Raw genomic sequence first — 272,500 nt, forward strand, 5'->3', positions numbered from 1 at the left:
GTAAGTGACTGGGTGCTTCCTGGTGGAATTCGGTAAGTGGCTGCGTGCTTCCTGGCGGAACAGAGTCACCTTCCCGGAGCCTGCGTGAGCTTCTGCCATCTTTTCTGGGGGGTGCACAAATGTCCTGAGAAGAAGGGGGAAAGAGAAAACGTCAGAAGAACCCGGCACAGTCATTATCTAGAACAGGAGTGACCAAGCTGTGGCTCAATATTTCACACATGTCGTGTGGCTCTCAAAGCCCCCGCCGCCCCATGGGCCAGCTTGGAGAAGGCATTTGCCTCTTAAAATCACTTCTTCAAACCAAGCCCCATGGCGCAGAGTGTTAAAGCTGCAGTGCTGCAGCCCTAAGCTCTGCTCACGACCTGAGTTCGATCCCTGGCGGAAGCTGGGTTTTCAAGTAGCCGGCTCGAGGTTGACTCAGCCTCAGTTGGAGAGCCAGTTTGGTGTAGTGGTTAAGAGTGCGGACTCTTATCTGGGAGAGCCGGGTTTGATTCCCCACTCCTCCACTTGCAGCTGCTGGAATGGCCTTGGGTCAGCCATAGTTCTGGCAGAGGTTGTCCTTGAAAGGGCAGCTGCTGTGAGAGTCCTCTCCAGCCCCACCCACCTCACAGGGTGTCTGTTGTGGGGGAGGAAGGGAAAGGAGATTGTGAGCCACTCTGAGACTCTTCGGAGTGGAGGGCGGGATATAAATCCAATATCTTCATCTACTCACAGGGTGTCTGTTGTGGGGGAGGAAGGGAAAGGAGATTGTGAGCCACTCTGAGACTCTTCGGAGTGGAGGGCGGGATATAAATCCAATATCTTCTTCTTCCATCCTTCTGAGGTCAGTCAAATGAGGACCCAGCTTGCTGTGTGTGGGGCGGGGAGCATGTAGATGACTGGGGAAGGCAATGGCAAACTACCCCGTAAAAAGTCTGCAGCGAAAACGTTGTGAAAGCAACGTCACCCCAGAGTCGGAAGCAACTGGTGCTTGCACAGGGGACCTTTCCTTTCCCCGAGCCAAGCCAGCTGGCAGCTTGAATAATGCATTTAAAGTTGCTTTCTTTCCACCTCTCCCTCCCCCCTTCCTCATCTATTTTCCTTCTCTCATGTCCGTCTTGCAGCCCTCAAACGTCTGATGTCCATGTCTTGCGGCTCTCAAACTTCTGATGCTTATTCTACGTGACTCTTGCGTTAAGCTAGGTTGGCCACCTCTGATCGAGAAACTGGTCTGACTGTTGACAGGAAGCGAGATCCTGAAATGCCAAGCTTGCATTCCGAGAGGAGAAGAAACACCTCGATGCGGACAGGTGAAGAGGAAACGCTTTTCAAAAACCTGTGCTTGGGAAAGGCTTTGAATCATAGATCCTCAGGGGATCTTGTGCAGTTATTGCACTGTGCTTCCCTTGCATCGCCTAGCCTCATTGCGAGTCTCGCAATTACACCCAGCAGGGACCAGAATAACCAGAGCTCTTCCTGGATTGACTTCATACACTCTTATTGCGGTTTTGTCCGCCCAACCCCGGTGCGTTTGTTAGGGAGCGTTCTTTCTGTCCGTTTTCAAAGAAGGCCTCTCTGTGGGAACGTTGTCTGCGATTTGTGTTTAATTGCTGGCTCGGAATGGCAAATCCCGAGCATTGCTTGTTGCCAAGGTTTTAATCTTTCCGTGCAAATCCAAGCCAGAATGGGCAATGGCTGGGGCTGATGGGAGTTGTAGGCAAAAAACATCTGGAGAGCTAGAAGAAGAAGATGATGATGATATTGGATGATCTGGCTGATGGGGCTTTGGGGGCTTCAAGAGCCACACAAGATGTGTGAAAGAGTCACGTGTTGCTCCCAGTTTGGCCACTCCTGGTATAGCGGTTAGAGTGTGGGGTTAGGATCCGGAAGACCCAGATTCGAGTTCCTGTTCTGCCATGGAGGCTCGAACCAGTCACCCATTCTCAGCCAAACCTATCTCGCAGGGTTGCTGTGAGAATAAAATGGAGCAGCGGCGAATGATATATAAACCACTTTGCGTCTCCTTTGGGGAGAGAGGAGGAGAGTAGGGTATAAATAACCCCCGCCCCCTTTAAAAAGCTTATCAAACTGCCCTTGGAAGCCCTGCGCTACGTTTGCGAGAAAGAGACAAAACATAAAAAAGAGAAGGAGGGAAAAAGAGCAGAGCAGCTGGGGCAGGGGGAAAGAGACATCTTTGCACCTTATCGGTTCAAGAACTTCAATTTTCAAAGCACAGGAGAATTACAACTCTTGCTGTACCCCATAAAATCCAGGGTGCTCCCATATCTGGGGACTTTGGGGACGGAGCCAGAAGACATTGGGGGTGGAGCCAGGCCAGGGGCAAGGTTGTGAGAAGCACAATTGAACTCCAAAGGGAGTTCTGGCCATCCCATTTAAAGCGACGGCACACCTTTTCAATGCCTTCCTTCCATGGGAAACAATGGATAGCGGCACCTTCTTTGGGGGCTCATGGAATTGGACCTCCTGGCCCAATCTGTTTGAAACTTGGGGGGGGGGGGTGTGTTTTGAGGAGAGGCACTGGATGCTATGCTGAAAATCCAGTGCCCCTACCAAAAGAAATAACAGCACCCAAGAGCCCCAGATACCCACAGCTCAATTCTCCATCATACCCTAAGGGAATCGGTCTCCATAGGGAATAATGGAGTGCCCAGCAGACATCTCCCTCCTGCCCCCACCCCCCCTTTCTGATGACCCTGGAGTAGAAGACGGCCTCCAAACCGGGGGATCCCCTGCCCCCACCTGGGGATTGGCAACCCTTTGGTCCACTGAAATGAAAATTGTCTTTAATTTGCCCCAGGAGTTATGCTAGACTTTAGCTGTCCTAAGCTCTGCTCACGACCTGAGTTCGATCCCCGGCGGAAGCTGGGTTTTTCAGGTTGCCGGCTCGAGGTTGACTCAGCCTTCCAGCCTTCCGAGGCCGGTCAAAGGAGTCCCCAGCTTGCTGGGGGGGGGGGAGCGTAGAGGACTGGGGAAGGCAATGGCCAACCACCCCGTCAAAAGTCCTGAAAACGTTGTGAAAGCAACGTCGCCCCAGAGTCGAAAACGACTAGTGCTTGCACAGGGGACCTTTCCTCTTTTCCCTTTGCTACAACATATTTACAACGCGAATCAAACCTGGTTCTCCAGAATAATAATAAGAAGATGATACTGGATTTATATCCCGCCCTCCACTCCGAAGAGTCTCAGAGCGGCTCACAATCTCCTTTACCTCCCCCCCCCCCAACAGACACCCTGTGAGGTAGATGAAGATATTGGATTTATATCCCGCCCTCCACTCCGAAGAATCTCAGAGCAGCTCATTCCAGCAGCTGCAAGTGGAGAAGTGGGGAATCAAACCCGGTTCTCCCAGATAAGAGAGCTCTGGACCCAAGGCCATTCCAGCAGCTGCAAGTGGAGGAGTGGGGAATCAAACCCGGTTCTCCCAGATAAGAGAGCTCTGGCTGACCCAAAGCAAGTGGAGGAGTGGGGAATCAAACCTGGTTCTCCCAGATAAGAGAGCTCTGGCTGACCCAAGGCCATTCCAGCAGCTGCAAGTGGAGGAGTGGGGAATCAAACCCGGTTCTCCCTGATGAGAGAGCTATGGCTGACCGAAGGCCATTCCAGCAGCTGCAAGTGGAGGAGTGGGTGAATCAAACCCGGCTCTCCCAGGTAAGAGAGCTCTGGCTGATCCAAGGCCATTCCAGCAGCTGCAAGTGGAGAAGTGGGGAATCAAACCCGGTTCTCCCAGATAAGAGAGCTCTGGCTGACCCAAGGCCATTCCAGCAGGTGCAAGTGGAGGAGTGGGGAATCAAACCCGGTTCTCCCAGATAAGAGTCCGCACACTTAACCACTACACCAAAGTGGCTCTCCTCCACAACGCGACCCCTCTCCATTGAGAAGAGTAAAAGGGATGGGGGTGGGGGAAGTCCTTGCTCACCAGACAGCAGGTTCCTCGGGGCACAGACCAGTATTGACAGCTCAGACGCACCTGGCCTCATATCTAGTAAGGGGGAGGAGAGAGCAAGGGGCGTGGCCCTGCTAACCCCGCCCCTTCCCCAATAACTGCTCTTTGCAAGCTCCGGCTTAACGAGGACCGGCTGTGTTAGGATTCGACCTCGGAGCTTTTCGGTAACAGGGGGAAGACGGCGTCCTCGGCGAGCCCCGCCCTTTCTCCTTGGACCACGCCCCTTTAGAGCTAGCCCCTCCCTCCCCCAGCTGGGCCCTTGCCGCTTCTTCAAAGTGCTTGTTGGACGTTTCAAGTGCGAGGGAGTTCCCGAGGTCAATATTAGGAAGTTTCGCTTCCTTTGGAGGAGAGGCCCTTTGGAGAATTAACGAGGCGTCGCTTCATTGGCAAATGCGTAAGGAAAGCACGCGGGGGGACTTGGGATGCCAGCCTCCCGGTGGGACCTGGAGATCCCCCGGAATCCCAGCTCATCTCCAGACGACAGAGAGCAGCTTCCTTGGAGGAAATGGCTGCTTTGGAGGGTGGACTCTGTGCTATTGGGACCCACTGAGACTCCTGTCCTCTCCTCTGGAGAGCCGGTTTGGTGTAGTGGTTAAGTGTGCGGACTCTTATCTGGGAGAACCGGGTTTGATTCCCCACTCCTCCGCTTGCAGCTGCTAGCATGGCCTTGGGTCAGCCATAGCCCTGGCAGAGGTTGTCCTTGAAAGGGCAGCTGCTGTGAGAGCCCTCTCCAGCCCCACCCACCTCACAGGGTGACTGTTGTGGGGGAGGAAGGTAAAGGAGATTGTGAGCCGCTTTGAGACTCTTCGGAGTGGAGGGCGGGATATAAATCCAATATCTTCCTCTACCTCACAGGGTGTCTGTTGTGGGGGGGGGGGGAAGGGAAAGGAGATTGTGAGCCGCTCTGAGACTCTTCGGAGTGGAGGGCGGGATATAAATCCAATATCTTCATCTTCAATATCTTCTTCTTCTCCAGGCTCCCTCCCCAAATTTCCAGGAGTTTCCCCTGGCAACCCTACCACCCCCCCCCATCCCCTCCTGACGGCCCAAGGGGATATGGCAACCAGTGTTCCCCCTAAGCTGAGGGGTTTTTTTTTAATTCAATTAAACTTTATTAAAAGAGTAAATACCAAAATATACGGAACTTTCTTCGTATGCCAGCTGTTGGTAAATAGAAGAGCAAAGTACAAAGTGCATTTCCTATATCTTGAGGGGGAAAATGAATATTACCAAATCTGGCGACCATATAAATAGTGCTGGGTGCACTCGTAAAAATACAAAGAAACAAACAAACACAACTTTTAAAAAATCAGAAAAGAAAGAAAGAAGGTGGGGGGGGGGAGGGAAGGAAGGGGTTAAGGCAAGAGGGGAACAGGAATGAAATGCTAGTAGAGAAATGAATAAAAATAGAGAAAGTAGTAGAGAAAGTTAGTCCAGAGATGATATCAAAGCGGCCCTGTGGCGAAGAGTGGTAAAGCAGCAGTACTGCAGTACTGTGATCTGAATTCTCTGCTCACGACCCGAGTTCGATTCCGGCGGAAGCTGGATTCAGGTAGCCGGCCCAAGGTTGACTCAGCCTTCCATCCTTCCGAGGTCGGTCAAATGAGTCCCCAGCTTGCTGCAGGGGGGGGGGGGGAGTGTAAAAGACTAGGGAAGGCAATGGCAAACCACCCCGTCCAAAGTGTGAAAGCAACGTCACCCCAGAATCGGAAATGACTGGGGCTTGCACAGGGGACCTTTCCTTTTCCTTTAGATGATCTCAAACCACATTGAAATGGAGAGCCCAGATTCCATGAAAGGAAAGGTTCCCACTTGCGGAGGGAAAAAAAGAATGGGCGTGAGTTAGCTCACGACCCGAGTTTGCTTCTGGCGGAAGCTGGATTCAGGTAGCTGGCTCCAGGTTGACTCAGCCTTCCATCCTTCCGAGGTCAGTCAAATGAGTCCCCAGCTTGCTGGGGGGAAAGTGTAGAGGACTGGGGAAGGCAATGGCAAACCACCCCGTCAAAAGTGTGCCGTGAAAACATCATGAAAGCAACATCACCCCAGAGTCGGAAACGACTGGTGCTTGCACAGGGGACCTTTCCTTTCCCTTTAGATGATCCCAAACCACATTGAAATGGAGAGCCCAGATTCCATGAAAGGGAAGGTTCCCACTTGCGGAGGAAAAAAAAGAATGGGCGTGAGTTAGCCCACACATTTTTTAGCCTCCGGCTCACACATTTTTTGCCTGAACTCAGGAAGGATGGCCCCAGATCGCCCTCAGTGTTGCAGGAGCTCACCACTTGAATGCCAGGAGCTCACAAAGTAGAATTCTGGCTCACAAGACTCTGCAGCTTTTGAGGGAACAATCGCCTGGCAACCCAGCACCGGAGACAGGCAGGTAGCCCCATCGCTATAGCAACCGTTGCCTGTGCAGCATGAGTAAATCTGGCAGTCAGTTCCCAAGAGAATTCAGGGCTGGTTCTCTCTTCCTTGGAGGTTTTTAAGCAGAGGCTCGATGGCCATCTGACAGCGATGAGGATCCTGCTGATTTAGGGGGAGGTGTTTGTGAGTTTCCTGCATTGTGCAGGGCGTTGGACTAGATGGCCCTGGAGGTCCCTTCCAACTCTAGGATTTTAAGCTGAGTAAAGAGCCCCGTGGCGCAGAGTGGTAAAGCTGCAGTACTGCAGTCGGAGCCCTCTGCTCACAACCTGAGTTCGATCCCGGCGGAAGCTGGGTTCAGGTAGCCGGCTCGAGGTTGACTCAGCCTTCCATCCTTCTGAGGTCGGTCAAATGAGGACCCGGCTTGCTGGGGAGAAAGTGGAGATGACCGGGGAAGGCAATGGCAAACCACCCCGTAAAAAGTCTGCCGTGAAAACGTTGTGAAAGCAACGTCACCCCACAGTTGGAAACGACTGGTGTTTGCACAGGGGATTACCTTTAAACTGAGTTAGTGTGAACTAGTTCACAGATTTTTAGCCTCTAGCTCACAAATTTTTGCCTTAGCTCAGAAAGGATGACCCCAGAGCACAATAATTTATGCAGGAGCTCACAACTTTAATGCCAGGAAGAAGATATTGGATTTATATCCCGCCTTCCACTCTGAAGAGTCTCAGAGCGGCTCTCAATCACCTTTACCTTCTTCCCCCACAACAGACACCCTGTGAGGTGGGTGGAGCTGAGAGAGCTCTGACAGAAGCTGACCTTTCAAGGACAACTCTGCGAGAGCTCTGGCTGACCCAAGGCCATGCCAGCAGCTGCAAGTGGAGGAGTGAGGAATCAGACCTGGTTCTCCCAGATAAGAGTCTGCACACTTAACCACTACACCAAACTGGAGCTCACCAAGTAGAATTTTGGCTCTGCAGCTTAAAGGGAACATTGCCTGGCAACCCATCAGTGGAGATGGGCAGGTTGTCCCATCTCCACTGATGGGTAACAATGGGGATTTCAGGGGGTGTGGCCCAACAGGCAAATGAGTTCTGGCTCGGCTTTTTCTACCAAAAAAGCCCCCAAGCCTGAACAAATCTCGCACCCAGCTCTCGATAGCTTAATTCAGGGCTGCCTCTCCCTTGCCTCTGGGTTGTTCAGATGAACCCAAGAAGCGCTTGGGAAAGCACTCTGGGTATCAGGCGACCCATCTCTTCCACAGGGTAGCTCCTGCTGAAAAGGTGTCTACCAGCCTTCCTGGACCAAGTCCAGATACCTGCTTGTTGACAGCGTTGCAGTAGCAGCACCTAATATGAGATAAGACAAGATATTGGATTTATACCACGCCCTGGTTATATTCTGAATCTCAGAGTGGCTAACAAGCTCTTTTACCTTCCTCCCCCACAACAGACACCCTGTGAGGTGGATGGGGCTGAGAGAGCTTTTTACAGCGGGCGCCCTTTCAAGGACAGCTCTGCGAGAACTATGGCTAACCCAAGGCCATTCCAGCAGCTGCAAGTGGAGGAGTGGAGAATCAAATCCGGTTCTCTCAAAGAAGAGAGCTATGGTTGACCCAAGGCCATTCCAGCACCTGCAAGTGGAGGAGTGGGGAATCAAACCCGGTTCTCCCAGATAAGAGAGCTCTGGCTGACCCAAGGCCATTCCAGCAGCTGCAAGTGGAGGAGTGGGGAATCAATCCCGGTTCTCCCAGATAAGAGAGCTCTGGCTGACCCAAGGCCATTCCAGCAGGTGCAAGTGGAGGAGTGGAGAATCAAACCCGGTTCTCCCAGATAAGAGAGCTATGGCTGACCCAAGGCCATTCCAGCAGGTGCAAGTGAAGGAGGGGGAATCAAACGCGGTTCTCCCAGATAAGAGAGTTATGGCTGACCCAAGGCCATTCCAGCAGCTGCAAGTGGAGGAGTGGGGAATCAAACCCGGTTCTCCCAGATAAGAGAGCTATGGCTGACCCAAGGCCATTCCAGCAGGTGCAATGCCTTTCAGTTCTCTGCATAAGACAAACAGGTCAAACTCTACGCCAAAGGATAAATCGCCACAAATCTGTCGTCAAAAATCACAAGACTAAGAAACCTGTAGGAGAACACTTCACCCTTCCAGGACATTCAATGGGAGACTTCAAAGTAGCCGTTTAATTGCAGAGGAACTTCCGAAATAGACAGGAGTGGGTGATTGCTGAACTACAAGTTCTTACAACAGTTAAAACAATGAAACCCCCAGGACTTAACAGAGATATCAGTTTCTTATCTCACATACCCAGAAATCAAACTTTGTTGATCTTTAAGGTGCCACTGGGCATAAAATTAGTTCTCACAACTGTTTTATCATCTGGGTCATCAGAAAGTCAGGGGAGGAGAGGGAAATGTCTGCTGGGCACTCCATTATTCCCTATGGAGACCGATTCCCATAGGGTATAATGGGGAATTGATCTGCAGGTATGTGGGGCTGGAGGGTGGACTGTTTTTTGAGATAGAGAAACCAACTTTGCAGCATAGCATCCGGTGCCTCTCCTCAAAATACCCTCCAAGATTCAAAAAGATAGGACCAGGAGATCTAATTCTATGAGCCTCCAAAAAGGTGCCCATATCCTTCATTATTTCCAATGGAGGGAAGGCATTTTAAAGGTGTGTGGTCCCTTTAGATATGATGGCCAGAACTTCCTTTGGAGTTCAATTGTGCTTGTCATGCCCTTGCTCCTGACTCCACCTCCATTGTCTCCTGGCTCCACCCCCAAAGTCTCCGATCACCTCATGGGTCAAATCAGTCAACTGGCTCCAGTTGTGGCCGCCATCTTGGCTCGAGACGTAGCACAGCTTGGCAGCGTTCCTCCCCGACTTGAGCTGCTGCGATTCTGTGAGATCTCCCTGGACGCAGATAAACAACAGGAAAACTCTGCCATTTTTCTTCTCATACACCGGGCAAGGGTTCATGGTGCGATGGTCAGGCAAAATGGCGGTCATCAAGGACTCTTGAGGACCCCCACTGAAAACAAGAGGGAGACACGAATCAACAGGTTATTCTCAGGAGCTCGGCAGACCATGCATATGACTTCTATCCTGCAGTCACTCCATTGGCTGCCAGAACGCAGTTCCAGCTGGCTTGGGGTCAGGGGTGTGGCCTAATATGCAAATGAGTTCATGTGGGGCTTTTTTCCTCCAAAAAAGCCCTGCTGTCAGTTATTGTAGGGTTGTCATGTAGTTCCTGGTGTTGTGAGAAAAAAAAATTAGGTTTGGGCCAGAAAATCTGAAGTTCTGCTACATCTTACATTATAGCATTGGAAGAAGCGCAGAAAAGGGCAACGAGAATGATTAAAGGGTTGGAACACTTTCCCTATGAAGAAAGGTTAAAGCGCTTGGGGCTCTTTAGCTTGGAGGAATGTTGACTGAGGGGTGACATGATAGAGGTTTACAAGATTATGCATGGGATGGAGGAGGTAGAGAAAGCAGGACTTTTCTCCCTTTCGCACAATACAAGAACTTGTGGGCATTCGATGAAATTGATGAGCAGTCGGGTTAAAACAGATAAAAGGAAGTCCTTCTTCACCCAAAGGGTGATTAACATGTGGAATTCACTGCCACAGGAGGTGGTGGCAGCTACAAGCATAGCCAGCTTCAAGAGGGGGTTAGATAAAAATATGGAGCAGAGGTCCATCAGCGGTTATTAGTCACAGTGTGTATATATATGTGTATGTATATATATATATAATTTTTTGGCCACTGTGTGACACAGAGTGTTGGACTGGATGGGCCACTGGCCTGATCCAACAGGGCTTCTCTTATGTTCTTATGTGACACAGAGTGTTGGACTGGAGGGGCCATTGGCCTGATCCAACAGGGCTTCTCTTATGTTCTTATGTGACACAGAGTGTTGGACTGGAGGGGCCATTGGCCTGATCCAACAGGGCTTCTCTTATGTTCTTATGTGACACAGAGTGTTGGACTGGAGGGGCCATTGGCCTGATCCAACATGGCTTCTCTGATGTTCTTATGTGACACAGAGTGTTGGACTGGAGGGGCCATTGGCCTGATCCAACATGGCTTCTCTTATGTTCTTATGTGACACAGAGTGTTGGACTGGATGGGCCACTGGCCTGATCCAACATGGCTTCTCTTATGTGACACAGAGTGTTGGACAGGATGGGCCATTGGCCTGATCCAGCATGGCTTCTCTTCTGTTCTTATGTGACACAGAGTGTTGGACTGGAGGGGCCATTGGCCTGATCCAACAGGGCTTCTCTGATGTTCTTATGTGACACAGAGTGTTGGACTGGAGGGGCGACTGGCCTGATCCAGCATGGCTTCTCTTCTGTTCTTATGTGACACAGAGTGTTGGACAGGATGGGCCATTGGCCTGATCCAGCATGGCTTCTCTTCTTATGTGACACAGAGTGTTGGACTGGAGGGGAATATTGGCCTGATCCAGTATGGCTTCTCTTCTGTTCTTATGTGACACAGAGTGTTGGACTGGAGGGGCCATTGGCCTGATCCAGCATGGCTTCTCTTATGTTCTTATGTGACACAGAGTGTTGGACTGGATGGGCCATTGGCCTGTTCCAACATGGCTTCTCTTATGTTCTTATGTGTCACAGAGTGTTGGACTGGAGGGGAGCATTGGCCTGATCCAGTATGGCTTCTCTTCTGTTCTTATGTGACACAGAGTGTTGGACTGGAGGGGCGACTGGCCTGAACCAGCATGGCTTCTCTTCTGTTCTTATGTGACACAGAGTGTTGGACTGGAGGGGCCACTGGCCTGATCCTACAGGGCTTCTCTTATGTTCTTATCTTCCTGGCTTGCTTTGGAGCACAAATAGCTTGACCAAACTCCCATAATACAACCCAATTAATTCCTCTCTTTTCCTCTGTCATGCACGCACATCCCCCCCTCCGTTGGGAAGGCGCCAGCAGGGAGACAGAATCCTCAGTGTAATTTGCACATCACTAGGGTTGCCAATCCCCAGGTGGGGGTACGGGATCCCCCAGTTTGGAGGCCCTCCCCCCACTTCAGGGTCATCAGAAAGCGGGGGGGGGGGGAATGTCTGCTGGGCACTCCATTATTCCCTATGGAGACTTATTCCCATAGGAAATAATAGAGAATTGATCTGCGAGTATCTGGGGCTCTGGGAGGGATGCTTTTTGAGGTAAAGGCACCAAATTTTCTGTATCGCACCCAGTGCCTCTCCCCAAAATTCTTCCCGAATTTCAAAAAGTTTGGACCAGGGGGTCCAATTCTATGAGCCCCCAAAGAAGGCACCCGTATCCTTCATTATTTCCTATGGAAGGAAGGCATTTTAAAAGGTGTGCGGTTCCTTTGAAAGTGAGGGCCAGAACTCCCTTTAGAGTTCAATTAGGATTGTCACACCCTTGCTCCAGGCTCCACCCCCAATGTCTCCTGGCTCCACCCCCAAAGTCCCCAGATATTTCTTGAATTTGACTTGGCAACCCTACACATCACATACAGCGACCTCTCTGACTCAAGTAACTAAATTACTCAAGGATCACCCAGGAAGGCCAAGTATTTCACACTCCTCGTACACCATAAAGATACAGTGAGCAGAGCTACATATAGCTGGCAGGCAGCGGTTTAGAATGCAAAATGGTACAAATTTAAGATCCAATGACAGAATAGTCAAATTAACAAACTGAGCAAACTTTTGATCAGGGTAACATGAGCGTGAGAAAGCAATAAAACAGTAACGCGTCAAAATGTGAGGAAGTCTGTTAATCACTCTATTGTTATAAGCCCGGGCCAAAATGAGGGCATTTCTTTCTCAGAAGTTTTTCCCACCCAACTTCCAAAATGTCAAGACAGTGTGCGATTGCAATAAAAAAGGCCAACGCCATGCTGGGAATTATTAGGAAGGAAACTGAAAACAAATCAGGCAGTATCATCATGCCCCTATATAAATCGATGGTGCGGCCTCGTTTGGAGTACTGTGTGCAATTCTGGTCACTGTACCTCAAATAAGATATTATAGCAGGGGTGGCCAACGGTAGCTCTCCAGATGTTTTTTTGCCTACAACTCCCATCATCCTCAGCCATTGGCCATGCTGGCTGGGGCTGATGGGAGTTGTAGGCAAAAAACATCTGGAGAGCTACCGTTGGCCACCCTTGTATTATAGCATTGGAAAAAGTGCAGTAAAGGGCAACAAGAATGATTAAAGGGTTGGAACACCTTCCCTATGAAGAAAGGTTAAAGCGCTTGGGGCTCTTTAGCTTGGAGCAATGTCAACTGCAGGGTGACATGAGAGAGGTTTACAAGATTATGCATGGGATAGAGAAGGTAGAGAAAAAAGTCCTTTTCTCCCTTTCGCACAATACAAGAACTTGTGGGCATTCGATGAAATTGCTGAGCAGTCATTTCAGAACTAATAAAAGGAAGTACTTCTTCACCCAAAAGGTGATTAACATGTGGAATTCGCTGCCACAGGAGGTGGCGGCGGCTACAAGCATAGCCAGCTTCAAGAGGGGATTGGATAAGCATATGGAGCAGAGGTCCATCAGTGGCTCTTAGCCACAGCTTATTGTTGGAACTCTCTGTCTGGGGCAGTGATGCTCTGTATTCTTGTGGCTGGGGTGGCACAATGAAAGGGCTTCTAGTGTCCTGGCCTAACTGATGGACCTCCTGATGGCACTTAGGTTTTTTTGGCCCCTGTGTGACAGAGTGTTGGACTGGATGGGCCAGTGGCCTGATCCAACATAACGTCTCTTATGTTCTTAATACTTTTGAAACTATTGTTCTTTAGGGTATAAACTGAGTAGTCTGGCCATTGTTTGGGGCTGCTCAGGCCGAATCTCAGAGAGCGTTATTCTACTCCTGAGGTGAAAACCTGACTGCCCAAGAATTCTTGTATGTGTGGGTGGGAAACTTTATTCACTGTTGGAACTATCATTAGGGGATTTTTAATGAATCCGGGCGAGAGCCGCTTTGGCATTTCACCCGGGAGCAGTGAAGGTTAACGTATCTGTTGCTAATAAAATATTAGTTGTTTTTCTTTACTCAAGGCCTTGAACGCTTTACTTTGCCCTAGGGGGTGAATGAATTCACTGTCGCATCCTGCACAGTGGGAAACCCACACAATCATATGAAGCTGCCTTCTACTGAATCAGACCCTCGGTCCATCCAAGTCAGTATTGTCTACTCAGACTGGCAGCGGCTCTCCAGGATCTCCAGCTGAGGTTTTTCACACCTACTTGCCTGGACCCTTTTTAGTCGGAGATGCCGGGGATTGAACCTGGGACCTTCTGCTTCCCAAGCAGATGCTCTACCACTGAGCCACAGCCCCATTCATGGCTCTCCAGGATCTCCAGCTGAGGTTTTTCACACCTACTTGCCTGGACCCTTTTTAGTCGGAGATGCCGGGGATTGAACCTGGGACCTTCTGCTTACCAAGCAGATGCTCTATCACTGCGCCACCGTCCCTCCTCTTAGACATATGAACATATGAGGCTGCCTTATACTGAATCAGACCCTCCTGGGTCCATCAAAGTCAGTCTTGTCTACTCAGAATGGCAGCGGCTCTCCAGGGTCTCCAGCTGAGGTTTTTAACGCCTATTTGCCTGGACCCTTTTGAGTTGGGAGATGCCGGGGATTTAACCTGGGACCTTCCGCTTACCAAGCAGATGCTCTACCACTGAGCAACAGCCCCATTCATGGCTCTCCAGGGTCTCCAGCTGAGGTTTTTTCACACCTATTTGCCTGGACCCTTTTTTGGAGATGCCGGGGATTGAACCTGGGACCTTCTGCTTACCAAGCAGATGCTCTACCACTGAGCCACAGCCCCATTCATGGCTCTCCAGGGTCTCAAGCTGAGGCTCTTCACGCCTACTTGCCTGGAGCCTTTTTAGTCGGAGATGCTGGGGATTGAACCTGGGACCTTCTGCTTACCAAGCAGATGCTCTACCACTGAGCCACCGTCCCCCCGACTGTGGTGCGGAGGGGTCGCAAGGAACGGTTGCCAACCTCCAGGTGAGCCCAAATCAAAAATACACCGCTCCAGGCACAACAACGCAACAATGGGAGTAATTTAGCGGCAGTCATTCATCCAAACAAAACACACTACTCCAAAATATACATTCTGAATGGATGTACAAATGCCAGAAATGAATTCCAAATATATGGACAACGGTGGGTCCATCCAAAATGAAAAACATCCACAATTTTCCAATTAGCGGATAAAGAACCCAATTGATTCATTCTGTAAGCCAGGGGTGGCCAGCAGTAGCTCTCCAGAGGGTTTTTTGGCCTACAATTCCCATCAGCCCCAGCCAGCATGGCCAATGGCTGGGGCTGATGGGAGTTGTAGGCACAAGACATCTGGAGAGCTACCGTTGGCCGCCCCTGCTGTAAGCTATGAACTTTGTGTTGGTGTATGAAGAAACTGAAATCGGGTTCAATTTAACAGCCTGAAAATCGAGGAAGATATTAACTGAAACGTCTTTTAGTATCTGGAATCTTGTGAAGGCTAGACGGACTCTTTGTCCTTTATCCCGATTGGAAAATTGTAGACGTTTTATCAATTTGTATTGTGAATGAAAGTATTGGGGGGGGGGATGGAAATATGTTGAAATATTTGTACAACTGGCATATTGTCACTAAACCTGATGAATATTGTTAATGAAGAAGAGGTATACTGCAGATTTGTACCCCGCTCTTCTCTCTGAATCAGAGTCTCAGAGCGGCTTACAATCTCCTTTATCTTCCTCCCCACAACAGACACCCTGTGAGGTGAGTGGGGCTGAGAGAGCTCTCCCAGAAGCTGCCCTTTCAAGGACAACTCTGCGAGAGCTATGGCTAAGCCGAGGTCATTCCAGCAGTTGCAAGTGGAGGAGTGGGGGAATCAAACCCGGTTCTCCCAGATAAGAGTCCATGCACTTAAGCACTACACCAAACTGACTTCTATATATATTTTGTCATGGGATATAGTTGTGTATGATTGTACGAATTTGAAACGTACCGGTTTTTCAATTGCATACAGCCATTTTGTGGCGGCCATTTTGTTGGCTGTGCCCACTGCCCCGTGTCAGAATTCCAAAGGTGCCCCACAGGCTCAAAAGTTTCGAAGACTTCCCAGGATACGCATTTATAAAAACACACACAGAAGTGCCACATTCTCCTCTCACTCATGACACAAAAGGTAAACGTTACCTGGACAGACATCCCTTCCTTCCGCCCTCGTCTCATCACCAGGTGCTTGGCGTGTTCATCTCTGGGAGAGGAGCGTTTTTCTGCGAAGGCCAGGAAAATGGATTCCTCAGGTAAGAACAGCAGGGCGGGAATTCGGTAAGTGACTGGGTGCTTCCTGGTGGAATTTGGTAAGTGGCTGCGTGCTTCCTGGCGGAACAGAGTCACCTTCCCGGAGCCTGCGTGAGCTTCTGCCATCTTTTCTGGGGGGTGCAGAAATGTCCTGAGAAGAAGGGGGAAAGAGGAAACGTCAGAAGAACCCGGCACAGTCATTATCTAGAACAGGCGTGACCAAGCTGTGGATCAATATTTCACACATGTTGTGTGGCTCTCAAAGCCCCCGCCGCCCCATGGGCCAGCTTGGAGAAGGCGTTTGCCTCTTAAAATCACTTCTTCAAACCAAGCCCCGTGGCGCAGAGTGTTAAAGCTGCAGTGCTGCAGCCCTAAGCTCTGCTCACGACCTGAGTTCGATCCCTGGCGGAAGCTGGGTTTTCAAGTAGCCGGCTCGAGGTTAGCCTCAGTTGGAGAGCCAGTTTGGTGTAGTGGTTAAGAGTGCGGACTCTTATCTGGGAGAGCCGGGTTTGATTCCCCACTCCTCCACTTGCAGCTGCTAGCATGGTCTTGGGTCAGCCAGAGCTCTGGCAGAGGTTGTCCTTGAAAGGCCAGCTGCTGTGAGAGCCCTCTCCAGCCCCACCCACCTCACAGGGTGTCTGTTGTGGGGGAGGAAGGGAAAGGAGATTGTGAGCCGCTCTGAGAGTCTTCGGAGTGGAGGGCGGGATATAAATCCAATATCTTCATCTACCTCACAGGGTGTCTGTTGTGGGGGAGGAAGGTAAAGGAGATTGTGAGCCGCTCTGAGACTCTTCGGAGTGGAGGGCGGGATATAAATCCAATACCTTCATCTACCTCACAGGGTGTCTGTTGTGGGGGAGGAAGGGAAAGGAGATTGTGAGCCGCTCTGAGACTCTTCGGAGTGGAGGGCGGGATATAAATCCAATATCTTCATCTACCTCACAGGGTGTCTGTTGTGGGGGAGGAAGGGAAAGGAGATTGTGAGCCGCTCTGAGAGTCTTCGGAGTGGAGGGCGGGATATAAATCCAATATCTTCATCTACCTCACAGGGTGTCTGTTGTGGGGGAGGAAGGGAAAGGAGATTGTGAGCTGCTCTGAGACTCTTCGGAGTGGAGGGCGGGATATAAATCCAATATCTTCATCTACCTCACAGGGTGTCTGTTGTGGGGGAGGAAGGGAAAGGAGATTGTGAGCCGCTCTGAGACTCTTCGGAGTGGAGGGGGGGATATAAATCCAATATCTTCTTCCATCCTTCTGAGGTCAGTCAAATGAGGACCCAGCTTGCTGCGTGTGGGGCGGGGAGAATGTAGATGACTGGGGAAGGCAATGGCAAACTACCCCGTAAAAAGTCTGCCGCGAAAACGTTGTGAAAGCAACGTCACCCCAGAGTCGGAAGCAACTGGTGCTTGCACAGGGGACCTTTCCTTTCCCCGAGCCAAGCCAGCTGGCAGCTTGAATAATGCATTTAAAGTTGCTTTCTTTCCACCTCTCCCTCCCCCCTTCCTCATCTATTTTCCTTCTCTCATGTCCGTCTTGCAGCCCTCAAACGTCTGATGTCCATGTCTTGCGGCTCTCAAACTTCTGATGCTTATTCTACGTGACTCTTGCGTTAAGCTCGGTTGGCCACCTCTGATCGAGAAACTGGTCTGACTGTTGACAGGAAGCGAGATCCTGAAATGCCAAGCTTGCATTCCGAGAGGAGAAGAAACACCTCGATGCGGACAGGTGAAGAGGAAACGCTTTTCAAAAACCTGTGCTTGGGAAAGGCTTTGAATCATAGATCCTCAGGGGATCTTGTGCAGTTATTGCACTGTGCTTCCCTTGCATCGCCTAGCCTCATTGCGAGTCTCGCAATTACACCCAGCAGGGACCAGAATAACCAGAGCTCTTCCTGGATTGACTTCATACACTCTTATTGCGGTTTCGTCCGCCCAACCCCGGTGCGTTTGTTAGGGAGCGTTCTTTCTGTCCGTTTTCAAAGAAGGCCTCTCTGTGGGAACGTTGTCTGCGATTTGTGTTTAATTGCTGGCTCGGAATGGCAAATCCCGAGCATTGCTTGTTGCCAAGGTTTTAATCTTTCCGTGCAAATCCAAGCCAGAATGGGCAATGGCTGGGGCTGATGGGAGTTGTAGGCAAAAAACATCTGGAGAGCTAGAAGAAGAAGATGATGATGATATTGGATGATCTGGCTGATGGGGCTTTGGGGGCTTCAAGAGCCACACAAGATGTGTGAAAGAGTCACGTGTTGCTCCCAGTTTGGCCACTCCTGGTATAGCGGTTAGAGTGTGGGGTTAGGATCCGGAAGACCCAGATTCGAGTTCCTGTTCTGCCATGGAGGCTCGAACCAGTCACCCATTCTCAGCCAAACCTATCTCGCAGGGTTGCTGTGAGAATAAAATGGAGCAGCAGCGAATGATATATAAATCTCTTTGCGTCTCCTTTGGGGAGAGGGGAGGAGAGTAGGGTATAAATAACCCCCCCCCCTTTAAAAAGCTTATCAAACAACCCTTGGAAACCCTGCGCTACGCTTGCGAGAAAGAGACAAACCATAAAAAAGAGAAGGAGGAAAAAAGAGCAGAGCAGCTGGGGCAGGGGGGAAGAGACATCTTTGCACCTTAACGGATCAAGAAACCATGGGAGAATTACAACTCTTGCTGTAACCCATAAAATCCAGGGTGCTCCCATATCTGGGGACTTTGGGGACGGAGCCAGAAGACATTGGGGGTGGAGCCAGGCCAGGGGCAAGGTTGTGATAAGCACAATTGAACTCCAAAGGGAGTTCTGGCCATCCCATTTAAAGGGACGGCACACCTTTTCAATGCCTTCCTTCCATGGGAAACAATGGATAGCGGCACCTTCTTTGGGGGCTCATGGAATTGGACCTCCTGGCCCAATCTTTTTGAAACTTGGGGGGGGGGGGGTGTTTTGAGGAGAGGCACTGGATGCTATGCTGAAAATCCAGTGCCTCTACCAAAAGAAATAACAGCACCCAAGAGCCCCAGATACCCACAGCTCAATTCTCCATCATACCCTAAGGGAATCGGTCTCCATAGGGAATAATGGAGTGCCCAGCAGACATTTCCCTCCTGCCCCCACCCCCCCTTTCTGATGACCCTGGAGTAGAAGAGGGCCTCCAAACCGGGGGATCCCCTGCCCCCACCTGGGGATTGGCAACCCTTTGGTCCACTGAAATGAAAATTGTCTTTAATTTGCCCCAGGAGTTATGCTAGACTTTAGCTGTCCTAAGCTCTGCTCACGACCTGAGTTCGATCCCCGGCGGAAGCTGGGTTTTTCAGGTTGCCGGCTCGAGGTTGACTCAGCCTTCCAGCCTTCCGAGGCCGGTCAAAGGAGTCCCCAGCTTACTGAGGGGGGGGGGAGCGTAGAGGACTGGGGAAGGCAATGGCCAACCACCCCGTCAAAAGTCTGCCCTGAAAACGTTGTGAAAGCAACGTCGCCCCAGAGTCGAAAACGACTAGTGCTTGCACAGGGGACCTTTCCTCTTTTCCCTTTGCTACAACATATTTACAATGCGAATCAAACCTGGTTCTCCAGAATAATAATAAGAAGATGATACTGGATTTATATCCCGCCCTCCACTCCGAAGAGTCTCAGAGCGGCTTACAATCTCCTTTCCCTTCCTCCCCCACAACAGACACCCTGTGAGGTAGATGAAGATATTGGATTTATATCCCGCCCTCCACTCCGAAGAATCTCAGAGCAGCTCATTCCAGCAGCTGCAAGTGGAGAAGTGGGGAATCAAACTCTGTTCTCCCAGATAAGAGAGCTCTGGCTGACCCAAGGCCATTCCAGCAGGTGCAAGTGGAGGAGTGGGGAATCAAACTCTGTTCTCCCAGATAAGAGAGCTCTGGCTGACCCAAGGCCATTCCAGCAGGTGCAAGTGGAGGAATGGGGAATCAAACTCTGTTCTCCCAGATAAGAGAGCTCTGGCTGACCCAAGGCCATTCCAGCAGGTGCAAGTGGAGGAGTGGGGAATCAAACTCTGTTCTCCCAGATGAGAGAGCTCTGGCTGACCCAAGGCCATTCCAGCAGGTGCAAGTGGAGGAGTGGGGAATCAAACTCTGTTCTCCCAGATAAGAGAGCTCTGGCTGACCCAAGGCCATTCCAGCAGGTGCAAGTGGAGGAGTGGGGAATCAAACTCTGTTCTCCCAGATAAGAGAGCTACGGCTGACCCAAGGCCATTCCAGCAGGTGCAAGTGGAGGAGTGGGGAATCAAACTCTGTTCTCCCAGATAAGAGAGCTACGGCTGACCCAAGGCCATTCCAGCAGGTGCAAGTGGAGGAGTGGGGAATCAAACTCTGTTCTCCCAGATAAGAGAGCTCTGGCTGACCCAAGGCCATTCCAGCAGGTGCAAGTGGAGGAGTGGGGAATCAAACTCTGTTGTCCCAGATAAGAGAGCTCTGGCTGACCCAAGGCCATTCCAGCAGGTGCAAGTGGAGGAGTGGGGAATCAAACCCGGTTCTCCCAGATAAGAGTCCGCACACTTAACCACTACACCAAAGTGGCTCTCCTCCACAACGCGACCCCTCTCCATTGAGAAGAGTAAAAGGGATGGGGGTGGGGGAAGTCCTTGCTCACCAGACAGCAGGTTCCTCGGGGCACAGACCAGTATTGACAGCTCAGACGCACCTGGCCTCATATCTAGTAAGGGGGAGGAGAGAGCAAGGGGCGTGGCCCTGCTAACCCCGCCCCTTCCCCAATAACTGCTCTTTGCAAGCTCCGGCTTAACGAGGACCGGCTGTGTTAGGATTCGACCTCGGAGCTTTTCGGTAACAGGGGGAAGACGGCGTCCTCGGCGAGCCCCGCCCTTTCTCCTTGGACCACGCCCCTTTAGAGCTAGCCCCTCCCTCCCCCAGCTGGGCCCTTGCCGCTTCTTCAAAGTGCTTGTTGGACGTTTCAAGTGCGAGGGAGTTCCCGAGGTCAATATTAGGAAGTTTCGCTTCCTTTGGAGGAGAGGCCCTTTGGAGACTTAACGAGGCGTCGCTTCATTGGCAAATGCGTAAGGAAAGCACGCGGGGGGACTTGGGATGCCAGCCTCCCGGTGGGACCTGGAGATCCCCCGGAATCCCAGCTCATCTCCAGACGACAGAGAGCAGCTTCCTTGGAGGAAATGGCTGCTTTGGAGGGTGGACTCTGTGCTATTGGGACCCACTGAGACTCCTGTCCTCTCCTCTGGAGAGCCGGTTTGGTGTAGTGGTTAAGTGTGCGGACTCTTATCTGGGAGAACCGGGTTTGATTCCCCACTCCTCCGCTTGCAGCTGCTAGCATGGCCTTGGGTCAGCCATAGCCCTGGCAGAAGTTGTCCTTGAAAGGGCAGCTGCTGTGAGAGCCCTCTCCAGCCCCACCCACCTCACAGGGTGACTGTTGTGGGGGAGGAAGGTAAAGGAGATTGTGAGCCGCTTTGAGACTCTTCGGAGTGGAGGGCGGGATATAAATCCAATATCTTCCTCTACCTCACAGGGTGTCTGTTGTGGGGGGGGGGAAGGGAAAGGAGATTGTGAGCCGCTCTGAGACTCTTCGGAGTGGAGGGCGGGATATAAATCCAATATCTTCATCTTCAATATCTTCTTCTTCTCCAGGCTCCCTCCCCAAATTTCCAGGAGTTTCCCCTGGCAACCCTACCACCCCCCCCCCCATCCCCTCCTGACGGCCCAAGGGGATATGGCAACCAGTGTTCCCTCTAAGCTGAGGGTTTTTTTTTTAATTCAATTAAACTTTATTAAAAGAGTAAATACCAAAATATACGGAACTTTCTTCGTATGCCAGCTGTTGGTAAATAGAAGAGCAAAGTACAAAGTGCATTTCCTATATCTTGAGGGGGAAAATGAATATTACCAAATCTGGCGACCATATAAATAGTGCTGGGTGCACTCGTAAAAATACAAAGAAACAAACAAACACAACTTTTAAAAAATCAGAAAAGAAAGAAAGAAGGTGGGGGGGGGGAAGGGAAGGAAGGGGTTAAGGCAAGAGGGGAACAGGAATGAAATGCTAGTAGAGAAATGAATAAAAATAGAGAAAGTAGTAGAGAAAGTTAGTCCGGAGATGATATCAAAGCGGCCCCGTGGCGAAGAGTGGTAAAGCAGCAGTACTGCAGTACTGTGATCTGAATTCTCTGCTCACGACCCGAGTTCGATTCCGGCGGAAGCTGGATTCAGGTAGCCGGCCCAAGGTTGACTCAGCCTTCCATCCTTCCGAGGTCGGTCAAATGAGTCCCCAGCTTGCTGCGGGGGGGGGGGGGGGGAAGTGTAAAAGACTAGGGAAGGCAATGGCAAACCACCCCGTCCAAAGTGTGAAAGCAACATCACCCCAGAATCGGAAATGACTGGGGCTTGCACAGGGGACCTTTCCTTTTCCTTTAGATGATCTCAAACCACATTGAAATGGAGAGCCCAGATTCCATGAAAGGAAAGGTTCCCACTTGCGGAGGGAAAAAAAGAATGGGCGTGAGTTAGCTCACGACCCGAGTTTGCTTCTGGCGGAAGCTGGATTCAGGTAGCTGGCTCCAGGTTGACTCAGCCTTCCATCCTTCCGAGGTCAGTCAAATGAGTCCCTAGCTTGCTGGGGGGAAAGCGTAGAGGACTGGGGAAGGCAATGGCAAACTACCCCGTCAAAAGTGTGCTGTGAAAACATCGTGAAAGCAACGTCACCCCAGAGTCGGAAACGACTGGTGCTTGCACAGGGGACCTTTCCTTTTCCTTTAGATGATCCCAAACCACATTGAAATGGAGAGCCCAGATTCCATGAAAGGGAAGGTTCCCACTTGCGGAGGGAAAAAAAGAATGGGCGTGAGTTAGCCCACACATTTTTTAGCCTCCAGCTCACACATTTTTTGCCTGAACTCAGGAAGGATGGCCCCAGATCGCCCTCAGTGTTGCAGGAGCTCACCACTTGAATGCCAGGAGCTCACAAAGTAGAATTCTGGCTCACAAGACTCTGCAGCTTTTGAGGGAGCAATCGCCTGGCAACCCAGCACCGGAGACAGGCAGGTAGCCCCATCGCTATAGCAACCGTTGCCTGTGCAGCATGAGTAAATCTGGCAGTCAGTTCCCAATAGAATTCAGGGCGGGTTCTCTCTTCCTTGGAGGTTTTTAAGCAGAGGCTCGATGGCCATCTGACAGCGATGAGGATCCTGTGAATTTAGGGGGAGGTGTTTGTGAGTTTCCTGCATTGTGCAGGGGGTTGGACTAGATGGCCCTGGAGGTCCCTTCCAACTCTAGGATTTTAAATACATACCACAAGTTAGGAAAGGCACAAACAGGCATAAGAAAAGGCCTGCGTGGTTAACAAATAAAGTAATGGAAGCTGTAAAAGGTAAGAAGGACTCCTTTAAGCGGTGGAAAACCAGTCCAAGTGAGATTAGTAAAAGGGAACACAGGCTGTGGCAAATCAAATGCAAGACTGTGATCAGGCAGGCAAAAAGGGACTATGAGGAGCATATTGCAAAAAACATAAAGACCAACAATAAAACTTTCTTCAAATATATTAGAAGTAGGAAACCAGCCAGGGAGGCAGTGGGGCCCTTGGATGACCATGGGGTAAAAGGATTACTGAAGGAGGATAGGGAAATGGCTGAAAAGCTAAATGAATTTTTTGCCTCCGTCTTCACTGTAGAAGACGAGAACTTTTTGCCCGCCCCAGAACCACTAATTTTGGAAGGGGTGTTGAAAGACCTGAGTCAGATTGAGGTGACAAATGAGGAGGTCCTACAACTGATAGACAAATTAAAAACTAATAAGTCACCGGGTCCGGATGGCATACATCCGAGAGTTCTGAAGGAACTCAAAGTTGAACTTGTGGATCTTCTAGACAAAAATCTGTAATCTTTCATTGAAATCTGCCTACATTCCTGAGGACTGGAAGGTAGCAAATGTCACCCCCATCTTTAAAAAAGGTTCCAGAGGAGATCCGGGAAACTACAGGCCAGTCAGTCTGACTTCAATACCGGGAAAGTTGGTAGAAACCATTATCAAGGACAGAATGAGTAGGCACATTGATGAACACGGGTTATTGAGGAAGACTCAGCATGGGTTCTGCAAGGGAAGATCTTGCCTCACTAACCTGTTGCATTTCTTTGAGGGGGGTGAACAAACATGTGGACAAAGGAGACCCGATAGATGTTGTTTACCTTGACTTCCAGAAAGCTTTTGATAAAGTTCCTCATCAAAGGCTCCTTAGAAAGCTTGAGAATCATGGAGTAAAAGGACAGGTCCTCTTGTGGATCAAAAACTGGCTGAGTAATAGGAAGCAGAGAGTGAGTATAAATGGGCAGTCTTCGCAGTGGAGGACGGTAAGCAGTGGGGTGCCGCAGGGCTCGGTACTGGGTCCCATGCTTTTTAACTTGTTCATAAATGATTTAGAGTTCGGAGTGAGCAGTGAAGTGGCCAAGTTTGCGGATGACACTAAATTGTTCAGGGTGGTGAGAACCAGAGAGGATTGTGAGGAACTCCAAAGGGATCTGTTGAGGCTGGGTGAGTGGGCGTCAACGTGGCAGATGCGGTTCAATGTGGCCAAGTGCAAAGTAATGCACATTGGGGCTAAGAATCCCAGCTACAAATACAAGTTGATGGGGGTGTGAACTGGCAGAGACTGATCAAGAGAGAGATCTTGGGGTCATGATAGATAACTCACTGAAAGTGTCAAGACAGTGTGCGTTTGCAATAAAAAAGGCCAATGCCATGCTGGGAATTATTAGGAAGGGAATTGAAAACAAATCAGCCAGTATCATAATGCCCCTGTATAAATCGATGGTGCGGTCTCATTTGGAGTACTGTGTGCAGTTCTGGTCGCCGCACCTCAAAAAGGATATTATAGCTTTAGAGAAGGTGCAGAGAAGGGCAACTAGAATGATTAAAGGGCTGGAGCACTTTCCCTATGAAGAAAGGTTGAAACGCTTGGGACTCTTTAGCTTGGAGAAACGTCGACTGCGGGGGTGACATGATAGAGGTTTACAAGATAATGCATGGAATGGAGAAAGTAGAGAAAGAAGTACTTTTCTCCCTTTCTCACAATACAAGAACTCGTGGGCATTCGATGAAATTGCTGAGCAGACAGGTTAAGACGGATAAAAGGAAGTACTTCTTCACCCAAAGGGTGATTAACATGTGGAATTCACTGCCACAGGAGGTGGTGGCGGCCACAAGTATAGCCACCTTCAAGAGGGGTTTAGATAAAAATATGGAGCACAGGTCCATCAGTGGCTATTAGCCACAGTGTATGGAGCACAGGTCCATCAGTGGCTATTAGCCACAGTGTATGGAGCACAGGTCCATCAGTGGCTATTAGCCACAGTGTATGTGTGTATATAACATTTTTTGCCACTGTGTGACACAGAGTGTTGGACTTGATGGGCCGTTGGCCTGATCCAACATGGCTTCTCTTATGTTCTTATGTTCTTATGTTAAACTGAGTAAAGAGCCCCGTGGCGCAGAGTGGTAAAGCTGCAGTACTGCAGTCGGAGCCCTCTGCTCACAACCTGAGTCCGATCCCGGCGGAAGCTGGGTTCAGGTAGCCGGCTCGAGGTTGACTCAGCCTTTCATCCTTCTGAGTTCGATCAAATGAGGACCCAGCTTGCTGGGGGAAAGTGGAGATGACCAGGGAAGGCAATGACAAACCACCCCGTAAAAAGTCTGCTGTGAAAACGTGAAAGCAACGTCACCCCAGAGTTGGAAACGACTGGTGCTTGCACAGGGGATTGATTACCTTTAAGCTGAGTTAGTGTGAGCTAGTTCACAGATTTTTAGCCTCTAGCTCACATATTTTTGCCTTAGCTCAGAAAGGATGACCCCAGAGCACAATAATTTATGCAGGAGCTCACAACTTTAATGCCAGGAAGAAGATATTGGATTTATATCCCGCCCTCCACTCTGAAGAGTCTCAGAGCGGCTCTCAATCTCCTTTACCTTCCTCCCCCACAACAGACACCCTGTGTGGTGGGTGGAGCTGAGAGAGCTCTGACAGAAGCTGACCTTTCAAGGACAACTCTGCGAGAGCTCTGGCTGACCCAAGGCCATGCTAGCAGGTGCAAGTGGAGGAGTGGGGAATCAAACCTGGTTCTCCCAGATAAGAGTCTGTACACTTAACCACTACACCAAACTGGAGCTCACCAAGTAGAATTTTGGCTCTGCAGCTTAAAGGGAACATTGCCTGGCAACCCATCAGTGGAGATGGGCAGGTTGTCCCATCTCCACTGATGGGTAACAATGGGGATTTCAGGGGGTGTGGCCCAATAGGCAAATGAGTTCTGGCTGGGCTTTTTCTACCAAAAAAGTCCCCGAGCCTGAACAAATCTCGCACCCAGCTCTCGATAGCTTAATTCAGGGCTGCCTCTCCCTTGCCTCTGGGTTGTTCAGATGAACCCAAGAAGCGCTTGGGAAAGCACTTTGGTTATCAGGCGACCCATCTCTTCCACAGGGTAGCTCCTGCTGAAAAGGTGTCTACCAGCCTTCCTGGACCAAGTCCAGATACCAGCTTGTTGACAGCGTTGCAGTAGCAGCACCTAATATGAGATAAGACAAGATATTGGATTTATACCACGCCCTGGTTATACTCTGAATCTCAGAGTCTCAAAGTGGCTCACAAGCTCTTTTACCTTCCACCCCCACAACAGACACCCTGGGTGTTTTCGCACTCACGTTTTACTGGCGCCACGACCCTCCTGACGCCGGCGAATCTGCCTGGATTTCGCAACAGAAGCGCTGGCGCTCCCAGAAGTGCCGGCGCTTTCCGTCGCTAAGCCAGCGCAAAACGTTTTCCTGCATCTTTGCGATTTCCGTTTGCGCTGGCTTAGCGACGGAAGTAGCCGGCGCTTCTGGGAGCGCCGGAGCTTCTGATGCGAAATCCAGGCAGATTCGCCGGCGTCAGGATGGTCGTGGCGCCAGTAAAACGTGAGTGCGAAAACGGCCCCTGTGAGGTGGATGGGGCTGAGAGAGCTTTTTTACAGCGGGCGCCCTTTCAAGGACAGCTCTGCAAGAACTATGGCTAACCCAAGGCCATTCCAGCAGCTGCAAGTGGAGGAGTGGGGAATCAAACCCAGTTCTCCCAGATAAGAGAGCTATGGCTGACCCAAGGCCATTCCAGCAGCTGCAAGTGGAGGAGTGGGGGAATCAAATCCGGTTCTCCCAGATAAGAGAGCTGTGGCTGACCCAAGACCATTCCAGCAGCTGCAAGTGGAGGAGTGGGGAATCAAACCCAGTTCTCCCAGATAAGAGAGCTCTGGCTGACCCAAGGCCATTCCAGCAGGTGCAAGTGGAGGAGTGGGGAATCAAACCCGGTTCTCCCAGATAAGAGAGCTATGGCTGACCCAAGGCCATTCCAGCAGCTGCCAGTGGAGGAGAGGGGAATCAAACCCGGTTCTACCAGATAAGAGAGCTCTGGCTGACCCAACCGGGTTTGATCCCCCCCTCCTCCACTTGCACCTGCTGGAATGGCCTTGGGTCAGCCAGAGCTCTCTTATCTGGGAGAACCGGGTTTGATTCCCCACTCCTCCACTTGCAGCTGTTGGAATGGCCTTGGGTCAGCCAGAGCTCTCTTATCTGGGAGAACCGGGTTTGATTCCCCACTCCTCCACTTGCAGCTGCTGGAATGGCCTTGGGTCAGCCACAGCTCTCTTATGTGGGAGAACCGGGTTTGATTCCCCACTCCTCCACTTGCAGCTGCTAGAATGGCCTTGGGTCAGCCTGAGCTCTCTTATTTTATTTATTTATTTATTTATTTGGGATTTGTATCCCGCCCTTCCCACAAGTGGCTCAGGGCGGCTTCCAGCAACTAATCAAACATAAATTTAACAATTTTAAGTATAAAACAATTAAATAATTAACATTTAAACATTAAAACCAGTAACATTTGTTGGAACTCAGTCCTAAAATGGCTGACTGACTCCATCTTAGTAATAGTAATGTTGTTTCTGCAATGTCATGCTGAGTCATGCTGCATCATGATCCAGCTGTTACCTGTTACTGAGGTAAGGTGGGATGACCTCACCTGTAATTAGGCTTTGTGCTGACTCACAGAGCTGATGCAACCCTGATGATTGGTACGTGTACTTAGGGAAGCTCAGTGAGCTTGCTCAGTCTGCCTGTAAGGATTGTGGGTTCTGTGAGGCCCGCTATCTGGGTGGCAGCGATCACTGCTGGTGTTGGATCCTATGCTACTGTGCTTGGATCGTGCTGTGTATACTTACTGCTGTATACTGTTATCTACTGAAGTGTGTACTGATTACTGTGTATGACCTTGGCCTGGCAACGACTCTGAATATTGGATACTATTCCTGGTAAATATATCTACCATTGAATACAGCTGTTTCTCTTGTCTATTAATTCCTGTGTTTTGCCTGTCCCTCTCCTTCAGCTCTTCTGCTGCGTGCAAAATACTCTAACATTGGTTCTGGGCCCAGAGCTCCCAGTGCTCCCAGTGTTTCCAGAGGTGCTGCTGTTCTGAAGACAGAGGAGGCAACACAGTGTTTTGGAAGAGACGGAGGCAGACTGCCAAGTTGCCCAGGTGTCCAGTGATAAGTAGCAGCGATGGAAGCTGCAAATGTTGTTTCCTTCTCTGGGCTCAGCATTACTAAGCTGAATGGGACTAACTATGCTACGTGGTCCCAGAAGGTCAGTCTGTTATTAAAGCACCAAGAGCTGTGGGAGGTGGTGGCTGCTCCTTTACGGGGGTTGTTGGCAGCTGCTGAAGACAGAAAAGCTGCAGACCTTTTGCGTAAAAAGGATGTTAAGGCTTTGTCTTTAATAGGTCTTTCTCTAGACGACTCCCAGCTGGTGCATATAGCAGGACTGGAGAAGGCTCATGACTGCTGGAATGCTTTGAAGGAAATTTACGTCCGAGGAACTGTCGGTTCTCAGATTCGTTTGGTGAGGAAGCTTCTGCATACCAGGCTGGCAGCTAATGCTGATATGTTATCTCATATAGAGGCTATGCGTAGGATGTTTCTAGAGCTAAGAGAGCATAACCAAATGTTTTCTGAATCACAGGAGGTGTGCATACTTTTAAGTTCCTTAGATGCATCATATGACGCTGTGATAACGAGCCTGGAGGGTTTGCCTGAGACAGGGTTAACCATGAACGTCGTAACTGGACGGCTTCTTGATGAATATGGCAAGAGACAGTCCAATTCCTCTCTACGTGTGGAGAAAAAGCCTGTCTGTAAGCCAGAGAGGGGCAGTGGATTTACTGTTAAGGAGGATCCTGACTGTCAAACAGGTAATGTAATGGCTGTAAGGAAGAAATGCTTCCGGTGTGGCTCATCCAGACATTTGTTTAGGAATTGTCAAGGCCAGAAAGGGAAAGAGAGACGGTCTGAAATGAGGTCTGCTGATAAGAGTGGTAATGTGCATCTCGTTACTACTGGTAAGTCAACTAATCACACTCAATCTTTCCTAATTGACAGCGGAGCGTCGGAGAACCTCTGTAGAGAGAGGAGTTTGTTTACTTCTTACACACCTGTTGATAACCAGTCTGTTGTTTTGGCAGATGGAGTTAAGGCAACTGTTTTTGGCAGAGGGAAAGTGTTCCTGCCAAGCCTAAGGAAGGAGCTTCAAATGGGTTTTGTTCCTTCACTTAAGATGAATCTGCTGTCGGTGTCTGCTCTGTGCAGGGAAGGTTTCAAACTGCAATTTGACACCTCGTGCTGTGAGCTGAGGACCAGTGATGGTGTGTGTGTAAAGGCAATGCTGAAGGAAGATTTATACTTCTTGCATACCAAGGTACAAACGTGTAATAACGTCTGTGTAAATAAACCAGTGCATGATAATTGCTGTCATCTTTTACACAGGAAATTAGGCCATGCTGGTTTTCCTGCTCTAAAGAAGACTGTGGAACAGGCAGAAGGCCTTAGTCTTAAACCTTGCAAGGAATTTCTTGACTGTGAAATCTGCAAGCTTGTGAAGTCTACAAAAGCTCCTGTGCGTACTCCAAGTAAATTTACTAGTAAGAAACCTCTTGACCTAGTGTTCTTAGACCTGATAGGGCCCTTTAAGGAGTCAGTGGGCGGGGCCAAATATGTCTTAAGTATAGAAGATCACTATTCAAGGTATGGTTTTGTTTACCTGTTGAAAGCTAAAACTGAAACCTTTCAAAATGTGCAGAATTGGCTAAGGTTTGTTAAGAGAAAAACTGGAAATGTGCCTGCATGCATTATTTCTGATAGAGGCTCGGAATTTGTTAATAAACGTTTTCAAAGTTTGTTTGCAGAGCTTGGGATTGAGCACCGTTTGACTGCTCCGTACAGACCTACCCATAATGCTTTTTGTGAGAGAAGAGGCCGTACATTGCAAGACATGTGCCAGTGTATGTTACGTGATGCAGATATGCCCTGGAGATTTTGGGCAGAGGCTATGTGCTGTGCCAACTACAACCTGAACAGAGTTTGGTGTTCATCTACTGGCAAAATACCAGCAAGCCTATGGCATGACAAGGTAACTAACTTGGCAAATTTGCATGTATTTGGAGTTACAGCTTTTGTTCATATTCCTCAACAGCTCAGACGTAAAGGCCAACTGAAGGCTAGACGTATGAGGTTTCTCGGGTATGAGAGGAACGGGAGCTGTTATCGTTTTGGCACGCTCGACAGTCGTGAGGTGGTGATTAGTGCTTCAGCCACGTTTCTGGAGAGATCAGAGGGCTGGGATCGTTGCACCCAATCGCCAGCGTTCTGTCCTGAGGATGACCAAGGAATCCGGTTACAAGTCAGCTCAATGCCTAGCAACCCAGAGGAGGGAGAGGCGGCTGAGTTAACCCCAAAAGAAGAGATGCCTGACGAGGAGGAGATGGAGGAGAAGCCTACTCGTGAGGAATCATCCGGGAGGGATGTGCCAACTGATGAGCCTGCATTGAGGAGATCTACACGTGAAAGAAGAGCTCCTGAGAGATTTAGTCCTGTAATGTCTGCTATACATGAGCCTGAGAAATATACTGACATTTTCTCTTTGTCCAAGGAAGAGCAGTGTAACTGGAAGGCTGCTATGGACGATGAACTTTCTTCCCTGAAACGTTTAAATGTTTATGTTGAGACTGATACTGTACCTGCCGGTGTAAAACCCATAGGCAGTAGATGGGTATACAAGGTGAAAACAGACCAGTCTGGGGGAAAAAAGTATAAGGCGAGGCTTGTAGCACAAGGTTGCAGACAGACTAATGAGACTTACGACGAAGTGTTTGCTCCAACGTTAAAGAGCAGTTCACTTCTGACTGCGTTAACTGTGGCAGCCAGAGAAAAACTCCATTTTACCCATTTGGATGTCTGTGTGGCATACCTAAATGCTAATTTGGAGCACCAAATTTATTTAAAGAGACCAGAGGGTATTCCTGGTACTGGAAAGGGATACTGGTTACTAAATAAGAGCTTGTATGGTCTAAAGCAAAGTGGTCATCAATGGTCAAAATGCCTAGTGGGTACACTTAAACAGCTAGGGTTTACCCAGAGCATTGCTGATCCATGTGTGTTTACCAAGGGAAGTGGTGAAACACGATGTATTGTTCTTACTTTTGTGGATGACTTGGGGATTCTGACCAAGACAAAGAAACAAACAGATGATATTGTTTCAGCCTTAAGTAAGAAGTTTAAACTGAGAAATCTTGGTACTGTACAGACCTATGTGGGTGTAGATATTGCAAAAACTACACAAGGTTTTAAACTGTCACAAAAACCTAAAATCATAGATTTGTTGGACAAGTACAAGATGACTGATTGCAAAACTGTTTCAACCCCTATGGTGACTGGCTTTGTAAATGATGTTACAGATAGCCCACCATGTAATGTTGAAATGTACAGGTCGTTAATTGGTAGTCTGAGCTATATCAGTAATTGGACACGGCCAGACATATCAGTAGCCTGTAATCTGTTGGCAAGAGCTACCCAGAACCCTAAGCAGAATCACTGGATTGCTGCTAAGCGAGTGTTGAGATATTTAAAGAACACTGCTGACTGGTGTCTTTATATCGAACCTAGGGGGGAGCTAGCACTGAAAGTCTATACAGATGCAAGTTTTGCAAGTGACTGTGAAACCAGAAAGTCAACAACAGGTCTTTCCATATATTTGGGAGAGGTATTAGTATGCTGGAAGACACAAAAGCAGCGTGTGGTTGCCTTGTCCACCACAGAAGCAGAGTTCTGCGCCCTTTCTACTGCTTGTACTGAGGTAGAATGGTTTAGACAGCTACTAAAGGACCTGCATATAGAGGCAGAGAAGCCTGTTGAAGTTCTGGAAGACAATCAAGCTGTGATTGAGATTGCAAAAGCGGAAGGAGTAAAGACAAGGAATAGGTACACTGACATACGGTACCAAAATGTCAGATCATGTATCATGGAAGGGTTGATAAACATAAGGTATTGTGATACTGGCCACAATACAGCAGATATGTTTACGAAACCCCAGACTATGGAAAAGCATAATGAGCACTGTAAAAGGCTCGGATTGAGAAACGAACAGAACTATTAAGAGGAGAATGTTGGAACTCAGTCCTAAAATGGCTGACTGACTCCATCTTAGTAATAGTAATGTTGTTTCTGCAATGTCATGCTGAGTCATGCTGCATCATGATCCAGCTGTTACCTGTTACTGAGGTAAGGTGGGATGACCTCACCTGTAATTAGGCTTTGTGCTGACTCACAGAGCTGATGCAACCCTGATGATTGGTACGTGTACTTAGGGAAGCTCAGTGAGCTTGCTCAGTCTGCCTGTAAGGATTGTGGGTTCTGTGAGGCCCGCTATCTGGGTGGCAGCGATCACTGCTGGTGTTGGATCCTATGCTACTGTGCTTGGATCGTGCTGTGTATACTTACTGCTGTATACTGTTATCTACTGAAGTGTGTACTGATTACTGTGTATGACCTTGGCCTGGCAACGACTCTGAATATTGGATACTATTCCTGGTAAATATATCTACCATTGAATACAGCTGTTTCTCTTGTCTATTAATTCCTGTGTTTTGCCTGTCCCTCTCCTTCAGCTCTTCTGCTGCGTGCAAAATACTCTAACAACATTTCACTTCATAAAAACAATACAGCTTAAAACCAATAACATGTCATTTTATATAAACAGATGGCTGGCCAGTTACGTCAAGTTTTATCCCAGCTAGGTGTAGGCTAGCCGGAAGAGGGTCGTCTTACAGGCCCTGCGGAATTGAGCCAAGTCCCGCAGGGCCCTCACCTCTTCCGGCAGCTGATTCCACCAAGTGGGGACCATAACGGAGAAGGCCCTTTCTCTGTTGACTTTCAAGCGGGCTTCTTTTGGCCCGGGGATAGAGAGGAGATTTTGTGTTCCTGACCTCAGTGCTCTCTGGGGAACATGTGGGGAGAGACGGTCCTTCAGGTAGGCAGGTCCCAGGCCATATAGGGCTTTAAAGGTAATAACCAGCACCTTGTACCAGACTCGGTACATCACTGGAAGCCAGTGCAGAGTCCGAAGACCCGGCCGAATGTGTCCCCACTTTGGGAGACCCAATAACAGCCGGGCCGCGGCATTCTGCACCAGCTGCAGTTTCCGAGTCCGGGACAGGGGCAGCCCCATGTAGAGGGCATTGCAGTAGTCCAACCTCGAGGTGACCGTAGCATGGATCACTGTTGCTAGGTCGTCACGCTCCAGGAAGGGGGCCAGCTGCCTTGCCCGCCTAAGATGAACCGGCTTTGATTCCCCACTCCTCCACTTGCAGCTGCTGGAATGGCCTTGGGTCAGCCATAGCTCTCGCAGGAGTTTTTCTTGAAAGGGCAGCTTCTGGGATAGCTCTCTCAGCCTCACCCACCTCACAGGGTGTCTGTTATGGGGGAGGAAGGTCAAGGAGATTGTGAGCTGCTCTGAGACTCCGAGATTCAGAGTATAGGGTGGGATATAAATGCAATATCATCATCATCTTCTTCTTCAGAGCAGGGCAGGAGCTTTCATGAGTCCATGTTGATGTAGTGGTTGACTGCGCAGACTGTAATCTGGGAGTACCAGGACCGATTCCCCACTTCTCCACCTGCACCCGCTGGAGTGGCCTTGGGTGAGTCATAGTTCTTGAGCAAGCTGCTTTCTCAAGAGCAGTTCTGGAAAGAGCTCTCTCAGCTCCACCTGCCTCCTGTTGTGGGGAGGAGCAGGGGAGGAGATTGTAAGCCACTCTGAGACTCTGAGTAAAGAGCAAGGTACCGGGACTGATTCCCTGACCCAACCTCCTCCTCCTCCTCTTCTTTTTCTTCTTCACATGCAGCTGCTGGAGTGACCTTGGGTCAATTATAACTCTCTCAGAGCTGTTTTGCTCAAGAGCAGTTTCTGTCAGAGCTCTCTCAGCCCCACCTACCTCCCAGGGTGTCTGTTGTGGGGAGGGGCAGGGAAAAGAGATTTGTAAGCCGCTCTGAGATTCCTTCGGATAGGGAAGAATGGGGTATATATCCAATACCACCACCGTCACCACCACCCTGCCCTTCACTCTTTTGAGAACTGCTATTGAGAGAACAGCTGAGAACTGCCCAAGGGGCACCCAGCTGGCTGTATGTGGAGTGAGGAATTGAACCTGGTTCTCCAGAGTAGAGTCCGCCCCTCTTAACCACTACACCAAACTACACCAAGAGAGCCAGTGTGGTGTAGTGGTTAAGAGCGATGGACTCTAATCTGGAGAACCGGGTTCGATTCCACACTCCTCCGCATGAAGTCAGATGGGTGCCCCTTGGGCCAGTCACAAAGCTCTTTCAGAGCCCTCTCAGCCCGGAAAACAAGTCTAGCTCGCCACCTAGTGGTGCATAACGCTAAAAGATCTTCAGGGGGGTCGAACCCTTTTGTTATGAGGGCTGGATCTGACATAAATGAGACCTTGTTGGGCTGGGTTCTGTGTGTCATAAAACATAATGCCAAGTAGTGGAGATATAAGCTTTAAAAAGGACACCAACAAACACAAAGATTTTTAATCTCTCCTGTGTGATCGAGGGAACTGGGCAAAGGAAGCTCTGGCTCTTTCCCTCCCTCCCCAGGGGATGAGGAGGGGGTGGAGCCTCAGCCAATAGAAGGAAAAGAGGCTTTGCTCAATAGCTCTGCTGTGTGATTGAGAGAGCCTGGCAAAGCAAGCTCTCCCTCCTCCCCAAGGGAGGAGCCTCAGTCAATGGAAAAAATAGAGGCTTTCCTCTGTAGCTCCTGTTCAATTGAGCAAGCCTGGCAAAGCAAGCTGTGACACAGAAGGAAGCAAGAGAGAGGGAGAAGGAAGCAGACTTGCTTGCAGGCCTGATACGAACCCTCTGGGGGCCTGATCTGGCCCCAAAGCCGCATGTTTGACACCCCTGTTCTAGAACTTTAGTCTGCCAGATAATCTTAGGTTTTCCTGGCTTTACTACCATGCTGTAATTAATTAATTAATTTTCTTATATACTTCTTTGAACATATGAAGCTGCCTTCTACTGAATCAGACCCTCGGTCCTTTTGTCTACTCAGACTGGCAGTGGCTCTCCAGGGTCTCAAGCTGAGGTTCTTCATGCCTACTTGCCTGGACCCTTTTTAGTTGGAGATGCCGGGGATTGAACCTGGGACCTTCTGATTACCAAGCAGATGCTCTACCACTGAGCCACAGCCCCATTCATGGCTCTCCAGGGCCTCCAGCTGAGGTTTTTCACGCCTTTTTGCCTGGGCCCTCTTTAGTTGGGAGATGCCGGGGATTGAACCTGGGACCTTCTGCTTACCGAGCAGATGCTCTGCCACTGAGCTACAGCCCCATTCATGGCTCTCTAGAGTCTCATAAGGAGGTTCTTCATGCCTACTTGCCTGGACCCTCTTTAGTTGGAGATGCCGGGGACTGAACCTGGGACCTTCTGCTTACCGAGCAGATGCTCTACCACTGAGCCACAGCCCCATTCATGGCTCTCCAGGTCTCCAGCTGAGGTTCTTCACGCCTACTTGCCTGGACCCTCTTTAGTTGGAGATGCCGGGGACTGAACCTGGGACCTTCTGCTTACCAAGCAGATGCTCTACCACTGAGCCACCGTCCCTCACTGTCCTTTACACAGACAGCGATTCAGATTGACACAGACAGTGATTCTCTGCCAGAGGATGTTGTGATGGCCACTGGAATAAACAGCTTGAAAAGAGGATTCATGGAGGAAATGTAGATCAGTGGCTACTAGCCATGGTGACTGAGGGTCAACCTCTGAATCCCAGAGCAAGGAGTAGGGTTGCCATGTCCAATTCAAGAGATATCTGGGGACTTTGAGGGTGGAGCCAGGAGACTTTGAGGGTGGAGCCAGGTGCAAGGTTGTAACAAGCACAGTTGAACTCCAAAGGGAGTTCTGGCCTTCATATTTAAAGGGACCGCACACCTTTTTAAATGCCATAGGAAAGAATGAAGGATAGGGGCACCTTCTTTTGGGGCTCATAGAATTGGACCCCCTAATCCAATCTTTTTGAAACTTGGAGGGTGTTTTAAAGAGAGGCACTGGAGGCTATGCATGAAAATTTGGTGCCTCTACCACAAAAGACAGGCCCTCCTGAGCCCCAGATACTCACAGATCAATTCTCCGTTATACCCTATGGGAATCGGTCTCCATAGGGAATGATGGAGAACCCAGCAGACATTTCCCTTCCCCCCCCCCCGCTTTCTGATGACCCTGAAGTGGGGGGAGGGCCTCCAGACCAGGGGATCCCTTGACCCCCCCCCCTTGGGATTGTCAATACACGCAGGAAACCACAGTGTATAGATAATTATCAATCCCGAAACCACTGTGTTAAAGCATTGCAAACACTCCTGCTATATAATTCACTGCACATTTATCATAATACACTTATTACAGTTCCAACTTTCTTGTATTGTTCAAAGTTCAAAATTCGTAAAAATAATTATCCACTCCAGATGCTTGAAAATAAACAACAAGGTACCAATCCCTGCTGTATCGGTGTATTCTTTCTCAGATGCAGGAGATACCGTAAGGAAGTAAATTCTCTTTCCAGGCAGAAATCCTCTAGTGCAGGGGTCCTCAAACTTTTTAAATAGGGGGCCAGTTCACTGTCCCTCAGACTGTTGGAGGGCCAGACTGCCGTTACTGTACAAGGCCGCGGGCCGTCAGTTCTCCGTCTTCTGCATCTCTCTCCCTTCCCCACACCACATACCCCGGCCTGGGAACTCACCTCACCTTGGTATCACCTCACACTCTGTCTCCGCCGCCTCAGCCCAGTGCCGGAAGTGTGCGTTGCTAACACGAGTTTAGGTCGAACGTCACTTTCGGTCTGATTTTGCCATAACCCGGCGGGCCGCATAAAAGTCTTCAGCGGGCCGCATCTGGCCCGCGGGCCGTAGTTTGAGGACCCCTGCTCTAGTGCAACCGGTGCGGCGACACGAAACCGGCTGTAGTCAGGTTTCATTCCAACTTCCACTTGGCCGCATCAGTTAACTGGGAACTAATACCAGATTGTAGCCATTTATATTTAATTTTTAAGTCCCGCAGTTTGGCAGTGGTATCCTTGAGGTCTCTTCTGATTCTTAAAAATTCAGGAGGAAGATCCGGAAAAACCTGAATCTTTAACCCCTGATAGTCCAAGCCTTCCCTCTCCCTGGCCTCTGCAAAGACTCTTTGCCTCATTCGATAGTCCTTAAATGGCACCAAAATATCTCTAGTATAAGACAGATTGTCTTCACATACCTTGCCGACACGATATACTTTTTGAATGAGTGGGAGAACTTCGTACTCCAGATGAGTTGCTTCAGCAAGCCAATTTGCCATAAATACATTTAAGTCCATTTCAGCTTCCACATCAGATTAAAAACCTCTAAACTTTAAACACAGCTCCCGGTTACGAAAGTCCATTGTTAAAACCTGTTCCCTCATCCGCACATCTGATTTTATTTCAGATATTCTCCCGTCACACTCTTGAGCACTTTTTAAAGCTTCTTGTGCTGTCTGGGTAACTTGTTTATGAGAATCCTCTAGTTCATCCAGATGCTGACACAACGGTTGTAACATAGAGGTTATGTCCTCTCGTATTTTTTGTCTTAACTTAGACATTGCCTGCGTCAATAAATTCAATGTAAGAGGACATTCTCCAGCTGGTTCCTCGTATCTCTCCAACCTTGTGTGGGAGGTGGATGGCAATTCAAATAAGTCAGCTAAAAGCTGAACGCTTTTTTCCTTCTGTTTACCCTTCTTCACCCCTTTAGGAGACATCTCTCAAAGATTCAAAAAATATAGTTTAAAGGGGTAAAAAGAATATAACTTTGGAGCCAGCTGGGTGAGCGTTAGGCAAAGTCTCTTGACCGGATATTGGTCAAAGCCACTGCCCACGACCAACTAGGAACTAATACAATCATATCATAACTATCTAGAAATCATATTTAAATACATGTACAAAAACCAAAACTTCATAGACTCTTACCCAGGCAACAGCTCTCATTTGCAACAGCTTGTCAATTTCAATCAGCACAAAGAGGTTCTCTGACTACTGACTTCCCAGTAGGCATTACATAAACCCACAACAGGTGTTCAGCATTAGCAACAATAGACTGGTATGATTAAATTAAAGAAACAATCTCAAATAAATACAGACAAATCTAAAGCAGCATTAAGAAGAAGAAGATGATATTGGATTTATATCCCGCCCTCCACTCCGAAGAGTCTCAGAGCGGCTCACAATCTCCCTTACCTTCCCCTCCCACAACAGACACCCTGTGAGGTAGATGAAGATATTGGATTTATATCTTGCCCTCCACTCCGAAGAGTCTCAGAGCGGCTCACAATCTCCTTTACCTTCCTCCCCCACAACAGACACCCTGTGAGGTAGATGAAGATCTTGGATTTATATCCCGCCCTCCACTCTGAAGAGTCTCAGAGCGGCTCACAATCTCCTTTCCCTTCCTCCCCTGCAACAGACACCCTGTGAGGTGGGTGGGGCTGAGAGGGCTCTCACAGCAGCTGCCCTTTCAAGGACAACCTCTGCCAGAGCTATGGCTGACCCAAGGCCATGCTAGCAGGTGCAAGTGGAGGAGTGCGGAATCACACCCGGTTCTCCCAGATAAGAGTCCGCACACTTAACCACTACACCAAACTGGCCCCGCGGTTGCATAGTACAGAATTTGTGTATAAGAAAAGCCTCCTTCTGTAGCAAGATCTTTGAGGCGTCTTCAACATTGTACCGATGTCCCTTTAAAGCATACACTACAGTGCATTTAATATCTTCATATGAATGTCCAAAATTGACACAATGCTGGACAATAGGAGCATCGAGAACACCCTGACGAATTCAAGACCGGTGTTCCAGGAAGCTTGCCCGTAGGCTCGCTGTTAATGCTGTTAAATGTTGTTCATGCTGAACACCTGTTGTGGGTTTATGTAATGCCTACTGGGGAGTCCGTGGTCAGAGAACCTCTTTGCGCTAATTGAAATTGACAAGCCGTTGCGAAGGAGAGCTGTTGCCTTAAGCACTGGGTAAGAGTCTATGAAGTTTTGGTTGGTGTACATGCATTTAGTAGGATTTCTAGATGTTTATGATATGACTGTATTAGTTCCCAGTTAAATTGATGCGGCCAAGTGGAAGTTGGAATGAAACCCGACTACAGCCGGTTTCGTGTCGCCGCACTGGTTGGACTAGAGGATTTCTGCCTGGAAAGAGAATTTATTTCCTTACGGTATCTCCTGTAAGAATACACCGATGCAGCAGGGATTGGTACCTTGTTGTTTATTTTCAAGCATCCTGAGTGGATAGTTATTTTTATGAACTTTGGACTTTGAACGATACAAGAAAATTGGAACTGTAATGAGTGTATTATGATAAATGTGCAGTGAATTACACAGTGGTTTCGGTATTGATAACTACCCACCCGGGGATCGGCAAATCTAGCAAGGAGGGCTATAACATGCCACCTTCCCTCTTCGTTCACTCTCGCACCCGTGCCTTGAACCGTGGAGACGTTTGCTGGACTGTTCTACATGACATAATTAAATATATATATGTATTAAAAATGAACTTGTCTTTCGAGTTTTATTCCTGATTCAGTGCCACAGAATCTGAAGAGGTTATCGAAGGAGAATGATATTAGGCCGGGCTTCTCTTGTGCTATTAAAAAACTCGACAATGGTGAAGAACTGGAAGGCGACCTCCTCGTATTCGGTGGTCACACCGCTCTCAAACAAGCAGCCAAAGAGAGGCAAAGGGCCCTCCTCACACACAGCCAGGTCTGAGTAGCCACTGGGCCCTTCGTACAGCACCCAGGGGTCCTTCCATCCCCCCTTCACCAGCGGGGACATGTTGAGGAAGATGCCCAGGTTGACCCGCTTGCGTCTGCCAGTGGGGTGAGAGAAAAGCAGCCATTGCCTGGCAGCTGTTGAGGGATGAACACCCAAAGTTGAGGGGGCGGTTGAGGGACGAACGCCCAGCAGACGAGTTGGATTGGTTGTGGTTGCTCTTCGACTCGCCTCTGAGGGCTTCGGCAGCGCTGCGAAGCTCACCACACTGCCTTGGCAACCGCTGCCCGTCTCCGGCAACTCCTTGCAGAGGAAGGACTCCTCAAATTGTTTCCCGCCATTTTTGCTGAAGGCCTCCACCCTGTATTTTTCAGGACTGCGGGCGTTGCAGTATAACACCGAGCTGTTGTCCTGCCGGGTTACCTCAGCGACCTGGCACTCTTCCATCTGGAAGCTCATGTCAAGCTGTCCCCGCTCCCAGTTCTCGCCTCTGTCATCGCTGTAGAAAGTAAAGCAATGTGGCTTGGTCTGGTACGAGACTGGCTTGCCGAAGAAATGCTGATGGATGTAATAAGCGTACGCGGGAATGACCAGACGCCCCGAGCGCAACTGTACCCCGTGGCCAGGCCCGATGGCAAAGTTGGTCCAATTTTTCAAGTCCTCTCCGATCACCCAGTCAGTCAAATCGGTCAACTGGCTCCAGGTGCGGCCGCCATCTTGGCTCACCACATAGCACAGCCGGACGGCGTTCCTCCCGGTTCGGATTTGAAGCCATCCTGTCGTCTCGGACCGGATGCAGATAAAGAAGAGGAAGACTCTGCGACTCTCCTTCTCGTACACCGGGCAAGGGTTCATAGTGCGATGGCCGGGCAGCACGGCAGACATCAAGTCCTCCTGAGGGCCCCACTAAAGAAAGACGGAGAGACGATTGAAAGAGTTCAGTGAAAGGCTCTTCTGTTCAGTGTGGCACTGCCTATTGCAGTCAGGTTCAGGAGTACTTAATTATCATATCTTCCCACTAAGAACATCAGAAGAGCTCTTCTGGATCAGACCAGTGGTCTACCTAGTCCAGCAGCCTGTCTCAAACAGAGGCCAACCTCCAGTTTCTCTGGAGGGCCAGCAATAGGGCAGAGAGGCTGAGGCCTTCCCCCTAGAAGAACATCAGAAGAGCCCTGCTGGGTCAGACCAGGGAGGGTCCATCTAGTCCAGCCTCCTGCCTCACACAGGGGCCAGCCAGTTCCTCTGGAGGGCCAACAACAGGGCAGAGAGGCCGAGGCCTTCCCCTGAGAAGAACATCAGAAGAGCCCTGCTGGATCAGACCAGGGAGGGTCCATCTAGTCCAGCCTCCTGTCTCACACAGTGGCCACCCAGTTCCTCTGGAGGGCCAACAACAGGGCAGAGAGGCCGAGGCCTTCACCTGAGAAGTACATCAGAAGAGCTCTGCTGGATCGGACCAGTGAGGGTCCATCTAGTCCAGCTTCCTGTCTCACTCAGTGGCCAACCAGTTCCTCTGGAGGGCCAACAACAGGGCATGCATGCACACTTCATCAGCCACCAAAGGTGCCTGCACATGAAAGCCTTACACCCAGAATGGAACTTTCTTGGTCTTAAAGGTGCTCTGACTTTTTTCTGATCGTTTGAGTCCAGTGGTGGCCAAACTTGCTTAACATAAGAGCCACACCGAATACATGTTTGAGAGCCACAAGACAAGGAAGGAAGGAAGGAAGGAAGGAAGGAAGGAAGGAAGGAAGGAAGGAAGGAAGGAAGGAAGGAAGGAAGGAAGGAAGGGAGGAAGGAAGGAAGGAAGGAAGGAAGGAAGGCAAATAGATGGGGAGGGATGTTGGAGGGAGCGGTGGAAAGAAAGCAACTTTAACTTTAAATGCATTCTGCAAGGTGCTGGGTGGTCTGGCTTGGAGAAGTGATTTAAAGAGACAAAGGCCTTCTCCAAACTGGCTGATAGGGTGATGGGGGCTTTGAGAGCCACACGATATGTGTGAAAGAGTCGCGTGTGGCTCTTGAGCCGCAGTTTGGCCACCTCTATTTAAGACCAACAAAGTTATATTCAGGGATGGGTATAAGCTCTCGTGTGCACGCACGCTCATGCAAGCTCATACCTTGAATAAGTCTTCGCTCGTCTTAACGTTGCCCAGGGGCTCAGACTTCATTCTACAGCTTCCGACCAAGACGGCTGCTCACTTGGCCTTGTTCAGACCGATTATTGTACATTTCGATCGCCCAAAGGACATTAAACCCACATTTTCTCCGCGGAGACGCAACTTTGCACCATTTTGCTATTGTTCTTTTTTTTTTTTTTTGCTATTTTTCTTCTTTTGGTTTGACTTCTGCTTAGACGCGGTCAGACGCACATTTAAACTATTTGTGAACAATCGAACCCCAAACAGACGATGAAAGACCAGTTTTGTATCCCCACCGGCATTACCTGGACAGAGGTCCCTGCTTTCTGCCCTCGTCTCACCACCAGGTACTTGGCATGTTCGTCTTTGGGCGAGGAGCGCTTTTCCGCAAAGGCCAAGAAAATGGATTCGTCAGGAAGGAACAGCAAAGCTGGGATTCGGTAGGTGACGCCCTTGGGTGCTTCTTGACGAAACAAGGTCACCTTCCCAGGGCCTGCCTGAGCATCAACCACCTTTTCTGGGAGCACTGAAATAATCTGCCAATGGAAGATCATCAGAGGAGGAATAATTTACACACAGGGGTGGTAGAATGCTAGCAGGAGCTCTTTTGCATATTAGGCCACACCCCCTGATGCAGCCAATCCTCCAAGAGCTTACAAAGCTCTTTTTTTTGTAAGCTCTGGGAGGATTGGCTGCATCAAGGGGGTGTGGCCTAATATGCAAAGGAGCTCCTGCTAGAATTCCACCCCTGATTACATAGAAGCCACCCGATCCCTTAGGGATGCCAGCCTCCAGGTGGGACCTGGGGATCCTCTGGAATTACAGCTCATCTGCAGACCACAGAGTTCAATTCCCCTGTCGAACGTGAAGGCTTTGGAGGGTGGACTTTGTGGCATTCTCCCCCAATGAGATCTCTGTTCTCCCCAGGCTCCAACCCCAAATCTCCAGGAGTTTCCCAACCTGGGAACACAACTGTCACATGACACATGAAGGGCTAGATTCGAATCCAGTAGCACCTTAGACATCTACAAGATTTGGAGGAGCGTTAGCTTTTGTGGGCCAGACACAAGTAGGACTAGAGATCTCTAAGTCCGTATGTCTCCGTCAGAATGTGGGAAGGGTGTTGTGGAGAAAGGAACTCGGGATGACAAGGTATAATGAAAGGTACAGTCGGCCAGATTCAAGCGGAGGGGAAATGCTTGGGAGAAGAACACCAGCTTCTATCGTGAGATAACAGTTAATGCATCCCTCTTTAGCTCTGAAGCGGCCCCGTGACGCAGAGTGGTAAAGCAGCAGTACCGTGATCTGAACTCTCTGCTCATGACCTGAGTTCGATCCCAGCGAAAGCTGGTTCAGGTAGCCGGCCCAAGGTCAACTCAGCCTTCCATACTTCCGAGGTCGGTCAAAGGAGTACCCAGCTTGCTGGGGGGGAAGTGTAAAAGACTGCGGAAGGCAATGGCAAGGCAAGGAAAGGTCCCCTGAGCAAGCATCAGTCGTTTCCAACTCTGGAGTGACGTTGATTTCACAACGTTTTCACGGCAGACTTTTTTACGGGGTGGTTTGCCATTGCCTTCCCCAGTCTTTTACACTTCCCCCCCAGCAAGCTGGGGACTCATTTGACCAACCTCGGAAGGATGGAAGGCTGAGTCAACCTTGGGCCGGCTACCTGAACCAGCTTCCGCCGGGATTGAACTCAGGTCGTGAGCAGAGAGTTCAGATCACAGTGCTGCAGTACTGCTGCTTTACCACTCTGCGCCACGGGGCCGTGGCAATGGCAAACCACCCCGTCAAAAGCCTGCCGTGAAAACGTTGTGAGAGCAACGTCACCCCAGAGTCAGAAACGACTGGTGCTTGCACAGGGGACCTTTCCTTTCCTTTAGCTCTAAGGGAGGTCCATTTCTGCAACATGTTTTGGGTCAAGTCTATGGCTCTTTAATGTTTTTTGTGTTCTCTAAACAGGTCTCAGATTCAGCAGCAGCTCCTGAACCTTTCTGAGGGTTCCCCCTCTTCCTCCTCACCTACAGTCAAGAGTCACTCCATTTTGTTCCTCTTGCCATACGTATCCAAATGCTTAACAGTTATACAATGTTAACGCTTGTGCTCGCCATGCTGGCTGATTGCTTTGGAGCATCCTTCCTGCTTATCTGGAGAGAGGGTGGCATGTCTGGGAACTCGTCGGTTACCATGCAACCAAGGTCACGGGAGCTGGTGGAAATGTGGCCGAGGGGGTAGATAACAGACACCTGGGGTGATGATCGAATAGGAGGGAACCCGCGCAAAATCCCCGCTGCGGCTTAGCGCGCTTGGCTTGAATTGTAACGGTCGAGGCAAGGAGTTATAAGAGCTGGGAACTGGCGGGAGAGCCAGTTCCGACAACGCCTGTACCTGCCTATGATGCTGGAATAAAGATCTTGAACTTTACTTGTCTGTTCCTTGTCTCCGGCTCTGTCCATCGAATAGGAGGTGCAACTGCATAACAATCCCTGGATTAGGAGAGCGGGCAGCCAGCCAGCCACCAGGAGCTTTGCCACACCCCCAGCAACCCTCATTAACCCTTGGAGAAGCACACGCCATCCTTTCTCCGCTTCTTATGTGATTTTGGGCGGTGGGTGGCTTGTTGGCCTTTTGACTGGAGGGGGGTGGCCCAAAAGAGCCCCAGGCGAGCGAGGCCTGCTTGGGTTGGCTGGATCTCTAGCCAGCCCAAGGAGGCCTTGCTCGCCCAGGGCTCTCCTTTCTTGCATCGGGTTGCTTTTGGCTGGTGAGGGGGTGGTGGTATATGCTAATGAGTTATGCTAATGAGCTCCACCACCTATTTTTGTACAAAACAACCCCTGATCTTAATTGAATGTCTAATGTTATTAACTATTGCATTTTACTGTTTTATATTTCTTGTAAACTGCCCAGGGAGCTTTAGCTATGACTGATATAGAAGGAGGAGGAGGTTCTGAGCCTGTGTATGAACGCCCTTCCCACTTTCTGGACTGGAATATAAGGACTCGTGGGTCTCATATATGATGAACAGAGTTCTGACTCTCAAAATCTTCTACCCCTAAAATCTTGTTGGCCGCTAAGGGCATGGACTCAAGTCTACCTGTTCCACTGTAGCCCAAACATGGCTACTCTCTGAAACTAAAACACATGAAGCTGCCTTCTAACAAATCAGACCCTCAGGTCTGTATTGTCAGTATTGTCTACTCAGACTGGCAGGGTGTCAGGCAGAGAAGGGTCTTTCCCATCCCCTCCTGCTTGGTCCTTTTAACTGGAGATGCTGGGGATTGAACCTGGGACCTTCTGCATGCCAAACAGATGTTCTACCAATGAGCCAGTGAGGTCTTTCCCATCACCTCCTGTGTGGTCCTTTTAACTGGAGATGCTGGGGATTGAAACCTGGGATCTTCTGTATGCCAGGCAGATGTTTTACCAATGAGCCAATGAGGTCTTTCCCATCACCTCCTGTGTGGTCCTTTTAACTGGAGATGCTGGGGATTGAAACCTAGGATCTTCTGTATGCCAGGCAGATGTTTTACCAATGAGGTCTTTCCCATCACCTCCTGTCTGGTCCTTTGAACTGGAGATGCTGGGGATTGAACCTGGGACCTTCTGCATGCCAAGTGGATGCTCTACCAATGAACCACTGAGGTCTTTCACATCGCCCTTTACCTGATCCTTTGAACTGGAGATGCCAGGGATTGAACGTGGGACCTTCTGCATGCCAAGTGGATGCTCTACCAATGAACCACTGAGGTCTTTCACATCACCCTTTACCCGATCCTTTGAACTAGAGATGCCGGGGATTGAACCTGGGACCTTCTGCATGCCAAGTGGATGCTCTACCAATGAACCACTGAGGTCTTTCACATCGCCCTTTACCTGATCCTTTGAACTGGAGATGCCGGGGATTGAACCTGGGACCTTCTGCATGCTTAGCAAAGGCTCTGCCAGTGAGCCACGGCCTCTCCCTGAAGGTGGAAGCGGTGCCATGGGTTCAAGTCACCTTAAATCTGACTCCATCCCTGTTACGCAGGCCCCAACTTACCAGCAGCAAGCCAACAGACCAGAGGAGATGAAAGCGGGCTATGGGGAGGGCTTTTGCGGAGCTTTTCATCTCGGTGCAGGGACTGGGAGGGAGATGTGAATTCTAGGCAGCCCATCTTTATGTCTGGCCTTGCCGGAGCAAGGTTTCACTGCCGCTGACTGGGAGGGGCTGGGAGCTCTCAGAATGTTCCGGCACAGGACAGTTGGGGAAGAAAAACAGACAACTGTGGTGCCTGAGATGGCTGAGGAAGGCTGAAGGGAGAGACAAAGAAGGAAAGAAAGAAGGAAAGAAGGAAAGAAGGAAAGAAGGAAAGAAGGAAGGAAGGAAGGAAGGAAGGAAGGAAGGAAGGAAGGAAGGAAGAAAGAAAGAAAGAAAGAAAGAAAGAAAGAAAGAAAGAAAGAAAGAAAGAAAGAAAGAAAGAAAGAAAGAAAGAAAGAAAGAAAGAAAGAAAGAAAGAAAGAAAGAAAGAAAGAAAGAAAGAAAGAAAGAAATCCTCCGAAAGTTGCACACACATACACACACACACACACAAACATGAAGCTGCCTTCTACTGACTCAGACCCTTGGGCCATCAAGGTCACAATTGTCTGCTTAGACTGGCAGCAGCTCTCCAGGGTCTCAACAGAGGCCTTTCCCATCACCTCCTGCCTGGCCTTTTTAGCTAGAGATGCCGGGGACTGAACCTGGGACCTTCTGCAGGCCAAGCAGATGCTCTGCCAGTGAGCCACTGAGGTTCTTTCCCATCACCACCTGCCTGGTCCTTTTAGCTAGAGATGCCGGGGATTGAACCTGGGACCTTCTGCAGGCCAAGCAGATGCTCTGCCAGTGAGCCACTGAGGTTCTTTCCCATCACCTCCTGCCTGGTCCTTTTAGCTAGAGATGCCGGGGATTGAACCTGGGACCTTCTGCAGGCCAAGCAGATGCTCCGCCACTGAGGTTCTTTCCCATCACCTCCTGCCTGGCCCTTTAACTAGAGATCCCGGGGACTGAACCTGGGACCTTCTGCATGCCAAGCAGATGCTCTCCCATTGAGCCACTGAGGTTCTTTCCCATCACCTCCTGCCTGGCCCTTTAACTAGAGATGCCGGGGACTGAACCTGGGACCTTCTGCAGGCCAAGCAGATGCTCTGCCACTGAGCCACTGAGGTTCTTTCCCATCACCTCCTGCCTGGCCCTTTCACTAGAGATGCCGGGGACTGAACCTGGGACCTTCTGCAGGCCAAGCAGATGCTCTCCCATTGAGCCACTGAGGTTCTTTCCCATCACCTCCTGCCTGGCCCTTTAACTAGAGATGCCGGGGACTGAACCTGGGACCTTCTGCAGGCCAAGCAGATGCTCTGCCACTGAGCCACTGAGGTTCTTTCCCATCACCTCCTGCCTGGTCCTTTTAGCTAGAGATGCCGGAGATTGAACCTGGGACCTTCTGCATGCCAAGCAGAGGCTCTGCCACTGAGCCACAGCCCCTTCTCAAATAATGCGCTCATGAAGTTGCCTTATACTGAATCAGATCTCTGGTCCACCAAGGTCAGTCTTGTCAAGTCAGACTGACTGCTGCTCTCCAGGGACTCAGGCTGAGGTCTTTCCCATCAGCTGCTATCTGCTCTTTTTACCTGGAGATGCCTGTGTGTGTGTGTGCGTGTGAAATCACTCCACTCTCCAAGATGACAGAGGTTGCACAAACTTGCTTAATGTAAGAGCCACATCGAATAAATGGCAGATGTCTGAGAGCTGCAAGACATGAACATCAGAAGTTTGAGAGCTGCAAGACAGGAAGGGAGGGAGGGATGGAGGAAGGAAAATAGATGGGGGAGGGAGAGAAGCTCCCAGCTTCGTTTGGAGAAGCGATATAAAGAGAGAAATCCCCTCTCCAATGTTGTCCTTATAACACCCCTTTACAGCAGATCCCGAAGGAATATTCTCCGTATTCCAGATCGGGAAGGAATGAGGCTGGAGGAAGGGATCTAGCTGAACATATAAGGCTGCGATTCCTCCTGAGATCCGAAAAGTGTGTAAATAAGATTCCTGAGTTTTGCTGTTGGCCGTTTCAGTGCTTGCCGTACCTCTTGGCCTCTGCCACACCTAAATAACGCAAAACCATTTTAAGTTGCAAAATAACCTACGCAGAAGAATTGATGCAAATTTGCCCAGCATGTATAAGAGCAAGGAGCTTCCTGGGTTTCTTGTATTTCCCCGGTTTCAGTCCCCTCTAGTCTCTCTAAGTGGCCACTTTCCCCAAGCAAACGGATCTGTGTTGTCTGGGGATCTGGAATTTCAAGAGATCTCCAGCCACGAACTGGAAGTTGTGTCGCTGTATCGTCTGAAGCCATAGAACAAAGCCCAACACCTTCAAGACCAAGGAAGTTTTATTCAAAGTATAAGTTTCAGTGTATGCACTCTTCCTCAGATACAATGAAACAGAAGGCAGCAGTTCATTGATATATATAGAGAAGAAGACGACAACGACATTGGATTTATATCCTGCCCTCCACTCTGAAACTCAGAGCGGCTCACAATCGCCTTTATCTTCCTTCCCCACAACAGACACCCTGTGAGGTGGGTGGGGCTGAGAGGACTCTCACAGCAGCTGCCCTTTCAAGGACAACCTCCGCCAGAGCTATGGCTGACCCAAGGCCATCCCAGCAGGTGCAAGTGGAGGAGTGGGGAATCAAACCTGGTTCTCCCAGATAAGAGAGCTCTGGCTGACCCAAGGCCATTCCAGCAGCTGCAAGTGGAGGCGTGGGGAATCAAACCCGGTTCTCCCAGATAAGAGAGCTATGGCTGACCCAAGGCCATTCCAGCAGCTGCAAGTGGAGGAGTGGGGAATCAAACCCGGTTCTCCCAGATAAGAGAGCTCTGGCTGACCCAAGGCAATTCCAGCAGCTGCAAGTGGAGGAGTGGGGAATCAAACCTGGTTCTCCCAGATAAGAGAGCTCTGGCTGACCCAAGGCAATTCCAGCAGCTGCAAGTGGAGGAGTGGGGAATCAAACCTGGTTCTCCCAGATAAGAGAGCTCTGGCTGACCCAAGGCAATTCCAGCAGCTGCAAGTGGAGGAGTGGGGAATCAAACCCGGTTCTCCCAGATAAGAGAGCTCTGGCTGACCCAAGGCCATTTCAGCAGCTGCAAGTGGAGGAGTGGGGAATCAAACCCGGTTCCTCCCAGATAAGAGTCCCCACACTTAAACCACTACACCAAACTGGCTTTCAGCGTTTCCTCTAAACTGAGTTAGCGTGAGCCAGCTCACAGATTTTTAGCCTATGGCTCACACCTTTTTGCCTTAGCTCAGGAAGGATGACCCCAGACCCCTAATTGATGCCGGAGCTCACACCTTTCATGCCAGTAGCTCACAAAGCAGAATTTTTTTGCTCACAAGACTCCGCAGCTTCGAGGGAACGCTGGTCGAGAGCGAACAGCAAATTAGCATCTGCTGTAATGACAGTGTTGTAACAGATGCAGAAAGCAAAATAGGAATAACGAGTTTACCGTCACCATTTGTTTGGATTCAATTACGGGGAGTGGGGGGGGGGGACACAGTAGATATGTCAAAATAGGAGACTCATTGTGTGAAAGTATCCTGCTTTGTAATGTAATGTAATGTAAAATTTTATTTATATCCCGCCCTCCCCCGCCGAAGCAGGCTCAGGGCGGCTAACAGCATTTCAAGTAAACAGTACAGTATTAAAAACGTTAAATTCACATTAAAATCCACATTAAAATCAATCAATAATTAAAACATTCCTAAATCAACACTGGCGGTAACCGTTATTAATCTGCCGGTAAACATTACTTCAGTTATTGGTGAACGCCTGTTTGAAGAGGGCGGTCTTGCAGGCCCTGCGGAACTGATCTAAGTTCCGCAGGGCCCGCACCTCCTCTGGGAGTTTGTTCCAGAGTTGTGGGGCCGCAACGGAAAAGGCCCGAGTGCGGGTGCTTTGAAGTTTGACTTCTTTTGGCCCAGGGATATTCAGTCTGCTTTTCCCCACTGACCTCAGTGCTCTCTGGGGCTCATATGGGGAGAGACGGTCCCTCAGGTAAGTCGGTCCCTGGCCATATAGGGCTTTAAAGGTTATGACCAGCACTTTGTACTGGATCCGGTATACGATTGGCAGCCAGTGCAGTCCGCGCAGCCCCGGCCGTATATGCTCCCATCTTGGGAGACCAAGTAACAGCCTGGCCGCCGCGTTCTGCACTAGCTGCAGCTCCCGGGTCCGGTACAAAGGCAGCCCCATGTAGAGAGCGTTACAGTAGTCCAGTCTTGAGGTGACCGTCGCGTGGATCACCATTGCTAGGTCCTGACGCTCTAGGAAAGGCGCCAACTGCCTCGCCCGCCCCAGGTGGAAGAATGCTGATTTGGCAGTGGCTCCAGTAGGATGCCCAGGCTCTTTACCCGCTGCGCCGTCTTCAGCGGCGCCCCGTCAAAGGCCGGGAGAGATATTTCCTTCCCCAGAGTGCCACGACCCACATGGAGAACCTCTGTCTTCGCTGGATTTAACTTCAGCCCACTCAGTCTAAGTCACGTTGCAACAGCCTGCAAAGCCCGGTCCAGGTTCCCCAGGGCGGAGGCGGGCTGGCCGTCCATTAGTCTGCTGTTGCAACTCTGCTGTTGCTTTAACTGTGGGATGCTAAGAATCATTAACTGAGACTATGTTAGTTGTCGTGGCCCTTTCTTACACACTCAAGGAAATCCTGATTGGCACTTTGGGGATCAGGCAACAATTTTCTCCAGGTCAATTTGGCCAGGGATCTTATAGGGTTTGTTGGGTTTTTTGCCATCTTCTGGGCATGGAGCAGAGGTAACTGGGTTTGTGTGCGTGGAGGAAAGCATTTATGAATTCCCTGCATTGCGCAGGGGGTTGGACTGGATGACCCCCGAAGGCGCCTCCCAAGTTCCAACCCTATCATTCTATGTTCGTTAAGCTTCATTCGTCTCATCTCAAGCACAGAAGTAATTAACCGCCTCCTGTCCTGGGAGGTGGGGCGACCAGTATGTCTCCGGTGTCATCACAGCAGAGAGTGTTACGCAAGTCAAGCGAGCAAGTCAACTGCGTGAACTTACGGAGTGCTGCCTCTGCTGCGTGTAAAGTTGCCAATTCCCAGGTGGTCGGTAAATAAGGAAACCTGCAGTGTGGAGTTTAGGCAAAGCAAGAAAAACACCGCATACCAAATAAGAACATAAGAGAAGCCATGTTGGATCAGGCCAGTGGCCCATCCAGTCCAACCCTCTGTATCACAGTGGCCAAAAATTTATATATATATATATATACATACACACACTGTGGCTAATAGCCACTGATGGACCTCTGCTCCATATTTTTATCTAAACCTCTTGAAGCTGGCTATGCTTGTAGCCGCCACCACCTCCTGTGGCAGTGAATTCCACGTTAATCACCCTTTGGGTGAAGAAGGACCTCCTTTTATCCGTTCTAACCCGACTGCTCAGCAATTTCATTGAATGCCCACGAGTTCTTGTATGGTGAGAAAGGGAGAAAAGTACTTCTTTCTCTACCTTCTCCATCCCATGCATAATCGTGCAAACCTCTCTCATGTCACCCTGCAGTCGACGTTTCTCCAAGCTAAAGAGCCCCAAGCGTTTTAACCTTTCTTCATAGGGAAAGTGTTCCAAACCTGTAATCATTCTAGTTGCCCTTTTCTGCACTATTTCCAATGCTATAATATCCTTTTTGAGGTGCGGCGACCAGAATTGCACACAGTACTCCAAATGAGACCGCACCATCGATTTATACAGGGGCATGATGATACGGGCTGATTCGTTATCAATTCCCTTCCTAATAATTCCCAGCATGGCGTTGGCCTTTTTTATTGCAAACACACACTGTCTTGACATTTTCAGTGAGTTATCTACTACGACCCCAAGATCTTTCTCTTGGTCAGTCTCTGCCAGTTCAATATTGCAACATAAGGGCAAAACACTCTTTTACTCAACCACTTTATCACTGTAATTTTTGTGTCCTTCAAAGCAAGTCAAAGCAAGTCCATGGAATCTGACAGTGGCTTTCCTGCTGCTATGGAAGATCACAGCAAGGTTGGCCCTGAAGGGTTAGACACATTTTTCTTTAAAAGAATGAAGAAGGAAGCACCAGCTAAACAGAACCACAGTTCAGAAACACGATTCAGACCCGTTCGGGTCCCAAAACAAAGGCCAAGCCGATAAGTGATCCTCATTCAGTGGCTGACAGACAGGGTCTACAAAATCCTGAGGTAAAAATCATTTTTTTAAAAAAAAACCCTCTTGAACATCTTTTGTAGAGAATATTTTTGCTGCTATTAGCTTCAAGATGCGGCCGCTAACATTTCTCTACGCTCCTTACAGCGAGGTAGGAAGGAGGGCCTGTTGGCTGAGTGGCGGCCATCTTCCAAAGCCGTTGCCTCAGAGTTCCAAGTGGGGTGGCTGCTGAGGCCGTTGACCCCTTGCTGGTGACACAGTGACATTGCCAGCAACACACCCTTGTCACCTCCTGTGTGACCAGAAGTGATGTCTGGACGCCACCAGGGGGACTCTGGCATTCGAGCAAAACTCTATGGTTAACCCCATAGGGTGTTACCTGAGTGCTAGAGCATCCCTAGCAATGTGCTGATGTCATTGGCCATCCTGTGAGAAGTGACCTCAGTGCATCTGAATGCTAGGACTGCTAGTCATCAGTGGGGAGGAAGTTAGGGTTCCCAGATCCAGCTCAGAGAACTCCTGGAGATTTGGGGGTTGAATCTGGGGAGAACAGAGCCCTCAGTGGGGTACAGTGGGGGGGGGGGGAGAGTCCACCCTCCAAAGCATCCATATTTTCCAGGAGAACTGATCTCTGTAGTCTGGAGATGAATTGTAATTCGTGGATTCCCAGGTTCCGCCTGGAGGTTGGCATCCTAACAGGCTGCCAGTCTTCTCTCTCTCTCTCTCTCTCACACACACACACACACACACACACACATTTTGTCCTTAATTTTGCTCCTGCCAATCAGTTTAGTGGGAACCTGAAAGGCCTATCTTGGAACCAATGACGCAACCAATACTGACAAAAAAAATTTAAAAATTCATTTCCTGTCCTTAAGTGCTAAATATCCTTGATATGACTACTTTAGGGCAGCCGCAACTCTGAGGGAGAACCCGCATGTAATCAACTTTCCCTCACGTTCCTCAGGAGTTCGGTACTAGTGAAAAGCTGGAAGGCGATCTCCTCCAACTCGCTAGACACTCCGCTCTCAAACAAACAACCAAACAGCAGCACCGGGCCCTCCTCGCACACAGCCAGGTCCGAGTAGCCGCTGGGCCCCTCATACAGCACCCAGGGGTCCTTCCAGCTGCCCTTTGCCAGCGGAGAGGTGTTGAGGAAGATCCCCAGGTTGACTCGCTTGCGTCTGCCAGTGGGGTGAGAGTAAAGCAGCCATTGCTTGGGAGTCTTCAGGGACGCTGAGGGGCTAACGTCAATCAGACGACTCATTTTGCCTTCCTCGTTCGCCTGGGGGCCCAAATCTGAGGGCCGCAGCACCGGAGCGAAACTCACCACACTGCCGTGGCAACCTTTCCCGGTCTCTGGCAACTCTTTGCACAGGAAGGACTCCTCAAATTGGTTCCCGTCATCTGCGCTGAAGGCCTCGACCCGGTGTCCCTCAGGACTGCGGGCGTTGCAGTATAACACTTGGCTGTTGTCTTGCCGGGTGAGCTCGGCCACCTGGCATTCCCCTGCGCGCCAAGTCGTGACAAGCTGGCCTTGCGCCCAGTTCCGTCCACCGTCGTCGCTGTAGAAAACGAAGCAATGCGGCTTGGTGCAGCAGCAGATGGGGAGGCCGCAGATGCGCTTGTGGACGTAGTAAGTATACGCCGGGATCACCAAGCGGCCAGAGCTCGTCTGCAACCCGTGGCCGGGCCCGACGGCAAAGGTTGCCCAATTTCTCAAATTCTCGCCGATCACCCGATCGGTCAAATCAGTCAACTGGCTCCAGCTGCGGCCGCCATCTTGGCTGGAGACGTAGCACAGCAGGGCGGCGTTCCTCCCCGACTTGATCTGGTGGAGCTCGGTGACGTGAGTCTCGACGCAGATGAAGAAGAGGAAGATCTGTCCGCTCTTTCTGTCGTACACCGGGCAAGGGCTCATGGTGCGGTGGTTGGAAAGCATGGCGGTCACCAGGGCCTCTTGAGGGCCCCACTGAGGAAAGATTTGGAAAATGGTTGTTGACGTTTAATAAATAATAAAAATTGGATTTATATCCCGCCCTCCACTCCGAAGAGTCTCAGAGCGGCTCACAATCTCCTTTACCTTCCTCCCCCACAACAGACACCCTGTGAGGTAGATGAAGATATTGGATTTATATCCCGCCCTCCACTCCGAAGAGTCTCAGAGCAGCTCACAATCTCCTTTACCTTCCTCCCCCGCAACAGACACCCTGTGAGGTAGATGAAGATATTGGATTTATATCCCGCCCTCCACTCCGAAGAGTCTCAGAGCAGCTCACAATCTCTTTTACCTTCCCCCCCCCACAGCAGACACCAGGTGAGGTAGATGAAGATACTGGATTTATATCCCGCCCTCCACTCCGAAGAGTCTCACAGTGGCTCACAATCACCTTTACCTTCCTCCCCCCACAACAGACACCCCGTGAGGTAGATGAAGATATTGGATTTATATCCCGCCCTCCACTCTGAAGAGTCTCAAAGTGGCTCAGAATCTCCTTTACCTTCCTACCCCACAACAGACACCCTGTGAGGTGGGTGGGGCTGGAGAGGGCTCTCCCAGCAGCTGCCCTTTCAAGGACAACCTCTGCCAGAGCTATGGCTGACCTAAGGCCATGCTAGCAGGTGCAAGTGGAGGAGTGGGGAATCAAACCCGGTTCTCCCAGATAAGAGTCTGCACACTTAACCGCTACACCAAACTGGCTCTCCATCACAATCTCCTTTACCTTCCTCCCCCACAACAGACACCCTGTGAGGTAGATGAAGATATTGCATTTATATCCCGCCCTCCACTCCGAAGAGTCTCAGAGCGGCTCACAATCTGCTTTACCTTCCTCCCCCACAACAGACACCCTGTGAGGTGGGTGGGGCTGGAGAGGGCTCTCACAGCAGCTGCCCTTTCAAGGACAACCTCTGCCAGAGCTATGGCTGACCCAAGGCCATTCCAGCAGGTGCAAGTGGAGGAGTGGGGAATCAAACCCGGTTCTCCCAGATAAGAGTCCGCACACTTAACCACTACACAAACTGGCTCTCCAAACTGGCTCTTTTCTTTCGGGTCAACGAATAGAATATCAAAGAGGACTGCCAACTTTGGGCTAGAGTTGCCAGCCTCCAGTTGGGTAGCCTGGAGAGAACCATGCAAGAATACCAAATTATTCGTGTGAAAAGGCAAGACAATACTGGCAAATGATTCAGAAAGAAATGTCAAAAATTTTAGGTTATGACATTGTGACGGAACCGGCCCGATTCTGCCTTCAGACCCGGTCCCGTCAGCTCCCTATTGAGTCGCCAACTCCTGGAGGGAGCTATTTCTCCTCCTGCCACTTGGGCTCGCTGCCACCACCTGCTCAGTCTAGGGGTTCAGATTAAGAGGAACAGGACTCCCAATCCCCCTCTCCAGCTATGAGGCCAGGCCTCAAGGTCCTCTGCCACCCTGTACTTGGGTATCACAGAGACCTCAGCACTTCTTTGGGGAACCCCTGGAGGATTGGCACCTTATCCAACTGCATGCCTTCCCCCTTCCCCGGGGCCCCCTTCATAAAGCAGCGTGGTCTAAGCGGTCGGGATCTATGTGGTACAGAGTTTGACTGCCAGCATTCAAAACAGTAAAAATATTTATTTAAAAGAGAAAAAGAAAAGAAAAGAAAAGAAAAACAAAACAAAACAAAACCAAAACAGTTGCATATAAAAAGTTAGCACAGCACAGCACCCGCACAGCAAACAGCATGACAAAGAAAAGGTGTTATAAACGCATCCTACTGTCCCTGGTCTAAACTTGCCCCGCCTTGGGGATGACTTACTTGGTCTGACTGCCTGGGGTCCTCATTTTCCTGAGCAGGCCTACCCCACAGGCAGGCAACCTCTCTTCCTGAGCGCCAGCTGCAAACTCCCTCACTTCCTGCCTAACTCAAATACAGAGAACAAAAGAACTTCTTGCCGCTCTAGGAGGCTTTCCCCCTAGAGTTGCTGGTTTGGCTCTGGTAGGGAGGGGGGAGTTTGGGGCCGGCTAGGCCCCAAAGCCTGCCTAGCAGTTTCATGTTCCCTCCCAACCAAGATGGCGTTTCTCCACGCGTCCCCCTCCTTAAATTCTGAGTCGGAGGGGTTGCCTCCTACAGAGGTGACCCCGTAGCAGAATCCAACCAAACAAGGAGAAACCCATTAACCACAATATTACACAAACATTCAGGTATTTCTCCAATACATGAAGGCTGACATCCTAAGCATCACCATCCTTTCTGGACAGAAAGTCTGCGATCACATTGTGGCATCCAGCAATGTGCTCGATCTTCATATTGTACTCCTGAATCCTCCAGGACCATCTCTGCAATTTAGAATTGGTGTTCTTCATAGTCTGTAACCATTGCAGAGAGGAGTGGTCAGTCAGGAGGGTGAACTCTTGTCCCCACAAATAAGGGCAAAGTTTGTCTAGCGCCCACACAACTGCTAGACACTCTTTTTGTACTGAGGACAGGTTCTTTTCTCGAGGAATGAGCTTCCTGCTCAGGTAAGCTACAGGATGTTTGGTCTCATCCCAGTCCTGCATCAAAACAGCCCCAATCTCATGGTCTGAGGCATCGTTGGCAACAAAGAACCTTTTATCAAAGTCTGGAGCTCTGAGTACCTGCATAGAAACCAGAGCTGTCTTCAGCTGCTCAAAAGCCGCCTGACAGGTAGGAGTCCAGGCCACCTTGTCAGGTAGATATTTCCTGGTGAGAGAGGACAGTGGGTCGGCGATGGATCCAAAGTTTGGGACAAAACGCCTATAATAGTTAGCCAGTCCCAAGAAGGCCCTGACCTGCCTCTTCGTCTTTGGGGCCTCCCACTTTTGGATTGCCTCCACTTTGTCCCACAGTGGAGTGATTCTCCCACTCCCCACCTTATGTCCAAGGTACACCCCCTCTGACATTCCAAACTGGCATTTGTTCAGTTTAATCGTGAGGCCTGCTTTCTGGATTGCCTCCAGCACTTTGACCAAATGTTCAAGGTGAGAATCCAAGTCCTTACTAAAAATGGCGATGTCATCAATATAAGCTACAGCGTAGTCCGACATGCCACTTAACAGGTTGTTCACCAACCTTTGGAAGGATGCGGGAGCATTTCGGAGGCCAAAGGGCATCACCCTGAATTCAAACAGTCCATCTGGGGTGATGAAGGCTGACTTGGCCCTTGCCTCAGACTCCAATTCCATTTGCCAGTAACCTTTGCACAAGTCCACAGTAGATATCACCCTAGCTGAGCCTAGTATGTCCAGCAGGGTATCTATCCTGGGCATAGGATATGCATCTGGTTTTGTGATGCTGTTTAATTTTCGATAGTCCACACAAAACCTAATTGAGCCATCTGGTTTGGCCACCAACACCACTGGAGCTGCCCATGAACTTACTGAGGGTTGGATGACTCCCATCCTCAGCATCTCCTGGACTTCCCTCCGGATATCTGCCAACACCTTACCGTTGACTCTGTAAGGGGGGCACCTGATAGGCCCCCGAGTACCTGTGTCAATCCCATGTCGTGCCAGGCCTGTTCTTCCTGGCTCTTTCTTGAAAATCTCCTTAAACTGGTGCAAAACCACAAGGATCTTTTCTTTGTCCGGCCCGGATACAGTTTCAGACCACAACAACTCTTCCCACTGTACCGGTTCTGAAAAATAGGCTAGAACATCCAATGGGTCATCATCTATCATCTCAAGGTTTCCTTCCTGTCTGGTTATATGCAGCACCGTGGGCCTCTCTAAGAAGGGCTTTAGCATATTCATATGCACCACTTTAGTCTTTTGCCCAGACCTCTCCATAGACACTGCATATGTGACATCGTCCAATTGGTCCACAATCACATGGGGACCGTCCCATGCAGCTTTTAGTTTATTAGTGCGCAGCGGCAGGAAAACCATCACCCTATCTCCTATTTCAAAAGTTCGGGATCTGGCTGTTTTGTTATACCAACTGTTCTGATTGCTTTGAGCTTTGAGCAGGTTCTCCCTCACCAGATCCATCATCTCTTGCAGTCATTCCCTGAAGGACAACACATAGTCCACTACTGACATCTTGGCTTTTGGGATTTTCTCCTCCCACTTCTCCTTGACCAAGTCTAGGGGCCCCCTGACCCTTCTGCCAAACATAAGTTCAAAAGGAGAGAACCCGGTGGATTCCTGGGGTACCTCCCTATACGCAAATAATAATTGCGGCAATTTTTCATCCCAGTCTTGCGGATGAGTATCAACATAGGCTCTTAGCATTCCCTTCAAAGTCCCATTAAACCTCTCCGTTAACCCATTTGACTGAGGATGGTAGGCTGTGGTTTTCAGATGTTTCACTCCACAGCATTTCCACAAACACCCCATTAGTTCTGACAGAAAGTTACGCCCCCTGTCTGTCAGAATTTCAGCAGGAAACCCCAGTTGACAGAACACCTTGATCAGGGCTTCTGCTACTACTGGAGCCTCAGTGGAGGCTAGAGGCAAGGCTTCTGGGTACCTGGTTGCGTGGTCCACAATAGTTAATATAAACCGTTTGCCTCTGAGTGGGTTTTGGGAACGGGCCCACAATGTCGATTCCTACCCTTTGGAATGCCTCTCCCATGATAGGAAGGGACTGCAAAGGCGCTCGTGCTTTGCACCCGCTTTTGCCCACCTTTTGGCAGGTTGGACATGACTTGCAGTAGTCCCTCACATCCTGAGCCAGCTTCGGCCAGTAAAAATTTAACAAAAGCCTCTGTCTGGTCTTGTTAATCCCTAGGTGTCCAGCACATGGGATGTCATGTGCCAGCTCTAAGAGCTTCAGCCTGTATTTCCTGGGAACCACAAGCTGTTGAACTGCTTCCCAAGTCACTCGTCTACCCGGTGGCAACCAGAGCCTATATAAGCGACCCTGCTTCCATACCACTTGTTCACTCAGAGCTTCTGAGAACTCCACTTCCTGGTCCCTTGCTACCTTACGCAGCGGTTCCAGACTAGGGTCACTTTGGATCTCTGACAGGAAAGTTTCCGGTTCCCCCAGGCTCTCTGCCCTCAGCTCCTCCAAGCCACCCATAGTCCCACTATTCCCAGGACACTCCGCCAAAGTTTGACATTTAGTGATGTTCGAAAAGAGTTGAAGTTTTGTGGACTATAGTAATAGTTATAAAGAAATGAAGAAATGGTTTTTTTTCTTTTTTCTTTTTATTGGATTATTAGTATCCCTTTTGATAAAGGTTAAGAGGTTAGAGTGCAAGGTTTTTTAAGAGATATTACCTTGTATTTTTAGCAATTTTAGTAAACACCGGCGGGGGTCCGGATAAGGGGGATGGAAGGGGTGAAAAGTGATGTATTGGTATTCTTTTCGCCTTAGTGCTCTCTTTAGTGCTTTCTTTATAAATATTATTACACTACATTGCAATAATAAAATTGGTTTTGACAGAAGAACACAAAATTGTTGTTCACAAAGTTACCAATGCAAAACGCTGATATATATAATCTATTTCAATCAGTATTGCCATTGAATCGTACCGCAAAATTGTCAGTGACTCAATAATCAATAATAATACATTATTTATTTATTTATTTATATTGGAATTTATACCCCGCCCTTCACACCGAAGTGTCTCAGGATTGAAACAGCATCATGCCTACACAAGCGATGATTCACAAGGGTGGAATGCAAACAAGTGACTAATGCAGAAATAACGACGCATAAAGTCCACACAATTAGAGAGCAAAGCTCTACGTAGATATTCCAAGACGTGTTGAAAATTTTCTTTGACAGCAATGGTCTTATAATTTTAACTGTAATAGTCGTGACACGCTTCCGGTATTTCCGCGTGTTTCGGAAAACATTCGTCTGACACTCTTTATTTTGATATCTGGAACCAATGCTCAAATGAAGGCAACCTGTTGGTCTGTATAGCAGCGCCCACCTCACGGACTCACTGGATCTTTTTATTTCAGTCTCTTCGGGGTATTTTACTTTGTTATTTGATGGAAATAGAATTCTCTTCGTAGGGGACCACAGCAGCTTTGTAGTTTTTCCCAAAAATATAGGCTCTCAAGAACTTCAACTCAAACCACAGATTTATTACAACATGTGGCAGAACCGGCCCGATTCTGCCTTCAGACCCGGTCCCGTCAGCTCCCTATTGAGTCGCCAACTCCTGGAGGGAGCTATTTCTCCTCCTGCCCCTTGGGCACGCTGCCACCACCTGCTCAGTCCCGGGGTTCAGATTGAGAGGAACAGGACTCCCAATCCCCCTCTCCCGCTATGAGGCCAGGCCTCAAGGTCCTCTGCCACCCTGTACTTGGGTTTCACAGAGACCTCAGCACTTCTTTGGGGCACCCCTGGAGGATTGGCACCTTATCCAACTGCATGCCTTTCCCCCTTCCCTGGGGCCCCCTTCTTAAAAACAGCGTGGTCTAAAGCGGTCTGGGGATCTATGTGGTACAGAGTTTGACTGCCAGCATTTAAACAGTAAAAATATATTTATTTAAAAAGAGAAAAAGATAGGGAAAGAAAAACAAAACAAAAACAGTTGCATTTAAAAAAGTAGCACAGCACAGCAAACAGCATGACAAAGGAAAGGTGTTTATAAACGCTTTCTACTGTCCCTGGTCTAAACTTGTCCTGTCTTGAGAATTACTTACTTGGTCTGCCTGCCTGGGCCTCCCAGGCAGGAGCCTCCATGCTCACCACATGCTCGCTCGAGCCCCAGTTCAAATCTGGCCTCTCTTCCTGCCTAACACATGCAAAGAACACCAGCACTTCCTGCCTCTCTAGGAGACTTTCCCCCTAGAGTTGTTGGTTTGGCTCTGGAAGGGAGGGGGGGGAGTGAGGGAGGCTACAAAGCCTGCTGAGGGATTTACTGACCCCTGCCAATGAAGCACCAACACTCTAAGATGGTGTTTCTCCACACAACACAAAGTCCCAAACTGGGGACATGGGAGATATTTACACAGGCCAACACGCCGCTCAGCCGTTTCAGGCCCCACATCAACCTTTCCCTTCTTGAGTCTCTCAGGTTTCAGCTCACAGTTTCCCCATAACTCACTCTCCACCTCTAGCCCAGGTCTGGCCTCTTGGGAATGAGTGTTGGACTGGATGGGCCACTGGCCTGATCCAACAGGGCTTCTCTTATGTTCTTAATTATTGCTTGTGTTGTCAAGATTCTGTTTCAATGCCTCCATGATCCAGCAGTAGAAAATAAGATAAACTTACATGAACGGTTCTACAATAAATAGAGAGCAGACAGAAATGACACCCAGTAAAACCACTAATTACCCACAGCAAAAAGCCCAACATCACCACACATATCTTCTCCATAAAAATACAACATAGAAATTCTTTCTTCCTCTGGGAAACCATGCTAGTCTCTAAGGTAGAGGATCCCAACCGTTTTTGAGCCCAGGGCACCTTTTTGAATTCTGACATAGCACAGGTCAGTGCTGCCGCAAAATGGCTGCCGCAGGAGGTGGAGCCAGTCGCAAAATGGCCGCTGCAGGAGGTGGAGCCAGCCACAAAATGGCTGCTGCAGCTTACCTTCTGTCACATGGGGCGGGGAGAGATCCTTGCACTGTTTTAAAAATTCTGAACATCCAATCAATTCTCCAGTCACTAATCGGAAGCCTTGCTGGGGAAAATCCTGCCCACTTTCCAAAAACACTCAGCAGGGGCCAGGAAAGAGGTGTCGGCCATGGTGACCATAGGCACAATGTTGGGAACCCCTTTTCTAAGGGCCACTGAGGAGAAAGCTGAGGTGGTCTTCACAGACCTTGACGTGATATCCAGCCTCTCCAGTTCACTGGGCAGTCTACTTTTACAGGAGGCCGTTGGTTTGCTAAGTCCAATTCGAGAAATATCTGTGGACTTTTGGGGTGGAGCCAGGAGACACCGGGGGGGGGGGGAGTGGAGCCAGAAGCAAGTTAATGACAAGCATTATTGAACTCCAGAGGGAGCACTGGCCATCGTGTTTAAAGGGTCCACACACCTTTGAAATGCCTTCCCTCCATTGGAAATAATGAAGGATAGGGGCACCTTCTTTTGGGGTTCAGAGAATTGGACCTCCTGGTCCAATCGTTTTGAAACTTGGAGGGTGTTTTGAGGAAAGGCCTTGGATGCTATGCTGCAAATTTGGTGCCTCTATCTCAAACAACAGGGGCCCCCCAGATACCCACAGATCAATTTTCCATTATACCCTATGCCTATGGGAATCGGTCTCCATAGGGAATCTTGGAGTACCCAGAAGACATTTTCCTCCCCTTGTCCACGTTCTGATGACCCTGAAGCGGGGGGAGGGCCTCCAAACCGAGGGATGCCCTGCCCCCACCTGGGGATTGGTAACCCGAGGAGGCACTGGCGTAGGGAATTATGATCCTCCACTTGAACCCAAAGGCATTCAATGCAACTGATGGACAGTAGGTTCAGGAGGGACAGAGCATAAGAACATTAGAGAAGCCCTGTTGGATCAGGCCAAAGGCCCATCCAGTCCAACACTCTGTGTCACATAAGGACATAAGAGGAGCCCTGTTGGATCAGGTCAGTGGCCCCTCCAGTCCAGCACTCTGTGTCACATAAGGACATAAGAGGAGCCCTGTTGGATCAGGCCAATGGCCCATCCAGTCCAGCACTCTGTGTCACATAAGAACATAAGAGGAGCCATGCTGGATCAGGCCAGCGGCCCCTCCAGTCCAGCACTCTGTGTCACATAAGAACATAAGAGAAGCCCTGTTGGATCAGGCCAGTGGCCCCTCCAGTCCAGCACTCTGTGTCACATAAGAACATAAGAGAAGCCCTGTTGGATCAGGCCAGTGGCCCCTCCAGTCCAACACTCTGTGTCACATAAGAACATCAGAGAAGCCTTGTTGGATCAGGACAGTGGCCTATCCAGTCCAACACACTGTGTCACGTAAGAACATCAGAGAGCCATGTTGGATCAGGCCAACACTCTGTGTCACGTAAGAACATCAGAGAAGCCATGTTGGATCAGGCCAGTGGCCCCTCCAGTCCAAAACTCTGTGTCACGTAAGAACATAAGAGAAGCCATGTTGGATCAGGCCAGTGGCCTATCCAGTCCAACACTCTGTGTCACGTAAGAACATCAGAGAAGCCATGTTGCATCAGGCCAGTGGCCCCTCCAGTCCAACACTCTGTGTCACATAAGAACATCAGAGAAGCCTTGTTGGATCAGGCCAGTGGCCCATCCAGTCCAACACTCTGTGTCACATAAGAACATCAGAGAAGCCATGTTGGATCAGGCCAGTGGCCCCTCCAGTCCAACACTCTGTGTCACATAAGAACATAAGAGAAGCCAAGTTGGATCAGGCCAGTGGCCCATCCAGTCCAACACTCTGTGTCATGTAAGAACATAAGAGAAGCCATGTTGGATCAGGCCAATGGCCCATCCAGTCCAACACTCTGTGTCACATAAGAGAAGCCCTGTTGGATCAGGCCAATGGCCCATCCAGTCCAACACTCTGTGTCACATAAGAACATAAGAGAAGCCATGTTAGATCAGGCCAATGGCCCATCCAGTCCAACACTTTGTGTCACATAAGAACATAAGAGAAGCCATGTTAGATCAGGCCAATGGCCCATCCAGTCCAACACTCTGTGTCACACAGTGGCCAAAAAAACCCTGGTCCCATCAGGAGGCCCACCAGTGGGGCCAGGACACTAGAAGCCCTCCCACTGTGCCCCCCCCAAGCACCAAGAATACAGAGCATCGCTTGCCCCAGACAGAGAGTTCCAACAATACACCGTGGCTAAGAGCCACTGATGGACCTCTGCTCCATGTTTATCCAATCCCCTCTTGAAGCTGGCTATGCTTGTAGCCGCCGCCACCTCCTGTGGCAATGAATTCCATGGGCTAATCACCCTTTCGGGGAAGAACCTGACTGCTCAGCAATTTCATGGAGTGCCCACGAGTTCTTGTATTGTGAGAAAGGGAGAAAAGCCTTTCTTTCTCTGCCTTCTCTATCCCATGCGTAATCTTGTAAACCTCTATCATGTCACCCCTGAGTCGAAATACTGCTTTACACTGAGAGTGGTCCGAATGTGGAATTCTCGGCCAGGTGGAGGGAAGGTCACAGAAATAGATAGCTTTAAAGGGGGAGTTGAGAGATTTATGGAGGACAAGTGTATCAATGGATATAAGCCACGTTGTCTAAGTAGGGTTTCCAATCCCGCCTCCGGAGCAGGAGATCCCCTGGTTTGTAGGCCGTCACCCTGCTCCACGGTTATCAGAAAGCGGAGGAGGGCGGGAAAATGTCCTTTGGGCACTCCGTTATACCCTATGGAGACCGACTTAATCCTATTAATCCTATGAATCTCAGAGCCATGAGGCAACATCAGGGGAAAGCCTCGGCCTCTCTCCTCTGTTGTCGGCCCTCCAGAGGAACTGGTTGGCCACTGTGTGACACAGGAAGCTGGACTAGATGGACCTTCCCTGGTCTGACCCAGCAGGGCTCTTTTTCTCAGGGGAAGGCCTCAGCCTCTCTGCCCTGTTACAGTCCCTCCAGAGGAACTGGCTGGCCACTGTGTGAGACAGGATGCTGAACTAGATGTACCCTCACTGGTCTGATCCAGCAGGGCTCTTCTGAGGTTCTTCTCAGGGAAGGCCTCAGCCTCTCTGCCCTATTATAGTCCCTCCAGAGGAACTGACTGGCCACTCTGTGTGAGACAGGAGGCTGGACTAGAGGGACCCTCCCTGGTCTGACCCAGCAGGGCTCTTCTGCTGTTCTTCTCAGGGGAAGGTCTCGGCCTCTCTGCCCTGTTGTTGGCCTTCAGAGGAACTGGGTGGCCACTGTGGGAGACAGGAGGCTGGACTAGAGGGACCCTCCCTGGTCTGACCCAGCAGGGCTCTTCTGATGTTCTTCTCAGGGGAAGGCCTCAGCCTCTCTGCCCTGTTGTTGGCCCTCCAGAGGAACTGGGTGGCCACTGTGGGAGACAGGAGGCTGGACTAGAGGGACCCTCCCTGGTCTGACCCAGCAGGGCTCTTCTGCTGTTCTTCTCAGGGGAAGGTCTCGGCCTCTCTGCCCTGTTGTTGGCCTTCAGAGGAACTGGGTGGCCACTGTGGGAGACAGGAGGCTGGACTAGAGGGACCCTCCCTGGTCTGACCCAGCAGGGCTCTTCTGCTGTTCTTCTCAGGGGAAGGTCTCGGCCTCTCTGCCCTGTTGTTGGCCTTCAGAGGAACTGGGTGGCCACTGTGGGAGACAGGAGGCTGGACTAGATGGACCCTCCCTGGTCTGATCCAGCAGGGCTCTTCTGATGTTCTTCTCAGGGGAAGGCCTCGGCCTCTCTGCCCTGTTGTTGGCCTTCAGAGGAACTGGGTGGCCACTGTGGGAGACAGGAGGCTGGACTGGATGGACTCTCACTGGTCTGATCCAGCAGGGCTCTTCTGAGGTTCTTCTCAGGGGAAGGCCTCGGCCTCTCTGCCCTGTTGTTGGCCCTCCAGAGGAACTGGCTGGCCACTGTGTGAGACAGGAGGCTGGACTAGATGGACCCTCCCTGGTCTGATCCAGCAGGGCTCTTCTGATGATCTTCTCAGGGGAAGGCCTCGGCCTCTCTGCCCTCTTGTTGGCCTTCAGAGGAACTGGGTGGCCACTGTATGAGCAGGGCTCATACAGGGCTCTTCTTACAATGTTGTGATTTTTTTCTCTCAGAAAAATGACCCACATTCTTCATAATTTGATAAGCCACTCCTGTACCTCTGCCGTTCCCCATTTTTTCTTTCCTGTCCTTCCACTGTTACCTCAACAGATTCTCCATCCTTCTTCCCTCGTCTCATCACCAGAGATTTCGCGTGGTTGTCGCTGGGTGAAAAGCGTTCCTCTGCAAAGGCCAAGAAAGTGGACTCGGAAGGCAGGTACATCAGAGCTGGGACGCGGTAGGTGAGGCCTTCAGGGGACTCTTGCCGGAACAAGGCCACCTTCCCCAAACCTACGTGAGCTTCAGTCATCTTGGACCTGTGGAGACCAAGAACTAGGGTTGCCAACTCCTGCTGCGGAAATACCTGGAGATTGGAGGGCAATGCCTGTAGAAAGAAGAAGAAGATATTGGACTTATATCCCTGCCTATACACTGTGTCTCAGATTTTCAGAGCAGCTCACAATCTCCTTTCTCTTCCTCCCCCACAACAAACCCCCTGTGAGGTGGCTGGGGCTGAGAGAGCTCTCCAAGAAGCTGCCCTTTCAAGGACAACCTCAGCCAGAGCTATGGCTGACCCAAGGCCATTCCAGCAGCTGCAAGTGGAGGAGTGGGGAATCAAGTCTGGTTCTCCCAGATAAGAGAGCTCTGGCTGACCCATGGCCATTCCAGCAGCTGCAAGTGGAGGAGTGGGGAATGAAACCCGGTTCTCCCAGATAAGAGAGCTATGGCTGACCCATGGCCATTCCAGCAGCTGCAAGTGGAGGAGTGGGGAATGAAACCCGGTTCTCCCAGATAAGAGAGCTCTCGCTGACCCAAGGCCATTCCAGCAGCTGCAAGTGGAGGAGTGGGGAATCGAACCCGGTTCTCCCAGATAAGAGAGCTCTGGCTGACTGAAGGCCATTCCAGCAGGTGCAAGTGGAGGAGTGGGGAATCGAACCCAGTTCTCCCAGATAAGAGAGCTCTGGCTGACCCAAGGCCATTCCAGCAGCTGCAAGTGGAGGAGTGGGGAATCAAACCCAGCTCTCCCAGATAAGAGAGCTATGGCTGACCAAAGGCCATTCCAGCAGCTGCAAGTGGAGGATTGGGGAATCAAACCCGTTCTCCCAGATAAGAGAGCTATGGCTGACCCAAAGCCATTCCAGCAGCTGCAAGTGGAGAAGGGCGGAATGAAACCCGGTTCTCCCAGATAAGAGAGCTATGGCTGACCCAAGGCCATTCCAGCAGCTGCAAGTGGAGGAGTGGGGAATCGAACCCGGTTCTCCCAGATAAGAGAGCTCTGGCTGACCCAAGGCCATTCCAGCAGCTGCAAGCGGAGGAGTGGGGAATCAAACCCGGTTCTCCCAGATAAGACTCTGCACACTTAACCACTACACCAAACTGGCCCTTTCAAGGACAACTCCTGTGAGAACTCTGGCTGACCCAAGGCCATTCCAGCAGGTGCAAGCGGAGGAGTGGGGAATCAAACCCAGTTCTCCCAGATAAGACTCTGCACACTTAACCACTACACCAAACTGGCCCTTTCAAGGACAACTCCTACGAGAGCTATGACTGACCCAGGGCCATTCCAGCAGCTGCAAGTGGAGGAGTGGGCGAATCAAACCTGGTTCTCCCAGAAAAGAGGGCTCTGGCTGACCCAAGGCCATTCCAGCAGGTGCAAGTGGAGGAGTGGGGAATCAAACCTGGTTCTCCCAGAGAAGAGAGCTCTGGCTGACCCAAGACCATTCCAGCAGGTGCAAGTGGAGGAGTGGGGAATCAAACCCGGTTCTCCCAGATAAGAGAGCTGTGGCTGACCCAAGGCCATTCCAGCAGCTGCAAGTGGAGGAGTGGGGAATCAAACCCGGTTCTCCCTGATAAGAGTCTGCACGCTTAACCACTACACCAAACTGGCTCTCTTGGGAAGTAAAAGAACTCCAGTGGAATATAAACATTACACCTTCCAGTAGGGTTGTCAGGTCCAATTCAAGAAATATCTGGAGGCTTTGGGGGTGGAGCCAGGAGGCTTTGGGGGTGGCGCCAGGAGACACTGGGGGCGGAGCCAGGAGCAAGGTTCCGACAAGCATAACTGAACTCCAAAGGGAGTTCTGGCCATCCCGTTTAAAAGGGACCACACATTTTTAAATGCCTTCCTTCCACGGGAAATATTGGATAGGGGCACCTTTTTGGGGTGTCATAGAACTGAACCCCCTGGTGCAATCTGTTTGACACTTGGAGGGTGTTTTCAGGACAGGGACCAGATGCTATGCTGAAAGGTTGGTGCCTCTAACTCAAAAAAAAAGCAGCCCCCCCCCCAGAGCCCCAGATACCTGCAGATCAATTCTCTATTATACCCTATATACGAGAGATTCATGGGAGTGCCCAGCAGACATTTCTCTTCCCCCTCCACCTTCTGATGACCCTGAAGTGCGCGGAGGGCCTCCAAACCAAGGGATCTCCTGCCCTCACCTGGAGAATTTCTCCCTGGCTGTGCACAAGCAGTTGGCTGTAAAATTATTACCGTGGGGGTATGCCTTTCCAAAGAAGGGTTTTCTCGGAAACAGAAGTAATGGCGCATTCCTGCCAGGGGCCTTTGGCATCCCCACGTCACGTTGTGAGAAAAAGTCCTCTTTTGAAACGTGAAAGCCATGCATTAGGGCAGCGGAGAAGAATGCTGAAGTCATGGGACTTTTCTGTATTGTCGCATCTGGCGCCCCACGGCTTTGATTCGGCCCGTTGGAGCGGGCGAATTGCTGTGAGCTTTAAAAGTCAGAACCAGACGTCTGTATATGGGCTGAAATAATAAATCCAGAATACTATTTTGAAGATGATGAAGAAGATATTGGATTTATATCCCGCCCTCCACTCCGAAGAGTCTCAGAGCAGCTCACAATCTCCTTTCCCTTCCCCCCCACAACAGACACCCTGTGAGGTAGATGAAGATATTGGATTTATATCCCACCCTCACAGCAGCTGCCCTTTCAAGGACAACCTCTGCCAGAGCTCTGGCTGACCCAAGACCATGCCAGCAGGTGCAAGTGAAGGAGTGGGGAATCAAACCCGGTTCTCCCAGATACGAGAGCTCTGGCTGACCCAAGGCCATTCCAGCAGGTGCAAGTGGAGGAGTGGGGAATCAAACCCGGTTCTCCCAGATAAGAGAGCTCTGGCTGACCCAAGGCCATTCCAGCAGGTGCAAGTGAAGGAGTGGGGAATCAAACCCGGTTCTCCCAGATAAGAGAGCTCTGGCTGACCCAAGGCCATTCCAGCAGCTGCAAGTGGAGGAGTGGGGAATCAAACCCGGTTCTCCCAGATAAGAGAGCTCTGGCCAACCCAGATAAAAGTCCATACACTTAACCACTACACCAAACTGGCTCTCCAAACTGGGGAATCCCCTGCCGCCACCTGAGGACTGGTAAAAACAGAGGAAACCCGATACAGATGTGTCCAAAACAACAGAGCTCAAGTAGCACAAACGAACACTGTCTATTCAGTGGCTCATAAATTGCTCATTCCATATACACAAACCATACAAACAGATTCTTTCTCAGTCGTCACTCCCAATGCAAATTGCTGCGTCTACCTTCTCCAATTCTTTTTGCACTCCCGATGCAAATTGCTGCGTCCACCTTCTCCAGTTTTTTGCACTCCCGAGGCAAATTGCTGCGTCCACCTTCTCGAATTTTTTGCACTCGCGATGTAAATCGCTGCGTCCACCTTCTCGAATTTTTCGGGAAGGATCGTTCGCTACATGGGACGCAGGCCTCTCCCGACGCAACCAGCCGTAGCATTTGTGCGAATGATCGTTCCAAAGCACTGGAGAAGGTGGACGCAGCGCTTTGCGTCGGGAGTGACTCAGAAAGGCGCGGCGGAAACCGGTCTCTTATTTTCTTCTCCGACGCTTCTTGCAAGAGATGGAAGATTGCATCTCAAAGCATGTTTTGGAACACCGCGGACTTTTGTGGACTGGGACTTTTAAGAACATGTTTGCATGGTTTGCGTTTAGGGAACGAGCAATTGAGGAGCAAATGAATGGGCGGTGTTTGTTTGTGCTGCTCCAGCTGCTTTTGACCCACCTGGGGAGCGTGGCAAGCCTAGCGTGGGAAGAGACCAAAATCTGCACTCGGGTAGAAACGAGCCAGAATCCAAGAGCATCTTAAAGACTAGCCCCCTTTGTGGCCGCGGGTTGGGGTGGGGGGAGGCGAGCTCTGGCTGGGGTTTTATGATCCTAGGGGAGGAGGTCTCCCCTGGGGGGGGGGGCACGCTGCAGATTTCTGCAAAGGCGCAAGGATCCGGGAGGGGGGAGATCCCTTTGCCCTAGGGGGGAGAGAAGCGGCTTTTGGAAAAACAACACTGGAGCCTTAATATTCCCGCGGTCTTTTATCAAATCCGCCCCGGGGGGGGGACCCCCTAGATCCTGTCTCTGCAACGCCCCCTCCCTTGCATTACGCTTCCCCCCTTCTCCCCGCATTGCACCCCCCCTCCAAATCTGTAGCACTCACCTTGCAGCAGTTTTCTTCTGCAAACATCAGCTGCAGAAGATGGGGAGTGGGGGAGGGGGGGTTCCCCGCTGGATCAGCCCCATATATAGCGGGGGAGGGGCTCCGACTTCCCGCCTCCTCCTCCTCCCCCCCCCCATACATTGCAGCGGGGACAGGGGTGGGGGGGGGGGAGGCGGCCTTGCTACCAGGAGGAAAGGAAAGGTCCCGTGTGCAAGCACCAGTCGTCTCCAACTCATAGAATCATAGAGTTGGAAGGGACCTCTAGGGTCATCTAGGCTGCCAGGGGCGGCCAACGTAACTCTCCAGTTGTTTCTTTGCTGTCCTAAGCCATGCTCACAACCTATTTCGATCCCCGGCGGAAGCTGGGTTTTCAGGTCGCCGGCTTGAGGTTGGGGCTGATGGGAGTTGTAGGCAAAAAAAAAAAACCATCTGGAGAGCGACCGTTGGCCGCCCTCTCTAGTCCAACCCCCCCTACACAATGCAGGAAACCCACAAACACCTCCCCCGATGATAGATCCAAGCGGGCAGCCGTGTTGGTCTGAAGCACAGGAACAAAGCAGGAGTCAAGTGGCACCTTTAAGACCGACCAATTTTTATTTAGAACGTCAGCTTTCGTGCGCTCTCTAAGCACACTTCATATGAACATATGAAGCTGCCTTCTACTGAATCAGACCCTTGGTCCATCAAAGTCAGTATTGTCTGCTCAGACTGGCAGCAGCTCTCCAGGGTCTCAAGCGGAGGTTTTTCACACCTATTTGCCTGGACCCTTTTTTGGAGATGCCAGGGATTGAACCTGGGACCTTCTGCTTCCCAAGCAGATGCTCTAGCACTGAGCCACAGCCCCATTCATGGCTCTCCAGGGTCTACAGCAGAGGTTATGCATGCCTACTTGCCAGGACCCTTCTTAGTTGGAGATGCCGGGGATTGAACCTGGGACCTTCTGCTTCCCAAGCAGATGCTCTAGCACTGAGCCACAGCCCCATTCATGGCTCTCCAGGGTCTCCAGCTGAGGTTATTCATGCCTACTTGCCTGGACCCTTTAAGAACATAAGAGAAGCCATGTTGGATCAGGCCAATGGCCCATCCAGTCCAACACTCTGTGTCACACAGTGGCAAAAAAATTTATATATACACACACACTGTGGCTAATAGCCACTGATGGACCTCTGCTCCATATTTTTATCTAAACCCCTCTTGAAGGTGGCTATGCTTTTGGCTGCCACCACCTCCTATGGCAGTGAATTCCACATGCCAATCACCCTTTGGGTGAAGAAGTACTTCCTTTTATCTGTTTTAACCTGGCTGCTCAGCAATTTCATCGAATGCCCACGAGTTCTTGTATTGTGAGAAAAGGAGAAAAGGACTTCTTTCTCTACTTTCTCCATCCCATGCATTATCTTGTAAACCTCTATCATGTCACCTCGCAGTCGACGTTTCTCCAAGCTAAAGAGCCCCAAGCGTTTCAACCATTCTTCATAGGGAAAGTGTTCCAGCCCTTTAATCATTCTAGTTGCTTTTTTCTGGACTTTCTCCAATGCTATAATATCCTTTTTGAGGTGCGGCGACCAGAACTGCACACAGTACTCCAAATGAGACCGCACCATCGATTTATACAGGGGCATTATGATACTGGCTGATTTGTTTTCAATTCCCTTCCTAATAATTCCCAGCATGGCGTTGGCCTTTTTTATTGCAAACGCACACTGTCTTGACATTTTCAGTGAGTTATCTACCACGACCCCAAGATCTCTCTCTTGGTCAGTCTCTGCCAGTTCACACCCCATCAACTTGTATTTGTAGCTGGGATTCTTGGCCCCAATATCCATTACTTTGCACTTGGCCATATTGAACCGCATCTGCCACGTTGACGCCCACTCACCCAGCCTCAACAGATCCCTTTGGAGTTCCTCACAATCCTCTCTGGTTCTCACCACCCTGAACAATTTAGTGTCATCAGCAAACTTGGCCTTTTTAGTTGGAGATGCCGAGGATTGAACCTGGGACCTTCTGCTTCCCAAGCAGATGCTCTAGCACTGAGCCACAGCCCCATTCATGGCTCTCCAGGGTCTCCAGCTGAGGTTATTCATGCCTACTTGCCAGGACCCTTTTTAGTTGGAGATGCTGGGGATTGAACCTGGGACCTTCTGCTTACCAAGCAGATGCTCTGCCACTGAGCCACCATCCCAGCATTCCTCGTCTGATGAAGTGTGCTTAAGAGAACACGAAAGCCAATGTTCTAAATAAAAATTGGTTGGTCTGAAAGGTGCAACTTGACTCCTGCTTTGTCAGCCTCCCCCAAAATTCACAGGATCTTCATTGCTGTCAGATGGCCATCGAGCCTCTGTTGAAAAACCTCCAAGGAAGGAGAGCCCACCACCTCCCAAGGACTCTGGGGTGACGTTGCTTTCACGTTTTCATGGCAGACTTTTTACGGGGTGGTTGGCCCTCGCCTTCCCCAGTCCTCTATGCTTCCCCCCCTCAGCAAGCTGGGTACTTGTTTTACCGATCTCGAAAGGATGGAAGGCTGAGTCAACCTCAAGCCGGCGACCTGAAAACCCAGATTCCGCCGGGGATCGAAATAGATTGTGAGCAGGGTTTAGGACTGCAGCACCGCAGCATTCACACTCTGCACCACGGGCCTCCCCCCAGTTAAAACAGAGCAGAGATTCTGCAGCTCCGGAAGAACGAATGGGAAGTCTTATTTACTTAACACATCCAAGTAATTCGAATCTAATCCTTTTACCTCCCATTCCCGGAATTGTCTTTATTACTGTATGTAGTCAAATGCAAATGCAACGTATGTATGCATTCAAATGCAATCTTTCTACCACCCAGTGTCCAGAAGTCTCTGTTTACTGGTGCATTTATTAAATCCAATCTTTACGCCACCCAGTTTCTGGGTAAGTCTGTATTATTTATTTATTTAATTCCAATTATTATTTTATACTGCCCAGCTCCCTGGAAATGGTTAATTAATTAATTTTAAACGCTGCCCAGTTCCACCTTTCTGAGCATTCAGTGGGTGACCTCAAAGTAGCTGTTTTACTGCAAAGGAACTTCAAGAAAAGAATGGAGAGAGAAATGGCTGAATTACAAATTATTTTGAAACTCGGAACAAACACACACCCCCAGGACTGAACAGGGATATTGGGTTTTTTTATCTCATTACATATGCTAAACCAACTCTCACTGAGTATAGCAGTGCATCCACAGTGTTTCAATGCATTTCTCTTTTAGAACAGTGTATCAGAATAATGTTTGTGTGTGTGTGTGTTGACATGCTCAAATGAGGGATGTGGGCTGTTTGTCTCATTACATACGCTAACACACCTTCCACTATACTTTAATGCACCCTGTTTTTCTAGTGGCTAACTTATATTATTTCTCTTTTAGAACAGTGCTTGTCTTATGGCATATACCCACCCATCCGCCACTGTATTTTAATGTCTTCCTTTTTTTCTAATGGCAAACTATAATGGATGTTATAATCTCTTGAGAAACCATGCCCTCTATTTAAACTAACAAAGCCAGAGTGTTACAGAGAGCCAGTATGATGTAATAATAATAATAATTTTTAATTTATATCCCGCCCTCCCTGCCGCTTACATGGCATAAAATGCAGACATTTCAATAATACAATAATAAAAATACACTCATTACATAGCAATTATATGTTACTCACTTAAATGTACTATAACATTAAAACCATCTCATTGAAACCATCGCATTTAAAACCAACAAATTAATTCAGCGCTACATTCTCGATGTTACTCATCTGGACACAATTTTACATGTACGATGGTACAATACATTCCACATTCAGGGAAAAGCCAGCTGAAAGAGGGGAGTCTCGCAGGCCCTGCAGAACTCGTTAAGGCTCCGCAAGGCCTGCACCTCTTCTGGTAATTGGTTCCACCAGGGTGGGGCTGTGATCGAAAAGGCCCTGTCTCTCGTAACTTTCTGTTTGGCCTCCTTCGGCCCAGGGATAGTCAATAGGTTTTGTGAGCCAGATCTTTGTACCCTCTGGGGAACATATGGGGAGAGGCGGTCCCTAAGGCAGGCAGGTCCTTGGCCGTATAGGGCTTTAAAGGTAATAACCAGCACCTTGTAACGAATCCAGCACACAATTGGCAGCCAGTGCAGTTGCGTAACCTCAGCTGTATGTGCTCCCACTTAGGGAGCCCCGATAACAGTCCGGCTGCCGCGTTCTGCACTAGCTGCAGTTTCTGGGTTCGGCACGGGGCAGCCCCATGTAGAGGGCATTACAGTAGTCTAACCTCGAGGTGACCGTTGCGAGGTGACCGTTGCATGGATCACTGTTGCCAGATCGTCATGCTCCAGGAAGGGAGCCAACTGCCTCGCCGGCCTAAGATGAAAAAAGGCGGATTTAGCAGTGGCTGCTATCTGGACCTTCATTGACAAAGAAGGCTCCAGTAGCACCCCCAAGCTCTTGATCTAGCGCGCCATTTCCAATGGGGCACCATCAAAAACTGGTAGGGGGATTTCCTTCCCAGGCTTCCGTGGCTCAGGCAAAGGACCTCTGTCTTCACTGGATTCAACTTCAACCTACTCAGCCTGAGTCAACCTGAGTTTGGTGTAGTGGTTAAGTGTGCAGACTCTTATTTGGGAGAACCGGGTTTGATTCCCCACTCCTCCACTTGCACCTGCTGGAATGGCCTTGGGTCAGCCAGAGCTCTCTTATCTGGGAGAACCAGGTTTGATTCCCCACTCCTCCACTTGCACCTGCTGGAATGGCCTTGGGTCAGCCAGAGCTCTCTTATCTGGGAGAACCAGGTTTTATTCCCCCCTCCTCCGCTTGCTCCTGCTGGAATGGCCTTGGGTCAGCCAGAGCTCTCTTCTCTGGGAGAACCGGGTTTGATTCCCCACTCCTCCACTTGCACCTGCTGGCATGGCCTTGGGTCAGCCAGAGCTCTCTTCTCTGGGAGAACCGGGTTTGATTCCCCCCTCCTCCGCTTGCTCCTGCTGGAATGGCCTTGGGTCAGCCAGAGCTCTCTTCTCTGGGAGAACCGGGTTTGATTCCCCCCTCCTCCGCTTGCTCCTGCTGGAATGGCCTTGGGTCAGCCAGAGCTCTCTTATCTGGGAGAACCGGGTTTGATTCCCCACTCCTCCATTTGCAGCTGCTGGCATGGCCTTGGGTCAGCCATAGCTCTCTTATCTGGGAGAACCAGGTTTTATTCCCCCCTCCTCCACTTTCACCTGCTGGAATGGCCTTAAGCCAGCCAGAGCTGTGAGGTGGGTGGGGCTGAGAGGACTCTCACAGCAGCTGCCCTTTCAAGGACAACCTCTGTCAGAGCTATGGCTGACCCAAGGCCATTCCAGCAGGTGCAAGTGGAGGAATAGGGAATCAAACCCGGTTCTCCTAGATAAGAGAGCTCTGGCTGACCCAAGGCTATTCCAGCAGCTGCAAGTGGAGGAGTGGGGAATCAAACCCAGCTCTCCCAGATAAGAGAGCAATGGCTGACCCAAGGCCATTCCAGCAGGTGCAAGTGGAGGACTGGTGAATCAAACCCGGTTCTCCCAGATAAGAGAGCTCTGGGTGACCCAAAGCCATTCCAGCAGCTGCAAGTGGGGGAGTGGGGAATCAAACCCGGTTCTCCCAGATAAGAGAGCTCTGGCCAACCCAAGGCCATTCCAGCAGATGCAAGTGGAGGAGTGGGGAATCAAACCCGGTTCTCCCAGATAAGAGAGCTCTGGCCAACCCAAGGCCATTCCAGCAGGTGCAAGTGGAGGAGTGGGGAATCAAACCCGGTTCTCCCAGATAAGAGAGCTCTGGCCAACCCAAGGCCATTCCAGCAGATGCAAGTGGAGGAGTGGGGAATCAAACCCAGCTCTCCCAGATAAGAGAGCTCTGGCTGACCCAAGGCCATTCCAGCAGGTGCAAGTGGAGGAGTGGGGAATCAAACCCGGTTCTCCCAGATAAGAGAGCTCTGGCTGACCCAAGGCCATTCCAGCAGCTTCAAGTGGAGGAGTGGGGAATCAAACCCGGTTCTCCCAGATAAGAGAGCTCTGGCTGACCCAAGGCCATTCCAGCAGCTGCAAGTGGAGGAGTGGGGGAATCAAACCCGGTTCTCCCAGATAAGAGAGCTCTGGCTGACCCAAGGCCATTCCAGCAGCTGCAAGTGGAGGAGTAGGGAATCAAACCCCGTTCTCCCAGATAAGAGTCTGCACACTAAACCACTACACCAAACTGGCTCTCTCTTACAGTTAAGCCTGTAAGGTAAGCTGCCAGAGTTGTTGTTCTTCTTTCATTGCAGCAGACAAGCACGGCTGACCCTCTGGCATCAGAGCTCTGGTGCGGAATTCCAGCGCTGCGTCAGGACCCCCTTTGAGGCTCAGCGGGGCGGCAAATTAAAAATGATGCTGACTGTCAGCATCAGAGGATTCAGGATGCCTGCTCTTGTCCAGCCTCTGGGAAGTTGCAGCCCCGTAGCGAGTTGGAACTCTAGCAGGAGTTCCTCTGCATATTAGGCCACACACCCCGCTGATGTAGCCAATCCTCCAAGAGCTGACAAAAACAGAGCCTTGTAAGCTCCAGGAGGATTGGCTACATCACAGGGGTGTGGCCTAATACGCAAAGGTAGGGTTGCCAAGTTCCCTGCATTCTCCATAGAGTTTTGCCTTCCAAACGGCTAGAGCAGGGATGTCAAACGTGTGGCTCAGGGGCCGAATGAGGCCCCCAGAGGGCTCCTGTCAGGCCCCCAAGCAACTCAAGTGTCGTCTGCTCCCTTCTCCCTCTCTCTTGCTTCCTTCTGCATCACAGCTTGCTTTGCCAGGCTTACTCAATCGCACAGGAGCTACAGAGCATAGCTCCTTCTTTGGGGAGGACATGGGGGAAGGAGAACTCGCTTTCGCCAGGCTCTGTCAATTACACAGCAGAGCTACTGAGCCAAGCCTCTCTCTTCCTTCTGTTGGCTGAGACTCAAGAAGACGGTGAGGTGGATTAGGCTGAGTGTGTGTGTGTTTGTCTGCGTCCTTTATGAAGTTTGTATCTCCCTGACCTGGCGTGACCTTTTATGATACACGGCCTGGCCTGGCAAGGTCAAGATCCGACCCTCATAGCAAATGAGTCTGACACCTCAGGGTTAGAGCGTCTGGCAAAACCATACCGTTTCCCTGGAAACGTCTAGAGGGGCAACGTTGCCAGTTGACGTTGCCAGTGCTACGACGTTGCCAGTGCTACGACGTCACTTCCGGGTGATGTCATTGCACTGACATTGGGGGAGGTTCCCCACACCAGCCGAATATGGAAGCAATGTGGTCCAGGGACTTCGCAGCCCTATGAAAAGGAGCTCTTGCTAGAATCCCACGCCTGGTTTGCAAGGCAAGAGATGATCGGAGGTGGTCTGACATTGCCTGCCTCTGCGTCGTGACCCTGGACTTCCTTGGGGGGCTCAAGGACTAACCAGGGCCAACTGTGGGCTAACCCTGATTTGGTTTGATCTGATAACAGGCTGCAGGAATGCAGGAAACTCACAAACACCTCCCCCTAAATTCACAGGATCTTCATTGCTGTCAGAGGGCCATCCAGCCTCTGTTGAAAAACCTCCAAGGAAGGAGAGCCCACCACCTCCTGAGGAATCAGAATCCTAGAGCTGGAAGGGACTTTCAAGGTTCATCTAGTCCAACCCCCTGCACAATGCAGGAAACTCACAAACACCTCCCCCTAAATTCACAGGATCCTCATCACTGTCAGATGGCCATGTAGCCTCTGTTTAAAAACCTCCAAGGAAGGAGAGCCCACCACCTCCCGAGGAGGAAGCCTGTTCCACTGAGGAACCGCTCTAAGTGTCAGGAATCCTAGAGTTGGAAGGGACCTCCAGGCTCATCTTGTCCAACCCGCTGCACAATGCAGGCAACTCACAAACACCTCCCCCTAAATTCACAGGATCCTCATTGCTGTCAGATGGCCATCCAGCCTCTGTTGAAAAACCTCCAAGGAAGGAGAGCCCACCACCTCCCGAGGAATCATAGAATTGGGAGGGACCCCCAGGGTCATCTAGTCCAACCCCCTGCACAATGCAAGAAACTCACAAATCCCTCCCCCTAAATTTGCAGGATCTTCATTGCTGTCGGATGGCCATCTAGCCTCTGTTGAAAAACCTTCAAGGAAGGAGAGCCCACCACCTCCTGAGTTGGAAGGGACCTCCAGGGTCATCTAGTCCAGCCCCCTGCACAATTCAGGAAACTCACAAACACCTCCCCCTAAATTCACAGGGTCTTCATTGCTGTCAGATGGCCATCTAGCCTCTGTTGAAAAACCTCCAAGGAATGAGAGCCCACCACCTCCTGAGTTGGAAGGGACCTCCAGGGTCATCTAGTCCCACCCCCTGCACAACGCAGGAAACTCACAAACACCTCCCCCTAAATTCACGGGGTCTTCATTGCTGTCAGATGGCCATCTAGCCTCTGCTGAAAAACCTCCAAGGAAGGAGAGCCCACCACCTCCCAAGGAGGAAGCCTGTTCCACTGAGGAATCGCTCTAACGGTCAGGAAGTTCTTCCTAATGTTGAGCTGGAAACTCTTTTTATTTGAGCAGGCTTCGGAGGATGGTGGAAGACAGGAGGGCCTGGCGTGTCTTGGTCCACGGATTCGCAAAGAGTTGGAGTCGACCGTGCAACTGACCAACTACAACGGATGGCCCAGGCTAGCCTTTTGGTGGGCCACTGGCCTGATCCAAAATGGCTTCTCTTATGTTCTTATGTGTCGCAAAATCTAATGGTAGGTAGTGGATATGTAAACATTATAAAGGACACAGATAAAGTTTTTTTTAAAAAAACTTAAAAACATGTTTAAAAGACGAGCTGTTTAAAAGATTAGTAGGCTGTTCAGGTATTGTTCAGGTCTGTGTCTGTAAATTGCAAACCTACTTTTGATTTATTGACATTCATTTCAGAAATCTCATGGTCAATGCTTTGAGCCTAAGACCCAGGGGAAAATGTGAAACGGCTGGGCATTCTGAGCTTTTGTACATAAATGGCTTCATGTGCTGGTCAGCCAGTGGAGAAAACAGAGGCTTTGCTCTGAAGCCCCTCTGTGGCTGAGCAAGCCTGGCAAAGCAAGCTGTGAAGCAGAAGGAAGCAAGAGAAGTGAGTTTCACTAACTGCAGCTGTAGAAATGGGCTCTATACCACAGCAATCTGTGCTGGAGCAAAAACGTGGTAGTCCTTAATCTGCCGCTGGACTCCTGTTTATTGATGAAACGTTTAGTAGTCAGAGTTGGAATTGTGACGCCCCAATTGCCAGAACCCCTGGTTCCAAGAAAGTTGATGCATTTTCCTTTCAAAGATCAGCCACCGTTTTTGCTCTGTTTCAAAAAACTGAAATAGCGGGTTCGAGAGAAGAGCTTCCAGGTTGGAGCATAAGAACACAAGAGAAGCCATGTTGGATCAGGGCAGTGGCCCATCCAGTCCAACACTCTGTGTCACACAGTAGCCAAAAAACCCCAGGCACCCTCAGGAAGTCCATCAGTGGGGCCAGGACACTAGAAGCCCTCCCACTGTGCCCCCCCCCAAGCACCAAGAATACAGAGCCTCAGTGCCCCAAACATAAGAACATAAAAGAAGCCATGTTGGATCAGGCCAATGGCCCATCCAGTCCAACACTCTGTGTCACACAGTGACAAAAAATTTTATACATACACACACATTGTGGCTAACAGCCACTGATGGACCTCTGCTCCATATTTTTATCTAAACCCCTATTGAGGGTGGCTATGCTTGTGGCCGCCACCACCTCCTGTGGCAGTGAATTCCACATGTTAATCACCCTTTGGGTGAAGAAGTACTTCCTTTTATCCGTTTTAACCTGGCTGCTCAGCAATTTCATCGAATGCCCACGAGTTCTTGTATTGTGAGAAAGGGAGAAAAGTACTTCTTTCTCTACTTTCTCCATCCCATGCATTATCTTGTAAACCTCTATCATGACACCCCGCAGTCGACGTTTCTCCAAGCTAAAGAGTCCCAAGCGTTTCAACCTTTCTTCATAGGCCAATGCTCTGTGTCACACAGTGGCCAAAAAAAAACAGATGCCATCAGTGGGGCCAGGACACCAGAAGCTCTCCTATTGTGCCCCCCCCACAAGCACCAAGATTACAGAGCATCACTGCCCCAGACATAAGAACAAAAAAGAAGCCATATTGAATCAGGCCAATGGCCATCCAGTCCAACACTCTGTGTCACACAGTGGCCAAGAAACCCAGGTGCCATCAGGAGGTCCATCAGTGGGGCCAGGACACTAGAAGCCCTCCCACTGTGCCCCCTCACAAGCACCAAGAATACAGAGCATCACTGCCGCAGACATAAGAACACAAGAGAAGCCATATTGAATCAGGCCAGTGGCCCATCCAGTCCAACACTCTGTGTCACACAGTGGCCAAGAAACCCAGGTGCCATCAGGAGGTCCATCAGTGGGGCCAGAATACTAGAAGCCCTTCCACTGTGCCCCCCCAAGCACCAAGAATACAGAGCATCACTGCCCCAGACATAAGAACATAAGAGAAGCCATGTTGGATCAGGCCAAGCGCCCATCCAGTCCAACACTCTGTGTCACATAAGAACATAAGAGAAGCCATGTTGGATCAGGCCAGTGGCCCCTCCAGTCCAACACTCTGTGTCACATAAGAACATAAGAGAAGCCATGTTGGATCAGGCCAAGGGCCCATCCAGTCCAACACTCTGTGTCACATAAGAACATAAGAGAAGCCATGTTGGATCAGGCCAAGCGCCCATCCAGTCCAACACTCTGGGTCACACAGTGACCAAAAAACCCAGGTGCCATCAGGAGGTCCATCAGTGGGGCCAGGACACTAGAAGCCCTCCCACTGTGCCCCCCCAGCACCAAGAATACAGAGCATCACTGCTCCAGGAAGAATTTAGAGCTGGGTTTGAGCCCCAGGCCTTTATTTTAGAAATGAGCCACACATATGCAGAAGGGGATTCCATGGAGATTGACAAAAAATGTCTTTTTAGAATTTGGAATTCGCAAAGGACGGGGGATTCTCCAGCAACCAAACTGCCAGATGTCCCAATTGATCGCCTCTGCAACAAAACCGCTTTTCACACGCTAGCTAGAAAGAGGCTCTTGTTTCCAAACGCAAAACCAGGGAGCAGAGAATCCGTGTGCCTATTCAGAGAGTGTGCAGAAAGCAGTCACAGCTGCCTCCGGAGAAGCCACGCACCCTGGCCTGCCTCTGGCACATGCCGGCCTTCTCACGGGACTTGTGTTGGCTACTTGCCCATCCAGAGAAGGAAACCGACATTCTTCATGGGCCCAAATGCGAGGAAGGCCTCCCAAGGGCAGCATGCGTGTAAAAAGGTAAAGGTAGTCCCCTGTGCAAGCACCAGTCGTTTCCGACTCTGGGGTGACATTGCTTTCATGACGTTTTCGCAGCAGACTTTTTATGGGGTGGTTTGCCCTTGCCTTCCCCAGTCATCTACGCTTCCCTCCCAGCAAGCTGAGGACTCATTTTACTGACCTCAGAAGGATGGAAGGCTGAGACAACCTGGAGCCGGCTACTTGAACCCAGCTTCCGCCGGGATCAAACTCAGACTTTTTGTTACGGGGTTTGCCATTGCCTTCCCAAGTCATCTACGCTTCCCCCCCTCCACGAGCAAGCTGGGGACTCATTTGACAGACCTCGGAAGGATGGAAAGCTGAATCAACCTGAAGCCGGGTACCTGAACCCAGCTTCTGCTGGGATCAGACTTTTTGTTTCTGGATGGTTTGCCATTGCCTTCCCCAGTCATCTACACTTCCCCCCCCAGCAAGCTGGGGACTCCTTTGACCAACCTTGGAAGGATGGAAGGCTGAGTCAACCTGAGCCGGCTACCTGAACCAGCTTCCGCCGGGATCGAACTCAGGTCTTGAGCAGAGAGCTTGGACTGCGGTACTGCAGCTTTACCACTCTGTGCCACGGGGCTCTTAGCATGCGTGTACACAGAGGGAAACAGCAGCATTGCCTGGCAACTACAGGTAGAGGGGCGTTAGGGTTGCCAAGTCCAATTCAAGAAATATCTGGGGACTTTGAGAGTGGAGCCAGGAGACTTTGGGGGTGGGGCCAGGAGACATTGGGGGTGGGGCCAGGAGACATTGGGGGTGGGGCCAGGAGCAAGGTTGTGACAGGCATCATTGAACTCCAAAGGGAGTTCTGACCATCACATTTAAAGGGACCAGATCACGTGATGTGATGGTATCACTTTACTCTGCTCACCTGGAGTCTTGTGTTCAGTTTTGGGCACCACAATTTAAGAAGGATGTAGACTAGCTGAAACGGGTCCAGAGGAGGGTGACGAAGATGGTGGGGGGGTCTGGAGACCAAGTCTTATGAGGAAAGGTTGAAGGAGCTGGGCATGTTTAGCCTGGAGAGGAGGCGGCTGAGAGGTGATAGGATCACCATTTCAAGTAATTGAAGGGCTGTCCTATAGAGGATGGTGTGGAATTGTTTTCTGTGGCCCCGGAAGGTAGGACCGGAACCAATGGTTTGAAATTAAATTAAAAGAGTTTTGACTCAACATTAGGAAGAACTTCCTGATCGTTAGAGCGATTCCTCAGTGGAACAGGTTTTCTTGGGAGGTGGTGGGGCTCTCCTTCCGTGGAGGTTTTTCAACAGAGGCTAGATGGCCCTCTGACAGCAATGAAGATCCTGTGAATTTAGGGGGAGGTGTTTGTGAGTTTCCTACCTTGTGCAGGGGGTTCGACTAGATGACCCTAGAGGTCCCTTCTAACTCTATGATTCTATGACCACACTTCTTTTAAATGCCTTCCCTGCAATGGAAAGAATGACAGATAGGGGCACTTTCTTTTGGGGCTCATAGAATTGGACTCCGTGCTCCAATCTTTTTGAAACTTGGAGGGTATTTTGAGGAGAGGCACCAGCTGCTATGCTGCAAAGTTGGTTTCTCTAACTCAATAAACAGTCCCCCCCCCGAGCCCCAAATACCTGCAGATCAATTCCCCACTATATCCCATGGGGATCGGTCTCCATAGGGAATAATGGGGTGCCCAGCAGACATTTCCCTCCCCTCCCCCCACTTTCTGATGATCCTGAAGTGGGGGGAGGGCTTCCAAACTGGGGGATCCCCTGCCCCCACCTGTGTAATGTAATGTAATGTAAAATTTTATTTATACCCCGCCCTCCCCCGCCAGAGCAGGCTCAGGGCGGCTTACAACATTTAAAATGAACAATACAATAATAAAACATTAAGAACACATTAAAACCAATCGGTGATTAAAACATTCCTAGACTAACAGTGGCGGTAAGCATTATTAATTTAGCAGTGGATTGAGGAATCCAAAAAGTCCCACGGAAATGAAGGGAATGAAGGAAAAAGGGAATGAAGGAAAAAGGGGAAAAGACCCCAACGGGTTCCATGTATATATCAGCCTCCAAAGTGTCTTCGAAAAAACAGAGTCCGCTTAAACACGTCTGTAATCCAACTTAGATTTATTTCACAGAAGCCGTAAACTTTAGAAAAAGTGTGGATTGCTTCACTCTCAGCCCTATGCCAATTACATTGAGGGCTGAGAGTGAAGCGATGGAGAATGTAAAAAGGAATGTTGGAATGAAAGAAGCTTTGGCTGGGATAAAGCACTGGAAGCGAAACAGGAAAAATTAAATCGATTAACCCTGTTGCATATTCCATCGATCTGCTCCAAAAATTAGAACGCACGCAGCTGAAGAGGAGGAATATTTTTGTGGATAAGTTACATATAGGGTGCGTTCAGACGTACCATTAGTGGCGACACAGCTCCGTCTCACTGACAGATTAAATGTGTTTGTTCAGACATCCACATCTGGCAATCGAGCGTCATCCAGGGTCATCCCAGCCTGCTGCGCCTCAATGCCGCATTAATTTGACAGCGCAGAAAGTCCGGCCCTTTTTCAAAAAAGTGGCACAAGATCGGCTTTTTCCTGTTTGGGCAGCTCACGTGAGATACTGCCCCTTGAAATGTTTACCGCCCCCCCACCTTTAAAAAAAAAAAAAGCCCCAGCAGACATGCGCATTGCCAGATCATCCGGGAATCTGAGGTGGTGACGCTTCTGCTTCTCCGATCAACACAGGATCGGAGGGTGGGGTGGGGGGAAACGTTATCCCACTATTCAGAACAGGGGAAAAAATCTTTTTTTTCAATGTGGAGGATTTCCAGATATCATTGAAAGAAGGGAGGAAGGGAGGACGGGAGGGAGGAAGGCGGGAAGGGAGGAAGGCGGGAAGGAAGGAAGGCGGGAAGGAAGGAAGGCGGGACATGGACCAAGCCAAAGGACCAAGGGAAGTAAGGAAGGAAGGAGTAGAATCATAGAGTTGGAAGGGACCCTCCAGGGTCATCTAGTCCAGCCCCCTGCACAATGCAGGAAACTCACAAACACCTCCCCCTAAATTCACAGGATCTTCATTGCTGTCAGATGGCCATCTAGCCTCCGTTGAAAAACCTCCAAGGAAGGAGAGCCCACCACCTCCTGAGGAGTCATAGAATAATAGAGTTGGAAGGGATCTCCAGGGTCATCTAGTCCAGTCCCCTGCACAAACACCTCCCCCTAAAATCACAGAATCTTCATTGCTGTCAGGTGGCCATTGAGCCTCTGTTGAAAAACCTCCCGAGGAAGCCTAGAATCCTAGAGTGGAAAGGTACCTCCAGGGTCACCTAGTCCAACCCCTGCACAATGCAGGAAACTCACAAACACTTCCCCCTAAGTTCACAGGATCCTCATAGCTGTCAGATGGCCATCTAGTCTCTGTTGAAAAAGGAAGGAAGGAAAGAAGGAAGGCAAATAGATGGGGGAGGGGAGGGAGGATGGAGAGAGAGGTGGAAAGAAAGCAACTTTAACTTTAAATGCATTCTGCAAACCACTGACTGACTTAGCTTGGAAGAAGTGATTTCAAGAGAGAAATGCCTTCTCCAAGCTGTCCGGCAGGGCAGCTGTCCGGCAGGGGCTTCATAGGGTTGCCAATCCCCAGGTAGGGGCAGGGGATCCCCCGGTTTGGAGGCCCTCCCCCCGCTTCAGGGTCATCAGAAAGCGGGGGCGGGGAGGGAAATGTCTGCCGGGAACTCTATTATTCCCTATGGAGACTTATTCCCATAGGAAATAATGGAGAATTGATCCACGGGTATCTGGGTCTCTGGGGGGGGCCCCTGTTTTTTGAGGTACCAGAGAGAGAGACAGAGGCAGACAGAGAGACAGAGAGAGACAGAGACAGAGAGAGACAGAGAGAGACAGAGAGAGACAGAGACACAGAGACACAGAGACACAGAGACACAGAGAGACAGAGAGAGACAGAGAGAGACAGAGAGAGACAGACAGACAGAGAGAGACAGACAGACAGACAGACACAGACAGACAGACAGACAGACAGACAGAGAGACAGATTTATTGTCATTGTTCTCAAAAAAGAAAATGAGAGCAACGAAATGAGGTGCTCTTCCACAAACATACCAACACATCAACACCCACAAAAGGACATATACATAAACCATTTAAATACATCTAAAAACACATAACCATTCATAACCCTGCATTTAGCTTAACAACGGCACTTGGATAGAAGCTGCCCTTGAATCTATTTGTCTTTGCCTTCAACACTCAGTATAGCATCCAGTGGCTCTCCCCCAGATACCGATTCCTCAGTGGAACAGGCTTCCTCCTCGGGAGGTGGTAGGCTCTCCTTCCTTGGAGGTTTTTCAACAGAGGCTACATGGGCCTCTGACAGCAATGAGGATCCTGTGAATTTAGGGGGAGTTTTTGTGAGTTTCCTGCATTGTGCAGGGGGTGGGACTATGTCAGAGTTGTAGAAGCAGTTCCCACTGGGCAGACCAGTCACGGGCAGCAGCCCCAAGGAAGACGCTTGAAACAGACAGCAGGTTAAACAAACTGTATTGGGTTCAGGCAGGTAACAGAGTCAATAGGCAGTCCAATAGTGATACACTTACACACAAGTAGAGCCAGGCAGAGGTACAAATACAGAGTCCAAGAGAATAGTCACTACACAGGCCAAAGTCATCAATTCAATATCCATCCAAACAGTACGCCACACTAGTATCCTTCTTTCCTATCCCACCACTGAACTGGTAGCTGGCTACTGTGTTTCTAGTGGTCTTAGCCAATCCCATTGCAAATTGGTTAAGTGGCTTACACCTGATGGCAATGTACCACCTGTAATCAAGGATAACTCAATCTCTGGCCGTTCCAAATCTCCTTAAAGGAATAGGACACTGTCAGACTAGATGACCCTGGAAGTCTCTTCCAACTCTATGATTCCTCGGGAGGTGGTGGGCTCTCCTTCCTTGGAGGTTTTTAAGCAGAGGCTAGATGGCCCTCTGACAGCAGTGAAGATCCTGTAAATTTTGGGGGAGGCGTTTGTGAGTTTCCTGCTTTGTGCAGGGGGGTGGACTAGATGACCTTAGAGGTCCCTTCCAACTAGGGTTGCCAATCCCCAGGTGGGGGCAGGGGATCCCCCGGTTTGGAGGCCCTCCCCCCGCTTCAGGGTCGTCAGAAAGCGGGGGGAGGGGAGGGAAATGTCTGCTGGGAACTCTGTTATTCCCTATGGAGATTTATTCCCATAGAAAATCATGGAGAATTGATCCGCGGGTATCTGGGGCTTGGGGGGGGCTGTTTTGGGGGGTAGAGGCACCAAATTTTCAGTATAGCAACTAGTGCCTTCCCCCCAAATACCCATCAAGTTTCAAAAAGATTGGAGCAGGGGGTCCAATTCTATGAGCCCCAAAAGAAGGTGCCCCTATCCTTCATAATTTCCTATGGAAGGAAGGAATTGAAAAGGTGTGCCGTCCCTTTAAATGTGATGGCCAGAACTCCCTTTGGAGTTCAATGATGCTTGTCACAGCCTTGATCTTGGCTCCACCCCTAATGTCTCCTGGCTCCACCCCCAAAGTCTCCTGGCTCCAGCCCCAAAGCCCCCCAGCTATTGCTTGAATTGGACTTGGCAACTCTAATACAGCTCAAAGAGAAATACACTGGACAGTGATATTCTTGTCCACCTAATTTACTTTGTAACATGCAAACCTCGTTCTAGTTTGCCATAGGAATAAGGAATGCAATAAAATTAATCCCGGGAGCGGTGGAAAAACCACAAAGTCTGCTGCGCAATGAAGGAGAGCCAGCAGGGGGCAGCAAAAAAGGCCGCGGTTGGAAGCGCCTCAAGGCTTCCAAGAACCCAGTGACCATAGAGTCGGAGGCAGAGAGGCGCTAAGCATCTTCCTGTCTACTCTCGATTGGCCCTGACTCCCTTTGAAGTGTAGCTCAATGCTCTTTAGGGAAAAGCAACTTCCTTCCTTCCGTTCCCCCACCCCTTCCATGCGCACAAAGATGGAGATGCAGCATGCACCTATCCTCCAGTGAACTAGTGCAGAAACTGTCTCTCTCTACCCTGCACTATCCAGCAGGCATTTCTAGAACAAAGTGGTTCTTATTGCGTTTCAACCTGAAACAGGGCTCTGTGTAGCTCTGGAATCTTGCAAGCGCACGGTAGGTCCAAGACCAAGCGCTGGTGTGTTTAAAACCCAGGGCGTTCTGGTAAAGAAGGATCTTTCCCTGGATCACCAGAACCAGTAAGTACCCTTCCTGCAGCAATTAGAACTGCGAGGAGAGCCAGTTTCGTGTAGTGGTTAAGTGTGCATACTCTTATCTGGGAGAACCGGGTTTGATTCCCCACTCCTCCACTTGCACCTGCTGGAATGGTCTTGGGTCAGCCAGAGCTCTCTTATCTGGGAGAACCGGGTTTGATTCCCCCACTCCTCCACTTGCAGCTGCTGGAATGGCCTTGGGTGAGCCAGAGCTCTCTTATCTGGGAGAACCGGGTTTGATTCCCCACTCCTCCACTTGCAGCTGCTGGAATGGCCTTGGGTCAGCCAGAGCTCTCTTATCTGGGAGAACCGGGTTTGATTCCCCACTCCTCTACTTGCAGCTGCTGGAATGGTCTTGGGTCAGCCAGAGCTCTCTTCTCTGGGAGAACAGGGTTTGATTCCCCCACTCCTCCACTTGCAGCTGCTGGAATGGCCTTGGGTCAGCCAGAGCTCTCTTCTCTGGGAGAACAGGGTTTGATTCCCCACTCCTCCACTTGCACCTGCTGGAATGGCCGTGGGTCAGCCGAAGCTCTGGCAGAGGTTGTCCTTGAAAGGGCAGCTGCTGTGAGAGTCCTCTCAGCCCCACCCACCTCACAGGGTGTCTGTTGTGGGGGAGGAAGGTAAAGGAGATTGTGAGCCACTCTGAGACTCTTCGGAGTGGAGGGTGGGATATAAATCCAATATCTTCATCTACCTCATAGGGTGTCTGTTGAGGGGGAGGAAGGGAAAGGAGATTGTGAGCCGCTCTGAGACTCTTCGGAGTGGAGGGCGGGATATAAATCCAATATCTTCATCTACCTCACAGGGTGTCTGTTGTGGGGGAGGAAGGGAAAGGAGATTGTGAGCCCCTCTGAGACTCTTTGGAGTGGAGGGCAGGATATAAATCCAATATCTTCATCTACCTCATAGGGTGTCTGTTGAGGGGGAGGAAGGGAAAGGAGATTGTGAGCCGCTCTGAGACTCTTTGGAGTGGAGGGCGGGATATAAATCCAATATCTTCATCTACCTCATAGGGTGTCTGTTGAGGGGGAGGAAGGGAAAGGAGATTGTGAGCCCCTCTGAGACTCTTTGGAGTGGAGGGCGGGATATAAATCCAATATCTTCATCTACCTCACAGGGTGTCTGTTGTGAGGGAGGAAGGGAAAGGAGATTGTGAGCCGCTCTGAGACTCTTCAGAGTGGAGGGCAGGATATAAATCCAATATCTTCATCTACCTCACAGGGTGTCTTTTGGGGGAGGAAGGTAAAGGAGATTGTGAGCCGCTCTGAGACTCTTCAGAGTGGAGGGCGGGATATAAATCCAATATCTTCATCTACCTCACAGGGTGTCTGTTGTGGGGGAGGAAGGGAAAGGAGATTGTGAGCCACTCTGAGACTCTTCGGAGTGGAGGGCGGGATATAAATCCAATATCTTCTTCTTCTTCTCCTTCTTTTCTGTTAAGTCTTCTTCCTTCTCTGTCTCCAACGCGGGCGGCACGTTTGGTTCTGCAAAAGCTGCCTGAAAGTTTTGGTGCAGTTTTGTTGCTTTTACCTCGCAGTTTCTTTGCACCTGGTTTCTTCCGGTTTTCCCTTTTTTTGCCTTGGCTGCCCAATCGGGGCTGTGAGTGGGGAATTCCTCCATTGGTGCCTAAATTATATCTGCATAAATGCCCATCGCAATTGCTCCCTTTCTTCCATCTATTGCTCCTGCCCGGCCCAGGGAATTCCTCCTTAAAAAAAAAAAAAAGACAATGTGTCCTGTTATTAAGTAAAAAAAAAAAGTCCTTTTCTCCCTTTCTCACAATACAAGAACTCGTGGGCATTCAATGAAATTGCTGAGCAGTCAGGTTAAAACAGATAAAAGGAAGTACTTCTTCACCCAAAGGGTGATTAACATGTGGAATTCACTGCCACAGGAGGTGGTGGCAGCTACAAGCATAGCCAGCTTCAAGAGGGGTTTAGATAAAAATATGGAGCAGAGGTCCAGCAGTGGCTATTAGCCACAGTGTATATATATGTGTGTGTGTGTGTGTGTAGGCCACTGTGTGACACAGAGTGTTGGACTGGAGGGGCCATTGGCCTGATCCAACATGGCTTCTCTTATGTTCTTATGTGACACAGAGTGTTGGACTGGATGGGTCATCAGCCTGATCCAACATGTCTTCTCTTATGTTCTTATGTGACACAGAGTGTTGGACTGGAGGGGCCCTTGGCCTGATTCAACAGGGCTTCTTTATGTTCTTATGTGACACAGAGTGTTGGACTGGAGGGGCCACTGGCCTGATCCAACATGTCTTCTCTTATGTTCTTATGTGACACAGAGTGTTGGACTGGAGGGGCATTGGCCTGATCCAACATGGCTTCTCTTATGTGACACAGAGTGTTGGACTGGAGGGGCCTCTGGCCTGATCCAACAGGGCTTCTCTTATGTTCTTCTGTGACACAGAGTGTTGGACTGGAGGGGCCACTGGCCTGATCCAACATGGCTTCTCTTACGTTCTTATGTGACACAGAGTGTCGGACTGGATGGGCCATTGGCCTGATCCAACATGGCTTCTCTTATGTTCTTATGTGACACAGAGTGTTGGACTGGAGGGGCCACTGGCCTGATCCAACATGGCTTCTCTTATGTTCTTAATCACTAAAACATAGAAAGCAGGCAGATAGAAATCTTCCTTAGGCCACTGTAGCCACACAGGAGAAAGTACTGTACAAAGTATGATAGGAATAAGGTTTTATGATGACAATGCTAATTCAAGAAGCATTTTAAGGTAGATGCTGAACTGATGTAATTTAGTACACGGTTGTTTTTTTTACTAGATTTATATACCGCCCTCTCCACTGAAGCAGGCTGAGGGCAGTGAGGTCGGGGGTGTGTGGGGCATATGCAAATGAGTTATGCAAATTTACAAAATGGCCTCTGCCTACATATAGAACAGTTGAATGCACAGTAGTTCAGCTTAAGAACATAAGAGAAGCCATCTTGGATCAGGCCAGTGGCCCATCCACTCCAACACTCTGTGTCACATAAGAATCAGGCCAATGGCCCATCCAGTCCAACACTCTGTGTCACATAAGAACATAAGAGAAGCCCTGCTGGATCAGGCCAATGGCCCCTCCAGTCCAACACTCTGTGTCACATAAGAACATAAGAGAAGCCCTACTGGATCAGGCCAATGGCCCATCCAGTCCAACACTCTGTGTCACATAAGAACATAAGAGAAGCCATGTTGGATCAGGCCAGTGGCCCATCCAGTCCAACACTCTGTGTCACATAAGAACATAAGAGAAGCCCTGTTGGGTCAGGCCAATGGCCCATCCAGTCCAACACTCTGTGTCACATAAGAACATAAGAGAAGCCATGTTGGATCAGGCCAATGGCCCATCCAGTCCAACACTCTGTGTCACACAGTGGCCAAAAAACCCCCAGGTACCATTAGAAGGTCTATGAGTGGGGCCAGGACTAAAAAGACTAGAACTTGTAGTGGTCAGTTAGAAATAGCCAAAAATACAAAACATAAATCCGGTAATCACTAGAACTGGAAAATAGGGTATACTTTATAAAATCTAAAATACACTTGGGTACAACAAACCAATATTTCCTCTCATCCTGTGTCTCAGTCAAACCAACTCTGAAGCCGCTCTTCATATTCCAGTGACTCGAGACGTCTTCATCCAGTCGGAGGTGACCGAGGAGAAGGGGCAGGAGATGGAAGAGCAGAACCCGGAAGGAGCGGCAGCTGGCAAGACAGCAAGCAAAGGCCCCCGTCGCACCCCAGCTAGGAGTGGGGTTGAAGTCAGGGAAAGCCCTGTGCCAGAGATATCTTCTCAGATCACGGGGATCTCAGACGTGCCTTGCCAACGCTTCTGGCAGTTCTCCTACCGCGAGGCTGGCGGGCCCCGAGAAGTTTGCAGCCAGCTCCACCGACTGTGCAAAGGTTGGCTGAAGCCGGAGAGGCACTCCAAGATGCAGATCGTGGACCTGGTGATCCTGGAGCGGTTCCTGGCCATCTTGCCCCAGGGAATGCAGGGCTGGGTCCGAGAATGTAGGCCAGAGACCAGTTCCCAGGTGGTGGCCCTGGCCGAAGGTTTCCTCCTCAGTCAGGCAGAGCAGGTGAGGGGGTCTCCTTTAGGGGTGCTGAATTCAAGCGATGATCTCTGACATTATCCTAAAGTTTCCCTGAGAAACATTTGCCCCTGTGTCATTTACCTGAATGGGAGATTTAATATTTAATGGCTTCCTTCAGCAGCCTCTTCTACTAGAGCATTTCTTCTCCCCCCAGATAACTCACTGGGTCTGCTGATGTGAGGGTGCAGAGGCTGGAAGTGGGGCAGGATCCATCGCCCGGTCTCTTTTCCATCCCATCTCTTTTCCCCTCCCTCAATGCTGTTTCAGATGCGGGGGCCACCCCTGACGACAGAAGCTACATTCTCTGAGGTAAATCGAGGTTCCTTGGAGCAAGGGCAGGGGGCACAGACCCAGGATGGTGCCCGAGAGGCTGTCTCTTGTGGTAAGGACTCATTTTGCCTGTATACAATTAGGGCACCCCATGTACGCGACGGGTAGAGCGTTCAGGTCGGGAAAACAATTGGATACTTCTTCGCATAACGCACAGCACTCCATGTCCACTCACTGTGATTCTTCTGGAAGGGGGTTAGACAAATCTATGGAGGGAAATTCCTCCCGCTAACTGAAATATTCATATCTCGCCTTCCTTCCATGAGACCCAGTACTGAGCCCTGCGGCACCCCACTGCTTACCGTCCTCCACTGCGAAGACTGCCCCTTTATACTCACTATCTGCTTCCTATTACTCAGCCAGTTTTTGATCCACAAGAGGACCTGTCCTTTTACTCCATGACTCTCAAGCTTTCTAAGGAGCCTTTGATGAGGAACTTTATCAAAAGCTTTCTGGAAGTCAAGGTAAACAACATCTATCGGGTCGCCTTTGTCCACATGTTTGTTCACCCCCTCAAAGAACTGTAACAGGTTAGTAAGATCTTCCCTTACAGAACCCATGCTGAGTCTTCCTCAGTAACTTGTGTTCATCAATGTGCCTACTCATTCTGTCCTTGATAATGGTTTCTACCAACTTTCCCGGTACTGAAGTCAGACTGACTGGCCTGTAATTTCTTGGATCTCCTCTGGAACGGAGGATCTCCTCTGGAACGGCCCCCAAAAGACAAGTCAGGTTAGAGAAACCTAGGCAGCAGAGCTATTCAACCTGGTGAGTACACAGAACCTCTGCTTGAAAACCAGTTCCTCAGGACCAATAATCATGGGGAAATGGCGTCTGTGTCCATGCTTATACGGACACTGTGGGAAAGAGAGTGCCGCAGTAAGGATAACCGGCTGTGCCTGTCAGCCTAGGACAGGGGTGACAAACTCATTTGTTGTTTGGGCCAGATCTGACATAAATGAGACCTTGCGGGGCCGAGCCATGTTAGCCCGGGCCGTGTGTGTACCTATTTAAGATTAGGTAAAGAAAGGAAAGGTCCCCTGTGCAAGCACCAGTCGTTTCCGACTCTGGGGTGACGTTGCTTTCACAACGTTTTCACGGCAGACTTTTGACGGGTGGTTTGCCGTTGCCTTCCCCAGTCCTCTACGCTTCCCCCCCCAGCAAGCTGGGGACTCATTTGACCGACCTCGGAAGGATGGAAGGCTGAGTCAACCTCGAGCCGGCTACCTGAATCCAGCTTTCGCTGGGATCGAACTCGGGTCGTGAGCAGAGAGCTCAGATCACAGTACTGCAGTACTGCCGCTTTGCCACACTGTGCTACGCGCCGCTAGGTAGCAGAGATATTAAAAAAGAGCCCCGTGGTGCAGAGGGGTAAACCTGCTCACAACCTGAGTTCGATCCCGGCAGAAGGTGGGTTCAGGCAGTTGGCTCGAGGTTGACTCAGCCTTCCATCCTTCTGAGGTTGGTCAAATGAGTCCCCAGCTTGCTGGGGGTGAAGCATAGATGACTGGGGAAAGCAATGGCAAACCACCCCGTTAAAAAAGTCTGATGTGAAAACTTTGTGATGCGACGTCACCCCAGAGTCGAAAACGACTGGTGCTGTGACAGGAGACACCTTTACCTTTGAGCAGTGATATAAACTTTATAAAGGACACAAACACAAAAGATTTTCAAAAGAACTTAAAATAAAACATGCTCAAAACATTAGCCCTTGTTGGTTTTAAAGGTGCTTTCTTTGTATCTTTCCCACGTGATCCAGGGATCTGGGCAAAGGAAGCTCTGGCTCTTTCCTTCTTTCCCCAGGGGGCCAGGACGGGGAGGAGCCTCAGCCAATAGAAGGAGGAGAGGTTTGGCTCAGTAGCTCTGCTGTGTGATTGAGAGAGCTTGGCAAAGCAAGCTATTCCCTCCCCCTTCCTCCCCAATGGAGAAAAGAGAGACTTTGCTCTGTAGATCCCGTGTGATTGAGCCAGCCTAGCCAAGCAAGCTGTTATGCAGAAAGAAGCAAGAGAGAAGGAAGCAGATGACAGCCAGTTGCTCGGGGGCCTCGGGAGCCCCCCGAGGGCCTGATTCGGCCCCTGGGGCGCATGTTTGACACCCCTGCCCTAGGATATTTGAGGAGGGCTGTGAGGGACGGTCAGGTGAATTTTCTTCGTGTCACCTTCACCCAGTACCCCAGGCATACAATATAAAATCCTGTCAGAAAATAACTAAGCACCAGACGTTTTTAAAATGCAAAACCACAAAGTGTGTTTATTGATTTACAAAAGGCAAGGGAGGGAGTGAAATAATAGTTATTGGTTTGATTCTTAACAAATCAGTTGGCAGTAGGGTTGCCAAGTCCAATTCAAGAAATATCTGGGGACTTTGGGGGTGGAGCCAGGATACATTAGGGGTGGAGCCAAGATCAAGGCTGTGACAAGCATAACTGAACTCCAAAGGGAGTTCTGGCCATCACGTTTAAAGGGACGGCACACCTTTTCAATGCCTTCCTTCCATAGGAAATAATGGATAGGAGCACCTTCTTTTGGGGCTCATAGAATTGGACCCCCTGGTCCAATCTTTTTGAAACTTGATGGGTATTTTGGGGGAAGGCACTAGATGCTATACGGAAAATTTGGTGCCTCTACCCCAAAAAACAGCCCCCCCCCCCCAGAGCCCCAGATACCCGCAGATCAATTCTCCATGATTTTCTATGGGAATAAATCTCCATAGAGAATAACAGAGTGCCCAGCAGACATTTCCCCCCCTCCCCCCGTTTTCTGACGACCCTGAAGCGGGGGGAGGGCCTCCAAACCGGGGGATCCCCTGCCCCCACCTGGGGATTGGCAACCCTAGTTGGCAGGCAGGCAGTTCAACTAAACAAACAATCTCTAATCACCAGAGATCTTGGTAGGCTGAATTACTATAAAATATAAAACTGGCAGAAGATATACAAAACTAACAAGCAGGCGGGGCTTCCTTAGCACTAGAGAGACACTCTGTTCGGAGAAGGATTATCAAACCTATGCTCCGGCTTTCTAAATCATAAAAATAAAAAAGGCTCACACATTCTTTGCCTTTCACACAGAGAACTGACTTACTTGTGCTGGAAAAATCCCCACTCAGACACTCTCACTAGCATACAGAGAGCCAGTTTGGTGTAATGGTTAAGTGTGCAGACTCTTATCTGGGAGAACCGGGTTTGATTCCCCACTCCTGCACTTGCACCTGCTAGCATGGCCTTGGGTCAGCCATAGCTCTGGCAGAGGTTGTCCTTGAAAGGGCAGCTGCTGTGAGAGCCCTCTCCAGCCCCACCCACCTCACAGGGTGTCTGTTGTGGGGGAGGAAGGTAAAGGAGATTGTGAGCCGCTCTGAGACTCTTTGGAGTGGAGTTGCGGGATATAAATCCAATATCTTCATCTACCTCACAGGGTGTCTGTTGTGGGGGGGAGGAAGGGAAAGGAGATTGTGAGCTGCTCTGAGACTTTTCGGAGTGGAGGGCGGGATATAAATCCAATATCTTCATCTACCTCACAGGATGTCTGTTGTGGGGGAGGAAGGGAAAGGAGATTGTGAGCCGCTCTGAGACTTCGGAGTGGAGGGCGGGATATAAATCCAATATCTTCATCTACCTCACAGGATGTCTGTTGTGGGGGAGGAAGGGAAAGGAGATTGTGAGCCCCTCTGAGACTCTTCGGAGTGGAGGGCGGGATATAAATCCAATATCTTCATCTACCTCACAGGATGTCTGTTGTGGGGGAGGAAGGGAAAGGAGATTGTGAGCTGCTCTGAGACTCTTCGGAGTGGAGGGTGGGATATAAATCCAGTATCTTCATCTACCTCACAGGATGTCTGTTGTGGGGGAGGAAGGGAAAGGAGATTGTGAGCTGCTCTGAGACTCTTCGGAGTGGAGGGTGGGATATAAATCCAGTATCTTCATCTACCTCACAGGGTGTCTGTTGAGGGGAGGAAGGTAAAGGAGATTGTGAGCCGCTCTGAGACTCTTCGGAGTGGAGGGCGGGATAGAAATCCAATATCTTCTTCTTCTTCATACAGACACACCCCAGACCTTAGAGCAGAGGTGGCCAACTGTGGCTCGGGAGCTACATGTGGCTCTTTCACACATATCGTGTGGCTCTCAAAGCCCCCACTGTCCTGTTGGCTGGCTTGGAGAAGGCATTTCTCTCTTTCAATCACTTCTACAAACCAAGCATTTAAAGTTAAAGTTGCTTTTTCTCCACCTCTCCCTCCCTCTACTTTCCTTCCTTCCTTCTCTCAAACATCCGATGTCCTGACCTTGCGGCTATCAAACATCTGATGTTTATTCTATGTGGCTCTTATGTTAAGGAAGTTTGGCCACCCCTGGCTTACAGTGATACCTCAGGACTCACACCCTTGGGTGCTATTACACAAGGCCTTCAATCCCGTGTGTCTCAGCTAGTGTCCCTGTCTGTCTCCTGGGATTTTTTTCTCAGCCGCAAGAATCTAGTCTCTCTCTCTCTGTGCTTTTTTTGTGTTTTTAACTGAACCAGGAGTCTGCCCTGGAGGACTGACAGATCTCCTCAGAGGAGCCCTCAGTTTTAATCTACTTCTGTGACACAGTGGTGCCGCCTCTCAGAGAGTTTCCTCCACAAAAAGAGCCTGGTTTTGCCACTTCTTCCAAATAACTCTCTTTCTCAGACAAAAAACTCAAATCCAGTCCTGTCTCAAGGAACTCAGCCCACAGGCTGTTTTCAGCTCCTTCTCAGCTGATATCTTCAACTGAATTCCTTCAGTACTCAGACTGAAATCCTCCAGAGCTAACTCTGAACTAAACTGTGAGGCGATTTCCCTCATGGCAAGCCTCCTTGCAATTGATACGTTTTGTGTCCATGGCTGCGGCTCAGCCAATCAGAGTGAGCTGTTCCCTGCTCACCCAGGCTAACTGCTTCAGTTCATTACAAGGGCCTTGGGCTGACACTTGGTGCTGATTTGACCCTAGATTCTCCAGAAACGCTCAGGTGATGTCTGGGTTCCCTGTATTCCTCCATCCAAATCATTTAGAAAGATATTGAACAAAGCAGGCCCTAGGAGAGATCCTTGAGGCACTCCACTTGTCACTCCTCTCCAAGAGAATGAGGAACCATCCACAAGCACTCTTTGCGTGCGATCTGTCAACCAGTTACAGATTGAGGAACAAGATCCAAACCACATTTTACCAATTTGTCAGGAAGAATTTTACGGGGAACCGTATCAAAAAGCCTTGCTGAAATCAAGATACAGCATTCTTGTCTACAACATTCCCTATACCCAGCAAGGAAGTAACTTTAAAAAAAAAAGATAAGGTTAGTCTGACATGACCTCTCTTCTGCCTCTCCCAGAATTTAGTGAAAGATTGTGTTGAGTGCACAAAGGGCAAGGAGATAGAATGGGAAGTCAGGACAAACACCCTCCCTCCTTTCTCTCACTAACAGGCAGCGGAGAGATGCTTCTGAGTCGTCATCTTTTCAGAGGTGTGGAAACAGCTGCTTCACCTCCAGTCCAGGTAGGGGAAATGAGCGGGGGCACAGCTTGGGTCCCCCCCTCCACATCCATTCTCTTGGGAGCTTTTGCTCCTGCAGTTTCTGCAATGGTCCAGGTGAGAAAGGCTCGGAATACCTCTCCCTCTACCCCTCCCAAGCCATGCAATCCTGTATCATCCCAGAATACTCCCTTCCAGTGGGCTATTTCTTTCTGGCATGATCTCCGACAAGGGAATTTGCCTTTTCTTTCAGGGTCCTTTCTCCTTTGAGGAGGTGTCCGTCTATTTCACCCTAGAAGAATGGGCCCTGCTGGATCTGGGCCAGAAAACTCTCTACAGGGAAGTCATGCGGGAGAACTATCTGAGCGTCCTCTCTCTGGGTAAGGATCTTTCACAAGTGCCAGAGGTATCTCTGGGATGATGCATGAAATTGCCCGGGGGAAACTGAGGCCAGCATTGCGGCCATCACCCAAGCCAGAGAAGGTGTCCTGAGTCCTCACCGGAGGCAAAGGTGGGGATGAGAGACCACGAGGAAGACTCCAGAAGGGGCCAGATCCTCATTTTTCTATGGCTGGTGTTTATGACACACCTTTCCCCCTGGATGGGATTACAACAAATATCCCCTTTAACTGTGATCTGAAAATGCTCCTGTTAAGAACCCCAGTCTGAGTCCCCTAGTTCAGTGGATTCTCAAGAAGAGTATACACAAGGAAAGAAGAAGATGATATTGGATTTATATCCTGCCCTCCACTCTGAATCTCAGAGTGGCTCACAATCTCCTTTTACCTTCCGTTGGCCTGATCCAACATGGCTTCTCTTATGTTCTTATGTTCTTAAGTGGAGGAGTGGAGAATCAAACCCAGTTTTCCTAGATAAGAGAGCTATGGCTGACCCAAGGCAATTCCTGCAGGGAATCAAACCCGGTTCTCCCAGATAAGAGAACTATGGCTGACCCAAGGCCATTCCAGCAGCTGCAAGTGGAGGACTGGGCAATCAAACCCGGTTCTCCCAGATAAGAGAGCTATGGCTGAATCAAGGCCATTCCAGCAGGTGCAAGTGGAGGAGTGGGGAATCAAACCCGGTTCTCTCAGATAAGAGAGTTCTGGCTGACCCAAGGCCATTCCAGCAGCTGCAAATGGAGAACTGGGGAATCAAACCCGGTTCTCCCAGATAAGAGAGCTATGGCTGACCCAAGGCCATTCCAGCAGCTGCAAATGGAGGAGTGGGGAATCAAACCTGGTTCTCCCAGATAAAAGTCTGCGCACTTAGCCACTACACCAAACTGGCTCTCAGACCTTTTTAACTTATGAAGGATGCAAAAATAAGGCATCACTTAGCAGTGTGGTTTCTGCAGCACAACAGCAGAAAAACAAGAAAAGCCAACGGTTCTAATACATGAAAGACTTGGTATTAGATGGTACCTCTTCTTGCAGCACAAGTATTTCAGTTGTAGCTTAAGTTACTTACATAAAGCTATTCATCACAATGAAGGAAGGAAAATACCATAAGAACATAAGAGAAGCCATGTTAGATCAGGCCCATGGCCCATCCAGTTCAACACTCTGTATCACACAGTGGCCAAAAATTTATATATATATACACACTGTGGCTAATAGCCACTGATGGACCTCTGCTCCATATTTTTATCTAACCCCCTCTTGAAGCTGGCTATACTTGTAGCCGCCACCACCTCTTGTGGCAGTGAATTCCACATGATAATCACCTTTTGGGTGAAGTAGTACCTCCTTTTATCTGTTCTAACCCAAATGCCCAGCAATTTCATTGAATGCCCACAAGTTTTTGTATTGTGAGAAAGGGAGAATTTCTCTACCGTCTCCATCCCATGTATAATCTTGTAAACCTCTATCAGGTCAACCCGCAGTCGACGTTTCTGCAAGCTAAAGAGCCCTAAGCGTTTTAACCTGTCTTCATAGGGAAAGTGTTCCAAACCTGTAATCATTCTAGTTGCCCTTTTCTGCACTTTTCCCAATGCTATAATATCCTTTTTGAGGTGCGGTGACCAGAACTGCACACAGTATTCCAAATGGGACCGCACCATTGATTTATACAGGGGCATTATGATACTGGCTGATTTGTTTTCAATTCCCTTCCTAATTTCCCAGCATGGCGTTGGCCTTTTTTATTGCAAACGCACACTGTCTCGACATTTTCAGTGAGTTATCTACCACCACCCCAAGATCTCTCTCTTGGTCAGTCTCTGCCAGTTCACACCCCATCAACTTGTATTTGCAGCTGGGATTCTTGGCCCCAGTGTGCATTACTTTGCACTTGGCCACATTGAACCGCATAAGAGAAGCCACGTTAGATCAGCCAGAAGGAGGTGTGCCCCTATCCTTTGGTGTTCCAATGGAGGTTTTGAGCAGAGAGCAGAAACCTGTTTAAAAATTGTGAGCCAGCACCCCCTAGTGCAACTTAGAGAGAACAATGCTTTGGATCTTACCTGCCATCCCAGGTGTTAATGGGATCTCTCTCTTTATTCCAGCAGACAACGATCAGAGGAATGAGGAGGGTGAAGACCTTGATCAGCAGTTGCCAGATCGTGTTAAAAATGAAGACTTGAAAGAAAACATTAGAAATCAAGGCAGACCTAAGAGAAAGAAAGGCAGCCGTATGGTTAAGAAGAGAGACAAAAAACAGAGTAATGTACATTTTTCAGAGCCAGTGATATTGAAGGCAAGTACATCTATTCAGTGTGGAAGGTATTTCAAAAACAGATCACAGCTCCTTGTGCACCGAAGAATACACAGACAGGAGAAACTGTTTGAATGCTCAGTGTGTGGAAAGAGATTTAGTCGGAGTGGCATTCTTCAAAAGCATCAAAGAACCCACATGGGGGAGAAACCTTTTGAATGCTCAGAGTGTGGAAAGAGATTCAGTCAGAGTGTCAGTCTTCAACAGCACCAGAGAACCCACACAGGGGAGAAAGCTTTTGAATGCTCAGAGTGTGGAAAGAAATTCAGTCAGAGTGGCATTCTTCAAAGGTACCAGAGAACCCATACAGGGGAGAAACCTTTTGAATGCTCAGAGTGTGGAAAGAGATTTACTCAGAGTGGTATTCTTCAACAGCATCAAAGAACCCACATGGGGGAGAAACCTTTTGAATGCTCAGAGTGTGGAAAGAGATTCAGTCGCAGTGGCAATCTTCAAAGGCACCAGAGAACCCACAAAGGGGAGAAACCTTTTGAATGTTCAGAGTGTGGGAAGAGATTCAGTCACAGTGGCCATCTTCAAAGGCACCAGAGAACCCATACAGGGGAGAAACCTTTTGAATGCTTAGAGTGTGGAAAGAGATTCAGTTGGAGTGGCACTCTTCAACAGCACCAGAAAACCCACACAGGGGAGAAACCTTTTGAATGCTCAGAGTGTGGGAAGAGATTCCGGCACAGTGTCACTCTTCAACTGCATCAAAGATTCCACACGGGGGAGAAACCTTTTGAATGCTTAGAGTGTGGAAAGGGATTCAGTCAGAGTAGCAATCTTCAACAGCACCAGAAAACCCACACAGGGGAGAAACCTTTTGAATGCTTAGAGTGTGGAAAGAGATTCAGTCGGAGTGGCACACTTCAACATCACCAGACAACCCACACAGGGGAGAAACCTTTTGAATGTTCAGAGTGTGGGAAGAAAGTCAGAGTGGCATTCTTCAAAGGCACCAGAGAACCCATACAGGGGAGAAACCTTTTGAATGTTCAGAGTGTGGGAAGAGATTCAGTCGGAGTGGCACTCTTCAACAGCACCAGAGAACCCACACAGGGGAGAAACCTTTTGAATGCTCAGAGTGTGGGAAGAGATTCCGGCACAGTGTCACTCTTCAACATCACCAGAGAACCCACACGGGGGAGAAACCTTTTGAATGCTTAGAGTGTGGAAAGGGATTCAGTCAGAGTAGCAATCTTCAACAGCACCAGAAAACCCACACAGGGGAGAAACCTTTTGAATGCTTAGAGTGTGGAAAGAGATTCAGTCGGAGTAGCAATCTTCAACATCACCAGAGAACCCACACGGGGGAGAAACCTTTTGAATGCTTAGAGTGTGGAAAGGGATTCAGTCAGAGTAGCAATCTTCAACAGCACCAGAAAACCCACACAGGGGAGAAACCTTTTGAATGCTTAGAGTGTGGAAAGAGATTCAGTTGGAGTGGCACACTTCAACATCACCAGACAACCCACACAGGGGAGAAACCTTTTGAATGTTCAGAGTGTGGGAAGAAATTCAGTCAGAGTGGCATTCTTCAAAGGCACCAGAGAACCCATACAGGGGAGAAACCTTTTGAATGTTCAGAGTGTGGGAAGAAATTCAGTTGGAGTAGCATTCTTCAAAGGCACCAGAGAACCCATACAGGGGAGAAACCTTTTGAATGCTTAGAGTGTGGAAAGATATTCAGTCGGAGTGGCACTCTTCAACATCACCAGAGAACCCACACAGGGGAGAAACCTTTTGAATATTCAGAGAGTGGGAAGAAATTCAGTCAGAGTGGCATTCTTCAAAGGCACCAGAGAACCCATACAGGGGAGAAACCTTTTGAATGTTCAGAGTGTGGGAAGAAATTCAGTCACAGTGGCCATCTTCAAAGGCACCAGAGAACCCATACAGGGCAGAAACCTTTTGAATGCTTAGAGTGTGGAAAGAGATTCAGTCGGAGTGGCACTCTTCAACAGCACCAGAGAACCCACACAGGGGAGAAACCTTTTGAATGTTCAGAGTTTGGGAAGAAATTCAGTCAGAGTAGAAGTCTTCAGCAGCATCATAGAACCCACACAGGGGAGAAACCTTTTCAACGCTCAGAGTGTGGAAAGAGATTCAGTCAGAGTAGAAGTCTTCAGCGGCATCAGAGAACCCACACAGGGGAGAAACCTTTTGAATGCTCAGAGTGTGGAAAAAGATTTAGTCAGCACAACAATCTTCAAGAGCATCTAAGAACCCACAAAGGAGGAACCATGTAACAACTTAGCCCATTAAAAGAGCTCTTCTAGAATGCTTGAACCTGCACAAAAATTGTACCCTAATCAGGAAGGAATGTTTAAAATGCTCAGACTATGACAGGAGCTTTCAGCACATTTGAAGCCCTCATATACATTCCATCATCCCCACATGATGTTAAAGGGATACCACACTTCCACACACACAGTTGGCAGCCCTAGATAAAATGTAGATAAGAAGTAGAGAAAACTCAGCTGTGGTCATAACTCATTAAAGAGATTATTATTTCTTTCAGGTAAATCCAGACGGTGTTTTCAGTGCTTTGTGGAGGTTTTATGAGTTGGGCTTCATTAAATGTGTTAAAGGTTGTTGTGATACGTCTTTTTTCAATTGTGTCTAAAGTTCTAAAAAAATCCCCTTGCAGAAGCTTGAGACTCACACCTTGGGCCACGTCTGATCTTCATGAATCAACCCAACACTGTTTTCCTCCAATCATGATGTGGTCAGTTAAATTCAAATGCCAAAGTGTTGGGTTAAGAGGTGGTAGATCTGAGTTCAGTTCCTTTATCTAGTCACATATTCAGGCTAACAGATCGTCCTTACTGAGTTAGAATCATAGACTCATAGAATCATAGAGTTTGAAGGGACCTCCAGGGTCATCTAGTCCAACGCCCCCCCTGCACAATGCAGGAAATTCACAAATACCTCCCCCCCCCTTTCTTTCCTTTTCAGTTTTTTTTCCCTTTTCAGAGCTGCTGTGATCAGGTGATCTGGAGCAATGATGACTAAAGGAATAGTACATTACTTATCAAATGAAAATACATTAGACAGAAATGTGGTGAATTAGTAGGTTCTGGTTCACAGTGTGAAAAAGCAAACACTCAAGACTGTGCTCAGCTTTCGGAGCTTCTGTTTTAATTTAATTTAATTTTTTCTTGTGCCCCACCCTTTGCCGCAACCAGGTTCAGGGCAACAGTTTTATTTTTATCCTTTCCCCCTTTATGCTCCTGTTGGGAGGGGTTCTATTCCCTTTCTTCACTTTGTTTCTCTGCTTTTCCCTGTTCCATGTTTAGTTACAGAGGTTTTAAAGTCCCCCCCCCCCTCATCTTCATCTTTTTAGCCTCGGCTGGCTTTGCTTGCCTGCTAGGGGTGAAGGCAGGGAAAAAACCGTGATCTAATAACGAAAATAATATGACAAAATTCAGAAAATCTTATTACAGAACCTTTTCAAATCATGTGGTTTACACACACTATATTCCTATGTGGGTGAAACAATCAAATGTATTTTGAAACTTAATGCACTTAAGCACACATACGGTACTTCATCCAAAAAAGCACTTAGTGCAAAAAAGTGCTTGTATAATAAAGTCCCATAGATAATCTCATAGTCCATTTCATGAAGACTCCACAGTATTCACCTCTGACGGGAGCCTGGAGCCGGCTTGCAGCTTGCCGCGCCGTTTCCAATCTCTTTCTCAAAGGGGTGTTCGAAGTCCTTTCAATTTTCACATCGCAAGTATATACAATAGCTCAAACAAGCACTCAAAACCTTCCAAGGGTGTGGGGTAACAGCCCCGTTTTCCTGTTTCCCTCCGCTTACTGGCTTCTTTCCCTATTTATATGTCATTTCAGTTTTTTAAATTTTTATTCTATTTCTATTCTCTTTCATTCAGTTAACTGATTACAGTTAATCTTAAAGGATTTTTTGCTTCCATTCCATTACTGGGGAGAGTCCCGATTTCTGGTGTGAGACACAGTGGGGCACTGATGTTGGATCTCCTGTTTCATTTTATTTCTAGCCTTTCTCTCTTAAACGCCTATTGGCTAGGGGTTTGTATTTGCTTCGTTTTGCTTCTCTGCTGTTCTCTGCTTGAAATTCTTATCTTATTTGCCTCTTTTTTGCCTGCTGCGGGGTAAGAGTTCCCTTTTCTTGCTTTCTTTACTTGTTGGGAGTGGGGTGGTGGTGGAAGTCAAACAAAGATGCTGGTTTACCTTTTAAAATCCCTTTTTATATTCTATTTCTATTCTACTTTTGTTGTTGTTCAGTCGCACAGTCAAGTCTGACTCTTGGATGACAGAGTCGTAGTGGAAGCGTCCCTCAGGGCCACTCTGGTCAGACCAGTCTCAGTGGTTGCTCTAATGAAGACACTCACAAAGACAGCCGGTTCAACAAAGTTGTATTAGGGTCAGGCAGATCTCACAGTCAAGAATCAGCCCACTAATCGCACGCGTACAATCAGTCCAGCCAGGCAAAGGTACAGACACACAGTCCAATAGAATAGTCAAGTCACAGTCCACAATCAACAAATCTCTTATCCGTCCGTCAGTATGCCACGCTCTATCCGTCTTTTCCTGCTCCACACTGAACAGACGTACTGTATTTCTATTCCCCTTAACCAATCCCATTTCTCCCTGGTTAATGACATTCACATGCTATCACATGCTAACACTTAAACACCTGTATGCAAGGGTTACACAATCCTTTGGCAGTTCCAATATGCCTTAAAAATATAGGATACTGACATTTGCGACCCCAAGGCCCAAGTCACGCCAGGCCCTCCTGTCTTCCACCACCCTCCGAAGTCTGCTCAAATTCATGTTTGTTACATCAGTAACGGTATCCTGCCATCTCCCCTTTTGCTGCCCCCTTCTTCTTTTGCCTTCTGTGTTTCCCAGCAGCAGGGTCTTCTCCAGTGAGGGCTCCCTTCTAATTGTCAGAGTATACAGTCATCAGACCACAGCCAGAGCTGAAATTATCTACAGGACAGTAGATGATCTAACCGACAGTTGACAGATGGCAGTCCTCCAGATTGCATCAGCTAGGATGATGTAGTATAATGACTCAGCACTAAGCTGATTGGATAATGAACTGTGCTGAACGGTATAAATGTAAAGTAGCCCAGTGCTAAGTGTGGTGGATGGATGGTGTTTGTATATGCGGAGCACTTTTAGTCTGTGTAAATATCTGTAAATAAATATAGTATATAGTTTGCCTTACAGCAGCTGTGTGCAGACTTTATTCCTTCAAGTCTCAAGAGACCACACACTAAACGCCAACACTCATTTGGTGGCCGAAGTATTTGAGCTTCAGTTTCAGCATCTGACCTTCCAGGGAACGGTCAGGGTTGATTTCCCTTAGGACTGACTGATTGGATCTTCTTGCAGTCCAAGGGACTCTCAAGTGTCTTCTCCAGGGAGTGCTCCCTTCTCATTGGGTGGCCAAAGGATTTGAGCTTCAGCTTCAGCATCTGACCTTCTGGGGAACAGTCGGGGTTGATTTCCCTTAGGACTGACTGACTGGATCTTCTTGCAGTCCAAAGGACTCTCAAGAGTCTTCTCCAAGAAGTGCTCCCTTCTCATTGGGTGGCCAAAGGATTTGAGCTTCAGCTTCAGTATCTGACCTTCTGGGGAACAATCTAGGTTGATTTCCCTTAGGACTGACTGACTGGATCTTCTTGCAGTCCAAGGGACTCTCAGGAGTCTTCTCCAGCACCACAGCTCAAAAGCATCTATTCTCCTGCGCTCGGCCTTCCTTATGGTTCAACTCTCACAACCATACATTACTACAGGGAATACCATAACTTTGACTATAATTCTACTTTACATCATCCTATATATCCTTTTTTGTTTGGGGCGGGGGAGAGATTTACCTGGCAAAGGATAAAGGTTTTTTTCTTATGTTTATTTTTAATGCTTGGTTTACTCCTAGCTTGTTTCCTCTGAGTTATTAACTCATTGAAACGGTGTGTATGAATCACTCTATTTGTTAACATTTGGACTAGAAGATGATGATGAAGAAGAAGATATTGGATTTATATCCCGCCCTCCACTCCGAAGAGTCTCAGAGCGGCTCACAATCTCCTTTACCTTCCTCCCCCACAACAGACACCCTGTGAGGTGGGTGGGGCTGGAGAGGGGTCTCACAGCAGCTGCCCTTTCAAGGACAACTCCCGCGAGAGCCATGGCTGACCCAAGGCCATTCCAGCAGCTGCAAGTGGAGGAGTGGGGAATCAAACCCGGTTCTCCCAGATAAGAGTCCACACACGTAACCACTACACCAAACTGACTAGGAAAAGAGGTTGTCTTTTCGGGGACCAGCCCCAGACATCTTCCAAACAGAGCACGTTTTAAAACTTTTAAAAACAAAATGCTAGGAATTATTACCACTTTAAAGTCGGGTTGCCAAGTCCAAGAAATATCTGGGGACTTTGGGGGTGGAGCCAGGAGAGACTGGGGGTGGAGCCAGAAGCAAGGGTGTGACAAGCATAATTTAACTCCAAAGGAAGTTCTGGCCCTCACATTTAAAGGGACGGCACACCTTTTAAATGCCTTGCCTCCATTTAGAAATAATGAAGGATAGGGGCACCTTCTTTTGGGGCTCGTAGAATTGGACCCCCCGGTCCAATCCTTTTGAAGCTTGGAGGGTCATTTGGGGAGAGGCACTGGATATTATGCTGCAAATTGGGTGCTTCTACCTCAAAAAGCAGCACCCCCCCCCCAGAGCCCCAGATAACTGCGGATCAGTTCTCCATTATACCCTATGGGAATCGGTCTCCATAGGGAATAATGGAGTACCCAGCAGACATTTCCCTCCCCACCCCTCTGCTTTCTGATGACCCTGAAGTGGAGGGAGGGCCTCCAAATCGGGATCCCCTGCCCGCAACTGGGGATTTGCCGCACCTGTTGAATAGAGGACTGCTACCTCTGGATTGATTCAAGGGTATACAGTGCCATTTGCATCTCCAAGAGGGGCATAAGGACAGCAGGATTTGGTACCTATTGTTTGCAGCATCCAGTTTGGATCCTCTTTGCAATAGAGCCTTTGTTTGAGGACTGTGGGCTCTGAGAGCCAGTTTGGTGTAGTGGTTAAGTGTGCGGACTCTTATCTGGGAGAACCGGGTTTGATTCCCCACTCCTCCACTTGCACCTGCTGGAATGGCCTTGGGTCAGCCAGAGCTCTCTTATCTGGGGGAACCAGGTTTGATTCCCCACTCCTCCACTTGCAGCTGCTGGAATGGCCTTGGGTCAGCCAGAGCTCTCTTATCTGGGAGAACCGGGTTTGATTCCCCACTCCTCCACTTGCACCTGCTGGAATGGCCTTGGGTCAGCCAGAGCTCTCTTATCTGGGAGAACCGGGTTTGATTCCCCACTCCTCCACTTGCACCTGCTGGAATGGTCTTGGATCAGCCAGAGCTCTCTTATCTGGGAGAACCGGGTTTGATTCCCCACTCCTCCACTTGCACCTGCTGGAATGGCCTTGGGTCAGCCATAGCTCTGGCAGGAGTTGTCCTTGAAGGGGCAGCTGCTGTGAGAGCCCTCTCAGCCCCACCCACCTCACAGGGTGTCTGTTGCGGGGGAGGAAGGGAAAGGAGATTGTGAGCCGCTCTGAGACTCTTCGGAGTGGAGGGCGGGATATAAATCCAGTATCTTCTTCTTCTTCTTCTTAAGGTTCAGTATTGGGTTAAGAAGCATTTGATGCTAGCCATAATAAGAGATGCACGAGCAAAGAATGTAAAACATTTACTTGAAGTGTGTAATTTACACAGTGTTTGTTGTTTTCTTACCCACCTGGGGAGTGGCAGCCCTTCTTCAAAGCTCTCCAGCGTAACAGACTTTGCAAGATATTTATAAGGATTAAATTGGAGGGGGGGGGGGATTCTTTGAACAGGTGTGCTTGTTAGAAATCTCAGAATTTCCATATTTATTTCCTAGTGGTCACCTGCAAGGACTTCTGGGATGCATCATAGAATCATAGAGTTGGAAGGGACCTCCAGGGTCATCTAATTCAAACCCCACCCCCCTGCACAATGCAGGAAACCCACAAATACCTCCCCCTAAATTCACAGGATCTTCATTGCTGTCAGAGGGCCATCTTGCCTCTGTTGAAAAACCTCCAAGGAAGGAGAGCCCACCACCTCCCGAGGAGGAAGCCTCTTCCACTGAGGAATCGCTCTAATGGTCAGGAAGTTCTTCCTAATGTTGAGCCAGAAACTCTTTTGATTTAATTTCAATCTATTGGTTCTGGTCCTACCTTCTGGGGCCACAGAAAAGAATTCCACAGCATCCTCTAGAGGACAGCCCTTCAAGGACGTGAAGATGGTGATCCTATCACCTCTCAGCCGCCTCCTCTCCAGGCTAAACATCCCCAGCTCCTTCAACCTTTCCTCACAGGACTTGGTCTCCAGTCCAGACCCCTCACCATCTTCGTCGTCCTCCTGTGGACCTGTTCCAGTTTGTCTAGATCCTCCTTAGATTGTGGTGCCCAAAACTGAACACAGTACTCCAGATGACGTCTTACCAGAGCAGAGTAAAGCGATACCGTCACATCACGTGATCTGGACACTATACTTATGTTGATACAGCCCAAAATTCCATTTGCCTTTTTAGCCACCGCATCACACTGTTGACTCATGTTCAGCGTATGATCCACTAAGACCCCAGATCCTTTTCGTACATACTACTCCTAAGACAAGTCTCCCCCATTCTATAACCATGCATTGGATTTTTCCTACCTAAATGCAGAACTTTACATTTATCCCGGTCATTTCTCTCTCTCTCACAATTTTGTATTTCCCTTTCCTGAAAGACCTCATTTGGATCCCTGGTTTGCAGACCCTCCCCCCGCTTCAGGGTCACCAGAAAGCGGGGGAATGTCTGCTGGGCACTCCATTATTCCCTATGGAGACCCATAGCGTATAATGGAGAATTGATCTGTGGGTATCTGGGGGGGGGGGAGTTGTTTTTTGAGGCAGAGGCACCAAATTTGCAGCATAGCGTCCGGTGCCTCTCCCCAGAATACCCTCCAAGTTTCAAAAGGATTGGGCCAGGGGGTCCAGTTCTATGAGCCCCCCAAAAGGTGCCCCTATCCTTCATTCCTTCCATTGCAGGGAAGGCATTTAAAAGGAGTGCGGTCTCTTTAAACGTGATGGTCAGAACTCCCTTTGGAGTTCAATCGTGCTTGTCACAACCTTTCCCATGGCTTCACCCCCAAAGTCTCCTGGCTCCGCCCTCAAAGTCCCCAGATATTTCTTGAACTAGGACCCGGCAACCCTATGCATTCATTAGGAAGCCAAAGGCAGAGAGGAGGCCAAGACACCCCCCATTTGAGAATTTAAGCACATATCTCCCTTTCCTTTCCACCCCCCCCCCTTTTGAAGGGCGAGACTTTGGACAGTCATACGTCCCTTGATTCTGGGGTCTCGACACTCTCCAAGGTGAGAACGTCCTTCTGGCTCCAGATCACGCTAATTTTTGGACCATGCTTGCTAGCAATAGAGTAATATCAGGGGTGGCCAACGGTAGCTCTCCAGATGTTTTGTTGCCTACAACTCCCATCAGCCTCAGCCAGCATGGCCAATGGCTGGGGCTGATGGGAGTTGTAGGCAGCAAAACATCTGGAGAGCTACCGTTGGCCACCCCTGGAGCAATTAACTGTTTTTTGGCGGTTTCCATTTGCGCCGCAAAAGCCGCGGGACTTTGCGGCTCTTCGGGTGCTCCGCAGCAATTGGTGCGAAACCCACGCAGATCCTGCGCGGTGAAGAGGGACGTCGCTGCCGATTTAAGGTCAGTGCGAAAACGCCCGGACATTCTCCCATTCTGATGCGTTAGTTTTACTGTTTTCCTATGCAAATGCTGTCCAAACCAAATGTTCTTTCGATTCATTCATTTCCCTATTTTGCCCTTGGATTCTAACTTTGCATTCTAAGCCCCTGCCTGCCACCAGCGTTCCCTCTAAGGCGGAGTCAGCGTGAGCTCGCTCGCAGATTTTTCAGCCTCCAGCTCACACATTTTTGCCTTAGCTCAGGAAGGACGACACTAATTTATACAGCAGCTTATAACTTTAATGCCAGCGGCTCACAAAGCAGAATTTTTGCTCACGAGACTCTGCAGCTTAGAAGGAACATTACCTACCATCTATACGCAGTCCTGCTCTCCATGCCCCATTCCATCGGCGGAATGCATGCATATGAAGATGACGTTCTGAATGAAACTTTGTTGGTCTTAAAGGTGCTAAAAAAAAAAAGGTAAAGGTAATCCCCTGTGCGAGCACCGGTCGTTTCCGACTCTGGGGTGACGTCGCATTACCGTGTTTTCACGGCAGACTTTTCACGGGGTGGCCTGCCCTTGCCTTCCCCGGTCATCTACACTTTCCCCCCAGCAAGGTGGGGGCTCCTTTGACCGACCTTGGAAGGACGGGAAGGCTGAGTCAACCTCGAGTCGGCTACCTGAACTGAGCTTCCGCCGGGATCGAACTCGGGTTGTGAGCAGAGAGCTCGGACTGCAGCTTTACCACTCTGAGCTACGGGGCTGCGTCCCAAGTTTGGTGGTTTCCATACCAGGGTTCGAACCCGGGCCGCCTGGGTGGAAACCAGGAATCCTAAACTGTTTAAAGGTGCTACTGGGCTCCTACATCATTCCATTGCTTCAGACCAACGCTGCTGCTACCTGGATCTATTTTGCCTCGTGAATTCTGCCACCTGGTGGATTCCGTTCTTTATCCATTGGACTGGATAGATTGATTTTGTCAATGGAGATGGCTGTTTTGGAGAGTGGGGTTCTCCGCCTCCTAACTCCTCTTATTTAGATGTTGATTCTTCTCCCCAGAGAAATTTCTCTTTGATTTCACTTTGTATTTTTCCGGTTACAGCTCCTGCCGCCTGTCTTTGTCGTTTCAGCCCTTACAGGGTTTGGTTGTGGATGTTCCGCACTACGCAGGACAGTGCTCCAGCAAGAGGATAGGAAAGTCTGGGAAGACCTTCCCTCTGAGCGTATGCAGAAAGCAGTTCTGGCATTTGACCAAATCTCCCTTCATACCCTTCCTCTGGGAAGACCTTCCCTCTGAGCGTATGCAGAAAGCAGTTCTGGCATTTGACCAAATCTCCCTTCATACCCTTCCTCTCTTTCAGTTTCCCCTTTGAGCAAACTGGAACGGATTTAAAACCGCCTCCAAGTTACCAGAGAGGAAAAGATTGTCCGAAAGAGGAAAAGCTATCTAATTTGCTTTCAGTTGTATGTGAACGGGGGTGGTGGGGGGTGGGCTCCCTCTGGGAATCCTACCCCCCCAGGGAAAGTGCATGCGCAATACATAGCCTCTCCTCTCCCGGTGTAGTGAATGCCGCGTGGTCACTGTCTGGCTATGCCTGGCAGATGGTCACTGCAATGGCCTCTCCTGCATTACTGCATCCGTAGCAACACCTTCTCGCTGGTCCCCCCCGTTTTCACAGAGTTTGCTACGTCATGGTGCGACCGAATTGTCCGGCGGTATAACCGGATGGGCAGGCTGGGCCCACCAACTTCGTCAGCCTAAGAGAAGGAAAACTCTAACATCAAACCCGGGCAGATAGAGCTCGTTAATGTAACACCTACCACCTGGAGGACTCACTGCCGGCGTCCCGGCTTACTGGGCCATGGCAGATGACCCCCAGGTGAAAGGGTGGAGCCAGTACCGCGCACACTGCGCTTCACCTAAAAAATCCCTCTGCGCAGGCCTGAAGGGCATATCCACACACACAACCCACAACGCATCAAGTCCTGCAGCGATAGGCAAGGGGCGAAACGGCAGGTGGAAGGTGCCACTGGAAGCCGCAGTCCCGATCCTGCATGTAGGCGGTTCAGGATATTGGTCGCCTGATGCTAACCCGGAGACGAAAGCATCTTTCGGCAGCACCCTGAACGACCAAGCAGCCTTATCTAGGGACAGCACTGCTTGCTCCACACGGAGAGGGGCCTAGAAAAGGTGGCCTAAACAAAGCTCGTCTCCCCCACCCCAGTTGGCTAGCCGCGGTCAACGGGCATCCTTACTTGCGGTCGAAAAATAACAACAAAGAAAAGGCATGCACCTGCCTCACAAAGTGTGCAAAGACTAAAGCTTGCGTGTTGGAACATCAGAACCATGCTTGACACAGTAGGCAGTGGTCGCCCTGAACGACGCTCTGCTCTAGTTGCCCACGAACTTCTCAGGTTGAATATCGACATAGCAGCTCTCAGTGAGGTCCGTCTCCCTGAGGAAGGTAGTCTTCAAGAACACGGTGCTGGCTATACCCTCTACTGGTCGGGTAAGTCAAAGGCTGAGAGCCGCCTTTCTGGCGTTGGCTTCATGGTCAGGAATTCCATTGCCTCCAAACTCGAAAACCTTCCAACAGGTCACTCAGATCGCATCATGTCCATGCGCCTCCCACTTCAAAACAAGCAGCATGCAACACTCTTCAGTGTGTATGCCCCAACCCTTCAAGCAGATCCTGCAGAAAAGAACAAGTTCTATGCTGATCTACGCAACCTCGTACGGAAGACCCCTACAGAGGACAAGGTGATCATCCTTGGCGACTTCAATGCCAGAGTAGGTAAAGACTCGGAAGCCTGGAAAGGAGTACTTGGCAAACACGGCATTGGCAACTGCAATGACAACGGGCGCCTCCTGCTAGAATTCTGCATGGAGCACCAGCTCACCATCACCAACACTATCTTCCAGCAGAAGAACAGTCTGAAGACAACCTGGATGCACCCACGGTCCAAGCATTGGCACCTTATCGACTACATTCTGGTGCGCCAGAGAGACCTTCGAGATGTCTTACACACCCGAGTAATGCCCAGCGCAGAATGTCATACGGATCATCGTCTTGTACGCTGCAATCTCCGTCTTCACTTTAAACCCACACCCAGGAGAGGAGGTATCCCTCGGAGGAAGTTTCAGGTTGGCAGCCTCCAGTCAGCTGAAGTTAAAGCTGCCTTCCAGGCAAAACTCCAGTCAAGAATTGAGGACCTCAGTTGCCCCACAGACCCTTCTCCAGAAGCACTCTGGGAACACCTAAAAACTACCGTCCTGCAGATCTCTGAAGAAGTCCTCGGGTTCTCCACAAGGAAGAACAAGGACTGGTTTGATGAGAACAATCAAGAGATCCAAGAATTACTGGCAAAAAAGAGATCTGCCTACCAAGCACATCTTGCTCAGCCCTCCTGTCCCGGGAAAAAAGCAACCTTTCGCGCTGCATGTAGCAACCTCCAGCGCAAGCTTCGAGACATTCAGAACGAGTGGTGGACCAAGCTTGCAGAGAGAACCCAGCTGTGTGCAGACACTGGTGATTTAAGAGGGTTCTACGAAGCCCTGAAGGCAGTATATGGTCCATCATATCAGGCTCAGAGTCCCTTGCATAGTGCAGACGGCCAAGTGCTCCTCACAGACAAGGCATCCATACTGAACCGGTGGTCGGAGTATTTTCAGGTTCTCTTCAGTGCCAACCGCGTAGTTCAAGATTCAGCAATCCACCTCACCCCACTTCAACCGGTGAAAACAGAGTTGGATGAGATCCCCACCCTAGAAGAGACTGTTAAAGCCATCAAGCAACTGAAAAGTGGCAAGGCAGCAGGAGTTGATGGAATTCCACCAGAGATCTGGAAGCATGGGGGCACAGTACTACATAGCTCACTTCACAAAGTACTTGTCACCTGCTGGGAACAAGGCAAATTACCACAGGACTTTCGCGATGCAATCATCATCACCCTATACAAGAACAAAGGGGAAAAGTCAGACTGCTCCAACTACCGGGGGATAACCCTGCTCTCCATCGCAGGCAAAATCCTTGCCAGAATACTCCTGAACAGACTGGTGCCCACCATTGCAGAAGAACTCCTCCCAGAGAGCCAGTGCGGCTTCAGAGCTAACAGGAGCACCACCGACATGGTATTTGTTCTCAGGCAGCTCCAAGAGAAATGCAGGGAACAGAACAAGGGTCTGTATGTGACTTTTGTCGACCTTACCAAAGCTTTCGATACAGTTAGCAGGAAAGGCCTGTGGCAAATCTTGGAACGTTTAGGATGTCCCCCAAGGTTCCTCAGCATGATCATCCAGCTACACGAAGACCAGCGAGGCCAAGTCAGACACTGCAACGACCTCTCGGAGCCCTTCCCAATAGGCACAGGTGTAAAGCAAGGCTGCGTTCTTGCGCCAACTCTCTTCACGATCTTCTTTAGCATGATGCTTCAAAGAGCCGCAGTAGATCTAGATGAGGACGATGGTGTCTACATCCGCTATCGCACCGATGGCAGCCTGTTCAACCTGAGGCGACTAAAGGCACACTCCAAGACAATGGAAAAACTCATCCGAGAGCTACTGTTTGCTGATGATGCTGCACTCGTCTCCCACTCGGTATCAGCTCTGCAGCATATGACGTCCTGCTTTGCAGAGGCTGCCAAGCTATTCGGCCTAGAAGTTAGTCTGAAGAAGACAGAAGTTCTCCACCAGCCTGCACCCCAGGAAGATTGTCACCCTCCCTGCATCACTGTGGGTGAATCAGTTCTGAAGACAGTCCAGCAGTTCAGCTACCTGGGGTGCATCATCTCCTCAGATGCCAAGATCGACAAGGAGATTGACAACAGGCTGGCAAAGGCAAACCGTGCATTTGGCCGACTGCACAAAAGAGTGTGGAGCAACAAGCATCTGAAAAAAGGCACAAAGATCAATGTTTACAAAGCGGTTGTGATGACAACCCTCATCTATGGCTCCGAATCGTGGGTTTTATACCGTCATCACCTGCGACTCCTTGAGCGCTTTCATCAGCGCTGCCTTCGCACCATCCTCAACATCCACTGGAGTGACTTTGTGACCAACACTGAAGTCCTCAAGCGGGCAGAGGTTACCAGCATCGAGGCACTGCTGTTGAAGACGCAGCTGCGCTGGGCAGGGCATATTTCTAGGATGGAAAACCACCGCCTTCCCAAGATTGCCCTGTATGGCGAACTCTCCACCGGCCATCGAAATAGAGGGGCACCAAAGAAGAGGTACAAGGACTCCTTGAAGAAATCCCTTAGCACCTGTCACATCAACCATCACCAGTGGTCTGACCTAGCCTCAGATCGCAAAGCATGGAGGCACACCATCCACCAGGCTGTCTCTTCCTTTGAGAACGCACGCATAGCTGGTCTTGAGGACAAAAGGAGATTGAGGAAGAATCGCACTGCTACAGCACCAACCCCAAATCAGACTTTTCCCTGCAGCCACTGTGGCCGGACCTGCCTGTCCCGCATTGGTCTTGTCAGCCACCAGCGAGCCTGCAGCAAACGTGGACTATTGCACCCTTCTTAAATCTTCGTTCGCGAAGCCAAGCCGAGAGAGAGAGAGAGAGTGTATGTGAACATAAGTCATGCTGGATCAGGTCAAAAAACCAGGTGCCATCAGGAGGTCCATCAGTGGGGGCAGGACACTAGAAGCCCTTCCACTGTGCCCCCCACCAAGCACCAAGAATACGGAGCATCACTGCCCCAGACAGAGAGTTCCAACAATACACTGTGACTAATAGCCACTGATGGATCCCTGCTCCATATTTTTATCCATTCCCCTCTTGAAGCTGGCTATGCTTGTAGCCGCCACCACCTCCTGTGGCAGTGAATTCCATGTGTTAATCACCCTTTGGGTGAAGGACTTCCTTTTATCTGTTCTAATCTGACTGCTCAGCAATTTCATTGAGTGCCCACGAGTTCTTGCATGGTGAGGGAGGGAGGGAGGAAGGAATATAAGAGAAGCCATGTTGGATCAGGTCAAAGGCCCATCCAGTCCAACACTCTGTGTCACAGAAGAACATAAGAGAAGCCATGTTGGATCAGGCCAAAGGCCCCTCCAGTCCAACACTCTGTGTCACAGAAGAACATAAGAGAAGCCATGTTGGATCAGGCCAAAGGCCCATCCAGTCCAACACTCTGTGTCACAGAAGAACATAAGAGAAGCCATGTTGGATCAGGCCAAAGGCCCATCCAGTCCAACACTCTGTGTCACAGAAGAACATAAGAGAAGCCATGTTGGATCAGGCCAAAGGCCCATCCAGTCCAACACTCTGTGTCACAGAAGAACATAAGAGAAGCCATGTTGGATCAGGCCAAAGGCCCATCCAGTCCAACACTCTGTGTCACAGAAGAACATAAGAGAAGCCATGTTGGATCAGGCCAAAGGCCCCTCCAGTCCAACACTCTGTGTCACAGAAGAACATAAGAGAAGCCATGTTGGATCAGGCCAAAGGCCCATCCAGTCCAACACTCTGTGTCACAGAAGAACATAAGAGAAGCCATGTTGGATCAGGCCAAAGGCCCCTCCAGTCTAACACTCTGTGTCACAGAAGAACATAAGAGAAGCCATGTTGGATCAGGCCAAAGGCCCCTCCAGTCCAACACTCTGTGTCACAGAAGAACATAAGAGAAGCCATGTTGGATCAGGCCAAAGGCCCATCCAGTCTAACACTCTGAGTCACACAGTGGCCATAAAAACCCAAGTGCCATCAGGAGGTCCACCAGTGGGGCTTGAAGACCTCCCACTGTGCCCCCCCCCAAGCACCAAGACGACAGAGCATCACTGCCGCAGACAGAGAGTTCCAACAATGCGCTGTGGCTAAGAGCCACTGATGGACCTCTGCTCCATATGCTTATCCAATCCTCTCTTGAAGCTGGCTATGCTTGTAGGTAGGTAGGAAGGAAGAAGGGGAAAGGAGGGAGAGGTGGAAAGAAAGCCACTTTAAATGTGTTCTCCAAGCCACTGGGGCTTGGCTTGGAGAAGTGATTCAAAGACACAAATGCCTTCTCCAAGCTGGCTAAGTAAAACGCTTGGGGCTCTTTAGCTTGGAGAAACGTCGCCTGCGGGGTGACATGGGAGCGGTTGACAATTATGCATGGGATGGAGAAAGTAGAGAAAGAAAGTCCTTTTCTCCCTTTCTCACAGTACAAGAACTCGCGGGCATTCAATGAAATTGCTGAGCAGTCGGGTTAAAACGGATAAAAGGAAGTCCTTCACCCAACATGTGGAATTCACTGCCACAGGAGGTGGCGGCGGCTACAAGCATAGCCAGCTTCAAGAGAGGATTGGATAAAAATATGGAGCAGAGGTCCATCAGTGGCTATTAGCCAGTGTGTATATGTGTGTGTGTGTATGTACACATACACATATATTGGCCACTGTGTGACAGAGAGTGTTGGACTGGATGGGCCATTAGCCTGATCCAACATGGCTTCTCTTATGTTATTAATTACATAACAGTTAATTTTTGGAATGACTTATATACTACGTGCAGACTGTATTTAGGCAGTTATGCTTTCATGTCAATGCCTTACTATTATTTTTTTATATTAATATAGGTTTATTTGGTTTGACTGTATCTTGACACATGAACTATTGCCTTACATTTTAATTCCGTATCAATCTTGACCTCTCTCCTTGAACAGAAAATGGTCGGCGTGTCTAGATACATCTATATAGCTTAAAACCCTTCCTTGATATTTTATTATATGTAAGTATTTGTGCTTGTTTCTCAACTTGTTTCCATAAGATAGATTAATCGTATACCACATATTAATATTTACTTGTTTACTTCAAAAATGTAATAAAAATATTAAATGGAAAGGAAAAAAAAGGAAGCCACAAAGGCCCTCAGTTTTCAAGTCCCGAGGAAGCCTGTTGACGATGGGACGTTTTGGGGGACATTAATCCACAAGGTCGCAGTACCTCAGAAGTGGCCTGAAGGCATTTCACACGCACGCAGACGACATGGGAGGCCATACGATTTTATGGAGAGACAGCACGAGCAATAAAACTACCCAACGATGCTCTGTAGGATACCCTGCGCCCATTGACACATCCACACCGTTTTTTCACAGTTCTCCTTTTATTGGAAAAAAAAAAGTCATTTTAGAAAATGGCAGTCGTACGAGGGAAAGGAAGAGATCATTTCAGCGTTTGGGGAGGGGAATGAATCATATGAGACGACACACAGGACACCCTGAAACACCCCCCCCGCCCTGTGGATATCCTTCGTGGCCAGCGTACTCGCCCTCGTAACCGATAAAATGTTTCCTGTTTTAAAAAACAAACAAACCCCAAACTCTCTCCCTTTCCTGATAAATATAAAAACAGAGAAAACTTGCTGGCCAAACAGAACTGGACTGAGAAAACACGTTTGCCCCCAATTCCTAATGCAAAAAAAAAAAAAAAGAGAGAGAGAAAGAGCCGCGCCCAGCAGCCACGTCCATGCGCCGAATCCTACGGAGCTCTCTCATGAAACATAGCATCGCAAAAGGAGGAAAAATCGCACACAGGACCGAGCGGTGCCGCTTTGTCTCAAAAGTCCTCGGCAAGTAAGGTAACGAGTCAGGCGGGACGTCTGGACTTGCCACAAGGCGAAGCGAGCCTAGCCGGACCCTTGCTCCTGTTTTTCGAGAAGGAAAGGAAAGGGGGGAGAGAGAGAGAGAGGGAGATGATGAAGGGGTGTTGGGGACAAACACAGAGGCTAACATTCGTTGCTATTTTGCTTTATTGGCTTATTCGTGGCCCGCGCTCGGCAGGAAGGCAGGGGTCTCAGCCGCAGCCTACTTGATCTTCCTTTCCATGAGGAGGCTGTCGTGCAGCTTGGAGACTTCTGGCTCAAAGGCCTCCATGACTAAGGTGCCGTTGGCGTCCAAGAATTTGGCGATGGAGCGGGTGAACTCCGCCTCCCTCTGCTGCTTGGTTCTGCCGCTGATGAAGGTCATTTTGAGGGTGTATTTGTCGTCGAACCTGGAGGGGAAAGAGGTCAGAAGTGATGCAGGGCGCTTTTTGTGGTAGCAGGAGCTCCTTTGCGTATCAGGCCGCGCACCCCTGATGCAGCCAATTCTCCAGGAGCTTACAGGAGGCCCTGTAAGAAGAGCCCTGTAAGCTCTTGGAGGATTGGCTACATCAGGGGTGTGCCGCCTAATATGCAAAGGAGTCCCTGCTACAGAAAAGAAATAGATGATAGATAGATGGATGATAGATGATACATGGATGATAGATCGATGGAAGATACATAGATGATAGATAGATGAGAGATGATAGCTAGATGATAGATAGATGGATGGAAGATAGATGAATGGAAGGTGATGAGAGATTATAGATAGATAGATGGATGACAGATAGAAGAAGATGAAGAAGAAGATATTGGATTTATATCCCCCCCCCCACTCCGAAGAGTCTCAGAGCGGCTCACAATCTCCTTTACCTTCCTCCGCCACAACAGGCACCCTGTGAGGTGGGTGGGGCTGGAGAGGGCTCTCACAGCAGCTGCCCTTTCAAGGACAACCTCTGCCAGAGCTATGGCTGACCCAAGGCCATTCCAGCAGGTGCAAGTGGAGGAGTGGGGAATCAAACCCGGTTCTCCCAGATAAGAGTCTGCACACTTAACTACTACACCAAACCGGCTCTCCACAGATAGATAGATGGAAGATAGATACATGATAGATGGAAGATACAGATGATAGAGAGATGATGATAGATGATGATGATGAAATAGACAGACAGACAGACAGATAGATAATAGACAGATGATAGATAGATGGATGGATGATAGATAGATGATAGACAGAAGATAGATAGAAGATAGATAGATAGATAGATAGATAGATAGATAGATAGATAGATAGATAATAGACAGATGATAGATAGATGGATGGATGATAGATAGATAGATAGATGATAGATAGATAGATAGATAGATAGATAGATAGATAGATAGATAGATAGATAGATAGATAGATAGATAGATAGATAGATAATAGACAGATGATAGATAGATGGATGGATGACAGATAGATGGAAGATAGATAGATACATGATAGATGATTATAGATGATAGACAGGTGATAGATAGATGGATGATAGATGATACATGGATGATAGATAGATGGAAGATACATAGATGATAGATGATGAGAGATGATAGATGGATGGATGGATGATGATAGATACATGATAGATGATAGATGGATGGATGGATGATGATAGATACATGATAGATAGATGGAAGATACATAGATGATAGATGATGACAGATAGATGGATGGAAGATGATGATAGATAGATGGATGGATGGATGATAGATGGAAGATAAGATAGATGATAGATAGATATATGATAGATGATACATGGATGACAGATAGATAGAAGATACATAATGATAGATGACAGATGATAGATAGATGGATGATAGATAAGATAGAGAGATAAGATAGAAAAATAGCAGATTTATACCCCGCCCTTCTCTCTGAATCAGAGACTCAGAGCGGCTTACAATCTCCTATATCTTCTCCCCCCACAACGGACACCCTGTGAGGTGGGTGGGGCTGAGAGGGCTCTCCCAGAAGCTGCCCTTTTAAGGACAACCTCTGCCAGAGCTATGCCTAACCCAAGGCCATTCCAGCAGGTGCAAGTGGAGGAGAGGGGAATCAAACCCAGTTCTCTCAGGTAAGAGTCCACGTACTTAACCACTACACCAAACTGGCTCTCCATGGATGGATAGATAGATGACAGACAGTTTTTTGTAGCAGGAACTTTTTTGCATATTAGGCCACGCCCCTGATGTAGCCAATTCTCCTGGAGCTTACAGCAGGCCCTGTACTAAGAGCCCTGTAAGCTCTTGGAGGATTGGCTACATTGGAGAGGTGTGGCCTAATATGCAAATGAAAGGAAAGGAAAAAGGAAAGGTCCCCTGTGCAAGCAGCAGTCGTTTCCAACTCTGAGGTGACGTTGCTTTCACAATGTTTTCATGGCAGACTTTTTACGTGGTGGTTTGCCCTTGCCTTCCCGTCATCTACACTTTCCCCCCAGCAAGCTGGGGACTCATTTGACCGACCTCGGAAAGATGGAAGGCTGAGTCAACCTCGAGCCAGCTACCTGAAAACCCAGCTTCCACCAGGGAACGAAGTCAAGTAGTGAGCAGAGCTTTAGGACTGCAGCGCTGCAGCTTTCACACTCTGCGCCACGGGGCTCTTAATATGCAAATGAGTTCCTGCTAAAAAAAAAAAAAGACAGACACAACTCGAATCACCACTCACGACCCAAGCAGGCCGGTCAGGTGTTCTCATGAGCTTCATTCAGACCTTAGGAAGGCCATGCTTTTGGTCGCTATGCCTGCGTGCTTTCCAGCTCCTTCAGCCTTGCCTGGAGAGGGAAGTCTTTATCTAGCACACGGTTGGGGAAACTTTTTTCCGCCAAGGGCCATATGGATATTTACAACATCATTCGTGGGCCACAAAAAATTATCAACTTAAAAAAACAGCGCTCCGCCGAGAGAGAACGATTCAGGCCAGCAAAACTGATGCAAATAATTGTTTTTTCTGTTAGAAATCATGTGGGGAGAGCCTAATCTGGTACGTATGTGTACGCACACACACACACGGCTCACCACCCTAGGCAAATGCCTAGGTCCACGGCTTTTTTGCACAAAAAGCCCAACAGGAACTCAGTGGCATTTTAGACCACATCTCCTGATATTAGCATATTAGGTCACACTCTCATTAGCATATTAGGCCACGCCATATGGGATAATCAAGTGCAAACTGAACGGTGACAGTAATTTCTCCAGGCCCTGCAGCAATTCTGGCTGGCCAGCCAGGCCTCAGGGAGGCTGCCCCACTGTACATCTGGGCCCCGTGATCCCTGCCGGGCCCTGGGGAGGCTGCTGCACAGCGCGGCTGGGCCCCACGATCCTCGCTGGCCAGCCAGGCCCCAGAGAGGCTGCCACATGGCTCGGTTCAGTCCAATCCCTGAGGGCCACACCAAATGCCCTCGAGGGCCGCATACGGACCTCGGGACGCAGGTTCCCCACCCGTGTGCTAGCATCACATTAGTCACGCCAGCCAAATGGAGACTCCATCTCCAACAGCCTCTCTCAACTGGGTATTGTTTAATTCCTTTGAACCTTTTCCACGAGTGGGGACCCAGCGCAGCTTACAGTGTCCTCCTTGTCTCCATTTTAGCCTCACAACAACCCTGCGAGGTAGGTTAGCTGGTTTGGTGTAGAGTTTAAGAGCGGCGTATTATAATCCGGGAAGAACCGGCCTTGGTTTCCCCATTCTTCCACGTGCAGCCAGTGGGTTGGCCTTGGGTCAGTCACAAATTCTCTCAGAGCTGTTCTCTCGAGAGCTCTCTCAGCCCCACCTGCTTCCCAGAGCGTCTGCTGTGGGGAGGGGAAGGAAAAAGGCGCGAAGGGCAGAGTACCAATCTGATCTCTTCTCCGTCGGCTGAGAAGACTTGGCCAAAGTCACCCGGCAGACTTCTGTTAAGTAATCTGCATGGTCGGAGCTCTCTGCTCACGACCTGAGTTCGATCCCGGCGGAAGCTGGGTTCAGGTAGCTGGTTCCAGGTTGACTCAGCCTTCCATCCTTCCGAGGTCGGTCAAATGAGGACCCAGCTTGCTGGGGGGAAAGCATAGATGACTAGGGAAGGCAATGGCAAACCACCTCTTAAAAGGTCTGCTGTGAAAACATTGTGAAAGCAACGTCACCCCAGAGTCAGAAACGACTAGTGCTTGCACAGGGGGCTATTTTTTTTTAACTTTCTGGCAGGGGTGGTCAACGGTAGCTCTCCAGATGTTTTCTGCCTACAGCTCCCATCAGCCCCAGCCAGAGCGGCTCACAATCTTCTTTACCTTCCTCCCCCATTCCAGCAGCTGCAAGTGGAGGAGTGGGGAATCAAACCCGGTTCTCGCAGATAAGAGAGCTCTGGCTGACCCAAGGCCATTCCAGCAGCTGCAAGTGGAGGAGTGGGGAATCTAACCCAGTTCTCCCAGATAAGAGAGCTCTGGCTGACCCAAGGCCATTCCAGCAGCTGCAAGTGGAGGAGTGGAGAATCTAACCCGGTTCTCCCAGATAAGAGAGCTCTGGCTGACCCAAGGCCATTCCAGCAGCTGCAAGTGGAGGAGTGGGGAATCAAACCTGGTTCTCCCAGATAAGAGAGCTCTGGCTGACCCAAGGCCATTCCAGCAGCTGCAAGTGGAGGAGTGGGGAATCAAACCCGGTTCTCCAAGATAAGAGAGCTCTGGCTGACCCAAGGCCATTCCAGCAGCTGCAAGTGGAGGAGTGGGGAATCAAACCCAGTTCTCCCAGATAAGAGAGTTATGGCTGACCCAAGGCCATTCCAGCAGGTGCAAGTGGGGGAGTGGGGGAATCAAACCCGGTTCTCCCAGATAAGAGAGCTATGGCTGACCCAAGGCCATTCCAGCAGCTGCAAGTGGAGAAGTGGGGAATCAAATTTGGTTCTCCCAGATAAGAGAGCTCTGGCTGACCCAAGGCCATTCCAGCAGCTGCAAGTGGAGGAGTGGGGAATCAAACCCGGTTCTCCCAGATAAGAGAGCTCTGGCTGACCCAAGGCCATTCCAGCAGCTGCAAGTGGAGGAGTGGGGGAATCAAATCTGGTTCTCAGAGAAAAGAGACCGCCCACTTCACCACCGCACCCAACTAGCTTGCCACCTTGCATGCTCGTCTGAAGGTGGGAGGAGGGGTTGCAAAGGGACTCAGCATTTAAAGGGACAATGAGTTTAGTGCCCGCTTTGATCAGAGGGGAGGGGGGTGGGCAGAGAACGGAGGCCGCCCTACCTCTTCAAGCTGGAGGAGAGCTGCCAGATGTCGTCGGGGTCCATCCCCGTGGGGTCTATCCTGTGCGCCACCAAGAAGATGCTCTTTTCCTTGTACGAGGTGTAGATGGTGAGGATGCCCATCATCACGAAATACGTGGGGGCACGTTAAAGAAAAGACGCCAAGCAGGCGGCCGTGGAAGACAAGGAGAGAGGCCGCTGAGTACCTGAAACGCATGCCACGTCCCGGGGTTTAGGCCTGAGCTGTGGCTGAAAGGACCACGGGGCTGGAGCCCCCCACAGAAGTGGCAAGCCCGGATTCTTCAGGCCAGAAACCTACGGCAGGGAACAGCTAGACCAGGGGTGGCCCAACCGTGGCTCTTCCACATACGTTATTTGGCTCTCAAAGCCTCCACTGCCCCGTGGGGTGACTTGGACAATGCATTTAAAGTTAAAGGGGCTTTCTTTCCACCTCTCCTTCCCCCCAATCTATTTGCCCTCCTTCCCTCCCTCTCCTGCGGCACTCAAAACACCTGTCGCTCGTGTCCTGCGGCTCTCATACATCTTGCCTTTATTCTATGTGGCTCTTAGGTTAAGCGGGTTCAGCCACTCCTGAGCTGGGGACTCAAGTTCACTGGCACCCGAGAGACCAGGAAGAGTTTCGAGACAGGAGCTCTTGACAGTCAAAGCTCCCTTGGCCAGGCACAAGTGGAAACGGAGACCTCCAAGTCCTTTATGCTAGTTGGAAAGTGGGAGGGGCGGGGTAAAGGAGTCTTAAGACCATGAAGGAAGCCATGTTGGATCAGGGCAGTGGCCCATCCAGGCCAACCTTCTGTGTGTCTCACAGTGGCCAAAACCAGGGGCCATCAGGAGGTCCACCAGTAGGGGCAGAAGTCCAGAAGCCCTCACATTGTTGGCCTCCAAGCACCAAGAAGACAGAGCATCACTGCCCCAGACATATGAACATAAGAGAAGCCATGCTGGATCAGGTCAATGGCCCACCCAGTTCTACACTCTGTCACACAGGGGCCAAAATCCAGGTGTCATCAGCACGTCCACCAGCAGGGGCAGAACTCCAGAAGTAATCCCACTGTCACCTCCCAAGCACCAACAACACAGAGCATCACTGCCCCAGACAGAAGAACCTAAGAGAAGCCACGTTGGGCCAACGGCCCATTCAATCCAGCACTTGCGTCACACAGCGGCCAAGATCCAGGTGCCGTCAAGGAGGTCCACCAGTGGAGCCAGAACTCCAGAAGCCCTCCAAAAGTCCCCCTCCCCAAGCACCAAGAACAGACAGCATCACTGTCTCAGACATGGAATGCAAAGCAATAAGGAAATGCGTTGAGCCGCAATAAAAAAATATTTTCTCTGTGGCCCCGTGAAGCAGTTTTTGTTGCGGGATCCGGCTGACGAAGGATTGAAACAGTGATATGACCCAGGACTGGGATGGCCGAACTTGCTTAACAAAAGAGCCACATAGCATAAATGTCAGATGTTTGAGAGCCGCAGGGCAGAAGGAAGGAAGGAACAAAGGAGGGAGGGAGGGAGGGAGGAAGGGAGGAAGGAAGGAAGGAAGGAAGGAAGGAAGGAAGGAAGGAAGGAAGGAAGGAAGGAAGGAAGGAAGGAAGGGAGGGAGGGAGGGAGGGAGGGAATGAAGGGAAGGAAGGAAGAAGGAAGGAGAGAAGGAAGGAACAAAGGAAGGATGGAAGGAGGGAGGGAATGAAGGGAGTGAAGGAAGGAAGGAGGGAAGGAAGGAACAAAGGAAGGATGGAAGGAGGGAGGGAATGAAGGGAGGGAAGGAAGGAAAGGAGGAGGGAAGAAAGGAAGGAGGGAAGGAGGGAGGGAAGGGAAGGGAAGGAAGGAAGGAGGGAAGGAAGGAAGGAAGGAAGGAAGGAAGGAGGGAGGGAGGGAGGGAGGGAGGGAAGGAAGGAAGGAAGGAAGGAAGGAAGGAAGGAAGGAAGGAAGGAAGGAAGGAAGGAAGGAAGGAAGGAAGGAAGGAGAGAAGGAAGCAGGGAAAGGAGGAGGGAAGGAAGGAAAATATATGGGGGATGGAGAGGAGGAAAGATAGCAACTTTAAATGCATTCTCCAAGCTGCCAGCTGGCTTGGTTCGGAGAAGGGATTTAAAGAGATAAATGCCTTCTCCAAGCCAGCTGGTGGGGCGTTGGGGGCTTTGAGAGCCACACAATATGTGTGAAAGAGCCACATGTGGCTCCCGAGTCACAGTTTGGCCACCTCTGATATATATATATTTGCACACATGTAGCGTGAATGTAAGTGTTTTCCCAGCGTTCATTTCCCCCCTGGCTAATAAAACCAGCAGAATCAGCCCAAGCAAAAGGCAGGCCCACAGACGCTTCCCCGCAAAGGATATGATATGACACAGAAAGCGAGGACCGGCTTCGACTCGGGAAAGGGGTGCAGGTAATCCCATATTAAAGCCACAATGGCAAACAGGCAGGAAATGGTGCAAATGATGAGGCGGCCGTCGATCAGGCAAAAGTTCTCCACGTACTTATACTTCTCTAGGAGGACCTGGGAGAGAGAGAGAGAGGGAGAGAGAAACTGCAAAAACGTATCTAGGCGCAGACGGGCCAGGGGCTTCAAAAGAATTTCATTTCACCATTAAGGACTGAGCAAAGATTTAAAATCTTTGCAATGACTTTGGTTAGTCAGGCAGAGTCAAGCAGCATCTTTGAGACCAACAAAGTTGTCCTGCCTCGGGACTCGGCCGGAAGGGGGTGTGTGGCCCCCCTCAGCCGCCCCCCCCCCCCCCCCAGCCGCCGTCCCACCTGCGTCAGCCGACCACCCAGACAAGCCCCGCCAGCGAAAGTCCCTCCCGGCGGGCACCGGGGACGCCCGTGACACTCCCACTCACCTCCCCGCGGCCTGAGGAGCCTGAAGGATCGGGCGGCGGCCATGCTGGACCCCGAGGCCGCCCGACGTGGAAGGAACCGACCGGCCCCCGGGGAGGAGCCGGGGCCGGCCGGCAACGAGCCTGCGAGGCTTGGCCCCAGCCGCGGTGGCGCCTCACAGCCCAGCCCAACTGCTTATGAAGAGGGGCGGGGCCAGCCAGGAGGGAAGGGGTGGGGCTCCCAGGGGAATAAAAGGAAGGCGCGCTGGGAGGCCAGGGAGGAAGGAGGGTGGCTGTGACAAGAGGGCTGCTCGCTCAGAAAGACAGCGGGAGCCCTAAACGCCACCAGGGATAGGAGGCTGGGTGACGTAACCTCGCCCCTATGCAATTCTGACAGCTGGCTTCCAGGGTCCACCAGGAGGGCTGGCCGCCAGGGGAACCCCCCCCCCCCCAGGCGTGACAAAAGTTTTATTCAGAATGGAAGCTTCCGTGTGCTCGAAGCACGCTTCATCAGACAGTAGTAGGATGGAAGGACAAGCAGTCCTAAATAGAGGAAGTGGGCAGTGAATCAGCAGGCAAAGAAGATGACATTGGATTTATACCCCGCCCTTTTCTCTGATTCAGAGACCAAAGTGGCTCACAATCTCCTTTCCCTTCCTCCCCCACAACAGACACCCTGTGAGGTGGGTGGGGCTGAGGGGGGTCTCACAGAAGCTGCCCTTTCAAGGACAACCTCTGCCAGAACTATGGCTGACCCAAGGCCATTCCAGCAGGTGCAAGTGGAGGAGTGGGGAATCAAACCCGGTTCTCCCAGATAAGAGAGCTCTGGCTGACCCAAGGCCATTCCAGCAGGTGCAAGTGGAGGAGTGGGGATAAGAGTGGGGATAAGAGTCCGCACACTTCACCACTACACCAAACTGGCTCTCCAAAGCCATGGAAACGTCCCTTAGCAGATGAAAAGAATCGCAAGCCGGGGCCTAACGGACTGCCAGCCGGTGTCCACTGGGCTAAAACAACAAAACGGTAATAAATGCCAGTCCTGGGCCCCGACTTGGTGGAGCGCTCTGCCGGAAGATGTCAGGGCCCTGCGGGATCTATTACACTTTCACAGGGCCCTTAAGACAGAGATGTTCCGCCAACCCGCTGCATAAGGAGAGCAACGGTTGCCATGCTGGCACCTTCTCCTCTCCACCCCCTCTTGCAGGAATCCCCCCATCCCCAATGTGATGTAATAACTAAGGGCACTTTAACCAGAGGTCCCTTCCAACTCTATGATTCTATGAAAGATGCCATCAGGGTCTGTATAGTTTGGCGTGGAGAGCCAGTTTGGTGTAGTGGTTAAGTGTGCGGACACTTATCTGGAAGAACCGGGTTTCATTCCCCACTCCTCCACTTGCAGCTGCTGGAATGGCCTTGGGTCAGCCATAGCTCTGGCAGAGGTTGTCCTTGAAAGGGCAGCTGCTGGGAGAGCTCTCTAAGCCCCACCTACCTCACAGGGTGTCTGTTGTTGGGGGGGGGGGGGAGGAAAGGAGACTGTGAGCCGCTCTGAGACTCTTCGGAGTGGAGGGCGGGATATAAATCCAATATCTTCATCTACCTCACAGGGTGTCTGTTGGGGGGGGGGAGGAAAGGAGACTGTGAGCCGCTCTGAGACTCTTCGGAGTGGAGGGCGGGATATAAATCCAATATCTTCATCTACCTCACAGGGTGTCTGTTGTGGGGGAGGAAGGGAAAGGAGATTGTGAGCCGCTCTGAGACTCTTCGGAGTGGGGGGCGGGATATAAATCCAATATCTTCATCTACCTCACAGGGTGTCTGTTGTGAGGGAGGAAGGGAAAGGAGATTGTGAGCCGCTCTGAGACTCTTCGGAGTGGGGGGCGGGATATAAATCCAATATCTTCATCTACCTCACAGGGTGTCTGTTGTGGGGGAGGAAGGGAAAGGAGATTGTGAGCCGCTCTGAGACTCTTCGGAGTGGAGGGCGGGATATAAATCCAATATCTTCATCTACCTCACAGGGTGTCTGTTGTGGGGGAGGAAGGGAAAGGAGATTGTGAGCCGCTCTGAGACTCTTCAGACTGGAGGGCGGGATATAAGTCCAATATCTTCTTCTTCTTCTACATTTTAATGTAATTGATTTTAGATATGTGTGTTTTTACTGTTGTACATTGCCCTGAGCCCGGCGCTAGCCAGGATAGGCGATTAATCAAATGCAATAAATAATAATAATAATAATAATAATAATAATAATAATAATAATAATAATAATAATAGCAGATTGACGTCCATTAGGTATCCTGCAATAAATGAGAGTCTTCTCTTGGTTTAAAGGAGGGCATAAGGTCCTCAGAGGCTGAATTTAAACATGTAACACACATATAAAAACACCGTTCTCCTTTGCCATTTTAAAAAATGCAATAGAACAGAGGATTAGTATACGTAATGAGATAAACAGCTGTACCTTTTTGGCAGAATCGTCCAAGGAATTCTTCACAGCCGACCCGTCCCACTTGTCTACTTTGACTGGCTTGTCATCGATCTTCCACTGAAAGTCACAGCAAGAAGCAGAGTTAGGGTTTAGGTTTTTTCCCCATTAATTGTATCATAAAATACAAAAGGTAGAAATTATTTATCAGAAATAAATTACTTATCCTCACCCCCCCCCCCCTTCATTACACAATAGAAATAACGTTTGTTGGGATACGTATATGTTCCGCCTATAACATTCAGGACTACTTGGTGTCGTGGTGAACTGTGCAGACTTCTCATCTGGGAGAACCGGGTTTGGTTCCCCACTCCTCCACTTGCACCTGCTGGAATGGCCTTGGGTCAGCCATAGCTCTCTTATCTGGGAGAACCGGGTTTGATTCTCCACTCCTCCACTTGCACCTGCTGGAATGGCCTTGGGTCAGCCAGAGCTCTCTTATCTGGGAGAACCGGGTTTGATTCTCCACTCCTCCACTTGCACCTGCTGGAATGGCCTTGGGTCAGCCAGAGCTCTCTTATCTGGGAGAACCGGGTTTGATTCCCCACTCCTCCGCTTCCAGCTGCTGGAATGGCCTGGGGTCAGCCAGAGCTCTCTTATCTGGGAGAAATGGGTTTGATTCCCCACTCCTCCACTTGCACCTGCTGGAATGGCCTTGGGTCAGCCAGAGCTCTCTTATCTGGGAGAGCCGGGTTTGATTCCCCACTCCTCCACTTGCAGCTGCTGGAATGGCCTTGTGTCAGCCAGAGCTCTCTTATCTGGGAGAACCGGGTTTGATTCTCCACTCCTCCACTAGCAGCTGCTGGAATGGCCTTGGGTCAGCCATAGCTCTCTTATCTGGGAGAAATGGGTTTGATTCTCCACTCCTCCACTTGCAGCTGCTGGAATGGCCTTGGGTCAGCCAGAGCTCTCTTATCTGGGAGAACCGGGTTTGATTCTCCACTCCTCCACTAGCAGCTGCTGGAATGGCCTTGGGTCAGCCAGAGCTCTCTTATCTGGGAGAAATGGGTTTGGTTCCCCACTCCTCCACTTGCACCTGCTGGAATGGCCTTGGGTCAGCCAGAGCTCTCTTATCTGGGAGAACCGGGTTTGATTCCCTACTCCTCCACTTGCACCTGCTGGAATGGCCTTGGGTCAGCCAGAGCTCTCTTATCTGGGAGAGCCGGGTTTGATTCCCCCACTCCTCCACTTGCAGCTGCTGGAATGGCGTTGAGTCAGCCAGAGCTCTCTTATCTGGGAGAACCGTGTTTGATTCCCCACTCCTCCACTAGCAGCTGCTGGAATGGCCTTGGGTCAGCCATAGCTCTCTTATCTGGGAGAACCGGGTTTGATTCCCCCACTCCTCCACTTGCACCTGCTGGAATGGCCTTGGGTCAGCCAGAGCTCTCTTATCTGGGAGAACCGGGTTTGATTCCCCACTCCTCCACTTGCAGCTGCTGGAATGGCCTTGGGTTAGCCAGAGCTCTCTTATCTGGGAGAACTGGGTTTGATTCCCCACTCCTCCACTTGCAGCTGCTGGAATGGCCTTGGGTCAGCCAGAGCTCTCTTATCTGGGAGAACTGGGTTTGATTCTCCACTCCTCCACTAGCAGCTGCTGGAATGGCCTTGGGTCAGCCATAGCTCTATTATCTGGGAGAAATGGGTTTGATTCTCCACTCCTCCACTTGCACCTGCTGGAATGGCCTTGGGTCAGCCAGAGCTCTCTTATCTGGGAGAACCGGGTTTGATTCTCCACTCCTCCACTAGCAGCTGCTGGAATGGCCTTGGGTCAGCCATAGCTCTCTTATCTGGGAGAAATGGGTTTGATTCTCCACTCCTCCACTTGCAGCTGCTGGAATGGCCTTGGGTCAGCCAGAGCTCTCTTATCTGGGAGAAATGGGTTTGATTCTCCACTCCTCCACTTGCAGCTGCTGGAATGGCCTTGGGTCAGCCAGAGCTCTCTTATCTGGGAGAACTGGGTTTGATTCCCCCACTCCTCTACTTGCAGCTGCTGGAATGGCCTTGGGTCAGCCAGAGCTCTCTTATCTGGGAGAACCGGGTTTGATTCCCCACTCCTCCACTTGCAGCTGCTGGAATGGCCTTGGGTCAGCCAGAGCTCTCTTATCTGGGAGAACCGGGTTTGATTCCCCACTCCTCCACTTGTACCTGCTGGAATGGCCTTGGGTCATCCAGAGCTCTCTTATCTGGGAGAACCGGGTTTGATTCCCCACTCCTCCACTTGCAGCTGCTGGAATGGCGTTGGGTCAGCCAGAGCTCTCTTATCTGGGAGAACCGGGTTTGATTCCCCACTCCTCCACTAGCAGCTGCTGGAATGGCCTTGGGTCAGCCATAGCTCTCTTATCTGGGAGAACCGGGTTTGATTCCCCCACTCCTCCACTTGCAGCTGCTGGAATGGCCTTGGGTCAGCCAGAGCTCTCTTATCTGGGAGAACCGGGTTTGATTCCCCACTCCTCCACTTGCAGCTGCTGGAATGGCCTTGGGTTAGCCAGAGCTCTCTTATCTGGGAGAACCGGGTTTGATTCCCCACTCCTCCACTTGCAGCTGCTGGAATGGCGTTGGGTCAGCCAGAGCTCTCTTATCTGGGAGAACCGGGTTTGATTCCCCACTCCTTCACTTGCAGCTGCTGGAATGGCCTTGGGTCAGCCATAGCTCTCTTATCTGGGAGAACCGGGTTTGATTCCCCCACTCCTCCACTTGCAGCTGCTGGAATGGCCTTGGGTCAGCCAGAGCTCTCTTATCTGGGAGAACCAGGTTTGATTCCCCACTCCTCCACTTGCAGCTGCTGGAATGGCCTTGGGTTAGCCAGAGCTCTCTTATCTGGGAGAACCGGGTTTGATTCCCCACTCCTCCACTTGCAGCTGCTGGAATGGCCTTGGGTCAGCCAGAGCTCTCTTATCTGGGAGAACCGGGTTTGATTCCCCCACTCCTCCACTTGCACCTGCTGGAATGGCCTTGGGTCAGCCAGAGCTCTTGTAGGAGTCGTCCCTGAAAGGGCTGCCACTGTGAGAGCCCTCTCAGCCTCACCCACTGCACAGGGTGCCTGTTGGGTGGGGGGGGGGGGAGGTAAAGGAGATTGTGAGCCGTTCTGAGACTCACCTACCTCCCCCCACCCCCACCCATGAGTCTCTCGCTCCTTTGGGGATGGCCCCAAGGAAATGTTGGCAGGGTTTTGGCTTTGGGAAGAGGAGGAAGAAGAAGAGGAGGAGGAGGAAAGGAGGAGGAGAAGAGGAGAAGAAGAAGAGGAGGAAGAGGAGGAGGAGGAAGAGGGGGAGGAGAAAAAGAAGAAGAGGAAGAATAGGAGGAAGAGGAAGAGAAGAAGAAGAGGAGAAGGAGGAAGAGGAGGGGAGGAGGAAAAGGAGGAAGAGGAAGAAGAGGAGGAGGAAGAGGAGAAGGAGGAAGAGGAGGAGGAGGAGAAAGAAGAGGAGGAGAAGATGAAGAGAAGGAGAAGAGGAGGAGGAGAAGAAGAAAAGAAGAGGAGGAGAAGGAGGAAGAGGAGGAAGGAGAGGAAGAGAAGAAGAGGAGGAGGAGAAAAAGAAGAAGAATAGGAGGAAGAGAAGAAGAAGAGGAGGAGGAAGAGGAGGAGAGGAGGAAAAAGAGGAGGAGAAAGATGATGAGGAGGAGGAGGAGAAGGAGAAAAAAAAGAAGAGGAGGAGGGGGGACTGGATTTATTCCCTGCCCTTTGCTACCCACAGGAGTTTCAGAGTGGCTTACAAATCTCCTTTCCCTCTCCCGCCCCAGAACTGCTCTTGAGCAGAACAGCCCTGAGAGAACTTGTGGCTGACCCAAGATCACATCAGCAGCTACAAGTGGAGGAGTGGGGAATCAAACCCGGCTCTCCCAGATAAGAATCCGCGCACTTAACCACTCTCTGAACTCTCTGCTCGCAACCTGAATTCTATCCCAGCAGAAGCTGGATTCAGGTAGCCGGCTCGAGGTTGACTCAGCCTTCCATCCTTCTGGGGTCGGTAAAATGAGTCCCCAGCTTGCTGGGGGGGTGTAGAGAACTGGGGAAGGCAATGGCAAAGCACCCCATAAAAAGTCTGCCGTGAAAACGTTGTGAAAGCAACGTCACCCCAGAGTCGGAAACGACTGGTGCTTACACAGGGGACCTTTCCTTTTTTAACCACTACACCAAACTGGGTGTAGACAGAAGGATCTGAGCCATGTTCCCTCTAAGCTGTGGAATCTTGAGAGCAAAAATCCTCCTTTGTGAACTACTGGCATTAAAGCCGTGAGCTACTGCACAAATTAGTTCGCTCTGGGGCCACCCTTCCTGAGCAAAGACAAAAACGTGTGAGCTGGAGGCTAAAAATCTGAGAGCTAGCTGAACATAGAACCCTAATTTGGTACTTGCTCTCAGCTGCTAGGACATTGTATGCGCAGTTGCGGAAGCAAGAAAAAATACCAGAGAAATGGGATCGGATTGTGAAAGTTTTATCGTGGAGTGAGATGGACAAATTAACAAGAACTCTAAGAGATGATGATTTGGATGTGTTTAAAAAGGAGTGGAAGAAATTTAGAGGCTATATAGAGAAAGAGAGGAATGTAAAAAGAGATTGGACAATTTTTTAATACGAATATAAGAAAAGAAAGATATTGAACTTTGATTGGTTAAGGGTACCTTTATAACCGAGCTTAAGTATATAACCTCGGCGGGAGTCTAGTAATGGAGGGAGGTGGGACTGGAAAATATCATATGGGTTAGAGATAGTAATGTATAATTAGATACTGTTACCATATGTTATTAATAAAATTGTTTAAACCAAAAAATCTGAGAGCTAGCTCACGCAAACTCAGCTTAGTGAGAGACTCAAGGCAGAGCCCCACGAATCCTTTAACTTGCTCTTCTTCAATTACCTACCTTTGCTCACATTGTAGGGAATTTTATCCCACCTGCAACCAAGGTTCCCTCTAAGCTGTGGGAGGGGGGGGGGGGACTTCTGAGCAGAAATTCTGCTTTGTGAGCTACTAGAGTTAAAGTTGCGAGCTACTGCTCTGTTTGCTCTGGGGCCATTTCCCCCGAGCTGAGACAAAAATGTGCGTGCCAGTAGGCTGAAAAGCTGTGAGCTAGCTCACACTAGCTCAGCTGAGAGCAGGGGTGGCCAAACTGCGGCTTGGGAGCTGCGTGTGGCCCTTGAAGCTTCCCCCCACCACGCCAGCCAGCTCGGAGAAGGCATTTAAAGTTAAAGCTGCTTTCTTTCCCCCTCCCCCTCCTCCCCACCTTATTTGCCTGCCTTCCCTGCGGCTCTCAAACACTGGCCGCTCGTGTCTTGCGGCTCTCAAACATCTGACATTTATTCCGTGTGGCTCTTACGTTAAGCAAGTTTAGCCACGTCTGGCTTAGAGGGAACGCTGCCTACTATAACTGAATAACTGAATTAATGTTTACCGCCAGATTAGTAACGTTTACCGCCAATGTTGACTTAGGAATGTTTTAATTAATTATTGATTATTGACTGATTTTAATGTGAATTTTAATGTGAATTTAATGTTTTTATTACTATTGTTTACCTGAAATGCTGTTAGCCGCCCTGAGCCTGCTTCGGCGGGGAGGGCGGGATATAAATAAAATTTTACATTACATTTTACATTACTATCACGGTTGTATGGTTTTATTTTGAATGTTATCTGCTTTATGTATGCAGCAAACCATTTGGGGGTTTGCTGGGCTGTGAAGCTGACTCTGGCGTTCTCCAAAAACCCAAGTGCCAGCTAACCAGAGCCGTCTCCGATTTCCTGCAAAAGGTTTCTCAGTAATGAGAACACTTGATCCTTTGGAACGGCACCTTCTGAACACAGAGGCTTCTGCTTTCTACTGAACCAGACCCTGGGCCCAAAAAGGTCAACTCAAGACCGGCCAACCAGAAAACACCAGATATCTCCCTTGTATAATGAAAACAAGGTACTTCATATCTCCAACACATAAATAATACACAAAACGCTAGTATTACTTATGAGAAAAATTCAAAATGTTGTCACACACACACCGTTGCCAATAAATGCAATATCCAGAACAACATAAACCAAACCACCAATTTCCATTACAGTTCCGGGCCTCCAAGGAATATAAGAACATAAGAGAAGCCATGTTGGATCAGGCCAATGGCCCCTCCAGTCCAACACTCTGTGTCACATAAGAACATAAGAGAAGCCTTGTTGGATCAGGCCAGTGGCCCATCCAGTCCAACACTCTGTGTCACATAAGAACATAAGAGAAGCCCTGTTGGATCAGGCCAATGGCCCCTCCAGTCCAACACTCTGTGTCACATAAGAACATAAGAGAAGCCCTGTTGGATCAGGCCAATGGCCCCTCCAGTCCAACACTCTGTGTCACATAAGAACATAAGAGAAGCCATGCTGGATCAGGCCAGTGGCCCCTCCAGTCCAACACTCTGTGTCACATAAGAACATAAGAGAAGCCATGCTGGATCAGGCCAGTGGCCCCTCCAGTCCAACACTCTGTGTCACATAAGAACATAAGAGAAGCCCTGTTGGATCAGGCCAATGTCCCCTCCAGTCCAACACTCTGTGTCACATAAGAACATAAGAGAAGCCATGTTGGATCAGGCCAATGGTCCATCCAGTCCAACATTCTGTGTCACATAAGAACATAAGAGAAGCCCTGTTGGATCAGGCCAATGTCCCCTCCAGTCCAACACTCTGTGTCACATAAGAACATAAGAGAAGCCCTGTTGGATCAGGCCAATGTCCCCTCCAGTCCAACACTCTGTGTCACATAAGAACATAAGAGAAGCCATGCTGGATCAGGCCAGTGGCCCCTCCAGTCCAACACTCTGTGTCACATAAGAACATAAGAGAAGCCCTGTTGGATCAGGCCAATGGCCCCTCCAGTCCAACACTCTGTGTCACATAAGAACATAAGAGAAGCCCTGTTGGATCAGGCCAATGGCCCATCCAGTCCAACACTTTGTGTCACATAAGAACATAAGAGAAGCCATGTTGGATCAGGCCAATGGCCCCTCCAGTCCAACACTCTGTGTCACATAAGAACATAAGAGAAGCCATGCTGGATCAGGCCAATGACCCATCCAGTCCAACACTCTGTGTCACATAAGAACATAAGAGAAGCCCTGTTGGATCAGGCCAATGGCCCCTCCAGTCCAACACTCTGTGTCACATAAGAACATAAGAGAAGCCATGTTGGATCAGGCCAGTGGCCCCTCCAGTCCAACACTCTGTGTCACATAAGAACATAAGAGAAGCCATGTTGGATCAGGCCAATGGCCCATCAAGTCCAACACTCTGTGTCACATAAGAACATAAGAGAAGCCATGTTGGATCAGGCCAGTGGCCCATCAAGTCCAACACTCTGTCACACAGTGGCCAATATATGTGTGTGTGTATACACACACACACATATATATATACACACTGTGGCTAATAGCCACTGATGGACCTCTGCTCCATATTTTTATCCAATCCCCTCTTGAAGCTGGCTATGCTTGTAGCCGCCACCACCTCCTGTGGCAGTGAATTCCACATGTTACTCACCCTTTGGGTGAAGAAGGACTTCCTTTTATCCATTTTAACCCGACTGCTCAGCCATTTCATTGAATGCCCACAAGTTCTTGTGAGAAAGGGAGAAATGGACTTCTTTCTCTACTTTCTCCATCTCATGCATAATCTTGTCAGCCTCTATCATGTCACCCCGCAGTCGACGTTTCTCCAAGCTAAAAAGCCCCAAGTGTTTTAACCTTTCCTCATAGGGAAAGTGTTCCAGCCCTTTAATAATTCTAGTTGCCCTTTTCTGCACTTTTTCCAATGCTATAATATCCTTTTTGAGGTGCGGTGACCAGAACTGCACACAGTATTCCAAATGAGACCGCACCATCGATTTATACAGGGGCATTATGATACTGGCTGATTTGTTTTCAATTCCCTTCAATATGTTTTCAATATGTGGAGACTTGCACAACATTCAAAGGTGATATGAATGTATTCTCCAGCTGTGCATAAAGTGGGTTCTCAACGGAATTTCGATCATTGCATTTCCCGTTTCGATGAACATCTTTGTCAAGAGACGCGCATATGAATAACTTAAGCCTTCACTCTGAGGTTCTCTAAACCACAGGTCAGCTTCAAAAATATTTATTTTAGTATTTCCTGTCTCTGGGGCCTTACAGCCTCTGTAATATTCATGACTTGGTGGTGCATACTTCCTGCTGGGCTAGTAGCTCTCCAGGGTCTCAGATAGAGGTCCTTCGCTTTAGAAGATAAGAAGAAGATGCTATTGGATTTATATTCCGCCCTCCACTCCGAAGAGTCTCAGAGCGGCTCACAAGCTCCTTTCCCTTCCTCCCCCACAACAGACACCCTGTGAGGTGGGTGGGGCTGGAGAGGGCTCTCACAGAAGCTGCCCTTTCAAGGACAACCTCTGCCAGAGCTCTGGCTGACCCAAGGCCATTCCAGCAGCTGCAAGTGGAGGAGTGGGGAATCAAACCCGGTTCTCCCAGATAAGAGAGCTCTGGCTGACCCAAGGCCATTCCAGCAGCTGCAAGTGGAGGAGTGGGGAATCAAACCCGGTTCTCCCAGATAAGACAGCTCTGGCTGACCCAAGGCCATTCCAGCAGCTGCAAGTGGAGGAGTGGGGAATCAAACCCGGTTCTCCCAGATAAGAGTCCACACACTTAACCACTACACCAAACTGACTCTCCAGGGCTACCCAGGGCTTTTTTTGTAGCAGGAACTCCTTTGCATATTAAGCCACAGCCCTCTGATGTAGCCAGTCCTCCAAGAGCTTGCAGCAGGCCCTGTATGAAGAGCCCTGTAAGCTCTTGGAGGATTGGCTACGCCAGGGGTGTGTGGCCTAATAGGCAAAGGTGCCCCTGCTACCAAATAAAAAAAAAAGAAGCCCCACTGCTACCTGATCCTTTTACCTGGAGATGCTACTAGAGACTGAACCTGAGCCCTTCTGAAAGGCAAGCAGAAACAAGGACACAAATTGTGGAAACGGCAGCCTCAAGGGCTGGTTTTTTAGGCACCACGCCTTTCTGTTCCTTGCATTATTTATCGCCTTCCTATCAGCGCAGTTGCTTGAGATTCCAAAGGTGTTCCACCTTACGGGGACACCCAAAAAGAACTGCCGGCAAGTCAAACGAGAGTAGAAACTATGGGACCCAATTCTTGGCCCCGAAGTCTCAATTACAGAGGTGCAACAGCTAAGCAGGAGACCCCTGGAATATTCCGATTTCAACATAAGCTATATAGAACCATAGAGTTGGAAGGGACCCTCCAGGGTCATCTAGTCCAGCCCCCTGCACACTCACAAACACCTCCCCCTAAATTCACGGGATCCTCGTTGCTGTCAGATGGCCATCTAGCCTCTGTTGAAAAACCTCCAAGGAAGGAGAGCCCACCACCTCCTGAGGAATCATAGAATCAGAGAGTTGGAAGGGACCTCCAGGGTTATCTAGTCCAACCCCTGCACAATGCAGGAAACTCACAAACACCTCCCCCTAAATTCACGGGATCCTCGTTGCTGTCAGATGGCCATCTAGCCTCTGTTGAAAAACCTCCAAGGAAGGAGAGCCCACCACCTCCTGAGGAATCATAGAATCAGAGAGTTGGAAGGGACCTCCAGGGTTATCTAGTCCAACCCCTGCACAATGCAGGAAACTCACAAACACCTCCCCCTAAATTCACAGGATCTTCATCGCTGTCAGATGGCCATCTAGCTTCTCCTTAAAAACCTCCAAGGAAGGAGAGCCCACCACCTCCCAAGGAGGAAGCTTGTTCCACTGAGGAACCGCTGTAACGGTCAGGAAGTTCTTCCTAATGTTGAGCCGGAAACTCTTTTGGTTTAATTTCAACTTATTGGTTCTGGTCCTACCTCCTGGGGCCACAGAAAACAATTCCACCCCATCCTCTAGAGGACAGCCCTTCAAGATGGTGATCGTATCACCTCTCAGCCGCCTCCTCTCCAGGCTAAACATCCCCAGCTCCTTCAACCTTTCCTCATAGGACTTGGTCTCCAGACCCCTCACCATCTTCGTCGCCCTCCTCTGGACCCCTTCCAGCTTGTCTAGATCCTTCTTAAAATGTGATGCCCAAACTGTGCAATATGCATGTGCAATCCATCAGATCTCAGAAGCTAAGGAGGGTTGTCCCTAGTTTGTATTCTGATGGGAGACCACAAGGGAAACCCAGCGTCACCACACAGGGACAGGCAATGTCAAATCACCTCTAGATATCTCTTGCACTGAGAACCCAATGGGGTTGTCGAAAGTCAGATGTGACCTGATGTCACTTTCCACACACACACTTGTCACCTTCGCCTGGAAATCTAACAGACGTGTTTTGAACCTTGCTGGTTTTCTATGAACGTACTGTAAAGACTTGATTCCAGTGATAAATAAGCCTCCAAAGTGAAGAAAGACGGATGAAACGTCTTGTTATCTAGAACAGGCGTCTTTGGACGGGCTTCTTTCAGTTCTATGAACTAAATACTGGAATACTGTTACTCCTTTGTGATTGGAAAGGCTGTTTTTGAACTGTCTTCCGTGAATATCTTTTTTGCTACATGCTCCTGTTTATCTGAAGTTCTATGTGCAAGCTTGGCCAGAACACCACTGACCTCTACATTACATTGTCTTCTTGTTTAAAATTTACAGTGTCTCTTAGTGGTTTTTTATTTACACAGCTGTACGCTAAGCTCCTATAGTTTCACTAATCTCAGGATCAGGGCCGGATTAACAATAGGGCCAAGTAGGGGCCTTTAGGGGCCCCAGCCTGGCTCCCCCCCTCCCCGCCTGCACAAGCGGCCAGCAACTGAGGTGCTCTTTGCCTGACTCGCCTCATGTGGCTGCTGGCGTCGTTTCCAAGTTTGCCTCTCTCTACTTCTCCCCCGCAGGTTTGTCAAAGGGGCTTTTGAGAAGGTGTCTACAGGCTGCAGTGGGGGCCAGGGTGGTGGGGCGGGCGCTCCAACTCTGAGATAATTTGCAAGGCCCACCCCCCAAGATTTTGACTGCCTAGGAGCCTACACAGGGTTTAATCCAGCATTGCTCAGGATCCTGTAGATTCTCAGCGTGAATTACTGAGCTGCACAAACATGTTGTAGAACACCACACGCGCTCGCTAGACACAAAGTACCAGAATAATGCACGACTGGTCCTAACAGCGTGTCCTAAAGCAGTAAAAGCAAGGCAGCCCCAAAATGAAATTGTACAGAACACTGGACTCCAACTCTGTTCTACAGAATAAATAAATGCCATTAGTTTTTAAAGTTTGTCCAGTGGCACATTTAAGACTTGCCCTGGACATAAGAAAAGCCATGTTGGATCAGGCCAATGGCCCATCTAGTCCAACACTCTGTCACACAGTGGCCAAAAACCCAGGTGCCCCCAGGAGGTCCACCAGTCGGGCCAGGACACTAGAAGCCCTCCTACTGTGCCCCCCACAGCACCAAGAATACAGAGCATCACTGCCCCAGACATAAGAACACAAGAGAAGCCATGTTGGATCACTCTGTCACACAGTGGCCAAAAACCCAGGTGCCACCAGGAGGTCCACCAGTCGGGCCAGGACACTAGAAGCCCTCCTACTGTGCCCCCCACAGCACCAAGAATACAGAGCATCACTGCCCCAGATATAAGAACACAAGAGAAGTCATGTTGGATCAGGCCAGTGGCCCACCCACTCCAACACTCTGTGTCACACAGGGGCCAAAAAACCCAGGTGCCATCAGGAGGTCCACCAGTGGGGCCAGGACACTAGAAGCCCTCCTACTGTGCCCCCCACAGCACCAAGAATACAGAGCATCACTGCCCCAGACTTAAGAACACAAGAGAAGCCATGTTGGATCACTCTGTCACACAGTGGCCAAAAACCCAGGTGCCACCAGGAGGTCCACCAGTCGGGCCAGGACACTAGAAGCCCTCCTACTGTGCCCCCCACAGCACCAAGAATACAGAGCATCACTGCCCCAGATATAAGAACACAAGAGAAGTCATGTTGGATCAGGCCAATGGCCCACCCAGTCCAACACTCTGTGTCACCCAGGGGCCAAAAAACCCAAGAGCCATCAGGAGGTCCACAAGTGGGGCTAGAAGCCCTTCCACTGTGCCCCCCCCCCGCAAGCATCAAGAAGACAGAGCATCACTGCCCCAGACAGAGAGTTCCAACAATACGCTGTGGCTAAGAGCCACTGATGGACCTCTGCTGCATATGCTTATCCAATCCCCTCTTGAAACTGTCTATGCTTGCAGCCATCACCACCTCCTGTGGCAGTGAGTTCCACATGTTAATCACCCTTTGGGTGAAGAAGGACTTCCTTTAATCCGTTCTAACCCGACTGCTCAGCAATTTCATCGAGTGCCCACGAGTTCTTGTATTGCGAGAAAGGGAGAAAAGTACTTCTTTCTCTCCCTCTCCCGCCTTCCTTCATGGCTCTCATCCTTCGGGTTTATCGACGCACAAAACCATTTTCCTCGCCGCTGCGGGGGCAGCTTCTGCAAAGAGCCTCCTTTTGCATCCCGTGGCAGGGAGTTCCGCAGGCTCCTCCGCGCCGGGTGCAGAAGCTGCGGCTGAAGAGCTCCGCCCCCTCCGGGAACCCCGTCGTGCCACGTCCACCGGCATCCCCGCTCCAGCCCGGACTACCTTCTCTAATATCCCGTTCCTATTCGCGGCGCCGCCACCGCCGCTTCCTCCGCTGCCGCCGCCTTTCGCCGCCATCTTGTCTCTTCCTTCCCACTTAGCGACCTGTCCGCCGCTGATTGGCTCTGGGGAAGAGGCCGCGCGGGCGACGACGGGAATTGTAGTCTCGAGGGATTCTGGGTAAATGCCGTTCGGCGACGCGCCGGGCATGGAAATGGAATTATGGGAAGAACGATGACAATGGCGGATTATGACGTCCCCTCTCCGCGGCATTCTGGGAAATGTAGTTTCCGCGCGGCCGCCGGAGAAGCGCTTCCTCGTTGTCATGGCGACCGAGGGGGAGGCGGAGGCAATGGCAGCGCGCTTCTAAGGTAGGAGAAAAGGGGGGGAGAGTCGAACAACAATTTCCAGTTGGGGGAGGAGGTGTCTCCCAAGTGGGGGGCAAGGGCAGCCCCTCTAGCTATTGGAGGACCTAGAACTCTATGGCACGATCCTCAGCCTCTGAGAGCTGGGACTTCCATTCAAGGCAGCCCACTGCTTCTAGCTGCGGAAGACGTGAGTTCAAATCCTCCTAACTCATTGCAACCAACTCACTCAGTTGCATAGAGTTGCCAGGCCCGACTCAAGAAATATCTGGGGGCTTTGGGGGTGGAGCTAGGAGACTTTGGGGGTGGAGCCTGGAGGCTTTGGCGGTGGAACCAGAAGTCTTTGGGGGTGGAGCCCAGAGACTTTGGAGATGGAGCCAGAACTCTTTGGGGGTGGAGCCCAGAGGCTTTGGGGGTGGAACCAGACATCTTTGGGGGTGGAGCCTGGAGACTTTGGGGGTGGAACCAGAAGTCTTTGGGGGTGGAGCCCAGAGACTTTGGAGATGGAGCCAGAACTCTTTGGGGGTGGAGCCCAGAGGCTTTGGGGGTGGAACCAGACATCTTTGGGGGTGGAGCCTGGAGACTTTGGGGGTGGAACCAGAAGTCTTTGGGGGTGGAGCCCAGAGACTTTGGAGGTGGAGCCAGAACTCTTTGGGGGTGGAGCCCAGAGGCTTTGGGGGTGGAACCAGACATCTTTGGGGGTGGAGCCTGGAGACTTTGGGGGTGGAACCAGAAGTCTTTGGGGGTGGAGCCCAGAGACTTTGGAGGTGGAGCCAGAACTCTTTGGGGGTGGAGCCCAGAGGCTTTGGGGGTGGGACCAGAAGTCTTTGGGGGTGGAGCCTGGAGGCTTTGGGGTGGAACCAGAATTCTTTGGGGGTGGAGCCCAGAGGCTTTGGGAATGAAACCAGAAGTCTTTGGGGGTGGAGCCCAGAGACTTTGGAGGTGGAGCCAGAAGTCTTTGGGGGTGGAGCCTGGAGGCTTTGGGGTGGAGCCAGGATACTTTGGGGGTGGAACCAGAAGTCTTTGGGGGTGGAGCCCAGAGACTTTGGGGGTGAAACTGGAAGTCTTTGGGGGTGGAGCCCAGAGACTTTGGAGGTGGAGCCAGAAGTCTTTGGGGATGGAACCAGAAGTCCTTGAGGGTGGAGCCTGGAGACTTTGGGGTGGAGCCAGGATACTTTGGGGGTGGAACCAGAAGTCTTTGGGGGTGGAGCCAGGATACTTTGGGGGTGGATCCAGGAGCAAGGCTGTGACAAGCAGGACTGAACTCCAAAGGGAGCTCTGGTCATCACATATGTAAAAGAACAGTGCTCTTTTTAAATGCCTTCCCTCCACTGGAAAGAATGGGGGGCACCTTCTTTGGAGGCTCATCAAATTGACCCCTTGGTCCAATCTTTTTGAAACCTGAGGTGTTTTCTTTGAGGAGAGGCTCCAGATGGTACAATGAAAATTGGGTGCCTCTGCCTCAAAAACCAGCCCCCAGAGCCCCTGCTACCCACGAATTGATTCTTCATTATGCCCTATGGGGACCTGTCTCCATAGAGTATAGTGGAGTGCCCAGGGGATATTTCCTCCCCCACCCCTGCTTTCTGATAACCCTGAAGTGGGGAGAGGGCCTCCAAACCAGGGGATCAACGAGAGATTGGCAACCTTATGTTGCAGCCTAACCTACCTTATAGGGTTGTTGTAAATATAAAATGAGTGAAGCCACGCCTGATCGCCTTGGACAGAAAAAGTAACCCTGGACTGGCATATTTCACTGGCAAGGCCGGCTGCTTGCTTAGCACAGGCATGACAATGAGGTGGCAGGGGCTAAGGCGGCGAAATGGACTGTGTGACTTCAGACTTCAGGTGGAAAGTCTTCTCTCTTTTTTGGGTATTTTTGTATTTTCTGTGTGTGTGTGTGAGTCTGCACCTGGGAGTCATATCGACCTCTAGGAGAGCCAGTTTGGTGTAGTGGTTAGGTGTGCAAACTCTTATCTGGGAGAATCAGGTTTGATTCCCCACTCCTCCACTTGCACCTGCTAGCATGGCCCTGGGTCAGCCAGAGCTCTGAAAGAGGTTGTCCTTGAAAGGGCAGCTGCTGTAAGAGCTCTCTCAGCCCCACCCGCCTCACGGGGTGTCTGTTGTGGGGGAGGAAGGGAAAGGAGATTGTAGGCCGCTCTGAGACTCTGTCCTTGAAAGGGCAGCTGCTGGGAGAGCCCTCTCCAGCCCCACTCTCTTCATAGGGTGTCTGTTGTGGGGGAGGAAGGGAAAGGAGATTGCGAGCTGCTCTGAGACTCTTCGGAGTGGAGGGCGGGATATAAATCCAATATCTTCTTCTTCTAGTGATGGACCCCTACTGGGGGCCTGGAGGATATTCAGGGAGGTGGCTGAATAAGCCTGCCTCTGCCTCCGGACTGGGTATTTCAAGGACTGTCTCCCAATCCAAGTACTAACCACAGACAACCCTGCTTAGCTTCCAAAATCTGTTTTGGGTTTGCCTGGAGTGGATGACTCTGGAGGTGCCTTCCAACTCTATGATCACAGATATCTGGGGATCAGTTGTAATACCAGGAGGTCTCCAGGTGGCACCTGGCGGTTGGCAACCCCCTGCACCACCCTGGCCATTGCCTCTCCTTACTTTCTTCCTGGGTGAGGTGCAGGCAGGCTTGGTGTCGTGCGAGGGGGCGGTTTTACATGTCGGCTTCTGCGGCGGAAGGTCGCAGTGCGGCCGCAGCTCGATTTCCACCCTCACGTCGCCCTGCGTCACCCGCATCGCTGGTCTTGTCCCATGCTGCAGTGGCTGAGCATGCTGGGAAAGTGGCCCTGTGTTGTGTCACAGAAGTCCTGCCTGCTGTGCTAAGCACAGAGGTCGTGTGTGTGTGGGGGGGGGTCACGTCAAGGGGCAGTGGCTAGGGTTGCCATCCTCCAGGTGGGGCCTGGAGATCTCCCAGAATTGCGAAGTGATCTCCAGGAAAAGAAGATGATATGGAACATATGAAGCTGCCTTATACTGAATCAGACCCTGTCTCAATCCAAGTCAGTCTTGTCTCCTCAGACTTGCAGCGCCTCTCCAGGATCTCAAGCTGAGGTTTTTCACACTATTTGCCTGGACCCTTTTTGGTTGGAGATGCCAGGGATTGAACCTGGGACCTTCTGCTTACCAAGCAGATTCTCTGCCACTGAGCCACAGTCCCATTCATGGCTCTCCAGGGTCTCCAGCTGAGGTTTTTCATGCCTATTTGCCTGGACCCTTTTTAGTTGGAGATGCCAGGGATTGAACCAGGGACCTTCTGCTTACCAAGCAGATGCTCTACCACTGAGCCACAGCCCCATTCATGGCTCTCCAGGGTATCCAACTGAGGTTTTTCACGCCTACTTGCCTGGACCCTTTTTAGTTGGAGATGCCGGGGACTGAACCTGGGACCTTCTGCTTACCGAGCAGATGCTCTACCACTGAGCCACTGTCCCGCATATATATTGGATATATACTGCAGCCTCCACTCCAAATCTCAGGGTCTCATTGCAGCCTACCATCTCCTTTACCTGCCTCCCCCACAACAGATACCCTGTGAGGTGGGTGGGGCTGAGAGAGCTCTCCCAGAAGCTGCCCTTTCAAGGACAACCTCTGCCAGAGCTACGGCTGACCCAAGGCCATTCCAGCAGGTGCAAGTGGAGGAGTGGGGAATCAAACCCGGTTTTCTCAGATAAGCGTCCTCACGCTTAACCACTACACCAAACTGGCTCTCTCCAAGTGACCAAGATCAGTTCCTCAGTCTGCAATTACAACTTTTAACGCCCAAGGTAACCTGAGTTATTATATGGAGCAGCAATCTGGATTCATAAATGAATAAGACCATACATTGACCACTAACATAGTTCTCACATCAAATTTAGGGATGCCAGCTTCCAGGTGGTACAAAATACTGCGTGTTTTTAAAGGCAGTTCTTATGCACAGTGTACATATCGCATGTTTCTAAAGACAATTCCTATGTACAATTTACTGTTATAATAAAATTGGTATAAGAACATAAGCGAGGCCATGTTGGATCAGGCCAGTGGCCCATTCAGTCCAACACTCTGTATCACATAAGAACATAAGAGAAGCCCTGTTGGATCAGGCCAGTGGCCCCTCCAGTCCAACACTCTGTGTCACAGAAGAACATAAGAGAAGCCATGTTGGATCAGGCCAGTGGCCCATCCAGTCCAACACTCTGTGTCACATAAGAACATAAGAGAAGCCATGCTGGATCAGGCCAGTGGCCCATCCAGTCCAACACTCTGTGTCACATAAGAACATAAGAGAAGCCATGTTGGATCAGGCCAATGGCCCTTCCAGTCCAACACTCTGTGTCACTTAAGAACATAAGAGAAGCCATGTTGGATCAGGCCAATGGCTCATCCAGTCCAACACTCTGTGTCACTTAAGAACATAAGAGAAGCCATGTTGGATCAGGCCAATGGCTCATCCAGTCCAACACTCTGTGTCACATAAGAACATAAGAGAAGCCATGTTGGATCAGGCCAAAGGCTCACCCTGTCCAACTCTCTGTGTTACACAGTGGCCAATATATATATATACACACACACACTATGGCTAAGAGCCTCTGATGGACTTCTCTCTGCTCCATATTTTTATCCAATCCCCTCTTGAAGCTGGAACACAATTCTAACGCCCCTCCCCAAACCCCACCCCCCAATCTCCAAGCATTTCCTCACCCCGAGCTGGAGCCCCATAACAGTGGCCAGATCTGAAACAGTTCTTGAGGAGAAAAGGGCTTCTCGTCCCAAAATAGTCTGTGGAATCTATTGAAAGTGTAAGAGTTGAAGTTTGGATCTGAAAAAAAGCCTTGTCTTGATTACAGAGCTTAGAGGAAGCTTTTGACGAAAACGCAGTTGGAAAAATTCCGGAAATGCCCGTTTAACTATCAGCTGCATGAAGAAAAGTTTGTGAACTGGTGTTCTTTTGGAAATTTTTTGCTGCGTTATAGGAGCTACGGAGTGGGACTTGATTTGCTTTTCTAAAACTGCTCGGGAGCAATACCTACGGTTGCTGTGGGAGGTAACTGTGGAGTGGTGCCTGCTGGAGAGGGGTTTCTACAGCAGATTGCAAAGTTCTCCAAGAGAAGGGATACAGTGATCATGGGAGATTTCAGTTACCCGGACATGTGTTGGAAGTCCAACTCTGCTAAAAATGAAAAGTCAAATAGATTCCTGACTTGTCTTGCTGACAACTTCCTTTTCCAGAAAGTGAAGAAGGAAACAAGGGGATCTGCTATCTTGGATTTGGTTCTCACCAACAAGGAAGAATTGATTGAAGAAGTAGAAATAGTGGGCGCCCTGGGCAGTAGTGTGATTTTGGAATTTACCGTCGTAGGGAAGGGAAAAGCTATACGTAGTCAGACTTATAGGCTGAAATTCAGAAGGGCAAACTTTGATAAACTTAGAACTATGCTGGGTAAAACCCCATGGTCAGAGATACTTAGGAGGAAGGGGGTTCAGGTGGGGTGGGAGCTTCTTAAATGCGAAATACTGAAAGCGCAATCACAGACGATTCCTGTGAGAAGAAAAAATGGAAAAAGCCTAAAGAAGCCGAAGTGGCTCCATAAACAGCTCTCTAAAGACTTGAGATATAAAAAAGACTCCTTTAGGAATTGGAAGGAGGGCCTTATAACCAGGGATGAATATAAACTAATCACCATTGCTTGTAGAGGAAAAGTTAGGAAAGCCAAAGCTCAGTATGAGCTCAGGCTGGCCAAAGATGCTAAAAACAACAAAAAAGGGTTCTTTTCTTATGTTCAGAGTAAGAAAAAAGAGCAAGGATACGGTAGGCCCATTGCGAGGGCAAGAAAGTGAAATTGTAACAGGAAATGAAGAGAGGGTGGAACTGCTCAATTCCTACTTTTCCTCAGTCTTCTCTTCTGAGGGAAACGGTGCTCAACATGGCAAAAGCAGAACTTATAAGGAGGGTGTGAAGTTCCAACCTAGGATCAGCATAGGGGTAGTACATAAACACCTAGTTTCTTTAAATGAAACTAAGTCCTCAGGGCCAGATGAATTGCATCCAAGGGTTCTAAAAGAGCTTGCGGATGTATTTTCTGAGCCTCTGGCTATTATTTTTGAGAATTCTTGGAGAACAGGAGAGGTGCCGGAAGATTGGAGGTGGGCGAATGTTGTTCCCATCTTCAAGAAGGGGAAAAAAGACGATCTGGGTAACTACCGACCCATCAGCTTGACGTCTATACCTGGAAAAGTTTTAGAACAAATCATCAAACAGTCGGTCTTGGAACATTTAGAAAGAATGGATGTGATTACTAAGAGCCAGCACGGGTATCTCAAGAACAAGTCATGTCAGACTAACCTGATCTCTTTTTTTGAGAAAGTGACTACCTTGCTGGATCAGTGGAATGCTGTAGACATGGTTTATTTTGATTTCAGTAAGGCTTTTAATAAAGTTCCCCATACTATCCTTGTTGGCGTTGGTAAAATGTGGTTTGGATCCTGTTACCGTTAGGTGGATCTGTAACTGGTTGACAGATTGCACCCAAAGAGTGCTTGTGAATGGTTCCTCATCCTCTTGGAGAGGAGTGACAAGTGGAGTGCCTCAAGGATCTGTCCTGGGACCTGATTTGTTCAACATCTTTATCAGTGATTTGGATGAAGGAATAGAGGGAATGCTTATTAAATTTGCAGATGATACTAAATTGGGAGGGGTTGCAAACACAGATGACGACAGAAACAGGATACAGGATGACCTTGACTGGCTGGAAAACTGGGCTAAAATCAATAAAATGAATTTTAACAGCGATAAATGTAAAGTTCTGCATTTAGGTAGGAAAAATCCAATGCATGGTTATAGGATGGGGGAGACTTGTCTTAGCAGTAGTATGTGCAAAAAGGACCTAGGGGTCTTAGTGGATCATACGCTGAACATGAGTCAACAGTCTGATGCGGTGGCTAAAAAGGCAAATGCAATTTTGGGCTGTATCAACAGAAGTCTAGTGTCCAGATCACGTGATGTGATGGTATCTCTTTACTCTGCTCTGGTAAGACCTCACCTGGAGTCTTGTGTTCAGTTTTGGGCACCACAATTTAAGGAGGATCTAGACAAGCTGGAACAGGTCCAGAGGAGGGCGACGAAGATGGTGAGGGGTCTGGAGACCAAGTCCTATGAGGAAAGGTTGAAGGAGCTGGGCATATTTAGGTTGAAGGAGCTGGGCATGGAGAGGAGGCGGCTGAAAGGTGATAGGATCACCATCAAGTCCTTGATGGGCTGTCCTATAGAGGATGGTATGGAATTTTCTTTGGCCCCGGAAGGTAGGATAAGAACCAATGGGTTGAAATTAAATCAAAACAGTTTCTGGCTCAACATTAGGAAGAACATCCTGACTGTTCGAGCGGTTCCTCAGTGGAACAGGCTTCCTCGGGAGGTGGTGGGCTCTCCTTCCTTGGAGGTTTTTAAACAGAGTCTAGATGGCCATCTGACAGCAATGAAGTTCCTGTGAATTTAGGGGGAGGCATTTGTGAGTTTCCTGCATTGTGCAGGGGTTGGACTAGATGACCCTGGAGGTCCCTTCCAACTCTATGATTCTATGACATCTACCTAAGGAAGAGGAAGGAAGATGTTTAGGTTGTCAATAGTTTCAACTGTAATTGGAGCTCTTGTGATGTCCAACCTTCCCTTTTTGCATTCTGTGTTTTTTGACGTTCTGCATTTTTGGAATATTATCAGTTTCGTTTCAAGCTATTGATAGATGTGAAAGTCCTTTAAGAGAATAGCGCGAACGATTCTTTCACGGCGGCGCGGCCTTTTTCTCCTCCGCACCTGAGGTTTGGCAGCCCTTTTAGTTCATTCATCCGTTACATTTAAAAGTGCCCCTTGCCATTCCTCAGTATAGATAATGTTATCGAGTACCAGGGGAAGTGTTAGATCATTTGCAGTCATAGTTTTCTAATTAGATTATAAAATTCCTTTAAACCTTGAACGAAATGATAGAATTTTCCAATTTGCAATTCAATTCTAAAACTTTGCAATTTCTGTTTTTGATTTTCTTTTAAAAGGTTCTCTAATAAAACAGACCGAGAACAAAGTATCCTCCTAGCATACCCAGCCGCACCAGCGGAAACTGCCCTTATTCCAATTAGTCACTCAAAGTGGTTAGTTGATTTGTTGACCCAATAAAGCTTCCAGGGAGAATACTGACAGTTGGATAACATGGATTTGATTCTCCCCTTTTTTCCCTGAAGGGCCAGAACAAAACCATGGCTGCAACGCGAACATATAAATTGGACGACGGGAGCTGTCACCCCACCAACTGCTTCCCAGCAAGAAGTCTTTTACAACCGCATTATAAGGAAGGTGATGTATTCTCTTCAGGACTCCATTTTGTAGAAAAAGCCCAACAGGAACTCATTTGCATATTAGGCCACACATCCTGATGTCACCATTGTTTCACAAAGGGCTTTTTTGTGGAAAAGTCCAGCGGGAACTCATAAGAACATAAGAGAAGCCATGTTTGATCAGGCCAATGGCCCATCCAGTCCAACACTCTGTGTCACATAAGAACATAAGAGAAGCCATGTTGGATCAGGCCAATGGCCCATCCAGTCCAACACTCTGTGTCACATAAGAACATAAGAGAAGCCCTGTTGGATCAGGCCAATGGCCCATCCAGTCCAACACTCTGTGTCACATAAGAACATAAGAGAAGCCCTGCTGGATCAGGCCAATGGCCCCTCCAGTCCAACACTCTGTGTCATATAAGAACATAAGAGAAGCCATGTTTGATCAGGCCAATGGCCCATCCAGTCCAACACTCTGTGTCACATAAGAACATAAGAGAAGCCCTGCTGGATCAGGCCAATGGCCCCTCCAGTCCAACACTCTGTGTCACATAAGAACATAAGAGAAGCCATGTTTGATCAGGCCAATGGCCCATCCAGTCCAACACTCTTTGTCACATAAGAACATAAGAGAAGCCATGTTGGATCAGGCCAATGGCCCATCCAGTCCAACACTCTGTGTCACATAAGAACATAAGAGAAGCCCTGTTGGATCAGGCCAATGGCCCATCCAGTCCAACACTCTGTGTCACATAAGAACATAAGAGAAGCCCTGCTGGATCAGGCCAATGGCCCCTCCAGTCCAACACTCTGTGTCATATAAGAACATAAGAGAAGCCATGTTCGATCAGGCCAATGGCCCATCCAGTCCAACACTCTGTGTCACATAAGAACATAAGAGAAGCCCTGCTGGATCAGGCCAATGGCCCCTCCAGTCCAACACTCTGTGTCACATAAGAACATAAGAGAAGCCATGTTTGATCAGGCCAATGGCCCATCCAGTCCAACACTCTGTGTCACATAAGAACATAAGAGAAGCCATGTTGGATCAGGCCAATGGACCATCCAGTCCAACACTCTGTGTCACATAAGAACCTAAGAGAAGCCCTGTTGGATCAGGCCAGTGGCCCCTCCAGTCCAACACTCTGTGTCATATAAGAACATAAGAGAAGCCATGTTGGATCAGGCCAATGGCCCCTCCAGTCCAACACTCTCTGTCACATAAGAACATCAGAGAAGCCCTGTTGGATCAGGCCAATGGCCCATCCAGTCCAACACTCTGTGTCACATAAGAACATAAGAGAAGCCATGTTGGATCAGGGCAATGGCCCATCCAGTCCAACACTCTGTGTCACATAAGAACATAAGAGAAGCCCTGTTGGATCAGGCCAATGGCCCATCCAGTCCAACACTCTGTGTCACATAAGAACATAAGCGAAACCCTGTTGGATCAGGCCAGTGGCCCCTCCAGTCCAACACTCTGTGTCACATAAGAACATAAGAGAAGCCCTGTTGGATCAGGCCAATGGCCCATCCAGTCCAACACTCTGTGTCACACAGTGGCCAAAAAATCCCAGGTGCCATCAGGAGGTCCATCAGTGGGTCCAGGACATTAGAAGCCCTCCCACTGTTGCACCCCCAAGCACCAAGAATACAGAGTATCACTGCCACAGACAGAGAGTTCCAATGTTATGCTGTGGCTAATAGCCACTGATGGATCTCTGCTCCAAAAACTCATTTGCATAAAAGCTCCAAAAACTCATTTGCATATTAGGCCACATTTCCAACGACAAGCCAGGTGGAACTGTGTTCCTGTGCATTCCTGTTCAAAAAAAGCCCTGATTCTCTTTTCTTCTGCCCAGGGCTGGTTCTCCAGCCAAGCCATCCATGTGGCACTTGGGACTGCAGAAGACAAAAGGGTGTCAGTGCACCCTATCAGAAGTCCCCAATCCAGTCTGGGCTAAGTCCCCCAAAGTTGTTGGCCCTCCAGAGGAGCTGGTTGACCCCTGTGTGAGACAGGAGGCTGGACTAGATGGACCCTCACTGGTCTGACTTAGCAGGGCTCCTCTGATGTTTTTCTGAGGGGAAGGCCTCAGCCTCTCTGCCCTGTTGTTGACCCTCCAGAGGAACTGGTTGGCCACTGTGTGAGACAGGAGGCTGCACTAGATGGACCCTCATTGGTCTGATCCTGCAGGGCTCTTCTGATGTTCTTCTCAGAGGAAGGCCTCAGCCTCTCTGCCCTGTTGTTGACCCTCCAGAGGAACTGGCTGGCCACTGTGTGAGGCAGGAGGCTGGACTAGATGGACCCTCACCGGTCTGATCCAGCAGGGCTCTTCTGATGTTCTTCTCAGGGGAAGGCCTCAGCCTCTCTGCCCTGTTGTTGGCCCTACAGAGGAACTGTCTGGCCACTGTGTGAGAAAGTAGGCTGGACTAGATGGACCCTCCCTGGTCTGATCCAGCAGGGCTCTTCTGATGTTCTTCTCAGGGGAAGGCCTCAGCCTCTCTGCCCTGTTGTTGGCCCTACAGAGGAACTGTCTGGCCACTGTGTGAGAAAGTAGGCTGGACTAGATGGACCCTCCCTGGTCTGATCCAGCAGGGCTCTTGTGATGTTCTTCTCAGGGGAAGGCCTCAGCCTCTCTGCCCTGTTGTTGGCCCTCCAGAGGAACTGGCTGGCCACTGTGTGAGACAGGAGGCTGGACTAGATGGACCCTCCCTGGTCTGACCCAGCAGGGCTCTTCTGAGGTTCTTCTCAGGGGAAGGCCTCAGCCTCTCTGCCCTGTTGTTGGCCCTCCAGAGGAACTGGCTGGCCCCTGTGTGAGGCAGGAGGCTGGACTAGATGGACCCTCCCTGGTCTGACCCAGCAGAGCTCTTCTGAGGTTCTTCTCAGGGGAAGGCCTCGGCCTCTCTGCCCTGTTGTTGGCCCTCCAGAGGAACTGGCTGGCCACTGTGTGAGACAGAAAGCTGGACTAGATGGACCCTCACTGGTCTGATCCAGCAGGGCTCTTCTGATGTTCTTCTCAGGGGAAGGCCTCGGCCTCTCTGCCCTGTTGCTGGCCCTCCAGAGGAACTGGCTGGCCCCTGTGTGAGGCAGGAGGCTGGACTAGATGGACCCTCCCTGGTCTGACCCAGCAGAGCTCTTCTGAGGTTCCTCTCAGGGGAAGGCCTCAGCCTCTCGGCCCTATTGTTGGCCCTCCAGAGGAACTGGCTGGCCCCTGTGTGAGGCAGGAGGCTGGACTAGATGGACCCTCCCTGGTCTGACCCAGCAGGGCTCTTCTGAGGTTCTTCTCAGGGGAAGGCCTCGGCCTCTCTACCCTGTTGTTGGCCCTCCAGAGGAACTGGCTGGCCACTGTGTGAGACAGGAGGCTGGACTAGATGGACCCTCACTGGTCTGATCCAGCAGGGCTCTTCTGATGTTCTTCTCAGGGGAAGGCCTCGGCCTCTCTGCCCTGTTGTTGGCCCTCCAGAGGAACTGGCTGGCCACTGTGTGAGACAGCAGACTGGACCAGATGGACCCTCACTAGTCTGACCCAGCAGGGCTCTTCTGATGTTCTTAGGAAGGCCTCAGCCTCTCTGCCCTGTTGTTGGCCCTTCAGAGGAACTGGTTGGCCACTGTGTGAGACAGGAGGCTGGACTAGATGGACCCTCCCTGGTCTGACCCAGCAGGGCTCTTCTGATGTTCTTCTCAGGGGAAGGCCTCAGCCTCTCTGCCCTGTTGTTGGCCCTACAGAGGAACTGTCTGGCCACTGTGTGAGAAAGTAGGCTGGACTAGATGGACCCTCCCTGGTCTGATCCAGCAGGGCTCTTGTGATGTTCTTCTCAGGGGAAGGCCTCAGCCTCTCTGCCCTGTTGTTGGCCCTCCAGAGGAACTGGCTGGCCACTGTGTGAGACAGGAGGCTGGACTAGATGGACCCTCCCTGGTCTGACCCAGCAGGGCTCTTCTGAGGTTCTTCTCAGGGGAAGGCCTCAGCCTCTCTGCCCTGTTGTTGGCCCTCCAGAGGAACTGGCTGGCCCCTGTGTGAGGCAGGAGGCTGGACTAGATGGACCCTCCCTGGTCTGACCCAGCAGAGCTCTTCTGAGGTTCTTCTCAGGGGAAGGCCTCGGCCTCTCTGCCCTGTTGTTGGCCCTCCAGAGGAACTGGCTGGCCACTGTGTGAGACAGAAAGCTGGACTAGATGGACCCTCACTGGTCTGATCCAGCAGGGCTCTTCTGATGTTCTTCTCAGGGGAAGGCCTCGGCCTCTCTGCCCTGTTGCTGGCCCTCCAGAGGAACTGGCTGGCCCCTGTGTGAGGCAGGAGGCTGGACTAGATGGACCCTCCCTGGTCTGACCCAGCAGAGCTCTTCTGAGGTTCCTCTCAGGGGAAGGCCTCAGCCTCTCGGCCCTATTGTTGGCCCTCCAGAGGAACTGGCTGGCCCCTGTGTGAGGCAGGAGGCTGGACTAGATGGACCCTCCCTGGTCTGACCCAGCAGGGCTCTTCTGAGGTTCTTCTCAGGGGAAGGCCTCGGCCTCTCTACCCTGTTGTTGGCCCTCCAGAGGAACTGGCTGGCCACTGTGTGAGACAGGAGGCTGGACTAGATGGACCCTCACTGGTCTGATCCAGCAGGGCTCTTCTGATGTTCTTCTCAGGGGAAGGCCTCGGCCTCTCTGCCCTGTTGTTGGCCCTCCAGAGGAACTGGCTGGCCACTGTGTGAGACAGCAGACTGGACCAGATGGACCCTCACTAGTCTGACCCAGCAGGGCTCTTCTGATGTTCTTAGGAAGGCCTCAGCCTCTCTGCCCTGTTGTTGGCCCTTCAGAGGAACTGGTTGGCCACTGTGTGAGACAGGAGGCTGGACTAGATGGACCCTCCCTGGTCTGACCCAGCAGGGCTCTTCTGAGGTTCTTCTCAGGGGAAGGCCTCAGCCTCTCTGCCCTGTTGTTGGCCCTCCAGAGGAACTGGCTGGCCCCTGTGTGAGACAGGAGGCTGGACTGGATGGACCCTCCCTGGCCTGCTGCAGCAGGGCTCTTCTGATGTTCTTCTCAGGGGAAGGCCTCGGCCTCTCTGCCCTATTGTTGGCCCTCCAGATGAACTGATTGGCCACTGTGTGAGACAGGAGGCTGGACTAGATGAACCCTCCCTGGTCTGACCCAGCAGGGCTCTTCTGAGGTTCTTCTCAGGGGAAGGCCTCAGCCTCTCTGCCCTGTTGCTGGGCCTCCAGAGGAACTGGCTGGCCACTGTGTGAGACAGGAGGCTGGACTAGATGGACCCTCCCTGGTCTGATCCAGCAGGGCTCTTCTGATGCTCTTCTCAGGGGAAGGCCTCAGCCTCTCTGCCCTGTTGTTGGCCCTCCAGAGGAACTGGCTGGCCTCTGTGTGAGACAGGAGGCTGGACTAGATGGACCCTCCCTGGTCTGATCCAGCAGGGCTCTTCTGATGCTCTTCTCAGGGGAAGGCCTCAGCCTCTCTGCCCTGTTGCTGGGCCTCCAGAGGAACTGGCTGGCCACTGTGTGAGACAGGAGGCTGGACTAGATGGACCCTCCCTGGTCTGATCCAGCAGGGCTCTTCTGATGTTCTTCTCAGGGGAAGGCCTCAGCCTCTCTGCCCTGTTGTTGGCCCTCCAGAGGAACTGCTTGGCCATTGCGTGAGACAGGAGGCTGGACTAGACGGACCACTCCTCTAATCCAGCAGGGCTCTTCTTAGGTTCTTCTTTCTGCTGTTTTAAGAGGTGTCAAATTTGAAGCAGCTTTGCCGATACGGACTCTCATGTCGCCTGTGCTTTTCCAGGGGCCGGCCACTGGGAAGTGGCCCGTCACGCGGCCGAGGAGACGAAGTTTGAGTGGTGGTTTGGCCCCAAATCCTGCCAGATCAAATGGAGGGGAGCGGGGATGCTGTACGGCCCCCGCAGGCGTCTATACGAGAAAACCCTCACCGGGACACTTCTGGTGAGCGCCCTTCTTTACTATGTTCGTAAAGTCGCCACGCGTCCATGTTGACTTTGAGAGGCCCCTCTGCACCTTCCAAAAGTGAGCCTGATCTGTGCAATGCTAAATATGATAGAATTGTTGTGCGGAGGGGGAGGAGGGGCTACAGTTCATTGGTGAAGCATCATCTTTGCATGCCGAACGTTCCTGGTTAAATGAGGGTTTCCAATCCCCAGGTAAGCAAAGCAAGAAAAACACCGCGCCCCAAATGTTGCAGAACACTCTTTTACTCAACCGCTTTATCACTGTAGTTCTTAAGTGTCCTTCAAAGCAAGTCAGCAGTCCTTAGGAGAAACTCAAACTTCAAACGCTGCCAGGTATAAAAATCTGCTGTCTTCTTGTCTTTCTGTTGAGAGACGCAGACAGCCCGGCTGTTCCTCTTTGCAGAGTGATTCAACAGGTGTGGTGCTGGAGAAGAATCTTGAGAGTCCCTTGGACTGCAAGAAGATCCAGTCAGTCAGTCCTAAGGGAAATCAACCCTGACTGTTCCCTGGAAGGTCAGATGCTGAAGCTGAAGCTCAAATGCTTTGGCCACCAAATGAGAAGGGAGCACTCCCTGGAGAAGACTCTTGAGAGTCCCTTGGACTGCAAGAAGATCCAGTCAGTCAGTCCTAAGGGAAATCAACCCTGACTGTTCCCTGGAAGGTCAGATGCTGAAGCTGAAGCTCAAATGCTTTGGCCACCAAATGAGAAGGGAGCACTCCCTGGAGAAGACTCTTGAGAGTCCCTTGGACTGCAAGAAGATCCAGTCAGTCAGTCCTAAGGGAAATCAACCCTGACTGCTCCCTGGAAGGTCAGATGCTGAAGCTGAAGCTCAAATACTTTGGCCACCAAATGAGAAGGGAGCACTCCCTGGAGAAGACTCTTGAGAGTCCCTTGGACTGCAAGGAGATCCAATCAGTCAGTCCTAAGGGAAATCAACCCTGACTGCTCCCTGGAAGGTCAGATGCTGAAGCTGAAGCTCAAATACTTTGGCCACCAAATGAGAAGGGAGCACTCCCTGGAGAAGACTCTTGAGAGTCCCTTGGACTGCAAGGAGATCCAATCAGTCAGTCCTAAGGGAAATCAACCCTGACTGCTCCCTGGAAGGTCAGATGCTGAAGCTGAAGCTCAAATACTTTGGCCACCCAATGAGAAGGGAGCACTCCCTGGAGAAGACTCTGATGCTGGAAAAGACAGAAGGCAAAAGAAGAAGGGGACAGCAAAAGATGAGATGGCTGGACAGCGTTACTGATGTAACCAACACGAATTTGAGCAGACTTCGGAGGATGGTGGAAGACAGGAGGGCCTGGCGTGACTTTGTCCATGGGGTCACAAAGAGTCAGACTCGGCTGTGCGGCTGAAAAGAACAACAAAGTACAAAGACAAGAAAGACAAGAAGACAGCAGATTTTCATACCCGGCAACATTTGAACAAAGCAGTAGACAAGGGCACTTTTAAGACCAACTAAGTTTTATTCTGCCCACAACCCGAGTTCAATCCTGGCAGAAGCTGGGTTCAGGTCGCCGGCTCGAGGTGGATTCAGCCTTCCATCCTTCCGAGGTCAGTAAAATGAGTACCCAGCTTACTGGGAGGGAAAGTGTCGATGACTGCGGAAGGCAATGTACGCTTAAGCAGACTTCATCAGACAAGTGGGAATTCCCTGCATCATGCAGCAGGTGGGACTAGATGACCTTAGAGGTCCCTTCCAACTCTAGGATTCTAAGGTGCCCCTATCCTTCATTCTTTCCAATGGAAAGAAGGCATTTGAAAAGGTGTGTGGTCCCATTAAATGTGATGGCCGGAACTCTCTTTGGAGTTCAATGATGCTTGTCACACCCTTGCTCCTGGCTCCATCCCCAAAGTCTCCTGGCTCCATCCCCAAAGTCTCCTGGCTCCACCCCCAAAGTCTCCTGGCTCCACCCCCAAAGTCCCCTGGCTCCACCCCCAAAGACCCTGGATATTTCTTGAATTGGACTTGGCAATCCCAGGTTGAATTCCTGGCATCTCCCGCTAAAACAAGCAGGTGGCAGGTCTTGTACTTTCAAAGTTCCTCCTTTTCCAAAACCCTGCCCTCCTCAGGCTCCACCCCCCAGGATTGGTTGTGGCTCAGTGGTAGAGCCTCTGCTTGGTGGGCAGGAGGTTCCAGGTTCAATCCCCAGCATCTCCAGCTGAAGAAGATATTGGATTTATACCACACCCTTCACTCTGAATCTCAAGGGCCTCAAAGCGGCTTCCAACCTCCTTTCCCTTCCTCCCCCACAACAGACACCCTGTGAGGCGTGTGGGGCTAAGAGAGCTGTCCCAGAAGCTGCCCTTTCAAGGACAACTCTGTGAGAGCTCTGGCTGACCCAAGGTCACTCCAGCAGCTGCAAGTGGAGGAGTGGGGGAATCAAACCCGGTTCTCCCAGATAAGAGAGCTCTGGCTGACCCAAGGCCATTCCAGCAGCTGCGAGTGGAGGAGTGGGGAATCAAACCCGGTTCTCCCAGATAGGAGAGCTCTGGCTGACCCAAGGCCATTCCAGCAGCTGCAAGTGGAGGAGTGGGGAATCAAGCCCGGTTCTCCCAGATAAGAGAGCTCTGGCTGACCCAAGGCCATTCCAGCAGCTGCAAGTGGAGGAGTGGGGAATCAAACCCGGTTCTCCCAAAGAAGAGAGCTATGGCTGACCCGAGGCCATTCCAGCAGCTGCAAGTGGAGGAGTGGGGAATCAAACCCGGTTCTCCCAGATAAGAGAGCTCTGGCTGACCCGAGGCCATTCCAGCAGCTGCAAGTGGAGGAGTGGGGAATCAAACCCGGTTCTCCCAGATAAGAGAGCTCTGGCTGACCCGAGGCCATTCCAGCAGCTGCAAGTGGAGGAGTGGGGAATCAAACCCGGTTCTCCCAGATAAGAGAGCTATGGCTGACCCAAGGCCATTCCAGCAGCTGCAAGTGGAGGAGTGGGGAATCAAACCCGGTTCTCCCAGATAAGAGAGCTTTGGTTGACCCAAGGCCATTCCAGCAGCTGCAAGTGGAGGAGTGGGGAATCAAACCCGGTTCTCCCAGATAAGAGAGCTTTGGCTGACCCAAGGCCATTCCAGCAGCTGCGAGTGGAGGAGTGGGGAATCAAACCCGGTTCTCCCAGATAAGAGAGCTTTGTCTGACCCAAGGCCATTCCAGCAGCTGCAAGTGGAGGAATGGGGGAATCAAACCCGGTTCTCCCAGATAAGAGAGCTCTGGCTGACCCGAGGCCATTCCAGCAGCTGCAAGTGGAGGAATGGGGAATCAAACCCGGTTCTCCCAGATAAGAGACCTCTGACTGACCCAAGGCCATTCCAGCAGCTGCAAGTGGAGGAATGGGGGAATCAAACCTGGTTCTCCCAGATAAGAGAGCTCTGGCTGACCCAAGGCCATTCCAGCAGCTGCAAGTGGAGGAGTGGGGTAATCAAACCCGGTTCTCCCAGATAAGAGAGCCATGGCTGACCCAAGGCCATTCCAGCAGCTGCAAGTGGAGGAGTGGGGAATCAAACCCGGTTCTCCCAGATAAGAGAGCTCTGGCTGACCCAAGGCCATTCCAGTGGCTGCAAGTGGAGGAGTGGGGGAATCAAACCCGGTTCTCCCAGATAAGAGAGCTCTGGCTGACCCAAGGCCATTCCAGCAGCTGCAAGTTTAGGAGTGGGGGAATCAAACCTGGTTATCCCAGATTGTGAGTCAGTGTGAGATTGAGCGGAAGGCGGGATATAAATCCAATATCTTCTTCTCCTAGGGGTCACATGCAGTGTTCCCTCTAAGCTGAGTTAGTATGAGTTAGCTCACAGTTTTCTAGCCCCTGGCTCACATATTTTTTCTTAGTTTAGGAAGCAAACTAATTGATGCCATAGCAGATTTAATGCTAGTAGCTCACAAAGCAGAATTTCTGCTCACAAGACACCATAGGTTAGAGGGAACATCCGTCGCATGTTATTCCTCCCCAGCGTAGAGCTGCCTCAAAGAAGTTGCCTTGTCTTGCTTGATTTTCCAGATGAAGCTCCACCACGTGAAAAGCCCTTCCCATCTCTGCTCAGCGGATATCAGCAATCAAAATTTTGTCTCCGTAAGTTGGGCGCTTCCTTAGGTCAATCATTGGCTGGACTCACACTGAGAGCCAGTTTGGTGTAGTGGTGAAGTGTGCGGACTCATGTCTGGGAGACTCATGCCTGGGATAACCGGGTTTGATTCCCCACTCCTCCACTTGCACCTGCTGGAATGGCCTTGGGTCAGCCATAGCTCTGGCAGAGGTTGTCCTTGAAAGGGCAGCTGCTGTGAGAGCCCTCTCAGCCCCACCCACCTCACAGGGTGTCTGTTGTGGGGGAGGAAGGGAAAGGAGATTGTAGGCGGCTCTGAGACTCTGTTTCATAGAGAAAGGTGGGGTATAAATCTGTAGTCCTCCTTGTGGACTCCCGGTTGCAAAGCCCTGCCCAAAGCGGCTGGAGGAAAGGTCCCCTTCAGTTGGCTGAGCAGCCGTTAGGTCTCGTGTCCTGATCTGGAACACACATCTCTATGCAGCTGCATTCGGTTGAGGAACTGGTGCTTCATCTGTGGGGAAGAACGGATTTTTAAGGATCCTGATTTTCAGTTGTTCATTTCATTGAGCCAGATTCAAGTCCCATTAGCACCTTCGAGTATTCATTTGGAATGCTGTGTGCAATTCTGGTCACCGCACCTCAAAAAGTATATTATAGCACTGGATAAAGTGCAGAAAAGGGCAACTAGAACGATTAAAGGGATGGAACACTTCCCCCATGAAGAAAGGTTGAAACGCTTAGGGCTCTTTAATTGGAGAAATGTCAACTGAGGGGGTGACATGATAGAAGTTGACAAGTTTATGCATGGGGTGGGGAGCAAACATGTCAGAGGTCTGAAGTGCCATAAATCTGGGTGTCATTCTGGCTTCTTTGTTGTGGATTTAAATGGATGGCATTAGAAACGTCGACTGCGGGGTGACATGATAGAGGTTTACAAGATTATGCACGAGACGGAGAAAGTAAAGAAAGAAGTCCTTTTCTCCCTTTCTCACAATACAAGAAGTCGTGGGCATTCGATGAAATTGCTGAGCAGACAGGTTAAAACGGATAAAAGGAAGTCCTTCTTCACGCAAAGGGTGATTAACATGTGGAATTCACTGCCACAGGAGGTGGTGGCGGCTACAAGCATAGCCAGCTTCAAGAGGGGATTCGATAAAAATATGGAGCAGAGGTCCATCAGTGGCTATTAGCCACAGTGTATTGTTGGCCCTCTCTGTCTGGGGCAAGTGATGCTCTGTATTCTTGTGCTGTGGTGGGGGGGGGGACACAGTGGAAGGGCGCCGAGCCCCACTGGTGGACCTCTTGATGACAGGTTAAAATGCTCGGGGCTCTTTAGCTTGGAGAAATGTCGACTGAGGGGGTGACATGATAGAGATACACTATTAGCCACAGTGTATGTGTGTATATAACATTTTTTGCCACTGTGTGACACAGAGTGTTGGACTTGATGGGCCGTTGGCCTGATCCAACATGGCTTCTCTTATGACAAGATTATGCATGGGCTGGGGAGTGAACTCTGGGCGTTCTCAAGGGGAACCCTTAACCCAGAGTGGTGGCAGCAATTGGTAAGTCGCGACAGCCTGATCCAACATGGCTTCTCTTATGTTCTTTCTTCTATTTACACAGGCCAAAGAAGAGGACTTTGAACAGTTCGATTCTGTTGCCTACATGAACGCCACCGAAAATCTGTTGTCCTTAGGTAAGGAATACGTCAGGACCGGTGGCCGATTTGCGCGGGCTTTTGGGGCAAGGAGCTCATTGAAGTTAGTTTCAGGGGTGGTGGTTGGTTCGGTCTGCACTAGAGGAGCTAGATTTGAGTCTAGGAGCATCTTAGAGTCCCACAAGATTTTGGAAGATACTGGAGGTATTTTTTTGGCAGGGGAGGAGAGGGTAGGGTTTTCAGGTCCTTCCTCTCAACCAGCAGGGGAAGGAGGGGAGCGGCGGGAAGGCCCAGCCGACATAACACAAACATGTCTATATCACTGTCCATGTGACCTGGAAATGACATCATCACATCTGGAACATCGTGGCAACACTCTAGTATTTGCTAAATTTGGCTTCTACCCGGGTTTTTTTTTTTTTATGCAGAAGGAACTCTTTTGCATGTTAGATCACATGCCCCAGATGTAGCCAATCCTCCCAGAGAAGAAGATGAAGATGATATTGGATTTATATCCTGCCCTCCACTCCGAAGAGTCTCAGGGCTGTTCTTACAGGTCCAACTGAAAGCTCCAGGAGGATTAGCTACATCCGGGGTGTGCGGTCTAATATGCAAAGGAGTTCCAGCTACAAAAAAAGCCCTGCTTCTATCATAGAGTTCTTGCTGAAATATTAGAACATGTTACCCTAAACATCCCGGGTGTCAGCCCTCTTAAATAACTGTTTGGCTGCTGTGTGAGACAGGATGCTGGATTAGATGGACCCCTGGTCTGATCCAGCAGGGCTAATCAGGAGATTAGCCTCTATGCCTTGTTGCTGGCCCTCGGCCTCTCTGCCCTGTTGCTGGCCCTCCAGAGGAACTGGTTGGCTGCTGTGTGAGACAGGAGGCTGGACTGGATGGACCCTCCCTGGTCTGATCCAGCAGGGCTCTTCTGAGGTTCTTCTCAGGGGAAGGCCTCAGCCTCTCTGCCCTGTGGTTGGCCCTCCAGAGGAACTGGTTGGCCACTATGTGAGAGAGGAGGCTGGACTAGAGGGACCCTCACTGGTCTGATCCAGCAGGGCTCTTCTGATGTTCTTCTCAGGGGAAGGCCTCGGCCTCTCTGCCCTGTCATTGGCCCTCCAGAGGAACTGGCTGGCCGCTGTGTGAGACAGAGTCTGGACTAGAGGGACCCTCACTGGTCTGATCCAGCAGGGCTCTTCTGATGTTCTTCTCAGTGGAAGGCCTCGGCCTCTGTGCCCTGTTTTTGGCCCTCCAGAGGAGCTGGTTGGCCACTGTGTGAGACAGGAGGCTGGACTGGATGGACCCTCCCTGGTCTGATCCAGCAGGGCTCTTCTGAGGTTCTTCTCAGGGGAAGGCCTCGGCCTCTCTGCCCTGTTGTTGGCCCTCCAGAGGAACTGGTTGGCCACTGTGTGAGACAGGAGGCTGGACTAGATGGACCCTCCCTGGTCTGACCCAGCAGGGCTCTTCTGATGTTCTTCTCAGGGGAAGGCCTCAGCCTCTCTGCCCTGTGGTTGGCCCTCCAGAGGAACTGGTTGGCCGCTGTGTGAGACCGGAGGCTGGACTAGAGGGACCCTCCCTGGTCGGATCCAGCAGGGCTCTTCTGGTGTTCTTCTCAGGGAAAGACCTCAGCATCTCTGCCCTGTTGTTGGCCCTCCAGAGGAACTGGTTGGCCTCTGTGTGAGACAGGAGACTGGATTGGATGGACCCTCCATGGTCTGATCCAGCAGGGCTCTTCTGATGTTCTTCTCAGGGGAAGGCCTCAGCCTCTCTGCCCTTCTGTTGGCTCTCCAGAGGAACTGGCTGGCCACTGTGTGAAACAGGAGGCTGGACTAGATGGATCCCTGGTCTGATCCAGCTGGGCTCCGCTTAAGTGTGTGGAGGTGATGAACAGGTGGTACCCACATACCAAAGCTTGGTTGCCACTGTCTTGACCCACCCAATTAACATTTTCTTTCTTTTTCCCCCCTCCAAAATCCATGTAGAGGTATTTCGGAAATTTCCTGCCCTGCGGGAACTGGAACTCTCCCTGAACGGCTTAAGGAATCTTAAAGTTAACGCTGAAGACTTTCCACACTTGGAAGTAAGAGCTTTGGAGTCTTGTGAGCAAAAATTCTAGTTTGTGAGCTACTGGCATTAAAGTTGTCAGCTGCTGCATCAATTAGTTTGCTCTGGGGCCCTTTTTTTCCTGAGCCGAGACAAAAATGTGTGAGCCGGAGGCTAAAAAACTGTGAGCTAACTCACACTAATTCAGCTTGGAGAGAACACTGCTCTATTCAGACTGGCAGCAGCTCTCCAGGATCTCAGGCAGAGATCTTTCACTATCATCTAGCACCTGGAGTTCTAGCCCCACTGGTGGACCTCCTGATTACACCTGAGTTTTGGCCACTGTGTGACGCAGAGCATTGGACTGGATGGGCCACTGGCTTGATCCAAGATGGCTTCTCTTATGTTGTTATGTCTGGCACAGTGATGCTCTGTCTTCTTAATTCTTGGTGGGGAAGAGCTTCTAGTATCCTGGCCCCACTGGTGGACCTCCTAATGGCACCTTGGGTTTTTGGCCACTGTGTGACACAGAGTGTGGGACTGGATGGGCCATTGGCCTGCTCCAACATGGCCTCTCTTATGTTCTTATGTGACACAGAGTGTTGGACTGGAGGGGCCATTGGCCTGATCCAACAGGGCTTCTCTTATGTTCTTATGTGACACAGAGTGTTGGACTGGATGGGCCATTGGCCTGATCCAACATGGCCTCTCTTATGTTCTTATGTGACACAGAGTGTTGGACTGGATGGGCCACTGGCCTGATCCAGCATGGCCTCTCTTATGTTCTTCTGTGACCCAGAGTGTTGGACTGGATGGGCCACTGGCCTGATCCAAGATGGCTTCTCTTATGTTCTTATGTGACACAGAGTGTTGGACTGGATGGGCCACTGGCCTGATCCAATATGGCTTCTCTTATGTTCTTATGTCTGGCACAGTGTTGCTCTGTCTTCTTAATTCTTGGGGGGCAACAGTGGGGAGGGCTTCTAGTATCCTGGCCCCACTGGTGGACCTCCTAATGGCACCTGGGTTTTTTGGCCACCGTGTGAAACAGAGTGTTGGACTGGATGGGCCACTGGCCTGATCCAGCATGGCTTCTCTTATGTTCTAATGTTAGTGGCTTGGATAAACCTATGGAGCAGAGCTCCATCAGTGGCTATTAGCCACAGTGTATTGTTGGAACTCTCTGTCTGGGGCAGTGATGCTCTGTGTTCTTGGTGCTTGGGGGGGTGCACAGTGGGAGGGCTTCTAGTGTCCTGGCCCCACTGATGGACCTCCCGATGGTCCCTGAGGTTTGGCCACTGTGGGACACAGAGAGCTGGGCTGGATGGGCCACTGGCCTGATCCAACATGCCTTCTCTTATGTTCTTATAACTAACAGTCACAATATCTATTCTGGAATGAGTCTTTGTGTGCCCAAGCTCCCTTCTTCACATGCAGTTAAGATAGATGTTCTCTCCAGGTTTCAGAACTCCTTGTTTTACCTCCGTTGCAGATCTTGGACCTTTCTTACAACAACCTGTCTCCTGAGGACATCCGGGCCCTGGGCGTTCTGCCCCACTTGAAAGTGCTCCACCTCACTGCCAACGGACTCAGCTCCCTCCCTCTTGATCTAGCAGTCCCAGAGAGGTAAGGCGGAAGGGAGACCAACTGCACAAGCTGAACGTAGCAGGGGAGCTTCTGCAGGTGTTATACCCAGGTCTTGAATTCAGCAGGAGCTCACAGGAACACAGCTCCTGAACCTTTCTGAGGGTTCCTCCTCCTCCCCACCTACCTACCTTGTCCCTTGAACAGAGCTGGATTAGCAATTAGGGAATAATGGAGAATTGATCTGCGAGTATCGATTGCGGTGGGGGGGCTGTTTGTTGAGAGAGAGGCACCAAATTTGCAGCATAGCATCCAATGCCTCTCCTCAAAAGACCCTCCAAGTTTCAAAAAGATTGGACCGAGGGATCCAATTCTATGAGCCCCCAAAGAAGGTGCTCCTGTCCATTATTTGCAATGGAAGGAAGGCATTTAAAAGGTGTGCGGTTCCTTTAATTGCAATGCCTGGAACTCCCTTTGGAGTTCAATAATGCTTGTCACAACCTTGCTCCTAGCTCCACCCCCAAAGTCTCCTGGCTCCACCCCCAAAATCTCCTGGCTCCACCCCCAAAGTTTCCTAGTTCCACCCCAAAGTCTCCTGGCTCCACCCCCAAAGTCTCCTAGCTCCATCCCTAAAGTCTCCTGGCTCCACCCCAAAGTCTCCTAGCTCCACCCCAAAGTCTCCTAGTTCCACCCCATCCCTTTGGAGTTCAATTATGCTTGTCACAACCTTTCTCCTAGCTCCACCCCCAAAGTCTCCTGGCTCCACCCCCAAAGTTTCCTGGCTCCACCCCCAAAGTTTCCTAGCTCCACCCCCAAAGTATCCCGGTCCCACCCCCAAAGTCTCCCGGCTCCACCCCCAAAGTCTCCCGGCTCCACCCCAAAGTCCCCTGGCTCCACCCCCAAAGTCTCCTAGTTCCACCCCAAAGTCTCCTGGCTCCACCCTCCAAAGTCTCCTAGTTCCACCCCCAAGTCCCCAGATATTTCTTGAATTGGACCTGGCAACCCTTTCCCCAGGCCTCGGATTCAGCAGGAGCTCACAGGAGCACAGCTCCTGAACCTTTCTGAGGGTTCCCCTTCCTCCTCCTCCCCACCTTGTCCCTTGAACGGAGCCGGATTAGCAATTAGGCCAAGTAGGCACTGGCCTAGGGGCCCCCATGCCTTGAGGGGCCCGGGGCCAGCTTTCCCCCCCAGTTTCCCCCCTTCTTGCAGCAACTGAGCTGCTCTTTGCCCAGCTTGCCTGTTGCAGCTGCTGCTGTCGTTGCCCATTTTGCCTCTCTCTGCCTCTCCCCCGCGGCTTACTAAAAGGGGCTTTTGAGAAGGGGCCTGCAGGCTGCAGTGGGGGCCGTGGGCGATGGGGCGGGTACTCAGACTCTGAGATAATCTGCAAGCGCCCCCCCACCCAGATTTCAATGGCCTAGGGGCCTCCGGAGGGTTTAATCCAGCACTGCCACTGAATAGGAGGTGCAGCTGCATAACAATCCCTGGATGAGGAGAGCGGGCAGCCAGCCAGCCACCAGGGGCTTTGCCACACCCCCAGCAGCCCTCATTCACCCCTGGAGAAGCCCACACCACCCTTTCTCCACTTCTGATGTGATTTTGGGCAACGGGTGGCTTGCTGGCCTTTTGACTGTGCGGGGAGGCGGCCAAGGAGAGCCCCAGGTCAGCAAGGCCTGCTTGGGCTGGCTGGATCTCTAGCTAGCCCAAGCAGGCCTCGCTCACCCAGGGCTCTCCTTTCTTGAGTCGGTGTCAAGCATGCATATTTCGGTAACATAATGGTTCCTTCGATAGGGAACAGGTCAACCCTCGTTTACTGCTCCCCCTTCCTTTACGAGTAATAAATCCATCTGGCCCAAGGATGTTTGCGCTACAGCCTGGCTGCTACTACTCTCATGCTGCCTCTTCCCCCAGGTTCGCACAGACAGTCTTATCTGAGATGAGAGGAGTGTGAGGAAGGGAGATGTTTTTAAGAACCTAAATTCCTTAGTAATAAAAAGAGATAGTATGTAGTAACCTTTGAACCCGTGACTCAAGCTGCATCTCTATGGTACCCCACTCCTTCACTTGCACCTGCTGGAATGGCCTTGGGTCAGAGGTTGTCCTTGAAAGGGCAGATACTGTGAGAGAGCCTTCTCAGCCCCATTTACCTCACAGGGTGTCTGTTGTGGGGGAGGAAGGGAAAGGAGACTGTGAGCCGCTCTGAGACTCTTCGGAGTGGAGGGCGGGATATAAATCCAGTATCTTCATCTACCTCACAGGGTGTCTGTTGTGGGGGAGGAAGGGAAAGAAGATTGTGAGCCGCTCTGAGACTCTTCGGAGTGGAGGGCGGGATATAAATCCAATATCTTCATCTACCTCACAGGGTGTCTGTTGTGGGGGGGAAGGTAAAGGAGATTGTGAGCCGCTCTGAGACTCTTCGGAGTGGAGGGCGGGATATAAATCCAATATCTTCATCTACCTCACAGGGTGTCTGTTGTGGGGGGGAAGGTAAAGGAGATTGTGAGCCGCTCTGAGACTCTTTGGAGTGGAGGGCAGGATATAAATCCAATATCTTCATCTACCTCACAGGGTGTCTGTTGTGGGGGAGGAAGGTAAAGGAGATTGTGAGCCGCTCTGAGACTCTTCGGAGTGGAGGGCGGGATATAAATCCAATATCTTCATCTACCTCACAGGGTGTGTGTTGTGGGGGAGGAAGGGAAAGGAGACTGTGAGCCCCTCTGAGACTCTTTGGAGTGGAGGGTGGGATATAAATCCAATATCTTCATCTACCTCACAGGGTGTCTGTTGTGGGGGAGGAAGGTAAAGGAGATTGTGAGCCGCTCTGAGACTCTTCGGAGTGGAGGGCGGGATATAAATCCAATATCTTCATCTACCTCACAGGGTGTCTGTTGTGGGGGAGGAAGGTAAAGGAGATTGTGAGCCGCTCTGAGACTCTTCGGAGTGGAGGGCGGGATATAAATCCAATATCTTCATCTACCTCACAGGGTGTGTGTTGTGGGGGAGGAAGGGAAAGGAGACTGTGAGCCCCTCTGAGACTCTTTGGAGTGGAGGGCAGGATATAAATCCAATATCTTCATCTACCTCACAGGGTGTCTGTTGTGGGGGAGGAAGGGAAGGGAGATTGTGAGCCGCTCTGAGACTCTTCGGAGTGGAGGGCACGATATAAATCCAATATCTTCATCTACCTCACAGGGTGTCTGTTGTGGGGGGGAAGGTAAAGGAGATTGTGAGCCTCTCTGAGACTCTTCGGAGTGAAGGGTGGGATATTTATGTATGTATGTATGTATGTATGTATGTATGTATGTATGTATGTATGTATGTATGTATGTATTTATTTATTTATTTATTTATTTATTTATTTCCCGCCCTTCCCACCAAGGTGGCTCAGGGCGGCTTACAACAGATAAGTCAACATAATATTAAATTGGTATTTGAATATATAAACATTTAAAACATTCAAAACATTTAAAACCTTAAAAACATTAAGCATTTCGGCAGTATGCACAGCAAGGATCTGAAGAGCTACATTTAATTTCTTATATCAGTTAGGTGTAAGCTAGCCGGAAGAGAGTTGTCTTACAGGCCCTGCGGAACTGAATAAGGTCCCGCAGGGCTCTCACCTCCTCCGGCAGCTGATTCCACCATGTAGGGGCCATAACAGAGAAGGTCCTGTCCCTAGTAGATTTTAGGCGGGCTTCTTTTGGCCCAGGGATAACGAGAAGATTTTGGGTTCCCGATCTCAGTACTCTCTGGGGAACATGTGGGGAGAGACGGTCCTTCAGGTAGGCAGGTCCTAGGCCATATAGGGCTTTAAAGGTAATAACCAGCACCTTGTACCGGACTCGGTATATTATTGGCAGCCAGTGCAGAGCCCGAAGACCCGGCCGAATGTGTCCCCATCTTGGGAGCCCCAATAACAGCCGGGCCGCGGCATTCTGCACCAGCTGCAATTTCCGACTTCGGCACAGGGGCAGCCCCATGTAGAGGACATTGCAGTAGTCCAACCTCGAGGTGACCGTAGCATGGATCACTGTTGCTAGATCATCGCGATCCAGGAAGGGAGCCAGCTGCCTTGCCCGCCTAAGATGAAAAAATGCGGACTTGGCAGTGGCTGCTATCTGAGCCTCCATCTTTAAGGAGGGCTCCAATACTACCCCCAGGCTCTTGACCCTGTCTGCCGCTATCAACGGCGCACCGTCAAAAGCTGGCGGGGATTTCCCCCCCCGGTCCCCGACGACCCAAGCAAAGGACCTCTGTTTTCACCGGATTTAGCCTCAGTCCACTCAGTCTGAGCCACTCAGCCACGGCCTGTAATGCCCGGTCCAGATTTTCAGGGGCGCAGACCGGTCGGCCGTCCATAAGCAGATAGAGCTGGGTGTCATCAGCATACTGGTGACACCCCAGCCCATACCTTCGGGCAATCTGGGCAAGGGGACGCATATAGATGTTGAATAACATCGGGGAGAGAACTGCCCCCTGAGGCACACCACAATCGAGTGTGTGCCTCCGGGATAGCTCCCCCCCAATCGTGACCCTTTGTCCCCGACCTTCAAGGAAAGAGGAAAGCCACTGTAAGGCCAACCCCTGAATCCCCACGTCGGCGAGGCGGCAAGTCAGTAACCGATGGTCGACCGTATCGAACGCAGCCGATAGGTCCAACAACATCAGCACTGCCGAGCCACCCCGATCCAATATCTTCATCTACCTCACAGGGTGTTGTTGTGGGGGGGAGGAAGGTAAAGGAGATTGTGAGCCGCTCTGAGACTCTTTGGAGTGGAGGGCGGGATATAAATCCAATATCTTCATCTACCTCACAGGGTGTCTGTTGTGGGGGAGGAAGGTAAAGGAGATTGTGAGCCGCTCTGAGACTCTTCGGAGTGGAGGGCGGGATGTAAATCCAATATCTTCATCTACCTCACAGGGTGTTGTTGTGGGGGGGAGGAAGGTAAAGGAGATTGTGAGCCGCTCTGAGGCTTTTCGGAGTGGAGGGCGGGATATAAATCCAATATCTTCATCTACCTCACAGGGTGTTGTTGTGGGGGGGAGGAAGGTAAAGGAGATTGTGAGCCGCTCTGAGGCTTTTCGGAGTGGAGGGCGGGATATAAATCCAATATCTTCATCTACCTCACAGGGTGTTGTTGTGGGGGGGAGGAAGGTAAAGGAGATTGTGAGCCGCTCTGAGACTCTTTGGAGTGGAGGGCGGGATATAAATCCAATATCTTCATCTACCTCACAGGGTGTCTGTTGTGGGGGGGAAGGCAAAGGAGATTGTGAGCTGCTCTGAGACTCTTCGGAGTGGAGGGCGGGATATAAATCCAATATCTTCTTCTTCTAATAGGTTATGCTAATGAGCTCCACCACCTATTTTTCTACAAAACGATCCTGGTTATACCACAGAGCTACATTTCCCCCTCCCAAAAAACCCTAAGAGGATCCAGTCACGGATCTCCTGGCATCTCATCTTGTTTGACTTGTACAATAGATACATGGAGCAGAGGTCCGTCAATGACAATTAGCCACAAGGTATAGATGGAACACTCTGCATGGGGCAGTGATGCCCTATCTTCTTGGTGCTTGAGGGGCCACAGTAGGAGGGCTTCTGGAGTTCTGGTCCCTCTGGTGGACCTCCTGATGCACCCTGGGCTTTGGTCACTGTGTGACGCAGAGTGTTGGACTGGGTGGCCCATTGGTCTGATCCAACATGCTTTCTTATGTTCTTATGTCTGGGGCAGTGATTTTCTGTCTTCGTGGTGCTTGGGGGGCAACAGTGGGAGGGCTTCTAGAGTTTTGGCCCCACTGATGGACCTCTTGATGGCACCTGGTTTTTTTGACCGCTGTGTGACACAGAGTGTTGGACGGAATGGGACATTGGTCTGATCCACGCATGACTCCTCTTATGTCTGGGGCAGGGATGCTCTGTATTCTTGGTGCGGGGGGGCACAGTGGGAGGGCTTCTAGTGTCCTGGCCCCAGTGATGGACCTCCTGATGGCGCCTGGGTTTTTTGGCCTCTGTGTGACACAGAGTGTTGGACTGGATGGGCCACTGGTCTGATCCAACATAGCTTCTCTTATGTTCTATTGTGACACAGAGTGTTGGACTGGATGGGCCATTGGCCTGATCCAACAGGGCTTCTCTTATGTTCTTATGTGACACAGAGTGTTGGACTGGAGGGGCCACTGGCCTGATCCAACAGGGCTTATTTGATGTTCTTATGTGACACAGAGTGTTGGATTGGAGGGGCCACTGGCCTGATCCAACAGGGCTTCTCTTATGTTCTTATGAGACACAGGGTGTTGGACTGGAGGGGCCATTGGCCTGATCCAACATGGCTTCTCTTATGTTCTTATGTGACACAGAGTGTTGGATTGGATGGGCCATTGGCCTGATCCAACATGGGTTCTCTTATGTTCTTCTGTCTGGGGCAGTGCTGTCTTCTTGATGCTTGGGGGGCCACAGTGGGAGGGCTTCTAGTGTCCTGGCACCATTGATGGACCTCCTGATGACCCTTGGATTTTGTCCACTGTGTGACACAGAGTGTTGTCTGGTTGCGCCACTGGCCTGATCCAACATAGCTTCACTAATGTTCTTATTTCTTACTCCTGTGAAATGAGATCTAGATTGTTGTTTTTTTAAACCCAGATTTTATTTATTTAAAACATTTCCCAAGGAAATCCTCAGAGATCCTATTTGTGTGGGAAGTTGGTACAGAAAGATTTTAAATAAATAAAATAGTGTTTTCACTGACAATTGCTTTGTTTTTCCAGCAAAGGTTGCCCGCGGTTCCCTGCTCTGGAAGTCCTCCTCTTGGACGACAACCATCTTTCTCACCCAAACGTCTTTGTCAGCCTGGCCAACCTGCGCAGGTAAGCAGCTGCTCCAGCATCTTCCGGGACAAGCGTGTAGCTCACAGAAACGTATGAAGCTGCCCTCTATTGAATCGGACCCTCGGTCCATCAAGATCAGTCTTGTTTGGCTCAGCCTGGTAGCAATTCTCCAGGGTCTCAGGCAGAGATCTATCACATCACCTCCTACCTGGTCCTTTTAATTGGAGAAGCTGGGGATTGAACCTGGTACTTTCTGCAGGCCAAGCAGAGGTTCTACCTCTCCATGGCTCTCCAGAGTTTCAGGAAGAGGTCTTTATCTCTACCTGGTCTTTTTAACTGGAGATGTTGGGGATTGAACCTGGGACCTTCTGCATGCCAAGCAAAGGTTCTACCTCTCCATGGCTCTCCAGAGTTTCAGGAAGAAGTCTTTATCACTACTTGTCTTTCTAACTAGAGATGATGGGGATTGAACCTGGGACCTTCTGCATGCCAAGCAAAGGTTCTACCTCTCCATGGCTCTCCAGAGTTTCAGGAAGAGGTCTTTATCACTAACTGGTCCTTTTAACTGGAGATGCTGGGGATTGAACCTAGAACTTTCTGCAGGCCAAGCAGAGGTTCTACCTCTCCATGGCTCTCCAGAGTTTCAGGAAGAGGTCTTTATCTCTACCTGGTCTTTTTAACTGGAGATGCTGGGGATTGAACCTGGGACCTTCTGCATGCCAAGCAGAGGTTCTACTTCTCCATGGCTTTCCAGAGTTTCAGGAAGAAGTCTTTATCACTACCTGTCTTTCTAACTAGAGATGATAGGGATTGAACCTGGGACCTTCTGCATGCCAAGCAGAGGTTCTACCTCTCCATGGCACTCCAGAGTTTCAGGAAGAGGCCTTTACATCTACCTGGTCTTTTAAACTGGAGATGCCAGGGATTGAACCTGGGACCTTCTGCACGCCAAGCAGAGGCTCTGCCACTGAGCCATGACCTCTCTCCATGGTCCACCGCCAGCCAAAGTCATGCGGGGCTGCCAAGCGATTGGTGGTCTCCTTGCTTCTGCAGGCCCAAGCTGGTTGCAAGACCAGATCTATGGATTCCCCCCCCCCCACTTTTGAATTTAAAATGTTTACCTTTGTTATGACAAACGACAAGCAAAGAAATAGGCTTGCTGCATTACATTTCTAGGAAAGGAAAGGAAAGATCTAACCCTTCCTTAAACATGCATCACAAACCACAATCTCCAGCCCTCTGCTTAACTTCTGCAGCCCCACCAGCTTATGTTCTGATCAATATCCATGAATGTTTAGAAATTCACTTATGATGCTTGGTGGAAAATGCCATCAGGTCTCAGCTGACTTAGGGCAACCCTGCAGGGGTGTCAAACTTGCAGCCTGAGGGCCGGATCAGGCCCCGGAAGGGCTCCTCACAGGCCCCGGAAGGGCTCCTCTCAGGCCCGGAAGGGCTCCTCTCAGGCCCCGGAAGGGCTCCTCTCAGGCCCCGGAAGGGCTCCTCTCAGGCCTTGGAAGCGCTCCTCTCAGGCCCCGGAAGGGCTCCTCTCAGGCCTCGGAAGCGCTCCTCTCAGGCTCCGGAAGGGCTCCTCTCAGGCCCCGGAAGGGCTCCTCTCAGGCCTCGGAAGCGCTCCTCTCAGGCCCCGGAAGGGCTCCTCTCAGGCCCCGGAAGCGCTCCTCTCAGGCCCCGGAAGGGCTCCTCTCAGGCCTCGGAAGCGCTCCTCTCAGGCTCCGGAAGGGCTCCTCTCAGGCCCATAAGCCACTCACTGTCATCTGCTTCCTTCTCCATCACAACAAACCAAAAAGCCCAAAGGGCACACAACCAATAGCGCTGCAAAAACTTGTAGAGAAAACTTTTATGAATTCATGAACGCATTTAATCATCCGTGCTGACTCATTAAAAACACTTGAAGCAGTTCATAAAGAGCAGCCGCTCCATTTCACAGCGACCCTTGAGGACACGCACAAATTTGTGAACGGTTTCTAATGGCTCCCTAGAGCTCCCATGTTGATGCACAGTCCAGAAGAGTCCAAAGTCCCTCGTGTGGAGGTCTTGCGCAACAGGACACCGGTAAGACCCCGTTTCCTGGAATCGCATTTGGAGATGCTAGCAGTCTGTGCTGGGCTCAACAAGAGCCTTGTGAAAGTAGCAGTGTCCCTCAGAATATGTAGTTTGCTACCATATGTTACTAATAAAATTGTTTATAACCAGAATATGTAGTTTGGAGCACGCATGCGCCTGAAGAAGCAATTCCGGGAAACGGGGTCTTACCGAGGTCTTATTTACAACAGTGTGCGTAAATGAGTGCATCTCAAACCCGCTTTCGTGGTTGCCGGTGTCACGCCGCGTCTGTGCATCTGCAACAATCGCCCTTCTAGCTTGTCGTCCTTGCCTCCTCAGCCTGAAGCAGTTAAACCTCGACAGGAACGGCATCAAAGAGGTGCCCTACCTCCATCACCTCGAGAACTCCCGCTTCTCCATCCACCCCCTCTCCGCCAAGTCGGGCATCAGGGAAGGGCTGCGCACCCGGAAAAGCGCAGAAGTCCAGCGCAAGCGAGACGTGTTTTCCGGGCGCAGCGAGCAGGCGGACTGTGTCGTCGTGCAGAGCAGCCTGGATCTGGACAGGGCAGGTGGGAATCTGTTCCCTGGCTCCTAAGACTTCAGCAGGGCTTTGTTTGGTAGTAAAAGCCCAGCAGGGACTCATTTGCATATTAGGCCACACCCCCTGCCATCACCATTGTTCCACGCAGGTCTTTTTTGGTAGTAAAAGCCCAGCAGGGACTCATTTGCATATTAGGCCACACCCCCTGCCATCACCATTGTTCCACGCAGGTCTTTTTTGGTAGAAAAAGCCTAGCAGGGACTCATTTGCATATTAGAACATAAGAGAAGCCCTGTTGGATCAGGCTAGTGGCCCCTCCAGTCCAACACTCTGTGTCACATAAGAACATCAGAGAAGCCTTGTTGGATCAGCCAGTAGCCCCTCCAGTCCAACACTCTGTGTCACAGAAGAACATAAGAGAAGCCCTGTTGGATCAGGCCAATGGCTCATCCAGTCCAACACTCTGTGTCACATAAGAACATAAGAGAAGCCCTGTTGGATCAGGTCAGTGGCCCCACCAGTCCAACACTCTGTGTCACAGAAGAACATAAGAGAAGCCCTGTTGGATCAGGCCAGTGGCCCCTCCAGTCCAACACTCTGTGTCACATAAGAACATCAGAGAAGCCCTGTTGGGTCAGGCCAATGGCCCCTCCAGTCCAACACTTTGTGTCACATAAGAACATAAGAGAAGCCATGTTGGATCAGGCCAGTGTCCCATCCAGTCCAACACTCTGTGTCACATAAGAACATAAGAGAAGCCATGTTGGATCAGGCCAGTGTCCCATCCGGTCCAACACTCTGTGCCACGTAAGAACATAAGAGAAGCCATGTTGGATCAGGCCAATGGCCCATCCAGTCCAATACTCTGTGTCACATAAGAACATAAGAGAAGCCACATAAGTGACACAAAGTGTTGGACTGGAGGGGCCATTGGCCTGATCCAACATGGCTTCTCTTATGTTCTTATGTGACAGAGAGTGTTGGACTGGAGGGGCCACTGGCCTGATCCAACATGGCTTCTCTTATGTTCTTATGTGACACAATGTTGGACTGGATGGGCCATTGGCCTGATCCAACATGGCTTCATGAAAATCCTCAGCTTGAGACCCTGGAGAGCTGCTGCCAGTCTGAGTAGACAATACTGACTTTGATGTACCAAGGGTCTGATTCGGTATAAGGTAGCTTCATATGTTCATATAGTTCCCTGCCGCAAGAAGCTTCCGCTCTCAATTTCAACAGGGAAGAAGAACCAGCATGTCCTCAGAGATGGAGCCAGTGTGGTATAATGACCCCAAAGGGTTTTCCAGGCAAGAGACATTCAAGCTGGAAGTGAAGGCACTCCAGATGTTGGAAGTGAAGGCACTCCAGATGTCTCAGCCTCCAGATGTTGTGACAACAGAGTAGATCGCTAGAGAGTCACACTGAACTTTACTTCCTGTGTTTCCTCTTTTGCCCCTGTCCCCTTTGAAAGGCAGATTGTGGTCTCAGAGTATTATTTTTATTTTATTCCACTTAATATTTGATTCCACTTCCTTCCTTTTGCTTCGCCCTCATGCAAACCCTTGCAAAGCGTTTGCCCTCCCCTTCTCCCTGCACACACCAAGGGGGATGACCACACTGTCCTTTCTTGGCACCCTGAGGCAGATGGCTCTCTTAGAGCAGTGCTATCCACTGGATCAGGATACACTCGCATCTCTTTGCATTTATCCATTTATACCCCGCTCTCTCAAAGTGGCCCCGTGGCGCAGAGAGGTAAAGCAGCAGTACTGCAGTACTGTGATCTGAACTCTCTGCTCACGACCTGAGTTCGATCCCAGCGAAAGCTGGATTCAGGTAGCCGGTCCAAGGTCGACTCAGCCTTCCATCCTTCTGAGGTCGGTCAAATGAGTCCCCAGCTTGCTGGGGGGGGGGGGAGTGTAAAAGACTGGGGAAGGCAATGGCGATCCTGGCAGAAGCTGGGTTCAGGTTGCAGGTTCCAGGTTGACTCAGCCGTCCATCCTTCCGAGGTTGGTCAAATGAGGACCCATTGAATGAAATTGCAAAGTAGTCAGGTTAGGACGAATAAAAGGAAGTCCTTCTGCACCCAAAGGATGATGAACATGTGGAATTCCCTGACACAGGAGGGTCACCGCACCTCGAGGCTTGCCGGGAGGAAAGTGTTAAAAAACTGGGGAAGGCAAGGGCAAACCATCCCGTCAAAAGTCTGCCGGGAAAATGTCGTGAAAGCGACGTCACCCCAGAGTCGGAAACGACTGGTGCTTGCGCAGGGGACCTTTCCTTTCTCTCAAAGTGGCCGAGGCCGTCCTTCTCCCTTCTTCATTTCCTCACAACAATCGCCCTGCGAGGTAGGCCAGGCCGAGAGACGGCGACAGACCTGAAGTCACCCAGTGAGCGCTCTCGGCAGAAGTGAGGGATTCGAACCCAGGCGGCTCAGGGTGCTCGTCCGTCACTCTTGTCCGCCGCGCCGCACTGGCTCTCTCTTTGACACGCCCACTGTGGCTCTTCTGAGCACAGATCCTGCAGGTTCCAGCCGCATCTCTGGGAAGGTGCTCGGTGCTCCGGTCGGCATCTGACTTCCACCTCAAAACAGCTGCTGCCTGAGGGACTGGAGGGCGGGGAATCTGAGAGCTCCCCTGAGCCATTTCATAGGGTGGTTTGCAAAACTCGGAAGCTGTTCTAGTGGGGGGGGGGGGTCTTCCAGAAGCTTCCTCCACTAGCCAAGGGATGCTGAGGGGAAGTGTGGAACGCTGGGAGCATTCGGGGCTTTGTGGTGTCGAAAAACGACTGGCGAGCTGATGTTTAAAGACAATAACTCAACCCCACCCCTTTCTTTGATTGAAACAGACCTTCTCTTTGCGACCTGCTCCCCTGACCCATCAGTACAGGTAAGATTTTATTTGGGGGCCAATAAAATAAATCAAATGCTGAGGTGAGGCCAGGGTTTTGGGGGAGGGTTTGCAGCAGGAACTCCTTTGCATATTAGGCTCCACCCGCTTGAGGTAGCCAATCCTCTAAGAGCATACAGGGCTCTTCTTACGGGGCCTATGTAAACTCCAGGAGGATTGGCTACATCAGGGGGTGTGGCCTAATAGGCAAAGGACTTCCTGCTACAAAAAATCTCTCAGGCTTTTTTGTAGCAGGAATGCCTTTGCATATTAGGCCACACCCTCCCTGATGTAGCCAATCCTCTTGGAGCTTACAGGGCTCTTCGTATAGGGCCGACTGTAAGTTCCAGGAGGATTGGCTACATCAGGGGCATGTGGCCAAATAGGCAAAGGAGTTTCTGCTACAAAAAAGCCCTGATATTAGGCCACACCTCCCTGATGTAGCCAATCCTCCAAGAGCTTACAGGGCTCTTAGTACAGGGTCTATGTAAGCTCCAGTAGGATTGGCTACATCAGGGGTGTGTGGCCTAATAGGCAAAGGAGTTTCTGCTACAAAAATCTCGGGCTTTTTTGTTGCAGGACCTCCCTGATGTAGCCAATCCTCCAGGAGCTGACAGGGCTCTTCGTACAGGGCCGACTGTAAGCTCCAGGAGGATTGGCTGCATCAGGGAGGTGTGGCCTAATATGCAGAGTTGCTCCTGCTACGCAAAAAAGCCTTGAGCACGGCTATATTGATGCCCAAGCGTTTCTGTTGACCTGCTTACAGAGAAACAAAGAAAGGCAGATGCTCTGTTAGCCGCTAGGCTAATATATCTTGAATACAGAAAATCTTTAGATTCTCCAAAATTGGTGAGTGAAACTATGGAGTTGCCGGCTCCAAGTTGGGAAATACTTGGGAGATTTGGTGGGTGGAGTCTGAGGAGAGTGGGGTTGGGGAGGGGAGGGGCTTCAGCAAGGTATGATGGCATAAGAGCAGGGGTGGCCAAACTGTAGCCCGGGAGCCACACGTGGCTCTTTCACACATATTGGGTGGCTCTTGAAGCCCCCATAGGCCGGCTTGGAGAAGGCGTTTCTGTCTTTAAATCACTTCGCCAAGCCAGCTTGTGGCTTGAAGAATGCATTAAAAGTTAAAGTTGCTTTCTTTCCACCTCTCCTCCATCTATTTTCTTTCCTTCCTTCCTTCCTGGGCCACAGAAAACAATTCCGCCCCATCCGCTATATAACAGCCCTTCAAGTACTTGAAGATGGTGATCCTATCACCCCTCAGCTGCCTCCTCTCCAGGCTAAACATGCCCAGCCTCCTTCAACCTTTCTTCATAGGACTTGGTCTCCAGACCCCTCACCATCTTCATTGCCCTCTTCTATACCCTTTCCAGCTTGTCTACATCCTTCTTAAAATGTGGTGCCCAAAACTGAACGCAATACTCCAGGTGAGGTCTTACCAGAGCAGAGTAAAGCGATACCATCACTTCACGTGATCTGGACACTCGACTTCTGTTGATACAGCCCAAAATTGCATTGGCCTTTTTAGCTGCTGCACCACACCGCTGACTCATGTTCAGCGTATGGTCCACGAAGACCCCCTAGATCCTTTTGGCACATACTACTGCCAACACAAGTGTCCCCTATCCTGTAACCATGCATTGGGTTTTTCCTCCCTACGTGCAGAACTTTACATTTATCCCTGTTAAGATTGATTTTATTGGTTTCAGTCCATTTAATGGGACACTTTGCAAGTGTTCTAAAGAAGGTCAGCAACAAAGAAATGGCTAATGCGAGGAACGCTGTCGCTCTTCCTTCCAGGGGGACACGCCTTTACCCCGCTCTGTCTCCAAGATCTCCTCGACCAGCTTTGGCCAAGACTTCGCTCTTCCCTTGATGGAGCTGCGGTATCTCAGCCTGGCCAACAACGAGGTGATCGGATAGTTGCAAAGTAGGAGTATCTTTTAGAACCCAGTGGTGGCGAGTGGGTGGGGTATATATCAATGGTGACCAACTTGTAAGAACATAAGAGAAGTTATGTTGGATCAGGCCAGTGGCCCATCCAGTCCAACACTCTGTGTCACATAAGAACGTAAGAGAAGCCCTGTTGGATCAGGCCAATGGCCCCTCCAGTCCAACACTCTGGGTCACATAAAAACATAAGAGAAGCCATGATGGATCAGGCCAGTGGCCCCTCCAGTCCAACACTCTGTGTCACATAAGAACATAAGAGAAGCCCTGTTGGTCAGGCCAATGGCCCATCCAGTCCACACTCTGGGTCGCATAAGAACATAAGAGAAGCCCTGTTGGATCAGGCCAGTGGCCCATCCAGTCCAACACTCTGGGTCACATAAGAACATAAGAGAAGCCCTGTTGGATCAGGCCAGTGGCCCCTCCAGTCCAACACTCTGTGTCACATAAGAGAAGCCCTGTTGGATCAGGCCAGTGGCCCATCCAGTCCAACACTCTGTCACATAAGAACGTAAGAGAAGCCATGTTGGATCAGGCCAGTGGCCCATCCAGTCCAACACTCTGTGTCACATAAGAACATAAGAGAAGCCCTGTTGGATCAGGCCAGTGGCCCATCCAGTCCAACACTCTGTGTCACACAGTGGCCAAAAACCCCAGGTGCCATCAGAAGGTCCACTAGTGGGGCCAGGACATGAGAAGCCCTCCCACTGTTAGCACCAAACTATTTTGAATTGTTTTAATTTGTTATGAGGGCTGGATCTGACATAAATAGGATTTTGTGGAGCCTGGCCATGTGTAATGTAATGCAATGTAATGCCAGATAGCAGAGATTTATTGTTTAAAATGGAAAGGCATCTCCAGTTAAAAGGGTCAAATAGGAGATGACGTGGAAAACCTCCGCCTGAGACCCTGGAGAGCCAGGAAGTGGGGCTGTAGCTCAGTGGCAGAGCATCTGCTTGGGAAGCAGAAGGTCCCAGGTTCAATCCCCGGCATCTCCAATTAAAAAGGATGAGGCAGTAGGTAGGAGGTGATGGGAAAGATCTCAGACTGAGACCCTGGGGAGCAGTTGCCAGTCTGAGTAGACATGACTGACCTTGATGGACCAAAGCTCTGATCCAGTAGAAGGCAACTTGATGGGTTCCATAGCCAATCTCTTCATAGCCACCTCTGCCTGCTCCCTCCCCCAGCTGCCGTTCAAAGATCCCTCTAATAAAAGCCCGACCTCTTTGCTGTTTTCTGGTTTGCAGATCGAACAGGAGGAGGACTTGCTCGCCGTGGCCCTTTTCCCATCTCTGACCGAGCTGACCTTCTACGGCAACCCGTTCACGACTTCCCGGAGTGGTAAGGACACCCCAGCTAGAAATGTTAGGTATTTTACGAGTGGGCCATATCAGCACTTGCAATTCTTTGCGCTCTGTTTCTGGAAAGACAGGAAATCATTATTCAGGGGAGGGATGGTGGCTCAGTGGTAGAGAATCTGCTTGGTAAGCAGAAGGTCCCAGGTTCAATCCCCGGCATCTCCAACTCAAAAGGGTCCAGGCAAGTAGGTGTGAAAAACCTCAGCTGGAGACCCTGGAGAGCCATGAATGGGGCTGTGGCTCAGTGGTAGAGCATCTGCTTGGGAAGCAGAAGGTCCCAGGTTCAATCCCCGGCATCTCCAACTAAAAAGGGTCCAGGCAAGTAGGCGGGAAAAACCTCAGCTGGAGACCCTGGAGAGCCATGAATGGGGCTGTGGCTCAGTGGTAGAGCATCTGCTTGGGAAGCAGAAGGTCCCAGGTTCAATCCCCGGCATCTCCAACTAAAGAGGGTCCAGGCAATTAGGCGTGAAGAACCTCACCTGGAGACCCTGGAGAGCTGCTGCCACTCTGAGAGGAGAAGAATGACTTTGATGGACTGAGGGTCTGATTCAGTAGAAGGCAGCTTCATAGGTTCATTAGATCCTGCTAACAATAAAGAGAGAAAACGTTATCCTCACAGAGAGGAGCTATTCATAGTGTTTTAAATAGTTCTGAGGACCTATTTAAAGCAAAAAGAAGAAGACTGAGTCTCTGGATCAGAAACTCAGAGCGGCTTATAAATCTTCTTTATCTTCTTCCCCCACAACAGACACCCTGTGCAGTGGGTGGGGCTGAGAGAGCTCTCCCAGAAGCTGCGCTTTCAAGGACAACTCCTGCGAGAGCTCTGGCTGACCCAAGGCCTTTCCAGCAGGTGCAAGTGGAGGAGTGGGGAATCAAACCCGGTTCTCCCAGATAAGAGAGCTCTGGCTGACCCAAGGCCATTCCAGCAAGTGCAAGTGGAGGAGTGGGGAATCAAACCCGATTCTCCCAGATAAGAGTCCACAGACTTAACCACTACACCAGATTGGTCTGAGAGCCAGTTTGGTGTAGTGGTTAAGCATGCGGACTCTTCTCTGAGAGAACTGGGTTCGATTCCCCACTTCTCCACTTGCACCTGCTGGAATGGCCTTGGGTCAGCCAGAGCTCTCTTATTTGGGAGAACCGGGTTTGATTCCCCACTGCTCCACCTGCAGCTGCTGGAATGGCCTTGGGTCAACCAGAGCTCTCTTATCTGGGAGAACCGGGTTTGATTCCCCACTCCTCCACTTGCAGCTGCTGGAATGGCCTTGGGTCAGCCATAGCTCTCTTATCTGGGAGAACCGAGGAACGAGAGCCCACCACCTCCTGAGGAATCATAGAATCGTAGAGTTGGAAGGGATCTCCAGGGTCGTCTAGTCCAACCTCCTGCACCATGCAGGAAACTCACAAGCACCTTCCCCTAAATTCACAGGACCTTCATTGCTGTCAGATGGCCATCTAGCCTCTGTTGAAAAACCTCCAAGGAAGCAGAGCCCACCACCTCCTGAGGGAATCTGTTCCACTGGGGTAGCCCTCTGACGGTAGGGACGTTCTTCCCAGAGCCGGCGTGTGGGAGTTGGCGAACTAGGCGACAGCCTAGGGTGCCGGCTCCCACAGGGGCGCCTCCCTCCCTCTGGCACAATCTGTACCCCTTGGGTGCCCCCCCCGCCACCGCCCTCCCTCCCTTCGCGGCACTGGAAACCAGTGCCGTGCTCTGCTTGGCCCGCCTCCCCCCCCCCCCCCGAACCTAGGCCTGTCCTTACCAGCTTCAGTGTGGCTGCGCGCGGCTTCTAAGCCCTTGAAGGGCCCGCGATAGGAGAGTTCGCTGTCCCTCAATTCTGGTTCCAGGAAGCAGGAGGAGTGAACTGGCCTCTTTAAAGGCTTAGAAGCCGCATGCAGCCACATTGGAGCTGATAAGGACCGGCAACGGCAGCGGGGGTGTGGAGTGTAGCCTGGCTTGCAGCGTCCTGACGGAAGGAGGGCGGGGGGATAAGGATCAGCCTGGGGGGGAGCGATCCTATGGTGGGGCGGGGAGTGTGTGCGCTCAGAGCCAGTGGCCCGCTGTGTGTGTGTGGGGAGTGCCTGGCTCTCTCCTGCTTCAGATGGTATAATCCCCATCTGTATAATCTCCATACAAAGCAGGAGAGGGCCGAGAGTAGAAGAAGATATTGGATTTATATCCCGCCCTCCACTCCGAAGAGTCTCAGAGCGGCTCACAATCTCTTTTACCTTCCTCCCCCACAACAGACACCCTGTGAGGTGGGTGGGGCTGGAGAGGGCTCCCACAGCAGCTGCCCTTTCAAGGACAACCTCTGCCAGAGCTATGGCTGACCCAAGGCCATGCTAGCAGGTGCAAGTGGAGGAGTGGGGAATCAAACCCAGTTCTCCCAGATAAGAGTCTGCACACTTAACCACTATACCAAACTGGCCCGCACGCACCGCACACAGCCTGGTGACGTTGTCGGGCTGCGCACGCAGAGCGCCCGCAAAGGTTTGTAAAAAAGAAAAGAGGGGGCAGTTGTGGGGGGGGGGCAAATTTCGGCCTGGGGCGCAGGAAACCTCAGCGTCTCCTTTAGGGTTGCCAAGTCCGATTCAAGCAATATCTGGGGACTTTGGGGGTGGAGCCAGGAGACTTTGGGGGTGGAGCCAAGAGACATTAGGGGTGGAGCCAAGATCAAGGCTGTGACAAGCATCATTGAACTCCAAAGGGAGTTCTGGCCATCACATTTAAAGGGACGGCACACCTTTTCAATGCCTTCCTTCCATAGGAAATAATGGATAGGGGCACCTTCTTTTGGGACTCATAGAATTGGACCCCCTGGTCCAATCTTTTTGAAACTTGGGGGGTATTTTGGGGAGAGGCACTAGATGCTATACTGAAAATTTGGTGCCTCTACCCCAAAAAACAGGGGCCCCCCCCAGAGCCCCAGATACCCGCGGATCAATTCTCCATGATTTTCTATGGGAATAAATCTCCATAGGGAATAACAGAGTTCCCAGCAGACATTTCCCTCCCCTCCCCCCGCTTTCTGACGACCCTGAAGCGGGGGGAGGGCCTCCAAACTGGGGGATCCCCTGCCCCCACCTGGGGATTGGCAACCCTAGCGCCAGGCCTGGTTCTTCCTAACATTGAGCCGGAAACCCTTTTGATTTCAATCCATTCTACGTCACGAGCTACTTCACGAACTGCAGACGTTCAAGGTGTGAGCGACTGCATCGATTTGTTTGCTCCGGGGTCATCCTTCCTGAGCTAAGACAAAAACGCGCGGGCCAGAGACGAAAAAAACTGAGCTAGCTTACACTAACTCCACTGAGAGAGAATATTGCCGGCAACCCTAGCATGGTGGCTGAGGCCCCTCCCCAAACACTGCCCTCCGTAGACTCCACCTCCAGATGTCCAGGAATCTCCCTCCCTGGAGCTGGCAGCCCTACTCACAGGAGCGAGGAAGGACTCAGGTTTAGCACATCGCTAAGCAACGGAAATCTCTCCCGGCACAGGAGATCCGCCGTTACTGACCGGCTTCCTTCAGGATAAACTGGGGATAAAACTCGTGAGGAGGAAAATATCCAAGCTGGAGAAGCCGCGGATCTTCATTCCCACCAAGACAAACAGAAAGGTATGAATTTGGGGAATTCGAAAGACGCCCGGAAAGTGGGTGTGGCCAGGTGCATTTTTAAAAATTGCTCCTCTGGGTTTGGGTTTTCTCTGTGCGTGGGGCTCTGACTCCTGCGGCAGCCATTTTATGGTTTGCTCCGCCTTCCAGGGCAGCCATTTTGGAGTTGCGTCCACAACCTTGTGTCAAGAGTTCTCAAGTTGTGCGCAGGCTCAGAAAGGTTTGGGGACCTTTGCTTTCGGGTGCCCGCCGGACAATTATATATATATGAATATATGAAGCTGCCTTATACTGAATCAGACCTTTGGTCCATCAAAGTCAGTATTGTCTTCTCAGACTGGCAGCGGCTCTCCAGGGTCTCAAGCTGAGGTTTTTCATGCCTATTTGCATGGACCCTTTTTAGTTGGAGATGCCAGGGATTGAACCTGGGACCTTCTGCTTCCCAAGCAGATGCTCTACCACTGAGCCACAGCCCCATTCATGGCTCTCCAGGGTCTCAAGCTGAGGTTTTTCATGCCTATTTGCATGGACCCTTTTTAGTTGGAGATGCCAGGGATTGAACCTGGGACCTTCTGCTTCCCAAGCAGATGCTCTACCACTGAGCCACAGCCCCATTCATGGCTCTCCAGGGTCTCCAGCTGAGGTTCTTCACATCTACTTGCCTGGACCCTTTTTAGTTGGAGATGCCGGGGATTGAACTGGGACCTTCTGCTTACCAAGCAGATGCTCTACCACTGAGCCACAGCCCCATTCATGGCTCTCCAGGGTCTCCAGCTGAGGTTCTTCACACCTACTTGCCTGGACCCTTTTTAGTTGGAGATGCTGGGGATTGAACCTGGGACCTTCTGCTTACCAAGCAGATGCTCTACCACTGAGCCACAGCCCCATTCATGGCTCTCCAGGGTCTCCAGCTGAGGTTCTTCACACCTACTTGCCTGGACCCTTTTTAGTTGGAGATGCCAGGGATTGAACCTGGGACCTTCTGCTTACCAAGCAGATGCTCTACCACTGAGCCACAGCCCCATTCATGGCTCTCCAGGGTCTCAAGCTGAGGTTCTTCACGCCTACTTGCCTGGACCCTTTTTAGTTGGAGATGCTGGGGATTGAACCTGGGACCTTCTGCTTCCCAAGCAGATGCTCTACCACTGAGCCACAGCCCCATTCATGGCTCTCCAGGTTCTCAAGCTGAGGTTCTTCACGCCTACTTGCCTGGACCCTTTTTAGTTGGAGATGCTGGGGATTGAACCTGGGACCTTCTGCTTACCAAGCAGATGCTCTACCACTGAGCCACAGCCCCATTCGTGGCTCTCCAGGGTCTCAAGCTGAGGTTTTTCAGGCCTACTTGCCTGGATCCTTTTTAGCTGGAGATGCCGGGAATTGAACCTGGGACCTTCTGCTTCCCAAGCAGATGCTCTACCACTGAGCCACAGCCCCATTCATGGCTCTCCAGGTTCTCAAGCTGAGGTTCTTCACGCCTACTTGCCTGGACCCTTTTTAGTTGGAGATGCTGGGGATTGAACCTGGGACCTTCTGCTTACCAAGCAGATGCTCTACCACTGAGCCACAGCCCCATTCGTGGCTCTCCAGGGTCTCAAGCTGAGGTTTTTCACGCCTACTTGCCTGCATCCTTTTTAGCTGGAGATGCCGGGAATTGAACCTGGGACCTTCTGCTTCCCAAGCAGATGCTCTACCACTGAGCCACAGCCCCATTCATGGCTCTCCAGGTTCTCAAGCTGAGGTTCTTCACGCCTACTTGCCTGGATCCTTTTTAGCTGGAGATGCCGGGAATTGAACCTGGGACCTTCTGCTTACCAAGCAGATGCTCTACCACTGAGCCACAGCCCCATTCATGGCTCTCCAGGGTCTCCACCTGAGGTTCTTCATGCCTACTTGTCTGGACCCTTTTTAGTTGGAGATGCCAGGGATTGAACCTGGGACCTTCTGCTTACCAAGCAGATGCTCTACCTCTGAGCCACAGCCCCATTCATGGCTCTCCAGGTTCTCAAGCTGAGGTTCTTCACGCCTACTTGCCTGGACCCTTTTTAGTTGGAGATGCTGGGGATTGAACCTGGGACCTTCCGCTTACCAAGCAGATCCTCTAGCACTGAGCCAAAGCCCCATTCATGGCTCTCCAGGGTCTCCAGCTGAGGTTATTCACGCCTACTTGCCTGGACCCTTTTTTTGGAGATGCCAGGGATTGAACCTGGGACCTTCTGCTTACCAAGCAGATGCTTTACCACTGAGCCACCTTTCCCTCCCCTGCACTGAGCCTTCCACTGGCAAGCTGGGCCCCGATACATCCGAGATTGCAGTCTAACCACCACGTCGCCCCTAGTTTAGTTCTCCCCTGGTTCTCCAAAATGAATAATACCCTGCGTTGGTCTTCCATTGGTAGGTCAGGCACTGGTCCATCTGTATAATCACCATTTCCCCCCGAGTCTGTTTTCATTTTTTAAGATGGGGGAATGCCCACCCCGAAAACATCAGGGCCCTGTGGGACCTGCCATAGTTCTGCCGGACCTGTCAGACCGAACTGTTTAAGCTCGCCTTCAACAGTTAAGGGGAGGTAGCAAACGCCCCACGGAACGGACAATCTCATTGGACAAATACAGATATTCAGAAACATTGGCCTGCATCTTGGATTTTACGGTTAAAAATGCGTGGAATTAATGTTTTTGTATATCGTTTTTAATATTCAACGTGGTTTTTAAATAAATAAATAAACAAACAAACTTTTATTTATACCCCACCCTCCCCGCCTAGGCAGGCTCTGGGCGGCTAACAGGACATGGTAGAAACCACGATACAGATAAATAACAGATAAATACAGATAAATAAATTATAATGAATAATTTAGACGATAAAACCAATAAAACAGTATGACATTAAAATACAATCGAGTGGCGTATAAGATGGCTCGGTATTACTGATCTTATCAGGGGTTCTGTCTTAAAAAGCTAGCTGGAAGAAGGCAGTTTTTCAGGCCCTACGGAACTGGTTAAGATCCCGTAGGGCCCGCACCTCTTCTGGCAATTGATTCCACCATTGGGGGGCCTTTGTAGAGAACGCCTGTTCTCTGGTAGCTTTTAATCCAGTTTCTTTTGGCCCAGTTTCTTTAACTATTGTTAGCCCCCCTTAGCCCTGTGGCGCAGAGTGGTAAAGCTGCAGTACTGCAGTCGGAGCCCTCTGCTCACGACCTGAGTTCGATCCCAGCGGAAGCTGGTTCAGGTAGTCGGCTCGAGGTTGACTCAGCCTTCCGTCCTTCCGCGGTCGGTCAAATGAATACCCAGCTTGCTGGGGGGAAAGTGTAGATGACTGAGGAAGGCAATGGCAAACCACCCCGTAAAAAGTCTGCCGTGAAAACGTTGTGAAAGTCACCCCAGAGTCGAAAACGACTGGTGCTTGCACAGGGGACCTTTCCTTTTTCCTTTCCTCAACAGTTAAGGGGAGGTAGCAAATGCCCCACAGCACTGACAGTCCCACTGGACAAATATAGATATTCAGAAACATCGACGTGCATCTTGGATTTTATGGTTAGCAATGTGTGGAATTGATTTTTTTTTATATTGTTTTTAATATTCAGTGTGGTTTTTTAACTCGTTAGCTGCCCTGAGCCCGTTAGGGGAGGGCAGGATATAAATTTGATAAAATAAAATAAATCCATACAGAAAATGAGAAAAGGCTTAAAGAGGGTCCAAGGTTGGCGTTTGGGGTTGACCCTGGCTTGGCAAAGCGGGGAGAGGATCGCTTTACGAAGGCTTCGATTTCAGACCGCCTGACGCACCTTCATGTCTGTTGCAGGTGAAATCGCCATTGCCCAAAGTCCGAAAACATCCTCCGATACTAGAAGCCCCTCTCGAGACCTCCTTCTGGGAGTTGTGGACCGGGACAGAATCGCTCCTCGATATGATAACGAGTCTGGACAAATCCGAGCCTCTTCCCCCGATCAGCCGATCTTCAGCTGAGAAGAGGCCTGCCCCTCTTTCCCAGGAAGAGTCTGTGTCCGAACCTTTCTCCATGGTCACTTTCCCTTCTGAAGATGACACGCTTGTCAGTCAAGCGCTTGAAATCCCATCCTTGCTTGTTGAGATTCTGTCTGCCTCTCTGCCTTCTCACACGTCATTTGTAGATGAACAGAGTCAATCGGAACTCGCCGAGCTGCCAGTATTGGCTCCAGCAGACCAAGGTCTATCCCAGTCTCTTTTGCCGACGCGAGAAAGGAGTCGGTCAGAAATAGATGCTCCAGATGGGATGCCTTCGATGGAACAGGAAGGGTCAGAACTTATTCCTCCGCCCGGCTCGTGTGAGCCAGAAGCAAACCCGTTGGAACATTCCCCACCGACTGAGCACCTCACGGTAGAGGAGGACCAGTCCAAAGTTCTTCAGCCCATCGGTTCTGCTGTGGGTCAACCAGTTTCACCGCCCGATCCGCCCTCAGAACAGCAGGCTGTTTCAGAGCCTGTTCTGTTTACCGGATCTCCTCCGGGAGAACAGGATTTGCCCGGATCTCTTCCACGAATCACGTCAACGTCAGAGGAACAGAATCTGCCCGAGACTTCTCCGTCAGCTGAATCGATGGGCGAGTTGAACCCCGTGGATTCTCTCAGCCGCCAGGACCAAGGACTGAATTTGTCAGAATCTATCTCGCTGGGGAGGCCACCTGAAACGAATCTATCTAGACTTGTGTTGCCACCTGGCCCTCCTTTAGAAAACTGGGATCTGTTACATCTAGCCCCTTCACAAATCTTGCCTTTCCTGGGAGAGAGTATGTCAGGAATACGTCTCTCCGGGATCATTCCTCCAACGAATTCTCTCATCTCTGACCCGGGGCAGTTAGAACCCACTCCACACGCATCGCTGCAACAAGCTCAGGATCTGTTAGAACCTGCCTCTCCCCGTAGATTATCCTCAGAGCACCCAGATCTCTCAGAGCCTCTCCTTCCCGTCCCGACATTGGCAGCAGCCCAAGATCAACCGGAATCTGTAGCCAGCTCGTCTTTCCAAGAACAAGTTCCGCCCGACTCCATTCCACCGACTGGACCTCCTGTGGCAGAACAGAATTCACGTGAGTCCATTCTGACTCCAAAGGAACAGAAAATGCCGGAAGCCTCTCCACCTTTGGGAGAACAAGATCAGACAGTGGTCCAAACATCCCCGGAACTGAGTCGGCCAGATGCAGAACTGCCGATCCAATTGTCTCCCACACAAGAGGAGCCTTCCCAATCAGTACCAGAAGTCAGATCGTGTTCTGACGGCGAGGGCTTAGCAGCTGGTGTTTCATGGACCGATTCCCTTCCAGAAGGACACGTTGCCTCAGAGCTTAGTTTACATGGTCGGTCTTCTTCCGGAGATCTTCGTCTGCTGTATGAACGCAAATTGTCCCTCACCTCTCTTTCCAGCGGAGAGCTGGACGAAACAAGTTCTAGTAATGCTCTGATAGCAGAGCGAATGCAGTCCTTCTTCATTACACAGGTGAGTGAGCTGGCAATGTCTGCCTGGTACATAAGAACATAAGAGAAGCCATGTTGGTTCAGGCCAATGGCCCATCCAGTCCAACACTCTGTGCCACAGAAGAACATAAGAGAAGCCATGTTAGATCAGGCCAATGGCCCACCCAGTCCAACATTCTGTGTCACAGAAGAACATAAGAGAAGCCATGTTGGATCAGGCCACTGGCCCATCCAGTCCAACACTCTGTGTCACATAAGAACATAAGAGAAGTCCAACACTCTGTGTCACATAAGAACATAAGAGAAGCCCTGTTGGATCAGGCCGGTGGCCCATCCAGTCCAACACTCTGTGTCACATAAGAACATAAGAGAAGCCCTGTTGGATCAGGCCAGTGGCCCCTCCAGTCCAACACTCTGTGTCACATAAGAACATAAGAGAAGTCCAACACTCTGTGTCACATAAGAACATAAGAGAAGCCCTGTTGGATCAGGCCGGTGGCCCATCCAGTCCAACACTCTGTGTCACATAAGAACATAAGAGAAGTCCAACACTCTGTGTCACATAAGAACATAAGAAAAGCCCTGTTGGATCAGGCCAGTGGCCCCTCCAGTCCAACACTCTATGTCACATAAGAATATAAGAGAAGCCCTGTTGGATCAGGCCAATGGCCCCTCCAGTCCAACACTCTGTGTCACATAAGAACATAAGAGAAGTCCAACACTCTGTGTCACATAAGAACATAAGAGAAGTCCAACACTCTGTGTCACATAAGAACATAAGAAAAGCCCTGTTGGATCAGGCCGGTGGCCCATCCAGTCCAACACTCTGTGTCACATAAGAACATAAGAGAAGCCCTGTTGGATCAGGCCGGTGGCCCATCCAGTCCAACACTCTGTGTCACATAAGAACATAAGAGAAGCCATGTTGGATCAGGCCAACGGCCCATCCAGTCCAACACTCTGTGTCACACAGTGGCAAAATTTTTTATATATACAAACACATTGTGGCTAATAGCCACTGATGGACTTCTGCTCCATATTTTTATCTAAACCCCTCTTGAAGGTGGCTATACTTGTGGCTGCCACCACCTCCTGTGGCAGTGAATTCCACATGTTAATCACCCTTTGGGTGAAGAAGTACTTCCTTTTATCCGTTTTAACCGGTCTGCTCAGCAATTTCATCGAATGCCCACGAGTTCTTGTATTGTGAGAAAGGGAGAAAAGTACTTCTTTCTCTACTTTCTCCATCCCATGCATTACCTTGTCAACCTCTCTCATGTCACCCTGCAGTCGACGTTTCTCCAAGCTAAAGAGCCCCAAGCGTTTCAACCTTTCTTCATAGGGAAAGTGCTCCAGCCCTTTAATCATACTAGTTGCCCTTTTCTGGACTTTCTCCAATGCTATAATATCCTTTTTGAGGTGCGGCGACCAGAACTGCACACAGTACTCCAAATGAGACCTCACCATCGATTTATACAGGGGCATTATGATACTGGCTGATTTGTTTTCAATTCCCTTCCTAAAAATTCCCAGCATGGCATTGGCCTTTTTTATTGCAAACGCACACTGTCTTGACATTTTCAGTGAGTTATCTACCACGACCCCAAGATCTCTCTCATGGTCAGTCTCTGCCAGTTCACACCCCATCAACTTGTATTTGTAGCTGGGATTCTTGGCCCCAATGTGCATTACTTTGCACTTGGCCACATTGAACCGCATCTGCCACATTGACGCCCACTCACCCAGCCTCAACAGATCCCTTTGGAGTTCCTCACAATCTTCTCTGGTTCTCACTACCCTGAACAATTTTGTGTCATCCGCAAACTTGGCCACTTCACTGCTCACTCCCAACTCTAAATCATTTATGAACAAGTTAAAGAGCATGGGACCCAGTACCGAGCCCTGCGGCACCCCACTGCTTACCATCCTCCACTGCGAAGACCGCCCATTTATACTCACTCTCTACTTCCTATTACTCAGCCAGTTTTTGATCCACAAGAGGACCTGTCCTTTTATTCCATGACTCTCAAGCTTTCTAAGGAGCCTTTGATGAGGAACTTTATCAAAAGCTTTCTGGAAGTCAAGGTAAACAAGATCTATTGGGTCTCCTTTGTCCACATGTTTGTTCACCCCCTCAAAGAAATGTAACAGGTTAGTGAGGCAAGATCTTCCCTTGCAGAACCCATGCTGAATCTTCCTCAATAACCCGTGTTCATCAATGTGCCTACTCATTCTGTCCTTGATAATGGTTTCTACCAACTTTCCCGGTATTGAAGTCAGACTGACTGGCCTGTAATTTCCCGGATCTCCTCTGGAACCCTTTTTAAAGATGGGGGTGACATTTGCTACCTTCCAGTCCTCAGGAACGGAGGCAGATTTCAATGAAAGATTACAGATTTTCGTTAGAAGATCCACAAGTTCAACTTTGAGTTCTTTCAGAACTCTCGGATGTATGCCATCCGAACCCGGTGACTTTTTAGTTTTTAATTTGTCTATCAGTTGTAGGACCTCCTCTTTTGTCACCTCAATCTGACTCAGGTCTTTCAACACTCCTTCCAAAATTAGTGGTTCTGGGGCGGGCAAAAAGTTCTCGTCTTCCATAGTGAAGACAGAGGCAAAAAATGCATTCAGCTTCTCAGCTATTTCCCTATCCTCCTTCAGTAATCCTTTTACCCCATGGTCATCCAAGGGCCCCACTGCCTCCCTGGCTGGTTTCCTACTTCTAATATATTTGAAGAAATTTTTATTGTTGGTCTTTATGTTTTTTGCAATATGCTCCTCATAGTCCCTTTTTGCCTGCCTGATCACAGTCTTGCATTTGATTTGCCACAGGCTGTGTTCCCTTTTACTAATCTCACTTGGACTGGTTTTCCACCGCTTAAAGGAGTCCTTCTTACCTTTTACAGCTTCCATTACTTTGTTTGTTAACCACGCAGGCCTTTTCTTATGCCTGTTTGTGCCTTTCCTAACTTGTGGTATGTATTTTATCTGAGCTTCTAGGATTATAGTTTTAAATAGTGTCCAAGCTTCCCCAAGGGTTTTGACTGTATGTACCTTTCCTTTCAGTTTCCTCCTCACATGCCTCCTCATCTCAGTGTATTTACCCCTTTTAAAGTTAAACGTGGTTGTGGTGGTCTTTTTGGACAACTCCCTATTTATACAAACGGTGAAATCAATAACATTGGCCATGCTGGCTGGGGCTGATGGGAGTTGTGGGCAAAAAACATCTGGAGAGCTACCGTTGGCCACTCCTGCTCTAATATCTTTTTTGAGGTGCGATATTCAAACCTGGATGTCTGAGATCTTAATCCGACACTCTAGTCATCTCACCATGCTCTCTCTGCTTCTTCCCTCTTTGAGCCTATGTATCAATGCCCCAAAAAAACCAAGTCAGATTTAAAAAAAAAGAAATGAGCACAGAATGCCTTACTCTTGTGTAACTCATAAAGCCTTGTCTGGCACTTGAGACAAAAAGCTTTTGTTACAGAGACAAAAGAGTGAATGCCGTGCTGGGGATGATTAGGAAGGGAATTGAAAACAAATCAGCCAGGATCATGATGCCCCTGTATAAATCGATGGTGCGGTCTCATTTGGAATACTGATCACAGTCTTGCATTTGATTTGCCACACTTGGACTGGTTTTCCACCCCTTAAAGGAGTCCTTACCTTTTACAGCTCTGGTCGCCACACCTCAAAAAGGATATTATAGCATTGGAGGGCACTTGCGGGGGCGGGGGGTGGTGGCTTCTCTTATGTTCTTATGTTACACAGTGTTGGACTGGATGGGCCACTGGTCTGATCCAACAGGGCTTCTCTTATGTGATATAGAGTGTTGGACTGGAGGGGCCACTGGCCTGATCCAACAGGGCTTCTCTTATGTTACACAGTGTTGGACTGGATGGGCAACTGGCCTGATCCAACAGGGCTTCTCTTATGTTCTTACGTGACACAGTGTTGGACTGGATGGGCAACTGGTCTGATCCAACAGGGCTTCTCTTATGTTCTTATGTTACACAGTGTTGGACTGGATGGGCAACTGGCCTGATCCAACAGGGCTTCTCTTAAGAACATAAGAACATAAGAGAAGCCATGTTAGATCAGGCCAATGGCCCATCCAGTCCAACATTCTGTGTCACACAGTGGCCAAATATATATATATATATACACACACACACACACTGTGGCTAATAGCCACTGATGGACCTCTGCTCCATATTTTTATCTAACCCCTTCTTGAAGGTGGCTATGCTTGTGGACGCCACCACCTCCTGTGGCAGTGAATTCCACATGTTAATCACCCTTTGGGTGAAGAAGTACTTCCTTTTATCCGTTTTAACCTGTCTGCTCAGCAATTTCATCGAATGCCCACGAGTTCTTGTATTGTGAGAAAGGGAGAAAAGTACTTCTTTCTCTACTTTCTCCATCCCATGCATTATCTTGTAAACTTCTATCATGTCACCCCTCAGTCGACGTTTCTCCAAGCTAAAGAGCCCTAAGCGTTTCAACCTTTCTTCATAGGGAAGGTGTTCCAGCCCTTTAATCATTTTAGTTGCCCTTTTCTGAACTTTCTCCAATGCTATAATATAATCTTATGTTCTTATGTTACACAGTGTTGGACTGGATGGGCCACTGGCCTGATCCAACAGGGCTTCTCTTATGTTCTTATGTTACACAGTGTTGGACTGGATGGGCCACTGGTCTGATCCAGCAGGGCTTCTCTTATGTTCTTATGTGACACATTGTTGGACTGGATGGGCCATTGGCCTGATCCAACAGGGCTTCTCTTATGTGACACAGAGTGTTGGACTGGATGGGCCACTGGTCTGATCCAACAGGGCTTCTCTTATGTGATATAGAGTGTTGGACTGGAGGGGCCACTGGCCTGATCCAACAGGGCTTCTCTTATGTTCTTATGTTACACAGTGTTGGACTGGATAGGCCACTGGTCTGATCCAGCAGGGCTTCTCTTATGTTCTTATGTTACACAGTGTTGGACTAGATGGGCCACTGGCCTGATCCAACAGGGCTTCTCTTATGTTCTTATGTTACACACTGTTGGACTGGATGGGCCACTGGCCTGATCCAACGGGGCTTCTCTTATGTTCTTATGTTACATAGTGTTGGACTGGATGGGCCATTGGCCTGATCCAACAGGGCTTCTCTTATGTAACACAGAGTGTTGGACTGGAGGGGCCATTGGCCTGATCCAACAGGGCTTCTCTTATGTTCTTATGTGACACAGAGTGTTGGACTGGATGGGCCACTGGCCTGATCCAACAGGGCTTCTCTGATGTTCTTATATCTGGGGCAGTGATGCTCTGTATTCTTGGTGCTTGGCGGGGGGTTGGGAACAGTGGGAGGGCTTCTGGTATCCTGGCCCCACTGATGGACCTCCTGATGGCACCTGGGTTTTGGCCACTGCGTGACACAAGAGTGTTGGGCTGGATGGGCCATTGGCCTGACCCAACATGACTTCTCTTGTGTCCTTATTCCCTCTCCCTTCTGGGTCCCAAAGGTGGCAGAGACCTCTGTGCCTCTCCAGGACCTCAAAAAGGAGGAGATGCCGCCACTACCACAGGAGGAAGCGAGCGCACCCCAACCAGTGCCCAAGAGATACAAGGGCTATGAAGAGCTCCTTGATGGTCCCACGGATCCTGATTTCATCGAGCCGAAAGGTGAGTTCGTCATGCTTCCCTGAGAGCTCATGGCCATTTTCTTTTTTAAAAATAATTTTATATAACATTTAATCCACCTTTCCCTCTGGGACTAAGTTTGGGGAGGGACAGTGGCTCAGTGGCTGAGCATCTGCTTGGTAAGCACAAGGTCCCAGGTTCAATCCCCGGCATCTCCAACTCAAAAGGGTCCAGGCAAGTAGGCGTGAAGAACCTCAGATGGAGACCCTGGACAGCCTGTCAGAACTTGCAGAACTTCAAACGAGACCCAAGACTTCGTTACAAAGTATAGGTGTTTATTGAGAACTCAGTTCATGAAGGCACAGAATAACTCTGATAACAGGCTTAGCATTGGTTACATTTTTATGCGATTGTTACAGAAAACAATAAAGTCATTTCTCACACTTTCAGAGACAGCAACAGACAGTTGTCTGTTCTCAGGGCCTGTTATCAGTAAAGGGGGGAAAGAGCCCTGCTGCGATGGCCTGGGCGGCTGTCTTCAAAGGCCACCTGCAGATGGTTCCCAGAGGCTATCGGTCACCCTTCAGTGGTTACTGTTTATTTGAAGTGCAAAGCATTTTGTTTTAGTGGCTTGGCTGCAAGTACCCATGGTTAGTATCAATCTACAAAATGGAGTCAGTCAGGCTAACATCACTAAGCTTAGCATGCAGAAAAGCACAAGTTCTGACACAGCCACGAATAGGCCTGTAGCTCAGAGGTCAAGCATCTGCTTGGTAAGCAGAAGGTCCCAGGTTCAATCCCTGGCATCTTCAACTAAAAAGGGTCCAGGCAAATAGGCATGAAGAACCTCAGCTGGAGACTCTGGAGAGCCATGAATGGGGCTGTGGCTCAGTGGTAGAAGCAGTAGGTCCCAGGTTCAATCCCCGGCATCTCCAACTAAAAAAGGTCCAGGCAAGCAGACATGAAAAACCTCAGCTGGAGACCCTGGAGAGCCATGAATGGGTCTGTGGCTCAGTGTTAGAGCATCTGCTTGGAAAGCAGAATGTCCCAGGTTCAATCCCCGGCATCTCCAACTAAAAAGGGCCCAGGCAAGAAGGCATGAAGAACCTCAGCTGGAGACCCTGGAGAGCCATGAATGGGGCTGTGGCACAGTGGTAGAGCATCTGCTTGGGAAGCAGAAGGTCCCAGGTTCAATCCCCGGCATCTCCAACTAAAAAAGGTCCAGGCAAGCAGGCATGAAAAACCTCAGCTGGAGACCCTGGAGAGCCATGAATGGGTCTGTGGCTCAGTGGTAGAGCATCTGCTTGGGAAGCAGAAGGTCCCAGGTTCAATCCCCGGCATCTCCAACTAAAAAGGGTCCAGGCAATAAGGCATGAAGAACCTCAGCTGGAGACCCTGGAGAGCCATGAATGGGGCTGTGGCTCAGTGGTAGAGCATCTGCTTGGGAAGCAGAAGGTCCGAGGTTCGATCCCCGGCATCTCCAACTAAAAAAGGTCCAGGCAAGCAGGCATGAAAAACCTCAGCTGGAGACCCTGGAGTGCCATGAATGCATCTGTGGCTCAGTGGTAGAGCATCTGCTTGGGAAGCAGAAGGTCCCAGGTTCAATCCCCGGCATCTCCAACTAAAAAGGGTCCAGGCAAGAAGGCATGAAGAACCTCAGCTGGAGACCCTGGAGAGCCATGAATGGGGCTGTGGCTCAGTGGTAGAGCATCTGCTTGGGAAGCAGAAGGTCCCAGGTTCAATCCCCGGCATCTCCAACTAAAAAAGGTCCAGGCAAGCAGGCATGAAAAACCTCAGCTGGAGACCCTGGAGCGCCATGAATGGGGCTGTGGCTCAGTGGTAGAGCATCTGCTTGGGAAGCAGAAGGTCCCAGGTTCAATCCCTGGCATCTCCAACTAAAAGGGTCCAGGCAAATACGCATGAAGAACCTCAGCTGGAGACCCTGGAGAGCCATGAATGGGGCTGTGGCTCAGTGGTAGAGCATCTGCTTGGGAAGCAGAAGGTCCCAGGTTCAATCCCCGGCATCTCCAAAAAAGGGTCCAGGCAGATACGCATGAAGAACTTCAGCTGGAGACTCTGGAGAGCCATGAATGGGGCTGTGGCTTAGAGGTAGAGCATCTTCTTGATAAGCAGAAGGTCCCAGGTTCAATCCCCGGCATCTCCAAAAAAGGGTCCAGGCAAATAGGCATGAAGAACCTCAGCTGGAGACCATGGGGAGCCGCTGCCAGTCTGAGGAGACAATACCGACTTTGATGGGCCCAGGATTTGATTCAGAAGGCAGCTTCGTATATGTTCAAGGCCAGGGTCAGATCGGGGGCAGGGGGGGGGCGATTGGGTATGGAGTCCATTCTATTCTGTGGGCCCATGAGATAGAATGGGCCCATAAGGGGGAGGCATCTTGTCATTTTGCCCCTCTCCAACGGGCGACACAGAGCAGGGGTGGCCAAGCTTGCTTAATGCAGGAGCCACGTGGAATAAACGCCGGATATTTGAGATCCGCAAGACAGGAAGAAAGGCAAACAGATGGGAGGGAGAGGGGGGAAGAAAGCAACTTTAACTTTGAATGCGTTCTGCAAGCCACCCGCCGGTTTGAACTTGAAATGCGTTTTAACTGGTTGGAACTTTTAACTTTAAATGGACGATCCAAGCCGCCCTGAACCACCGTATTTATTTATTTTCTTGGTTTTATATCCTGCCCTCCCTGCAGGCCGGCTCAGGGCGGCTCCACTCCCTGTAGGCTCCACGTTGGCTGGCTCCACTTCCTGTGGGAGCCGTCTTAGTGCGGCGCCCACTATACTGTGTCAGGATCCCGAAAGGTAGCAGAGCCCTGCTCCATCCGCTATGCCACACGGGAGGTTTGCGCCCGGGGCCCCTACAGTTCCTGATCCTCCTCTAAGTCTTATACCGCACCAGGCCATTGCTGCGCTTGGAGCTTGGAGGGCTCGAAAGCTTCTCGATGAAGAGGATTTCGTGGCTTTTCGCTCGACTTTTGCTCTAGAACAGGGGTGCTTAACGTCAGAGCCACACAGAATAAATATCAGATGTCCGAGAGCTGCAAGCCATTAACGTCAGGTGCTTGAGAGCAGGGAGGACGGAAGGAAGGAAGGCAAACAGATGTGGGGAGGAGAGGTGAAAAGAAAGCAACTTTAACTTTAAATGCATTCTTTGAGCCGTAGGCTGGCTTGGATAAGTGAATTTAGGGGGAGGTGTTTGTGAGTTTCCTGCATTGCGCAGGGGGGTTGGACTAGATGACCCTGGAGGTCCCTTCCAAGTCTATGATTCCTGACACTTAGAGCAGTTCCTCAGTGGAACAGGCTTCCTCGGGAGTTGGTGGGCTCTCCTTCCTTGGAGTTTTTTTAAACAGAGCCTAGATGACCATCAGACAGTGATGAAGATCCTGTGAATTTAGGGGGAGGTGAGTTTCCTGCATTGTGCAAGGGGTTGGACTAGATGACCCTAGAGGTCCCTTCCAACTCTATGATTCTATGATTCCTCAGGAGGTGGTGGGCTCTCCTTCCTTGGAGGTTTTTCAGCAGAGGCTAGATGGCCATCTGACAGCGATGAAGTTCCTGTGAATTTAGGGGGAGGTGTTTGTGAGTTTCCTGCATTGTGCAGGGGGTTGGACTAGATGACCCTGGAGGTCCTTTCCAACTCTGTGATTCTAAGTGATTTAAAGTGAGAAATGCCTTCTCCCAGTCTGCCGATGGGGCAGTGGGGGCTTCGAGAGCCACACGATAAGCTTAGGGGTGGCCAAACTTGTTTTTTTGTTTTATTGTTAACATCTTTTGAGCTTATTGGTTTTAAATTCTTCATACATTACATCTTCGGGCATTACATCCTGATACTTATATCCTAACTCACAATCCAATTAAAAAGAATCAGAAAAACCCCCACAACATTATTAGAAACAGAGAACAAAGGTAGTTATTTCATAAATTCCTACATTACTTAATATCCTTATGCCATCCGTCCATTCATTTTAATTTATTTCTCCTCTGTTGATCATTTCTTTCAGATTTTAACCCATTACTTGCATTGCATTCCTCATCTTTAACTCTGTTTTGTATCCAATCGTATAATTTCCCCCATCTTTGAGTGGCCAATTTTTTTGGTTTCCCATTGACTATTGCCGTAAGTATATCTGCTTCTGCAGCTTGAAAAATCTTTTCTATTAATTCTCCCATGTTTGGAGTTTTCTCCAATCTCCAGTACTTTGCGTATAACATTCTCGCAGCAGTGAGGACATGTATTACTAAGTGAACATATTCTTTGCCACGTCTTTCTTAACCAGACTTAATTAGACAATTTCGGGCTTAAACTGAATTACCGTTTTCAGCATTCCTCGAATGAGCCCATGAACTCTAACCCAATATTTTTTCACCCTTCTGCATAAGAACATAAGAGAAGCCATGTTAGATCAGGCCAATGGCCCATCCAGTCCAACATTCTGTGTCACACAGCGGCCAAATATAAATATATAAATATATATATATATATATATATATATATATATACACACACACACACACACACACACACACACACACACACACACACACTGTGGCTAATAGCCACTGATGGACCTCTGCTCCATATTTTTATCTAACCCCTTCTTGAAGGTGGCTATGCTTGTGGACGCCACCACCTCCTGTGGCAGTGAATTCCACATGTTAATCACCCTTTGGGTGAAGAAGTACTTCCTTTTATCCGTTTTAACCTGTCTGCTCAGCAATTTCATCGAATGCCCACGATATCCACCACAAGCCAAACTTCTTTAACATAAGAGCCACATACAATAAATATCAGATGTTTGAGAGTTGGGTGGGAGCGAGGGAAGGCGATAGAAGAAGAAGAAGATATTGGATTTATATCCCACCCTCCACTCCAAAGAGTCTCAGAGCGTCTCACAATCTCCTTTCCCTCCCCGCCCCCACAACAGACACCCTGTGAGGTAGATTGGATTTATATCCCACCCTCCACTCTGAAGAGTCTCAGAGCAGCTCCCAATCTCCTTTCCCTTCCTCCCCCGCAACAGACACCCTGTGTGGTAGATGAAGATATTGGATTTATATCCCGCCCTCCACTCCGAAGAGTCTCAGAGCGGCTCACAATCTCCTTTCTCTTCCTCCCCCACAACAGACACCCTGGGAGGTAGATGAAGATATTGGATTTATATCCCGCCCTCCACTCCGGAGAGTCTCAGAGCGGCTCACAATCTCCTTTCCCTTCCTCCCCCACAACAGACACCCTGTGAGGTAGATGAAGATATTGGATTTATATCCTGCCCTCCACTCCGAAGAGTCTCAGAGCGGCTCACAATCTCCTTTCCCTTCCTCCCCGCAAAAGACACCCTGTGAGATGGGTGGGGCTGGAGAGGGCTTTCACAGCAGGTGCCCTTTCAAGGACAACCTCTGCCAGAGCTCTGGCTGACCCAAGGCCATTCCAGCAGCTGCAAGTGGAGAAGTGGGGAATCAAACCCGGTTCTCCCAGATAAGAGAGCTATGGCTGACTCAAGACCATGCTAGCAGTTGCAAGTGGAGGAGTGGGGAATCAAACCTGGTTCTCCCAGATAAGAGGGCTATGGCTGACCCAAGGCCATTCCAGCAGGTGCAAGTGGAGGAGTGGGGGATCAAACCCGGTTCTCCCAGATAAGAGAGCTCTGGCTGACCCAAGGCCATTCCAGCAGCTGCCAGTGGAGGAGTGGGGGAATCAAACCCGGTTCTCCCAGATAAGAGAGCTCTGGCTGACCCAAGGCCATTCCAGCAGGTGCAAGTGGAGGAGTGGGGAATCAAACCCGGTTCTCCCAGAGAAGAGAGCTATGGCTGACCCAAGGCCATTCCAGCAGCCGCAAGGGGAGGAGTGGGAAATCAAACCTGGTTCTCCCAGATAAGAGAGCTATGGCTGACCCAAGGCCATTCCAGCAGGTGCAAGTGGAGGAGTGGGGAATCAAACCCGGTTCTTCCAGATAAGAGCACTCTGGCTGACCCAAAGCCATTCCAGCAGGTGCAAGTGGAGGAGTGGGGAATCAAACCTGGTTCTCCCAGATAAGAGAGCTCTGGCTGACCCCAAGGCCATTCCAGCAGCTGCAAGTGGAGGAGTGGGGAATCCAACCCGGTTCTTCCAGATAAGAGAGCTCTGGCTGACCCAAGGCCATTCCAGCAGGTGCAAGTGGAGGAGTGGGGAATCAAACCCGGTTCTCCCAGATAAGAGTCTGTACACTTTACCTCTACATCAAACTGGCTCTCTGATAGGGGAAACAGTGCCAGATTAAACCCTGTTGGAGGCCCCTAGGCAGTTGAAATCTTGGGGGACACCCTCAAATTATCTTCTAACGCGTGCAGGCTGGGAGGGCTACAAGCCTGTGGAAAACTGACAGGGAGCTGTCTCGGGGCCTTGAAAGGCGTGGGGTCCCATAGACTGGTGCCTCTTTGTTAATTCAGCCCTAGGAGGGAAGAGGAAGAGAGGGGCGGAAAGAAAGCAACTTTAAATGCCTTTCCCAAGCCGTTGGTTGGCTTGGCGAAGTCATTTCAAGAGAGGAATGCCTTCTCCAAGCTGGGTGGCGGGGGGTGTCGAGAGCCACACAATCTGTGTGAAAGAGCCAGGCGTGGCCCCGGAGCCACAGTTTGGCCACCCCTTCTCTAGAAGAACACGGCTATCTGTAGAATCCCAAGATGGCATCTCAGGGTCAGTCGTGCTGTTTGTATCAAGAAGCCCCGGGGGGTGGTGGTGGTGGTTTTCTCACCCATTCGGCACCTCTGTGCACGCTGACGCTTCCTGCCTTTGCGTGTAGGGATGCAGCAAAACGTCAAGGCGCTTGAGTGGGCCCTCCGGCATCCTCTGGTGTACCGTGAACCAAGAGCCAGGCTGGACAGTTTTCAGAAGCCTTACGTACCCATGGAGAAAAAGGTCAGTACTTAGAATCACGGGGCGGGAAGGGCCCATAGAGGCCATCTAGTCCAACCCCCCCGCTCGACATCCCTGTCAAATGTTCGCCTGGCAGCTGCTTGAGAATCGCCATCTTAAAGTCCTTGAAGGGCTGTCCTATAGAGGAGGGTGTGGAATTGTTTTCTGTGGCCCCAGAAGGTAGGACCAGAACCAAGGGGTTGAAACTAAATCAAAAGAGTTTCTGGCTCAGCATTAGGAAGAACTTCCTGACCGTTAGAGCGGTTCCTCAGTGGAACAGGCTTCCTCGGGAGGTGGTGGGCTCTCCTTCCTTGCAGGTTTTTCAACAGAGGCTAGATGGCCATCTGACCGCAATGAGGATCCTGTGAACTTAGGGGGAGGTGTTTGTGAGTTTCCTACATTTTGCAGGGGGTAGGACTAGATGTCTCTTCTGACTCTAGGAGGTTTTTCAACAGAGACTAGATGGCCATCTGACAGCAGTGAAGATCCTGTGAATTTAGGGGGAGGTGTTTGTGAGTTTCCTGCATTGTGCAGGGGGTTGGACTAGATGTCTCTTCTGACTCTAGGAAGTTTTTCAACAGAGGCTAGATGGCCATCTGACAGCAATGAAGATCCTGTGAATTTAGGGGGAGGCATTTGTGAGTTTCCTGCATTGTGCAGGGGGTGGGACTAGATGACCCTGGAGGTCCCTTCCAACTCTAGGATTTTATTCCTTCCTTCCTTGGGCTTTTTCTTGAAGTTCTTTAAGCAGAGGCTAGGTGGCCATCTGACAGCAATGAAGATCCTGTGAATTTAGGGGGAGGTGTTTGTGAGTTTCCTGCATTGTGCAGGGGGTTGAACTAGAGGACCCTGGAGGTCCCTTTCAACTCTAGGATCACTTAGAGCAGTTCCTCAGTGGAACAGGCTTCCTCGGGAGGTGGTGGGCTCTCCTTCCTTGGAGTTTTTTAAACAGAGGCTGGATGGCCATCTGACAGCGATGAAGATCCTGTGAACTTAGGTGGTGTTTGTGAGTTTCCAGCATTGTGCAGGGGGTGGGACTAGGTGTCTCTTCTGACTCTAGGAAGTTTTTCAACAGAGGCTAGATGGCCATCTGACAGCAATGAAGGTCCTGTGAATTTCGGGGGAGGCGTTTGTGAGTTTAGAGCGGTTCCTCAGTGGAACCTTCAAGCTCAAGAAGGCTGGCGACTTCGTAGCTGAAACGTTTGCATCACGCTGGTCTCGGCCATTCGATCTCTTTCCATTCAGATCAGCTTTCTTTTTTGGGGGTAGAAAAAGCCCAGCAGGAACTCATTTGCATATTAGGCCACACATCCCTGATGCTAAGGTTGCCGGAACTGCATTCCATCCTGGGCGTTCCTGCTGAAAAAAAAGCCCTTTCTTTAGGGGAGTCTCAGGCATCCGGGCAGCACCACTGGCTACTGGCACTGCCTAGCAACCAGTGGGAGGGTTCCGGGAGTGACCATGCCTGCAAAAGGCCAAGCGAAGCTTGCGGATGAGCCTGTCCCCTTTGGTCCCCTCTTCCTGTGCAGGTCTTGAGGGTCCCCGTCCCGCCTGTCCGGAAGACCAAAGCGCAGGAGCTGGAGGAAGTTCTCCAGGAGATGCAGGCGCCCACCAATATCATCGAGCTCCCTTTAGGTACGTCCCGGAGGGCCAAGCCAACCCGGAGCACACCAGAGGTGGAGCCTTGAGAGCTGGCGGCTTGGAGAGAGATCGGCAGGGTTGCTGGAGAAGCGGAGGGATTGCCCTGCACGACTGGCTCTGGGGATTGCATTGCAGGGGCACGCCACCAACTTCCAGTTTGGCGTAGTGGCGAAGCGCGCGGGCTCTTATCTGGGAGAACTGGGTTGGAAGACGACGGCGGCAGATTTGTGCCCCGGCCTCCTCTCTGAATCAGAGACTCAGAGCGGCTCCCAATCTTCTAGATCTTCCCCCATCACAACAAACACCCTGTGAGGTGGGCGGGGCTGAGAGCGCTCTCACAGCAGCTGCCCTTTCAAGGACAACCTCTGCAAGAGCTCTGGCTGACCCAAGGCCATTCCAGCAGCTGCAAGTGGAGGAGTGGGGAACCAAACCCGGTTCTCCCAGATAAGAGAGCTCTGGCTGACCCAAGGCCATTCCAGCAGCTGCAAGTGGAAGAGTGGGGAATCAAACCCGGTTCCCCCAGATAAGAGAGCTACGGCTGACCCAAGGCTATTCCAGCAGCTCCAAGTGGAGGAGGAGGAAGAAGACTGCAGATTTATGCCCTGCCCTTCTCTGTGAATCAGAGACTTAGAGCGGGTTACCATCGCCTATATCTTCTCCCCCCGCAACAGACACCCTGTGAGGTGGGGCTGAGTGGGCTCTCACAGCAGCTGCCCTTTCAAGAGCTATGGCTGACCCAGGGCCATTCCAGCAGGTGCAAGTGGAGGAGTGGGGAATCAAACCCGGTTCTCCCGGATAAGAGTTAACACTTAACCACTACACCAAACTGGCTCTTTCCTCTACTTGATTCCCCACTCCTCCACTCACACCTGCTGGAATGGCCTTGGGTCAGCTGTAGCTCTGGCAGAGCTGTCCTTGAAAAGGCAGCTCCTGGGAGAGCTCTCTCAGCCCCACCTGCCTCACAGGGTGTCTGTTGCGGGTGGGAGGCAGGTAAAGGAGACTGTGAGCCGCTCTGAGACTCTGATTCAGAGTGTAGGGCAGGGTATAAATCTGCAGTCTTCTTCCTGTGCAGAGCAGCTAACACAGTCCCCACATTCCACACACCAGGGCTACTGTTTTCCTTTGGGGCAGGGGGGGAGGAGTTGGCATGGAGCTGAGTGACGGCAAGGGCTTTTGAGGCAGTGGCCGGTTTGACGCTTGCTTAGCCAACAGCCACAGTGAACCGATTGGGAAGCTCATGGGAGAAGTTGAGCACACATGTGGAAATGGAGAAGAGGTTTCTGCTTGGAGCACTGAAGAAACCCTCAGCCATACCTTAAGAAGCCATCTAGTCCAGCGGTGTCAAACTCATTCATTCTGAGGGCCGGATCTGACATAAATGAGACCTCGTTGGGCTGGGCCATGTATTTAAGATTAGGTATCAGCCACCCTGTAAAAAGTCTGCCATGAAAATGTGGTGAAAGCAACGTCACCCCCAGACTCAAAAACGACTGGTGCTTGCACAGGGGACTACCTTTGCCTTTTTTAATCAGACATATAAACTTTTTAAAGGACACAGACAAACACAAAGCGGTTTAAAAAAAACAAACCAGATAAACCATGCTTAAAACATTAGCATTCATTGGTCTTAAAGGTGCTTTCTTTGCATCTCTCCCATGGGATCCAGGGAACTGGGCAAAGGAAGCTCTGGCTCTTTCCCTCCCTCCCCAGGGGACCAGGAGGGGGAGGAGCCTCAGCCAATAGAAGGGAGAGAGGCTTGGCTCAGTAGCTGAGCTATGCAATTGGAAAAGCCTGCCAAAGCAAGCTCTGCCTCCCCCCTTCCTCCCCAAGGGAGGAGCCTCAGCCAATGGAGAAAATAGAGGCTTCGCTCTGTAGCTCCTGCGCTATTGAGCAAGCCTGGCAAAGCAAGCTGTGATGCAGAAGGAAGCAAGAGAGAGGGAGAAGGAAGCAGATGACAGCCAGTTGTTCGAGGGCGTGATAGGAGCCCTCCGGGGGCCTCATTCGGCCCCTGGGCTGTGCATTTTGACACCCCTGATCTAGTCTCTTCCCTGCTCAAAGCAGGAAATCCAACGCTAGAGCATCGTCGATGGACAGCTGTCAAAGTGTCTGAGGATCTGCAGCCAGTAGTCTGTTACGCTAATCAAACCGCACTCACCATTGGGATGTTTCTCACATGCGAGGGCCATATGGATATTTATAACATCATTTGCGGGCCATAAAAAATTATCAGCTTAAGAAACAGTGCTCCGCCGAGGGAGAATGATTCAGGCCAGCATAATTAATGCAAACAATTGGTTTTTTTCTATTTGAAGTCGTGTGGGGAGAGCCTAATCTGGCGCTGGCACACACACACGGCCCACCGCCCTAGGCAAATGCATAGGTCCAGGGCTTTTTTTGCAGAAAAAGCCCAACAGGAACTCAGTAGCATATTAGACCACATCCCCTAATGTTAGCATATTAGGCCACACCATCTGGGATAATCAAGTGCAAACTGAACTGTGACAGGAACTTTTCCAAGCCCTGCAGCAATTCTGGCCGGCCAGCCAGGCCCCAGGGAGGCTGCCACATGGCTCGGTTCGGCCCAGCAATCCCCAAGGGCCACACCAAGTCACCTCGAGGGCCGTATGCCCAATAGCATCATCGTCATAACTTATAGACTGCTGAGTTGCAGAGTAGCATTCATGTAGCCTCTTCTTATTCTCAGCTTGGTGTAGTGGGTAATTGTGTGGAATCTTATGCGGAAGAACCAGGTTTGATTCCCCACTCCTCCACTTGCAGCTGCTGGAATGGCCTTGGGTCAGCCAGAGCTCTCTTATCTGGGAGAACCGGGTTTGATTCCCCACTCCTCCACTTGCACCTGCTGGAACGGCCTTGGGTCAGCCATAGCTCTCTTATTTGGGAGAACCGGGTTTGATTCCCCACTCCTCCACTGGCAGCTGCTGGAAGGGCCTTGGGTCAGCCAGAGCTCTCTTATCTGGGAGAACCGGGTTTGATTCCCCACTCCTCACTGGCAGCTGCTGGAATGGTCTTGGGTCAGCCAGAGCTCTCTTATCTGGGAGAACCGGGTTTGATTCCCCCCTCCTTCACTTGCAGCTGCTGGAATGGTCTTGGGTCAGCCAGAGCTCTCTTATCTGGGAGAACTGGGTTTGATTCCCCACTCCTCCACTGGCAGCTGCTGGAATGGCCTTGGGTCAGCCATGGTTCTCTTATCTGGGAGAACCGGGTTTGATTCCCCACTCCTCCACTTGCACCTGCTGGAATAGCCTTGGGTCAGCCATAGCTCTCTTATCTGGGAGAACTGGGTTTGATTTCCCACTCCCCCACTTGCAGCTGCTGGAATGGCCTTGGGTCAGCCATAGCTCTCTTATCTGGGAGAACTGGGTTTGATTCCCCACTCCACTTGCACCTGCTGGAATGGCCTTGGGTCAGCCATGGCTCTCTTATCTGGGAGAACTGGGTTTGATTCCCCACTCCCCCACTTGCAGCTGCTGGAATGGCCTTGGGTCAGCCAGAGCTCTCTTATCTGGGAGAACCGGGTTTGATTCCCCACTCCTCCACTTGCAGCTGCTGGAATGGCCTTGGGTCAGCCAGAGCTCTCTTATCTGGGAGAACCGGGCTTCATTCCCCACTCCTCCACTTGCAGCTGCTGGGATGGCCTTGGGTAAGCCAGAGCTCTCTTATCTGGGAGAACCGGGTTTGATTCCCCCCTCCTCCACTTGCAGCTGCTGGAATGGCCTTGGGTCAGCCAGAGCTCACTTATCTGGGAGAACCGGGCTTCATTCCCCACTCCTCCACTTGCAGCTGCTGGGATGGCCTTGGGTCAGCCAGAGCTCTCTTATCTGGGAGAACCGGGTTTTATTCCCCACTCCTCCACTTGCAGCTGCTGGAATGGCCTTGGGTCAGCCAGAGCTCTCTTATCTGGGAGAACCGGGTTTGATTCCCCCCTCCTCCACTTGCAGCTGCTGGAATGGCCTTGGGTCAGCCATAGCTCTCTTATCTGGGAGAACCGGGTTGGATTCCCCACTCCTCCACTTGCAGCTGCTGGAATGGCCTTGGGTCAGCCAGAGCTCTCTTATCTGGGAGAACCGGGTTTGATTCCCCACTCTTCCACTTGCAGCTGCTGGAGTGGCCTTGGGTCAGCCAGAGCTCTCTTATCTGGGAGAACCGGGCTTCATTCCCCACTCCTCCACTTGCAGCTGCTGGGATGGCCTTGGGTCAGCCAGAGCTCTCTTCTCTGGGAGAACCGGATTTGATTCCCCACTCCTCCACTTGCAGCTGCTGGAATGGCCTTGGGTCAGCCAGAGCTCTCTTATCTGGGAGAATTGGGTTTGATTCCCCACTCCTCCACTTGCAGCTGCTGGAATGGCCTTGGGTCAGCCAGAGCTCTCTTATCTGGGAGAACTGGGTTTGATTCCCCCCTCCTCCACTTGCAGCTGCTGGAATGGCCTTGAGTCAGCCATAGCTCTTGTCTGGGAGAACCGGGTTTGATTCCCCGCTCCTCCACTTGCACCTGCTGGAATGGCCTTGGGTCAGCCAGAGCTCTCTTATGCGGGAGAACCGGGTCTGATTCCCCACTCCTCCACTTGCACCTGCTGGAATGGCCTTTGGTCAGCCAGAGCTCTCTTATCTGGGAGAACCAGGTCTGATTCCCCACACCTCCACTTGCAGCTGTTGGAATGGTCTTGGGTCAGCCAGAGCTCTCACAGAGCTGTCCTTGAAAGGACATCTTCTGTGTGAGACCTCTCATCCCCACCCAGCTCACAGGGTGTCTGTTTGGGGGGGGGGGGAGAGAAGGTGGTAAAGGAGATTGTGACCTGAGACTTTCACATTCAGAGTACAGGGCGGGATATAAATCCAGTATCATCATCTTCAACACAGACCGATTATTCTTTTTCTTCGCAGTTTGCATCTTGCGGAAGAAGAAGTCCAACTGGCGTGAATATCGGGAGGCCTTGCTGCTGCTGAAAGACTTCCGGAAGAAGTATAAGGCAGCAGTGACCACGACCAAAAAGGGCAGCTCGACCCACAAAAAGCAGAGCGGCATGGTGAAGCAAAGCCAGACGCAGACGCTCACCAGCCTGACTGAGGTCAAAACAAGTGGGACGGGCATAATAAAAGCCCCTCCAGCTCAGCCTAGCAAAGATGATGAGAAAGACATCCCGCCTCCGTTGGGGGAGAGAGCTTGAAGAGCTGCCCTCTCTAGGAGACTAAACCCCATTACCTGTAGACACCAAAGCCACCTAAAGTGTGGGACTGCGGCTTCCAATCCTCTCTGTGATCACTCCGGCTCTTAAACATGTCCGGTTCTTGCAGGAATGTGATACACTGAGGGTACGTTAGCGGTTTGGAAAAGGCAGTGGAAGCCAGCACGTCCCAAAAACCCATCCCGGAGTGGAATTTCCCCCAGTCATGTTCTTCCCAAGGCCAGGCAGTGACCATGCAACACAAAATAAAACGGCTATGCTAGAGACGGGTCTCTGGTTTCATGGAGTATAACCCAAAAGAACTCTTCCCTTCATCTTCACTGTGGTTTGATAGAGGAGCCCCTTTCTTTGGATTCCGGCAGAGGAGATCTAACCGACCAGTCGTTCTCGGTGCCTTCGGCTACGGCTGTGGCAATCTCCGTCGTTCCGGAACTTTGCCGGAAGTTGCCTTAGGGTGGCCACAAATCAAGAGAGCTCATACAAACTCCCCACGTTGGGGGACGATCTGTTTCGAAAGCATGATTATATATTTTTTTACTTCGTTTCAGAAATGTATTTCCCGCCCTCCCACACGCCCCCCCCCCCCGCAGTAAAAGCTTTAGCACGTTAATGCTATTAAACAGTGGAGCTTTAAGATTCTTGTGCAATTAAGTATTTTGATTTATGTAGCTCTCCCCTACGATTTGTTCGGCCTCAGCTCCTTCCCCCTCCCCCCCCGGACAACTTCATCCAGTGCTTTTCAGTTCCGGTGTCATCGGAGGAAAAGCTCTGTCCACTTTCTCCATCCTACAGAGTTTGATAAATCTCGATCAATCAAGTTCTATGCAAGGTAAAGGTAGTCCCGTGCAAGAGCCAGTCATTTCAGACTCTGGGGTGATGTTTTCACAATGTTTTCACGGCAGACTTTTTTACGGGGTGGTTTGCCATTTCCTTCCCCAGTCATCTACACTTCCCCCCCAGCAAGCTGGGGACTCATTTGACCGACCTCAGAAGGATGGAAGGCTGAGTCAACCTGGAGCCGGCTACCTGAACCAGCTTCTGCTGGGATTGAACTCAGGTCGTGAGCAGAGGGCTCCGACTGCAGTACTGCAGCTTTACCATTCTACGCCACGGGGCTCCTTCAGTGTAGATAGGAAAGGAAAGGTCCCCTGCGCAAGCACCAGTCGTTTCCGACTCGGGGGTGATGTTTTCACGGCGGACTTTTTTACGGGGTGGTTTGCCATTTCCTTCCCCAGTCATCTACACTTTCCCCCAGCAAGCTGGGGACTCCTTTGGCCGACCTCAGAAAGATGGAAGGCTGAGGCAACCTGGAGCCGGCTACCTGAACCCAGCTTCTGCTGGGACTGAACTCATGTTGTGAGCAGAGAAGTTCTATGCAAGACACCTACAAACGCAATTCTCAGCAGTTACACCTTTCTATACCCATTGACTTCAGTAGACTCAAAGGGTTGTTATTCCGTTTAAAAATGCACCGCCCCAGGTAAGCTAAAGCTGGAGAGCCAGTTTGGTGTAGTGGTTAAGTGCACGGACTCTTATGTGGGAGAACCGGGTTTGATTCCCCACTCCTCCACTTGCACTTGCTAGCATGGCCTTAGGTCAGCCATAGCTCTGGCAGAGGTTGTCCTTGAAAGGGCAGCTGCTGGGAGAGCCCTCTCCAGCCCCACCCACCTCACAGGGTGTCTGTTGTGGGGGAGGAAGGTAAAGGAGATTGGGAGCCATCTTCTACGGAGTGGAGGGCCGGATATAAATCCAATATCATCATCTTATGTTCGTCTAGCTAGAGGCAGGGAACGTTGGCTCGCCAGATGTTTCTTGCCTACAACTCCCATCAGCCCCAGCCATTGGCTGATGGGAGTTGTAGGCAAAAAAAATAAAATCTGGAGAGCCAACGTTCCGTACCCCTGCAAGAAGCCAACAGCTTCTTTTGAAGGGAAGCCGTGGGCTGGGAAAGGAGACAGAGAGAAGCGGCAGTCGTCTGGCTCCTTGGCACCGGGCTACCTAGAAGCTTCTGGAATTGGACAGAGGAAAGGGGTGGGCAAGCTTTAGGTCACTTCCTCTCCCTCTGAGCCCTGCTGGGGCCAGTGACTCAGGCAGATCCATGAGCTCAGAGACACTCCCCCCCCCCACTCCCCTACACCTGGGGTTCCTCAACCCCCAGGCCGCAGACCGGTCCCAGGCCACGGCCTGTTAGCAACCGGGCCGCCAGTGTCCCTGCCCGCTACCCCCCTCACCTGCCCTTTGGAGTGCCGCGCTCCGTCACCCCCCCCCCCGCACAACGAGGCTCGGCTCCCTGCCACGGCCCACCCCCTTCTCTTCCCCAGCACAGTGCGGCGCTGTGCTCCGCCCACCTCCCTCACGAGCAGAGGAGTGACGAGTCGGCCCTACCCGCTTCGGCAGGGCCCGGGCTGGTTCTAAGTTGTTTGAAGAGCAGGACAGAGGAGTTTTAGCCCCTTCGGCGCGCTCTTCGAACAATTTAGAAGCAGCCCGAGCCTGATGGCAGTGCCCCTCTGATTACTTCGGCAGGGCCCGGACCGATTCCGAGTCGATCCTCCGAGGTTGCGCGGGGGGCGGCAAAACCAGTCCCTGCTGCCAGAAAGGGTGGGGGCCACTGCCCTACCCCAATTCCAGCCTGTAACCGTCACAGGGGTGTCAAACTCGTTTGTTGTGAGGGCCTGACATAAATGAGACCTCGTTGGGCCGGGCCAGGTGTGTACCTATTTAAGATTAGGTAGCAGAGATATAAATTTCATAAACACCACAAACACAAATACGTATTTTTTAAAAAACTCAAAACATGCGTAAAACGTTAGCAATTGGTCTTAAAGTTGCTTTCTTTGTATCTCTCCCATGGGATCCTGGGAACTGGGCAAAGCAAGCTCTGGCTCTTTCCTTCCTACCCCAAGGGACCGGGAGGGGAGGAGCCTCAGCCAATAGAAGGAAGAGACGCTTGGCTCAGTAGCTCTGCTGTGGGATTGAGAGCCCGGCAAAGCAAGCGCTCCCTCCCCGAGGAGCCTCAGCCAATGGAGAAAATAGAGACTTTGCTCTGTAGCTCCTGTGCGATTGAACAAGCCTGGCAAGGCAAGCTATGATGCAGAAGGAAGCGAGAGGAGAAGGAAGCAGATGACAGCTAGTTGCTTGGGGGCCTGAAAGGAGCCCTTAGGGGGCCTGACGCGGCCCCCAAACTGCATGTTTGACACCCCTGCTCAAGATGTTAACCTCTTTCCTCTCTTCCACCCAGCTCCTGGAGAGTACAGCCTCAGGAATCCTAAACATGTCCACGCCTCCAGCAGGGCCCACAGAGGGGAAAGTTTTGTTCCCAGATGCCTCAAAGTACAACCTTCCCCTACAAATTTCTAAAGCAGAGCAGGAATTCAAACTCGGGCCCCCCAGACCGTAGCCTGGCCCTCTAACCACTATACCACGCCGGTCTCACTTCTCTGCCCACATTGCACTTATCCCCTTCTTTGGTTCAGCAGGGAGGGCGAGATACAAATCGAATTAAACTAACTAACTAGAAGATCTCTGGGTCATCTTGGAGGCGGGCGAGTTGGAGGCCATGCTGCATTTCCACCTGCCAAAAGAAAAAGTGTGAGAGAGACTGTTCCAGCCCTCCACCGACAAATAAAAAGGCGCAGTCCTTTTCCCGATAAACATAAATTTTGTTTTATATATATAAAAAAAAAATCTGACAAAGCCACAGTGATTCAGTTGCGATCTCCGAAAGGACAGCTTTGCCTCGTGCTGCGCTGGGTTCCAAGTACCGAGCGAAGGATACACGTCAAAGCACGGGGGATTTAAAGCATACCGAGAGGGGGTGGGGGTGGGAATTAGGAAGAACGCAGCAACATCTATTTTTGCTGGAAACGGTCGGATGGCAACACACCAGAAACGCTGGCCACGTGCACACTCGCATACAGATGACGCCAGCAGCCATAACCGAGTTGGGGGTTAAGTTTGCATAGTGGGTAGCTAATTCTATACCTGTTGGCAGTGGGGGGTTTTTTTGTTTGTTTTAAATAGCCAGGAAAAGGAGGAAGGGTCTCCGGTCAAGTCTCCTTGAATGCACCGCTGAGAAAAGCGGAGCGGTGCGTCAGAAAGGCCAACGGGCCCTCACGCCGTTTGGACTTCTCCGGGACGATCTTCCTCAAGCGACGCGGTGGCGTGACGGCTGTCCACAATCGGGTCTCAGAACCCGGGCTTCGGTCACGCCTTCCTGAAGGATAAAAGTTCTTCGCCTGGCCCGAAATACGAACAGTGACCCGGAACCTCCCCCCACCCCAAAAGTGGGAAGTACTGAAAGCGGATACCAAAGTAAACCTCCGAGGCCAAATGTTTTAAGGCTTCTACATTCGTTGCTTCCATCGAGAACGGAATCGTCTTCTCTTGAATCCACGCATTTGGCACTTTTCCCTTTGTCTCTTCACCAGCATGTCTTATACCAATACAATACGGGGCCCCAGAACGGATTTGCAGAGTCAGTGCAGTGTCTTTGGCAGCTATCATAATTCAGTTAATGTCAAACTCCCCTCCCTCCCAGCTCCCTTTCCTTCTGGGCCACATGGAGGGGCTAGGTAGCAGTGGGACCCCAGGCAGATCCCTTTCTTATCGTTCTGTTGTTGTTTTTTTAAATTTAAGAATGAGAACACTTCTTAAACGCCAGCTGGCATCCGTGGATACCGGGGACGAGACTCCTTGACTGCTGGGGGTTCAGGCCCAGCCCTTGGAAGCAAGGAAGGATTAAGCAGGACAGAGTCAACGGCAGATCTCACCACAAAAGGCGGAGGGAGAGAATAAAACGCTGTATGCCTTTTTTTTAGGCTATCGGATTAGCAGCGGCCCTTGCAACGCTAAAGGCAGTCTTTCCCGGATCTGGACACGTTCCGCTGGACATAAAAAAAAAACAAACGGCACATGGTTTTTAAGGCCTTCGCCGCCTTCTATGCAGGCGAAAGGGCCCTTTCGATACATTCAATAGCCTGGACTTTCAGAGAGATCGGTACAAGGGTCCGAACGCCCAGAGGGGTCTCTCTGCCCAGGCACTTGGGCGGGTCTCCCCAGAACGGCACGTTCGAACTGCTCCTACCTTCTAAGTCACCTTCTAAGATGCATGTGGCTGCCACCTCTCTGTTGCACAAGTCTCCCAGGCAAGGGGAACGGCCTTGTGCCACCGGCTGGGGCGAAGCGTGACACATCTGCACAGAGAGGCGGCAGCTTCACGCCACTCCTTTCACATTCCACATTCTGGTACATTCATATTGGCAGACCACACACACGGAATACTACAACAGGACGCTGCAGGCGTGCATTTCTACCCGCAGCTCAACGGCACCTAAAGAGCCCCTCCGGTTTGCCTCCTGGCACAGGTCTGAAGAGCTGCAAGAGGGATTCAGGAAGCTCAAGAGTGGTTTAGATATTTCCTTCGAAGAGCGGGCCTCTCTAGCCATGGAGAGAAGCCCTTCCGAAACGGAGGGGAGGCTTCGGCTAGTTTGCGAGGGTCTGCTGGTCAAAAGGAAAAGTCCACAGCTGTGCTGGGCCTGGCCTTAAGAGACACATACCTGAAATAGCTTTCCTGTTCCCGGCTACTCAGAAGAAGTTACAGACTGGTTGTCCCGTTCGCCTATTTAGGTACGGGCCTACCTAAAAATGCGTGAGCCAGATCCAGGCGGGCGGCCGTGTTGGTCTGAAGCAGTAGAACAAAGCAAGAGTCAAGTGGCACCTTTAAGACCAACCAAGTTTAATCAGAATGTCAGCTTCCGTGTGCTCTAAAGCCAGGGGTGGCCAATGGTAGCTCTCCAGATTTTTTTTTTCTGCCTACAACTCCCATCAGCCCCAGCCATTGGCCATGCTGGCTGGGGCTGATGAACATAAGAACCTAAGAGAAGCCATGTTGGATCAGGCCAATGGCCCATCCAGTCCAACACTCTGTGTCACATAAGAACATAAGAGAAGCCCTGTTGGATCAGGCCAATGGCCCCTCCAGTCCAACACTCTGTGTCACATAAGAACATAAGAGAAGCCATGTTGGATCAGGCCAATGGCCCCTCCAGTCCAACACTCTGTGTCACATAAGAACATAAGAGAAGCCATGTTGGATCAGGCCAGTGGCCCATCCAGTCCAACACTCTGTGTCACATAAGAACATAAGAGAAGCCCTGTTGGATCAGGCCAGTGGCCCCTCCAGTCCAACACTCTGTGTCACATAAGAACATAAGAGAAGCCCTGTTGGATCAGGCCAGTGGCCCCTCCAGTCCAACACTCTGTGTCACATAAGAGAAGCCCTGTTGGATCAGGCCAGTGGCCCATCCAGTCCAACACTCTGTGTCACATAAGAGAAGCCCTGTTGGATCAGGCCAATGGCCCATCCAGTCCAACACTCTGTGTCACATAAGAGAAGTCATGTTGGATCAGGCCAATGGCCCATCCAGTCCAACACTCTGTGTCACATAAGAACATAAGAGAAGTCATGCTGGATCAGGCCAATGGCCCATCCAGTCCAACACTCTGTGTCACACAGTGGCCAAAAAATTTATATGCCTGTGGCTGCCGCCACCTCCTGTGGCAGTGAATTCCACATGTTAATCACCCTTTGGGTGAAGAAGGACTTCCTTTTATCCGTTCTAACCTGTCTGCTCAGCAATTTCATCAAATGCCCACGAGTTCTTGTATTGTGAGAAAGGGAGAAAAGTACCTCTTTCTCTACTTTCTAATGGGAGTTGCAGGCAAAAAAAAAAAAAAACATCTGGAGAGCTACCGTTGGCCACCCCTGGCTTAGAGCACACGGAAGCTGACATTCTGAATAAAACTTGGTTGGTCTTAATGGACTCTTGCTTTGTTCCAAAAAATGCGTGAACGAGACAACCAGGTATCCTACAGGTCGCACTTCTTCAGACTGGGAGGCTTGCCTGTGTTCCGTCAGTTGACCGTTCAGGTTTGGTGCCGTGAAAACTTCCACGAGGCGTTGGTGCGCTGACAACCGAGGAAGTATCCGTAGGAACTGTCGCTCACCCAAAACCAATTGTGGACTCAGCGCAGAACCGCAGACTGGCAAAGAGAGCTGCCACGGGCGGCCACAAAGACGTGGTGGAGTTTCCGCCCTTTCGGGGCACTTATTTGTATGAGTTCCTCCAAAATGTTTTGGCTGCCACGGGCGGCCACAAAACGTGATGCCAGTCCTGGCTTGGCAACCCTGCTGAATGCCCTGCAAGATGCCTGCCTTCAATCAGGCAGCGGTGACACTCCCAACTTTACCGGTCTGAAGCCTTCTCCTGGGAAAAGCCTCCCCTCCCGTGCGTCAGCTGCCAAGTCCTCTGCTGCTATCGCAGAGCAGCGTCGGAAGGCCGAGCCTCCCCCTCCAACCGGGGCCAGCACAAGATCTGCATCAATGGGAAGATGCTGAAGTGCCCCCCCCCGGTGCATGTAGGGAAAAGGGGGATCCTAACGGGTCAGTGTCATTGTCTATGCATCGTTAAATGGAGAAAGGCAGAGCATAAATAAAATGGAGGAGAAGAATGATACAGTATGTTGCTTTGGCGTCTAAACATAAGAGAAGCCATGTTGGATCAGGCCAGTGGCCCATCCAGCCCAACACTGTGTCACACAGAGGCCAAAAAACCCAGGGGCCATCAGGAGGTCCATCAGTGGGGCCAGGACACTAGAAGCCCTGACACTGTTGCCCCTCCCCACCCCAAGCACCAAGAAGACAGAGCATCACTGCCCCAGACATGATAACATAAGAGAAGCCATGTTGGCCCATCCAGCCCTGTTGCTGGCCCTCCAGAGGAACTGGCTGGCCACTGTGTGAGGCAGGAGGCTGGACTAGATGGACCCTCAGCGGTCTGATCCAGCAGGGCCTCTTCTGATATCCCTATCATGGGTCATCCGTGTACTTTTCCCAAAGCCAATCCCGTCAGCACGACCCTTCCCATCAAGCTCTGGGAAGGGTGCTGCCAATCTCTTTCAACACTTGGACCTGCAACAAAACCACTTTTGCAGGAGTTTTTGCCAAACGAAGCCCCAGATCGGGCTGAAACCCCTTCCAACTTGGAGATGGCCCTTGAAGATGTTAGCATCAAAGGATCTTCCTCCTTAAGGTACCCAGGCGTCAGGCCCGATTCCTCCTTCACAAACCGCATCAAGCCTCCCAGAAGTGTGGCCAGCAGCTCCACAGAAAAGGACCCCTCAGTGGCTTGCTTCAGACCCCAACAGCAATCCGGAGACTGTGGCTATGTCAGCATACCCAGGGGGGTCGGGGTGTGGGGAGGGGAGCCTCAGGCTCACGCTTCCTCACAAGCCACACCCTTAATTTTGAGGCAAGTTGATTTCTAGGTCTGAAAGTATCCAAAATTTACTGTCCCGTCCATCCAAACAAGCCAGTTCTGTTAATCGCCATCCCGGAAATGTGCAAGTCATCTTTTGCACGATGGACAACCTGAGGGCCATCTCCACTTAGCTAAACTATAGGATCTTAGCGTACAGCTGTGTAAATAGAAAAACCGCTAAGAGGCACCCTAAGTTTCAAACAATACAGTGTAATGTAGAGGCCAGTGGTGTTCTGACCAAGCTTGCATGTAGAACTTCAAATAGACGAGAGCACGTAGCAAAAAGACGTTCACAGAAGACAGGTCAAAAACAGGTCTTTCCAATCACAAAGGAGTAACAATATTCCAGTATTTAGTTCATGGAACTAAAGGAAGCCCTTCCAAAGACGTCTGTTCTAGATATCCGGACGTTTCATCCGTCTTCCTTCAGACTGTTTTTGAACCGTCTTCTGTGAATGTCTTTTTGCGACACGCTCGTCTCTTTGAGGTTCTACGCGCAACCTTGGTCAGAACACCGCCGACCTCTACATTACACCATCTTATCGTTTAAACTTTATGGTGTCTCTTAGCGGTTTTTCTATTTACACATCTCCACACAGCCGGCTGCGTGCAGAGAGCGCAGGAAACGGGAGGGACAAGCTGCTCCTTCCCACGGCAGCACAATTTGGAAAGCTGCTGCACCTGAGCCCAGCCCAAAATTTGGGGATTAATAAGAGTTTGCCTTAATGGTAAACTCTGCACAGACAATGATATGGCAAGCTTAAGGAAAGAAACAAGTCATTTCTGTTCCAGGCCTCAACAAAACGCTTTCAATTAACATGCTTGGTGTACTTACTAGGAAGTAATCCTCACAAATCAATGGAGTTTACTTTCAAGTAAATACACTGGGGGGGTGGGGGCGTCAGCCTGCTGAAACACAGGCAGGCGAAGCTATGAGGCCCTTCCAGGCAGAAACGGAGAACGATCTGTGCAACCAGCTGGGCGAGGGCTTGAGAAACGGGGGCGTGGTTTTAGCTGCGCCCCGCGAAAGGGAGAAGAGCGCAGGTACTCCCCAACGCGAAGTAAAACTTGTGCCCACAGCGGAAGTGCTAGCTAGATCTTTTTCTGAATGGCAGCCTTCTTTTAGAGACGGCCAGATTCTCTCAACAGAGTCAAGTGCTCTGGGTATAACTACCTTTAGGTGCTAAGTTACTCCTATCATCTCGGTGTCTGACTTTGCGCTTTTGCATTGCTTTAATGAGCAGCGAGCGAAGAGTTCGTGGGCCGCGCCTGATACCTGGCGCCTGTGGGAGGCTGATTTAAAACTTCCCTCTACGGTGCGGCCCGGAGAGTACGCCGCTTCTGCAGAGTCGCAACGTGGCATCTTTCACCAGCAAAATCCGTGCCGTGAAGCCAACCGGTGAGAGGCCCCCCCCTGCTTCCCAGATCCCTCAGGCATTGTAAGATGCTCACAGTGGGCAAGCGGTCTGGGAGAGGAAGCTTTCCCCGTCTCACAAAGGGAAATCGGCCTGGTGGAGAGCCAGTTTGGTGTAGTGGTTAAGTGTGCGGACTCTTATCTGGGAGAACCGGGTTTGATTCCCCACTCCTCCACTTGCACCTGCTGGAATGGCCTTGGGTCAGCCAGAGCTCTCTTCTCTGGGAGAACCGGGTTTGATTCCCCACTCCTCCACTTGCACCTGCTAGCATGGCCTTGGGTCAGCCAGAGCTCTCTTATCTGGGAGAACCGGGTTTGATTCCCCACTCCTCCACTTGCAGCTGCTGGAATGGCCTAGGGTCATCCAGAGCTCTCTTGTCTGGGAGAACCAGGTTTGATTCCCCCACTCCTCCACTTGTAGCTGCTGGAATGGCCCTTGGGTCAGCCAGAGCTCTCTTATCTGGGAGAACCGGATTTGATTCCCTCACTCCTCCACTTGCACCTGCTGGAATGGCCCTTGGGTCAGCCATAGCTCTGGCAGAGGTTGTCCTTGAAAGGGCAGCTGCTGTAAGAGCCCTCTCCAGCCCCACCCACCTCACAGGGTGTCTGTTGTGGGGGAGGAAGGGAAAGGAGATTGTGAGCCGCTCTGAGACTCTTTGGAGTGGAGGGCGGGATATAAATCCAATATCATCATCTTCTTCTTCTTTTGTGCTCTCGCCTCTGCAGAAACAGCCCTGTGACTCGGCCCCTCCCCAACTCAAATACTGCTTGGAAGGGCTCTCTCCCTCCAGGGGGGGCTCAGCTCAGCAACCCCAGTCTCAAGAACCAAATACCACAAAGTTTGGAGGGATCCAGGTGGCTCTCTCAGCCATGCACATGCATGCAGGACAGCTAGATTTGAGTCCAGTGAGACCTTAAAGACCAAAAGTAAGACGACTGCGGATTTATACCCTGCGCCCTTCTCTCTGAATCAGAGACTCAGAGCGGCTCACAATCTCCTATATCTTCTCCCCCCCCAGCACAACAGACACCCTGTGAGGTGGATGGGGCTGAGAGGGCTCTCCCAGCAGCTGCCCTTTCAAGGACAACTCCTGAGATAGTTATGGCTGACCCAAGACTAGCTGCAAGTGGAGGAGTGGGGAATCAAACCCGGTTCTCCCAGATAAGAGTCCGTGCACTTAACCACCACACCAAACTGGCTCTCTCTCTCTCTCTCTTGAAGATTAATACCCCGCCCTTCTCTCTGAATCAGAGACTCAGAGCGGCTCACAATCTCCTTTATCTTCCTCCTTTATCCCACAATCTCCTTTATATTCCTCCCCTACAACAGACACCCTGTGAGGTGGGTGGGTGCCCTTTCAAGGACAACTCCTGAGACAGTTGTGGCTGACCCAGGGCCATTCCAGCAGCTGCAAGTGGAGGAGTGGGGGAATCAAACCCGGTTCTCCCAGATAAGAGTCCGTGCACTTAACCACTACACCAAACTGGCTCTCATAAGATTTTCAGGGGGTGAGGAATCAGCTTTTGAGAGTCAAACCCCCCCAAACCTTGTTGGTCTCTAAGGTGCTTCTAGACTCACATCTGGCTGTAGGAAGGGAAACTGCAACGAGGGTCAGAAGGCTCTGCACAAGAACCGGTGACCTTCCCCCAGCCTCCAATTCTTCCCCGCCTAACCGGGCCGCTGGGCATTTGTGTACCGCTGGCTGGGCACAGCCCGCGCCGCCCGCTGCATCCTTCCCCGGTGCAAAGAGCAGAAGAGGCGGGCAGCCGCAGATTGGCAACCAATCACGACTCCTCTGGGTTCAGGATCAGCCGCCGTCCGCACGGCCCATTCAGACACGATACGCTGTGCGTCGAAATGCATTTTCCTCTAGCCCCGGTTCAACCAGCTGGCCTCCCTCTGGGGCAGGAAAGCTGCTCCTGAGGTTAAGGAACGCCACTCACGGCAAAAAGACTTTTGAAATGCAAACGGAGAATCCAAAGGAACGGCAGGTTGTGTCCATTGATCAATCAAGCCTGGTTAAATCAAGGAAGTCGGTTTGTTGCATTCGTGTGTGTGTATGTATGGGGGGCGGGGTCCACAGAGGACTCCCCCAAGTCCTTCTGACCCAGCGTCTTTTGCCAGAGAGCAAACTGCAAACAAGTGCCGTTTTTAGGCTCAGAAGCAGTTTCGGGAGAGCGTCGCACTTGCGCAGAGAGCCCCCCGGGGCTTCCGCACGACCCTTCTAACCATCTGAGCGAAACGCATCGTTCGTTCGGCGGCAGGAGAAGGGGACCGACGGCGGCTCCTTTCCCCGTCAAGACCTCGGCGCACGTCTAGAGCAGACAGCATCGTTTCGGGGCAGGGCCCTACTGGGCGCCCAGGGTGCTCTTGGAGCGCAGGAAGTACTGCTCCGCTCGGCCTCTCCGGCGGGCCCCTTTCCTGTTCTCCCGGTCGAAGGCCCACTGGAGCTGCAGCGCCAGCCGCCGGTCTTCCTCCTCCTGCCGCCTCCGCTCCGCCCGGCTCCTTCGGAGGGGCTTGGCCGCCGCCCCCAGCCCTCCCTGCCTCGGCCTCTTGGCGGCGCAGCTCTGCTCCAAGTGTTTGGTCTTGCATTGCCTCTTGCGTCCCTGCCGCAGGGAGAAAGCCTCCTCGCCGCAGCAGACGCCGTTGGGCCGCTCGCTTTCGTAGAGGTACTTGAGCCGCTGCCGCTTCTTCCCCGCCGCCGCTCGGGCAGGGGTGCCATTCTCCGGACAGGCCGCGTGGACTTTGGTCCCCTCCTGAGCTCCCGCGCTGGCACCGAGGCCCGAGCCGGCCAGGCGCGAGGCTGAGTTCGGACTGCGGGCGTTGGATGCTTTGGGGCCATTGCCCGCCGCCAAGTCTCTCTCGATGCCGCTGGCTCTTTCGAATTTTCTTCCACGCGGGGAGGAAAAACCATCCGACTGGGCGTGCGCGAGGCTACCGGGGATCAGAAAGTCATTCGACGCTTGCGCGGGCTCCTTGACAACATGCAGCGCGTTCAGGGAAGGGACCAGGAAATCCTCGCCCGCATCCAGGGCCGAAGACGTCAGGGTGGCTTTGGAGAGGGTCTTTTTGATCTGGCGCTCCTGGAAGATCTGCTCCCATTTCCTCAGGATCCGGGGACTCGCCTCGTAGGTGGTGGGCTTCTGCAGGCTCCGGGTCAGGTTCCGGGGGGTAGACTTGATGATGAAGGGGCTCAGGACCCCCCCGTCGGGAAGCCGCTTCGGGGGCGTGCAGGGCGAGCAGACGATGGGCTTGAAGTGGTTGAGCTCCTCCGAGATGCTGTCGTTGCTCTCGGGGCTGATGGACCGCTCCGGCTTGGGGAGGGCGGGCAGCGAGGCGGCGGCGAGACCCGCCCTCTTCTCCGCAGTCAAATCCGGGGCCGAGAGGCAGCGATTATTCTGGGTGGACGAGAGGACTCCGGCTATGGGGGTGGACACGCTCGCCGGTGGGTTGATCTGCAAGGCAAGGGACCGATTTAAGACCTCTTGGCTACGAAGAAGAAGACTGCAGATTTATACCCCACCCCTCTCTCTGAATCAGAGGCTCAGAGCTCTTGAAAGAAAGGGAATCTGTTGCCTTCTTTCTGAGGCTCGGAATGATATCTGGGGTCTTCTGGTGTTTCTCAGGAAGGCCAGATCTACTGTGGTTTGGTGACCTGCCCGGAACTGATCTGTGCTTCACCTCAGACTATCCCCAATTCCTGCTGTCCGGTCTACAGAGGTAAGAGGGCGATTTGATGTCTAAACTGATATGAATAGACCATGCCAATTTCAGGTCAGGAAACTCTGGGAGATTTGGGGTTGGAGTCTAGGGAGGGGAGGGACCACTATGAGGTAGAATGAAGAAGAAGATGACTACAGATTTATACCCCGCCCCTCTCTCTGAATCAGAGACTCAGAGCATCTTACAATCTTCTATATCTTCTTCCCCCACAACAGACACTCTGAGGTGAGTGGGGCTGAGAGAACTCTCACAGAAGCTGCCCTTTCAAGAACAACTCTGCAAGAAAGCTATGGCTGACCCAAGGCCATTCCAGCAGGTGCAAGTGGAGGAGTCGGGAATCAAGCCCGGTTCTCTCAGTTAAGAGAGCTCTGGCTAACCGAAGGCCCTTCCAGCAGCTGCAAGTGGAGGAGAGGGGATCAAACCCGGTTCTTCCAGATAACAGAGCTCTGGCTGACCCAAGGCCATTCCAGCAGCTGCAAGTGGAGGAAGGGGGATCAAACCTGGTTCTCCCAGATAAGAGAGCTCTGGCTGACCCAAGGCCATTCCAGCAGCTGCAAGTGGAGGAGTGGGGAATCAAACTCGGTTCTCCCAGATAAGAGAGCTATGGTTTACCCAAGGCCATTCTAGCAGCTGCAAGTGGAGGAGTGGGGAATCCAACCCGGTTCTCCCAGATAAGAGACCTCTGGCTGACCCAAGGCCATTCCAGCAGCTGCAAGTGGAGGAGGGGGGAATCCAACCCGGTTCTCCCAGAGAAGAGTCTGCACACTTAACCACTCCACCAAACTGGCACTCGTCAGCCAGGCATGATGGAACCTGGCCTCTGGACAAAGCAAACGGAAGGTGGAGATGCAGAGCTCCCTCCTTTCTTCGAGGACTGGGAGATCCTTCGGATCCGATTACTGTCACCCCCGGCCTGTCTCTTTGCATCCCTTTGCAGCAGACAAACAATCTGTTAAGATGCAAGGGCTTAACGTAACGGGCCGACACAACACGCCCAGACAGTGAAATCAGAGCCACTCCGCAGGGTGTTACCAGGCAACAGAGGCCTAAGTTGGCTTCTAGGGCAGATCCAGAGACGTCGCTGGTTACCTTCGTTCTGACTGGAGCGGATCTCTGCCTGCTCTTCGATCTCTCCCGAAGGGTGTCATTGCAACTCTGGCTTCGCTCTACTCTGGAGTACAGGGTTCTACAAACATTTTTTTAAAGTTAAGATGTTATGTTTGTCACACAGAAACATAAGAGTTGGAAGGGGCCCCCAGGGTCATCCAGTCCAACCCCCCTGCACAATGCAGGGAACTCACAAACACCTCCCCCTAAATTCACAGGATCCTCATTGCTGTCAGATGGCCATCTAGCCTGTTGAAAAGCCCAGAATCCTAGAATCATAGAGTTGGAAGGGACCTCCGGGGTCATCTAGTCCAACCCCCTGCACAATGCAGGAAACTCACAAACACCTCCCCCTAAATTCACAGGATCCTCATTGCAGTCAGATGGCCATCTAGCCTCTGTTGAAAAACCTCCAAGGAAGGAGAGCCCATCACCTCCTGAGGAATCAGAATCCTAGAGCTGGAAGGGACTTTAAGAACATAAGAGAAGCCATGTTGGATCAGGCCAACGGCCCATCAAGTCCAACACTCTGTGTCACACAGTGGCAAAAAAGGTTTCAAGGTTCATCCAGTCCAACCCCCCTGCACAATGCAGGGAACTCACAAACACCTCCCCCTAAATTCACAGGATCCTCATTGCTGTCAGATGGCCATCTCGCCTCTGTTGAAAAGCCCAGAATCCTAGAGTCATAGAGTTGGAAGGAAACTCCGGGGTCATCTAGTCCAACCCCCTGCACAATGCAGGAAACTCACAAACGCCTCCCCCTAAATTCATTGCTGTCAGAGGGCCATCTAGTCTCTGTTGAAAAACCTCCAAGGAAGGAGAGCCCACCACCTCCTGAGGAGGAAGCCTGTTCCACTGAGGAATCGCTCTAACTATCAGGAAGTCCTTCCTAAAGTTGAGCCGGAAACTTTTTGATTTAATTTCAACCCATTGGTTCTGGTTCTACCTTCCGGGGCCACGGAAAACAATCCCACACCATCCTCTCTATGACAGCCCTTCAAGGACTTGAAGATGGTGATCCTATCACCTCTCAGCTGCCTCCTCTCCAGGCTAAACATCCCCAGCTCCTTCAACCTTTCCTCCTAGGACTTGGTCTCCAGACTCCTCACCATCTTCGTCGTCCTCCCGTGGACCCCTTCCAGCTTGTCTAGATCCTTCTTAAAATGTGGTGCCCAAAACTGAACACAAGACTCCAGGTGAGGTCTTACCAGAGCAGAGTAAAGCAATACCATCACATCACGTGATCTGGACATTAGACTTCTGTTGATACAGCCCAAAATTGCATTTGCCTTTTTAGCCACCGCATCACACTGTTGACTCATGTTCAGCGTATGGTCCACTAAGACCCCTAGATCCTTTTCGCACATACGACTGCTAAGACAAGTCTCCCCCATCCTATAGCCATGCATTGGATTGGCTCCATCTCCTGCAGTAGCCATTCTGTGGTTGCACCCACCACCCTGGGTCAGGCTTGAAAAGCTTAAAAAGGTAAAAGTAAGCACCAAGAAGGTTAAAAAGGTACAAGGCAAGCACCAGTCGTTTCCGACTCTGGGGTGACGTTACTTTCACGATGTTTTCATGGCAGACTTTTTACAGGGTGGTTTGCCGTTGCCTTCCCCGGTCATCTGCACTTTCCCCCCAGCAAGGTGGGTACTCATTTCACCGACCTCGGAAGGACAGAAGGCTGAGTCAACCTGGAGCCGGCTACCTGAACCAGCTTCCGCTGGGATCGAACTCAGGTCTTGAGCAGAGGGCTCCGACTGCAGTACTGCAGCTTTACCATTCTGTGCCACGGGGCTCTTAAAAGGTGGAGGTAGTCCCCTGTGCAAGCAGCAGTCGTTTCCAATTCTGGGGTGATGTTGCTTTCGCAACATTTTCACGGCAGACTTTTTACGGGGTGGTTTGCCATTGCCTTCCCCAGTCATCCCGCTTTCCCCCCAGCAAGCTGGGACTCCTTTGACCGGCCTAAGGATGGAAGGCTAATTTTTATTTATTTATTTATTATTTATATCCCGCCCTTCCCACCAAGGTGGCTCAGGGCGGCTTACAACAGGTAAATCAGACATAAAATTTTAAGTTAGGTATTTAAGATATTTAAACATTTAAAACATATAAAACATTTAAGCATTGCGGCAGTATGCATAGCAAGAATCTGATAGAGCTACATTTAATTTCCTATGTCAGTTAGGTGTAAGCTAGCCAAAAGAGGGCTGTCTTACAGGCCCAGCGGAACTGAGTAAGGTCCCGCAGGGCCCTCACCTCCTCCGGCAGCTGGTTCCACCATGTAGGGGCCATAACAGAGAAGGCCCTGTCCCTAGTAGATTTTAGGCGGGCTTCTTTTGGCCCAGGGATAACGAGAAGATTTTGGGTTCAACCTTGAGCTGGCTCCCTGAACCCAGCTTCCGCCAGGATCGAACTCAGGTTGTGAGCACAGAGCTTGAACTGCATACTGCAGCTTACCGCTCTGTGCTACGGGGCTCTTTGAAAAGGTGGCATACCCCTTAAATAGAAGACATAACAGGCATGATGTATCGCATGCGTAAGCCGAAGAGAGATCCGTGAGGGCTCAGTGTACACGTGCTGGAAAATGGGAGCCACATACGGAGTTTGACAGCAGTTTGGCTCAATCATCTTTAACCCCTGCACCTCTAACTCTGAGCAGACCATCTTCTCATAGACCAGCGGTGGCCAAACTGTGGCTCGGGAACCACGTGTAGCCCTTTCACATATATTGCCTGGCTCTCAAAGCTCCCCCATCTGCCAGCTTGGAGGAGGCATTTGTCTCTTTAAATCACTTCTCTGAGTCAAGCCAACTGGTAGCTTGGAGAATGCATTTAAAGTTAAAATTGCTTCCTTTCCACCTTTTCTTCTTTCTTTCCTTCCTTCCTTCCCTGTGTTGCGGCTCTCAAGCATCTGACATTTGTTCTATGTGGCTCTTGTATTAAGCAAGTTTGGCCACCCCTATCATAGACATTACAAAACATTTTTGCCCCCCTCTCTCTTCTCCTGGGGGATCGTGAAGGGGCTGTGAAATTCTTCAAATCTAGAGCATTAGGAAGAGCTTCCTGACAGTTCGCGCGGTTCCTCACGGGAACGGCCTTCCTCGGGAGGTGGTGGGCTCTCCTTCCTTGGAAGTTTTTAAACAGAGGCTGGATGGCCACTTGACAGCAATGCTGATTCTGTGAATTTAAGCAGATTGTGAAAAGGAGGGCAGGAAGGGATGAGCCAGCGCTCAGCTCTTGTGGCCCTTTTTTATGCGCTCAAGGTAACGACGTGATAGAGGTTTGCAAGATTACGCATGGGAAAGAGAAGGTAGCGAAAGAAGGCCTTTTCTCCCCTTCTCAAACTTCGAGAACTCGTGGGCACTGCATGAAATTGCTGAGCGGTTGGGTTAGAGTGGCTAAAAGGAAGTCCTTCTTCACCCAAAGGATGGTTAACATGTGGAATTCACTGCCACAGGACATGGTGGCGGCTACAAGCATAGCCAGTCTCAAGAGGGGACTGGATCAACGTATGGAACAGAGGTCCATCAGTGGCTCTTAGCCACAGCGTATTGTTGGAGCACTCTTTCTGGGGCAGTGATGCTCTGCATTCTTGTGCTTGGGGGGCCACAGTGGGAGGGCTTCTAGTGTCCTGGCCCCACTGGTGGACCTCCTGATGGCACCTGGTTTTTTGGCCACCGTGTGACACAGAGGGTTGGATTGGATGGGCCACTGGCCTGATCCAACATGGCTTCTCTTATGTTCTTATGTCTGGGGGCAGTGATACGCTGTATTCTTGGTGCTTGGGGGGGCACAGTGGGAGGGCTTCTAGTGTCCTGGCCCCACTGGTGGACCTCCTGATGGCACCTGGGTTTTTTGGCCACTGTGTGACACAGTGTTGGACTGGATGGGCCATTGGCCTGATCCAACATGGCTGCTCTTATGTCTGGGGCAGTGATGCTCTGTATTCTTGGTGCTTGGGGGGGGGCACAGTGGGAGGGCTTCTAGTGTCCCGGCCCCACTGGTGGACCTCCTGATGGCACCTGGTTTTTTTGGCCACTGTGTGACACAGAGTGTTGGACTGGATGGGCCATTGGCCTGATCCAACATAGCTTCTCTTATGTCCTTACACGCACGGATTGGCACACAACCTTCCTATCGTAGGAATTTTATTCCAACCACAGAAGCTGGGCGTCTCTTACACCCTGCCCACACATCTACCTCCTTTTCGACCACTGTGCCCGGCCCAGGACTCACCCCGAGAGGAGTGCGAGCGAGTAAGAGTTCCCCTTGGAGACGAAGGCTGACCGATGGTGGCCAGGTTTTCCCTGGAACGGTTCTTCGTTCTCAGAATCGGAGAGGCGCTCAGGAAGCTGAAGTTAAACCAAGGAAAAAATAACCAATGTCAACAGCCTCACTCTGCAATGCATTCTTTCAAACATGTTTGGAAAAACACACACACACACAGGAAGATCAGAGTGATTCTGTTCGAAGTACATACTGGAAAGAGTTACGAATTTGTCAGTAATCTTAAATAGGTACACACCAATGTTCCCTCTAAGCTGCAGAGTCTTGCAAGCAAAAATTTTACGTTGTGAGTTCCTGGTATTAAAGTTGTGACCTGCTGGCATTAAATGTTGTGAGTTCCTGCATAAATTATTGTGCTCTGGGGTCATCCTTCCTGAGCTAAGGCAAAAATGTGTGAGCTGGAGGCTAAAACTCTGCGAGCGAGCTCACGCTGACTCAGCTTAGAGGGAACACTGACACACACACGGGCTGGTGACACGTGGCCCGGCAAGTCTCCTTTAGGTCAGATCCAGCCCTCAGAACAGACGAGTTCGACACGCCTGCTCTAACGTGTGCTAGGACTAAGTCGCTTTCAAGCTGAGGCAAGAACGCATTTCAGAGGTGGGAGAAAACACACACACAAACACTTCCTTGGCAAAGACACCCGGCGCAGCCGTGAATCACTCACATGCTCCTGTGTCATCTTGACTGCCGAAGACTCCTCCTTCTTTTGATCGTCTGCTTTTCTCCGCCCTGCTTCAGGGTCCTCCAAAATCAGCTTGTGAATAAAATCCTCCGGAGTTCTCTCTTCCTGCAACTTTTCATCTCTCAGCTAGAAACAAGCAACGGCAGAGGCTGTTTTACATCGAAATGAATAAAGGGTTCTCTCAGAGTGGCTTACAGTTGCCTTCCCTTCCCCTCCCCACAGTAGACCCCCTCCCTGTGAGGCAGGTGAGGGCTGAGAGAACTCTGAGAGAACTGTGACTGGCTCAAGGAAACCCAGTTAGCTGTAAGCAGAGGCTGAATGGCCATCTGACAGCAATGAGGATCCTGTGAATTTAGGGGGAGGCGTTTGTGAGTTTCCTGCATTGTGCAAGGGGTTGGACTCGATGACTCTAGAGGTCCCTTCCAACTCTATGATTCTGATAGAGCGGTTCCTCAGTGGAACAGGCTTCCTACTCGGGAGGTGGTGGGCTCTCCTTCCTCGGAGGTTTTTTTCACAGATGGCCATCTGACAGAGATGAAGATCCTGTGAATTTAGGGGGAGGCGTTTGTTGGTTTCCTGCATTGTGCAGGGGGTTGGACTAGATGACCTTGGAGGTCCCTTACAACTCTAGGATTCTCTGATTCTCCTTTGGAGGTTCTTCAACAGAGGCTAGATGGCCATCTGACAGCAGTGTAGATCCTGTGAATTTAGGGGGAAGTGTTTGTGCGTTTCCTGCATTGTGCAGGGGGTTGGACTCGATGACCCTGGAGGTCCCTTCCAACTCTATGATTCCTCAGGAGGTGGTGGGCTCTCCTTCCTTGGAGGTTTTTCAACAGAGGCTAGATGGCCATCTGACAGCGATGAAGATCCTGTGAATTTAGGGGGAGGTGTTTGTGAGTTTCCTGCATTGTGCAGGGGGTTGGACTCGATGACCTTTAAGGTCCCTCACGACTCTAGGATTCTCTGATTCTCCTTTGGAGGTTTTTAAGCAGAGGCTAGATGGCCATCTGACAGTAATGAAGATCCTGTGAATTTAGGGGGGGGGTCTTTGTGGGCCTCCTGCATTGTGCAAGGGGTTGGACTCGATGACCCTGGAGGTCCCTTCCAACTCTAGGATTCTATGGCAGCGTGTTGTGTAGAATAGGCAGGCGATCCCAAGACGGTCTGGCAGCCAAAAGTTCTAGCAAGTGGCAAGCTAGACTTCTTTTTAAAGCAAGGGTCATTGCAAAGGGGGTTGGCCATCGCCTTCTCGTGCATCACAGTCCTGCTCTTCCTTGGTCGCCCTTCCAAATACGGACCAGGGCCGACCGTGCTCAGCTTCTGAGATCTGATGGGACCAGGCTAGCTTGGGCCATCCAGGTCAGAACACTCTACTACAGCCAGGGGTGTCAAACTAATTTGCTACGAGGGCCGGATCTGACATAAACGAAACCTTGTTGGACCGGTGCCATGGCTGTACCTATTTAAGATTACGTAGCAGAGATATAAACTTTATAAAGGACACAGACAAACACAAACTTAAAACATTACCACTCTTTGGTCGTAATTGTGCTTGCTTTGTATTTCTCCGATGGGATCCAGGGAACCGGGCAAAGGAAGCTCTGGCTCTTTCCTTCCTTCCCCAGGGGACGAGCCTCAGCCAATAGAAGGAAGAGAGGCTTGGCTCAGTAGCTCTGCTGTGTGATTGAGAGAGCTTGGCAAAGCAAGCTCTGCCTCCCCCCCCCCTTCCTCCCCGAGGGAGGAGCCTCAGCTAATGGAGAAAATAGAGACTTTGCTCTGTAGCTCCTGTGCAGTTGAGCAAGCCCTGCAAAGCAAGCTGTGATGCAGAAGGAAGCGAGAGAGGGAGAAGGAAGCAATGACATCCAGTTGCTCAGGGGCCTGATAGGAGAAGAAGAAGAAGAAGATATTGGATTTATATCCCACCCTCCACTCCAAAGAGTCTCAGAGAGGCTCACAATCTCCTTTACCTTCCTCCCCCACAGCAGACACCCTGTGAGGTGGGTGGGGCTGAGAGGGCTCTCACAGCAGCTGCCCTTTCAGGACAACCTCTGCCAGAGCTATGGCTGACCCAAGGCCATGACAGCAGGTGCAAGTGGAGGAGTGGGGAATCAAACCTGGTTCTTTCAGATAAGAGTCCGCACACTTAACCACTACACCAAACTGGCTCTCTTCCGGAGGCCTGATTTGGCCTCTGGGCCGCACGTTTGACACCACTGTACTACGCCATACTGACTCTCTAAATGCTATTAGCAACGCAACCAAGGATAGCCAACATATGAAGCTGTTTTATCCCAAGGAAGATGCTTGGGCAATTTAGCTTGGTGACACCTACTCTGAGTAGCAGCAGCCCTCAAGCAGAGAAAGATTTCCAGGGCAACAGAGGGAGGGCTTCTAGAGTTTTGGCCCTGAAGGTAGACCTCTGGGTTTTGACCACTGTGTGACGCAGAGTGTCAGACAGGATGGGTCATTGGCCTGATCCAACATGGCTTCTCTTTATGTTCTTATCCTTTAACTGCCAGGCCGTGAACCTGCGTGACAGCAAGCTGCTCTAGGATTCAGCTACACACCCTGCTGTTATTAGGAGTGAAGGAACCACACAAGTTATCTGCCGTTTCTGGAACCTTTACATGAGTCAGCTGTAAGTAATTATTTCAGCAGCAGCTTTTCTAACACTTAACCACAACGCTTGGCAGTGACCAGAAGGAGAATTTAGGGGCCGAAAACGTGTTCTTTTGGGAGTGAAAGTTAGGAGTTCCCCCAAGCTCCGTTCCCTCTCTCCGCCAGAAGTCGTTCAGAAAGGGTGTATACACACTGGAAAGGAGGGAATGCGTATCTTGGATCTGCCAGTAAGTTTAAAGAGGAAGAGAGAAGGGCCAGCGGGCCAAACAGGAAGCGGACAAAAAAAAAAATCCCTCTCCAATTTGTACACGTGGCATGGTCAGCGTTCCCGGATCCTTAAGCATTTACCCTCATATTTGATGCCAGGGAAATAATCAAAAGTCCTATTAGAAAACTACAGCGTCGCAAGCATCTTGCTGCAGCTGAAAGAGGAAAAACACTCGCTTCTAAACCCTCTTTCCTAAAGGTTTCATTGTATTATGCATGAAGCTATCCTATACAGAATCAGACCACTAGCCCAAGAAATCTTCATTTCCGCAACATTTTACACATTAAATCCCAGTGCCCCTTGAGCTCCATCCTATAATCCTTTCCAATAAGTTTGGAAAACGCTGCACAACGCCTTATGTAACCTCCCAGCTTTCTCTTACCAGTTCAGATCAAGTTGGCAGAAAACAGGTACATCGCTACCACTTGCTTTTCTACGGGAAGAAAGTTCTCCTTTCTATGGGGAAGTTCACCTTTTGTCCTAATTAAACTCTTTAAGACAAGGGAAAAGAATATATTGCTCCGTACCACTCTAGGTAGGAGAGGCATTGCAATTTATACCAGGCCAGGAAAACTATTAAGAATTCTGCAGTAAGATTTACAGAGGCCTCAACGCTCGGAGTTACACGTTCCTTTCAGACTTGTAAAGAAAGAACAAAAACAGGATTCGGAGAAAGCTTGGAAACCGACGGCAGCAACGAGGAGTCTTAAAAATGAGACGTATGCATCCCGCAGGCTCTCCGAGTGGTTACTCAGCGTCGCGATGCGGAGAACACAGACTGCACACTGTCTTCAGCATGGAGCCAAATGCTTGCTGGCTGACACATACTAGTTGCTACTAGCAACGGCCTTAAACACTAAGCGTGCGGTAGATTTCGTACCCTACGCAACAAGCATACCTTCCGCAGCTGGCTTCTGTATTCCTCGTGAAGCTCCGCAGGCCTGCTCAACGTGATGGGCGCTCTGAATATGAAGCCTGCGGAGAAAAAGAGAACGACAGGAAAAGAGGTAAAACACAAAAAACACGATCCAGGGGAGCGCTCGTTTACGCGATCAGCTGCCCTGCGCCCGAATTCCAGTGCCTTCGCATACGTTCCCCCCCCCCCCCAACAAAAATCATGTGTAAAACATGAAAGCTGGCAAAACATCTACCCAAACGCTTTAAAACCTTAAGAACTAGGAGGCGCTCCAAATGCCCAGAAGTGGTCAGTGTGGACTAAATTCCCTTTCACGGGAAGGGGGGGGGGGACATCCAGAAAAGAAGTTACACGCAAGCAGCCAGTCTCGAGAAAACCCAAACGTCAGAGGTATGAGAACAGCAGCCTCCAGCTACAAACACAACTCAATGCGTTTCGCAGCGGAACAACAAAGCACGCCCAACGGAACGACAAAGCACGTTCGGCACACGAGGCAAACGGCTCTCGCAGGTTTCGTTACCTCCCCGTGCATCTCTAACGACGTTTTCTAACAGCGGCTTTCAAAACCCACACCCGCTTTGGCCAGACGCATGCCTCGGCAAGTTTCTCCGCGGAATCAAAGAAGCCTTTCAGAGGAATTCTTTCTTTCCAGAGTTGTTCTAAAGAACCGGCAGGCTTTCGACGCTGACACAGGGGAAAATAATCCGAACAGGTACGACTCGCTGGCTGGAGACTGCCAAAACCTTGGATTTGCTATCGCCCTCCTTTTCAGCCTCTCTAAACGGCTTTAAAAAAACATTTCCACAACCCGACAGTTTTTTGGGTTTGTTTTTTTTTTTACATCAGGAAAGGTCAAGATTATGCGGACACATTTATTTTCAAGCGAAGGATGCACGTGGGCGTGATGCTACAAACGGAACCGCGTGCTGGTTCTAAATAAGGAACAAGCCCTCCCCGAGTGACAGCCATTTTCCAGCATGGCCTGGGGAACGCCCCGGGCCGACTCACTCGCTCCTGGAGCGCAGCGGGGCAGCAACGGCACAACTCATCCGAGTTCAACGAGAGGCAGGTGAGAGAGACCGCACGGGGCTCCTAAAGTCCCCGCCTGTCACGTGCTAAGCACGGCGGGGCCTTGGAAGGGACGCCGGAGACTCACAAAGGAATCTTTTCGACAAAACGCTCATGAGTCACACCACACGCATCGGGCCCTGCCAAAGAGAAAGCACTAGAGAAATCTGACCTTTAGACATACAAGACGGGACCTTGCCGGTTAAGTCAGGACAGCTCAGGTTCACTTAATTTGCAGAGGAAGATGGGTAACCGTGTTAGCCCGTCTGTAGAAGTGGAAAAGAGTGAGGGGCCCCGCAATACCATAAAGCAGGGTTAGGGTTGCTATCCCATACTGATTAGTGGAGCTACACTCACTGTTCTTTCTCCGCCTAAACATTTGGAAACAGACAGACATGAGATTAAGTGTTCCCTCTAGGCCAGGGGTCCTCAAACTTTTTAAATAGGGGGCCAGTTCACTGTCCCTCAGACTGTTGGAGGGCCGGACTGTTGTGGTGGCTGCCGTTACTGTACAAGGCTGCGGGCCGTCAGTTCTCCGTCTTCTGCATCTCTCTCCCTTCCCCACACCACACACCCCGGCCTGGGAACTCACCTCACCTTGGTATCACCTCACACTCTGTCTCCGCCGCCTCAGCCCAGTGCCGGAAGTGTGCGTTGCTAACGCGAGTTTAGGTTGAACGTCACTTCTGGTTTGATTTTGCCATAACCCGGCGGGCCGCATAAGCATCCTCAGCGGGCCGCATCTGGCCCGCAGGCCATAATTTGAGGACCTCTGCTTTAGGCCTACAATCGGGTACTCTGAACTAAATGTCAGCTGCAGAAGAGGAAGCAAGATAGCTTGCCTGGGTTGCACCACACAAAGGAGAAGAAGAGTTCCCCCTTCACTGCCCAAAGGAGTCTCGGAGCAGCTTACAGTCTCCTTCCCTTCCTCTCCCCGCAACGGACACCCTGTGGGGCGGGCGGACCTGAGAGAGCTCTGAGAGAACAGTGACTGACCCAAGGTCACCCAGCTGGCTGCCATGCGGAGCAGTGGGGAATCCAACCCAGCTCTCCGGATTCTCCGCCGCTCTTAACCGCACTGGCTCCGCTGATTCTTCCCTTGTGACAAAGCATGACGTTTGTAGACGCTCCGGAAAGGGAGTAATAATAGAACTCGAATTGGCTTCCTCTGTCATGCGACTGCGTCGTAAGTCAGGTATGCAAGAAGCCACACCCCCGGACACTTGAGGTAAAGTCTGAATGAATCACCTCCAGCGCCAAGAGAAGAAAGCCTCTCCAAAATTTACTCTTTGAGACCACAGATTGTTGACACTGCGCCTGGGGTAAGCAAGCTGGGCTAGCGGACAACTGACTCGTGGGAGATTTCCTCAGGCACAGTGGCACATCGCCATGACAGATTTCATTCCAAACCCTCCCAGCAACGTGACGCTGAATCACTTCGCCATCAGTCAAAGAGGCCGGTTTCTCTGATTCCAGGCTTACTTCCCCAGTTTCCTCCCTTCCTAAACGCAATTGTGCTTAAGTGATCTAAATTTGTTTTAAATACAGTTTACTTGAAAGTCCTGTTTAGCCATGCTGTGTGAGTCCTGTTTGTGCCTGATGTTTCCCAAAAAGAAGGAACTTCTAATGTACAGAAAGTGGAAACTCATATCCAAGAATCAGAGTACAGCATTACGATTCATCTTGTTAACTTCTAACCACAGTCCTTTCCTTCAGAGCTGGTTACCCAGTTATCTAATCTCATGCATCTCAGAATCAGCCATGATTTCTGCCCTAAATGTAACTTAACACACAATGGAAAACAGCTGGACGCTCCAAAAACACCACTGGCCATTTTGCTGTTTCAATTCACACGTCCCAAGTATTAATTAGATACCTGGGATAGGCTGGGGTTTGGGAAAGTGGGGCAAAAACTCAAGATACACTTTAAAGATACCCTTGGCAGAAACTGACCAAGAGAGAGATCTTGGGGTCGTGGTAGAGAACTCACTGAAAATGTCAAGACAGTGTGCGATTGCAATAAAAAGGGCCAACGCCATGCTGGGAATTATTAGGAAGGGAATTGAAAACAAATCAGCCAGTATCATAATGCCCCTGTATAAATCGATGGTGCGGTCTCATTTGGAATACTGTGTGCAATTCTGGTCACTGCACCTCAAAAAGGATATTATAGCATTGGAAAAAGTGCAGAAAAGGGCTACTAGAATGATTACAGTTTTGGAACACTTTCCCCATGAAGAAAGGTTAAAACGCTTGGGGCTCTTTAGCTTGGAGAAACGTAGACTGCGGGGTGACATGAGAGAGGTTTACAAGATTATGCATGGGATGGAGAAAGTAGAGAAAGAAAGTCCTTTTCTCCCTTTCTCACAATACAAGAACTCGTGGGCATTCAATGAAATTGCTGAGCAGTCAGGTTAGAATGGATAAAAGAAGGTACTTCTTCACCCAAAGGGTGATTAACATGTGGAATCCACTGCCACAGGAGGTGGTGGCAGCTACAAGCATAGCCAGCTTAAGAACATAAGAGAAGCCATGTTAGATCAGGCCAATGGCCCATCCAGTCCAACACTCTGTGTCACACAGTGGCCAAAATTTATACACACACACACACACTGTGGCTAATAGGCACTGATGGACCTCTGCTCCATATTTTTATCTAACCCCCTCTTGAAGGTGGCCATGCTTGTGGCTGCCACCACCTCCTGTGGCAGTGAATTCCACATGTTAATCACCCTTTGGGTGAAGAAGTGCTTCCTTTTATCCGTTTTAACCTGTCTGCTCAGCAATTTCATCGAATGCCCACGAGTTCTTGTATTGTGAGAAAGGGAGAAAAGTACTTCTTTCTCTACTTTCTCCATCCCATGCATTATCTTGTAAACCTCTATCATGTCACCCCGCAGTCGACGTTTCTCCAAGCTGAAGAGCCCCAAGCGTTTCAACCTTTCTTCATAGGGAAGGTGTCCCAGCCCTTCAATCATTCTAGTTGCCCTTTTCTGAACTTTCTCCAATGCTATAATATCCTTTTTGAGGTGCGGCGACCAGAACTGCACACAGTACTCCAAATGAGACGGCAACTGAGCTCCAAGAGGGGATTGGATAAAAATATGGAGCAGAGGTCCATCAGTGGCTATTAGCCACAGAGAGAGAGAGAGAGAGAGTGAGTGAGAGTGTGTGTGTGTATTGGCCACTGTGGCTTCTCTTATGTTCTAAAGAAGGAGTGTCAAACTACTTTGTTATGAGGACCAAATCTGACACAAGACCCTGGGTCATGTGTATCATAAAACGTAATGCTAACTAGCAGAGATACAAAGTTTATAAAGGACACAAACACAATTAAATGTTTTTTTTAAAAACTTAAAATAAACATGATTAAAACATTAGCCTCATTGCCCTCAAAAGTGCTTTCTTTTTATCTCTCCCATAGGATCCAGGGAACTGGGCCAAGGAAGCTGTGGCTCTTTCCTTCTTTCCCCAGGGGACCAGGAGGGGGAGGAGCCTCAGCCAATAGAAGGAAGAGAGGCTTGGCTCAGTAGCTCTACTGTGCGATTGAGAGAGCCTGGCAAAGCAAGCTATTCCTCCCCCTTTCCTCCCCAAGGGAGAAGCCTGAGCCAATGGAGAAAATAGAGGCTTTGTTTTGTAGCTCCTGTGCAGTTGAGCAAGCCTTGCAAAGCAAGCTGCGATGCAGAAGGGAGTAAGAGAAAAGCAGACGGCAGCCAGTTGCTCGGGGGCCTGATTTGGTCCCCGGGTCGGAACCCCCGCTTTAAAGGAATGTTCACAAACTGGGAAGAAGCCCATGTCAAGGAAGCTACACAGCTGCTACTGACTCAGATTCTAGTCACCGTAAAGGTACTCGTTATTTAATGGTTTTCAGTAGCTGGGCGGCAGACCAGAATAACCAGAATCTGTGGCTTTATGGGGGAAAGCTGTAGAACTGCACTGAAGCTCTTCGCAAGAGGGATGGAAACAAGAAGCCAGGCAGAGATGTTCTTGACAAGAGGCATCATGCTTCTCTGTGGCACATGACAGGGTCAGCCACCTCCAAAACACAGACTAGGCCGCAAAAAGATAAGATTCCGGTGAGTGGCCATGTTGGTTTGAAGCCACAGAGAAAAGCCAGTGGCACCTTTAAGACACACAAAGTTCGATTCCCCACTCTTTCACTTGCAGCTGCTGGAATGGCCTTGGGTTAGCCATAGCTCTCAGAGTTGTCCTAGAAAGGGCAGCTTCTGGGAGAGCTCTCAGCCCCACCCACCTCACAGGGGAAGAAGATATAGGAGATTGGAAGCTGCGCGGAGATTCAGAGTGTAGAACAGGATATAAATCCAATATCATCTTCTGCTACTTTTATCAGATGACCACCGAACTCCACCCATATATGAATTGCTAAACCTGAGTCCACGCAGCTAATGAGAAGAAGAAGGCTGGATAACAAAGCTATTTCGGCTCACGTCTTCTAGAGCACATCGTTATTAATTTCACTGCCTACCCCAAAAACCCACTCTAAGGGCCAATTCACATGCTGCAAAATCCCTGCGTCTCCCATCTATCCACTTGACAAACATGGTCTGGGAATTGCGGATTTGGAGCTTCGCTCCCGGGGCCGGATTCAGACGGGGTTCACGTTGCGCATGGCGAAGGGGAGCGTAGGCCTTCCCTTCCCTGACCAGAAACTGCCATGGGACAGACAAAGCAACTGCATGGAGCCATTTCAGGTTGCAAAAATGAGGCATGGGGAAGGTTTAAAACAAAGGTGTTGAACATGTGGCCTGGGGGCCAAATCAGGCCCCCGGAGTGCTCCTATCAGGCTCCCGATCAACTAGTTCTTGCTTGCTTCCTTCTCCCTCTCTTGCTTCCTGCATCTCAGCTTGCTCAATCACGCAGGAGCTACAGAACAAAACCTCTATTTTCTCCATTGGCTGAGGCTCCTCCCTTGTGGAGGAAGGGAGAAGGGGAGCGCTTGCTTTGCTAGACTCTCCCAATCACACAGCAGAGATACCAAACCAAGCATCTCTTCCTTCTACTGGCTGAGGCTCCTCCCCCTCCTGGTGCCCTGGGGAAGGAAGGAAAGAGCCAGCGCTTCCTTTGCCCAGTTCCCTGGATCCCATGAGAGAAATATTTAAAAAGCACCTTTAAGACTGAGTGCTAATATGTTTTACTCCCTCCTCCTCAAATATTTAATTGCGTTTGTCTGTGTCCTTTATAAAGTTTGTATATCTGGTACCTAATCTTAAATAGGAACACACACTGTCCGACCCGAAAAGGTCTCATTTACGTCAGATCTGGCCCTTATAGCAAATGAGTTTTGACATCTCTTGTTTAAATACTTTCTCCATGCATCCCTGTACATTAAGTACATTAAGGAGAGAGCCAGTCTGGTGTAGCGGTTAAGTGCGCCGACTCTTATCTGGGGGAACCGGGTTCGATTCCCCACTCCTCCACATGCAGCTGCTGCAATGGCCTTGGGTCAGCCATGGCTCTCGCAGGAGTTGTCCTTGAAAGGGTAGCTTCTGTGAAAGCTCTCTCAGCCCCACCCACCTCACAGGGTGTCCGTTGTGGGGGAGGAAGGTAAAGGAGATTGTGAGCCACTCTGAGATTCAGATTGGAGGGTGGGATATAAATCCAATGTCTCCTGTCATCTTCTACATGGCTTAGTAACTAAGTTCCAAGAAGACAACTTCCAAAAACATGTGGCGAAAGGGGATGTGAGGATTTTGTAATGCATGAACAGGCTTCAGCTCAGCCAGTCACTAGGAATGTGCCTCCCGCCCCCAAGTAAGAAGTTTGGACTTTTCCCAAAGACTCCTAAGAGTGGTAAACCCATTCATACATTCAGCAGCCGAGGAAGGGAAGGCCAGCCAACAGAGCTACCAACCATTCCCCTTCAACCAGCCCTTGCTGAGTGGCTCAGCCTTTTCTTTTACTCCTTTAAAAGATTTATATCCTGGCATTTCTACCAGCAGTTCCCTCAAGGCAGCTTATTCCAAAAAGGAAAACAGAACCACAAGCAAACTCCGCAAATCGTTCAATAATTCAACCCTACCAAGCGTTTGGAGGAAAAGGACACTTTATACCTAAAGCCAACGTCAGCGTTAGGTCATGAAGATGGTGTCTCCTAATCGGGGTGCCAACGTGGAATAGATCGAGGGGGGGGGGCAAACTTGCTTAACGTAAGAGCAACGTAGAATAAACGTCAGATGTTCGAAAGCTGCAAGACATGAACGTCAGATGTACGTAGGTAGGAAGGAAAATAGATAGGAAAGGGAGAAGGGAGAGAGAAGTGGAAAGAAAGCACCTTTAAATGCATTCTCCGAGCTGTCAGCTGCTTGGCTTGGAGGAGCGATTTAAAGAGAGAAATCCCTTCTCATTCTAGTTGCCTCTGTCTTAATCATTCTAGTTGACTCCGTTACAGACCCGGAAAACGCAAAAGCGGACTGCAGTCCTCAGAGCCCGGCAGGGATAAATTAATCAACTGTAAAAGTGGAATAAGAGCCAATTACAGTTTCTAAAAACTGGCTCCTGTTGATGCTGCCACTCATCCTTCCTACTCTACTTGAACAGAGTCATGGGGTGGGAGCCATAGCTCAGTGGTAGAGCATCTTTCTCGTATGTCTTGGCCTTGGCACCTCCAACTAAAAGGCTCAAGTAGAAATGGTCATGCGAAGGTCTTGGCCCTGGCACCTCCAACTAAAAGGCTCAAGTAGGAATGGTCACGTGAAGGTCTTGGCCCTGGCACCTCCAACTAAAAGGCTCAAGTAGAAATGGTCATGTGAAGGTCTTGGCCCTGGCACCTCCAACTAAAAGGCTCAAGTAGGAATGGTCATGAGAAGGTCTTGGCCCTGGCACCTCCAACTAAAAGGCTCAAGTAGGAATGGTCACGTGAAGGTCTTGGCCCTGGCACCTCCAGCTAAAACGCTCAAGTAGGAATGGTCATGAGAAGGTCTTGGCCCTGGCATCTCCAGCTAAAAGGCTCAAGTAGGAATGGTCATGAGAAGGTCTTGGCCCTGGCACCTCCAACTAAAAGGCTCAAGTAGGAATGGTCATGAGAAGGTCTTGGCCCTGGCACCTCCAACTAAAAGGCTCAAGTAGAAATGGTCATGTGAAGGTCTTGGCCCTGGCACCTCCAACTAAAAGGCTCAAGTAGGAATGGTCATGAGAAGGTCTTGGCCCTGGCACCTCCAACTAAAAGGCTCAAGTAGGAATGGTCACGTGAAGGTCTTGGCCCTGGCACCTCCAGCTAAAACGCTCAAGTAGGAATGGTCATGAGAAGGTCTTGGCCCTGGCATCTCCAGCTAAAAGGCTCAAGTAGGAATGGTCATGAGAAGGTCTTGGCCTTGGCACCTCCAACTAAAAGGCTCAAGTAGAAATGGTCATGTGAAGGTCTTGGCCCTGGCACCTCCAACTAAAAGGCTCAAGTAGGAATGGTCATGTGAAGGTCTTGGCCCTGGCACCTCCAACTAAAAGGCTCAAGTAGAAATGGTCATGTGAAGGTCTTGGCCCTGGCACCTCCAACTAAAAGGCTCAAGTAGGAATGGTCACGTGAAGGTCTTGGCCCTGGCACGTCCAGCTAAAAGGCTCAAGTAGGAATGGTCATGAGAAGGTCTTGGCCTTGCCACCTCCAACTAAAAGGCTCAAGTAGGAATGGTCACGTGAAGGTCTTGGCCCTGGCACGTCCAGCTAAAAGGCTCAAGTAGGAATGGTCATGAGAAGGTCTTGGCCCTGCCACCTCCAACTAAAAGGCTCAAGTAGGAATGGTCATGAGAAGGTCTTGGCCCTGGCACCTCCAACTAAAAGGCTCAAGTAGGAATGGTCATGAGAAGGTCTTGGCCCTGGCACCTCCAGCTAAAAGGCTCAAGTAGGAATGGTCATGAGAAGGTCTTGGCCCTGGCACCTCCGGCTAAAATGCTCATTTTTATTACTTAATCTCGCAATTTTAAAAAAGAAAAATCTGTAAATTAAAAATGTAAATAGTTTCAGGTTTCTTCATTTCTCCTATAATTCTGTTTTTCAAATTTCTGGGGGGGAGCACTAGTGGGCAGCTTGTGCGGGGCCCCCAAAACCCTAGCAGCAGCCCTCGAGCGGGCGTAAGGATTTAGAACTCCTTCCCTGCCCCAGTTTTCCTCCCTCCAAATTACACTCCTGGTAATTTTGATATGTTCCCAAGCTTTCCACTGCACACCTAACGTGGTCCCAAGAGCCAAACTCTAAATCCATAAACCAAGAATACAGCAACCAGATTAAAGAGTCCAGAGGTCCCCCGAACGCATCTACGGAGACCACGCTCCGAATTAACAACCACACACGCGCGCACGCTTTTCATACTGCGAGTAATCACCACAACCCAAATTAATGATTCAGAGCACAAAACCACAAGGCAAGAGCGGCTTTAAAAAGAATGAGCAAGCAAGTCAGTCAAGTTAGAAAAACGTGATCTCAAACACACTGCACAACACGCTTCTTACAAGCATGTGTACTCAGTGCAGTTGTGAGGATTAAGCCACACAACACCCACTGTATGACTAATGGTTTGCATGAAGGCATGCTTGGGAATAGCACGTTTATTTATTTACATTAGTTAACAGTCTTTCCTGCAGGGACTCAAGGTGGCTTATAGGGAGGAAACCAATACAATGACTCAAATTGGTCATCCCATCCCAAGCTATGCCCACCAACACGTTCCCATGCTCTAAGAGTTTTTAAAAACTGGTTATAGATTATATGAGCAGGCCGGGGAGGGACTGCAGGTAAAGGGAAGAGAATAAGACGACAGCAGCAGATTTATGTACCGAGTTCGTTACAAGGTGCTGGTTATTACCTTTAAAGCCCTATATGGCCGGGGACCTGCCTACCTTAGGGACCGCCTCTCCCCATATGTTCCCCAGAGAGCACTGCGATCTAGTTCACAAAATCTTCTGGAAATCCCTGAGCCAAAGGAGGCCAAATTAAAAAACAACTTAGAGAGCAGGCCTTCTCGATTCAGGCACCCCGATGGTGGAACCAGCTACCGGAGGAGGTACGGGCCCTGGGGGATCTCAATCAGTTCCGCAGGGCTTGTAAAACCGCCCTCTTCCAACTAGCTTTCTAAAATAGAACCTGGTAGTAACATCAAGCCATCTTTGCACATATTGAGATTGTGGCACAATTAAGTTCTACTGCTTTTAGATTATTTATTTAATAATATTTAATTTATGAATTGTATTGTAATGGTATTATCTTGTTTTACTGTTATAACACGGTAAGCCGCCCTGAGCCTGCCTCGGCGGGGAGGCCGGGGTATAAATAAAAATTTATTGTTGTTATTTATACCCCACCCTTCTCTCTGAATCAGAGTCTCACAGCAGCTTGGAATCTCCTTTATCTTCTCCCCCAACTGACACCCTATGAGTTGGGTGAGGCTGAGAGAGTTCTGACAGCAGCTGACCTTTCAAGGACAACTCTGTGAGCACTATGGCTGACCCAAGGCCATTCCAGCAGGTGCAAGTGGAGGAGAGGTGACTCAAACCCAGTTCTCCCAGATAAGAGTCCGCACACTTGACTACACCAAACCGGCTCCAAGAAAGTAATGTACCAAGTTCAAACCCTGGGTCACAAAACCCACACAACTTAGTGGTAGAGTGTTCAGACTTCAGCAGACAGGGCTTGGGTTCAAATCTCATTACTGTGAGAGCAGTTGTCTACTGAGATGATTTTTATGCTACATTTTCTTGAAGGTATGCTACATTGTCAGAGCGGCATATGTTGCTATCTATTTTATCCTTTCAACAGCCATCCAAGGCGAGAGAGCATGACTGGGCCGAGGTTATCATAGCAAGCGTTCACATAACGCAGGGATTCGAGTTCAGATATCCCAGATGTCAGCCCAATACAACCCATTCGCTTAGTGATACAACAACCTGACAGGGTAGTCTCGTGGATATGAGAGGGGCTTGTAAGGCAGCCAGTGTGTGGTGCAGTGGTTATAGCATCAGGTTTGGATCTGGGAAACCCACGTTCGAATCCCCCACTCCACCATGGAAGCTAGCTGGGTGATCTTCAGCCAGTCACCCTAGCACAGAGGTAGCCAAACTTGCTTAATGTAAGAAGACGACGACGTTGGATTTATATTCCGCCCTCCACTCAAGAGTCTCCGAGCGGCTCACAAACTCCATTATCTTCCTCCCCCACAACAGACACCCTATGTGGGTGGGGCTGAGAGGGCTCTCACAGCAGCTGCCCTTTCAAGGACAACCTATGCCAGAGCTATGGCTGACCCAAGGCTATTCCAGCAGGTGCAAGTGGAGGAGTGGGGGATCAAACCCGATTCTCCCAGATAAGAGAGCTATGGCTGACCCCAGGCCATTCCAGCCGCTGCAAGTGGAGGAGTGGGGAATCAAGCCCGGTTCTCCCAGATAAGACAGCTCTGGCTGACCCAAGGCCATTCCAGCAGGTGCAAGTGGAGGAGTGGGGAATCAAGCCCGGTTCTCCCAGAAGAGAGCTCTGGCTGACCCAAGGCCATTCCAGCAGGTGCAAGTGCAGAAGTGGGGAATCAAGCCCGGTTCTCCCAGATAAGAGAGCTATGGCTGACCCAAGGCCATTCCAGCAGGTGCAAGTGGAGAAGTGGGGAATCAAGCCCGGTTCTCCCAGATAAGAGAGCTCTGGCTGACCCCAAGGCCATTCCAGCAGGTGCGAGTGCAGGAGTGGGGAATCAAACCCGGTTCTCCCAGATAAGAGAGCTCTGGCTGACCCAAGGCCATTCCAGCAGGTGCAAGTGGAGGAGCGGGGAATCAAACCCGGTTCTCCCAGATAAGAGTCCGCACACTTAACCACTACACCAAACTTTGGCTACACCAAAGAACCACATACAATAAACATGAGATGTTTGAGAGCTGCAAGACATGAACGTCAGAGGAAGGAAGGAAGGAAGGAAGGAAGGAAGGAAGGAAGGAAGGAAGGAAGGAAGGAAGGAAGGAAGGAAGGAAGGAAGGAAGGAAGGAAGGAAGGAAGGAAGGAAGGAAGGAAGGAAGGAAGGAAGGAAGGAAGGAAGGGAGGGAGGGAGGGAGGGAGGGAGGGAGGGAGGGAGGGAGGGAGGGGAGATGGAAAGAAAATTACTTTAAATGCATTCGGCTTGGAGAACTAATTTAAAGAGATAAAACCCTTCTCCAAGCCAGCTGATGGGGCGGTGGGGGCTTTTTGAGAGCCACACAATATGTGTAAAGAGCCATATGTGGCTTCCGAGCCGCAGTTTGGCCACCCCACACCTAGCAAAACCTATCTAACAAGATTGTTGTGAGGATAAAATGGAGGTGAGGAGAACAATGTAAGCGGTTTGTGGTCCCCACCAGGGAGAAAGGTGGGCTATATGTGCGTCTGCGTGTGTATACTAATTATATATAGATTATATTGTCATATGAGCATCTTTGCACAAATCTATTATGCAGATCATGTCATTTTGATTCTTCGAGCAGGGTCGATGCCTCACAGGCCCACACTGGGGTGTTTTGCACCCAGCATCACCGTGGGCAAGCCAAGCAAAAGCCCCACATCCCTCGCCTTAAAGTTACATGTGCCATGCTAGCACTTTAGCCCCACACCTAAGAACCTTACGTGCGAACTCTTTTCCACGAATCCAAGATGCAAACACTCAAGAAAAGACCCACACATCCACCCCCCTCACTTAGGAGTCGCCACGCACAAAACTCACCTGCAAGACACGCGTCAGCCCCTTGCACACCTGCGTTCCCCCCACAGCTCAGTACCTGCCAACACTGGTGCCACCCAGTTCTAAGCTCCGCCCGCGCACCAAATCTGGGAAGAAACACGCGCAAGAGTCCCACACAAGCATTCACAAGTCATGGCGTGCCAGGTATCCAAGACTGGAAATGCTAACTCTTTAGTTACAAACCTAAGAGCATAAGATGTGAGCCCTCTCCCATGAATCCAAGACCGCAAAACATACGCCCCCCCCCCCCCCGGAACCACCATGCACCAAACTCAGCTGCAAGACACACGTCAGCCCCTTGCACACCTGCATTCCCCCCCCCCACAGCTCAGTACCTGCCAACACTGGCCCCGCCCTGTTCTCAGCTCCACCTCCAGGGAGAAACACATGCAAGAGTCCCATACACACATTCACACCTTACATGCGTCAGGAAACCAAGAACGCAAATGCTAACTGTGTAGCTAAACATCAACAAACGTAAGGTGTGAACCCTCTCCCAGGAATCTAAGACCGCAAACATATTATCCCCCCCCCCCCCAGCACTTAGGAACCGCCACGCACAAAGCTCAGCTGCAAGACACACATCAGCCTCTTGCACACACACAAAACTCAGCTGCAAGACAAACATCACCCCCTTGCACATGCACAACATTGAACTGCAAGACACGCATCACCCCTTGCACACGCGCAACATTCAACTGCAAGAAACGCATCAGCCCCTTGCACACGCGCAACATTCAGCTGCAAGACACGCATCAGCCCCTTGCACACGCGCAACATTCAACTGCAAGACACGCATCAGCCCCTTGCACAAGCACAACATTCAGCTGGAAGGCACGCATCAGCCCCTTGCACACGCACAACATTCAGCTAAGGCACGCATCAGCCCCTTGCACACGCACAACATTCAGCTGCAAGACACGCATCAGCCCCTTGCACACGCACAACATTCAGTTGCAAGACACGCATCAGCCCCTTGCACATTCAGAACATTCAGCTGCAAGCCACGCGTCAGCCCCTTGCACAAGCACAACATTCAGCTGTAAGGCACGCGTCAGCCCCTTGCACAAGCACAACATTCAGCTGGAAGGCACGCATCAGCCCCTTGCACACGCACAACATTCAGCTAAGGCACGCATCAGCCCCTTGCACACGCACAACATTCAGTTGCAAGACACGCATCAGCCCCTTGCACATTCAGAACATTCAGCTGCAAGCCACGCGTCAGCCCCTTGCACAAGCACAACATTCAGCTGTAAGGCACGCATCAGCCCATTGCGCACGAAAAACAGGCGCCAGCCCCTTGCACATGCACAACATTTAGCCGCAAGACACGCATCAGCGCCTTGCACACGCACAACATTTAGCCGCAAGACACGCATCAGCCCCCTTGCACACGCACAACCCTCCGCTGCGAGGCAAGCGCCAGCCCCTTGCACACGTGCACCCCCCAGTACCTGCCAACACTGGCCCGCCCCGCCCTAAGCCCCGCCCCCGGGAGAACCCCACTCACGCAGGGCGGCGCCTCGGTCTGGGGGCGGCGGCGGCGGAGGCTCCGCTCCCGAGGCAGGCCGGGCCGGCGGGGGCTGCTGGTGGCGAGGGCCGGGGCTGCAGAGGGGGCCTGGCGGGCAGGTCTCCGCCTCTTCCGCTTCTCCTCGCGCCCGCCCCGGGGCCGTCGCCTCCGCCCTCGGCCCCGTCGGAGCAGGGGCGACACCGCGGCCCGCCCGCCCAAGACCGCCGCCGAAGAGGCCGTGGCCGCCGCCGCCATTTTCTCGCCGCCTCAAGCGGGGCCCGCCCGAGGCCACGCCCCCTGCTCCATATGCATGAGCCGCCCCTCCCCCGGCGGAAGCGCGGCGGCCCCGCCTTCCCCTTTTAGAGAAGCCCGGCGGGAGGCCACGCCCACCTGCTCTATATGCATGAGCCGCGGTCGTTGGCGCCGGCCCCGCCTTCCCCGCTTGCCTTTTTATAGAAGCCCGGCGGGAGGCCACGCCCACCCGCTCCATATGCATGAGCCGCGGCCGTTGGCGCCGGCCCCGCCTTCCCCTTTTATAGAAGCCCGGCGGGAGGCCACGCCCCCTGCTCCATATGCATGAGCCGCCCCTCCCCCGACGGAAGCGCGCGAGCCCCGGCCGTTGGCGCCGGCCCCGCCTTCCCCTTTTATAGAAGCCCGGCGGGAGGCCACGCCCACGTACTCCATATGCATGAGACGCCCCTCCCCAGGCGGAGGCGCGCGAGCCCCGGCAGTTGGCGTCCCGCCGCCCCCTTTTTATATAAGCCCGGCGGGGAGGCCACGCCCACTGCGAGGAGCGTTGAAACCGGAGCCTCCTCCCTCCCACACGATTAATATTAATGAGCGACAAAAATCGCCTCACGCCTTGTGTTTACTTGCCTCGCTTCACGTGGCCGCAAAAACGATATAAAATACGACATGAACCAGCAGTTTAAAAAAATAAATACAACCCACGCGTCCTGCTTGCTTTCCCTTCACGTGCCGCACTTCCATACAAAATAATATAAAAAATTAATGAGCATATTTCTTTCTTTTTTTTTTTTTTAAAGCGCCTCGCACGTTGTGTTTACTTTTCCTTCGCGTGGCAAAGTGATATAAAAATACAAAATGAATAATAAAAAAAGCCTCAGTATCATGCTTGCTTTCCCTTCACTTGGCCATACCTGGACACAACATTTAAAGGCCTGGGGGTGTGTGGGGGTTGGGGTTGCCAATCCCCAGGTGGGGGCAGGAGATCCCCCGGTTTGGAGGCCCTCCCCCCCCCCTTCAGGGTCGCCAGAAAGCGGGGGGAGGGGAGGGAAATGTCTGCTGGGCACTCTGTTATTCCCTATGGAGATTTATTCCCATAGAAAATTGTGGAGAATTGATCCGCGGGTATCTGGGGCTCTGGGGGGGCTGTCTTTTGGGGTACAGGCACCAGACTTTCAGTACAGGATCTAGTGCCTCTCCCCAAAATATCCCCCAAGTTTCAAAACGATTGGACCAGGGGGTCCAATTCTATGAGCCCCAAAAGAAGGTGCCCCTATCCATTATTTCCTATGGAAGGAAGGCATTGCAAAGAACATAAGAGAAGCCATGTTGGATCAGGCCAGTGGCCCCTCCAGTCCAACACTTTGTGTCACATAAGGACATAAGAGAAGCCATGTTGGAACAGGCCAAGGGCCCCTCCAGTCCAACACTCTGTGTCACATAAGAACATAAGAGAAGCCAGGTTGGATCAGGCCAATGGCCCATCCAGTCCAACACTCTGTGTCACATAAGAACATAAGAGAAGCCCTGTTGGATCAGGCCAATGGCCCCTCCAGTGCAACACTCTGTGTCACATAAGAACATAAGAGAAGTCCTGTTGGATCAGGCCAGTGGCCCCTCCAGTCCAACACTCTGTGTCACATAAGAACATAAGAGAAGCCCTGTTGGATCAGGCCAATGGCCCCTCCAGTCCAACACTCTGTGTCACATAAGAACATAAGAGAAGCCATGTTGGATCAGGCCAGTGGCCCCTCCAGTCCAACGCTCTGTGTCACATAAGAACATCAGAGAAGCCCTGTTGGATCAGGCCAGTGGCCCCTCCAGTCCAACGCTCTGTGTCACATAAGAACATAAGAGAAGCCCGGTTGGATCAGGCCAATGGCCCCTCCAGTGCAACACTCTGTGTCACATAAGAACATAAGAGAAGCCCTGTTGGATCAGGCCAGTGGCCCCTCCACTCCAACACTCTGTGTCACATAAGAACATAAGAGAAGCCCTGTTGGATCAGGCCAATGGCCCCTCCAGTCCAACACTCTGTGTCACATAAGAACATAAGAGAAGCCCTGTTGGATCAGGCCAATGGCCCCTCCAGTCCAACACTCTGTGTCACATAAGAACATAAGAGAAGCCTTGTTGGATCAGGCGAATGGCCCCTCCAGTCCAACACTCTGTGTCACATAAGAACATAAGAGAAGCCCTGTTGGATCAGGCCAGTGGCCCATCCAGTCCAACACTCTGTGTCACATAAGAACATAAGAGAAGCCCTGTTGGATCAGGCCAATGGCCCCTCCAGTCCAACACTCTATGTCACATAAGAACATAAGAGAAGCCCTGTTGGATCAGGCCAGTGGCTACTCCAGTCCAACACTCTGTGTCACATAAGAACATAAGAGAAGCCCTGTTGGATCAGGCCAATGGCCCCTCCAGTCCAACACTCTGTGTCACATAAGAACATAAGAGAAGCCTTGTTGGATCAGGCCAATGGCCCCTCCAGTCCAACACTCTGTGTCACATAAGAACATAAGAGAAGCCTTGTTGGATCAGGCCAATGGCCCCTCCAGTCCAACACTCTGTGTCACATAAGAACATAAGAGAAGCCCTGTTGGATCAGGCCAGTGGCCCACCCAGTCCAACACTCTGTGTCACATAAGAACATAAGAGAAGCCTTGTTGGATCAGGCCAATGGCCCCTCCAGTCCAACACTCTGTGTCACATAAGAACATAAGAGAAGCCCTGTTGGATCAGGCCAGTGGCCCCTCCAGTCCAACACTCTGTGTCACATAAGAACATAAGAGAAGCCCTGTTGGATCAGGCCAGTGGCCCACCCAGTCCAACACTCTGTGTCACATAAGAACATAAGAGAAGCCCTGTTGGATCAGGCCAATGGCCCCTCCAGTCCAACACTCTGTGTCACATAAGAACATAAGAGAAGCCCTGTTGGATCAGGCCAGTGGCCCCTCCAGTCCAACACTCTGTGTCACATAAGAACATAAGAGAAGCCCTGTTGGATCAGGCCAGTGGCCCACCCAGTCCAACACTCTGTGTCACATAAGAACATAAGAGAAGCCCTGTTGGATCAGGCCAATGGCCCCTCCAGTCCAACACTCTGTGTCACATAAGAACATAAGAGAAGCCCTGTTGGATCAGGCCAGTGGCCCATCCAGTCCAACACTCTGTGTCACATAAGAACATAAGAGAACCCCTGTTGGATCAGGCCAATGGCCCCTCCAGTCCAACACTCTGTGTCACATAAGAACATAAGAGAAGCCCTGTTGGATCGGGCCAGTGGCCCCTCCAGTCCAACACTCTGTGTCACACAGTGGCCAAAATTTTTATTTTTTTATCTAAACCCCTCTTGAAGGTGGCTATGCTTGTGCCGCCGCCACCTCCTGTGGCAGTGAATTCCACATGTTAATCACCCTTTGGGTGAAGAAGGACTTCTTTTTATCCGTTTTAACCTGACTGCTCAGCAATTTCATCAAATGCCCACGAGTTCTTGTATTGTGAGAAAAGGAGAAAAGTACTTTCTTTCTCTACTTTCTCCATCCCATGCATAATCTTGTAAACCTCTATCATGTCACCCCGCAGTCGACGTTTCTCCAAGCTAAAGAGCCCCAAGCGTTTTAACCTTTAACCAAGCGTTTTAACCTTTCTTCACAGGGAAAGTGTTCCAGCCCTTTAATCATTCTAGTTGCCCAATGCTATACTATCCAAGGTGTGCCGTCCCTTTAAACGTGATGGCCAGAACTCCCTTTGCAGTTCAATTATGCTTGTCACAGCCTTGATCTTGGCTCCACTCCTAACGTCTCCTGGCTCCACCCCCAAAGTCTCCTGGCTCCACCCCCAAAGTCCCCAGATATTTCTTAAATTGGACTTGGCAACCCTAGTGTGGGTTATGGTGACCAACTGTCCCCTATTTCTGAGGGGGGGCTCTTTTTAAATAAACTGATCAAAATGTTCTCTTTTGGGGGGTTGGAAGCTTAGGAATATTCCTAGCTAGGAAGAATTCTCACAGCTGTGATCATACATGCTAAAAATAATACACTGTCCATGCGCTATCAACCTGGATTTTGTATTGAAAATGAGATTAGTCATAGCGATTGCCTGTTTGAAATAGGCAGATAGGAAACAGGTCCTTTTTTTTTCGCTTTTGCTTTTCTAAATATGGTAACCTTAATATGTATTATTCCACCCCCCCCCCCACACCCCAGTCAGTTTAGACCAGGGGTGGCCAAATTGTGGCTCTCAAAGCCCCTACTGCCCCTTCAGTTTTGGAGAAGGCATTTATCCCTTTAAGAAGAATAAGACTGCAGATTTATACCCCGCCCTTCTGACCAGGGGTGGCCAAATTGTGGCTCTCAAAGCCCCTACTGCCCCTTCAGTTTTGGAGAAGGCATTTATCCCTTTAAGAAGAATAAGACTGCAGATTTATACCCCGCCCTTCTCTCTGAATCAGAGACTGAGAGTGGCTTACAATCTCCTATATCTCCTCCACAACAGACACCCTGTGAGGTGGGTGGGGCTGAGAGAAGAAGAAGACTGCAGATTTATACTCCGCCCTTCTCTCTGAATCAGAGACTCAGAGTGGCTTACAATCTCCTATATCTTCTCCCCCCAGAACCGACACCCCGTGAGGTAGGTGGGGCTGAGAGAGCTCTGACAGAAGCTGCCCTTTCAAGGACAATTCCTACGAGAGTTCTGACTGACCCAAGGCCATTCCAGCAGCTGCAAGTGGAGGAGTGGGGGATCCAACCCAGTTCTCCCAGATAAGAGAGCTCTGGCTGACCCAAGGCCATTCCAGCAGCTGCAAGTGGAGGAGTGGGGGATCCAACCCAGTTCTCCCAGATAAGAGAGCTCTGGCTGACCCAAGGCCATTCCAGCAGCTGCAAGTGGAGGAGTGGGGGATCCAACCCGATTCTCCCAGATAAGAGAGCTCTGGCTGACCCAAGGCCATTCTAGCAGCTGCAAGTGGAGGAGTGGGGGATCCAACCCGGTTCTCCCAGATAAGAGAGCTCTGGCTGACCCAAGGCCATTCCAGCAGCTGCAAGTGGAGGAGTGGGGGATCCAACCCGGTTCTCCCAGATAAGAGAGCTCTGGCTGACCCAAGGCCATTCTAGCAGCTGCAAGTGGAGGAGTGGGGGATCCAACCCGGTTCTCCCAGATAAGAGAGCTCTGGCTGACCAAGGCCATTCTAGCAGCTGCAAGTGGAGGAGTGGGGAATCAAACCCGGTTCTCCCAGATAAGAGAGCTCTGGCTGACCCAAGGCCATTCCAGCAGCTGCAAGTGGAGGAGTGGGGGACCCAACCCGGTTCTCCCAGATAAGAGAGCTCTGGCTGACCCAAGGCCATTGTAGCAGCTGCAAGTGGAGGAGTGGGGGATCCAACCCGGTTCTCCCAGATAAGAGAGCTCTGGCTGACCCAAGGCCATTCCAGCAGGTGCAAGTGGAGGAGTGGGGAATCCAACCCGGTTCTCCCAGATAAGAAAGCTCTGGCTGACCCAAGGCCATTCCAGCAGCTGCAAGTGGAGGAGTGGGGGATCCAACCCGGTTCTCCCAGATAAGAGAGCTCTGGCTGACCGAAGGCCATTCTAGCAGCTGCAAGTGGAGGAGTGGGGGATCCAACCCGGTTCTCCCAGATAAGAGAGCTCTGGCTGACCCAAGGCCATTCTAGCAGCTGCAAGTGGAGGAGTGGGGAATCAAACCCGGTTCTCCAAGATAAGAGAGCTATGGCTGACCCAAGGCCATTCCAGCAGCTGCCAGTGGAGGAGTGGGGAATCAAACCCAGTTCTCCCAGATAAGAGTCCGCACACTTAACCACTACACCAAACTGGCTCTCACTTTAAATCACTTATCTAAGCCAAGGCAGCCAGAGGTTTGGAGAATGCATTTAAAGTTGCTTTCTTTCTACCTCTCCCTCCCGCCTCCATCTATTTGCTTTCTTTCCTCTTTTCTGCCTTCCTTCCTACCTGCCTTCCTGCCTCCCTTCTTGGCTCTCAAACATCTGGCATTCATGTCTTGTGGCTCTGAAACCTCTGGTGTTTATTCTGTATGGCTCTTACATTAAGCAAGTTTGGCCATCCCTGGTTTAGAACAACATATATCCCACTGTCAGGATACTGGGACGCAGAAGAACAATCTGAAATGAACTCAAAAAGCATCAAAACACCTCAGGGGGTTGTGAAGATTCTTTTACACACAACAATATACACCGGATATATGCACTATGTATCCAATATATACAGATTACGTAGAACGGCTCCCACTTGTGGCTCTTTCACACATTTTGTGGGGCTCTCAAATCCCCCACTGCCCCGTCAGCCAGCTCGGAGAAAGCATTTCTCTCTTTAAATCACTTCTCCAAAGCCAAGTCAGCTAGCGGCCCGGAGAATGCGTTTAAAGTTAAAGTTGGTTTCTTTTCCACATTTCTCTCCCTCCCTCCCTCCCTTCCTTGCGTCTCTCAAACATTTGACGTTCATGTCTTGCGGTTCTCAAACGTATGATGTTTATTCTATGTGGCTCTCATGTTAAGTGAGTTCGGCCACGCCTGATATAGAACTTCAGCGGCACCTTTAAGACCAAAGTTTTATTCACGGTATAAGCTTCGGTGTGCGTGCACGCCTTTTCAGATATAATGAAACGGAAGTTACCAGTCCGTACATATAGACAGAGCGTCAGCAGCGAGTTAGCATACAGCATTAAAAAAAAAATCTGTTTAATAGAGGAGCGCATCAAAGTGGAATAACAAGTTGATATGGTCGCCATATCTTTGGCTTTAATTTCAGGGGTGGGGGAACATGGCAACGTAAATACATTTACCCAAAGAGAGACTGATGCATAAGATGAAGGATACATTTACACATCAGTCTCTGATTTTAATAGATATTAATTTGAAGAAGAGGAGATTGCATTTATACCCTGTCCTTCACTCAGAGCATATGAATGCAGAGACACTCTTAGTTAGGTCTCCTTGGAACTTCTCCACACACGGGAGGCACCTCAGAGGTGCCTTCTTAAAATATTGTCCAGCACATTTCAAGGAGGAGACAGACAAGCTGGAAGGGATCCAGAGGAGGGCAACAAAGATGGTGAGGGGGGCTGGAGACCAAGTCCTATGAAGACAGGTTGAAGCAGCTGGGCATGTTTACCATGGAGAAGAGGCGGCTGAGAGGTGACAGGATCACCATCTTCAAGTCCTTGAAGGGCTGTCCTAGAGAGGATGGGGTGGAATTGTTTTCTGTGGCCCCAGAAGATAGAACTAGAACCAATGGGTTGAAATTAAATCAAAAGAGTTTCCAACTCAACATTAGGAGGAACTTCCTGACCGTTAGAGCGGTTCCTCAGGCTTCCTCGGGAGGGGGGTGGGCTCTCCTTCCTTGGGGGGTTTTCAACAGAGGCTAGATGGCCATCGGACAGCAATGAGGATCCTGTGAATTTAGGGGGAGGTGTTTGTGAGTTTCCTGCCTTGTGCAGGGGGTTGGACTAGATGACCCTGGAGGTCTCTTCCAACTCTATGATTCCTCAGGAGGGGGTGGGCTCTGCTTCCTTGGAGGTTTTTCAACAGAGGCTAGACGGCCATCGGACAGCAATGAGGATCCTGTGAATTTAGGGGGAGGGGTTTGTGAGTTTCCTGCCTTGTGCAGGGGGTTGGACTAGATGACCCTGGAGGTCTCTTCCAACTCTATGATTCCTCAGGAGGGTGGTGGGCTCTCCTTCCTTGGAGGTTTTTCAACAGAGGCTAGACGGCCATCGGACAGCAATGAGGATCCTGTGAATTTAGGGGGAGGGGTTTGTGCGTTTCCTGCATTGTTCAGGGGGTTGGACTAGATGACCCTAGAGGTCCCTTCCAAATCTATGATTCTAGGAGTGAGTGAGTGGGTGGGTGGCTGGCTGGGCTGGGCTGGGCTGGGTGGGTTGGGTTGGGCGGGCTGGCTTGGATGGGCTGGCTGGCTGGCTGGCTGGTTTATATACTCCAGTTTTCTCCCACCCTGACTGGGACTGCCCAAGCAATCCAGTCTCTGAGTCTCATCAGGGCTGCTACGCAGAAGCAGGCGATAGCAAACCGCCTCTTGGGCATCTCTTGCCTTAAGAAAACCCTACGAGGTCACTGTAAGTTGGTCGTAACTTGACACCATCACTTTTCTCCCCAACGAGGACGCAAAACAGCTTATAGCGTTCTCTCCTCTTCATCGCTTTAGCCTCACCATAACAAAGCTGTCATGTCGTTCAGGCTGAAAGAGTGTGATAGGTCCAAGGGCATCCATCACGGAGTGGGGATTCGAATCTGGTTCTCCCAGTGCATTCTCACTCTGGAGAACTGCCCCCAGAGCCAACGTTCCCTTACCACCTACAGTTTAACAGTCTGGTGTTAGGAGACAATCCTCCCCAACGTCTCCTGCCGCACGCTGGTTCCCCTCTCAAAAGTGGACTAGCAAGGATTTGAGTTTTATCACCGTAACACATAAGGGGACATCTGATTCCCCAGCAAGTATAATTGAGGGGTTAAATGTCACTTGCGCAGTGAAGCTGGGAAGGAGCATTTTTTGTCTCCAGCAGATGCCGTTGTTGCACCAAGATAAACGAAGCAGAGAAGTCAAGTGTACCTTTAAGACGAGACAAGCGGGCAGCCGTGTTGGTCTGAAGCAGTCGAACAAAGCAGGAGTCAAGTGGCACCTTTAAGACCAACCCATTTTTATTCGGAACATCAGCTTTCGTGTGCTTTTAAGCACTCTTCCTCAGACGAGGAATCCAGCACAGGGAGCAAAGCCATACAGAGCTGAGCAGAGCTATACATAGCTGATAGGCAGCGGCCCAGAATGCAACATGGTACAGATTGAAGAACCAACGGCAGTGAAGTAAAACTATCTGGTAGGCAGTGGTTTAGAATGTAAAATGGTACAAGGACAGAATAGTAAAAATAAGAAATTGAAAATTCTGTCATTGTACCATTTTACATTCTGAACCACTGCCTTCCAGATAATTTTGCTTCACTGTCATTGGTTCTTCAATCTGTACCGTGTTGCATTCTGGGCCACTGCCTACCAGCTCTGTATGGCTCTGCTCAGCTCTGTATGAGCCAGTTTGGTGTAGTGGTTAAGTGTGCGGACTCTTATCTGGGAGAGCCGGGTTTGATTCCCCACTCCTCCACTCGCACCTGCTAGCATGGCCTTGGGTCAGCCATAGCTCTGGTAGGAGTTGTCCTTGAAAGGGCAGCTGTTGTGAGAGCCCTCTCCAGCCCCACCCACCTCACAGGGTGTCTGTTGTGGGGGAGGAAGGTAAAGGAGATTGTGAGCCGCTCTCCGCTGTTGTGGGGGAGGAAGGTAAAGGAGAGTGGGCCGTGAGTTAGTCTGCAGAGTCATTGAAATGCTTTTTAGCAGATTAAAAGAATCACAAGTTGGGGGGGGGGGGCGGTCTGGTGATTGTTAGTTCGTGTTGACTGGGCGGAAACAACAACAAAAGCAACAGAAGTCAAAATAGCAGATCGATGTCTATGTCATTAGCTATCCCGGGTGTGAAGTGCAATAAATAAGAGCCTGTTGTAATATTAGCTCTGGGTTAAAATGAGGGCATGGGTTTCTCAGGGCAAACCCTACGACAAAGTAGAGTTGCCAATCCCCAGGTGGGGGCAGGGGATCCCCTGGTTTGGAGGCCCTCCCCCGCTTCAGAAAGCGGGGGGAGGGGAATGTTTGCTGGGAACTCTATTATTCCCTATGGAAACTTATTCCCATAGGAAATAATGGAGAATTGATCTGCGGGTATCTGGGGCTCTGGGGCGGCTGTTTTTTGAGGTGGAGGCACCAGATTTTCAGTATAGCATCCAGTGCCTTTCCTCAAAATACCCCCAAGTTTCAAAAAAGATTGGACCAGGGGGTCCAATTCTATGAGCCCCCAAAGAAGGTGCCCCTATCCTTCATTCTTTCCTATAGAAGGAAGGCATTAAAAAGGTGCATGGTCTCTTTAAATGGCCAGAACGCCCTTGGAATTCAATTATGCTCGTCACATCCTTGCACCTGGCTCCACCCTCAAAGTCTCCTGGCTCCACCCCCAAAGTCCCCAGATATTTCTTGAACTGGACTTGGCAACCCTACGACAAAGGAGAAATGGACACAAATCTAACATCGCCTCACTTTTTCAGATGCAGATATAATGAGACAGGAGGACTCCATCCGCCCTTATATCACAAGGTTTGGAGACCCTCCCCGTTTCAGGGTCATCAGAAAGCTGGGCACTCCATTATTCCCTATGGAGACCGATTCTCAAAGTATAATGGATAATTGATCTGCAGACATCTGGGGCTCTGGGGGGGGGGGCTGTTCGGTGTAGTGGTTAAGTGCGCAGACTCTTATCTGGGAGAACCAGGTTTGATTCCACTTGCAGCTGCTAAAATGGCCTTGGGTTAACCGTAGCTCTTTGAGATTTATAGCATGACATCCAGTGCCTCTTCTCAACGCACCCAAGTTTCAAAAAGATTGGAACCCTACAAGTTCTGCTATAGACATGTAGGAATCTTTCTTTTCCCCCAGGGGGCAGTGTTTCAACGTGGAAGTGGCCATCTTTGCAAATTTAGCGCTCGCTAGGAAATGGTTTCGTTGCTTCATTGAGAACTGTGCCATGCCCAGAAGATGGCAAAAAATCTCCACGATTCCTGGCCAAACTGGGCTGGAGAAAAACTGCTTCTAGACTCCAAAGTGGTGTATAGCATTTCCTTGGCTGTATCGGAAAGGGCCATGAGTACATGGATGGGGAGACCACCATGGAAATCCAGGGTTGGTGTGAGAAGAAGAAGATGGTGATGATGATGATATTGGATTTATATCCCGCCTTCCACTCCAGATCTCAGAGTCTCAGAGCGGCTCGCAATCTCCTTTATCTTCCTCCTCCAAAACAGACACCTTCTGAGGTGGGTGGGGCTGAGAGAGCTCTGACAGAAGCTGCCCTTAACAAGGACAACCCTGCAAGAGCTACGGCTAACCCAAGGCCATTCCAGCAGCTGCAAGTGGACGAGAGGGGAATCAAACCCCGTTCTCCCAGATGAGAGAGCTCTGGCTGACCCAAGGCCATTCCAGCAGCTGCAAGTGGAGGAGTGGGGAATCAAACCCGGTTCTCCCAGAAAAGAGAGCTCTGGCTGACCCAAGGCCATTCCAGCAGCTGCAAGTGGAGGAGTGGGGAATCAAACCCAGTTCTCCCAGATAAGAGAGCTATGGCTGACCCAAGGCCATTCCAGCAGCTGCAAGCGGAGGAGTGGGGAATCAAACCCGGTTCTCCCAGATAAGAGAGCTCTGGCTGACCCAAGGCCATTCCAGGAGCTGCAAGTGAAGGAGTGGGGAATCAAACCCGGTTCTCCCAGATAAGACAGTTATGGCTGACCCAAGGCCATTCCAGCAGCTGCAAGTGAAGGAGTGGGGAATCAAACCCGGTTCTCCCAGATAAGAGCTCTGGCTGACCCAAGGCCATTCCAGCAGTTGTAAGTGGAGGAGTGGGGAATCAAACCCGGTTCTCCCAGATGAGAGAGCTCTGGCTAACCCAAGGCCATTCCAGCAGCTGCAAGTGGAGGAGTGGGGGAATCAAACCCGGTCCTCCCAGATAAGAGAGCTGTGGATTACCCAAGGCCATTCCAGCAGCTGCAAGTGGAGGAATCAAACCCGGTCCTCCCAGATAAGAGAGCTCCGGCTGACCCAAGGCCATTCCAGCAGCTGCAAGTGGAGGAGTGGGGAATCAAACCCGGTTCTCCCAGATAAGAGAGCTATGGCTGACCCAAGGCCATTCCAGCAGCTGCAAGTGGAGGAGGGGGGAATCAAACCCGGTTCTCCCAGATAAGAGAGCTATGGCTGACCCAAGGCCATTCCAGCAGCTGTGAGTGGAGGAGTGGGGAATCAAACCCGGTTCTCCCAGATAAGAGAGCCATGGCTGACCCAAGGCCATTCCAGCAGCTGCAAGTGGAGGAGTGGGGAATCAAACCCGGTTCTCTTAGATAAGAGAGCTCTGGCTGACCCAAGGCCATTCCAGCAGCTGTGAGTGGAGGAGTGGGGAATCAAACCCGGTTCTCCCAGAGAAGAGAGCTCTGGCTGTCCCAAGGCCATTCCAGCAGGTGCAAGTGGAGGAGGGGGGAATCAAACCCGGTTCTCCCAGATAAGAGTCTGCACACTTAACTACTACAACAAACCGGCTCTCAAGGGCAGACAGTGGCAAACAAGAGGCAGGCAATGGCCAGCCACCTCTGGTAGTCCTATCTTGGAAGCTAAGCAGAGCTGGGCCTGGTTCATTCTTGGATGGCAGACCTCACCCAGGAAATCTAGGGTTGCTGTGCAGAAGCACCAAGAATACAGAGCATCACTGCCCCAGACATTAAGAACATAAGAGAAGCCATGTTGGATCAGGCCAATGGCCCCTCCAGTCCAACACTGTGTCACATAAGAACATAAGAGGAGCCCTGTTGGATCAGGCCAGTGGCCCCTCCAGTCCAACACTGTGTCACATAAGAACATAAGAGAAGCCATGTTGGATCAGGCCAGTAGCCCATCCAGTCCAACACTCTGTGTCACACAGTGGCCAAATAAACCAGGTGCCATCAGGAGGTCCACCAGTGGGGCCAGGCCACTAGAAGCCCTCCCACTGTGGCTTTGGGTGAAGAAGGACTTCCTTTTACCCGTTCCAACCTGACTGCTCAGCAATTTCAATGAGCACTCACGAGTTCTCGTATTGTGAGAAAGGGAGAAAAGTCCTTCTTTCTCTACCTTCTCTATCCTGTGCATCATCTTGTAAACCTGTCATGTCACCCCTCAGGCAACGTTTCTCCAAGCTAAAGAGACCCAAATGCTTTAACCTTTCCTCAGAGGGAAAGTGTTCCAACCCTCTAATCATTCAGTAGACAGTAATGTCCCAGATAAACCAAAGGTCTGATTCAGCAAAAGGCAGCATCATATAGATATAGACAAGCTGGAATGGTTCTAGAGGAGGGCGATGAAGATGGTGAGGGGTCTGGAGACCAAGTCCTGTGAGGAAAGGTTGAAGGAGCTGAGGATGTTTAGCCTGGAGAGGAGGCGGCTGAGAGGTGATAGGATCACCATCTTCAAGTACTTGAAGGGCTGTCATAGAGAGGATGGGGTGGAATTGTTTTCTGTGGCCCTAGAAGGTAGGACCAGAAATAAAATCTGATGAGTTTCCAGCTCAACATTAGGAAGAACTTCCTAACCGTTAGAGCGATCCCTCAGTGGAACAGGCTTTCTCCTTGGGAGGTGGTAGGCTCTCCTTCCTTGGAGGTTTTTAAACAGAGGCTGGATGGCCATCTGACAGCAATGAAGATCCTGTGAATTTAGGGGGAGTTTTTGTGAATTTCCTGCATTGTACAGTGGGTTGGACTAGATGACCCTGGAGGTGCCTTCCAGCTCTATGATTCTTTGTGTTTTGTGGATGGTTCTGCCTTTAAGGAGAAAACTGATAAGCAGGCTTGGCTTCAGGGACTGGTTCATCTGGGCATGAGCAGAGTCCTGCAGGATCAGACCATTGAGTCCAATGTCCAGCAATGGCTAGCCGGATTTGGGACATACCCCAAAAGGTACCAACGCAACAGCCACTGTGGCCGGACCTGCCTGTCCCGCATTGGTCTTGTCAGCCACCAGGGAGCCTGCAGCAGACGTGGACTATTGCACCCTTTTTAAATCTTCGTTCGCGAAGCCAAGCCGAGAGAGAGAGAGAGAGAGACCAACGCAACAGATGTATCTGCCCTGCCTCTTGTATGGCATTTCTGATACTGGAAGTCTGTCTCATTGATCTATAGCGAGCCAGTTTGGTGTCATGGTTAAGTGTGCGGACTCTTATCTGGGAGAACCGGGTTTGATTCCCCACTCCTCCACTTGCCCCTGCTGGAATGGCCTTGGGTCAGCCAGAGCTCTCTCATCTGGGAGAACCGGGTTTGATTCCCCCCTCCTCCACTTGCAGCTTCTGGAATGGCATTGGGTCAGCCAGAGCTCTCTTATCTGGGAGAACCGGGTTTGATTCCCCACTCCTCCACTTGCAGCTGCTGGAATGGCATTGGGTCAGCCAGAGCTCTCTTATCTGGGAGAACCGGGTTTGATTCCAGACTCCTCCACTTGCACCTGCTGGAGTGGCCTTGGGTCAGCCACAGCTCTCTTCTCTGGGAGAACCGGGTTTGATTCCTCCCTTCTCCACTTGCAGCTGCTGGAATGGCCTTGGGTCAGCCAGAGCTCTTGCAAGAGTTGTCCTTGAAAGGGCAGCTGCTGTGAGAACCCGCTCAGCCCCACCCACCTCACAGGGTGTCTGTTGTGGGGGGAGAAGATATAGGAGATTGTAAGCCGCTCTGAGACTCCTTTGGGTAGCAAAGGGCAGGGTATAAATCCAATCTCCTCCTACTCTTCTTCTTCTTCTTCTTCTTCTTCTTCTTCTTCTTCTTCTTCTTCTTCTTCTTCTTCTTCATTACAGTTCACAGCTGGGCACTGAGGCAAGATACTGGAAATGAATCTCAGTGCAATTGTGTAAGCACCCTCACATCAACAGCCAGTTTGGTGTAGTGGTTAAGTGGGCGGCCTCTTATCCAGGAGAACCGGGTTTGATTCCCTACTCCTCCACTTGCACCTGCTGGAATGGCCTTGGGTCAGCCAGAGCGCTCTTACCTGGGAGAACCAGGTTTGATTCCCCACTTATGTGACACAGAGTGTTGGACTGGAGGGGCCCTTGGCCTGATCCAACATGGCTTCTCTCATGTTCTTATGTGTCACAGAGTGTTGGACAGGATGGGCCATTGGCCTGATCCAACATGGCTTCTCTCATGTTCTTATGTGACACAGAGTGTTGGACTGGAGGGGCCATTGGCCTGATCCAACATGGCTTCTCTCATGTTCTTATGTGACACAGAGTGTTGGACTGGATGGGCCATTGGCCTGATCCAACATGGCTTCTCTCATGTTCTTATGTGACACAGAGTGTTGGACAGGATGGGCCATTGGCCTGATTCAACATGGCTTCTCTTATGTTCTTATGTGTCACAGAGTGTTGAACTGGATGGGCCATTGGCCTGATCCAACATGGCTTCTCTTATGTTCTTAAGTAAGAAAATGGAAGAAAAGAAGGAAGAGGGAAAAGAAAAGACAGAAGAGAAAGAGAAGGAGGAAGAAAAGTAAGAAGAGAAAAAAAAGATGAAAAATAAAGTAAGGGAGGAACTGAAAAAAAATATGAAAAATGAACCAAGAAAGGAAAGAAGTGGAAGGTAGAGAGAAAAGGATGGAAAGGGGGGAAGAGAGAGCAAGGAATGAAGGAAGTGGAAAAAACAATGGAAGAGAGGGAAAAGAAGGAAAAATGTGTAAGAGAGAAAATGAAGAGATGGAAGAGGAAAGAAGAAAAGAAGAAAATGAAGAGAGAGTGGGGGGGGGGGAAGAAGGAAGAGAGGAAGAAAGAGAAGAGAGAATTCCTAGGGAAGGAAGGGTTAAAGAGTTTCAGCCTTCCGCCCCTCCTGCTTCTCTGATTAAGAAAATTTAAGGGTGGGGGAAAGATTTTAAAAGGACGGTGTTCACATCTCACAACCTAGTTCTTTGCTTTCCCCAAAGGAGGCGCCTTTGTAGAAGGCTTGCATCAGACGGAGCTCGGGCTGAGTTGCCCGTAGAGCATCTCCTTTGCTCTCACCTCTACTGTCTCTACAGGCCAACTCCACAACTACCGCTTGGCTCTTTTCTCTGCTCTTTGGAAACTCTCAGGAGAGAAAGTGCTGGTTGGAATCTCTTTCCCCCCTCCATCCTCCCCTGAACAGAAGAATGCTTGCAGAAATCAGAGAGATTATTTTTGGCCTAGGTTTCTTGCTTCTTTCTCTGGCTTCGGAAGCAGAGGCGATAGCCGGTAAGTACCTAGGACAGGAGGTCCAAAGGGGATGGGGAAGGCATAGGGAAGGATCCGGCCCCTTGAGGGGAGGGGAGGGCGGAGAGAGCGAGATGTCTACCTTACATTGCAAGAAATGTTATCCAATTGCACCCAGCAGAAATGGAAAAGCAGAAAACGTCGTCTAGTGGTTTTATACTGTACAGACGAGCCAGTTAGGAATTCCTTTTGGGCGCTCAAATTACCTCTGTATGCCTTTTTGGTGTAGTGGTGAAGTGTGCAGATGCTTATCTGGGAGAACCGGGTTTGATTCCCCACTCCTACACTTGCACCCGCCGGAGCGACCTTGGGTCAGTTGCAAGTTCTCGCCGAGCTGTTCCTCTCAAGAGCAGTTTCTGTCAGAGTTCTCTCACCCTGCCTCACAGGGTGTCTGTTGTGGGGAGGGGAGGGGAAAGGAGATCAGAAGCTGCCCTGAGACTCCTTTGGATAGCGATGGGTGGGGTATAAATCCAATCTCCTCCTCCCCGCCCCCTCTTCTTCTAGTTTGAGAGCCAGTTTGGTGTCGTGGTTAAGTGTGCGGACTCTTATTTGGGAGAACCGGGTTTGATTCCCCACTCCTCCACTTACAGCTGCTAGAATGGCCTTGGGTCAGCCAGAGCTCTCTTATCTGGGGGAACCGGGTTTGATTCCCCACTCCTCCACTTGTAGCTGCTGGAATGGCCTTGGGTCAGCCAGAGCTCTCTTATCTGGGAGAACCGGGTTTGATTCCCCACTCCTCCCCTTGCAGCTGCTGAAATGGCCTTGGGTCAGCCAGAGCTCTCTTATCTGGGAGAACCGGGTTTGATTCCCCCACTCCTCCACTTGCAGCTGCTGGAATGGCCTTGGATCAGCTATAGCTCTCACAGGAGTTGTCCTTGAAAGGGCAGCTTCTGGGAGAGCTCTCTCAGCCCCACCTACCTCACAGGCTGTCTGTTATTGTGGGGTGGGATGGTAAAGGAGATTGTGAGCCATTCTGAGACTCTGAGATTCAGAATATAGGGCAGGATATAAATCCAATATCAATTTCTTCTCCTTCTCCTCCTTCTCCTCTTCCTCCTCCTCCTTCTCCTCTTCCTCCTCCTCCTCCTCTTCCTCTTCCTTCTCCTCTTCCTCCTCCTCCTTCTCCAGCAACCCCAAACCCGTTGAAATGAATACTAATCCATTCATTCCACCAGGCATGCTACTGGAGATGCTCTGGGTGGACTGTGCTGTAAAGGCGCATGGCTCATTCCACTCATCATTGTGAGAGAATTGTCTTTGACATGATAGCATTCATCACTGTGGATTTGTGGGACAGGAACTAGAGTTCAGGCTTTTGCTGGGCTCCCTCTTTATGAGAGAACCTGGGTCATTCGTGTCCATCTCTTTCCTTCAGCCTTAGCTCCTCACGGGTGGTTCTCCAGCCCAGGCAACTGAACGGGGGGCCCATGTACCCCTAGAGGCTCAGCTCGCTCTCAGCCATCGTTGGCATCTTTTCCTGGAAGGGGTCACCATAGTGATCCTGGGGCCCTGAGGAGCCAAGTGAGAGGCAGACCCCATCCAGTTGAAGGCAGGCGGGAGATATGGAATCCTAGAGTTGGAAGGGACCTCCAGGGTCATCTAGTCCAACCCCCTGCACAATGCAGGAAACTCACAAACACCTCCCCCTAAATTCATTGCTGTCAGATGGCCATCTAGCCTCTGTTGAGAAACCTCCAAGGAAGGAGAGCCCTCCACCTCCTGAGGAGGAAGCCTGTTCCACTGAGGAACTGCACTCACTGTCAGGAAGTTCTTCCTAATCATAGAATCATAGAGTTGGAAGGGACCTCCAGGGTCATCTAGTCTAGCCCCCTGCACAATGCAGGAAAATCACAAGCACCTCCCCCTAAATTCACAGGATCCTCATTGCTGTCAGATGGCCATCTAGCCTCTGTTTAAAAACCTCCAAGGAAGAAGAGCCCACCACCTCCCGAGGAGGAAGCCTGTTCCACCGAGGAACTGCACTCACTGTCAGGAAGCTCTTCCTAATCATAGAATCATAGAGTTGGAAGGGACCTCCAGGGTCATCTAGTCCAACCCCCTGAACGATGCTGGAAACCCACAAATACCTCCCCTTAAATTCACAGGGTCTTTATTGCTGTCAGACGGCCATCTAGCCTCTGTTTAAAAACCTCCAAGGAAGGAGAGCCCACCACCTCCTGAGGAATCATAGATTCCTGGAATTGAAAGGGACCTCCAGGGTCATCTAGTCCAACCCCCTGCACAATGCAGGAAACTCACAAACGCCTCCCGCTACATTCACAGGATCTTCATCGCTGTCAGATGGCCATCTAGCCTCTGTTGAAAAACCTCCAAGGAAGGAGAGCCCACCACCTCCCGAGGAGGAAGCCTGTTCCACTGAGGAACCGCTCTAACGGTCAGGAAGTTCTTCCTGATGTTGAGCCGGAAATTCTTATGATTTAATTTCAACCCACTGGTTCTGGTCCTCCCTTCCGGGGCCACAGGAAACATGGCCAGCAGCTGGTTCCCTGTGGCTTGAATGGGGAGGGGGAAAGGGGCTGTCCCTGCAAGCACTTGGCTGAAGCTTCAGAGTGGACAGATAAATGGCAGTAAATGCCTTATACAGGCTTGGGGTTTTTTTGCAGCAGGAATTCTAGGGTTGCCAAGTCCAATTCAAGAAATATCTGGGGACTTTGGGGGTGCAGCCAGGAGCAAGGCTGTGACAAGCATAACTGAACTCCAAAGGGAGTTCTGGCCGTCACATTTAAAGGGACGGCACACCTTTTCAATGCCTTCCTTCCATAGGAAATCATGAAGGATAGGGGCACCTTCTTTTGGGGCTCGTAGAATTGGACCCCCTGGTCCAATCTTTTTGAAACTTGGGGGATATTTTGGGGAGAGGCACTAGATGCTGTACTGAAAATTTGGTTCCTCTACCTCAAAAAACAGCCCCCCCCAGAGCCCCAGATAGCAGCGGATCAATTCTCCATTATTTCCTATGGGGATAGGTCTCCATAGGGAGTGCCCAGTTGGTATTTCCCTCCCCCTCCCCCCACATTCTGATGACCCTGCAGTGGGGCGAGGGCCTCTAAACCAGGGGATCCCCTGCTCCCACCTGGGGATTGGCAACCTTAAGGAACTCCTTGGTCTATTAGGCCACACCACCCCTGATGGAGCCCAACCTCTTAGAGCTCACAGTAGGCCCTGTAAGAAGAGCCCTGTGAGCTCTTGGAGGACTGGCTACATCAGGAGGGCGTGGCCTAAAATGCAAAGGAGTTCCTGCTACAAAATTAAAAAAAGCCCTGGCCATATAGAATCGTAGAGTTGGAAGGAACCTCCAGGGCCATCCTTCGGTAGCCGAGCTTAGAGAAACTGCCTGAGCCTTCATTTCCACTTGCTATAGTCGGATCCAGAAGAAAATACATTCCATAGGTGTACCCCTTAGGCTTGCCAAGTCCAATTTAAGGAATATCTGGGGACTTCGGGGGTGGAGCCAGGAGACTTTGGGGGCGGAGCCAGGAGACATTAGGGGTGGAGCCAAGATCAAGGCTGTGACAAGCATCATTGAACTCCAAAGGGAGTTCTGGCCGTCACATTTAAAGGGACGGCAGACCTTTTCAATGCCTTCCTTCCATAGGAAATAATGAAGGATAGGGGCACCTTCTTTTGGGGCTCATAGAATTGGACCCCCTGGTCCAATCTTTTTGAAACTTGGAGGGTATTTTGGGGAGAGGCACTAGATGCTATACTGAAAATTTGGTGCCTCTACCTCAAAAAACAGCCCCCCCCCAGATACCTGCGCATCAATTCTCCATTATTTTCTATGGGAATAAATCTCCCTAGGAAATAATAGAGTTCCCAGCAGATATTTCCCTCCCCTCCCCCTGCTTTCTGATGACCCTGAAATGGGGGGAGGGCCTCCAAACCGGGGGATCCCCTGCCCCCACCTGGGGATTGGCAACCCTAGTACCCCTGGATAACCTCTGTATGCTAAGTGAAACACAGGCATTCAGAATCCTGAAACAGAGGATCTTAGATATTGAGAAACAGTCCCTTTGTTCTTCTGGACATAAAACTTGTTCCTCTTTCGCATTTGGTATCTTCCCAGATCATGGGCTGCCTGATGCCTACCTTTCCCAGGATACTTCACCCCAGTTACGCCGCTCTTTTATGTTAGCAAGACTCGATGTTCTACCCTCAGCGGTATTGTCTCGGAGGTTTGCTGACAGCCCTTATCAGGATAGAGTCTGTCCATGTGATGGCAGGCACCCTTATCAGGGTAGAGTCTGTCCATGTAATGGAAGGCACCCTTATCAGGATAGAGTCTGCCCATGTAATGGAAGGCACCCTTATCAGGATAGAGTCTGTCCATGTAATGGAAGGCACCCTTATCAGGGTAGAGTCTGTCTATGTAAAGGAAGGCACCCTTATCAGGATAGAGTCTGTCCATGTAATGGAAGGCACCCTTATCAGGGTAGAGTCTGTCTATGTAAAGGAAGGCACCCTTATCAGGATAGAGTCTGTCCATGTAATGGAAGGCACCCTTATCAGGATAGAGTCTGTCCGTGTAAAGGAAGGCACCCTTATCAGGATAGAGTCTGCCCATGTAATGGAAGGCACCCTTATCAGGATAGAGTCTGTCCATGTGATGGCAGGCACCCTTATCAGGGTAGAGTCTGCCCATGTAATGGAAGGCACCCTTATCAGGATAGAGTCTGTCCGTGTAAAGGAAGGCACCCTTATCAGGATAGAGTCTGTCCATGTAATGGAAGGCACCCTTATCAGGATAGAGTCTGTCCGTGTAAAGGAAGGCACCCTTATCAGGATAGAGTCTGCCCATGTAATGGAAGGCACCCTTATCAGGATAGAGTCTGTCCGTGTAAAGGAAGGCACCCTTATCAGGATAGAGTCTGTCCATGTAATGGAAGGCACCCTTATCAGGATAGAGTCTGTCCGTGTAAAGGAAGGCACCCTTATCAGGATAGAGTCTGCCCATGCAATGGAAGGCACCCTTATCAGGATAGAGTCTGTCCATGTAATGGAAGGCACCCTTATCAGGATAGAGTCTGTCCATGTAATGGAAGGCACCCTTATCAGGATAGAGTCTTTCTATGTAAAGGAAGGCACCCTTATCAGGATAGAGTCTGCCCATGTAATGGAAGGCACCTTGAAACGGTCACCCATGTCTTAATTCATTGTGATTTTTATGGGGAAGTGCGGGACTGCATAATCCAACCTATTCTGTCTAATTTTTCTGGATTACCTGAAGTGAAGTTATTTTTTTTTTCTATTATCTGACCGATGTTCCAATATCACAAGCCTGGTTGCAAACTACCTTTGGGCTGCCATAACGATCAGGGAGCAAAAGACTAGCAACAAACACTTTCTCTATGAAGAAAGGTTAAAACCCTTGGGGCTCTTTAGCTTGGAGAAATGTCGACTGCGGGGTGACATGGGAGAAGTTGACGATTATGCATGGGACGGAGAAGGTAGAGAAAGAAGTACTTTTCTCCCTTTCATGCAATACAAGAATGCGTGGGCATTCAATGAAATTGCTGAGCAGTTGGGTTAAAACGGATAAAAGGAAGTACTTCTTCACCCAAAGGGTGATTAACATGTGGAATTCACTGCCACAGGGGGTGGCAGCGGCTACAAGCATAGCCAGCTTCAAGAGGGGATTGGATAAAAATATGGAGCAGAGGTCCATCAGTGGCTATTAGCCACAGTGTGTGTGTGTGTGTGTGTGTGTGTGTGTGTGTTTTGGCCACTGTGTGTCCCAGAGTGTTGGACTGGATGGGTCATTGGCCTGATCCAACATGGCTCCTCTTATCTGACACAGAGTATTGGACTGGAGGGGCCATTGGCCTGATCCAACATGGCTTGTCTTATGTTCTTATGTGACACAGAGTGTTGGACTGGAGGGGCCATTGGCCTGATCCAACATGGCTTCTCTTATGTTCTTATGTGCCCCAGAGTGTTGGACTGGAGGGGCCATTGGCCTGATCCAACAGGGCTTCTCTTATGTGACACATAGTGTTGGACTGGAGAGGCCATTGGCCTGATCCAACATGGCTTCTCTTATGTTCTTATGTGACACAGAGTGTTGGACTGGAGGGGCCATTGGCCTGGTCCAATGTGTCTTCTCTTGTGTTCTTATGTGACACAGAGTGTTGGACTGGATGGGTCATTGGCCTGATCCAACATGGCTTCTCTTATGTTCTTATGTGACACAGAATGTTGGACTGGAGGGGCCACTGGCCTGATCCAACATGGCTTCTGTTATGTTCTTATGTGACACAGAGTGTTGGACTGGATGGGCCACTGGCCTGATCCAACATGGCTTCTCTTATGTTCTTATGTGACACAGTGTTGGACTGGAGGGGCCACTGGCCTGATCCAACATGGCTTCTCTTATGTTCTTATGCGACGCAGAGTGTTGGACTGGAGGGGCCATTGGCCTGATCCAGCATGCCTTCTCTTATGTTCTTATCTGACACAGAGTGTTGGACTGGAGGGGCCATTGGCCTGATCCAACATGGCTTCTCTTATGTTCTTATGCGACGCAGAGTGTTGGACTGGAGGGGCCATTGGCCGGATCCAACATGGCTTCTCTTATGTTCTTATGTGACACTGAGTGTTGGACTGGAGGGGCCATTGGCCTGATCCAAGAGGGCTTCTCTTATGTTCTTATGCGACGCAGAGTGTTGGACTGGAGGGGCCATTGGCCGGATCCAACATGGCTTCTCTTATGTTCTTATGTGACACAGAGTGTTGGACTGGATGGGCCATTGGCCTGATCCAATGTGTCTTCTCTGATGTTCTTATGTGACACAGAGTGTTGGACTGGATGGGCCATTGGCCTGATCCAACATGGCTTCTCTTACGTTCCCCTTCTTGACCTTTGACTGGTTTTTACAGCTGAAACCCCATGTAAACTTGCTATGTTGTATTTTTTATTTCGATGCCAATAAAGGTATTTGGATTGGATTGGAGCTTAGAGAAGCTGTGCAGCCCGGCTGCTTTCCTCTTTAAGGAGAGAGCAGGCAGGGGGAGGGGATACTAAACGGTGCCCCACAGGGAGGTGACGCCCCAGGCCGCCAGCTACTTCGCCTACTCCCACGCACCGGGCATGGTTTTCAATAAAATTCAGTGTTTTTTTTTTTTACATGAATTCTTGCTTCCAAGGTGGCTTCTTTTTATTTACTATTGACCTTTGACCCTCCTCCCCTCCCGTGGGCACACTGCCTCTTACGGAGCAACGTAGTTTCTTGCGAGATGCTGCAATTTGCGTCATGGTAGTGAGGCAGCTAGGGTTGCCAGGTCTGACTCAAGAAAGATCTGGGGACTTTGGGGGTGGAGCCAGGAGACTTTGGGGGTGGAGCCAGGAGACTTTGGGGGCGGAGCCTGGAGCCAGGGTGTGTAACAAGCATGACTGAACTCCGAAGGGAGTTCTGGCCATCCCATTTCAAGGGACCGTGTGCCTTTTAAATGCCTTCCCTCCGTTGGAAATAACGAGGGACAGGGGCACTTCTTTGGGGGCTCAAAGAATTGGACTCCCTGGTCCAATCTTTTTGAAACTTGGGGGCTGTTTTGAGGAGAGATGTTGCATGCTACGCTGCAGATTTGGAGCCTATGCCTTAAAAACACCCCGATCCCCTAAGCCACAGATATCTGTGGATCAATTCTCCATTGTAGCCTGTGGGAATTGTCCCCCAAGGGAATGATGGAGTGCCCAGCAGAAATTTCCCTCCACAGAGCAATGTCCCCTCTAAGCAGAAGAGCTAATTTGGTGTCGTGGTTAAGGGTGCGGACTCTGGGAGAACCGGGTTTGATTTCCCACTCCTCCACTTGCAGCTGCTGGAATGGTCTTGGGTCAGCCAGAGCTCTCTTATCTGGGATAACTGGGTTTGATTCCCCACTCCTCCACTTGCAGCTGCTGGAATGGCCTTGGGTCAGCCAGAGCTCTATTCTCTGGGAGAACCGGGTTTGATTCCCCACTCCTCCACTTGCAGCTGCTGGAATGGCCTTGGGTCAGCCATAGCTCTCTTATCTGGGAGAACCGGGTTTGATTCCCCACTCCTCCACTTGCACCTGCTGGAATGGCCTTGGGTCAGCCAGAGCTCTCTTACCTGGGAGAACCGGGTTTGATTCCCCCCTCCTCCACTTGCAGCTGCTGGAATGGCCTTGGGTCAGCCAGAGCTCTCTTCTCTGGAAGAACAGGGTTTCATTCCCCACTCCTCCACTCGCAGCTGCTGGAATGGCCTTGGGTCAGCTAGAGCTCTCTTCTCTGGAAGAACGGGGTTTCATTCCCCACTCCTCCACTCGCAGCTGCTGGAATGGCCTTGGGTCAGCCAGAGCTCTCTTATCTGGGAGAACCAGGTTTGATTCCCCACTCCTCCACTTACAACTGCTAGAATGGCCTTGGGTCAGCCAGAGCTCTCTTCTCTGGGAGAACCGGGTTTGATTCCCCCCTCCTCCACTTGCACCTGCTGGAATGGCCTTGGGTCAGCCAGAGCTCTCTTATCTGGGAGAACCGGGTTTCATTCCCCACTCCTCCACTCGCAGCTGCTGGAATGGCCTTGGGTCAGCCAGAGCTCTCTTATCTGGGAGAACCGGGTTTGATTCCCCACTCCTCCACTTGCAGCTGCTGGAATGGCCTTGGGTCAGCCATAGCTCTCTTATCTGGGAGAACCGGGTTTGATTCCCCACTCCTCCACTTGCAGCTGCTGGAATGGCCTTGGGTCAGCCAGAGCTCTCTTCTCTGGGAGAACCGGGTTTGATTCCCCCCTCCTCCACTTGCACCTGCTGGAATGGCCTTGGGTCAGCCAGAGCTCTCTTATCTGGG

At 50.6% G+C, this 272,500-nt stretch overlaps 7 protein-coding genes and 1 non-coding gene across 9 annotated transcripts in view; 3 read left to right on the plus strand and 5 right to left on the minus strand.

The window, feature by feature from the left end:
• Positions 1–39,600: 39,600 nt before the first annotated feature.
• On the minus strand, positions 39,601–42,423 carry LOC132569166 (sialidase-3-like). The gene is made up of 2 exons (XM_060235354.1): positions 42,209–42,423; positions 39,601–40,674 (listed from the first exon to the last, which is right to left on the minus strand). The coding sequence occupies exon 2, from the start codon at positions 40,651–40,653 to the stop codon at positions 39,601–39,603; it is 1,053 nt and encodes a 350-aa protein (XP_060091337.1). The 5' UTR covers positions 40,654–40,674; positions 42,209–42,423.
• Positions 42,424–53,017: 10,594 nt separating this feature from the next.
• LOC132568851 (sialidase-3-like) lies at positions 53,018–66,072 on the minus strand. Its single transcript, XM_060235034.1, has 2 exons — positions 65,831–66,072; positions 53,018–54,092 (listed from the first exon to the last, which is right to left on the minus strand). The coding sequence occupies exons 1-2, from the start codon at positions 66,035–66,037 to the stop codon at positions 53,064–53,066; spliced, it is 1,236 nt and encodes a 411-aa protein (XP_060091017.1). The 5' UTR covers positions 66,038–66,072; the 3' UTR covers positions 53,018–53,063.
• A 21,325-nt stretch (positions 66,073–87,397) lies between these two features.
• On the plus strand, positions 87,398–103,018 carry LOC132569029 (zinc finger protein 436-like). The gene is made up of 6 exons (XM_060235212.1): positions 87,398–87,778; positions 91,428–91,885; positions 92,168–92,282; positions 97,663–97,733; positions 97,963–98,089; positions 100,213–103,018. Coding segments are annotated over exons 1-6 (2,151 nt in total). The 5' UTR covers positions 87,398–87,777; the 3' UTR covers positions 101,592–103,018.
• Positions 103,019–118,269: 15,251 nt separating this feature from the next.
• SPCS2 (signal peptidase complex subunit 2) lies at positions 118,270–142,135 on the minus strand. The gene is made up of 5 exons (XM_060235038.1): positions 141,941–142,135; positions 129,302–129,385; positions 126,361–126,521; positions 124,008–124,142; positions 118,270–119,175 (listed from the first exon to the last, which is right to left on the minus strand). Exons 1-5 carry the CDS (start codon positions 142,013–142,015, stop codon positions 118,989–118,991), a joined length of 642 nt encoding a protein of 213 aa, XP_060091021.1. The 5' UTR covers positions 142,016–142,135; the 3' UTR covers positions 118,270–118,988.
• A 42-nt stretch (positions 142,136–142,177) lies between these two features.
• Positions 142,178–210,493, plus strand: XRRA1 (X-ray radiation resistance associated 1). Its single transcript, XM_060235355.1, has 19 exons — positions 142,178–142,286; positions 147,274–147,344; positions 150,530–150,641; positions 156,387–156,544; positions 160,519–160,632; positions 162,230–162,302; positions 164,246–164,343; positions 165,799–165,932; positions 172,653–172,751; positions 175,113–175,342; positions 178,159–178,199; positions 180,003–180,113; positions 181,400–181,493; positions 185,006–185,124; positions 188,923–190,593; positions 196,087–196,246; positions 202,995–203,110; positions 204,637–204,742; positions 209,651–210,493. Exons 1-19 carry the CDS (start codon positions 142,178–142,180, stop codon positions 209,932–209,934), a joined length of 3,900 nt encoding a protein of 1,299 aa, XP_060091338.1. The 3' UTR covers positions 209,935–210,493.
• On the minus strand, positions 186,073–186,144 carry TRNAT-GGU (transfer RNA threonine (anticodon GGU)). Its single transcript has one exon. It is a non-coding gene; the product is annotated as a tRNA-Thr (tRNA).
• An 11,229-nt stretch (positions 210,494–221,722) lies between the features above and the next one.
• On the minus strand, positions 221,723–247,826 carry RNF169 (ring finger protein 169). The gene is made up of 8 exons (XM_060235356.1): positions 247,572–247,826; positions 238,880–239,033; positions 234,452–234,503; positions 233,278–233,440; positions 229,475–229,618; positions 228,757–228,872; positions 224,498–224,594; positions 221,723–223,140 (listed from the first exon to the last, which is right to left on the minus strand). The coding sequence occupies exons 1-8, from the start codon at positions 247,824–247,826 to the stop codon at positions 222,034–222,036; spliced, it is 2,088 nt and encodes a 695-aa protein (XP_060091339.1). The 3' UTR covers positions 221,723–222,033.
• Positions 247,827–263,326: 15,500 nt separating this feature from the next.
• Positions 263,327–272,500, plus strand: part of CHRDL2 (chordin like 2) — a 61,294-nt gene continuing 52,120 nt past the window's right edge. The window contains exon 1 of one of the 2 annotated variants that reach the window (XM_060235035.1): positions 263,327–263,658. In XM_060235035.1, coding sequence (XP_060091018.1) covers positions 263,577–263,658 — 82 coding nt within the window. In that variant the 5' untranslated portion in view covers positions 263,327–263,576. The remainder of the gene's footprint in view (positions 263,659–272,500) is intronic. The other variant, XM_060235036.1, reaches the window with a different exon arrangement.

The sequence above is a fragment of the Heteronotia binoei genome, chromosome 3 (genome assembly GCF_032191835.1).
Source record: "Heteronotia binoei isolate CCM8104 ecotype False Entrance Well chromosome 3, APGP_CSIRO_Hbin_v1, whole genome shotgun sequence".
Classification (NCBI taxonomy): Eukaryota; Metazoa; Chordata; class Lepidosauria; order Squamata; family Gekkonidae; genus Heteronotia; species Heteronotia binoei.

Excerpts from the sequence above, each read along its gene's own strand:
- LOC132569166 (XM_060235354.1), bottom strand. The coding sequence starts at position 40,653 with ATGTCTGCCGTGCTGCCCGGCCATCGCACTATGAACCCTTGCCCGGTG.
- XRRA1 (XM_060235355.1), top strand. The coding sequence starts at position 142,178 with ATGGCGGATTATGACGTCCCCTCTCCGCGGCATTCTGGGAAATGTAGT. Across the intron at positions 147,345-150,529 it reads ACCTACGGTTGCTGTGGGAG|GGCCAGAACAAAACCATGGC; the intron begins GTAACTGTGGAG and ends TTTTCCCTGAAG. Across the intron at positions 203,111-204,636 it reads ACGTACCCATGGAGAAAAAG|GTCTTGAGGGTCCCCGTCCC; the intron begins GTCAGTACTTAG and ends CTTCCTGTGCAG.
- LOC132569029 (XM_060235212.1), top strand. Across the intron at positions 92,283-97,662 it reads CCGAGAGGCTGTCTCTTGTG|GCAGCGGAGAGATGCTTCTG; the intron begins GTAAGGACTCAT and ends TCTCACTAACAG. Across the intron at positions 98,090-100,212 it reads TCTGAGCGTCCTCTCTCTGG|CAGACAACGATCAGAGGAAT; the intron begins GTAAGGATCTTT and ends TCTTTATTCCAG.
- SPCS2 (XM_060235038.1), bottom strand. The coding sequence starts at position 142,015 with ATGGCGGCGAAAGGCGGCGGCAGCGGAGGAAGCGGCGGTGGCGGCGCC. Across the intron at positions 129,386-141,940 it reads GGAACGGGATATTAGAGAAG|TGGAAGATCGATGACAAGCC; the intron begins GTAGTCCGGGCT and ends TGTGACTTTCAG. Across the intron at positions 124,143-126,360 it reads CTCGCTTTCTGTGTCATATC|GTATTTCGTGATGATGGGCA; the intron begins ATATCCTTTGCG and ends ACGTGCCCCCAC.
- LOC132568851 (XM_060235034.1), bottom strand. The coding sequence starts at position 66,037 with ATGACTGAAGCTCACGTAGGTTTGGGGAAGGTGGCCTTGTTCCGGCAA. Across the intron at positions 54,093-65,830 it reads AGGATGGAGAATCTGTTGAG|TGGGGCCCTCAAGAGGCCCT; the intron begins GTAACAGTGGAA and ends ATCTTTCCTCAG.
- RNF169 (XM_060235356.1), bottom strand. The coding sequence starts at position 247,826 with ATGGCGGCGGCGGCCACGGCCTCTTCGGCGGCGGTCTTGGGCGGGCGG. Across the intron at positions 234,504-238,879 it reads ACGCAGGGATTTTGCAGCAT|GGCCCGATGCGTGTGGTGTG; the intron begins GTGAATTGGCCC and ends TCTCTTTGGCAG. Across the intron at positions 223,141-224,497 it reads CCGCTCCAGTCAGAACGAAG|ATCAACCCACCGGCGAGCGT; the intron begins GTAACCAGCGAC and ends CTTGCCTTGCAG.